Consider the following 288358-nt stretch of genomic DNA (forward strand, 5'->3'; position numbering starts at 1 on the left):
GCATTAGCAACGATACTCTTCCCGTTTTTGGGAGAAGAGACGTATCGCCTGATTTGAATGCAGTGAAGTACTCAATATGGTTCATCCTGGATGAGAAAATCTCCAAATTCCGATACAAAAGCTGGGTTTATATCTCAACCCCAATCTCCATTCTGGCTTCTAATTGAATAACGCACCTTCTTAATTTTATCTTGGGTAAAACAGGAAAGTTGGCAATGCGGCAAACTCATCTGAAGTGTACTATGAGAGTTGATTGAGGCTTTCTTGAAAGCTTGATTTCATTGTTCGCCACTGAGTTATTTTGCACCCATGCAGATTAGACGAGATGAAGCAAAAAGCAGTTTAAATAGGCTTCATATTTGAATACGAGATTGCCTTCCTCCTTGAAACTTTCGCTTTTGTTTCGATCAATAGTACTGTCGGCTCTCTGGATCGGGTTTATCATTTCTATCTGTCGCAAGCTTGAACTACAACTAACAAAGCAACATCTCGCATAACTTTTTTCTTTTTGAAGTAATTCTTAGCAGCCAATCCATTGTGAGGTTCTTACATCAAGGCACAACATTTTCATCTAACTTACTCCATAATATATATTTTGCTACTCATTTTGCATCAGAAGGATATTTGCATTATAGTTGATTGTTATATAGAAAATTTACAGATGTTGATCCTTATGATACATGGATCCATTTCAATTTTTACATTTTCTTTTTCTCATGTACATCAGCGGTCTTTCTGGGCCAGAATAGAATTTCGAAATTGAATCAATGAAACATAACAGTCAATAACATAAGCTTGATAACTAAGATATCAATCAATGAATGAGAATAAAAATAAAACCAAGAGTATTGGAAAATATAATACATTCAAATAATAAACAAGCAAAGAACTTACCATAGAAAATCGTGTTAAATGTTCATCTCCGCTGCACGTTTCATAAAAAATAAAAATAAAACTATTTGAAAGCACAAACTACCTGAAAAGGAATTAAATCTGAACAAAAATTAATTCATCCAACCAAAGATTGTTGTAATAGTTTCCACTTTAAAAAACAATAATTTATTTCAATAAGTAAATGTTCATCTTATTTTTCCGTTATAACTATATAAGTATATATCATTCTCTTCTTTTCAATTAAATCGAAATATTTGCTTTATGTATATAATTGCATCCAAAATATATATAGATCTTTCTCTTATAGTTTACCTTAATAATTCTGTTGTATTGTGATTCCGCATTTTCACTTAAGTCAATGGCTTAGTAACTAATATCCGCTTTTTTCATATTTCTTAATTTTTTTTTATTAATTTTCTTTCATATTGAGTCCTTCTAACATCTAAATATCATTCTTGATTCGTCACTTACTTAGTTTTATTTAATTTTGCTTATTTTTCTTCATTTTTTTTTGTTTTATTTTCATAAAAATGTAATCTTGTTTGTTTTTGTGTCATAGACAAATTTGAGTGTCCGTTTTCTTAGGGTTCCTCCTATTATTGATATTCCTTCATTTATTCGTGGTATGAAAAAAGCAATACTAATAAAACGCTTAAAAACATGTTTTCTTTATTCTTTACTACTAACAAAAATATAGTAAAATTGAAACTGATAAAAAATGAATTTTAAAAAAGTTACATTTAAAATTAAGGGACAGAAAAAAATACTTGTTCTTATATAACTAAGAAAAAATATATATAAAAAATGAAAATAAATTTTTCCCGTTGAAATTTTCCGTTTTCAAGTTTCCATAATATCTTTTTTTATTTACAGTAAAAAATCAGGAGAATTGGATTGTGTATAACGTCCTTATTTGATATTTATTATGATACTTTCTAGAAATTCCATACAAAGCCAATAAACATTTCTCTTCGACAACATCACATATTACAACGCATCATGTGTGGTTTTGTCAACTTTATTTCACGTCTCACGTCTGTTTGATTTGCGACAACAATTGTAATATTTGCAACAATTACTTCACACCATCTTGTGTAAGATTGATTTTGGCAATCCATTTATTTGTGTTTCATCTTTTTTTTCCACTTTCTTTGAAAGCTCGTTTAGGCACATATTAGATTTTCTTTTTGACTGATTTTCAGGAAAATGCAGTATTTGAGTTGTTGCTTTTCACAGGACAAGGAGAACTGATGAGCGAACCTCTTGTTGTGAAAAGCATGTCACTTTTAAATGCATACTCACTGCATTTTTAATTTATTTTTAGAAAATACTATGCTGCAGTGCGTATTGCTTAGGGGGAGATGGTAGTAATAGAAAATTGAGATTTTATCACTTGCCATCAGTTGTAGTATCTTCAGCCATTTCTTCAGAAGAAATAATAGCATTTGTCAATGTTCTCCACGTAATAGTTCCATCAGAAGATTGAAATCTTCGCCGTCCTTTGATTTTATCGTGAGAGTCTCTTTGCCGAGCTGAAAGGGAAAAGAAAAACAGTTTTAAATGGTTAAATTTTAAGTTATAGTGTGAGCATTTGGTATGCCATCAAATAGTATTGAAAAGTTAACATTTTATATCACCATAGGAAAACGAAAACTAGGGTGTTTGCGCAGCAACACATCGCCTACCTCCTCAGCAGGTCCAATTTTCTGGTGGACACACACACGAAAATCTCGAACTTCCCCATCGTCAGACCCAACAAATTGTTTCCGCTGCTTTAGCAACTTTACGCCAATTAACACTTACGTCTGCAGGTAAATATATGTGAGTCTAGACTATTATCTATATTAGACGGAAACTTCCTTTCACGACGCAAGGGAACGAGGTCCAAAAGTGATAACCGGTGACTTTAATGCGTGGGCTATCTTTGCTGCCCAGCAAAGAGACTAACGCAAGGGGGCTGCTGCTTATTAGAAGCATTCACTCAGTTAGATGTAGTTCTGGCCAACGAAGGCGATGTAACCACTTATCGGAAAAGGGGAACTGGTTCAATTGCAGGGATGACTTTTGTCAGCAAATTAGCGAGGACTTCACGTACAGTGACCACCAGGCAATCCACCTTTGAACTAAGGACGGAACTACAAGGCAGGAGATCCGCACCTCGGAAGCCGAAATCCAAAAGAACACCAGGATGAGCTGCAAAAGTGATGGATGAGCAAACATTCATAGAGGTGTGGCTAAACTTGCCTAACAAAGCAGACACCTCCACGGATAGAGCTCTCCATGTTACACCCAACGCATCTCTAAAGCATGTGACGCGTCGATGCCTAGGAGATGCTCATTCCCCACTAGAAGACCCAATTATTGGTAGAATAGTGAACTTGCCAGCCTTCGATCGATTTGCAACAGAGCCAGGCGAACGGCTCAGAGGGCAATTGGTAGCATCGATCAAGGGCAAAAGGAGCATGCCTATAAGAAAGCTTGCAAGAATCTCAAGCTCGCCATCTAGCGGAGCAGGAGGGAATGTTTTAAGGAGCTCTGTTTGGAAGCGGAAATAAATACGTGGGGTAGCGCCTATAAAATGGTGACAGGACGGTTCAGGGATCGATCATCTCCGCATATCACGTGCCCTATGCTCTTTTTGAAAATAATCCAGGCGTTATTTCCTCAGCAAGGGGAGGGGGGGGGGGGGAGGGGGTACTGACATCTCCCAGTTCCTTTTGAATGTGACGCCGATTCCACCAGTCACGAGCTGCTGGAGATCTGCAATCGAATAGGCGACAGCAAAGCCCCGGGTCTGGATGGCATATCGAATAAGGCCCTCAAACTTGCCGTCAAATGTAGACCGAATATGTTCGCGAAGCTGTTCAAAACGTGCATGTCCGAGGGTATCTTTCCTGCACCATGGAAGCGGCAGAAGCTGGTGCTGCTGCCTAAAGCTGGCAAATCTCCAGCGGAACCGTCCTCTTATAGATCCATGTATCTTCTAGACACTATGGGAAAAATATTGGAGCGGGTTATTTATAATAGATTACTCCCAGTCGTCGAGAGCCAAGGGGGCCTTTCAGATAGGCAGTATGGATTCCGTAAAGCCAGATCAACCATTGATGCTGGCTTGGCCGAAAATGCAATTCACGGCAGGGACTGCACCAGCAAATATTGAGTGGTGGTGACCCTGGATGTGAGAAATACATTCAATTCGGCCAATTGGAACCTTCAGGTCATCGCCGATCTTGCTCCCACCCAATTGCCTCATTTCGCGAAGCAATTGGCTGGGAGTTCGATCACCCAACGTTAAACCCGCCAGCAAGTGGTCTAATTTTGCCGACTCGCTTGCCGACAGGCGCCTGATCAACTCGCTCTTGAGCTGCGTGTATGATGTCGACTTCACTACATCGGACACCAGAAGAATCGACTCTTCATCCAGGCCGACCACCGCATAGTTGAAGCGGGTCGCGTCCGATATGATTCCGGACATTTGGAACTGCGCTGTCCTTGATAAGGTGAATAGCGTGTAGCCGCCTGATGTTTCTAGTGAACAGAACTAGTCCAGACTTTCTAGCGTTTACCGTGAGTCCATTATGGAGGCACCAACTGTAGATTGCATGAGGTGTTGCATTCAGGCGGTCATATACTGTGCCCGAAAAATTGCCGATAATTATTACGGCTAGATGGTCCGCAAATGCTTGTGCGAAGACCACTGTGTCCTTCAGGATTACAAGGTGTTCATAACTAGGAACCATAACAGAGGAGAGAGAACCCCTCCCTGTGAGCAACGCCTAAGACACCCTGCCTCAATAGACTTGTCCGATCAATATGCGAATCTTTCTCCATTTTAGCATGTGAAGTCTCCAACTGATTAATTAGCGGATCGATTCCATACTGTCTTGCCATGTTACAAATCGCACCGAATGAGGCATAATTGAAGGCATCGCCTTTTAGCAGAAAAGAAGTTAGACGGTCGGAAGCTTTTGCGTCTGTGTAGATGAGTCTCCTTGGTTTGGGAATAAATATTACCTTCACATCACGCCATCTGGTTGGAATATAAGCGTGTGCTAGGCAAGCGCGAAATATATTCCGAATGTGTAGACCCAGGACATCCATTCTCTCTATTACTAGAGCAGGAATAATGCCATCCGGACCCGCAGACTTGTATCTATGGAAAAAGTTAAATGCCCATTATTGAAGCTGCCATTCCGTTATGCGCAGCTATTGGTCAACACCCCTAGGGACCTTGAAGTCTGCACTCACACTTGGTGAGGACTGATGACAACCGCAAGTCGCTGCAATCATCATACCACCAGCCCCTAAAAAGTCTCAAACCTGGAGACCACTCGTTCAGATTGAACGTTGGGGGCAAGCCCAAGATGGTCTCCTTAGATAGGCTGAAGTCTTTCTTGCTGGGAGCAGAGGCTCAGTATCCCGTAGTGGTCCAATGTACCCGACATCCCGCCTAATGGTATATAAAAGATTCTTTTACATATGACAAGCTTTCCGTCAGTGGATGTGATGCTGAAGTACATCAGTACCAAAAACCTTATGTTTGATGCGTTTACATGGGAAGTGTTCCGTAGTTTCCAATTGTCCGTTACAGGATGGATATGCATCATCTTGCAAAATTTCAATTCTAAATCAGCCAGTGAGATGTGGCCAGTGAGAATGCTCACAAAACTTCTGCATATTTTTCTGCTTTTTGACAAAATAGTATGTTTGTGTTGTTCCGAGAGTAAAATTTCGGTGTGTCTAGTTAGTTAGCCTCTGTCACTAGTCTTTATGAGAAGCCTGTTCCCAATATTAGATAGCAGGATTTGCCAATGCTACTGACACTCTAATTGCTCCTCTTGAATAATCTTTTGTCAAGTAACACGAAATCCCATTTCCCTCTACGCCATGGTGACTAGCGTTGTTCCATCGTATTGAATATAGATATAGAGCTCAAACAAATTCTGCATTTCTGTACATTATTTTAGTTGATCAAGGGGCTGCATAAGGCGCTCAAGGTGGCTTGATTATCATTGCAGACTGTAATGTGCCTCTCCTTCAATCGCTTGTCAATCTCTCAGGTTGCTGCTTCGGGGATGGCATATGATTCAATCTCAGAGCTCGTGGGTATATTGTCCCAAAAGAGACGTTTATTACTTGCTTTCATTTGAAAACATATGCTGAGACCATCACCTTCATGCACCCCCATTCAATATGAAGGAAGAAAGGAGGGGAATAACAAAAGACAGCGTTATCCCCATCCTTTCTATCGATACTTATAATATGATAACTCTTGCTCAAAAATACACTTACCTGACACGTTTTCTGTAATTCAGGAATCCTCAATAATAATTCCCCAAATTTGGCCGGTGTTTCTGGATAATGGGCTAAAGTGTACGCTTGTAAAGCTTGTAATGCCTTCTCTTGGCTTTCACGAACTTTCACTGGGTCCCGTAATTCGGTGGTGTCTATAATACAGAATTGTAAAAAAAAAGATGTCATTCTTTGTCCTGAATACTATTTTAATGCGATGGTACACTCACCTGATTGTAATAGTACTATAACTTTCATGGCAACGTATTCATATTGATCAACTCGCAATCGTCGCAGATGGTCTGTCAGATTCAGCATTCTTTCAATGCACGCCTGAAAATAGATATGGAAATGGTTTATGCACTATTTGTGTGAATATAACTATCGGATAAAATTTTACAAATATTTTTTTGTAATTCCACAGAAAACCATTAAAAAATATTTATTTTATTTCCAAAAAAGGTATTGGAACATGTTGTTTCAGAGAAGTACTCCAATTTTGCTGGGAGGGATTAAAACCATCATTTGGAGAGAAAAATTTTTCATCTCGAGTGTTAGGGGGGGGGGGGGGGGGGGGGGGGGGGTTAAGGGTTAAAATCGATATAGTTTTCTACCGAAATATAGGCTAATTTTACCTGGCTTGCAAATTTCAATGACCACTTTCGCGCGTCCGCACCATACCACAGTAATGCAGAAATTTCTTCCTAAATTTGTAACAAATTTTAGTCGAACTGGTGCTAACACCATTCACAAGGCTCACCAGACGCTCGTTTCAGCACGCAAAAGCATCGTTGATTAAATCTCGAAAGTGGACACCCACCGGGCGTTTACTAACCGGAACAGCTTCCGACTTTGTGCAGGCAGGCGTCAGTGCACCCATTTATTTAGGGTCCCCCCATTATATAGGAAACGGCAGGGGGTGAACCTTTAGGTTGGGGTGGGTCACTGCCGGGCCACCGTGTCATCTGACCCTCCATGAAGAAGAAAGGAAGACGAGGGCCACTCGTCGCGTAGACCCCTGAATCAGCTCAAGGTTAATCCTTCCTTGTCCATCCCGAACGCGTTAGGTTTTTGTGATTTAGTCCCCTCGCTTATTAGGCCACTTGGCCGTTTAATTTCTTTGGGATTGAAATTTTCGGTGGTATCAATCCGCCTCGAGACATTACATCTCTATTAGAGTAGATTACCTTGGGCGGGTTTAGTTTTGTTGACTATTGACTACTGCCACGTGATAAAATCTCTGTATCCTGACAGGGAGATAATATTTGAGAACCAAGAACTCCGGCCCTCATCCTGAAGAACTGCTAGCATTCGGGTTAGCTCCAGCAGGTGCCGTCCAGTTCCATATATTATCTCCCGCAGTCGGTGTTCATGACTGGCAAAACTGTTAGAGTAGTTTGGTTGGTTGACGGCCTTGTTGGTACCGAGGTGATGCAACGCCTGCAACGCAAGAGCTGGCATGGGATCGCAAAACTTTCGATGATCTGGCGAGGAACGTTAACGATGAATTCTTCATCCACGAACAGCAGAACGAGTGGAAGGACCACTCATTGCAATTCTTAACCATATGACATCCGATGAAGTTCCGCTTCTTGTAAATGAAAGAGTTAGTCACCATAACATGTGGATAGGAACTGCTTTTCCAAACAGAAGTGGAATCATTTCGGTCGTCAATGCACTCAAACTGAGTATAGTTGCGTGGGGTTCCTCCCCTCGTAGAGTTATTTATCGCTGCACGTGCAGTCTCTGAAGATCTGCTACTTCCACGTGTATGATTTTTTCTACTTGTAGATCTTTCCCAAAGAGTGAAAAAAGGGGAGTTTAGATATTCGCTGCACCTTTCTGCTTTTCGTCGATTTCGAGAAAGCTTTCAATAGCGTCAATAAGGAATGTATCTTGCGGGCTAGATGCAGGAGGGGCATTCCGGAGAAACTAATAGTTATTATCAGAGCGACATATGATAGCGGAAAACATCACGTGCTGCATCGAGGTAAAATAACAGAGGAATTTGAGGTCGAAAGCGGAATCCACCAGAGTTACATCTTTTAAACGATATTATTTCTTCTTATTTTTGGTGACGTTCTTCATGCTGCCTTGCCTTAGAGGACATGAAGGAGTTCAATGGACCACGATATGTTTCCTCAAATACCTTGACTACGTTCATGACATCTGTTTGCTCTCTCACTGGATCATGGACCTTGGTCGAATGTCTCTGGATTTGGAAAGAGAGAGAAGTAGAATCGGACTGACGGTAAACACCAATAAGATCCAGGTTTTTAGTTTGATGGATCATCCCATTCTCTCCATCTGCATCGAATGCGTTGATCAGTTTGTATATCTAGGAAGCGACGCATTAACAGCGGTAGATCCGCTTTCGCTGGCTTATCCAATGGATCTGGAATGGATCTCAACACCAAGATCAAGTTCAAGGGGTTCTGTGCTTATGTTCGTCGTGTGTTGCTGCATGCGAGTAACACATGAAAGGTGATCCCCACTGTCACTCAAAAGCTTCAAGCTTTCGTGAACACTTGTCTATAACCCATCATAGGAGTATGCTGGCCTGATACTATTTCGAGCAAAGAACTTGGTTGGCGCACAGGCCAGTTACCCGTAGGCAATGTGATCAGAAGGCGGAAGTGGCAATATATAGATCATACTTTGAGGGGGGTGACAATTCTATTGCTACTGTGTAGATGAGGAGTGCGAACGTCTCCGCAAGCCCTGGGATGAGTTGAAGGGTATTTTAGCGGACCGTGTACGATGGCACGTCTGCGTGGTGGCCACACCAAATATTGCAAAGGACGGAGAACATTTTTTTTCCATTGCCCGAGATTCGCAGTTCAAAGGGCTGCATTTGATGCTACAACCGGGGAGCACTTTACACCCCAAAATATAATAGAACGTAAGGTGAAAGCAAAGGAGATATAAACCGAAGTCGAAAAGGTGATTGCAGCTTAGGCAGGAAGAAGTCAGCCGAAAGAATGAACGCGAGAGAAACACGAATATTAACATTAGCGCAGAATAAATTCTGATCCAGCCCCGCGAGATAATACCAAACGGAAATCCCGCGGGGAGAGTGGAAGTGGTTTTAGTGGGTAAGCGGCAGGAGCCTGCGGTAGCTTTTGAAGCTTTCCACCTTCCATCGGCAAAAAAGAAGATAGACATCTGTTTAATGTCTGAGCCATACCCAGACACTTGTCTGAAACAGAAACAGACAGCCTGAAGCAGACGTTTGGCTGAATCAGATATTTCTGTGTCTTATGTCTGACGCAGGCTCAGACATTTGATCTATTTGATCCGTAAGACAGACAGAGATATATGTCTGCTGTTGAAAAAGATTTTGTGTGAAACAGACATTTGTCTGTCGGATATGCGAAACATCAAATTGCCAATACGACCGAGTGGCAGCTGGTTTGCATGGATCCAGAGCCTAGTCATTCTTCATCTTCATGTATAGTGATCGTAAACCGGACCAAGGAACTTAGCTCGCCCTGATATAGCATATCAGGACAACGTGGAACAACTAAAAACACACCAACAACAACAACATATCTGAAAGATGCACAGACATTTGCCTGTTGTCTGAGGCAACCGCAGGCATTTTCTACGCCAAATATAAGTTAGTAATAGTGTTTTCAATATGTTTACCTGGTAAATACACCAGGCAATATTCTGTCGTGTCGTTCCCAGCGGGCGTTAACAAATCTGTCATCCCGTGTCGTTCCTAGTAGGCGTTAGCAAAACCATCGTGTCGCGTCGTGTCAATCCCAGTGGGCGTGACTTGGCAATCTGGGCTTAGGATCAGCATGTTATGGGTTGTGTGTAAACGATTATAATGCAAAATGATCTAGGCAAAATATGACCTTGTAAATTGGCAGATTTAGCAAGTGCAGGGGAATGACAGTTATTTGATATCCTCCTGAATTATTTAGCGCACAAATACAATCTCTACGCAACGAAAATTTATTAAAGTACTCATTTAAATCGAAAATTGAGCAGCTCAATACGAAGGTTCATTATAAAGTCCAAAGGCCCTTCCATCAATGCTGACTGGTTTTTTTATCCCCTCAGCACTAAGCCAAAAGTATCTTCCATGGCAATAACCATTGCATCGTATGGCCTTGTAAAATCATCTCAAAAAGTGCCAAAAGTTCACACCAATTAAAATATTTGCAACTGCAATAAAACCATTCAGGCAACCATTTCCCATATGGATTTCATTCAGCTCAAATTTCGAGCAGCAGAGCAGACTGACGGGCAAAAGTTCAATGAACGTACTCTCGAAATAAAACATCTGAAAACCAAAGAAAGGCGAAAAAGAACAAAAATAAAAATTATTCCATTCTTGGCTGACATTTATCTCCAAGTCAAAAAAAATGAATTCATTAAATCATTCATTAACTGCAGCATCAGCCCCGAAAGGTCGGATTACATACGAATTATGATAGCCAATTTAATGGTAATTATTTTTCTGAATTCGTACAATGCATTTTTCTCTGGAAAAAAAATATTTCCGTGTTTTTAATTATTAATCAGGAGATACTCTGTGGGACAGGGCGCTTAAAATAAAGTCAAAGGGGAAAGTTGAAAGCCATTCGGGGGATGATGGGATGATGAAATATTAAATTGGGATCATGGGGACTGTGAGGGGCTCATTTTTATGATCCCAATCAATTTTAACCCAACTGATGAATACTTAAATAGTATTTTGTTTAATTTTAAGGCGGAAGTAGGTACTTCGTTAAAATCAGATCGTTGACTTCAGTTACCTAACAGCAACAAGGCTGCATTGCGATGTGTGCAACGATTTCGTAATTGAATTTGCAGTCATGACCCAAGAAAATTGCACGAAGGAACTATAAAATTTTGGAGTCAAAAATGACGCAACTCTTGTCGCTGCCTTTACAATTCGAACAAAGACTTGGCTTTCCCATTATCATGTCAATTTAAAACTAAAAATTTACCTGTAAACCACTGGACTTGGCCTGAACGAGTGTTATAGACTTTCCATGCGATATTTTAATTTCGCCAGGTGTCGGCATCGATCGAAAACAACACGAAAACAATAACAATTCACACCACGAATTTATCAACAAGCAAATTTGATCATCAATCTGGGAAGAGAAATTTTAAGAAATTGGTCAAAAAAAGATATTTCGATTTATCTCAAATGATAAACTCACCGAAATGTTTTTGAATAATGGCAAACTCTTACACCATTTAACAATCTTGTAAAGTCGATGATCCGCCACATTGCACAGATTTGCTATTAAGTCTGGATTTGTATTCTCGCCATTGGCTGGCGTAATACCAGCGCTACCTAATAATGGATTCGCTGCTAATGATGCAGCCGCCGAAGCGGCTGTCGTCGTAGGTGTTGTGCTTCCCCCACATACAGGTGGATTGAATCGGATTTCTCCTTCGTTGTATTGCCATAGATGTTCGACATCCATGATTTCCTAAAAAGATAAAAGCAATTAGCACGTAATTAATCTTTCTTTGAATGGTTTTCAAGCCATGACTCAAGACGAGGTTCACTTGATCTGTGAAACTCCTCTGGCATTTTTGGAATTTCACCCAACCGACCGCTGCCAGTGGCCACATATTCAAAGGAGATAAGACATCAATTTCACTAAACCGCAATAAAACTTTAAATTTTAGAAATATCAAGCAAAAACCACCTTACCTGCAATAAATGTGGGACATTATTATTACGATAACTACTGGCCGCTGCATTAACACTACCGCATCCATTACTAAGTTCCGATTGCTCCGTCTTAACCATGTAACCATTCATCATAGTTCGGATGTTATTCTGACCGCAGTTGCTATTCTCCTGGCCACTGTTCATAATCGGACTCAACATTGAGTTGGGCAATGTGTACGAACATTGATATGTTGACCGGCCACCACGTGTACGATCTTCCCTAATTGCTTCCAATTTCATCCCTTTCTGCAGACACTTGTCAAATCGACAAGCTGGACATTTTTTTCGCGTTGATATTGTCACTGGACATGGGCCGCCCCTAACACAAACATAGTTCTTCCTATTTTGTACAGTCCGCTTGAAGAACCCTTTACAGGACTCACAAGAGAAGATACCATAATGGAATCCGGAGATTTTATCGCCGCAAATCGGACATGGACTATTGATTAATTGTTGCCTAGATATTCCAGGTGATGGAATGGCCTCGCTTTCAGGAGCAGGAAGGACTTCATCGGGTCGTCGAGGTGTTCCACCTGGAGTCGCTCCTGAATTGAGTGAATGTAAAGCAGGTTCTTGACCATCTACAATCGGTCGATATAATACGGAATGATGTAGAGATCCGTTGAAATTACCATAAATGTTGTGACGTCCTTGGATAGGTGAATGGGTGGGACTGAACTCCGAACTATATGAATAACAACTACTATGCGACGCATCGCTATTATTTCGACTCAACGAAGGTGTATAGGGTGCATGTCGGGACGTGAGTGGCGATTGGCTTGGAGAGCTATGCGTGTAAACGGAATGAATGGCGGAGTCAGGACTTGGATTCGCTGGTAGTAAATTCGATTTAGATCGGGCGAGAAGCGGTGAGTTCAGACCACTCGCAGTCGCATCCGAAAGTCCTGGCTCATATTTGAGACTGACACCGTCGGGCTGAAATTTCTTTGCCGCTGAACTAAAAGCTACCGGACCACCTGGGTCAACTGGCGTGTGTTCATAGTCGGCCTTCATAATACCACTCTGTCGGGAATCGTCTTTCGTTGTAGACATTTGTGAATCTTCAAAGTCCTTATCGTTACTAACCGAGTTCTCGGTGTCCATCATCCCATCTTCAGGTTCGGAAAGTTCTCCTTCCCAAGACATTGGTCTCGGACCACTTTTATTTGCACTACCCGCTCTCCGATTAACATTCGATGAATTTTCAATATTGGCCAATTCGGATTCCGATTCGTCAGAGTCTTCTACTTTTGGAACTTGTATCCTTATGCCTCCACTACTGCTACTGCTTCCAGTCGCTACAGGACTACTTCCATTCATATAACTATTACAATTCGGAGTTGTGGCTACTGGGGCAAGGATCACACCATTCTGATGATGATCGAGTTCATATGGTTCTCGTTTAACGTTTTCTTGATCACATTTGATATTTGTCACAGAAACATTTGCGTTACGATTTGAATTGGAAGTATTGGAGTTTACTACGCTCATTGTGCTGGATTGCGAAGTATGACTGGGGGAACGATTTCCCCCAGTGGTTGTATGCATGTTCACCATCTTGAATTTATGGAAATTGTTTCGCTGAACGATGAACTGTTTGTTGGTGGGAGGAATTATTCATTTCTGAAAAGCAAAAGAACAAAGAATTGGTTAAAGAAATTGTAGAATGAGTTCATGCAGTGAATGAAAGAATAATGAATGAAATAATGCCAATTATTCAACCCCTGTCAGGAGAATTTCTTCCATGAAAAAAAAAAAACAAGTGAGAAACCGTGAACTGGGCGCTTCCGGTATGAAAGGTTTTGTGAGCATTTTCTGCTCAAAATTTACTTAATTTGTTGAGCAAAATCCAAGTCGTATGGTCTCCCAGGTTTCACCAGTGTATTCCAAGCGGAAGTACTGGCGATATTGGAAGTCTGTGGATGGCTGGAGCGAGATTCGAGCCCCAAGTGCAGAGACCCGCTGAACCGGCTCAAGATCACCATCCTCTGGGTTCCCGGGCACAGGAACATAGAGGGGAATGAGCGGGCTGACGGATTGGCTAAGCGAGACTCTGCTCTTGGCAGCCCTTCGGTGAATACAGTCGATGTTTCACTGGCGGGTGTCAGAGACCAAGTCTACTCGCACTACCTAGCAGCCGCGGGCTTTAGATGGCGAAGGCTTACGAGTTGTATCAAGTAAGGAGAATTTGGCCCGCTTATAACATAATAGCCCCATCACTAGAGCTCCTGTGTCAGACGCGTGCAAATGCATTCAGGATTACGGCGGTCTGCACGGGCCACTGGCCCATAGGAGACCATGCCGCCACGCTCGGCATACCCTAAAATTCGCATTGCCGAAACTGCAGAGAAGGAAATGAAACCCTCTGCGATTGCCCAGCCCTAGCTAGAGTCAGACTATGGACACTGGGTAAACCATTCTTTGGGGACCTAAGAGAGATTTCTAGCTGCAGGGTGGGAGAGCTGCTTTCCTTTATGAATGCTGCGGACTGACTCTGAAGATCCGAGTCGGCTAGACTCTGCCTCCCTGCTCCCGTAACAGCCGTCACGGTTTTAGGAGTCTGTGGCATCAAAACGGCGCATCACAGCTCTAATTGGGCTCCTTGGAGCGGCCACTGATACCTAACTACCTACCTGAGCAAAATGGGTTTTTAGAATGATCTTCCAGGAGTTTACAATTAGCAATAATCCCAAGCATATGGGCCCTTAATTAATCAGAATATTTACTTTAATGTCACTGACACTCTACAATACCTTAAGGTACAGTAAGTATACATGAGAAACGTTAATTTGAATTATTATAACTTCATCAGCAATGGTGAGACTTGTACCAAACCTTCCAGTATTTTCCATATCCTCATTTGAATAAAGAAACAGAGCCTGCAACCATCAATATCAAGATACTTTGAATTTGGACACATAGTGGGTTCATGCGTCACATAATTCCAAGCTAACCTTGAATGTACGCTTTCTAAAAAGAATGCGGATGTTAACCACTGGCATGCCGCAAACGACCAATTTTTCTTAAGGTCCTGAATCTAATGAGAACATATCCTTGAGACAGATCCATTTCAAGCATTGAGGATATCTACTTGAATTATTTATGAGAAGGATATGGAAGTTTTCATAATCTGAGACCTACAGCGCGGCCTGGGTCAATCCAAAAAGGAAGCAATATGCCATGTGGTAATCAAAGAATCCAAAAATGCAGATAGTTTCCGGGAGTCTAGTTTGTATTCCTTCAAGCACGGCCCAATATGAATAGACGAAAGGCATATTGAACAAATAGCGGAAGTTTTTTTAACTTTTTTCCATTTGCTAAATATTGAGTAACAAATGTCTTTGATTCTAGGGTGAGTACCTACCATGTGGGCATAATCCGACAGTTCTTGCGTTGGACGCGGATGAATTTGGAGACCACAATCGGAACGCCAGCGCGACTAGCACAGCGGTGCTGGTTTATACTGACTGCAGGCTCAGTATTTTTAGAACTATCTTCTTCTTATCCTTTTCTAGTGACTTCAGAAGCACAACCCTAGCATAAAGCAGGGAAGTAGCCCTCGCGTAAGTAACATTGACACAACCAGGTGATTTCCGAGACCTGTGCCTCGCCATGGCCTCCTGGATTTCACATCACTGGAGAAGAGAGATTTTCTACCCCAGTTCAGCGCGATCGACAGGAGACATCGAAGACTCGCATTTCGGAAGCAGCTCATCTAGCAAGGCAAAAAAACCATCTACGACATGTCAGTATAGACTCTTCGTTCACCATAATGCCGGCAGAGTTGTGATTACTGATTGGGGTAATAGCAACATCTCTGAGTTTTGACCTTTTGGTTATACCAGGTATCTGCAAGTGAAAATAAGCTAACCAGCAAGCGGAAACGCTATAAAAATTCTGTGCGGAGTAAAATTTAAAGCCAAAGGGGAAAACTGGCCAACCTGCATCAGAGCAGATGCACCAGGGTCACTTCGCTCCCGCCATGCAGAAAAGAAACAGCACAAGATGCAGAGCAGCGATGGATGCCTGCAATAACTGAAAACGAATTTGATAATTTTTGTAGGATAATCGAGGCTAATGAAGTCTGCAAGTCAGATACCAGCAGAGTCCTTAAACTCGGTGCGAATACCAAACCTAACTCGTTTATCAGCTAGTTTTAAGGATGCATGGTGGAAGAAGCCCCCTGTGGAATGTAACTTTCAACAAACTTCTCCTTATCATAGAATATAGACACTGTCTATTGGAGCGTTAATTTGGATTTCACCAAGTCCATTCTACCATCGATCCACGTGGGAGACCCAACACGATAAATGACACCCTGGAGCAAATGTCATATCGCGATAACATTGGGCGTCAAAAAAGGCCTTCAATTCGATCAACTCGGGGGGATTAAGAACAAATTGGTAAGAAGGAATAGTCCTTACTATTCGATGTGGTTGATCGAGAGTTGACTCTCCGAAAAGGCACTTTGGTATGGTACGAATGGAAGACTTAAGAAGGGTATTGTCATAAGAGAAATTCCACATGGCTCGGTAGTGGATCATCTCTTGTGAAATTTGTTTAAAATGGGATTTTCATTAATTCCCTTTTGAAGGAGATTATTACAACGGATTTCGCGGATAATTTGGCTGTAGTTGGTTCAGCGAAGTAGCCTTAAGATATTGTGGTACACGGTAATGCGACTGCTGCACCATTATTAGGCTATAAATGACCAAATTCGTCCTAGTGAAACAGAATTGGAAGAGGTCCTGATCATCAACAGTAGGAGAAAGAAAGAAAGAAGACGGTTAGTATGTGGTGTCAGTAAAGTGAAGCAAGCCAGTAGAAAGTCTGAAAAAGGAACAAATATCGAGGAGTATTCTACGATTCTACGTAGATTAAGAGGGTGCAGTCGGGTAGGATAGTCCACACAAGGGAAGATCTTTTTAAAGAGGAGGGATCGGGTAAAATAACGTTGGAGTTTCTCTATAGAAAAACAGTTACAATTGCTGATTGGTGACAAGAAGACGGAGTAATATTTAAGAATGCTTTGTATGAGGGAGTTGAAAACTCTGAACGAAGGTTAGACCGAATCAAAGTCAGAATGGTAATGTTATATGAAGCCGATTTTCTGATACCCAAGCCGTGTTCTATCTATCGAAACAGAAAAACAGAGTGGGAGAGGGTTTGAGACAGTAGCACATCAAATGGCTTCTGCCAACGTTTAGTACCAATTTATCTGTTCTTTAGATTGATTGATTGAAGGAACACGAAGGAACAAATAAAAAATATGGATCCAGAATGGTACGTTATGAAATACCAGAGCAGGAGGAAATAGAACAGGATATTCAATAATCTAAGGAAACGTAGCAAGAATGAGTAGTAGTAGAGTAGAAATAGGACATAACAAGAGAAGAGATTAGTTAGAATGGCATAAAGGGAATCGAGGGCTTCGACGTAAATTAAAAGATTGAGGATGAAATCCCAGTTGATGATCGTCAGGGCTGAATTCAAAGCAGGCTTGCGTAAAACGTTGGAATTGATAACAGCGATTTCCGCAACGAACTCAAGAGCAGGATAATAGCAATCAAGAAGGGGTTAGGGGGCGTGGGGTAAAGTTGTTGGCGGGGACAATTTCAACAAAGCGGTTTAAGTGCAACATAGGTACTCATAAAGGTGCCTAAACGTTGAGCTACAAACAATGAAGGAAATAGAGGAGAAAAGAGGGAAAACTACGGTTAGGATATCCGATAGTTTGTCGAAGAATTCTTCGTACAGGTGAGAGGGGCTAAAGCAGGGGAAATATACACAGGAAATGACAAACGGACTTGCGTTGGAGGAAACACGCGCATGACAACACAGTTGTAAGGGGAAGAGTACGAAAAAAAAAATGAGTTCGGCATGGAAGGGAAAATGTACAGCAATTAGGACGCTTCTGTCTACTGCCATACTGAAAGCCGCTTAAGTTAAAAATTTCCTACGTCTAATTGGCCCTAGGGAAGTGCAATGGTTATAGAATACCCTCTAGCGAGGTCTGCACCAGAAACAACAAAGAAACTATCTGAGAAGGATACAAAATGTATAGGAGTGACAAGGGAAGCCTCACTGAAATAGTGGCAACAACGGTGGAAAGATTCCTAAAGGGGTTGCTGAACCTACAATTTGGTTCCCATTTTGAAAAGCGTATTCAGCAATTAATTTTTTGGGAAGCATGTTCGTCTTCTTTGACCTGAATGCGGTAGCCAGATCCAGAGCACAGTATGTTTTACTTTTCGCTGCTCTGAAGATTAACACTACCCTCAAAACCTTATTGGATATACGAGTAATTATCCATTGCTGAAGACAAAAGAAAAATAGCGTCGTGCACCTCATTATAGCGAGAGTTCGGATGGAACTTATCAAGTGAGAACGACTGCAGAACGGGAATCATGGCCGCTTAAGGAGCAGTCTTCTTCGCGATGTAATGATTCGTGAGGGAATGAGGAATATGGATAAACGACTTAGTGGAAAAATTCTCAGCGATCAAAGGTATCCCAGAATAAACATCTGTTGTTAAGGGGGAGGAAAGATATGTGATATTCCCTTTGTGATCTAATCTAAAGGACTTTGCTTGTGTCAAAGATATTTCCACGATTAGCCCCCACAGAAATACTGCTCATAATATTTACTGTTTGAAGTATCATGTTCCTCTACTTGCTCGTTCACTGATGATAGTTTACTTAAAGTAATAGATTTAATTGTTTGTTGTCCTTTTGTCATTTATCAATACCGGGTTCGGCCAGCAAGAACTAATTTTGCAAACACGCTACTTTGAGATTAGGTGGACCTTGATAAATAGGATAAATCTAACCCATATTTTATGATGTCGAATGAGCTCCAAGATTCGTTTACTTCAATCCATTTTTAGGCAAAGTCTGACTATTCAAATAACCAATAATATTCCACCATTCCCACGTGTCCTTATTTAGAAAGAGGAAAAAGTTGAAGGTTTTAATCTCTACCGAGGAAAGATATCACCAACTGGTGCCATTAAGCCTCATCTGTCAACGAAACTGAATGATCCTACTCCAACCAATATAAACCCGATGAAATATGTAGGCTTTAGGATGGGGAACCATATCAAACAATACCTGCGATTAAATTTGCTCAAGTTTCCGATAATTCAATGAAGATGGTCTCCCTTACCTATTGAGTCAATACTGGTTACTTACCGAGTTTACAGTGTCTTTTAGCATCTAAAACAAACGACAGTGGTCCGAAGTAAGGATAATATCATAACATAAGCATCAACGTTCAAGACCCTTACTTTTGTAAAAATGTGTAATGGGTCTTAAAATTGGGAGATTGTGATAAACCCGAGTCAATTATTGTCAACCACAAGGCCCCCCAATCTAGTGGCCGCTCATACTCGTACGTGTGTGTACCTACACCGAAGTTTTCGTCCCCATACGAAAGCTAGGCATTTAGCTAGTCAAAAGTAGGCCAGGTCCTTAGCATTCCAACACTGATGGCTGCATTCTGTTGTTGTTATCTTTCAGGACTTAACCGTTAATTAAGCGCAGCATATAGATTTTCTGGCTTTCCTTGGCATCTCATGGTCTACGACAAAGGTGATACGGAATTCTTACAGGAGTGAGTTCATGTCAAAAATCAGTTGTCGATGGACCCGAAAATAGAATACAATATTCTCAAAATCACTTTGAAGTCCTGTTGATGTTTCTTTTAAAACTTTATGCTGGAACGTCAACAACGCCTTGGATAGGACTGACTTTACCATGAAGATCTTTGCCTAACGAAAACGGACTGTGATTAGTTTCTGGAATGTGTGTACGTTACTCGATAACAGTAGCGAGGATCCTCAGAATGCTCGCTTTCCCGAATTCGACAGTGAATTTCAACACTGTAAGCTGGACATTCTGGTCCCACGCGGAGTAAAATTTTAGGACTCTGGAGAGTATTCCTCCTGATCTTTTAACTCTAGAAAGCCGGGTGATAGCAGCCACGAATCCGCGAATATACATTGCCTTCCTTGTCATTTTCCTAAAGTGTTCATACCTTTTTTAGCCTTTTCATTAAACTAAAGGCTCTTAATATTTTTCTTTTCTCTTTCACTCTAAAATAGGGTCATTCAGCCCCAACTGATTAGACACTTCTTCTTTCGTCTCTGGCTCAAGTACAAGGTTCCACCCTCTGTTTTGTCAATTTGATTGATTGATTGATTTGATCTATGATATTCCACCCCCAGCCTTTTTCAAACTTTCATTTTTGTGACGAATCGCACTGATATTTCATGTAATCCAGAGTTATTGAGGTAAACAGGTCGCGGAGGCTTACAACTGAGGTAAGTACGACGGTTTCCCCATTAAAATTCACTTGATTTCATTTGTTTTAGGTCACTTCCAGGAAATTAACCATTTTATAAGAAACTCAGTCGGGAAAATGCAAAATATTTTTCCGATATATCTTAGCACCAAGATATGATAGCTTCCTCAGTGAGTAGTCTGTAAGACTGCAAAGTTCCTTGATTTTCCTCACCTACCCCCTGAGCCGTTGTGGTAGCGTACAACTATTCAGAATAAAGCCCCCCTGGCTTGGAATGAATGCAACACGCACTTGTTTTTGCTTTTCCCCTAATTGTGGCCTGCGTATAGGTTATACCGACAAGCGACATCTTCTAGGTTGTCTTATATGGCCTACCACCAGTGTCTTATGTAATTCAAGTCGAAACTTATTCCAAGGTGTACTGGGACCAACTGTGTGAAGGTCAATCAGGTTATATGCGGCTCAATTTACGATTAATATGATAGCTAGGTGTATGGTGGTCTGTGCTTAAATGGAGGAGTATGCATAGAAGAATTCGAATCGGACTATTTTGGTAATATTCCAGAAGAATTCTCAGGGAGGAATTGTACGAAGTCGGTAAGTCTAAGTTCCTTTTTCCTCCTTTCCTTTTTCCTTTAGTGGTGCTCGTTTCAGCAGGAACCTTGGGTAGAATAGGAGAATCTTTCTTCAAGCTAGTGAAAATTAAAATGGGGACAAAACAACAAAGAGTCTGCGTAGATACCCTTAGTCCACAAAGGATTGCACATTAAGCTTACTGAAGACATTTCCACTGTCTTTCAAACAAAATTTGCTGTTGGAGTTTTGGCTGATTCTGATATTCTTGGAAGATCTCATAGGTTTGACCACCGACTAAGGTGGCTCATTACAGTATAAGAGCAAAAGGAGTTATGCTGTAAGAAGGGTTGTTCGTAAAAACGCTCCTCATTTTGAGTCCTAAATGTTGGTTTCAACAACTAGCTCCACTGCTGATTTATTTTATTGGAATTCGCATAGAATTTGAGCATCTACTGATGCAGGGTTTTGTGAAACTGCTGACAAATTCAATACCTAAGTTGACGTCGGATACCAGTCGACTCAGCTGTGAATGAGTACCTGAGTCAAATCAGGGTAATAATCTCGGGCGAGCGCAATGCTGACCACATTGCCTCCTAGTGTACCGTTACGGTCTTGAATGAAGTGCTCTAACACACTTCAAGGCCCTGATCCAATATGGATTGTTGCGCCAACGATTATATTAAGTTGACAGGTTTGAGATTAGGTAGGCTCGGAAAAGTTTTTTTGATTTTTCATAAACGAGCCACCGAAAAATTTATTTTGTACGCTTTTGATCTGACAAGATTCATGAGTTTACCTACACAAGGAGCCTACTTTTCTGCTGCAAAAAAGTACACAGGCTGATGTATCAGCCACTTCACCGATTGTTTTGATATTCAAACCCATGACGAATAAGGAAATTGAACCCCCAACTTCAGTGAATTGTTAATAAAATTTGCAATTACAAATCTTCCAACCGTAAGTGTCAAAAAAAAAGTTAGTAAAAATCACAAAGAAACAATTGGTCATGCAAGTAAAATTTGAATTTTTTTCATCGACATTGCTCTAAAATATCCAGATAAGCCGTGAATCATGAAGATGATATTTACAACTAGCATTTACTCATCCACCAGCAACCACAGCACCGCTACATTGAGTTATGCAATTGTATCTTTTTTACATAGAAAACAATCTTTTGCATCGATTCCCCCTGTCTGGTCTCTACCAAAGAAGTCTTGTCTTGAAATCGTGAAATCTCAAGATGAACATGGTTACTGATACCACCGTAGCCTAGAAAAAAACGTGACAACGGCAAGTGTTTCTTATTGAAATGTGAATTCACCAAAAAGAGCGGCAAATACCAAAAAAAGCAGTTAATAATGGCAAAAAATTCAAAATGTAAAGGTCAACCCGAAAAGTCAGTAATCTATAAAACATTTTCCAACTTCAAAAGAATCCATAAAAACCCGAAGAAGCAGTCAAGCAGCCTTCTGGGGTCGACAAATATGGTGGTCGTGAATTGCGGCTGTTGCACTACTCTAAAAGGTGAAGCCGAGATGAAGGGGCGAAAATTGGAAAAATGTTGTTGAATGTCATCAAAATGTTACCCGAAATAGAGTAAACTACATTTGATCCGTTGACTTTTAAGACGACAAGATTCGAATGGGAATCTCATAGATGAACAGGTGAAGGCCGCCCTCCGTTACAGTTTTGTGTTTATTGAATAAACATATGAACGGATCTGAATCATGGTTGTGACGAATGAGGCTTGCAGGTAGGCGGAAATGCTTGTTTGGTGAATTTATTGAGAGATAATGTAGATAAAGTCAGATTTATCATGAGTCTGAGAGCTAGAAACTGTGAAAACACGAAAATATCTGTTGATTGTTTGATTACCTTGAATATGAGAAGGTAAGCAGTGCAATGTACCTAAAATAGGTCAGTGATACAAGGACTTTATCAGCTCATTGAGAAAAAGGTCGAGAAATAGAATAGTTTTACAAAAACTAATAATAAACGACCCCAAGCCAGATGGTGGGCGGCTTCACTTTGAATGGCAGAAGTGCGTCGTACCTCTACAGAGAGTAGGTGAGGAAAGTGCAAGAACTTTGTGGGATTCCAAATTAGAGGAAGGCTATCATGGCTCCTGACAGTTAAGCTTCAAATACACTGCCTTATAACGAGATGGAGGGCACGTTTTCATCATGAGGCTGGGTCGTTGTTTCGTAAAAGACAGCACACAACGGGATGGCTCATCATTGTAAGGTTCAACACCTATGCGTAGGGATGACTAAAAACACTTACTTGATCGGAATTTATGCCGACCACTGTATTAGGTTCGTCTAAATAATGAACCTCTTTATTATCCACTCCTTATTCAAAATCACAATGCAAGGAGCAGGAACATCATGTCGACCTTGTTACATCAAAGGTCCGTCAGTCAGTTTGAGACCACAAACAATCATTGGCACATTCCCGCCGTAGTTAGGGTTCATATATGACTTGAGGTCATCGCTTGCTTTATCAGGATAAAGCCAGCGCACCGAATATGTTCGCTATCCCTAAGGATAGGGAATGCAGTTTACGGAATATTTCTACTTACTTTGAACGATCGATCTTCGAATCCTCTGAGTAGGGGGAAGTCAGACCAAGAGCGAATTAACGAGTGGAAAAGTTTTACTGAATACGGCCCTCGAAGCCTAGCGTAAGGTGTTGTGTTATATAATGGGCGATGATCAAATGAACAACCAGATTCGACTTTTGCTACCACGAGAGTGCTATACCTTACTATGGAAAATTTGCAACTAATGATAGACCTACACCTAACCTAAGTGCAACGTTCCGAAAGTATCTGTCGAAACGAGACACTACCAATTTATACAAATTGGTCGATGTCTTCAATGATATTCGAGGAAGGATGTCGCATTGAACTTTCTATAGCTTCCGATCAATGGATAAGGAGACACGACCAAGGGAGCATGGAAACCGTTACCGATAACAATAGAAACTCTTGTTTTGCCCAAAATCTGGAAATGCAGCTACCTCAACAATGTGAAGTTGTCAAGCTGAGCTTGTTCCGTGCCAATCTCCTCTCTGAAATGCTATATGAGAACACTGTTACTCGAAAGCTGCAAAACTTCGTCAACACTTGTCAACGCCATGTCATCAGGGTACTTTGGCCTGACACTTTGGTATGTCTGATCTTGTCGAAAGTTACAAAGCAACTAAGATCTCGCTTTTAGCGCGTATTAAAGAAAACATTTAAATAAGTCATAATCTTCCAGAAAACAAAAGCCTAAAAGCCTGGGGACTTTCCAAGAACTCGTTCGCTGGAAGTACAGTAATAAAACCCATTTTGATGTATACATATACATACAGTGTCTAGTGGCCGACGCTGAAGTACGTTAACAAAAGGAAGCTGCCGGTAAGGAGAACAACTCACGACAGGATAGGATTAATTTCGGTGAATAGAAAGGAGAAATTAAGTTCATGGGCTCTGATATCTGCTGGTTACCAGATCAGCCCAGACTGGTCCTTGAAAAAACGTAGTGTGTTTGGCAGCAGACCGGTCTCGCCGGAGCGTAACCGTAACGCGCAAGCGCTTGACAAAATGGCTTCATTTGCTTTGTAAGGTTTTCCTTTTCTGAAAAATGAAATTTGAGATGCGCACTTCCATCTTGAAGACATTTTAAAGAGTGAGCCTTCAACAAGGGATGCCTCAGCCCGGCTCTCGTAACAGTCAAGCACGTCCTGATCCACCAAATCTATTGCCCAGTATACTCAGTACAATGACAATGACTAAAGATCATAAGACCATCTAGAGCCAGTTAAAAACTAACACAAACTCCTGATTACTCGTAAGGTACCAGGCAGGCTTAAGTGCATCAGAAGACCGGACTCTAAAGTAACCTACACTGTCTTGCGCTTTTTCCTCACAAATTGAAGTTAACCCAGGCATCTACATTGAAAACTGTTTATACCAACCTTCGAGTGTCCTTTGATCCAGAACATTACACTTAACTCCCAAGAACAACGGAAAATTACGATCATGTTGCGATTGCTTAGATCTCAATGCAGTCACGATCCTTGACTGCTACAATGTACCAAGGTTACACGATTCTTCAGTGACACCCCGAAGGCTAATTTGTGTCGTGTAATCATCATGCCTTTTGGGCTTTACGAATTCAAGATGATCCCGTTTGTACTTCATAAGGCCGCCCAAACCTTCCAACTTAACTTATGAAGATTTGACTTTCAAATTTTTCGACGACTTCTTGATGTTTTCCACAACATTTGCAGAACATAACCAACACCTTAGTTTCAACGTTAACGCGATTTCGGGGTTTCGGCGTTCCTAAAGCCGACTACTTGGGACACTATGTCACTCTAGAAGCATTGTCGAATTGCGGCTATTTCTCGACATGAAAACTTTTTCAGAGCTCATTTGTCCATCGCACCAAGATTCAAGTACACACGGGAGTTAAAAAAAGAGGCAAACGGCTGGTTTGTCACCGGAAGCAATGAAGTCGTTCTAAGCTTCCAGACAGCAATTCACCAATGGAGTTCTGCATCCATTGGAAACTGCAGAACTCACGATCTACACTGATGCCTGGCACCACGACAAAGGAGTTGTCCTCGAATAGCTTAATGACGGAAACTTGGAAGCTCTGGGTTTTGTCTTTAAGAAATTCAGCGGCACTTAGAAAAGTAGTCAGCTTATGATAAGGAATCTAGAGCGCTCTCAATTACTACCTTAATTTGGTCGAATCAAGACGGATCACAAGTCGCTCGCTTTCGCTTTTCAAAATAAGACTGTTTTTCTAGTAGAAACGCATCCAGCCCAATGACGTGTTATTGTTAATCACTGTATTGGAATTCAAAATAGCTCAGGGCGTTGATATTTAACTGAAATGCCTCCTGAGAGAGAGCGAATGATTCTGATGTTCCATTCCAATGCAACGTCTTGACAGAAGTGTATCGTCATTACATTCCTGTATCCCTTCATAGGCTCATATTCGATATCATTAACAGTCCATTGCACGCTGGTGATATAGCTACCAGGGAGATGATCTCTACGAAATAGTGTAGTAAGGCATGGTCGAACACATCGCAGAATGGGCTGGGACTTGCCTGCATCGTCACAGCGGCGAGATTTCTCGGCACTTCAAATTTCCAATAGGAGAATTGTTTATATGGACCACTTCCTAAATTACACGGATACTCTACCTATCAAGAAAAAAAGCAAGAGGTCCCTCTTCTTCAGCCCCGATGAAAAATCATAGCGGTCACCACCCCTCCCCCCCTTAGGAAGTTATGGCCTCTCAAAGGTCCCCCTATCTAACATCGTTGAAGAATTGTAGCGATTGCTATCCCCTAAACGGAGTGGTTCTTGTACTGTGGAGATGTAGGAGGGGTGCACGGGCAAGGGGGGCACCCTCTGTAACTCCAATAAGCTTACTAACGAAACGAAAATAGTCACTTTTGCAGGCGGCATAACCTTGCTCCTTAGAGCATAACAGCTTTTTGGCGGGGGCAGAAAGACGCGACCTTTTTCTTACATCTATGCAACTTTTTTACAAGCACCTTCTTTCGGGGTTAGTAAACACAATTTAACCGTGGATGAGCGCCTCGATTTTTCAACGGGATTTGAGAAAGAGGATCTTTCCCTTCTCTCTTCATACCCTTTTTATTCCTGTGAGGTTGGGGTTCAAAATTAAACTCTACCGTTCTCACAACCCTACTTTGAATTGCTATGACTTTTTAAGAAGGGAGGGGATTACAAAGGGACCTTACTCTCTCTCTCACGCCATCCTATCCTCTTCAGGTAGTATGGTCGAAAATTCAAACTTTATGATGATATAAAAAAAACCCCCCTTTGAGGGGCCATAACTTTTTAATTGGAGGGAAAGGTGACCGCTACGAGTCTCCATCGATTTTAAAAAGGATCCCCTTCACTTTCTCCCTCCATTAGCTTTCCACTCCCTCAGGGAATGGTGTTAAAAATTAACTTTAACGCTAACTGGCGTGTGCATCAATGACGGCTAGATGGTTTTCTTGTGCATGTTTCCCAATCCTATGTAACGCATACAAGAAATAACACCATTAAAAAGGTGGGCGGAATTCTTCAGGCGTAGGTGATTGAAAAACGTCGAACATTTTCAACACTTTCCTTTCGCCATACAAATGCAAGTAATGCACCGGGAGACGAATCTCCCGTAAGTAGCCTTCTTTACCTTGCCACCACAGTCACTATCAAAATTGATCGTGGTTCACAGTTTAAAAGCATCATTTTCAAGTGTCTCGGCAAACTGATCGATTGTAAGAAGGATTTTCCGCTTGGGCCGCTCAGTCGCCGTTAATACCACTCACTTTCTCTCATGTGCTACGCGGTAGGTCAGAAAGCTTCCTATATTTCTCCTCGGATTATACCTTTGTACGCAGCGTGGTAGTTGATTGGTGCAAAGGTTTCGTTGTGGTTCTCCGCACCGGGCTGATTCCATTCAAGCTGTTGAAAAGCGAAGTTCCCACGTACTCGAGGAAGGGATCAGATCTGAGTCAACAAGAGACTCCTCTGAAGCGGCTCTGATAGCATATTTTCCGGGAAAATTCCTGGGAATTGCGTGTCCGGATAGCTGATTGGTTAGAGCACGAGCCTGTCATACGGAAGGTCGCGGTTCAAATCTTACTGGTAACACTGAGATTTGTATCGTGATTTGACGTCTGATTCCAGTCGACTCAGCTGTAAATGAGTGCCTGAGTCAAAATCAGGGTAATAATGTCGAGGGGGGGGCAATGCTGACCACATTGCCTCCTATAGGACTGCAGTAGTCCTGCAGTGTACCGTTACGGTCTTGAATGAAGTGTTTTAATGCACTTCAAGGCCCTGATCCAATTGGATCGTTGCGGCAGTTTCAGACACCTTCACGAAAGCATCCACATTTTCGTCAGGGTAGACAAAATTAAGCCGGCTTTGCAGCCTCCATATGCGGACCCTTATCACATTATCGTCCGTTCTATTTGACATTAACGAGGGAGAGGAATCTGTGAATTTGAGTCGTCTTTTTCCTGTATATCTAGAACTCTAACCACGGATTTTCAACTGACGCCCCCAACATTAACCCAAGAAAAATCACACACAACACTTTCAAATTGGAGATGCAATCAGAAGTCCCTCCGATCTTTTGGTCCAAATGGATAACAAGGTCATATTCACTCCTGCTACTTCTTAAAGGGGGATAGTGTGGTAACTTAACGACCATGCCATTCAAACTTACTTCCGATGTCTACGGTGCTCCTGCCAGAAAAGTTGCCCAAAATCTCCCTTGTTGTCTAGCCCTGCTATCGAGAACAAACCGAAGATACTTTGATTTTAATCGGGCGTTCTATCCAGCAAAGTTATATCGCGGATTGGATGCTAAGAGCTTCATCACAGGACATATCTGGTAACGTAATTTGTTTGGAAATAGTGAGAACTTTCTTAAATTTCTTTGAATGTCTTCTTGGTGATCTAGTTTCAAAAGGTGCCAATTGTTTTCGATTTTTTTCAAGATTTGCGAATAGCAGAATGGTCGGAAGGCTCCTGGACGGAATCTTCTAGCGAAACCTTGGAGCTGCTGGTTCAAACGCACTTTCCCTCCAGCGAGGAGGAAACAGTCCGTGCAATTCATCGGCTAAAAAATCATAAGTCGCCAGGAGCCGATGGAATTACAGCCGAATTGGTTAAATATGGAGGCGACCAGTTACACCAAGTGGTTCATCAACTTGTGCTCAAGGTATGGGACAGCGAATCAATGCCTGACGATTGGCAGCGAGGCATAATCTGTCTCATACATAAAAAGGGAGATATCACACAGTGCAGCAATTATAGAGGTATCACGTTGCTGAGTACCATCTATAAGATATTCTCCACTATCTTGCTAGGCCGGATAGCCCCATACGCCCAGAACATCATTGGCTCATACCAAAGAGGCTTCACTCCAGGCAAATCAGCAACAGATCAGATTTTCTCTCTGCGGCAGGCATGAAAGAATTCGGTATCCCGACGAAATTAATAAGACTGACTAGGCTGACCCTGACCAATGTGCGAGGCCAGATAAAAGCAGCAGGATCACTCTCAAGACCATTCGACATCAACAACGGTCTACGACAAGGGGATGCGCTATCATGCGTCCTCTTTAACCTGGCCCTCGAGAAAGTGATCCGTGATGCTGAGGTGAATGCAAGAGGAACGATCCTCTTCAAGTCCACCCAACTACTGGCCTATGCTGACGATATCGACATCATGGGAAGAACCACCCGAGATGTTCAAACTGCCTTCATCCAGATCGAGCAGGCGGCGCGAGATCTTGGGCTGCACATCAATGAAGGCAAGACAAAATACATGGTGGCAACGTCAACACCGAAGACGAATCAACCAACAACATCAAACCGCACTGGTCAAACACAAGCACGAACAAGAATAAGGATAGGGGAATACAACTTTGAGACCGTTGACAATTTCTCCTATCTAGGGTCGAAAATCACAACCGATAACAACTACGATGATGAAATCCGCGCACGGTTGTTGTCAGCCAACAGAGCCTACTTCAGCTTACAAAGACTGTTCCGCTCGAAACGTCTCACCATAGGGTCAAAGCTCTTACTGTACAAGACTATGATCTTGCCAGTCCTCATGTATTCCTCGGAAACTTGGGTTCTTAGCAAGAAAAATTGCGAACTCTTGGCCGCGTTCGAGAGAAGAATCCTCCGAAGAATTTTTGGCCCCCTACATGAGGATGGACGATTCCGTAGCCTACACAATGACGAAATCTATGAGCGATACCATGACCGTCCGGTTGTGGATAAAATCCGGCTCAATAGGTTACGGTGGGCGGGTCACTTAATCCGTATGGATGAAGACGATCCCACCCGGAAAGTCTATAAGGGCAATATCTATGGTAGGAAAAGAAGACAAGGCAGACCCTGCCTAAGATGGAGCGATGGCGTGGGCCAGGACGCCAGACAGCTTTTAGGGATATCGAATTGGTGGACCTCGGCGCAAAACCGGGATGTCTGGAGTTCCTTATTAAGGCAGGCCTAGACCGGATACTGGTTGTTGCGCCGTTGATGATGATGATGAGGAGGATTGTGTCAGAACCTTGTTTGGAGGGTTTGCGGTAACCCCAGCTGTGCGAGACTATCGAATCGGTAAGTACCGAGGATAGGATCGGCTGGACTATAAACAGCTTCTCCGCATACAAGTCTCCAGGCCCAGATGGCATAATGCCAGTCATGCTACAAAAGCAGCAGGAAAGCCGTGGCTTGTTGAACTGCATCTCTTTAGGATACGTACCGCAGTCCTGGAGGCGCGCACGAGTGGTTTTCATATCGAAAGCGGGCAGGCGCAGTCATGAGTCCGCGAAGGACTTTCGACCAACTAGCCTGACCTCTTTCGTGCTGAAGACCCTAGAACGCGTCCTGGACATTCACTTAAGGACAATTACGGAGAGATGTCCGGATAGCTGAGTGGTTAGAGCACAAGGCTGTCGTACGGAAGGTCGCGGTTCAAATCTCGCTGGTGGCAGAGGGATTTGTATCGTGATTTGACGTCGGATACCAGTCGACTCAGCTGTGAATGAGTACCTGAGTCAAATCAGGGTAATAATCTCGGGCGAGCGCAATGCTGACCACATTGTCTCCTACAGTCTACTGTAGTGTACCGTTACGGTCTTGAATGAAGTGCTCTAACACACTTCAAGGCCCTGATCCAATATGGATTGTTGTGCCAACGATTATTATTATTATTATGGAGAGAACGCCTTTCTCTAAGTCCCAGCATGCCTACCCCAAAGGAAAATCCACAGAAACCGCCCTCCACGAGGTAATTGGCACGGTTGAGCGGTCGCTGCAGTACAAGGAGTATACCCTTGCTGCCTTCTTGGATATAGAGGGAGCTTTTAACAACGTCAGTACCAACGCCATCAAGGAAGCCTTGACCGGTATTAGATTGGACGGGGATCTCACGCATTGTATTACATCCATGCTGAGTACCAGGATAATCCAGTCGGATCTGGGAGGCAACCACTTGACCAGACTGTGAACAAAGGCACGCCCTAGGGTGTCGCCTATGGTTAATAGTAATGGTGGTGGTGGTGGCGTATGCCGACGACTTAGTGATATTAGTATCAGGGATGTTTCCGTCCATTATGAGCGACATCATGGAAGGACCGTTGCGAAAGGTGTGCCTGTAGGTCGCAAGATGCGAACTCAGCGTAAACCCAACCAAAACGCAATTGATGCTATTCACCACCAAGACAAGGATACCTGAATTCCATCTACCACGGCTGAATGAACAAAGATTGGTTCTTTCCTCTAATGTAAAGTATCCGGGTGTAATCCTGGATCCTAAGCTAAATTGGAGGTTGAACATAGAACTGAGGGTTAAGAAGGGCTGTATAGCCTTCTATGCCTGTAAGAGAACCTTTGCAAAGAAATGGGATCTCCGGCCGAGGATGGTTCTCTGGATGTACACCGTTGTAGTGCATCCGATCATACGTACGGCTCTATTGTATGGTGGCAGGCTTTGAAGAAAAAATACAATAGAACGAAGCTTAATAGGATTAAAAGAACCGCGTGTGTGAGTGCTACTGGGGCTCTGCAGTCCTGCCCGGCAGATGTTCTCAATGTACTCCTGCATCTCCTCCCACTAGACCTCCACATCAAATATGTTGCAGCGTGCAGTGCCGTCAGACTACGTGAGTCCGGATGCTGGGCAGCGAAGTACTACAGCCACAGCAACATCCTAGATGAAATACCTCGGGAAATCTGGGCATACCCCACGGACTATGTCACACGCAAGCTGAACTTCACGAGAAACTTTGCTGTGGACCTTCCAACCAGGGCAAAGTGGAAGACCGGCGGCGTGTTGCAAGACTATGACACGGTATTCTTTACGGACGGATCAAAGATGGCCTATGGAGTCGGCGCGGGGGTTTTCTCGAATACACACGGTGTATCCAAGTCGTATAGTCTCCCAGGTTTCACCAGTGTATTCCAGGCGGAAGTACTGGCGATATTGGAAGTCTGCCGATGGCTGGAGCGTGATTCGAGCCCCAAGCGTGACATAGCCATTCTGACCGACAGCCAAGCGGTCATCAAGGCCTTGTACTCAGCGCAGAGACTCGCTTGACCGTCTGCGCCGCACGCTCAAAGTCACCCTCCTCTGGGTTCCCCGGCATAGGAACATAGAGGGGAATGAGCGGGCTGACGGATTGGCCAGGCAAGGCTCTGCTCTTGGCAGTCACTCGGCGAATACAGTCGGTGTTCCGCTGGCGGCTGTCGGGGGCCGAATCTACTCGCACTACCTAACAGCCGCGGGCCTGAGATGGCGAACGCTTACAAGCTGTGCCAAGTCAAGGAGAATTTGACCCGCTTATAACATAGCCCGATCACGAGAACTCCAGACGCGCGCAAATGCATTCAAGATGTCGGCGGTCTGCACGGGACACTGGCCCATAGGGGACCATGCCGCTAGGCTCGGCATACCCTACAACTCGCATTGCTGAAGCTGAGTGGAAGGAAGGGAAACCCTCATGTACTTTCTCTGCGATTACCCAGCTCTGGCTAGAGTCAGGCTGCGGACACTGGGTAAATCATTCTTTCACTGCCCACGGGGGACCAAACCGCCAGACTTGGCAGCATACCTAACAATTCGCATTACCGAATCTGTAGAGAAAAGGGGAAAATCCTCAGGCATTTCTTTTGCGATTGCCCAACTCTAGCTAGAGTACGGCTACGGACACTAGGTAACCAATTCTTTGGGGACCTCAGTGAGATTTCTAGCTGCAGGGTGGCTGGAGAGCTGCTTTCCTTCGTGAATGCTACGGGCTGGCTCTGAAGATCCGAGCCGGCTGGACTCTGCCTCCCTGCGCCCATAACAACAGTCACGGTCTTAGGAGTTTGTTGCATCAAAACGGCGCACCAAAGCGCTAATTGGGCTCCTCGGAGCGGCCACTGATACGTAGCTACCGACCTACCCAGAGTAGTTTGAATTAGCAGACCATAACATTTGTAATTGGATATTGACTTCGTACCAATTAGATTTTTGAAAATCACTTAGCCCTGCCATATCGTGCCATGACAGCAGCATAAAATCATATCGTTCCTAATAAAAAATTCTCTTTAAGTTTACAATGAAGAAATAAAGGATAATCACAAGGAAATTGTCGCTTAAGGATAATACGACAATCAGTTACTGCCCACTTTCTTAGTACTGCCTCGATTTCACCAATGAGAAAGCGACTTTGTAATTACCACTTCTTCCTCGTTGTAGCCCGTGTATATTTGCAGTCGCTTCATTTGAATTTCCTTACCCTAGAGTGTATCTTTTCAGCTACAAAACAATCTTTATTCAATAGATTATTTGTCTTTTAACAAAGAATCAAAGCGACCATTAATTTCTATTTTCTTTGACGTCAAAGCTACACAGAACTCTTCAGTATCTGCAAACTTAACAAAGAAATGAGAGAAAAGATAAACTGAATGGGAAAATCACTTCCATGAAAAAACCGCTGCAAGAGCTCCAGAAAAAAAGCCAAAAGTCCGTTAGCTCAGAATGAAAAGAATTCACGGAGGCATGGTTAAGCAGAACAAGTCTTTGTTGCCGTCGAGGTCGTTTCTTGTCCCCGGTGCCAATGTTCAATGATTCCCCATCAGAACTGGTTTCGATCTGAATCCGCAGTCGATCGTAACTCCACGAGAATACCGAGTCCCATTGGATCCAAAGAATATTTCGTACTGGAAATCCCAGCGAGTATCTAAAGTGCGGCCCTGGAGATAGTACGCAATCGAGCGAGTGCGATAGAATGAAAATACAAATTGCGTGCGGAGAACCTGCCCACCTTTGTGTGCCCATTTCCTTCTTTGTTGAGCGTGCGGCGAGTTTGAATCGTTTCGATTCAGAGAGAATATTTAAATTATTCAGATACGCGAGTGTGGGTATATTGCCACCGCGTCTAATTGGACTCGTCGTGCGTTCCCGCTCTCGCAACCCCATCCCACCACTTTCGGCTTGCACTGTAGAATATATATTTAGATTGGACGGTGAACATGTGTGCAGCATGCTAGCCACACATCCACAGCGTGGCGTGCAACTGAGACAGGCCTGAAGCAGTCCTAGCGAACAAACGGGAGAGGTAGCCATTTTGTCGGGTTCTAATACACCAAATCTGAAAAGGTCACGTGATCGCAATGAACGACCTTCAGATTATCGTTGGATTTGTATACAACGACCTTGCTGTGCGTCATCAACCGCAAAACGCACACATCTCCACCGTGCGGGCCACTTTCCGAATGTGTGTTGAAATTTAGTACGACGCTCGCTACATGCATGGAAAAAGTTGTGCGATAAGTTTATTGTCTTTTTGTAGGGAGACGCTGGCGAATAGGCGCACATAATGCGAGTGCAAGGCAGATAGCGGTCGCAAGGGGCGAAGGGGGAGGCTGGCACTGTCGAGTACACATTGTGCAGTGTTTTATCTGGCACTTGTATTTGCCGAGATATTTGATACGGGACGCGACCAACCGGGAGGCATGGGCACGCCGCACCTTCGGCCAGCACCCTGGCTGGAGAATTACTTGTGAAAGCCAGTGTAATGTCAACTGAACGAGGGGGACACATTTTTTGCAGTCATTAGGCTTTGGATTGAAGAAGGTAACGAGAATTTGTTTTCAGCGTGGAGCAGAGGAAGCGTTGGGGGTGAGGCGATAGACGGTGAAGGCCACAGGGGTAAATATTATGAGATTAGATTCGGAAAAATCTATGTAAGCACAGTTGAGATAGTTTTGCATTAGGAAAGTTGCTTCAACAATTTATGTTAATTAAGGACCTCAAGGATATAAATGGATAGTTAGTTAGTGGATTGTCTCAGACGATGTACCATTTTTTAGATACCGGAAAATATCTATGACGCAGTAGCCAATGTAGCTTATACTACTGAATCTATCTGTTGTCCCGGAGAACAGAGATCTAGAATGCTGCCCAAAAGATATAAATAAACTTTTTCATCGCCTAACTTACATCAATTTGAACGCCTTTCCATTTCTAAATGATCTAAACTTCCTTTGGAAGCACGACAGTGGTTGGTTATGCATATATGTATCTGATTATGGTAGTCATCTTGCGAACAGATACTTTTGTACAGAGTATATTGTAATGAACATGGATACCGGACTTAAGTCCGTGTCATTTAAGGATAAAGGATGTGGTTGCCCGACACGACAACCTTCTTAGTTAATGCCGAAGGTGAAGTCGAAGTGATCACTTAGTCACCTGCGTCCCAAATAAGAACCTACTGATGAAGAAGATTATGCTCTAGAATTCGAAATTTCAGAGATTAGACTTCATATACAAGTATGTCCTGAATTGTACTGCGTGCTCATCTCTTCTGCAGACTTAGTTCCCTCAACGATGATCCAACTGGCCGTGGTGGAACAGCTCATTAAGGATGATCCTCTAAGGAACCAGAGGAGAAACCTGAAGCTAAGCAGTAATCAAAACCCCAAGGCAAGGTTTGACTACCGTGCTGAGGACTGAATTGTCACAGGAGTTAAGCTGTGGGCGCGAATGGTGAACTCTGGCTACCAGGCAACCCTTTAGTCCAGCTAACTTTATTTCGGAAAAAAGGGGCTTGCTAAAGGTTGAATTTTCAACCAACCATTCTTGGGATGAAAACGGGGATATACCTTGTCTCTAAATCCGCTGAAAACTCCGGTCATCCTACCTTAAATAGTAATGATCTCTCAATGTGGGTTTTTGCTATGTTATCATGGTAAGGTTTGAATTGTAAACCCTACCTTGCGAGGTTGACAAGATAGGAAGGATATGCGGAAGCTTCCTAATCCCTGCAAAAAATTGCGACGGTCATTCCTCCCACCCCGTTATCTCATGCTTAGTTTTGAACCATATTTTTGCAAAAGATGAATGGAGAACCCGGAGTTCTTCCCTGAAAAGTTACGGTGCCTCACTTTGGGCCCATCACTTTTTCAGAAGGGATATCTGCCGAAATTTTAAACGGGGGGGGGGGGGGGGATGCCTTCCTCTCTCTTAAACGGGACAGGTGTGAAGATGATATGATAATATGATAAAACAACCTCACTTTGGGGAATTCTAACGTTTTAAGAAGGGTGACCGCCACGGGTTTTCATCGGCGTTTAAGAAGAGGGCCTTCCCCTCTCCTCCATAAATTCTCCACCAGAGGCTCCAAAAAGATCGACCTACTTAGTTTTCCCAGTAAAACAAAGACTAAAAATTAAAATTAACTTTCAATAGTAACAATCCAGTGCTGAGTTCATTGACTGAGAACTTTAGTCTAGATTTAGATTTTCCAATTGCTCAATTCGAGACCTATCCAACTGGGACTCAATCTTTAACGGACAAGCAGACCCCTTCCGTCTCTTGTTCCTGAGTTTTAGTCGGTACTACCTGCTGAGGCCAAAGTCAGCATTTGCATCCTCTTTCGGCAAACCCCCAGCGAGCAGACGACAACTTCCAGGTTGTACTAAGATTGAAGAGAAAGGAGCGGTCAGGGTATCTGCGGCTGAAGGGAAAACGAAGAAGCAGTAGTAATCTGACGATTTCACCTTGTCAACCCAAATGATAGCAGCTCGATCAGCAATGACCAGTTCTTCATTTCCAATCAAAGTTATCGACATCGATGGATGAGTCTTGTATGGTAATACCAAACGTCAGGTTATGATAGTAAGCTATGCGAACAAATTAGAAAGAAACGCCTCCTAGCAATAATGCCTACATCATCATAAGACATCAAACTTTACTGTTTCGTCGTTAAGTGAATACCACAATATGTTACGGCTTAACTTTGCCGACGAAAGTACGAACGACTGGCTCAGCCAATACTCGTGCTGCCCGACCAACCCCGAAGACGGCCTCTTAGCTCTCATCGTCCAACAAACGCTTTCTTTGACTTTCATATGAAGACCTCAATGGCGCTAAATTTCTGGAACGACCTGTTATCCAAAATAAACTCAAAACTACTACTTGGATGAAGTTAAGTAACAGAACAGGAGAGAGAGCCCATAGACCGGGAACTTTTCTTATTATCGGTGTTTCTGAATCGTTATTAGAAAGGTTCGGGAACGAGCTGCCGGTTCTACTTAGGGATCCGGACTATCACACTGCAAGCATCGGCTCTCTTCAGGACATTTTTATTTAAAGCGTAAATTTACAGCATTGTAAAGCGAGTACTGCATATAGGAACTTTGGGTTGTTAGTGCTGAACTTCCGATATACGCGCCTATTAAACGCCAACCAAAGTGGCAAGCCCGGCCCCTACGCGGTGGTTTCAAAACAGCTTATAGTTAATGGCCTATGTGATGGCGACATCACAACACATCAGATGCAAAAGAGAAGTCCAAATTGCTTTTCACCGAAGTCATGTGGAGTATCAAATTAAAGTGTCGATTAGTACTTTTCAACTCCCCCTCGGACACCACCTTGTCGTGGTGGGCGAGCTTGTGGTAGATTACTACTACACGAAGAGTGTCCAAAACACATGAAGATGGAAACGAAGGATTATATCTCTCCAAGTGGTAACAAGTCGCAGACTTCGAATCCACCGGCGACTCTGAGAAATCAGGTCGTGGCCGAGGCACGGATTTTAGAGGCATCACCTAATCCATGTTCCTCCACGGAAAAATTTGCGGAAGACAGGCTCTCCACTTCAGTGGAAAACGTACACCCGGTGTCTACGGGGCGGTCAGCCAAAAAGGATAGTAACGCAACTCCGCCGGCCGGTCTGTGGCACTGTTAGCTAACTCTTCTAAAATACGGGGGAGGAAGGCTCGACAGAAATAAACTTCAGCCGCAAAGGAGAAAGGACTACAGGCTTGCCTGTCAGAACCTTCTCCTCCGCCTGTACCAGGAAAAACGGAAGAGAGGGTAATGTGGACGCAACTGCTCTAAGGCCGGTATGTGAAAATAAATCCATGCAGCCCAGACTCCGTGAACTTGGGAGGGCTTCTAGCCTACGACAACACAAGGCACTGCGAAAGAATGCGAAGTTTCTTGGGAATGAGGACATGGACGTTGCTACACCATTAAGTGTGGCGATATCCAAAGAAATCGGACCCAAGAAAGCGGAACTTTCGGTGGAAGGTGAGGACAAGCTGGTAACCACGGTGAGATCCACACTAAACGCAGCAGACTTTTCAGTTAGCGGCGGTTTTTATATTAGACAGCACTTATGAGTACAAACATAAGGGTTACTCAAATCAACCTGCAGCATGCAAAAGCTTCGTCCTATCTACTGGCAGGAAAGCTGGCAAAGTTGCAAAACTTTCCTTATATATTTCTGATTGAAAAGCCATGGGTTCGCTTTAACAGAATCTGTGGTATTGGATCAGTCAAGTTGACTAGGATTTTCTTCGACTTACTTGTTGCGGTCGACTTACAATACCAGGGTAATGGTAAGAGGAGAAACGTTATAATTGCCTACTTACCCTATGATTGTGTGTACCTTCCGCCGACGCAAAAACTAAGGGATCTGGTAGTGAATACAGAATCAAGTGGCCTTGAACTTTTAATAGGTTGCGATGCAAACGTTCAGCATATTTGTTGGAGCAGTAGCAAATGCAATCCTAGAGGAGAGAAGCTGTTTAATTTTATCACTTCAGCTGGTCTGATGACCGCGAACTTAGGATGCGCCCTTACGTTCGTGGGGCCAAGAAGAAGTGAAGTAATTGACCTAACAATTGCACTTCAAAGTAGTTAGAGTTGATTAGAAACTGGCGAGTATTAGATGAAGTCTCACTCACAGATCACCGTTACTTAGAATTTAGTGTAACTATCACAGGCGAACAGTCTGTAATACAAAGAGGGAATCCTACGAAAACGGATTGGACGAAGTTCAATGAACTCCTTGGCGAAAAAGTTGAGCTCCCTAGGGGACTAAGGACTCCTTTGGCAGTAGAAGATCAATTGAAAACTCTGAATCGGACACTTTTAGAGTGCTTTGAAGAGGCTTGACCTATTTCCCGAGGCCAATGTTGCAAAACTTTTCCATGGTGGAACCGAGAACTGCAGAGACTCAGCAAATCAACCAGATGACTTCTAAATCGTGCTTGCCAAAGCAATAAAGATGAAGACTGGCTAAATTTCCAGAACTCACAGCGTGAATATAAGAGGCTCATAAAACGTTCGAAACGAGACTCTTTTAGGGCATTTTGTGAGGAACTGGAAGGTGAAAGGAAGACTTTCAGGTTGTGCAGAGTCCTTAAAAAGGATGAGTCGGCCGAGTTGGACTCTCTTAGAAAATTGGATGGCACTTTCACGAACGCCAAAGTTGAGTCTATACAGACTCTCTTGGAAGTAAACCACCCAGGAGAACAGGTCTCAGAAGTGGGAAGAAAAGAATTGGCGGTTTCTGCAAACCCTTCAACACGAAGGCGTCATTCACAGCTGAGTCGACTGGTATCCAGTCACAATAACAAATCTCACTGCCACCAGTGAGATTTGAACCGCGATCTTCCGCTACCACAGCCCATCGGTCTAACTACTTGAGCCATCCGAACACACTCACTACTCTGCGAACTGTAAAATCTGCCAATACACGTTCAAGCACAAAGCATTAGAAGAGTCATTGGGAGAACTGAATCTAGTTTTCGCAGTGCCTTACGATTCTCAGATCCCCATACATCTGTTTGGTAGACGATATGATGTTATCTTGAAATGAAGAGAAAAATGGGACGGTCAGGAGTCTACCTCTCGAATAAAAATGAGAAGTGAGCTTTTCCTTTGGGACAATACACAACAGTCTTTGAGGCTGAAGTGTATGTGATCCTAAGGGCGGCAACTTGGATGATTGACGAGCGTTTGAAGGACAGGCGCATCGCAATCTGTCGCGATAGTCAAGCTGCTTTCAGGCATGTAGAAACGGATTGAATTCTGTTTCAAGATTCAATACGGTGGATTGTGTAGAGGGACAAGTGAAGCCCATAGTGTTTTACGTAGGCAACTGTCGTGAGACTTAATCCTACGGTCCTCTTCAGACACGGATTGATTTTGTGACCACAATCAGAGCGCCGCTAAGACAAGCAACAACGGTACCAGTCTATACCAAGTGCATGGCTTAGCATTCATACTGGTGGATGCAAGAATTACCTAAATCTCTACCGAACTATGGAGTACGGCACCCGTGTTGATACGCAACACCACGTCGAGGCCCGAAGTCTCTTCTCGCTTGAGCATAACCACAGCCACCATGAAACTCCCACTAGGAGGGCCAACCGCAAATAACCGAGCTGTCCTCACATACAACAGGAGTTCACCCGAAGTATGTGAGTCCAGGGGCTTTCCCGGTTCATATGGCACCAGTATACCCCTGGTAAGGTTCGTGACCAATTTGCCACTTTAGATGAGTCCCCGTGCAGACTCGGGTCTGATCGCCCTAATTAGGCCTTTGGAGCATTCGCCTACTGCATCACGGCCGGTAAACCAAAGTGAGTACAGCGTCTCCCGGTGCCACACTATGGAGGTTCTCCTCGGCCACTTGGTTTTGGTTCAGCCGACAGGGTTGCCGCCCCGTCTTCCTCCCCGCCACCTCAGAGCACCCGTTCCATCCACAGAAAGATGCGTACACCGAGAGTTTGTGTCCACCACTTCGAAGACAATGTATTGGTGGTCGCTTAATGAGAAGTCTTCCAAAACTCGCCACCCGTCCACCAGCGACACCAGTGATTCCGACGCAAAGGTTACGTCTGGAATGCTTCGTTCGCAGTGCGGGCGCCGGAACGTTGCGGTGAATCCGGTGTTTAGAACTATCAGTTTTATTCTCGCAGCCATTTCCAGAATTCGTTCCTTATGGAGTCTGTGTGAGGCATTGCCGGCATTATGAAAAATATTTAGATGATCACAACTAATGTGAGAGAGACTTTCGAGAAAAGACTTGGTAAAACAATCTGAATTGGGAAAAACAAACGAGAAGGGCACTCCCTAGTGGAGCTTTGAAGTCTGATCCAGTTGTTCAGTGAAATCGGTATAAAACGGTACAATAAGTTCTGAAGAAGAGCGTATCATCCATTAAACGATCACCATAAATACGTTTTTTGATGATGTCCTCAAAGTTGACGCGAATAGTATTCGGCAACTGGGAAACGTAGCCAGCCGCTGGATAGCCTACGAAGTGGACAAAAAAGGTATGTAGAAACGGCAAACAATCTGCTTGAAGTACAGTTTCAACGCAGCACCTAATACGACAACTCTAGGCCGACAATTGTCACATTCAGCACGAGTGCCCTTCTTTAGAATCGAACGATCATCCCTATCTTCCACTCTCTGGAAAAGGGCTCGCATTTCCACGGCTTTACTCCGTTTGAGTGCATTGATGGTGGAAATGATTTCTCTTCTGCTCGGGGGAATAGTCCGTACCCGTATGTTACGGTGACTAGCAATTTCATCCACAAGAGGAATAACCGCACCGAATATGATATGGTTAAGAACCATGGTCAAGTGTTTTTTCACCTCTCCAGTGGCTCGTCGTGAAGTCGACCATTTACGTTGTTTACAGGACCATGGAAAGATTGGTGGTATCGGACTTCAAGCACTCCTCAATCTATTACTGAACGAAAAGTGGTAAATTTGATTGGTCGTAAGGTTTCGGTCAGATGAAATCCAATTGACCTTATGGCAATTTATGCTGGAACACTGTGTACAAGTGTGATACTCCTTAACCTGGATCCGAATGTTGCAATCAGAGACCATCTTCTAAGTCAAAAAAAACGTCCCTTGCAGTGGCCGTCAGAAACAACCCGACACCAACCTGTGTGCTACCACTGGGCTTTCCAGAGGACAAAAGCACATTGCTGCAAAAGCAAGGGGAGTAGGCCTAGGATGCCCAGCTTATAACGTTGAAATTCTGGTTGGAGTTGGAAAAAGTGAACATTGGAAAATTGGAAATTTTCAGGTTGGTAATAGAATCTAAAAAGAAAAATTATCCTAACATTGGCTACAATAGCCTTTTTAATTGCATTGTCTATCTACATATCTGGCCAGTTGGCCGCATCATTTTTCATTAGACTATCGGCCACTGAACAGTCAAAAAGAACATACCTTATGCATTTCATCCACGTTTCGACCCCCGGCCAAGCCGGACTATTCCTGCTTAACTGATAGGACGAACTCTATGTGGATGGCGGGCTTAAAGACGATGCGATAACTGAAGTGACTGAACCTGTCTCTTTCTGTTGCTCCATTGTGCTGTAGGCTTATCACTTGGATGACGTTAAGTGCGATAATAATAAAGCTGAGGCACATTTCCATCAAATCAAATAGTTAAAAAACAGCAATATAAAAACAACTGTGTGGATGTCTTATCCAGCACAAAGGGGTCAATAAGATACCTAAAAACGCAGGGATCAGAGAATTATGAACCAGCATTATCGATTGTTGTAAGACTTCAATTGTATTGAAACAGAGCGTCACATGCAATCAACGAAAGGTATTCGAAAACAAAACCGAAAAACTAGAGGGAAACCTATCCAAACCATGGAAGACTAGCCGGACGAAGCCAATAAGATGCAGAAAAGTCTCAACTGGAGGATACGGTCGCACAATCGGGATGCTTCCGACCAGAAGTTCCAGCAGAACCCAAAAGAAAGCGGAAAGTTTCACCTGCTGGCAAGGATATGGCGCTTTTTATTTCGGGATATGCATGAACTTATTTTATTGTCAGAAGAAAGATCATTTAGTTGGAGATATTATGGTAATTTACTGATAAGATCATGAAGAAATTAGTATTTGGCGAAAATGGAATTTTGGTTTCATCAAGGTGACCATGAAGTTGTTTTTATTTTCCCGTGGTAAAATATTTGCGAACAACAGTCTAGGGTTCTTATTTTAAGGAGTCCGGCGGCTATAACTATAAGCAGAGTTCTATGAGGTCTTTTAGCAAAAAAAAAGTGTCCTTTGTTACATATTGTTACAAGGCAAATTTGTCTTGTAGACGATCTTCTCCTTTTCTGTCAAATGTGCCATAAAAGATTCGTCGTATTTGTCTTGAAGTTTTATCCGGCGCGTAATGCCCTTCTGAGACAGTTGGGCAATACGGACTTTCGTGTGTTCGACACCTATTTCCCTCTTTTTTTCCTTTCCGGCAATCAAGTGCCTTTTCTTTTAACTGTTGGGCTGCTGGTTTACTGACGGTTAGTTTATCTCCTTTGCGGCCAAGTATGCATACACTTGGCTGCAGGTCACACATGTTTTCTTTTGCGATTTTCTCTTTCAGTTTCCTAGGATGCACTATAAAATTCATTTTTTAAATGTTTGTAATGAAACCATAGGGAATACTATTTCTGGCACCTAGATACTATGTGGACATGCGCTGCAAAAGATATATCGTCAATAATACATGCAAATGCCAAACATATACAACATCCTGGACCCCTTATACCTATAAAGCCTATGGCAGAATTTTGGTCTAGTGTTTAGATGACACGCGGTACTAAGCCAAAGACGCAACATCTTACACTGATGTGTAACTAGCGAACACAAGCCATGGTGGACAACTTTAATCGCATTGGGATAATTAGGAGGAACAAACAAAGAAAGGGCTTTTGGTGAATAAAAGCTAACTTCACTACCCATGAGAAAGTCAAAACTAGCGAAGAGGAACAGTCACGCAGAATCCCCTCTGACAATCAGGTGAGAGTTAACGCTCAAACCATCCACAACACAGCCCTCCGCAACACCTATAAGAGGGAAATGGATGCCGCAATAACCGCAGTCAACAGAGGTCCTGGAGATGAAGCATCAATAAATGATCTTCACAATCACCTGAAAAACTATATCATAAATACGGCCACAAACATAATTGGTCCCAGCCGCAAAAGGAGTCAGAACGGCTGGTTTGACGATGAATGTAAGCTAGCTACGGAACGGAAGAATGATGCATACCAAGTAATGCTGCATTCTCAAAAAACGCGGGCGCGCGCAGAGACTTATCACGAACTCCGGCGAGCGAAGAAGCGACTTCACAGACGGAAAAGAGAAGCCTAGGAGAACCAACAGGTTTGTGAAAAGTACAAGATGCAACCGTACCATGCGCCCAAGTTTTACTAACAAGTCAGCAGGATGAAGCCTTACACAACTCGATCTTCATTCTGCCGAGACAAAGAGGGAAATCTGATTGCTGACAGAATGGGTTGGGTACTTTGATGAACTACTGAACAACCAGAACATCGGCGAGTTATAGGTCCCGCCAGCTGAAGACGACGGACATATATTGCCACCGCCAAGTATAGAAGAAACAGTCCGTGCAGTTCATCGGTTTAAAAGTCGTTAAATATGAAGACGACCAATTACACCAAGTAGTTCATCAGGTTGTGCTCAAGGTGTGGGACAGCGAATCAATGCCTGACGACTGGTAAAGAGGCATTATCTGTCTCATACATAAAAAGGGAGATATCACGCAGTGCAGCAATTATAGAGGTATCACGTTGCTGAGTACCATCTATAAGATATTCTCCACTATCTTGCTAAGCCGGATAGCCCCATATGCGCAGAAAATCATTGGCCTATACCAAAGAGGCTTCACTCCAGGCAAATCAGCAACAGATCAGATTTTCTCTCTGCGGCAAGCGATGGAAAAACTGTTGGAATATGGACAACAGTTACACCATCTGTTCATCGACTTTAAAGCCGTCTATGATAGCATAGCCATGGTAAAACTGTACACGGCCATGAGAGAATTCGGTGTCCCGACGAAATTGATAAGACTGACTAGGCTGAACCTGAGCAATTTGGGAGACCAAATAAAAGCAGCAAGATCACTCTCAAGACCTTTCGACATCAACAACGGTCTACGACAAGGGGATGCCCTATCATACGTCCTCTTTAACCTGGCCCTTGAGAAAGTGATCCGTGATGCTGAGGTAACTGCAAGAGGTACGATCCTCTTCAAGTCCACCCAACTACTGGCCTATGCTGACGATATCGACATCATGGGAAGAACCACCCGAGACGTACAAACTGCCTTCATTCAGATCGAGCAGGCGGCGCGATATCTTGGGCTGCACATCAATGAAGGCAAGATAAAATATATGGTGGCAACATCAGCACCGAAGACGAACCAACCAACAACATCAAACCGCACTGATCGAACGGGAAGAATAAAGAGAGGAGGATATAACTTTGAGACCGTTGATAATTTCTCCTATTTAGGGTCGAAAATCAGAACCGATAACAGCTACGATAATGAAACCCGCGCACGGTTGTTGTCAGCCAACAGAGCCTATTCCAGCTTACAAAAACTGTTCCTCTCGAAACGTCCCACCATAGGGTCAAAGCTCTTACTATACAAGACAATGATCTTGCCAGTCCTTATATATTCCTCGGAGATTTGGGTTCTTGACAAAAGAAAATTTCGAATTCTTGGCCGCGTTTGAGTGAAGAATCCTCCGAAGAATTTTTGGCCCCCTACATGAAGATGGACGATTCCGTAGCCTACATAACGACGAAATCTATGAGCGATACCATGACCGTCTGGTTGTGGATAAAATCCGGCTCAATAGGTTACGGTGGGTGGGTCACTTAATCCATATGGATGAGGATGATCCAGCCCGGAAAGTCTATAAGGGAAATATCTATGGTAGAAAAAGAAGATGAGGCAGACCTTGCCTGAGATGGAACAATGGCGTAGGTCAGGATGCCAGACAGCTTTTAGGTATATTGGACCTTTATTAAGGCAAACCTAGACCGGATGCCGGTTGTTGCGCTGTTGTTGATGATGATTTTTGAAGAACGCAGACGGATCAGACCAGTACGCCTATCAAGGAAAAGTTGGTGTGGATCTATTGACGCGAATAGAGTATTGCTTCAGAGATAATAGACTGAAAGATGCTGAAGATAGCTGGAGATGTCGGTTGCAACAAGTTAAGGCTTGATCACGGCTGAATTATTGTGGGAAAGAAGAGTGAAGCTCGGTTTACCCTAGAGTTAAAAAACTTCTCAAAATTGAGTTTTGTGAACTGTGATTGCGAAGAAGAAGGAAGAATTTTTAAATGTACGATTCTTCGTGATTTTCAATTAAAATAATTCAAATGGGGTAAATATCTCAAATATTATTCTCAAAAATATTTACAGAATTGAATCCACTTGAATCCGCAAATGTTTCTCGTACAACAACTTCGAAACCAGATCCCATTCTCACAAGATGCAAGTCTATCCATTATCGCCTCATCTACTTCCATAGATGACTACACTCATAATGATAAACAGGTTTCCACAACGAATTCCTGCCGCTCTACACTCAATTCCAGCATCCTTATATGTGAATATATTTTCATGAACATGTTTAATTTCCCTTAATTTATTCTTATCTCGCAATGGCAGATATGTTCTACATTCAGTAAGAAACTATCTGAAAATTCCTCCTGTCCATAATCTCCTCCCATATTAAATTTTACGACATCAAAACTGCACACGGTCCCTGGAGTGCGCGAACAGTACATGTACGTTTTATGTGGCAATTTTTCTGATTAATAGCTTTTAACATGGAACATTCCATGATAGCAAATGGGTACCGGGTACCTGATGTGCCTACATACTGTCCTCTAAATAATTGCAAATTGCCGCTTCCACGGCCGGTCTAGAATGCGATCGGATACACCTGTAATAAACGCGGGGTCTTGAGATATTGCGTTCAACCGATCTTGCTAATATCTTAAATTAATCGCTAAGAACCTTGCTCGCAACTATGACAGGTTGCATGCCAGGAGCAACCATTCCAGAGACACTATGTAGGCACACCGACCGTATTTAGTGGAAATGACTACATTAAAATTCCACAAGGTTTAGCTAGATCACGGCAGATTTCGCTGGATATACACAGTTCGCTGTGCCAACATTTACAGATCACCTTTTGAAGGTGGTTCATTCGTCTATGCAGAAAGGGAACCTGTCCAGATGAAGTGAGCCGGTGGAACTGGTTACAGATTTTGTTGATTCATGAGTTTGAAAAACTAATAAAGATTAGCGCATTGGCTGACCATCAATTAGCTGCTGGTGGCTGGCAGCCTCTAATTGCCAGCAGTTGGTCATCGTTTAGAAATTTCCTGAACTCAAGGCGGAGACTGCCTCGTCCAAGACAGATCGACTTATCTTTCTTTGCCAAAAAGCATTTAGGAGTGTGCAGTGATTCAGATGAGTTAGGAATCCTGAAGAAGTGAATGGAGGAATGATTCAGAAGCTTAACTAGGCGTCATAATAGGATTTGAGCGGCTCGAGTTAGACTCAAGAGCCTCGACCTTCGTTCACCCAAAAATGACTCATCTTTTCTAGTTTCCATAACATCTCAATTACCATTCCAGGAGGGTTAACTGAGCACTAAAATATCTCGTTGCGATCCTTCACCGCAAGCAAAAATTACACGTACAGCTTACCGTTCGTCTGACATTAAACCTACGCGCAAAATTTTCGAAAAGATATTAAATGCGACACGATGACTCTGGGCAATAAATTCCTGGATATATCTGACAGATACGTATCTTTATAAATGCATTAAAGCCGTACACATAGATTTTGGAAAATAAATAGAAAAAAACTTGGCCCATACGATGACAGTGGCCGGGGCTATGAGAAATGGGTCACGTAAACGAAACATAAGCCCACACGCGCTTTTAGTCTAGAAGAAGAAATTATTTAAGAAATAAAATCGGAAGAGAAGAAGACGAGAAAGCGTGTCGCATATAGAAAATTCAAGCAATCATGCTAATAAAGATGTTTGGATATTTCACACCTTTTTGAATCGTGTAACGCATGCAGGAAATTCGTATTTTATCAGGGAATCAATTTGGACCAATGGAGAAATTTTATACATGGTGGGATCGCATAAAATCAGCAACTGTTTGACGGGGGTCTCTTTTGATTTTGATTTTCAGACCTAATGAGTTTCGTCGGTGATGCTGATCGTTGTTAGTCATTCATTTTATGGGACAGACGAATGTGATTTTGAGGAAAATATTGCCACTTTGCAGACGCTTGGGATAGAGATTAGTTGGTCGGAAAAAGCAAATAAGATTTGACTTTCTCTGATTTTACTGTGGGAGTGAGGAATGAGGGGCAGAGCTAGATTCAAAGTGGAAAAATCCCTGATACATTTTCGATGCACTTCGGCGTTAAGAACCTAGCAGTAGTCCCGAAGAGCAGAGGATTCGAGAAAATTTATTCCCTTGTCAGGTGTCTCATTCTGTTAAAGGCCTAAGAAGACCAGTCGTGTTCAGTGATTAGAACGGTGTCCTACATAAGACTCGAGACAAAAGCAACTAAAATTTCGATGTTCGTGCAGATCCCAGTAGTGTAATGCATGCGGAAGTTCAGTTCCAACTTTGGTCTCCCAAACACACCTTCTCCAACATTTCGACAGATGGACAAGACAGACACAGAGTAAAGGGATTTGAACAAGGTTTTGTTTTACACAAAACTATTAAAACAGACAATGAAGGAACAAGAAATGCCGATTCTAGGCGCGTCATCGGAGGGCGAGTTGATGCCATACAGCTAGAAGACAGAAGCGGCTGAGGGCAGCACAGTCGATGCCAGCCGTAGTACCGCTATATTGAAACCTATAGCAAGGATCAACACGAGTGCGGCGGGAGTCGAATTAATGATTTACAGCTCGGAAACCTCTGTTGTAGAACTGTTTGTAGCGAGTACCAACCGTAGTGCTTCTAACCCGGAACCATCAACGTCCGGGGTCCCTCCAAAAGCAAGGATTGACAAGAATGTCGATCACCGGAAATGAGGAAAGAAGCGGAGGTCCAATGGAGTCCTGCTAAAGAACCAGGACCAGAAGGCCATATATATTCTGAAGAAGATTTCGAATTAAATGGGGGACGGTACTTTCAACGAACGGGATGCCAAGGTCCTCGCTAAATAATAGCCTATTATCGATGAAACAGCAGAAGGCCACGACCAAAGCCTTCAACCAAAATGAAGTCGAACAACAACAAAAGCAGAGCAGAGTGTGCAAGAGCTCAAACGCCAAGCAGCTAGTGAAAATTTCCGCCGCAGGTACGGACCAATATTGAGCCCAAACTGTCAGAGGTGGTTATCGAGCATCTCCTGGACGCAAAGAAGAACAAGATGAATTTCTCCCCTGCTTTGATTCCTCCCAGATGGTACGTGGGTTCCATGTCATAGCATGTGACAAACAGGACCAATTCCTCTGGGCCTTTCTTGTTTCGTGCGTTGTTGGGATCGCATACAGCTTAGAGCCATCGAATGCGACGAGATCGCTAAGAGGCCGGTCTTTGGGATCTGGTTGCTAAGGATCCGCATGGATAAGGACAAGCGCGTCCAATCCTTGCGCCTTCAAAACCCATAAATTCCCATGCACGACTGGGTGTTTATCAAAAAAGAGGAACCTTAGGCGAGCAGTCAACTTTTCTGCCACGTATAACCGGAGTGTCAGGAGGGAAAATATAAAGTGCGATTCGAAATCAGGAACGTAAAGGTCAAAGTGTCCCACTCCATGAAACCCGATGACGACCTGCATCCAGTTGATGTCGCCACCGAACTATTGGAGAAAGTGAATATCAGCGATCCAGGGGGGCCAAACGGACCCTGAACTGCAAGCAAATCATACTGGGGGTAGAGCAGAGAAATCTGTAGCACTCGAAGTGCGATTTCGCAGTAATACAGAAGCCCTGGATCGAAGGAGACCGAATCATCAAAGGACTACAAAGCAAATATTGCAATTTATTCCACAGCATAAGAGACGCTGTTCGAGACAGATCTAGGGCATGTACCTTCGCCACGAAGAGCCTACATGCTTTTCTGTGTTCGGAACTAAGTTCCAGCGACCTAACCGTAAGCTCCACCAGAAGAACTACATAACATAACCTTTTTAAAAATGCGCGCCACTCAGTTAGTTGATGTCATAGCGGAGCGCTAGTGGTCTCGTTCAAGAGGGGATACTGTAAAGTTTTGTCCCGACACGGTTCAATCGCCATCATGCGTTGGAATAGTGAGGAGCGTGCTTTTGCCGTTGAGGTTTACTTTTCAAGCGGATGTTCGGTTATTCCAACACAGCGTGCATTTCGGAATCGCTTTAATTTAGCCCCGTTGGCTCCCGTCCTAGACAGCAAATCAATTGTTACATGGGTCACTACATTCAGACAAACTGCAAGTGCGACAAAAGGAAGAACTGGAGTCCCTCGGCCCGTTAGATCACCTGAGAACATTGAAGCAGTGAGAGCGTCAATGTTACGATCGCCACGGCGTTCTGCGCGCAAACACGCATCTGCCCTTGGACTATCCGATCGTTCTGTGAGAAGAATTCTTCGTGATGATTTTCATTTTCATCCCTATAAGATGGCGATAGTGCAGGAACTTTCAGAACGTGACTTCAATTCTCGGATGAACGCGTGTGAGCTTCTTCTTGATGTCGTTCCCGAGGGTGCTATTGTTTTTTTAGCGATGAAGGCCATTTTCATTTTTGTGGGTCGGTTAACAAACAAGACATGCGCTACTGGGCTGACACCAACCCTCGAGAATTGCATCAAAAGCCTTTGCATTCACCCAAAGTCACAGTGTGGTGTGCAATTTCCTCAGCTGGAATTATTGGTCCCTGGTTTTTTGATGAGGTTACAGTGACAGTGAATTCGGACCGGTATGTAAACATGCTACAGAATTTTTTTTCCCACGGCTAGAAGATTTGGATTTGGGAGACACTTGGTTCCAACAAGACGGTGCAACAGCACACACTTCAAGAGCATCGATGGCTGTTTTGAGGGAACACTTTCCAGAGCGCCTTATCTCAATTAGAGGCGATTTGGAATGGCCGGCACGCTCTCCCGATCTGTCCCCTTGTGATTTTTTTCTATGGGGTTTTTTTAAATCCCGTGTTTATGTGAACCGTCCAAGAACCCTACAAGATTTGAAGACCAACATCCAAGAAGAAATTGCCAACATAACATCTGCTATGCTAACAAGAGCATAATTCTAATTCTCTCTCTAATTCTAATTCTCTGCCTCGATCTGCCTCGCTTAATTCCAGTGTGTCCATAAAAGATGGTATCAACCCGATGACGTCCGCTAGCCTACTGAAAAATCCTCCATCCGAGGGACAAGTTCCCTACGCAACATCGGATGCGCTACGAAGTTCTGGCGTTTATCCCACAGCCGCTACATTAGCACCACCGCACGCTTCCTCCTGTGTATCATCGACGCCCGCCACCGCTGAACCGCAGGCTCTTCCGACCTCATGTCGTCCGAGCGGCCCCCAATTGAACGTCGCCTCGCCACCGAAACAGCTGTTCGTGTCAAGGCTAGCGTACTCCACTACGCCCGACGAAATTCTGGCCTATATCAGAAACAAAAGCAACTCAACTTTGTCACCTCTTTCCTGTGTGAAGCTGACGAAGGATGGCTCTCCTGACCGAGTGATAGCTTCCTTCAAAGTGACATATCCCCATGACTTCGATGCTATCGTCCAATCCTCCTTTTGGCCACAGGGGGTCTTCGTTAAGCCTTATCAGAGGTCTAAGATTCGTCAAAATTTCCGGCCCGCCCGCCTGCCTCGCCGAACTTGAATGATTCCAATAACTTTACGCTATTTTATCAAAATGTAAGGGGTCTAAGGACCAAGCTGTCGGATTTCAAACTGTCTGCCTTAGCATTCCAACATCATGTCATCTGCATTTCTGAAACCTGGCTGGATGACAGGATTTTAGATTCTGAGCTCCTCGAAGGTTACTCTGTCTTTCGTTGTGACAGAGACTGCGTTGCGCTTGGCAAGACAACTGGCGGAGGTGCCCTAATAGCTGTTAAATCCCCTCTCCGTGCCGAAATCATCTTTTCCTCCTCCTCCTCCTCCTACGATTCTGTTACCATACGTGTCCTTCCGCCAAACGTATGTCCCTTTATCATATCGTGTGTATATTTTCCCTGCCTAAGCCCGCCTTCTCTGTACGAGGATTTCTTCGACAGATTATCAGAGGCCCTAACCGTTTTGTTTCCCTCACTTCCTTTCATCCTCTGTGGTGACTTTAATCTTCCTATGCTCTCCTGGCCCGTTACACCTGGCCTTCCCTCCCTCCCTAATAACTCGACCCACCCTTCCCTTCCTCTATCCACTTTCATGTACACCTGTGGGGCCCTCCAATTTAACCTTTCTAGAAACCACTTAGATCGCACTCTTGACCTTGTCCTCTCTAACCTTCCTGTACGTTATCTTTCCCAATCCCTTCATGCTCCGTCTTACGTTGCCCCTGACGCCCATCATCCTGCTCTCGAGTTCGATGTTCAGATATCCCGACTCCACTCTGCGGTCGCTCGCAAGCCTACCAAGTTCAACTTTCGTAAGGCGAACTTCGAAGGTCTGAACTCAGCCCTGGCGTCAATCAACTGGGTCCCCTTGCTCTCTCCATTTACATGTGACCAGGCACTCAACACTTTCTATACCATTTTATCTGATCTTCTTCCTTGTTACGTTCCCTCCTCTCCTAAGTGCTTACGCTCTTACCCCGTCTGGTTCACCACTGAAATTCACAAAAAACTACGTCAAAAACATACTGCGAGAAAGAAGTTCCTGTCTTCTAGAAATGTTGCTGACTTAGTTTTTTTCAAATCCCTTCGTTCCTCGGTCAAATCTTTAATACGTAAGTCCAGACAGGAATATTTGTCCAGCGTGGAAGACTCACTAAAGCGCGGAAATCTGAAACCTTTCTGGTCCCACATTCGCAACTCTCGCTGCCCCGCCCAGTTATCCCCTCCGTCCATTAAATTCTCTGGCTTCGCAGCTAACTCCCCCCAACGATCTTGTGATTTACTCTGCCGCTACTTTTCGTCAGTCTATGTCCCTCCTCCTTCCTCCGAATCCCTCCCGATAGTAGATGCAGCCTGCCCCGCATCGCCTACCATTCCCCTTCTCACTCCTATCCTTATCGAATACCTCATTGGCGAACTTGATGCCAAGGTCGGACCTGGCTACGATGGTCTTCCAAACCTCTTTTTGATCAAAACTGGTAAGTCCATCTCCCTTCCCCTATCTCTTATTTTCAACAAAAGCCTTGAAGAGAATCATTTTCCCAGCTTGTGGAAAGAGGCTCTCATTATCCCCATTCACAAAAGTGGCGATCGTTCGCTTGCCGAGAATTACCGTCCCATTTCCCTCCTCTCCTCCTGTTCCAAAATCCTGGAAAGATATGTCAGCGACTGGTTGTCCGCCCACTTTGGCCAACACATAGTGAAAGAACAACACGGCTTCGTTAAACGTAGGTCCACTGCCTCCAACCTGCTCGACTTTACCAACTTTGTCGCCAAATGTCTAAATTCACGGCAAGAAGTGCATACCATTTACACTGACTTCGCGAAAGCCTTCGACACTGTAAATCACAAGATACTTCTATCCAAACTCTCGTCCCTAAATGTTCCCAAACCACTGGTTTTATGGCTTGCCTCTTACCTTTCCAACCGATCCTGCCGCGTCTCTTTTGACGGCTGTACTTCCCGCTCCTTCTCCCCCTCTTCTGGCGTCCCACAGGGGTCTATTCTCGGTCCTTTGCTATTTTTATTTTTTATTAACGACCTTCCTCCCCTCCTTACTTGTCCCTGTTTGCTCTATGCAGACGACCTTAAGCTGTTTTCCGCTATATCGTCGCCTATGGACTGTGTTTCCCTTCAGAATAACCTGGACACTCTGGTTCGTTGGTGCTCGACTAATGGTTTAGCGCTAAACGTCAGAAAGTGTCACTCTATGTGCTACTCCCTAAAATCCTCACCGACTTCTTTCTCCTACTCGCTTAACGGACATTCCTTATCCTGCTTAAATTCCACTCAAGACCTCGGAGTCACTTTCGACAATAAGCTGCGCTTTGATACCCATTGCCTCGATGTTATCAATCGAGCAGCAAAATTGTCAGGCTTCATTCTTCGCTCCTCCTCTGATTTTGACTCCATCCAACCCTCCTTAGCTCTCTTCAATTCCCTTGTGAGGAATACCCTCGAGTATTGTTCCGTGATCTGGTCGCCCACTCGTAACTGTGATTGTCTTGCCCTTGAAAATGTGCAACGTAAATTCACCCGTTCTCTCTTCTTTAAGAAAAGCTTCCCTCGTGTGGATTACCCCTCCCGCCTCCGCTTTCTAAACCTTCCCTTCCTACAACAGCGTAGATCCTATCTGGATCTATGCACATTCTTTAAACTTTCCTCGGGCCTGATGGACTGCTCCGCCGCTGACGAGATCACCTGCCGTCCTGCGTCTTATAACACACGTAACGCAGATATTTTCAACGTGCCCTTCGCGGAGCTCGAAGTCTATTTTCATTCCCCGATTCCCAGGCTTTGCCGAAATTATAATGCAAAACAGCTTGGTCCTTTTAACTTCCCTACTTTAAGTAGCTTTAAACGTAGGATAAGTTTTTTGCTTTCTCCTCCTCCTGAGGACAATAATTAATTGGAATTCTCTCTGTTTGTTGTCCGTTAATTAAATAAATAAATAAATAAATAAATAAATAAATAAATAAAAGAGTCATGACAAACGCCAGAAATCGGTTTACGCAATGTATGGAGAATGGGGGACGTCACCTAACAGATTTGATCTTCAAAACAATGTAAATAAAAACTTTAGACATGTACCTACATTATAAAGAATAAATAAATATTTTCCGATGCATACAATAGTTTTTATTGAGTTTTGAAAAAAGGAAGTTATGCTGCCGCACCCTGTATATGATGACTTTCACCATAGCAGCAAAGAAGGCCAACCTGTTGATAGTTAGAGTGATAGTATTGTCTTCCTTTGATTTTATGATTAACACAAATCTATCGGTGTGTAACAGGGGCAGTACAGTAAGCTTCCATTTTCCCAGCTCGGAGAACTGTGACGATTTGGAGGAAGTTCCTGATATCACCCTACTAACTAACAATAACACTTTTGGGGTGGAGAACTGGAGAGTTTCTGACCAGAGATCCTGGTAAATATGTTTTGTCTAGATTTTACTGAAGACATTTCCAACCCTTTCAGAGACCCCAGGAGAATCAAGTGGAGGAGATTCGGTCAACGAATTGGTAACTGGAGTCAAAGGTCCGAGCTCCGTGAAAAGTATTCGAAACTGTCCTCAAAGCGTCGAGCCCCCCTTAAACCAGTGAAAAGATATTGCCACCGTGGTGGAATGAAAATCTGTCAGCAATTGTTACAGGCTGCTGAAAATTTAGCAGCTTTTAGCAACTATTACTAGCAGAAGCCTGTTTCAGAATACTTTTTTATGTACTCGCTCCTTGTTCACTCATTCTAGACAACTGGTCCATTGCAGTTTCCGCAGTTTAGCAACCACAGATGCTGCTGGATCGTCATAAAGGTCACACAATTCATTGTTGCATCGAATTCGCCAGTCATTTCTGTCTTTCACCAAAAAAGGAGTTGTAAGCTGCTGCTAAATATAGCTCTCCAAGAGCCCAACCCTCCCGTCTACTAATATCGTTAATATGTGACGATAAGCCGCATACTGTGCGAAGTGACTCTACTCTTAACAAAATAAACAAGTTGGGAAACCGGAAGCTGGACGCTTTAGGTATGAAAGGGTTTTGTGTATTTCTTTTATAAAGGCATTTGAGTGTGCATTTGTCCCATTAGTATGTGGCAAGTGATATTGACATTCAAAATCTTGAATTCGCAAAGAAGTGACAACTTTGACCTATTATAACTTTGTTAGAAATAGTGCGATTTCGAACAAATTTAGGATCATGCTCTATATTATAGCCTACATTGCTGCAAAATTTCGTGATTCTGAGGTGAACTTAACGGGGGGTTTCCTGTCAATTACTAAAAATTATAGTAATGTACTATTATTAACTTTATTTGAACAGGTACCGATGTGGAGGGTATTTCGGAGCCTAGGCACCATATAGTGGCAGCCCCTTGATTTTTTTCAAATTTTTCGGTTGAGTAGTTTCTGAGATTGGGTTCGTTAAAAAAATGATCACTATCAATCCCTCGCACTCCCCACCTTTCAAACAAATGTCAAAACTAAGACCGATTACTCGGTTAGTACTTTAATTTGATAGCCCACATGATTATATTTGAAGAAAAAAAATGTACACCCCCTTTTGCACGTATGGGGACCCCGCCTTAAATTCAACGTAAAAGGATCTAACTCACTACATGCGTGAGCGTTCACAGTTCCCACCTTTGTACGAAATTTGGTGTCAATCGCTATAACTGTCTCCGAGAAAAATGCATGTGACGGACGGACAGTAAACCGATTTTAATAAAGTTTTGTATTTACGCAAAACCTTAAAAAGATCCTAAACTTCTGTCGACTATTAGCATTGGTCGGCTTATCTGGATCAAATTTTTCGAGACTAAATTTGGTCTGGTAGAAGTCATTCAGGCCGTTGTTTAGCCAGCCAAATCTTTGTTACCTGGAACAGCCTTGGATGATTTTAAATTAACTTGGATATCGAGGCCAACTTCAGCCAACGAGATGAGGTTACTGTTCCAGCGAAAAGGTTTCTTTTCGGAATTTATCGGCATTGTCAAAGAATCCATACTGGTCACCAATGTTTGCATTTCAGAAGTGGTCATGTCGTAACAAATCCTTCTCCATAACGGCGAGGCCTTGTTCAGCAACTTTGTTGGCTTGTATTAGATCCTGGCTTCAGGACCTCAAAAGAAGTGTAAAAAAATGGAGCCTCTGTCCACCCAAGGGGTGCTGATTTGCGAATTGATTTCATTATCTAGTTCCTTATCAGTTGGTGGCACCGATGCGAGAGCTACTCAAAGCGCTCATTTCTGGTCAGATCACTATCAATGATAACGATACTGACATCATCGGGGTTATTCATTAGGAGCTATTTTTTTTTGACGTTTTATGCGAATCAAAACCTTACTAATATTACAATGTCTGCCAATCTGTCTGGAACATCAAATTTGGTCGAAAATAGTTGCACTTATCGTCACGACATTCTGTCAGAGTCTTTGTTCGTACAAGCATTTTATAAGAAGCGAGTGGTAAAATTGTATGTGAGGTTTACGGAGGACTCTCTACATACAAACAAGAGCGGGGTGTAATATTTTTTTTCCCAGAATAAGACAAATCTGGGGAGATATACCTCACTATGCTAGAGAATGAGATAGTAGGCCAAGTCAGAGTGTATGGGCAAGGGGGAACTTGGTGTCTAGAATGAGAAATCCAAATAGCTTTAGCACCTTCAGTTTCAATTCAAACGCTTACCCTATTGACCGGGAAGGACATTTCACCCAGTTTATTCGTGCGACTAAAAGATGGACTCAAGTTTTAAAAAGCGTACGAGGATAGAAGAACTGGTATTGCTGCAGACACTCTATTAGAGGATGAGCTTTTGGCATTCCTGCAGGGGGCAGTACGATTGGCGCCAGCCTTAGCAACGCTGTACTGGACAAACAGCAGGGGCCTCCGAGGGCGAGATGGCAGACGGACTAGGGGTTTCCAACCTAGAAACCAGTCATCGAACTTGATGTAGTGAGTACCAGCCATAGTATGTTTGCAAGGAACGACGACTGACGAGAGTGCCAACTGCTGAAAGCCAACGAAGAAACGAAAGTCCACTGAAGTCCTGTTCAACGTCAGTATCAGAAGCCCATCCATAATCCAAACAAGATTGAAAAAATAAGGAGACCGGTACTGCCGAAGCGAACAGGACTTCGTGAAATATAACGCTATTTATTTATTTATTTAATGAAGACAATATACAGAAAACAAATTCCTTATTACATATTGTTCTCAGAGGGAGGAGCAAGTAAATGGCTTACCTTATGCTTAAAACTAGAGAAGGAGACATAGTCAAAGCACCCAAACTGCAGGGCGTTGTAGAATTGGTATAGCCTCGGGATCGGCGAATGAAAGGAAATCTCGAGCTCCGTGAAGGGTACTTCAAAAATTTAGTGTTCTGAGAGGCGGTACGGGAAGCAATATCCGAGTTGGTAGAACAGTCCATCAGACAATAGCAGAGTTTGAAAAGAGTACACATATCAAGGAAGATACGGCGATGCTGTATGGAGGGGAGATTGAGGGAGCGGAGTCGTGACGGATAGTCAACCCGTGAAAAGTTCTTTTTGTAAAAGAGGATCCGGATGAATTTGCGTTGTACAACTTCATAAGCGCGACAGTCACGAATGCAGAAGGGGGCTCCGATTGCATAGCAATATTCAAGGATGTTTCTGAAAAGAGAGTTGAAGAGCGTTAAGGAGGGCTGAATTGAGATAAAGTCGGAGGAGGAACTTCCGATACAACCAAATATTTTGGAAGCTCTATTGATGATGTCACCGAAGTGAGAATTGAAAAAAAGTTTGTCGTCGAATATTACACCTAGGTCTTGGAAGGAAGTCAGTAGTGAAAGGGGTTGTCCACTAAGAGAATAAGAAAAGGATGTTGGGGAGGGTTTAAACCAGTAGCACATTCAGTGGCACTTGCTGACATTCAGTGTTAGCTTCTTGATCGAACACCAACGAGCCAAATTATCAAGGTTGGACTACAAGAGAGCACAGTCCAACGGAGACGAAACAGGCAAATAATTTAAGGTCGTCTGCGTAAAGCAAACACGAGCAGTTGAGGATGGAGACGATGTCAGGGGCCAAGTATAGAGCCTTAAGGAACGCCAGAGGAAAGAGAGAAGGAACGAGATGAGCAACCATGAGAAGAAACTTTGCAGGAACGGGATGAAAGATAGGAGGAAAGCTTGTTGGTTGAGGGAACGAAGTTGAGTAACGAGAGGTTAGAGGGGAATATTATGGTCAACGGTATCAAAGGGAAATCAGAATAAATATTATGTACCTCTTGTCGTGAATTAAAGCATTTAGCAACGAAGTTGCCATGCCAACCAGTCGTTGACGTATCTTTCCAGGATTTTGAAGGAAGGCGAGATAAGAGAGATGGGGCGGTAGTTAATATTGATAAGGAATATAATAACAAACGCTTGGAAAACCAGTAACCGATATCCTTATGAAGCAGGAGAGCAAGGGCTTAGACGCCAAGCGATCTCTATAGACCGCAGAACGCCAACGGAGGTCTCGCTGCAAAGTCCTTCAACGATGTCATCAGGAGTTACAGTACTTACGGATGTCGCTGGCGGATGGTAAGTCAGTTGATGTTAACTCGTGCCGAAGGACGTAAAGCTCAAGTTTATTTCATACGACGGGATTCCCAGGAGATTTGTTTATTAGAGGTCTACGTCGATAAGCGCAAGCTCGTCTAATACCAAAACCCCGGACCTACTTGGAGGGGGTGGGGGAAGCGTTTAACTAGCTTTTCCCACCCTCTAAATGAGGAGGGGTTGGAAGTAGTTGAAAAGGCAAAGATCAAAGTGTTCCGATCTGCAAAACCGGTCGATGATATGGACCCAGTCGATGTCACCATGGAGGAAATGAAGATTGACGGGAAGAAGGTCGAATTATTAAAGGAAAAAGTATTGATCGAGACAGGTCAGGGGCATGTATCCTCATCACAAAGAACTTGGCCGCGTTTTTGTTCAAGAACTTGAGCTACAGGCACCTAATTCTGGCGACACTGGAGCAAGCGTGTATTTCTCGACGGCTTACTGGGTTCAAGACCGACCAGCTCCATCAGAAGAATTACAATATTTGACGCCTATCATTATATCGGGAATAGACAACCTGTTGGTAGGCTTGGGATAGTTCGGGAATCAATGAAAGTAGTGAGTCTTTCCTCAACTTATTAACACAAGCTTTTCGTTCTGCAACGAGGGCAATGCATCAGCCTCTAGGAGAAATGACTAGAGGAATTCCGCCAAGTTATGAATATCAAACTCTCCGCTGCTTCAAATGGTAACATCCGTGCGACAGGTGAACTTGAATCAAACGTCGGGGCCCTGGAGAAGGCATTCAAAATTTCCTCTAGAGGAAAGGGGCGCATAAACTTGTACTATTGGTGGTCTTCACGGAGAATTAGCCTATAGGGGATCATACTCGGCATATCCTACAATTAGCATGATCGAAGTTGCGGAGAAGAAGGAGACCTTCAGGCACTAGTTATACGATTGCCCAGCTTTAGTTAAGACCAAGTTGCAGACACTAGGAAAATAATCCTGTGGGGACCTTAAAGAGATCTAGGTGAGGTAGCCACTATCCTAATGACTATGGGCTAGCTCTGAAGTTTTCGGCTGCCTGGATCCTGCTCCATTGATAATTCTGTGAACTGCAACGAAGGCTGGCCTGGGATAATTTTAACGCTCTAACAGTGTGTTTAGGGTGTGGGGACATACCTCATTTTTTGTATGAAACGACATGCTTCCGCTCCGATTGCTATGTGCAGAGGCATACATTCGAATGCAATTTTTAGCCCTAGATTGTTGCTAGAGTATGCATCTAGCAGACCCCTAATTTCACGCTGAATAATTAACTGTGATCCAATTCCGAGTAAGTTATTAATACAAAAAGCATTTGATCCAAATCTGAATAAAAGCAGTTAGCAATTTGCCTGCTAAAAACACTTGAAAGCAGCCGATCAAGCACTTTTGCTAATCAGCTCTCCTTGAAACATTTCATTGCATTCAAGTTTCCACTGCAACAAAAAGTTCGTGGTTTGGTTCTGTTTACGACCATTACCTACAAGTTTTTCCGAAGACGTCTATTTTTTTCAAAATACAATAATTAAATATTTGTTTTAACTTGACGACGAGCAAAAAAGCCGCAACCGTTTAAAACTATTAAAACTACACGAAAAAAAGTGAAAATACAATGCAACATTGCAAAAACAGTCCAACCTCCACAAGGTAAGGCTTCAGTCCGGCTGGCTAGACGGCACAGTACGAGTACCATTCAGCCGGACAGCGTTCAGCATTGATCGCATGTAATCAAACGGCGAAATAACGTATGCAATTTATGGCAGACAACAAGAAAAACAGCTCCAAAGTCGATGACAGCAACGACTTTCAAAAAATTACATGCGAATTGTGTAAGATAACTTGTTGCATTTCGCACGATTACGCTACATGCATGCCGCACTGCTGCTGGCTTCTTGTTGTTGTCCGAGTCGTTTTCCACCTCGTCCCACCCCCGTCCTCCCCCGTTTCAATGGAGTTTGGCTTGCAACTGCACAGAGACCAGCGTGGATTTCGGAGTGATTGCGGCAAGTAGGCCTCCGCAAGCGGGCAAGAAGCGCCGAGCGCGAGTGAATGAGGTAAAACAGCTTTTCGGCTCGCTATTCGCTCAGTCAAGACAAGAAAGTTAACGTGGAGTAGTCAAGGTAACATTTTTTGAACTGTGTTAACCCAGTTAGAATGGCTAGCATGCTTTCAACGGCAGATTTGTGCAATATGTGAGGGTCTTTTTGTAGTTGTGAGTTTATGAAATGCAAGTTTTTGCAAACCGAGGAAACATGCTTTCATTTGTGAATGCAATTCTGGTTGAATTGATTAATCGGAAAGCGCGCTTTTACCGTCCTTAAAGGTTGACTAACCCAATCTGAAATAAAACGTGCTATTCAGATTGACGGTAATAGGGCCGAGTTGATAGACTCCGCTCTGCGTTTGATGCCTGGAAGCGCCATGGGTACTTGGGTTCATCTTGATGTTTGCTCCTGGCGCTGCAGACTCATTATTTGCACAGCGTTTTGCAGTGCTTTGGTACCCAATTATTGGGGACATCTCAGGAAGGCAATGAATTTAGGGAAATTATAGCAGCAACGACTCACCTATGACCAAGACTGCGAAGTGGCTCCTGAGCGATGTTAAAAGGTTGCAAAAAGGGAAGAGGTTCATCAAGAACAGCCAAGAGGTCATCATGAGGTTGATCAAAGTTAAAAGAATACGAGATAATGAAAAAATGGCCTCCTTCCTCGTTTCGAGCGTTCCAGTAAGGGAAGCGTTCTGTGAAGGGATTGAACAGATCACAGAAGCAACCAGGCTGTACAAGGCTGTAGCCAAAGACGGGGGAATATCCTGTCTGCTTGAAAAAGGAAGATGGGACATTTACCGAGAATGAGGAGGACAGGGTTCACCTGCTTCTCAGAACTCATTTCCCGGGGTCCTACCCCTCGGCGGCAGGCGACAACAGTCTGCCTGACACCCCAACAACGAATAAAGGAAGGAAGGAGAGCTGGAAACTAGCAAAAGAGGTATGCTCAGAAGTTAGGCTAAGATGGGCAGTGGGAACTTCTAAACCACTGAAATCTCCCGGAGTAGATAGCATTTTCCCAGCACTTATCCAGAGAGGCCTAGGAATTATCTTAGAGTCTCTTCTGAGGGTGGCAAGGAGGAGCATTGCACTGGGTTACATACCAAAGGCATGGAGACGGGCAAAAGTGGTCTCTATTCCGAAAGCGGGTAAAAAGGATCCTTTTCACCCTAAATCTTTCAGACCAATCTGCCTAACATCGTTCATACTCAGAACGGTAGAGAAGGTCATAGACAACTATATTAGAACTACTACTGAAGCGTAATCCCCTACATTACTGTCAACACGCTTACCGGACAGGACGGTCAACTGAAACTGCTCTGTATCAGCTGACAGAGGTACTACGGGATGCCATAGAAACAAAAGAAATTGCACTGTGCGCGTTTTTGGATATCGAAGGGGCATTCTACAACACATCGCACACAGAGAAACACGATGCCCTGAGCCGCCAAGGAGTGGGAAACACCCTGGCACTCTGGATGGGCAAAATGCTAGAAAGCAGACAAATAGAGGTACCGACAGGTACAAATTCTATTATCATGAACACCACTCAAGGCTGTCCACAGGGTGGAGTACTATCGCCGCTGATGTGGAGTATGGTAGTGGATGAACTCCTGGACGTGTTAACAAATACTGGAATACAAGTCCAGGGTTACGCGGACGACATTGTTTTAATCTGTAGGGGCAAATATGAAGATACCCTATGTGACAGAATCCAAACTGGATTAAGGGTTACTGGTGCCTGGTGCAGGAAGGTGGGACTGCGGATCAACCCAACCAAAACCACCATAGTCCCAATCACTAGGAGGCGTAAGCTGGATCTCCTGAGAGCCATAACATTACATGATATGGAGGTGAAACGAGAATCAGAGGTCAAATATTTGGGAATTACCCTAGACCAAAAATTACTCTGGAAGACACATGTCGGAAAGCCACGAGGGCTCTGATGACTTGCAGATCCATAGCAGGAAAAAATACGGTAGCAGCCCGAAGATACTACTTTGGATATATACTACAATAGTAAGGCCAATGATTACCTATGGAGCGGTAATCTGGGCAGAAAGAACCCAACTCAGCACACAAGCCAGGAAATTACATAAGCTCCAAAGGCTGGCTTGCGTGTATCAGTGGGGCAATGAGGACATGCCCAACGGCATCCCTGGAGGTCCTTCTGGGATTAACCCCTCTCCATCTGCACATACAGATGCAGGCAAGGAGATCAATATTCAGGATGGCCGGTAGTATGAGTGAGGCAGGGAGCTGCCTAAATCGAAGGAAGATTGATATTCTTTCTAGGCGGTATCCCGAATTACTGATACCAAGGGATAACATGACAATGAGGTTTCACTTCGATAAGAAGTTTGAAACACATTGGAGTAACAAGGCAAACTGGGAGAGCGTGGCTGCGACATACGGCATAAGGATCCCTCACAGCAGAGGGCGCGGTTGCCGGTGTCATTGGTCCAAGGAAAATGTACTTTGAGCCAATGGGCAGGTACACTAGCATATTCCAGGCAGAAATATACGCCATAGACAAATGTGCCTCCTTTAATCTGCAAAGGAACTATAGGGGGCAGAACATAGCTATTCTCACCGATGGCCAAGCAGCGATCAAGGCACTTAGGTTCAAGCAGGTGAACTCTAAACTGGTATGGGAATGCCTTGAGAGACTGAATACACTCGGCTCGTCCAACAAGGTCTGGATACTTTGGGTTCCAGGCCATGCTGGGTTGGAAGGCAACGAGGTAGCGGACGAACTAGCCAAGAAGAGAGCAGGGACGCCTTTACACGGGCCAGAACCCTTCTGTAGAATGTTCAGATCGGTATCACCTCTGCGCACTCCCGAGGCCAAAAACTCGCTGTGGTGAGAATTGCCGAGCAATCGCGCCGCAGGAAAGTTAGAATTGGTTGGGTAGTGTGTGGGTAGCCTCAACCAAATGTTACAGATGTTTCGATTATGGGAACACGTCTGCGACCTATTGGGGACCTGACAGAAAAGCAACATTCCGTAAATGCGATCAGTCAAGCCATAAAGCGAACAGCTGCAATTAAAAAGAAAGCTGCGTCCTGTGCAGGGACCGTGGCGCGTTTGATGAGAACTTTGCGCACATTGCGGGCTCGGGGCGGTGTCCAATCCACAGGCCAGAACTGCAAAAAGCTAGGAGGCGATCAGCATGATTCCCATCCTACAAATCAATATGCACCGGAGTCCAACTGTCAACGAGTTGCTAGCACAGTTTGCTGCGGAGACCAAAGCTGATTTAGTACTCATCAAAGAGCAGCATCGATACAAAGACCCGAGTTTCAAAGCACCTTGACATATGGGTTCGGCTCGGGGCCCTCTTAGGGTTCTTACCAAAGGCCGAGGGGACGGTTTTGTCTGGATTCGGTGCTCAGGGATAATGTTTTTCAGTGTCTATCTCACACCGAATGAGACGATGTCGGACTTTTGACGCAGGCTTGATGGATTGGGGGACGATATCTTAGGCACGAAGGGCGAATTCTGATCGGGCGTAACTTCAATCCCAGGAGACTTAAACGGGGTATGCCTTACTCAGACTCCAGAGAGAAAAGAATTCTCGAAATGTCGGCGAGGAACAGGACTGGGAGTTTTAAACACCGGATCCACCCCAACGTTCCGGCGCCCGGGCTGTGAGGGAAGCATTCCAGACGTAACCTTCGCGTCGGAGTCACTGGTGTCGCTGGTGGACGGGTGGCGAGTTCTGCAGGACTTTTCGGCAAGCGACCATTAATACATTGCCTTCGAGGTGGTGGACACAAACTCACGGTGTGCGCCACCCCGGCGCACGTTCTGTGCATGGAATGTTGCGAAAGTGAACACCGGAAGGTTTGTCGAAACTGTTGGAATAGGTGGGCTCGCGCTGGAGGGTACTCCGGGGAGTGGTGGCGCTACAGCTGACACTGTCGTAAATTCAATTATGAACCTGAGGTATACAAACTGGTATTTTAACATCGGCCAGACTTACTGCTCAACGGAAAAAAAAAAGAAAAGAAAGAGAGAAAAAAGAGAGTTCCGATCCTGCGACCCGTATCGCTCGGCGAGTCGATAACCGAGTCAAAACCAGCGGTAAAGTACCTCAGGCTGATTCTTGACTCAAAGATGAGCTTTTTTGGGTAGATCAAAGCAGCAGCGAACAAAGCTGCAGCTGGAGTTTCGGCGTTAAATATGCTAATGGAGAATATTGGGGGTCTACGTCTAGCAGGCGACGTCTCCTAATGAGTTCAACTCGTGTTCTGCTCTACGGCGCAGAGGCATGGGCTGACGCTCTTGGCAACGAGGTATATTGTGAGTGTCTCGCCCAAGTACAGAGATGGGAAGCTTTGTGGGTCGCGTCTGCGTACCGCACTGTCTCTGAACCGGCCGTGATGCTAAGGAGCGTCAACCGATATACAAGCGCAAGGGAGGTGGTTGCTCGGGAAGAACGGTAAGGCACCCTATACGAGTGGCAAATCTTTTGGCAAAATGAAACTAGAGGTAGATGAATTGCACGGTTCATCGGCAACTTAGGTGCCTGGCTGAATCGGAAGCATGATGAGACTGAAAATTTCCTTACACAGTTTTTAAGTGGGCATGGAGATTTTCAGTCTTACCTGTACAAGATTGGAAAGGTACGCTCTCCAGATTGTGTGTTTTGCAATAGAGTTGTGGGCGACGCTCATCATACTTTTTTTTCTTATGGAAGGTGGGATGGGATTCGGCCACACTTCTATCTAAACACAGGGTATCTCTCTTCAGACAACATTGTGGAGGAGATGCTGAGGAGTGTTGACAAGTGGATCCGTGTTGCCCATTATGTTCGGGTCCTTCTCGTTGCAAAGAAGATAGAACTCGACCGGTGGAGGAGCCGAAGGGCAGGGAACTGACAATTCCCTTCCTCCTCTCCGCTCCCGTTGGTGAAAGAAATTCCCTGATTTGAAGGCTTCGCAAAGCGGGAGAGTTTGGGGACTAGCGAAAAGTAATGTGACAAACGATCCCAGGCTAGCTCTCTGACGATGGGGAGGTGTTTAGTTGGTAATCCGACGACGTACTGTTGCGGGAAGGCAACACTTTGTGCGCAAATGCATTCACCTACTACAACCTACCCGAGCCGTCGACAGTTCTATGTTGACATCGATGGGGTGATGTGAGTCTAGCTCTGCCAAGTTGGTAGTTGTGACGTGTATCAGGAGCCAGTCCCTTCGGGACCCCGTCGGTGTTAGTAGACCGCGTTACGCCGAGCAAGTGCTGATTCTTTCGTGAATTCGGGAATCAACTAAGCGTAGTCAGGCCTCAAGGAACTGGGGTAGGGGCTGTGCCCCCAAGACTACACCCGTTTCTAATTATTGCGGCCCGCTCCCTTGCACACGATGCGCTGTTGAGTTTTCCATGGAGAATAAATCAAAACCAAGAACAAAAAAATCGACGGAATAGCAGGGAAGGAAGAAGAGCCGAGTACGTTTGGACGCAGCACAAAATGCGTCGTTCACCGCAGCGATCAGCTAAAGATACAGCGAGGGCTGACATACCCGATGTGGAACCGGGACGCCCAAATAAAGAGGAAGCCTTACCAAGTGGCGCGACTGACGGTGTGGGGAGGGCAGCTCCAATACCCTGTAATGCCGCTGTTCCGCAAAACAGCCCAATCAGAATTGCTAGTCCTGAGCAGGTGGATTTGGACACGAACCGAGTGGAAGTGCAGTCGACTGTCCTAGCAAGAACCGAAGAGGAAAGGCTCATCATGAAATGCGCGGCAGTGGTGAAGCATATGCGGTCGGCAACGTTCCCCCAGAAGAATATCAATAAAGGCGTATAAAAACGGGCTGACGGAACTGGGGGAACTATTGGATCGCACTCCCTTCTACAGACGAACGTGGAGATCAGCGGAAGACGATTGGAAATCAGAAACAGTCGCGCTCGCCGCTGCGAACACTACTTTCGCCAAACGAACTACAGACAGCCCACTTCAAAGTGAGCTGGGAAAAAGCGGAAAGAGGGCGATGTGCCTGAGGGCACATCATCAAAGTAATTTCTAGGGCCCAAAAAAAGAAGATGAAGAACAATTAACGGAAACAACTGTCTACGCCGCCAGGGACCCGGCTGTCCAAACACAAGAAGGCCGCCAACCAAAAGCCAGAAAAGATGAGAAAACGAAGAAAGACCAGACAGTTAACTCGACGGAAGGCAAGACATTTGCAGAAGTCCTTAGTGAACTCCGCTACAGGATGAAATCCGAAGACAACGGAGCAGAGGTGTCTTCCTACAATAGTTTGCTGAGACTCGATATGTCCGATATGGTCGGTTATGCAAACGACGTTGCGGCACTTGTTGCCGGGCGCACTGTTGAACAGGCGCAAAGCAGACTTGGCATATTGATGCGACGGGTAAGCGGATGGATGAGTGCTCATGATTTCAGCTTTATGCTGGAAAAACCCGAAGTAGTCACCCTGACCAGAAAGAGTATCCCGACCTTGCGTCCTATATCAATTAGTGAGTTGAATATAGATTACAGGTCAAAACCAGCGGTTAAATACCGTGGTTTAATGCTCGGCTCGAAGATGAGCTGCTGGAGTCTTGGCCTTGAGTCAGCCAATCGCGAATGTTGGGGGCTCTATATGCAAAGCTTAACGAGAGGTGATTGCCCGTGAAGAACGTTAACGCACCCTTATCGAGTGGCAACTCTCTTGGCAAAATGAGCCAAGGGGCAGATGAACTGCGCGGCTCATCGAAAATTTAGACCCGCGGCTGAACCGAACGCACGGTAAGATTGATCACTTCATTACCCAGATTCTAAGGGAGGTTTTCAGTCCTACCTGCACAGGATTGGGAAGGCGCGATCTCATGATTGTGTTTTCTGCAATGGAGTGGCGAATGGCATAATGTGTTAAACGGTTCCAAGCTAGTTTTCCGAAGACAGGAAGGTGTTTAGTTTGTAGTCCGACAGCGTACTGTTGCGAGAGTTCAGCATTCTGTGCGTAAACGCATTCACCTACCCCACTCCAAAAAAGAACAAATCCGAGTCCCAGAGATCAAGATTCTGGACTAACGGTATTCCTAGAACCAATTGAGACACTACCATCAAATAACATATGAGCGTTTTCAGTGCAAGGAAGAGATTTACCATTCTCTCTCGGAATTTTCTGCATGGATGCAAATGGAAGAGGCCGGACCGTTTACTTTTATGTAGGGCTCAGCCATGAGTCACTGAGGGAGTGTTTTAAGACACCACTTCGGAAGAGAATCCCTCGGTACAATCATTTCGAAATCAGGCATGACACCTGTATTAGGATAGACTGAGTTCTTCTGCATTAGAGCCTGAAGCCGTTGGTTCGATTTGTTGTCAAGACCCACGATTGGAGGGCATCACGTTGGGCGTCATTTCTAATGATCCCGGTTTGGAGATTGGAAGGTTAACGCTCAACGCTCGGCTATAACCCCATCAGATATCATTATGGCATGTCAAAACGATAGAGGAGGTTAATAACACAGAGAAGCTGGGTACGAACACGGGTAATCCCCGGAATATGTAATCACATAAGCCTGATCAGAATTTTCAAAGATTAAAGGGAGATGAAGAAACCTGACTCTCGAAATACAATAGAGTCGGGAAAAATAAAGATATTCAACTTAATATGAAACTTCATGTGTTTAGTCTTAAGTTAGATTTATTAGCCTTAGATTGACTGCACCAAATTTGGTTTGCAAAGTTACCTTATCTCTTTCCACCTAATCTTAATCGCATTCTAAAGATAAACATTGCAATATAAGCGAAAAGGCGCCTTGATTTTATCAAAAAATGCCAAGAAAACGCAACACCAACTGCCACATACATCCACCTAATATATGTATGTCGCATAACAGCCCGACGACGTATACCACCAGCTTCACTTTAGTATTCCTTCGAGATCATCTTACAATAGTCGGATAAAAATAGCCCCGAGAATTGCGTACTTGTGAAGGTTGTTTTGGCCATATAGGCGCTCCATTCAGCCCCCTAAGCCCGCACCCAATTCAACAGCACTCAAAGATGGATGTATTGCGAGGACTATAAGATATAAGATGCCGTGTCAGCAACTAGTTGGCCTCTCTGCAGTTTCGTGCGATGTTTACGTATCTTTGGTCAAGCAAGGAAAATTTTTGTTAAAGTGAAATGTGTTTATCAACAAAAATAACAATCACAAAAGGAACAAAACACGAAAATGCATACATCACTCGTCTTTCGGCAAAGCGTTTTGTATTTCATTCTCATATTTTGTTTTGCAATCTTTTGATTGATAAATTCACTTTACATCGGTTGGGCTACGATGGAGACTTACAAATTTGGACATGGACAATTTGGGGATAAAATAAACAAGACGCGGTCTAGATGGCTGCCGGATGGGAAGCCACCCAAAATTGCTGGCAACAAATCGACGTTTCAACCCGTTCGGCCAATTGTTCAGTGAATCACCCGAAACGCTAATTGTTCAAGGTTATCTGCATAATGGGGCACGTTCGATTGTGGGGTGGATTGGATTCAGTGCGACCAGTTTCATTCTGCTTTTTTGCTGGATGTTGTGGAATCCGGCAAATAGGCGAGAGTTGAATTCAATACTTGAATTGAACAAGGTCTAAATCTACTTTTGCGGGGTCTCGGCTGGGTATCCCGCAGCGTTGTGGATCCGAATCGGGGACAAGTGCGTTGTAGCATTTTGTTTTCAATATACCAAAATGATCATGTGGTCATCATTTGCCCATCCATTCCCGGATCTGATTTATTTTTGCGATATTCAGCCTTGAGTCTAAGCCAACTGGTTCGTAAAACGCGTATGGGAATTGGATTTTGTTGAGATAGCTTAAAGTTCATTTCCTGCAAGACCTTTTCTGAGCTGACCATATTCCATGCCTGATACGATTCAAATTCGACCGCTCAGCGTCAATTACCATATGCAGATGCCGCACTTCTGGTTAATCACGAAGATCATGACTCCCAACTACCGTTCGATCGGCCATGCCTCAAGCGTAGCTTGCCACATTAAAATCATCAATTTCGAAAGACAAAGACTTCAAATTCCATCATCCAAAAATAGAATTCAATAATTTACAAAAAAGCCGGAGAAATGCTCATAGCGGGTAACAATTACTCGCATACAAGGAAGACCATGGAAGCCACAGACCGCCTTATTCTTCCATTTGCTCCCCATCATGGTTACCTCCAAAAACGTGTACCCGTACTAACGTAAATTGGATAAGAAGACGCAATTTTTTTAGGGGCAAGGTCATTACAGAGACGATGTCAATAACCCTCCGTAACCTCATCATGATTTCTTCATAGAAGCTGCTCCTCGCCCGGTTTACTGCGGCAAATCCACTACTCGTTTCAGTTCAGTTCTTCATCTTCCTCGTCTTGCCGTTGTTGTGCTTCCACTTTTTTTTGTGTTTGATTACTCCTTCATTTCACCTTGGGTAGCTTCTTCATTTTACCTTGCTGCGCCTCACACTCGACTCGTCATTTCTCTAGATAAAAGAAAGAAATGTTTGCTCAGAAGCACCAGCAACAGTAACCTGGCATTAGATAGGGAGACGTCTGGGGAGGTGTAGCTAGAACCCGAGGAGACTGGAGGAAGGGCGATCAAGAAATAAAGGCGGAGGAGAACTGGTGTGGTGTGGTGAAGAGAGCTAGCCATCGGGTCTGATGATGGTGGTAATGGTGACGGTGAAGACCATGAGGAATCTAATGCCAGTTGTAATGATTATGAGGAGATAATTCGAAACAGAGCTAGAAGACCAGTTTGTGGATGTGTTGGAGATGTGATTAAAAGATATCGATGTCAACGATCGAAACAAGGTGAAAATTTGAAGAAAAAAAAAGTATTGTGGAAGTGGAAGACCAGATGGAGATGTCTGTTCTTTTCTTAGAACTATTTTAGATTTTAATATCTGACGTTAAGTGGTTGACTTTTGACTCTTTAGTCAAATTTCTTTAATGCAGTTTTGGACAAAAATGAACCTCATAAACAAGGACAATTCAATGTTATTTCAATCGTCAGAATGGATTACATTATTTGCCGATTAATAAGACAAAGTCCTGGACTGTATACCAGACATAGAGCGTTTAGGGAAAAAAGGCATTAAGTGTGCGCGTCAAGACAAAAGAATTAACATTGATAGGTTATTGTCTGACATTCAAGAGTCAGTAGTCAGGTTAGGGTTGCATAAGTTGGAAAGTCTTCACGTGTACCTCCTGTAGTAGCCACATGAAGCTTTTTTTTTGAAGGGCAAAGAGTGTGTTTAGTCGAACTGGGAATAGCTTTGGCTGACGAAGATCCACTTGGCTTATGGTTATATTTTGGGGATAATCTGATCTGGCAGATGAAGCACCTGTAGCAGCAGTGGGACAACTATGATCCTTGTACCTAATATTAATAGTATCCCCTTCCAAGATGGAATAGCATACGCAATGGATTCGATATCCAAGGGAGAAGCTTGATGACTAGCTAGCGTCGATTCTTTCCTGGGAAAATAAGGGGGTCAAGCATTCAATGGTTGGCCAAGCATTCAAGCAAGGAAAAAAAGATGTTAAAAGGAGAAGAAGTCATGTCAGGAGCATCATCGGAGGACGAAGTGCTAGCCTCCAATTGGGAGACAGTGGCCATTGATCCTTGTATAGCAAATACCAGTCGCAGGTTCACTGTGTGAAAACCAATGAAGGTAAAACGAAAGGCAGACTATCAATTCCCAGCCTAGAAACCACTCTTGTCAAAACGGGTATAACGACTACTTACCATTGTACATTCACCGAAATCAGCTACCTCGAGTGTTAGCCGGTGAAATCGCGGCATACTATATATTGTTAACTCTTTGTTCCTTACCCACGATCAGTTGTCTCAGTGTCTGTCTGCTCTCATACGAAGGGCTAAAGGCAATGACTGGTACCGGTGAGTTTTTGGGAATAGGTTTTCCCCCAATTTAAAATAAATTTTCTTATTTTTTTTTGGCTTTATTTATTTCTAAACCTTACACTTCTTCATTTCTCACGATCACCTCCGGTATCTGACTCCTCTGCGCTGACGGTCTACCCGAGAGTTTCTTATCATCTTGATATATCTCGCCTCGTTCCCCTGTCAGGCCGGAAGCTGTTTCCACGGCCGTTCAATGCGGTGGCAGAGGCGAATTCGCGGTGGCGTTCAGGTTCGCGCCATCGATGTGCCCCCACGTCACTCCGCCCCCAACTGAAACCACGCGGGTTCAGCGAAACAAATCGTCTGCGCGATCCCCCCCCCCCCGCGAATCTGACGCCTCGCGGGTATTTTTTCGAAGCGGTCGCTGTCGACGAACCTTTCAGCCTCGCCAAGGACACCCACTTGGGTCTGCCTCAGACGTCGAGCTTGAACCAGTACTCGCCTCGTCCCAGAACTCTAAAGTTGCCTACGAATGGTGGTTGCAACAGCCTCCGAGGAACGTCCACCCGAATGAGGAGTTGTGAACACGTCTCGAGGTTCCTGGGGGGTTCACTATCATTGTCACGTGTCGGGAAGGTGGACTCGGTCGCAGTTTCGAAACTGCGTCCCTGAGCAGACGTAGTATTCCAGAGTCGCTTAACTCTGCTCAGATGTCCAGTACAGGGTCGGCGAGATGGCGCAGATTCTCTCCGTACACCATCTCCGCGGGGTTGGCCGTGAACTTCGCTCATTGGGCTGTACGGAGGCCGAGAGGCAACGACCGCGACCACGACGGATCGCCGCGAGCCATTAAGGCGGCCTTCAGCGTCCGGTGCCAACGTCCCAGCATATAATTGAACTGTGGATGGTATGCAATAGTCCTACGCCATTTGAAGCCAAGGAGCTTTCCTAACTCCGCGAAAAGAAAAGATTCGAATTTCATTCCACTCTCGACAGAGGGTCTCGGCACATGATTGTGCCGTAATGCCAAACAGAGGCATTGCTTCAGGCCACCGGGTACACCTCTCGATGATTGTGAGGTAATACTTGAATCCCTGCGCGTCTTGCAAAAGGCCGATGATGTCGAGATGGATAGTGTGAAAGCGCTTGGTTGACCTAGGGAAAACACCAACTTACTTTCGAACGTGCTTGTTGACCTTGCACTTCTGGCACGCGATGCACTGTCTGGCCAAAGAGTTTACGTCCTTGTTCATGGGCGGGCAGAAGTATTTATCAGTGACTAACCGCTTCGTCGTCCTGATGCCTGGATGCGCAAGATCGTGAATCGATTGCTATATAATCGACTGAGGTGACTGTGACCTCCGGGATTCGAGACAAAGCGTCTGCGTCTTTCCAAACACGTGTTGGATATCTGAACTAAATTGTCTAAGCGCGAAAGTCAGGGGTACTTTTGAAAAACCTTGTTCTGCAAGTCCACCAGTAGCTCGTTGTGACACAGAAAGTCTGCGTCTACTATGGGGATGGTAATGTCCGCCAAAACGAAATGAAAACGTTCGGCGCAGTCCGAGATTCACGTCCACCTGCCTATAGCCATAGGTGCGGATGAGAAAAGAGTTCGCGGCCGCCAGTTGTAGATTTTGCGGAATTAGGGTGCTCGGACGGGGTCCAAGGAGAACCGACCTCGACCGTGATTGCGATTGAAATCTATCGGCAAGCGATGGAAAAATTGTTGGAATATGGCCATCAAATTCATAGACCAGTAGCTTACTCTACTCTATTCTACTACTCAGTAGCTTAGTACTGATGAAGGGGGTAAGTTGCTCTCGAAATATATATACACAGTAAAATAAAAATTGTAGTTTGGAGTAAGCTACTGGTCCATCAATTTTAGGTTTAACTATAAATAGAAAACAATATCTAACCTCCATCAGTTGCACCATCTCTTCATTGACTTTAAAGCCGCCTATGACAGCATAGCCAGGGTAAAACTGTACACGACCATGAGAGAATTCGGTATCCCGACGAAATTGATAAACCTGACTAGACTGACCCTGGCCAATGTGTGAGGCCAGATAAAAACAGCAGCATCACTCGCGAGACGATTTAACATCAACAACGATCTAAGACCCTATCATGCGTCCTCTTTAACTTGGCCCTGGAGAAAGTGATTCGCGATGCTGATGTAAATGCGAGAGACAACATCCTCTTTCAGTCCACAGAACTACTGGCCTACACTGACGATATGACATCATGAGAAGAACAACCTGAGATGTACAGTCTACCTCCATCTAGATCGAGCAGGATACTATCGGTGCGAGATCTTGGGCTGCACATTAATGAAGGTAAGATAAAGTACATGGTGGCAACGTCTGCACCAAAACCAAAACCGAAAGAACGAACAACATCGAATCGCACTGGTCAAACCAAAACAATGAAGATAGGAGACACCAACATTGAGACCGTTGAAAAGTTCTCCTATCTAGGGTCCAAAATCACAACCGATAAAAGCTATGACGATAAAATCCGCGCACGGTTGTTAGCTGCCAACGGAGCCTATTTCAGCTTACAAAAACTGTTTCGCTCGAAACGTCTTACCGTAGGGTCAAAGCTCTTACTGTACAAAACTTTGATCTTGCCAGTCCTTACGTATTCCTCGCAGACCTGGGTTCTTAGCAAAAAAATTGCGAACTCTTGGCCGCGTTCGAGAAAAGAATCATCTGAAGAATTTTTGGCCCTCTACATTAGGGTACACGATTCCGTAGTCTACATAACGACAAAATGTATGAGCGATACCACGACCGTCTAGTTGTGGATAAAATCCGGCTCAACAAGTTGCAGTGGGCGGGTCACTTATTCTGTATGGATGAGGATGATCCAGCCCGGAAAGTCTACAAGGGCAATATCTATGGTGGAAAAAGAAGACGAGAGACGAATTTGTAGACCTATACGCAAAACCGGGGTGTCTGCAATTCTTTATTAAGGCAAGCCTAGATTGGATACCGGTTGTTGCGCCGTTGATGACGATGATGAAGGCAGGATTAAAAAATAAACTCATAGAGAAGGCGGGTAAAAATCGGATACATTTTATAGGAAGCTCTGAAAAGTGATGCTCACTGTTGTAATTTCTATTTGTTGGAATTGATCGACTTCTAGAAGACTGCAAGATTTACTAAGTTGTTGTAAGCATCCGAGATGACGCGATATGCTCCACGTTTCAGCGTCGGAATGTATCGGCAAGAACTTGAGTGCAGGAATTGGTCGTGATTTGCGAGATGTACAAAACTCCGTGCATTATCGAGGCCCTCCGGGAGAATCCCATGAGAATGACGTCTCGGCCCCGCATTCATATTGCGCTTGGAGTCAGACCTAAGGTGATATTGTCAACTGTTCAACAAAACCAGAAAGCGTGAGCCACCGCGTCGATTTGTAGACTCCCCCCCGGGACCTGCCTACCAGCAAGTTTTCGGCACCTTGAGAAATCAGTTCTCCAACAACTCTACACACATCCCTTTCTGATGGAGACAGTCTCCCTGATGCAAGAGAAAGTGGAGCAAAAGATGATTAATTTGATTTTCAGGTGTTCAGGTTATTGCAGGCGGTATACTTCTACTGTACACATCCACAACCTAACTGCTTGGTATCCGTGAGAGCCACTTTTCCACCCTTGGTGGAATCCACAACGGTTGATGCAAATCATCGCTTGCTGGAATGCGGAGTTTACAGAATATGGTGATTCTTTGCCAATAGAATACTTGTTTTTCTAGGTGAACATTTTTTGCTCAGTGAACATTGCATAGAAATTATGAACTGAGGTGCCAACACCTCTAAACGCCTATTAGTCAAAAGACAGCCACTTCATACTGAAGGCATTACTAGCCCATAGGTAGCCTGAACTTGAAGGTTTTGAAGTCGCTACTGAGAGATTTCAGGGATCTACTCTGACAACGTGTGTGCGGGGATTTTACGAAATTTTATGAGGCTACTCAACAAGTCGTGGAACAAATATCCTTCTCACGAGATAGAACTTACGGAAGCACTGCAGCAAGGATAGCTCCCATCTAAGCAAACGACCATCTTCTACTTTTGAAGCATAACCTTATATGAGTTATGATGTTTGATCCAAAGACAGGAGACTTTAGAGATAGAATTGGCTGCTTATACGACGTCCTGTTTGGAGAGAGGGCTTTTCGGTGTTGTTTAAGAAAGCTCGAGAGATTTCTATGGAAGTAGCGATGAGGGTAGATCAATTGATGTCAACTAGGAGACACATAGCAATCGAGGCTGTTGGAGTTGCGCCGAGTTAAAGCATTGTTTTGAGGACTATCTGGGAAAGCTACGATGATTTGGTTAAGGATACGATGTATCAAATGTTGTTAAACTACAATCTGAAAAATGTATGAAACCGAATGACCATCTCTCCTAGTACGTGAGAATAATCTTACATAAAGATCATCCCATCAAATGGAGTTATCGCTAGGGTTTCCCCTGGGTTTTTTCGCAGCCGGTTTAGCGAAATCTACGGCTGATTTTTTGGGTTTTAAGGCCCATCTTGGTGCAGGTTTAGATAAGTCGGGCATAAGACGCGACGTACAAGGGATCCCGTTCTTCTTCTTTAATTGATTAGCATGGTGGCGAATAAAGCAGGCACTTCGAACCTGAATAGTTACGAGGTTCTCGTGGTGACATAATAACGTTCTGTCCTCAAGAGTAGCAGTGAATAGGTCACATAATGAGAAAGGCTTACAACTTTATGCCTGGAGAGGCGGTAAAATTCACTTTCCCAGTAGTATCGATCCGTGCCTCGCCCAAGAATTTCATGGCAGAGAACTTTTGAGCGAAAAAACCCGAAAGGCTAACACAAAAATATGAGAATTTCTGGAAATTTCTAGGGCCCAATTTGCTATTTATAGTTGGAAGTCTGAGTATGACTAATTATTCATTCCTTATTATTCAGATATTGATCGTTTTGATGAGGTAATTAACGCAATTTTCTCGTCTTCAAAATAAAAGGACTTCTGGTTACAATTAGTCTACATTCTAAAGTAGTAACGAAAGATACAGTGAACCAACTAAAAATTTACATCAGCGATAAATTCTCTTATCAAATAAGCGAAAAATCTATTTCTGCTCGAATAGCTCTTCTGAGAGAAATTAACCCCCTTATTTCTTTGCTAGTCTCCCCGGAATGAAGTCATCATGCCCGCTGAACACGGAAGTTGTGTGAAAATATTTAAAATTAGACTCTAGAAATATATGTCACTGGGCGCTACAACCAACGCACTATTGGGACTGTGTTAAGTCGTTGTTGTCAAGGAACTTTACGTAAACATATAGATGACCTTGGGAAGCAATCATTTTTTCTCGTTTCTGTACCAAATGGAGAATAAAAAAAAATATGGATTCAAATTCTAATTAGGCCTTTATTTAGATGCAAACCGAGCACTACAGGGTTTCATCATTCCACAATTATCATAAAACACCATACGAAGGGCAAAAGAGAGAATAAGCAAACAAAAATATTGAAGATAATAAAAAATTATGTAAAGAGCTTCCACTCAATGACAATTCAACTAAATGGTAGAACCATGATCAACTTCTTTGACAGCACACCTAGGAAAAGCATGGGAGCCGTAAAAACTTCCACGCCGTGTAGATTGTCGATCGGTGGCATTCTTAAATGTACTTAAGAAAGATCACGAAAAAACACTGTTTTCCATACGTAACATTGTAGAAAGAATGCCTACTACCTGGGTGTACCAGAATGCCACACATCAGCATACATATACCCGCTTTTATTGCCTTGATATAAAAATTCAAAACTCACTAATCTCGACAAACAAACAGGAAATTACCCAAGAAAATGTTCATTAGAGAAAACCAGATTACATTGTACAATGGGGGATTTACTCCTTTCACATGGTGCTATGGACCAGGTTCACGGCAGAATAGAATGGAGATTAGCGACACCAGCAATACCAGCATGAACCACAATGATTGTGTCAACAAAAGAATTTCAAGACCTCATTTAAGAGCGGCTCTAACCTCTTGAAAAATGTCCGTAAAATGTTTGCGATCATTTAGTCCACACCTACGACAGAATCATGAAACATGTCTACCTTCGACTATGTCTACATGGATCTTGGAATATGGTCACAAACTAATTTTGCACCAGTGGGAAAAAATGTTGTTCTTTGTTTAAAGAAATCAGCATGGAAATGGCTGTAGTAGTGCTGAAAATTAGCTACAGAAAGGTTTGATAATCATTAAGGGTTCCATGCACGATTGTTGAGGTCTCGATTGGTAGAAATCCAAATATTGTTCACACGATACTAACCTCAACTGAAAGCAATTAGAAATCGAGTCCTGAGCGCCAAGAATCCTCCATGAGACTGTAAAAAAAAACAAAACATAAATTAATTATTAAATCAAATAATTGCGGCTTTTTGTCAAAAAATTTGTTCCATCAAAAGATGCTTCAGGGGTGGACAATTTTAAAGGAGCGAATAGCTTCCAGCGAAATCCACTCTCTGCTATGCAAGTTATCACTCACAAACCCTAGTTTATCATCGATAGATGAAATTCTTTAAGGATTGACTGTAGATTCTAGAAATGAAGCATTATTACGGCCTCATAAGGGCATAAGGAGTTAAAAGGACCTGCCAATGTCAATACGGTAGAGAAGAGAGCCTACTTAAAGACAATTGACTCCAGACAGCTTTCCAAATAGCAACCCTCGCTAGAATACACTATTAGTGCTGTCATCTAATCATTACGCAGGACCTAGAACTTTGTAAGGAGTTTTACGTAACTCTTCCAAGTGCTAACACTATCTACAGCGGCTGACACATTCAGAGATTTGCCAGGAGATTTCAGCACTACCTACAGAGGAAAAGTATCCATTTCTTAGCGGAATTGCTACCCATCATTACAAAAATCTGAATCCAAAGAAGATAGTAGGAATATGCACGGAGGACCTCCTCCTAACACGGTATAAACCAAAGACTACCATCCTTAATTCCTTACATCAATACCACATGAATAATGCTACGCTATTTTAGCTATTAGGTAAAGTAAAGGTCCTTTGTTGTTACCATGTGCGTGACCAAACAAGTAGAGACGCCATTTATCTGTAAAACAACTTTCGGCCTAACGTTGCATCTTCAACTTCTATAGAATTAGAGAAAATGAGAAAGATTTAACTTGACCTTTCGTCTATAATCCTGCAAATTCACTACTTTGAGATCCTTTAAAAAATAGAGAAACTAGGATACTAGTTGGTTCCGAGGAAACGAACCGTAAGTCGAAAAGAACCTAAGTGATGGGGAGTGGGCAAGCGGACTCCCGGCCGTTATTATCTAAAACCCGTAGTGCCTCAGCAGTGGGGACTAGAACTACCTCAATGGACAAACTTGATCTGAAAAAAGATCGATTCTCCGCAAATCCCAACTTATACGGGCACAAGCCCTCGTGATCGAAAGCGCTACCCCTAGTAGGAAATGTGTAGCGGGAGGAGTTGAGGGAAAAAGTGAGACAGACAGACAACCCAAGTGACTTGTTTTTCTTTAACGTTTGTCTCCTAGACAAGTAGGGCCGGCTGGTCATGATCTGTTGCACCATTTTATTTTGTCAAAGGCCTGATCTGGATGTAGCCGTGAGGCCATCAAATCGCCATCCAGGATATCAAGAGCACCGTTGTGCCACCGGTCTTTTGGTCGTTTACCATCGACTTCGATGCTCAGTCCATTTTTGGCAAGTGAATTCTCGTTAGCGCGAATCACATGACCATACCATCGAAAACGCCTCTCGTAATTTTCCACCATCGGTGCAACCCCATACCGATCGCGGATATCCTTTGATGTGATTAAGGCGTGTTGCGCCACTACTCCAAAGCAACATCTTTGTCTTCATCACCGCAAGATGACTTTCATTGTCTTTTATACTCGGTCAACATTCGGAACCAAAGAAGGCGACATGACGGACGACATTGCGGTAAATCTTAGATTTAAGACGTTCGCTGATACGTCGATCAAAAGGAACGCCAGTTGTGGACCGCTAATGCGTGAACCAATTTCACAACGGAGTTCTCATTGGTTGATAGCACTGACCCGATATATTTAAATCGCACAGTTTTGGGCAGGTCACTGCCATTGATAGTGACGGTCGTCAAAAATTCAGTTTTAATCAGAATCAATTTGAGACCGCATTACATGAGGCGGTCATTCCCTTGTTGGATACAAGTGACGCCCGTTCAAAATACCAGAGAGGAAAAAGCGGGGAAGAGGCTGCGTGCACGGTTGAATAAATCATCAGGCCAGTGAACCTTGAAGAGAAAAAGGAGCAAAAAAACCCAAAAAAAAGTGGAGCAAGAGAGAAGGGTGGTTGAATCTGCCGGCGAGACTAAAGGAGTAGATGTCTCAAGAAGAAAGGTGGCTCCTCGAAAAACGAAAGATCAGAGGAAGATAAGACCGAAGGTTATCATTTCCAAACGAGGTGAAGGGTCGTAAGCTGACTTTCTCAGGAGAGTGAAGGTAGACCCCGAGCTCACCAATTGGGGGCCGCACCTGTTCGAGAAGCAACTTACTTCTTCTGTTAAGTGGACGGGCTACTCTTTTCTTGGGCGTGCGCGCAATACTTTCGAAAATCATGTATTTGGCTTTGACGGTTTCGATCGCAGGGCAGAGCCGATCTCATCAGTCAAATGTCACCTGTTGCCGCTTTTGGTCACGGTGCTCAGCAGGGTGGAGGCGCTGAAGCAGCGTCTGATGAGATCGCCTCTGCCCAGCGATGGAACCCGTCAAAGCCAAATACATAATTTTTAGGGGATAATGTTAGCCGAATTAGACGGTCCCGGAAAGGAAACCTTATGTCGGAGCATAACAAATCCAAAGATGTTACCGAGGTCAAATTTTTAAGCCAAATTGGAAAGCGGTTAGTACAGGGACCTAACATAAGGGCTAGTTGGCCGCAGATCATTATAGTCTGGAAGAATATAGATGAGATTACCCCGAAAGAAGAGGTTCGCGAAGCATTGGATAAGCAATTCGACCTTATCGGACTAGAATAGCTAGCGGTGAAAACGTTAAGGAAAGTTTAAGGTGGAATAAAAACCGAGATCTACAACCTACCAGTGGAGGCAACGCCCAAAGTGTTGGAAGCAGGAAAAGTAAGAATACACATATGCTGGCTTAGAAAACAGGTGACATTAAAGCTTGTTTTACTTCGGTCACATAGTTCAAAGGATAGGTCGAAGTAATGCAGAAGATGCGAAGTGGAAAGCCATATCGGCAAGGACTGTGGAGCCTTCCCAAATTTTTTACTGCGCAAAGAGAAGTAGGATGTGGACCAGCGGCACATTGCAGGTAGCAATAGATGCCCGGAATACAGGAGAGCTCTCAACGCAAATCGTAGATGAGGTTGATACAAGTGGACGTGTTCTGTTCGAAGCATTCGCAGAGCTAGACATGGTACTCGATACCTGAATATTTGAAATTCATACTCTTTCAGAAGAAGGGGCTTAGGATAGAGTTACTTGACAAGTTAACGAGAACTACACTCACAGGACCACAAGGCAATCTGTATGGAAATCAAGGCCGAATGGAGCTCGAAAAAGAGCTCTCGCAGAATCTCGGGTGGACGGTGAAAGCTTTTAGGAGAGACAAGTCTTCCGCGACATTTAGGTTCATCATATCCCTGGATGATAAAGCCAAAGAAAAAATCATGAAAAGCAATGATAGGGTGGCGGAAGCATGCAATGTTACTATGCCCATATCTCCAATAACTGAGGAGAAGCTGCGGGAAATATGTGGTAGTATCGGTCACAACATGGCCCCAGGGTTGGATGGCTTCCATAGCTTTGAAGCTGACAGTAAGGACTAGGGCCGATTTCTTCTCTTATACTTTCCAACTGAAAGCCGGCTGTCAAATATCTAGGCATGATGATTGTTGCTAAAGTGAACTTTAGGAAAGACCTAGAGTACGTATGTAAAACGGCTACTAGTGCCACCACTGCGACACTCGCAAAAATGTCACCAGTCTGAGCAGACTGCACCCACTTGGTGACGGACCGTGCTACTTGGGAAGCAACTTACTTCCTCTTTTGTAGTCCACGGACTTCTCTTTTTTGGGTTAAACACCCAAGTTTTCAAAAAAGAAGGAAAAAGTTGACTGACGGTTTCCTCCAGGACAGAGGCAACTCATCAGACGCTGCCTCACCTCTGCCCTGGGAGCAGCGTGCCTGAAAGTAACGACAGATGGTCATCGCTCCACTTAAATATAATCGCAAACACGTAATGGATACGAATTATATTCAAGTGAATCATGTTATACTCCAGCGGGAAGGGATGTTGGAAATATGGGGCAAATAAATCTACAAAGGCTTAGCACGAGAATGTGTCATGTGGTAGTAACAAACCGGAATAGGAAAACAAACTGATCCACTTGCCTTTTAAACATTTCAACTGGACTGAGTAAAAACTGTCAATCACTGGATTTAATTGTTTGCCCTTACTATACACACCTGCCCTTGGTTGTGAAATAAAGAAGATAATTTTACAAACTTAATCGTTTTCTCAAGAAACCTAGGGTCCACACAGCAAGGTTGCAACTTTCAACTCGGTACTTTGCGTCAGAAGAACCGGTTTAGAACGGAGGCATTTAAATCCAACACGGGCAATGAAGGTAATATCAAAATAAGACTGAATTTCTTGGAGTGAGGAAAATCTGAAATCAGGTAAAATTTTACTAGAAAACCAGCCCCGCCGAACAGCTTGACAGACAATTCTATAGACACACCTCGCGCTAGGTGATGTTAAAACAATGCTAATTTGGATAGCGAACGGGTGAGCCACTATCCTGGCTCGAGTCCTTCTCTCAAAAAAAGAAACGCGGGCGTTTACCGTAAAGCAAAGAAAAAACAATAATTTATTTCTAACAAGTCTTGAATGGAATCTACCAATCCTAAAAAAGGCGGCCGGAACAAGGATTGCGCGCGTGCTCTTCGACGCAGTACTTTGTGTGGTCCTGAATACGGTGACTCCAATGGCGTTTTTACCGTATCGACCCGTTTAAACACGTGGGTGCAGCTCTGCATATCTTTAAATATGAGGGGTTGTGTGGCGCGACGTATCTGGATGCAGGGACCGGTTTGATGGCCTGAGTAAGGCGTCACAAACTTTCTACGAACGATGGTGAATTGAGTGGAGCCGTAGTTTCCGTCGCCTTGGGAATGAAGCGACGGTAGAAGTTGAACATGCCGCGGAAACGCCGAAACTCGACAGCCTAGATCTTGTGGACCGGGGGAAACGGTGTAGCCGAGATATTCGACCTGGTTCATAGGGAGAGCGCATATGTCGGGGTTTAGGCGAAGTGGTCCATTGCACGCTGGAGAGACTGAGCTGCGTTTCTTTGACCCATTGAAGAGCGAGTAAATTCGAAGAGACTAAATGGGTCGTTATAGCCGTCTTCGGAATATCAATTTCGGCGATTGGGATCTGGTAGAATGCTTTACGCAGATCCACGACAAAGAAAACTTAGCCTCTCATCTCCTGAAGGAGGTCGTCGACGATTGGTACTGGGTATTGATCCAGGGCAATACAGGCGTTCAGGCGTCTGTAGTCCCCTGTAATTCGCCATGAACCCCCTGCTTTCAGGACGAGATGGAGAGACTGGTCTACTGGCTTGATGAGGGGCATACGATGCCCTGCTCCTGCAGAAGTCTAAATTGTTCCTTGGCTGCTTCTAGGCGGACGCTGTTAAGCCTGCGCGGTCGCTCAAAAACCAAAGGGCCCGTGGTGTGAATTTCATCCTGGACGGGAAAATCGTATAAAGAGATCATGGTGTTGTGCAGTGAGCAGATGTCGTTGAACTCATTCATCAGTGCCGAGTATCGGAGGCCTAATTTGCCAGGCGGTATGCCGGCCTTAGTCACGATGGAAACACTGTGAACGGTCGTCGTGGCTATTGAATTGTGCTTCGATGTGATGCCAGTTAGCGAGTTAACCAGCTTTTTTTCTTTGACGTCTATAAGCAGACCGTGATGCACTAGGAAATCTGCGCCAATAATGGCTGAATGGACATCTACGATGATCAATCGTCAGGAGTAGATTCGACGTAACCCCAGGTTGAGGGTCAGGTCAGATTGTGCGGACCGAAGGTGTGAATTGCTTAACTGTTTCCGATTGACCGAAGATTTCTAAATCGATGAGGAGGTTTGATGTGCGTTTCGCGGTCGAAAATGTGCAAGTGATTTTCCGCTGGAAGCGCGGTGCCAACTTCTGCCGACTGAGATAGAGGTGGTTTTCCTGATCGAAGTATGGGGAGGCGTAGGGTTTGTAGCACCTCTTTGCGTGAAGACTAAATTTGCGGTGATACCCACACCAATCCGGATTGGCGACTGGTGTGTTGGAACGGGTTCCTGTATGACTCAGCAGTTGCTTGCGCCGCGACGGTGGCCCGTGTGACGCATCCGGTTCAGACCCCACATTAATATAGTCTGAATTTAAACTGTGGTATTGTGTTCTGGATGGCTCAAGTGGTTAGAGCGCTGGGTTGTCGTAGCGGAAGGTCGCGGTTCAGGTTTCACTGGTGGCAGAGGGATCTGTTATTGTGACTGGATACCGGATACCAGTCGACTCAGCTGTGAATGAGTACCTGAGTCAAATTAGGGTAATAATAACGGGCGAGCGCAATGCTGACCACATTGCCTCCTACAGTGTACTGAAGTGTACCGTTACGGTCTTGAATGAAGTGCTTTAACACACTTCAAGGCTCTGATCCAATATGGATTGTTGTGCCAATGATTACTATTATTGTTGTTTCAATACGGAAAACGGGGGGAGGGGTTACTATTTAAATTCTTTAAGGATTGAAGGGGTCCTAACTCCGCATCCAATTGATGAGGAACGGGACCTAATGGAGAAAGTTCTCTTCCACTTTTTTGGTCCACGAAATCCTCTTTTTGGAATCAGTCTCAATTTTTCCGTAGGAGGGTTGTTGACAGTTTCGTCCAGAGAAGAAGCAGCTGGGAGTAACGATAGTGAAAAGTATTGGCAGGTCAGGCAATTGGATACGTTCAACTGGACCTGCAAAATTACTGTGTGAGGGCAAGTGTGGAATACTTCAAGGTGTTTAAAGCCGGCGTATCCTGAAACTAAACTTTTGATTTGGGCTTTCTCTTTATCCTTGTCATCTCAGGTAATTTAGCATGTGAAATTGAAGTATTATAAAGGCCACTCCTTAGTGTTACCAACTCAATAAGGGCCAGGTTTCTAATGTCTAACCTTCAAGACTGTCTAAAACAAACTCATGCACCCTTGTTCTATGTAGACTGAAAGTATGAATATTCAGAAGATTTCCTGCTGGGCATAATACCATTTATACGCACCTGACCCGTATGTGAAGGCATCGCGATCACGGCATGATCGTGTCTTGATTATTAAAATGATCGCAATTCCAACGTAAGGCAGGGCGCCCCGGTTGACCGAATGTGGTAGAACAACGAATGTACAAACAAGAGGCAATGCAATGTCACTTAAAACACATATTTATAGAATCATCAACGATACCGATATATTCTGCGCATTATCTAGAATTATTATATCATTTCGCGACAGGGGGTTTGGAAGATCATATCACAGGAAAGTACCTGTGCTGAGAATGATGCTAGACAGCTTGCTTAATAGGTATCCTGGTGCAGTCTTTGTACAATGCAACTATCACAAAACACACCTTTCCAACATAGTACACACATGGAGAAGCAATAGTATCACCACAGAAAAGATACTCCTTTAGTTTCACTGATCTCTATTTGTTTCCTTTCCCGTCAAAAAGTTCATGAAGGACATTTAGATTCAAATTACTCCGAGTTTGCATCTCCCTCTGGTATAGAGTGATCCGCGGACAGTACAATCACCCGTTATGCTCTCTTCTTGGATTCTATGCACGATCGCTACCTAGTCACATAAGGTGCCCCTCAGAAAATGCATACATTACAAGCTCTATAACCACTGCTAGCAACTTTCCAGGCAACTAGTTCTGCAGACTCTTATTCAAGCCTTCGCGACTGCGACGGTTAGACGATTGTGTCATAGCGTTCTACAAATAGTGCAAAAACCAGGCTTGCAACCGTAACGTAGTCAACTCGAGATCGCGAATTCTACCACTTTAGAGTGCTTGGAATCTTGGGGCCACGGGATCTTGATGCAAGCCAGCCGCGAGCGGTGTCCTTGCAATGGTCGAGGAACTGTCGCAGGTACTTTTTTAACACACTATGCCCCGGCAACATTTGCAAATCACAACACAATCAAAATTCAAATTAAATGAGATCACCTCGCGGTCATTTCTTTGCTCTGATACATACTTCTTTCGCGATCGCGACTCGATCAAAGACCAGCGACACTGCAATCTTGTCACCTTGGATTTTAAGCGATTGCAAAATAGCCAAGAACAGGTTGTAGCCGATATCGGAAACGATCATGGCAAGATCGCTGAGCTAGATCAGCACAAAATCATAGTGCATTGGGAAAGGTTCCCCGGAAACTAAGATCTATTGTCTATTTTGGTGATTACTTAAGCCACGGCGATCTTTCTTATCGGGGCCGGATGATCACGGTAATGTGTACACAAACTTAAGCTTTTTACAGAGAAAAGCAACGGTTCAATGGACAACACAGAAACGAACGGACCAGCCGCCTTGACCGAACGGGACGACCATTCAACCGACCAACAATCGCAAACTGAAGCGAAATAGCAATGGTCTTAAGAATAGAGCGGATCGAGCCAGCTCTACCGCCGAAGTAGGTTTGCTGCACCTTTACGACCATTCCATTCCATTTGGAATGGAAAAGAGCATGAAGTGTTGAAGAACAAGTATGCTATGTTGTGTTGTCTTATAGCTACACATACGGGAGCGTCTGTGAATCTAGAGAGGCCGACAACTTCGCTAAGAGCTAGCCACAGACGAAGGAGGAGAGAAGACAAAGTTTCGTAAGGTAACGCAAATGTGGGGTAACAAAAACAAAACCAAGAGAGATGGGACTTGGAGCTCAAGTACAAGAACCATAAAGACTCCAAGAAAAGATGCCATCGTTGCGATAACATGTAGTTAACAGCGAATACTAAGACGATCTTTAATGTAACACCGTCACTCTGCCATTCCTCAGCGCAATAGTCTTCAGAAGCTGAACAGCAAACCGATCTACAACAAAACCGTATCTTTAGTATGCGCGAGAGCTAACGTCTTCGGCCGAGCTGTCGTTCATAAGATCATCTCCACTCAGGCACTTCTCAGCCCAGCGATCTTCAGCAACCAAAGAAAACCATCTTCAGCCCACAATACCGTCACAGGCAACAACTCAAAGAATATCTTGAAGTTACAGCAACAACGACTACATAATACCATCGGTGTTGTCTTCGTCTCTTGGCCTCCTTCGTTAGCCGCTAGCATGTTATAGCAGTAAATGTTAGTAAGGGAAGCATTTGTCGGCAAAGTTGGATGCGCTAACCAGTTGATTAGGTTGTAGTTTGACATAATAGTTTGGATTGATGGGGGTTATCTGCATTTTGCAGTATTTCCGCGATTCGTTCGAGATGCAGCGACTGTTCGGGTGTCACCCCTTAAAATAGGAAACTGCTTGCCCTTTCAAGATAGATACTTTGCATGAGCCATACTTTGTTGCAAGCTGCCAACTTAATTAGACACACCTTTTCAATCGTACTTCACCCATTCATATAGCAAATTGATCGAGATAGGTCCCAAGAAAATTCCATGCCAAAATCAAACAAGTGATCGTGCCAAAGCCAATTACACCAGCAAACCCACCTAAGGCATTCCAATAAAACCAGTTTCTAATTACACTGCAATTGCATACCGAACAAAACAATTACCGCTCCGGCCTGAATGAACGATCCGGGCAATGAATGATCTCAGACCTGGCAAAACTATTCTTGACCCTACCCTATAATGTGCGAAATACCAGCGCTAAACAAAGAACAACACTTAGAACGGGGCATACAAGGGGGGCGACACGATCAATGCCTGCAATTCGCGAAAAGGTGCTAATGGAAAAATTTACAAGGCTGTTTACATATTCACACGCATTGATTCAATACAGAAATGATGTTTATTTTGGTGGGAAGGATGGATACTTTCGGAGTTTTTGCAGAAATTCATTGAGACAGGTGTGCGGATCAATTCATTTTCGAAAGAAGGTTTTATTGGGGGTAATGTCTCCGGGGGATGAATGAACTTTGGTGGAGTTTGATGGGGTCACCTTTTTCTAAATTATGTAGGGTCGAAATCTTGGCTCTCTACCAAGAGCCAACCTCTACCTGTTGAATCTTTGGTTCTTTCTTTATAAATCAGAGGGATGCAAGATATATAGGAAGCTTCATCAGGCTCCGATGCAACAACAGATGGAGCTAAGTTCGTACTTCAAAAAAAATTTTGTCTTGATAAAGCCACACTCACTTCGTCAATTGGCCGCATGGGCAGAGAGAGAAAAATCAAAGATATATTATCTACATATCGTTAGAGTTCCAAGCTGTCAGTACCATTATCAGAAAAAACAACGATTCTAGGTGGAGAAATTGATCGACACTTCCAATGCTCTGTCGATCAATGCAGGGACTCAGACTCACTTGATTTCGCTGATCCCAGTCCTGTGGCTATCCTTGTCTTTTCTTCAAAACCCAGAATTCTCTGGTTGAAACCAATGGTTTGTTTTCGACAACTACCAACTGCCTAACCTCTGCGACCCATGATACTCTGGATTGAATTCTTCCATATTTTTCTTATATTGCATGGTACTAGAACCCAGTCAGTAACGGAGGAGTGGAAAGGGCCTGCCCTTACTGTCAGAACTCCAGATGCAAGGCTTTAAAGTCTTACCATTGAATAGCTTTCACCAACACAACATCTTCAAGCAAATTTCAACCCTTAAGTTGTGCCAAGACTAAAGCAAAGGGATCCCCGAAACATCTGTGGTTAAGGACAAACCGAAGCGGCATGGGTCTTCTGACAACCAAAATTCGTCAACTTGCCCGGCAACGAAAAAGGCCTCACTTGGAGTGCAGCTCAGAAGAAATTTTTTTTACCTCTTAGCGGACGAGTAACTCAGACAGTACTGATCCACCGTCAACGATTAAAACTGAAGAACAAGAGATTAGTAAGCTGCCATCTGGCTTCCAGATGAGGGTGGTGAGATTTTGGAACAGCCTGGAGTCTAAAACAATGTTAATACAACTATTTACATACATTTGGGCAGTTGAATGGAGAGAGGAACTACTATCCGAAGAGTTTTACCTACTATCGGTGTTTTCGAAACTGATAATAGGAGGATGTGGGAATAAACGCGCTGCTAACTCTTCTAATGACTTAGGATTGTCGCATTATTAAAGTCGCCCCTCAAAATGAAAGAATCATTTGTCATTTGAGACATTTATACCTATACCTCATTCAATAACTATGGGTTGGGTACTTGAGGCTTAAATTTTCTGCATCCTGAATTACTGTAACTGAACAATTATGCAGGAGATCATTCTTGCATGGTGGTTTTGAAAAACTTCCGGGCTACCTCAAGAGACCACGACAAGTGATGGCGGGACCAAACCGATCAAACTAATCATAAGGAGTCAACAGGGACGAGAAGGGACTTTTATTGTGTTCCCTTATTTCTCGTAGGGCAAGGCCGAAGCTTTTAGTGGACCACTCGGGGGAAGTGTCCAATATACCAAAAGTAAAGCACCGGAATACTACCAGTCTATACTAGTATCACCTTCCATATCTATTAGAGAAGTCCTTTATTACGCGAAGAATTAGGCTACTGGAATATCTAGTAGGAATACAAAGGAAGGTTGGGGGTTGGGTAGGGCTCACAACCCTACACGGACAACCAAGGTTACGAAGCCACAGAAAGAGCCTTGGACAGGATGGACTTTACAACGAGAATGGAATAACAATTTGCGCATTTTTTCATGGAATGTGCGCTCCCTGTACAAAGTTGGAGCTGCCAAGCTAGCCGATACCCTGTCGCAATATGAGGCTGATGTAACAACGTTGCAGGAAATGTGTTGGACAGGGACTGCTCCTGCTACCACATCATATATTATAGCGGCCAAAAAATGAAACCTTCTGTTATCGGCTTTGAAAACATAAGCGAACGGCTATGCACTCTGCGCTTGCGAGGCAAATTTAGAAATATAAGCCTCATTAACGTTCACGCCCCTACAGAGCAGACTGCAGAGTCACAGAAGGATACCTTCTACGAGGCAGTTGAGCGGACCCTCGAAGCCTGCTCCAAGTATGATATCAAAATCATACTTGGAGATTTCAATAGTCAAGTAGGGACGGAGCCTGTATTCAGGTGATACGTCGGCTCTTACAGCTTACATAGGGATACCAATAATAACAGATTGCGGATTATTCAGTTAGCATTATCGCACCAAATGGTTGTTGGAAGTACCTGGTTTGCACGGAAAGCGGCCTACAAACATGCGTGGGACTCTCCAGACGGGACCACTTTTAACCAAATTGACCACGTGTTCATTGAATGCCTTGATGAATGTAAGAACACATAGGGGCCAATATATCGGATCACTATCTCGTTGGCATAATGCTCCGAGCTCGAATTACAACAACACCTACAATCCCCTCTTACAATCCGGTGAGAGTTAATTCTGAAGCCATTCACAACACGGCCCTCCATAACACCTATAAGGGGGAAATGTATGCCGCAATAACCGTAGTTAACAGATATCCTGGAGATGAGGCATCAACAAATGATCATCACAACCACCTGAAGAGCGTTTGTCATTGCCACATACATATTTGACCCCAATCGCAAAAACCTCGGAACGGCTAGTTCTACGATGAATGTAAGCCAGCACCGGAACGGAAGAATGCTGCATACCGGACAATGTTGAACTCTCAAAAAACGCGGGCACGCCGAGAGACCTATCACAAACTCTGTCGTATAGAGTAGTAACTTCGCAGACAGTATCAGAGCTCTGATATTTTGGTCGATATTCCGCCTCTCCTTAATGAGCTCACCAAACAACGCTGTTGCAGTTTGCTGCCTTCGTCTTTTAAAAACTCCCTTTTCGAGTCCCGCGATGTATCTCGACTGCCTAGGGGTAATGTTGCGTTCAGTGGTGACCTCCCAAGTATTGAGCTGTTGCAAAAGGATCAATTTCCATTCCACTAACATCTCTTGTAGCATTAGATGCCAAAGTAGCCAATTTTTCCACGACCCACTTGCCCACTCCCAAAAACCGCCGGTACTGGGTTTCCGAAGCCCTGCACAGTGCTCCATATTTGGTTTGATTTCTGGGTGTCCTTCCCATAGCCAATTTTTATCCACGGGTGGGTGTTTACTTCTCACTTACCCGGCCTGCGCATAAGAATGCCCATGCATGCACATTTCCTGATGCGTACATGTGCATCGAAGGGACGCGCCTTATGGCAGATTTGGCAACTCCACACAGGCCAGCTTCTAACCTAGATTTCCGATAAATTGCGTACTATATCTGCCTCTCGACTCATTTTCCAAAGAAAGTTGCTGATTCAGTGCATGTCACGTTCCTCACGAGTAACCCCTTGTCTCGAGACTTCTCACTTGTGCTTATGGATGGCTTTGTCTTCCTTAGCAACAGGACGTACTCTCACGGCTATCATTGCGATTGCGTTACACTCCTTGCTAGGAGAATCAACTCATACCTCTGGGCCATAGAGTAAATTGAGCTGCATCGCGCTCATGAAGAAAGCGTCTCCTACTATAGTTAAGTGTCCCAATATTTGCCACTATTCAACTTAAGGCCTTGTCTTCGATGTTTCAATTCATACAGAACATTTTTGGTTATTGTTGTTTGTGTCCTGTAACAAGCGCCGCAACATCAGCTGCGCAACCAATCAGGACGACTCCTCCCCCGCCGAAGCAGGCGCCTTCTGTCAATAGCTCTAATACAAGGCCCTAAAGTCTTATCATTGATTGACATTCATCTTTAGCTATAAAACTGCTTACGATCTGAGTGTAATTACGCGGTCTTTCTAGCGATTAATTATTTGAAATAATAAAACTTGTTTTTCCTATTCGCTAGTGTTGATTTTTATTTTGCAAATACCGATATTTCGGGAACCACATGTTTCCTCCATAACTGCTAACAAGTCCCCAAGACTAAAGGAAAGGGCTTCCCCAAAGAGGACAAATCGAAGCTGTGCAGGTCTTCTGACGATGCTAGCTCGTCCGGCAACGAAAAAGGCGTAGTCGGGAAAAGCCTCATTTTTAGTCAAACTTGAGAGAAAATTTTCTAGCTCTTAGCGAATGAGTAATTCAGAAAGTACTGATCCTTCGTGAACGATGTATAGGAAAGTATACGACTAATCCCGAAGAGTGAAAGATTAGCAAGCTGCCAGTCTCCAAGAAATATTTTTTCTGGCTTCCAGGTGAGCGTGGCAGGTGTTGAGGATCTAGAAGTGTTAATAAGAATATTTCCATGCTTTTGGATAGTTGGAGGGGTTGAGGAAAAGAACTGCTATTCAAAGAGAGGGGGTTTGTGAATAAACACGCTGCAAACCCTTCTACGGACCAAAGACAGTTGCATTATTATTAGCCGGTCCTCGGGATGAAACAATTAAAAATTATAAATCTCATTCAAGCACCACAGGTTACAGGTTGGGAAATTAGTGAATAGTAAGACTAATTCCCATTGTTGCATGACGGTTTAGAAAGATTTCTGGGCCACTTTAGTTAACGACCTACTTGTGTAATGTCGACACCAAAATGGTGAAACTAATCTTACAGAGTCGACAGGGACGACAAGGGGCCTTTATTGTGTTCCGCTTAGGGACGACAAGTGGGTTTTATTGTGTTTCACTTACTCCATGTGGATCTTAATGGATCACTCATGAGGGTCCTCCAATATCCCAAGAGAAAAGACAAAGGGGTAATCACATTCTGTACTAGTATTGTCTTCCATATCTGTTGGAAAAGTTCTAAAATTACCACGCGAGGATCGATGTTACTGAAATATCTGGTAAAAACAGTAGAATGTATGTTTGGGTTCCACATATGACCGCACTCTTACCTACTCCACTTTGAAATCTGGAGATCGATTGGACAATGTGTAAACTTGCATTGAGCACCCGAATTGTGATTCCTAGGAGACGCATCAGGAAGGGCTCTTGGAGAGGTCTTTTTATATCCAATAACTGGCACACAGCCTCAGAGCATACCATCCACTGGATAGTCATCTTTTTGGGGCCACACAGTGGGAAGAAATCGACTGAGGTTGCAATTAGTCAATTATGAAGGTCCTCCAATATTACTACCGGAACCAAACCTTTTGGAAAACGCAAAGACACGTATTGTCCGCTTGGACGTCAATCACAACCCCCACAATTCTAACCCTAATTTAGAGAACTTATGTTCAACATGGAAAAGTAACCCGGCAGCGCACACTCCGACGAGTTCAACCTAATATCCAGATCCTATGCAGAACATAACCTGAATTTACAATCGCTACCGCATAGGATAAACTCGCGGCTTTTTACATAGGATTCAGGATAAATATATTAGGATAGTTCTGCCCGGCAGATGCTAGCAATGAACTGCTGCATCTCCTCTCCCTAGACCTCAACATTAAATACGTTGTAGCGTGAAGTGCCGTTCGACTATGTGAGCCCGCATACTGGACAGCGAAGCACTACGGCTATAGTAACATCTACACGAATTACCTCGGGACATTTGGGCATTCCCCACGGACTATGCCAGACGCAAACTCAACTTCTCAAGAAACTTTACTTACAGGAGAGAGTGGAAGACCGGCGGCGTGTTGCCAGGCTATGACACAATATTCTACATCAAGGACTGAAAGATGGTCGGGGAAGTCGACGCTGGGATTTTCTCGAGTACACACAATGTATTCGAGTCGTATGATCTCCCAGGTTTCCAAACAGAAGTACCGGCGACACCGGAATCCTGCCGATGGCTGGGGCATGATCCTCAAGCATAACATAGTCATTCTGACCTGGGACAGTGCAGAAACGCGCTGAACAGTCTGGGTAGCACACTCGAGATCACCCTCCTGTGGGTTCCCGGTAATAGGAACATGGCCAGGCGGGACTCTGCTCTTGGCAATCCTTCGGCGGGGACAGTTGGTGTCCCGCTGGCGACTGTCAAGGGCGGAATCCACTCGCACTACTTATCAGCCGCCGACTTCAGATGGCGAAGGCTCGCCACCTATGCCAAGTCAAGGAGAATTTGGCCCGCTTATAACAAAACCCGAGAAGTTCATGTGCCAGACGCATGCAAATGCATACAAGATTACGACAGTCTGCATGGGGCTCGGCATACCGTACCATACCCGAAGCTGCGGAGAAGAGAGGGAAACCCGCAGGCACTTCCTTTGAGATTGCTCAGCGTCAGGCTGCGGGCACTAGGTAAACAATTCTTTGGGGACCTCAGAAAGATTTCTAGCTGCAGGGTGGCAGAGCTGCTTTCCTTCGTGAATGCTACGAGCTGGTTCGGAAGATCTGAGCTGGCTGGAGTCTGTCTCCTTGCTCTCACAACAGCAGTAACGATGTTAGGAGTTTGTGGCATCAAAACGGCGCCCCACAGCGCTAATTGGGCTCCTCGGAGCAGCCACCGATACCTACCTACTTATCCCTTTCACTGAAAGAAGATTTACCTGCACAGGCGTGCCAGGAATTGGCTGAAACAAGGTAAGCCCACCATTAGCCTGCACCTGGACTATTACCAGGTTAGGATTGTTTGAAATCATACAAAGTGTAACGTTGACATAATTCATAACCTAATGCATTATTCCATAATGAATCCAGTTTTTATAATTGACTTGTACCTTAGATAGACCGGGCCAAGACATGATGTAGGAAAGCGTTTCCTGATGGCACCACAATGAGGTACATTCTTGACCACTTGGTGTTTGAAGTTCTACAAGAAATGTTATCCCGGAGCTGCTCAGTGATTCTTTGCCGCCAAAAGAAGAGAAAAACACTCTCATAGAACGACTGTAAAAAGGAGGGTGAAACAACAAAGATATACCCCAAATATTCCCAGAAGACCGAGACAACTGATGAATAGATTCGATGTAAGCTCAGAAAGCTCTCAAAAGTGTAAGATCACCTGAACCGTAAGAGGAGAGGTTTTTGTGAAGAAACAAACTCTGTCGAAACAGTTTAGGATATGCTTTAACATATTCTAGTTGAAAAATATAACCACCAGTTGAGGAACTTATTCTTGCGGAATGTGAAGTATCTATATTGAAAATAATTAGGAAACCGAAGACCATATTTTAAGTACACTTACCAGCCAGCACTCAACAGCATATCTCTGGTCAATATCCGTACATAAGTCCACAAACCCAGTTGCTAATGCCAGGTTAGGAGAACATTTAACTCATTCCAGGAGTTAGAATTTGCTATCGGAGAATCCAGATAAAGCAAAAAAAACTTTTTGGCATGAATATTTTCGGAGAACCAGCAGTGGGAGTTGGAAAACCGGCTACCGACCGCTGATATACAGGAACCGCAGTGATAATAGTAAACTTTACTAGTGTTGCATCTTATTCTACAAAAGATAGTAATGGATTAGAGAGAGAGCTCCAAGATTGGGAAGCCACCGCTGATGACACTAAAGCTCTTCAACAGGAGAGATTCCGAGATTCGCCACTGGAGGCGGGGAGGAATATGAATATGTATGTAGATACTCCCTAGATCGATACTAAGTTTGGAATACAGTGCGAATGCAGAAAGGAGTAAACCGGAACAGAGTTTCTCCATCCATCAAAATATCTGGGCCTTGATAAGAGCCATCAAGTTTTTCTTTGCTAGGACACAAAGGGAGAGAAATGCCCAGCCTCAAATGGCGGTGTCAGGCGGGAAAGGTTGACGAGAAAGTGCGGAAACCAAGTGGAGACGATATCAACCAGCACGGCCTCAGTACCTGTGAAAGCGGAAGAACCCAACGCCCGGAAAATGGACAAAAAAAGAATGTTCGTCTCGATACCAGAACATTCGAAGCATCCACCTCAGCAAAAGATTCTTGTGTTAGCCTGATAAACTCACAGTATCGCAAAAGTCCGTCAATTTCAAGTCTGCTCCCCCATGTAGGATATACCTCCTGCCTTAAAGTTGATGAAGGTGTTTCCGGCTAAATCGCACAGGTAACTGAAATTGATTTTGCCATTCCACAGGCGACTATTGACATAACACCTGACGAGAGGGGAGTGAAAAGGTAATATTGTTCCTGGGCCGGAGTTTTCTAGGGGGTCGGGAATAGAAATTTCAGAGAAAAAGAGAGATAATAGAATCGCTGCATAATTTTCACCCTACACTCGTATAGTTTTTACCTCCCGGACTCTGTTTTCCAGTATAATTTTCAACCTGGGACATTTCTTCGACAGTGGCAATGAAGAAGATGACAATTCAAAGCACTTCAGAAGTAAATTAGGGTATTTAGGTGGTCCAATGAAGCCATGATGGGATAAGGTGGGATAGATGTTTCATCGTGCAACTGAGACGTGTGATGTTACGATTCCGGGACAACCAAATTACCGGTGGAACAAGGAGGCTTTGCCAAACGATAAGGGCGCAAGATTGGCCTTACCAAGATCTCCAAAATAAGGTTATGAAGGCCACACCCAGAAATAAACGAGGATGGTACAGAACGATGTGCCTTGTAGACTGACAGCTTACATTTCGGTCGATTTCTAATGGTTGGATAAGTACTTGCAAATGTCAAAAGTGGAGTATCCAATAAAAAGGTACTTTCGGAAGAGGACGACAAATTTCTAGAAGTTATTTAACCGACAAATGTGGAAAAAAAATCATGGTGATGCCCTAAAAAATAAATGATTCGCTGCATCTGCCTCCCAAAACCGTCTCTTTCGCTTTTTTTGGTCTAGTGAACGCGTCCTCTATTTTCTAAGGTTGTTGAGTTCTCTTATCATTTGCGAACATTTCGAGGCAGGTGTTACGCTCATTGCGAGAATACACTCCTCGCTTCCCATAAAGCATGTCTAAAAGGGATAAAGTTTTGTGGACTGCAAATCTCCAAATTTGACAACTCTCTTCCTGGGAAAATGTTAACCCCCCCCCCCCTCATGCGACTCTGGAAAATATCCGTCTCCCTCTGGGGGAACTATGCTTTTATATTCCTTGAAGCCTAGTAACAGTAGAACCAAACCCAGTTTTGGGCCGGTGATGATAGCTATCGCCAGGTGTGTTCGTTGGCCGGGGAGGCTTCAGCCAGGATTGCGAGATTCCGATTTAGGTTAAGGAGTATCAAAATGCCAACACAGGATTTCCGATAAAGAGAAGAATAAGACTTTTTATGAGCAACGTTCCTCAGTTGACAAAGGTTGGCTGTGACAACACCTTTATTGGGCATCGGATGCCAGGGGACGGGGGGTGAGAGTAGCTTGGTAACCAGGGCAAGATTGGTGGGAGGTATTAAAGTCGGTTTCGAAATGAACCATCATGATATCCACTTTCCCTCGCATACTCATAGGAGAACAGAGTACCGCTGCCGTTTCTGCCAGCCCGTCTTACCCAGTAGTGGGAGAGCTTTCCTCCTCCGCAAACAGCACATACTATCAACAATCCGCCCGCGAGCCCCTTTACCTCTAGCGAGCTGAGAGTTTCGTTGATCGCTCCGCGCGGGGGAGACTTGGAAGTTCTAGAGTTCCGTTACCGTAGGAAAGTACGAGAAGTGCAGAATAGTATTTGTCTTCGTCAAAGCCTTCAGCATCTTGACCCATCGATCACGTCCTCCAATTTCGAAATCCGAGCAGGGTTTTCCCATCGGTCTTCGTTTCCTTCGGTTCTCCTTTCGAATACTCTTTGAGGTAAACCATTGCAGCTCTGAAGTTTAATTATTTTGGGGACTCAAGGGTCGTCAAATATTTTATAGAAATCATGGTTGTATCTGATTCGCCATTGCTCATCTTCTTCTTCAGCTCTTATTCCTCAGGTCTTCCAACTTAAAATTTTCAAAGGAAGCTGGTTTTTACTCAGCGGGTTTTTGAGATTCTGCACCTGTAAACGCGCTTTATGTCATGTTGGCGTTTCCCCTCGATGTTATCTCAAGTCGAGGATCCTGGATGACCATCTTTCGGTGGTAAAAACTTAATCAGATTTGTTTAGTGGCTTAACATTCTAGGATTCAAAAACGTGATTCGTTTCCGCGGTCGTTTGCGTGGTATCAATCTTGTTCCAGGCTCTTCATCCTACCTTCTGTACATGATATTTGGGTTTTTGGTGGATGAGGGGTTGTAAGCTATCGCCTGTAGGACCAGATCAATTCCTTTAGACCCCCCTTGAAGAAGGGCTGGAATCATTTTTTTTCCGATATTACAGAAGGAAGGAAACAAGATAATGCAAAGGCAACGATTTCGCTGAATGCGAGAATTATAAGGGCATTTGCGTGCTTCCTGCTGTCGCTAAGTAGCAACAATCATCCTTAAATGGATCACAGAATACCTCGAAAGTTTGATCGAGAGAAAGCAGAATCATTTTGGAGTAGTTTGCAGAATTTAGATTTCGCACCACTTGCTCTTCATCAATTTCAAGAAAGCTTTTAAAAGCGTCAGCGAGGAGCATACCTTGATTGGTGTACGCAGAAATGCCACCGGAGTCTTGCTAGTCGCGCTAATGAGCAGAATATCGCGGTCGTTGAACAGCTTTTATATCTAGGAAGCGATGTTTCTGAAGATGGCCGCATAGAATTTTATGTCGGTCCACGAATTAACAGCGCTAAATCCGCTTTTGATGTTTTATCAAAAATCGGGAAATGCAGACATCTCAATATTGACAGGAAGTTGAGCCTGTACCACGTCAAATGTTCTCTTTGTGTAAGTATATGGGAACAGTACATAGAAACTGAACTTCACTATTCCTCGAAAGATGTAAGCTTTCATTACCTGATGTCTGCGTCGTGGCAACGTGGTATCTGTCCTAGGCCAATATCAGATGAAACAATTCATCGGCAAAAGTGGCAGTGGATCGTCCACACATTGAAAAAGAGTGACAACTTCATTGTGGATTACGCCATAGTGGGTTCCTTCACTTACGCGGAGTAGCCGGCCAGTGAGTTACTCTAAAACTACGCGGTGTAGAGCGGGGTAGGAGGAATGCAAACTTCTTGGAAAATCGTTGAGAGACTTGCGGGACATTGTCAAGACATGGTAACTGTGTTTCGTTATGATTCACACACTGGTTCAACCCAACTATTTTCGTTTGCAGTTCAGGCAGGATCTCCCCGGGATGAGGTCTGAAAAGAATCGAAACGATCAACTCGACCATCCTTGAGATAAACGCAGGAAGATAGAGGCAAATTTTTGTAAAGAAAGATACTGTCTCTACCTCTCGCATCACTAAATTGGAAAAAGTTGATCCTATTTGAATCGCTATCTGCACTCTTTCTTTTTCTTCGGTTTAATCTAAACCCAAACGTGATTGGAGGCCTTCTAGGTCTTGTGTCACCATTTAGCCAAATTTAGGTAGTACCCAGGCAAAGGAAACAAGAACATATCGAAATATAAAATGCTAACCACAATCCATTAATTTTATCTTCTCGGTGAAACCAATAAAATCTGACACTCGTCACCCTCATGGGTGACAATGTACCAAACCTACTGTGGTTGACCTCGTTTCCGAGCCATTCCCAAGTGACCTAATCAACGTAACCAATATCTGACCTTGATTGCACCAACGACATATGTTTATTGCTGACCAAACGATTGAGCAATCCACAACAAAGCCAATATTACTTCAGCACTCTCCACACGTAGCATCGAATATATTATAATATTGGCGCCTCTAACGACGTCGTCAATGAAATGCAAACTACTCAAGCCTATCTCATGACGCTCTGAACCTGACGCATTAATCCAGTACCAATCGCAACACCGCAAAACCCATTAATTTTACCAACCAATATGTCAAGATTAAGTTGCCCGAGTCATTGAGAGACCTAGACAGCATGCTGGCGATCCACTTGAATCACTCAAAAGTCATTTCCGGATACATTTATTGTTGTAATTGGGTTTCGTAACATGCAAGATCACAAGAGATCAGCTCTGATCAGTTTGTGGGATCTTGCAGCACATCGGCGCGTCGTGCACACCCTCTTGGAAGACAGTGATGCGATTTTCCTATTAATGCTAACTTCGGATACTATTCTCAGTATTAGCACTCAGACGAGTCAAGATCATCTTCTAGAAGTATTCATCCGAGGGAGCGAATCTTCAGCAATTGTCAACCTCCGCAGATAATAGAGGCGCCAAAATTTTGATACTGATCATCATCAGCGATAACCTCGAGGTGATGCATGCAGCCAACCCCCTCCGCGGAGTTAGCACAATGTATTCCACGAATTTCAACAATACCGGCTAGAATACCCCTGCGATCGGTAAATGCTACCAAGTGTCGCCATGGTGCCGCCGCCTGAAAATGCCCGTGTGTGCCGCGATCATCAAAACGCAGAACAGATGATTCATTTAGATTCAAAGCTGCCTGTCTGCTAAAGGCACCTTGAAGAATGTCGAATAAAAAATTAATATATCACTAAATTTTTGTTATTGTGAATAATTTGTATATTTAGTGACGGGTGATGATCGTGCCGAAGGGGGCTGATCATAGTGTGGATAGCTAGTCATTTCCTGGGTGACGAATTCAGCACCGGAGCAGAAATGGAGCTTTAGTTTGGCTGTTCAACTAGGAATGTTAATGCACCTCTTCCCCAAGTGATGAGGCGCAAATGTCCCGGGATGGATTTAGAATAAATGTGCTTGAAGGCGGAGATGACAGAGCGAACATAGTTGCAGCCATACGTGGTTTGTTTTTAGGGATCACCACTTCCGAATTCAGTTACCTCCCTGAAAAAACCACAAGAATCCCGAAATACTTGAGATTATAATGAATTCATCCCAAAACGGGTTTCTGCGACGAAACCTCCAATTCCTTCTAGGTCCCCCAATCCTACATTTCTCTCCATCGAGCCCCACACTGTACTGGTAATGAGCGTCAAACAATATTCTAAGCTTACATCATCGCAAGGTAACCTTGATACTATTTTTAAAATCTATTACTCTTCGACGAAACAAGTTCCCCATGCAAAAACTCTGGAATTCACAAATATCGAAAAATACCTTTGCGTTTATTTTTTCGGCCCCGCAATCTAGGTGAGCGTTACTTTGGGACACTTTTGGGTGATAACGTAGGCTCACAATCTGCAAAAAGTGTTAGGAGGAGCATTGCACACTGAGGCAAACTTTCGCAAAAAATAATATTGATAACATTATTTTGTCGAATGACTGATAACTGGGTTTTCACGAGCAATGCCTATGCTCAACAAGGGACCAAAAAAAAATAAAACTTTTCGTCAGAGTATCGCATAAATCAAAGTGCGCGATGTTGGCAGAAAAATACCGAGAAACTGACTTTTGTTGAAAGAAGTTTTCTGACTTTCTGGTTTCAATGAATTGAGATGACTATGGTGCGAATATTTAGGGTATCAAAAGGGGTTCAAAAATAAACAGCAGAAAATATGTTGGATTGGAGCCTTTGACACTTCCCTTTACTTCAAAGCTCTGCCATCAGGCACATCTCCAGAGAGCGAGGGATACATTTATATTTATGCTCATCCAAATCCGCAGCTCTTAATTTTGTACTGACCAAAATCGATTGGGAGGGACAACCAAAAAGGACGACTTCAGCATTGGAGGTTAAAAGCGGGCGCCGATTATTGGTATCCCTCAAACACAGTGCCCTGATATTGCGTCCAAACTTTCCAGAGAAAGAGATTATTAAAAAAAGTAGTCAGTCCCTCCTAAGGATGTCAACGACAGGGACCCAGAAAAGTGAGAAAGGACAACCGAGTTGGTAGACGGAAGTACTTAACCGAAACTAAGTAGAAAAGGTCAGAGGAGGCACTCGAGGAGCAAAACCTCATTTAGGGAAAATCCATTTTGAGATTTTTAATGTTGAAGGGAAAGAAAAGCAGAAAAAAAAGCCTCGGAGTCTTCAGTCTGGAATGAAAAACGTAGGTAGGTACGCATATAAGAGTCCGTTCCGTGGAGACCAATTAGTGTCTGTGTTTATTATGGCGGACCAATACTTGGCACCCGCTTCAACTGCGTTGAGCAATGAACGCGCACGCCGAACAGGCCTGCAACCAAGCCAAGGCGCCAACAACCGGACAAAGTGCACGGGCGATCAAGAGGCCGGTGAAATAGCGCAACTCTTCCCAGTTAAGCGGGACCCAGCAGACAAGAAGAAGAAAATATAAATATTAAGATGTCAAAAAAAAAACTACCAAAGAACTTGAAAGTGAAAAACTAAATAAATTTGCGATGTAAACCCCAAAGTGGAGGACAACATCAAGAAATCCGCATGGAACTGCAGTGTTTGCTGGTACTATCACAGGTTTGCAGATAGGGACCTTAAATATACCAGCCCAAGCAAGTTTCTCGAAACGCCAAAAAAACTAAGTTAGTTGGGGGGACGTCGCCACGTCTACCCGAAGCACAGAAACATTTATTATACGATCGCTTTAGCAGACAAAATGTTCTGGTGGACACAGGCGCAGAAGTCTCGATCCTCGCCGTTCCCAGACCCAGAAATTGTTCCTTCAACAGCAAAAATTAGTAACAGTAAACTCTACGTCCATTACAACTTACGGTTACAGGCAGGTAAACGTGAGTCTTGGTTTACGTATGACTTTTTCGTAGCATTTAACTTTAGCTGACAGCAGTGTCTCTATATTAGGCGAAGTGACACTATGGCCTTGTTGGTGTATATGCAGCATAGTTTCCTTATAGACTCCACAACCTGTCTTAGGTCTCCAGGGAAAATTTCAACCTGCGTAAACAACCACACTCTCTCCATCATTTTTAAACTAATAAACAACAGCTGGTAGAGGCTACACCTTTGACATTCCCTTAACCGGATGCCCCTCAAGCCGTGTTGGTCGATACCTCAGACATTGCAGTAGGCGCTACTTTTCACCGAAGCTGGCAGTCGTTGGGTTTCGTCCCAAAGCAGTTGAATCCCGCCCAACGAAATTGCAGCGCCTAAGATCGCACATTACTAACTGCGTATCTGAGCATCAGGTGCTTCGGTTTTTACTTTGAAGGCGGGCCGATCATCTTGTTCACGAACCATAAGCCTCTAACTTCCCTTTCCCCTAACGTCTCCTCACCAATTTCGGCACTAAACCTCCATCAGTCAGCTTACATCGGACATTCAGCATATACTCAGTAAAGACAACTTAGCCGCTGATGCTTTGTCCCGGAACATTCCAGCCGAAGCCGATTTTTCGGTAATCGCTGCGGCCCCCAAGGATGGCGCAGTTTTTCGGAGCTTACTTATCTTCCGCTTACTCTATCTGTTGCGAGATCTCTGAAAAAGGACCTAGGCCATATATTCCGACCGCTTTTCGTAACAATGTGTTTCGTTCAATGGCCGATCTTGCGCACCCTGACAATCGGACAGTGAACCTGCTAGCAGAGAGTGTGATTGTAAGATCACTAGGCATGCTAGGAAGGCTGTGGAAGTCCCTATTCGACAAAGCGCTTCCACAATATTAGTTCTGAAATTCGGATCCGCATTGGATATGTTTTTGCGGACATGTGCTTCTAATTGCTTTTGGAATGTTCAACTCCAGCTTTGGTATTTTTTTCGCACACCCCCATTCCGTGAATCCAACAAGAACATGTTAATATAATGGAAACCCGGAAGGGATTTTTGGTGAAGCTTAGACAAGAGAAGGGAGGAGACACGAGAACGAATTGAGTTTGATAGGTAGACCGTCACTGATTATTGAAGTCTACATGAAAGCCAGAATATTCATATCCCGAGTAAACGATGACATCGTCATCAAAGGAAGCAATCCCGATGCTGAGGATGTATCCTGGAGAGAGCCATACAGCTCGAGATCAAGTCATGACCTCGGAGAGGATATTGAGACGGAATCAGTTCCATATACGCAGGTTCGGAGGGGGTTGAACTTTGAATCCAAGGTAGTACAAATCACAGGGTTGGGGGTTATTGGGGCTCAAGCAAGTTCCAGCGACCTTATGTCCATTCTGCAATCAGTGGTGTCGTTCTGGACCAAGTCCTAGTTAGCCACGTTTAGGGCAGAGCTGAGTTTCAGTTCTAGTTTTTGCAAGATATGTTCAACTCTTCGACTACGATGAGTTCGAAATCAGAAAGGCAGAGAGATTGATGATGATGGTGCAGAGTAAACTGAAAGGTGACGCAAAACCTCGCCTGAGAGTGTACGGGGAGAACTACGAGAGAGCTTGGGATCTTTTGAACGCCAATCTCTGATCGAATAAAAAATTTTAACTCTCGTGGATCGTTCCCTAGTTATTTAGAAGGCCTCCAGCACAATTAGGAAAGTCCTACATACAATGAGATCAGTAGCTTAGAATCTATTGATGGAGGTTGGCTCATCATTAACTTTCCTGTTACCATAGACGATTTGAATCTGCTCCTGAATTAGTGGGATAGTGGATCTCTAAAAATACCAAAAGGGAATTTGCATTGGAAAATTACCCTAGTTGCAAAAGCAAGTGACGACAGAAAGAAGCAGTTGCCTTGTTTCATATGTAAGGACAATCATCACCATTAGATGCGCCACTACCGGTTGGGCATCCTTTATGCTTCCCACAAATAATGAAGAGAGTTGGGTTGCTTCCAGCTGAAACACATCAAATGTCAAATATATCACAGACAAAACCAAACAGTGCTGTATCCCGACAAGAATTATCGGGAAAAAGCTTCTGTGGAAGGAAACACATAACAGCACGTCGAAAATACGTCTGGTTTGGCTTACTTCAGTGCAGTTCTCCGAACAACCGTAATAAACGCTAGGATAAAGGATGAACAAGTTGTCACAGTTCGCTGTATGGTAGATCAGGGAATCCGTAGGCTCCACAGAAAAAAGCACAAATATGGAAATCTCGGTGAATGAAGTTTCTGCAGGTAAGGTCTCTTCAGTTGTCGGCCTCACCCATCAATTGGGGGCGGTGCAATCAAAACTGAGACGCTCGCCGTAAAACCTGTGACAAAGGACGGCTTTCTTGCTTGCCCCAAAAGGACTCCTTCCTGGTAACAGGTTAGACGATCTGACTGCGAATTACGTATCACACGCTCCAGTATTATTAGCGTCCAATATTTTGCCACAACTGCCCCAAGAAGGAATAGAAGTGAGGGAAGTGCTCCTTGCCCAAAACATCTGACTTGGATGGGTAGTATCTACGCCCCTAGAGGTATCTCCTATTGAGGCCACGGTCGCATATCTAACATCGGAAAAATTTGAACGAAAGTTAACAAACTTCCGAGCCATGCCAATTGGAAGGGAGACGAAAGGTGCGAGAAATTCTTCCTAGCCAAGCAATATTGGCAGAAGGATGGGCGCCATATCGTGCCCAGTACTTGGCAACCAAAAAAATGGAAAAGGGGAACTTTTTCCAGAGCGGTCAAACATTTTCGTGAAGGAAGGGAACATATTGGTGCACTACAAGGTCACATCTATTTTAAAAACCGCGCAGCCAATAATTGCTACTGAAATTTGACCGACTGAACAAACATTCCTAATGTGCCAAGACACTCGATTATTGCTGGTACTGAGGAGGCTGATAGACTGGCGCACCAAGGATTTGGATTCAGAATGGTAGGACCATAGCCAACATTTGACATGCGGTCATCCACTGTCAAGTCAGCTCTGAAGAATAAAATCACCAGGATTCACGTAACCTTTTTCTTCAGCCTTTGTCCCGTTCACAAGCGGGGTCGGCTCGTCGTGATCGGCTTCGCCATTTGGCTCTATCGAATGCCTGATCTGGGTGCAATCTCGAGGCTTTCAAATCCCCATCCAGCGTATCAAGCCACCGTTGCTTAGGTCTGCCTTTTGGTCGTTTACCATCGACTTCGATGTTCAGACCAATCTTTGCAAGTGAATTCTCGTTTGCACGAATTGCGTGACCATACCATCGAAGACGCCTCTCTCGCAACTTTTCCACGATCGGTGCAACCCCATAACGATCGCGGATATCCTCATTTCGGATGTGATCTAAACGTGTGACGCCACTAGTCCAACGTAGCATCTTCGTCTCCATTACCGCGAGACGCCGTTCATTGTCTTTTATGGTCGGCCAACACTCAGAACCATAGAGAGCGACTGGACGGACAACATTGCGGTAAATTTTAGATTTGAGACGTTCGTTGATACGTCGATCACAAAGGACACCAGTTGTGGAACGCCACTTCATCCAGGTTGCGTTAATGCGTGAAGCAATTTCATAACGCAGTTCTCCATTGGCTGATAGCGTTGACGCGAGGTATTTAAATCGCTCAGATCTGGGCAGATCACTGCCGCTGACAGTGATTGTGCCTGTTTCATGGGGATCGGTCGTCAAAAATTCAGTTTTGTTTAAATTCAATCTGAGACCGTGTTGCATGAGGCGATCATTCCATTTTTGAACAAGTTGCTCGAGATCATTTTTGCTATCAGATGCTAGGAAAACATCATCTGCATAAAGCAGTGTGTAGGGCGCTGGACGTTGGATATCCCGTGTGACGGTGTCCATAACAAGGACAAAGAGGAGTGGTGAGAGGGCACTTCCTTGATGAACTCCAACAGAGACACGAAGCGGTTTTGATACACCCGCCATACTTCGAACTTTACTTTTCGGATCGTGGTAGAGCAATTGAACCCAGCGCACGAGTTCTTCTGGCACGAAGTGTTGTCGTAAAGCATACCAGATGAGTTCGTGTGGTACACGGTCAAACGCTTTCTCTAGATCCAGAAAGGCAATGTAAAGAGGGCGATGCTTCTCACGGTGTTTCTCCATGAGTAACCGCGCAGCGTGTATTGCGTCAGTAGTTCCGCAGTTCTTGACAAATCCGGCTTGATTCACGGTTATTTCAACGTTTTCGCGAATACGGTTGTCAAGAATGCGTTCAAAAATCTTCATGGTATGGGAAAGTAACCGGATCGGACGGTAATTTGAACATTCTGCTGGACTACCTTTCTTTTTCCATATTGGAACAGTGGTACTTTCTTGCCAGTCAGATGGTGTTCTTCCTTCCTGAATAACCCGGTTAAAGAATTCACTAAGCCACAGTGTTGGGTCCCAGCTCTTTGCTTTCCAGAGCTCAGATGCGATGTCGTCAGGTCCTGTTGCTTTCCCCGATTTCATTTGTTTTATTGCCTCCTCGACTTCAGTTGCGCTGACTGGTGGAACTGCTCCAAATGTCGGCAATGATTGTGGAAGTGGAGGATGAGCAAATTCTTCAGTTGAAATCTGCTCGAAGTATTCTCGCCATCTATCCGTCGCGGCTCGACGATCAGTAAGCAAAGTACCGTTCTTGTCATTAACACAACAGAAGAAATTCTTGTTTAAGAGCCGAGGGCCCCTAGAGCGGCATTTTTATTGTCCCTTAAGAAGTGACACATGAAAAATCAGGTAGGGCTATTAACGAGACGCTGCTCTCTAAACTACCACATGAAAAAAAATGGACTGGTAGCATCGATTATATGTAACTAATGTGAGGAAGGAAACAAGACCGTCCTGCACATCATATAAGGCTTTCCGGCCTCCTCGGACCTTAATCAAAGATACCTTGGTAAGGTTTTCTAGTCTTCTTCAACGAAGAATTTGCGCACTCCCTACCTTTCGAAGATATGTTCAAATTCGCGGGAAGCCATTGAATAGGCGATTTTAGGGGACAGTACAATGGACCTAGCAAAAGCTTGAGTGCTTGAAGCTGTGGCTCATTCCATATGACTAAATTAACTAACTGCTTACATCTGGAAGTCCGATTCCCTATGGCCGTAAGAGCCCCAGTGAACGTATCTTCTGCACATGTCTCGTATATACTGGCATAATTCTTAAGAAAGGTGTGCACAAACAGTGCTAAACGGTATAAAGGAACAAAAAATGTAGGAACAAAGGGGAGATCATCAGGAAGTACGGCAGCGACCTCAAAAGTGCGGGTAGATTTGCGTGAGTACTCAGAACATGACAAAATACAAAAGCCTTAGGAGAGGCAAAAGCCCGGAAGCTAAAATGATATTAATTTCTGTTTCCCCGGTTGGGTAGCTGTGTCGGCGCATCAAGATCGGATTCGCCGCTTTTGCTGCGTTGAGAGGCTTCGAAACTACCATCTGGTGTATCAAGTCATCGCTATTTCTGTAAGCCTTTTGGTCATTCCCCATCGAATTGGATGGTTAGGTCAATCTTAACTAGTGAGTACTCGTCAGCGGAAATTATATGACCATATCAACCTCAAATGACATTAGTTGAAGTGGGAAAATAAAGATTAGACTCAAATTTAACTAAGATGTTCAGCGCGGAATTGTCGGAAGCTTTTCCTACCCTTAACAGTAATGTTAAACAAACTTGATTGCGTCGCGTGGTCGAAACACTATCTACCACTAAGTTTTGTCAACTACGAGAACAAAGCGAAATCTCACTATCAGAGAGATCACCAGGAGCCACCTGAATACAGCTTCATATTTGATGGAGACCAGAGGCGCCGCTTTGCTGAGGTTATATACCTCACTTCTACCCACTTCAAGTTCTTAAAGATTAGTTTGCAGCCGTAATGGAAAGCGGAAGTACTTTCCTTCAAAATGGCAATGACAGTGAATAGGTACTTTAACGATTTGTGAACTTGCCCTGATTTAGGCTTCCAGTTGTCTTTCTATTCTTCTATTATTATAGTTATTCCGCTGTAGAAAGGATTGTAATAGTGTTGGCCAATCTTTCCTTTCTTCGGTTTTCGGTCCTATTCACACCAATCGGCGGAAACAAATATTTTGAGAATTCGCTAATACTTTTTGTAGAACAATGAGTCCTGTGGTCATTTCGGTTCGTATGAAGTGAGCTACATAATAGATTCAGTTCAAATTCATGAAACTAAGGACGAAGTAAGACGACCACATTTGTTGCCCCTGAGTAAACTAGTTGATTTATTTTTCTATCTGAAATGCCATTTGCTTCCAGGAGAGAACGTCGCTCTTTGTTCGAAGTTGTATGTCAGAGAAGATTCTCCTCAGATGTTGGGAGAAGTAGAAGCTAGTGTCAATGCTGAGATTTAAAAGTGTGAGTTACTTAGTAGCTCGGCTGACTAAAATGCAATTTTTGAAATATTACAAATTAAGTTGGTCAATTGAAGCCTCATTAGGCGGCATTAACGGCAATGGCGAACCTAGATAACCCTAATATGCTTGCGACACGTATCTTAGGGATTAAAAGTTTAGGCACAACATTGACGGCAGATCCAAGAAGAATGTTATGTTACTATTAAAGAATATCCCTTCCAATATCGTCCTTAGCCTTTCGGCCAAATAGAGGGGTACTTCTAAAATCAAGCAGTGTTTGTCGCTGCTACATATGTTGAGGCCGCATAATATTGTTCAAGTAAATCAAGAAAACGTGGATGGACAACGTTATACGGAAACGGTGTGGTATAATATGCTTGACATGCATCAAAAGGATGATAAGGATGACGTCAACTAAAAGTGGCAAAAGGCACACCTCTAAATTACTTTCTTGTAGCTGTGGTGGTGTGCACCAAATTTCCCTTAACAGTGACAAAGGAGGGAAAATTATTGTATGATTTATGACCTTCCTTAAAAGAGATCTATTACAGTACTCTCCCAAAACTCCTACCATGCAAGGCAATGTGTAAAGGGCAATAATATGATTGGTTTCATATCCAGCAACCTGATCGATTATTCGTATACATCAAAGAGCTTCACGTTTGAAGTCAGATAAGGAAGAGAAGTAGTACCAGTAATAATAGATATTAGTAGTTCGGCGAATTCGAGAAAAGGTCGAAGTTAAAAATAAAAGGATACTTGCCATATGAATTAAGGTAGAAAGTTGTCGGTAGAGGAGGAGATCCTAGTCCTGAATGGCTGGTCTATGAAAAATTATGGGAGAAAAGTGTCGATGGAGATGATAGATAATTTACAAAAACCTAAGGGACCAATAAAACGTGCGTCAACACCGAAGGTAGACATAAATTTACCCAAGCACTAAACGAAGAAAAAGAAAAGCCGTATCACCGATGAAAATAGGGAAGGAGAGATTTGAAACTTCGTCACTATAAGAGAGGAGGAAAAATTTACAAGTGAGAAGTTTATTCAAGTGTCACAAAGTCCTATCCAGCGCATGATACTATTCATGAGAAATTGGGAAACCCGAAACAGGTTCTAGTGACAAAGATTTTGTGATATACAATTTCATTTGAAGTTGATATTATTTTTATGCGAAGTAGAAATAATATAGTTGAAGTTGCACCAAACTTTTCAGTAATGTTGTCGGAAACACCTATTTCTCGATCCATAAATCCCATTCTCAGAAAAGGACTTTTTCAGAGATTCTAAGACTATTATGGCGTCTGTTACGGATCCTTACTTTCCAAAATACCAAATGTAACTCTGCAGGCGTTATCAAATTTGGGAAACTAACCTCTCATTGCTACTACGTTACCTTGATCTTAGGGTCTTGGCCAAGGCCTTCGAACTACACCAATTACTGGTCTTCGAAGTGATAGTTTACCACAATAGAAGTATCATAGCATCTGATCAGTCAATATCAGAAGTATCTTTCGCGACAAATAGGACAGATTGTAAATCATGATAATATTCATTAGCAGACAATGTTGCAGGAGTATTTTTATATCATTATCATATATAGCTTGAACCTCGAGTACCTTTTCACTTTCGAGTGTACATACCCCCCTTAAAAATTAGTGTCAAACATACTCATAAGCACTCCAACTGAAAAACACACAAGCGTTCTTTGCAACAAATTGCAATAGATAACAATTTCAATGGGGCCAATAAAAAACACGACAATGATATTGGAAACCCGCTTTCTAGGTCATCGCAATCGATAACTTTGTTATCTTATTGATTACAAATTTAAAATTTTCAGATATTCAAGCAACTAAGTTTGAAGAGGTTTCAGTTAACGGAAAATTATATGATAGCAGGAAAAACATAACACAACTTAAATTAGGGCAGCTTTCATGGAATGTCCCCATTTTAGACAATTTCATATTGAACAGAATCAAGGGCGTCACCTACCAATTTAGTGACATCAACATCAACGTAATAATGGAGTACTGCTTTCATTGCATGATTCTTCTTGAGATGCTACCAAATTGGACAGCCACAGAAGCTTACTGAGAGATAAAACCTAGATCCCTAGATAGGATCCCTGGAGAGTGCTAATGTGAGAAACTTCTTTAGTCACAGTTGTATAACTAAAAATCAAATCACGCAACTTATATTTGTGTTGTAAATATATTATTTCCGCTTTGTTTTGAACAAATCTTTGGATGGCAATTTTGTTAGAGTTGTTTCTTATAAAATTTGTGGAAAATATTAGTAACAAATATTAAACCGCTAAAATACTAAACTACTCAAAAACCCTCGTCAATTTAAACGAGATAAAACTTTCTAACGAGAAATTTACCAAGTTGCAACGGAATACAATATTTTAAATTAAAGGAGAAAACGCGAGTGTTCACTGCCGCGGTTGGAAACAGAAGAGACCGACTTATTTCCATGCGGTCCTTACTGTCCCAACCAGCGGCATCTTTTTACCGCTGATTCTCCACTCCCCTGGTGCGTTCAGAAAACGCGTGAGTGGAGAGTTTCGGAGTTCAGCGCCATCTACCCGTCCGCATCCGCAACATCCGAAATAAATTTCGAATGCTGCAGATCCTGCCGCGCCACATCACTCCGCCCCCAGACGAAACCTAGGGGGTTTCGGCGACGGATCCCCGAACTTCGTTCGCCGTTAATCCACGAAGCGGACACGACGTTGCCTCGGGGCGCACACGGGTTTCAGCCTGGACAAAGAGACCGCCTTTTTGTGACCACCGATCTCGAGCTGGAAGAAATGTTCTCCCCGCTCGAGAACGCGGTACGGGCCCTCATATTGAGGCTGCAGCGGTTTCCGGACGGCATCCGTCCTGATCAGCACGTGCGTGCACGTGTCCAGTTCCTTGGGCGAACAAGCAGGTATGGACGAGTGTCGAGTGGGTGGTGGCGCTTTGATGCGTCGGAGATTGTCCCTCAGCAGACGCACCAACCCCGACTCCGTGAGACCCGATCTCTTGTCGAAGACCGGATCGCTTGGGAGTCTTGGGTTCTCCCCGTAAACCAGCTCCGCGGGGCTGGCAGCAAATTCCTCTCGGCGGGTTGTACGAAGGGCGAGTAGGACGAGAGGCAAGACTTGAGTCCAGGACGGGTCGTCGCGTGCCATAATGGCGGCTTTCAGCGTCCGGTGCCAACGTTCTAGCATCCCATTGGACTGCGGGTGGTATGCAGTAGTCCGCTGGCGTTTAAAACCCAGGAGTTTGCCTAACTCGGAGAAAAGGGTGGACTCAAATTGCATTCCCTGGTCAGTGATGATCACTGCAGGGACGCCAAAGCGAGGTATCCACTCTCGGCAGAGGGCTTCGGCACAAGATTGCGCCGTAATGTCCTTCAGAGGTATTGCCTCAGGCCACCGCGTGAACCTGTCGATGATTGTAAGGCAATACTTATAACCGTGCGAGTCTCGCAAAGGCCCTATTATGTCGAGGTGTATGGTGTGGAAACGCTTGGTAGTGCGGGGGAATGAGTCCACTTCTTTCCTTACATGCCTGGAGACTTTACACTTTTGGCATGCGATGCACTCTCTGGCCCAGGAACTGATATCCTTGTTCATGGAGGGCCAGAAGTATTTTCCGGTGACTAACCGGTTTGTTGTCCTGATGCCGGGGTGCGCCAAGTCGTGAACTGCGTGGAACACTTCCTTGCGAAATGTGGCCGGAATGTATGGCCGAGGTCCCTTTTCCGAGTCTTCGCAGCAGAGCGAGAGGTTTGAGCCGAAGATGGGCAACTCCCGAAATTTGTATTTGGGGTTGGACTTGAGGCTCTGAAGTGCTGCGTCATCCACTTGCGCCTTGGCAATAGCCGAGAAATCGAGTGAGGCGGGGATGTTAACTTCGGAGACACGAGACAAAGCGTCAGCAACAATGTTGTCCTTCCCGGACACGTGCTGGATGTCTGATGTGAACTGGCTTATGAAGCTCAGATGTCGAAGCTGACGAGGGGACGCTTTGTCGGGCTTCTGTTTCAAAGCGAACGTGAGAGGCTTATGGTCCGTGAACACTGTGAACGGCCTGCCTTCTAAGGAGAAACGGAAGTATTTGATGGACAGGTATGCGGCGAGCAGTTCGCGATCGTAGGTGCTGTAGTTCCGTTGAGCGGGATTCAACTGCTTCCAGAAGAAGCTCAACGGCTGCCAAACTTGGTCCACCTTTTGGTGAAGGGCAGCACCTACTGCGATGTCAGAGGCATCAACAAAAACGGCTAGGGGTGCATCTTGTAGAGGAAATGCCAAAAGTGTAGCGTCAGCCAGTTGCTGTCGGGATTTGTTGAACGCGCGGACAGCCTCTTCAGACCACACAATCTCTCGTGTGTCTTTTGTTTTGGGGCCAGACAAGTACGCGTTCAAAATGGACTGGTGATGGGCGGCCTTGGGCAGGAAACGACGGTAAAAGTTTAGCATGCCCAAGAACCTCCTCAACTCCCTCACTGTTTTTGGACGCGGGAAGCTTGTAATTGCTTGCACCTTGTCTGGGTCGGGCTGTATTCCTTCAGGGGAAATGGAGTGGCCGAGGAATCTCACCTGTTTTTGAAGGAATTTGCACTTCTCAACGTTTAAGACTAAACCGGCCTCAAGGAGACGTTGAAAAATGCACTCGAGATGGGCTAAGTGCTCAGACTCAGTAGAAGAAGCGACCAAAACATCATCCAAATAGATGAAACAGAAATCGAGGTTTCGCAGGACTGAGTGAATGATCGGCGACGGATCCCCGAACTTGTGGAAATAGTCGATGATGCTGGGGTACGGGAAGAACCGAAACCTCCGCACCCGTGTCGACGAGGTAGTTGCGCCTGCTGAGGGGGTCGAAAATAGTTAGGCGACGTGGCGCTGCGCTCTGGGTGGCCGTCGCCAAGACCCCCCGCGGACCTAGTTTTTTGCGGTAGGCGCGAATTTGCAAGGTAGCGTACATCTTGTCGCTTTATCTCCGAAGTTACGATGATACCAGCAAATACCTTGGTCCGCAGGCTGTCTTGACGACCTGCTACCCGAACGCCCTTTTCGTGTGGCAGACCGTGAGCGAGCTCGCGACCTGGCACTCGAACGCTGAGCGTCCAACGTCGCCCGCATCTCGGCCACGCTGGCAGTTAAGGCGCGATCTCGCGCCGTAAGTCGCTGACCTCATCCGACGGTGGTTGAACGGCCGCTATGGTTGGGCGAACGTACACCTCCTGTACCTGATCGGCTGTCGCTGCTAGTTCCTCCAAGGAACCGGAGACGCAGGCAAGGATCGCCTGGGTGCCCTCCGGGAGCCGACGCAGCCAGAGCGACTTGATCAGATCGTCGCCGATCTTGCTCCCACCCAATTGCCGCATTTCACGAAGCAATTGGCTGGGAGTTCGATCACCCAACGTTAAACCCGCCAGCAAGTGGTCTAATTTTGCCGATGGACTCTAAATTTCGAATGCTGCAGATCCTGCCGCGCCACACTTCCACGATGGCTCCGTCCTAAACTTTTAAACGATGGAATGGTCTAGAACAGAAAAGAAGTTATCGAGACAACCAAATTGCTCGGAGGAGGAGGATTGTGCTGAGATGGTTTTAAAATCTCAGCACAATCCTCATGCGAGTTGTCTGCGTTAAGTGATCTTCATAGAAGTCAATGTTGGCATCTCCCGAATTTGCGATTCGCATAGGATTGTCGCAATGCTTCTAGAGTTAATGTTGTCATATTCAAAAAAATTGCGATCCAATTTATCCTCTAGTTTACCCAGTGTTAACTGACCCTAAAATTTTGGCAACTGCAAAAACTTCTCAAAATATAAGACATCAAATGGGGGCTTAAATGCTGTCAAGCCCTTCCTAGCAGATAGTCATCCTACCTTCGTTTAAGCCCGTCTACAGGCGTAAGACCAAATGCTTATGCTTTCCGTCCTTGAAAACTGACGACATTCTTTCCGACTTATATTCTGCAGCCACAGGTGAAAATACTCGTAAAATTGACGGCAGCCCTCATGATGTACAAATGTTCGGCACACGCTTCTTGCCTCGGGTTTTACTTACAGAAGTTTCGCTTTGCTATTGGACGGGACCACGCTTGTTGGCGAGCTTAGAGAAATAAGTTGAGTAAACGATCGAAGGGTGCCAGCTTTTATATCGCCGTGAGGGTACCTACCAGGGATAGGAGCCGATTTCGGCCTAAACGTCATTGAAGCCTGCGCAAGGAATTATACCAGGCTTGATAACCGAGGCCTCCAAAGTACATTCTCTGCTTGATTGATTGACTCTACCAGCGTTTCCGTGTTTTCCCAACCATATAGATTTCCCGGAAGAAATAGGATTCGTTATATAGTCCTATCGAAGCTGCTAAATTAACCGATTAACCTCTTATTGAATTTCGTACTGGTCGCTCGAATACATCTGTTTAGTTTCCAATTTTACGGCTGTCAATTCTAGCCAGATCTAGAGCATTTGAAATGAAGCGTGCCAATTGACAATGTCAACATACCTCACTGGAGCATTTGGATGAGTTTAAAAATGCATTTCTAACGTCGCATTGAAGAGTGTGGAATTGAGTCTATATTTATATTTCAGAGCTCTGGTGTTGTAAGAGCTTAATCAAGCCGATCGATCAGCGTGATGCTTTTATGGATTGAATAGTGCTACCCCTCTATATGGTTTTGTATATCCGAGGATGGACAGATTTGTCAATAGTAGGGCCATTGAAGTAACAAGTTGAAGAACGTAATCTTTATTTACGTTATTAACGCGCCGATGGTTGCCTTCGGTTCACATGTTTGATATTTAGTGTTTTCACATACACTTTGGTTCATTGCTACATCCCGGACGTATTGGTCAAAGAGGTTCCTTTAAATTTTCCCAATCGCTTCCTTTAAGTGGCCTTGTAGCTTCTTTGCCCGGAAACATGCGGCTTACAAGGTAGCGATTCCGATGTTCCACCAATAGTTGGGTTGCCTACCGAGGAACAGTCGTGTTTTGGGCATAGTAGCATCGTATGCTTCCGTTACCCATTGTGTAATCTTAACTTTTTCTATGGCCGTATCATTCAGGGATATATCAAGTTCAAGCACTTCAGAGAGCGTGCCTCCCTCGAAAGCTTTTACCGCCTTACCCGAAAAAGCACCCGGCGCTCTGTGAGAACCCTTTTTGAAGCATGATTCAACCTCGATCTCAATGCAGATTGTATGGTGGTCAACTATAGACCCCAGGCCAATTCGAACAGACACGACCTCTCATATTCTTTGTCTGGCTGCCACATTCACTTTCGCTCAAATGAAGTATTAGCCCGGCTGCTCCTTTATTTTTTTGAAGGCTTGTTCTCCGCAAGCCCATAGCGCTGCTTGGCGCGTTTGATCCTTGGCCCAAATGCCACTACCGGGATTTTTATATAGTTCACTAATTATGGTGACATCGATATCTTTCTCGCGGGTGGTTTATGGGAGGAGATCCTGCGCCTGCTGCAGTGTTCGACAGTCCTGTAAAGGACGACCGTAGAAGTCCTTGGCAGGACTGTCGAAAGATTTGCAACCAGGTGGAAAGTGGTGGAAAAAACATTTCGTCACGTTTTTCAACCGCATCACATCCGTAGTAGTTCCTTCTCTTGTGAATGAATTGGCTGGTCATCATAACATGCGGATTTGGACTGTTCCTCCAAGCAGAAGGGAAATCATTTCAACTATCAATGCACTCAAACAGAGTAAGGCCGCTGGGCTTGACGGCCTCCTCGCAAACTTATTTATCACTGGACCTACAGTCACTGTAAATTTGCTACTTCCACTCCTTCGGAAATCCTGGGAATCCAAGACCTTTCTAGACAGTGGAGGAAAGGGATAATCGTTAAGAGGGGCAGTCGTTTTGAGTGTGACAATTGGAGGGCTATTTTGGGTCGCAAAAATAATAGCCAAAAAAGCCATCAAAGAACATCTCGAAAGCTTGATCAATTCAGAGCAGGCCGTTTTCCGCTCCGCACTCTCCTGCATTGATCACATCAATAACCTACAGATTATTTTGGAACATTGCGCGGAGTTTCGATCTTCAGTTCACCTGTTCCTCATCGATTTCGGTTAAACTTTTGACAGCGTGAACACGCTCTACACAAGGGGGCATTTCCAAGGAACTATTATCAAAGCGACATATGATGGAACAAAGTGCCACGTGCCGCATCGAGGTAAAATGTCAGAAGAGGATTACATCCAAAGCGGAGTCTGCTATGGTTGCATCTTGTGACTGATATTATTTCTTTTTGTTATCGGTGGCGTTGTTCATGCTGCCTTGTCCAGAGGACAAGGGGGGAGGGAGGGATGATGTCAACTATGACATCTTGCCTCAAGCATTTCGATGCTGCTGATGACGTCTGTTTGATCTCTTATCGAGTCATGAACCTTCACTAGATGGCTCTGGATTTGGACACAAAGCCAAGGTCATCGCACTCCTCCTATCTGCATTAATAGGCAGAGCGACAAAGGCGTCGATCAAGCTTTTGTCAATACCACTCTGCATCCTATCATCGGAGCATGCTGGCCTGACACTATCTCAATCGAAGAGCTTGGCCGGTGCACATGCTTGGCACTCGTACGCGAGTGATCGGAAACAGAAAGTGACTATGGATAGATCACAAATTAAGGAGGGGCGTCAATTCCTTTGCTGGGTACCCAATGCGGTGGAACCCACTCTCCTAAGGGGGCGGACTAGAGCAGTGGAATAGGAGTGCCGGTGTATCGGAAGAAGTGAAAGCGCATGGTTCACACGCTATGCCCCAACAATTATCACATTTGATGCCATGTCCATTACTAATACCACACAGATCTTCAGTCGAAAATTGCATGTCACCATCTACACGAGCCTATGGCTGTACTGTTTCCCCATGTCCTCCTGGAGATCAATGAGACGCGGCAGAGGAAGTATCTAGGTATGGAAATTGCAGAAAGAAGGAAAATTTAAACCATCCACATATCGCGTAACATATTCTAGGATTATCAGGAAGCCCGTAATGCAAATTGTGAGGTGACGCAAAACCCTTCTTTAATTTAAATAGGGAAGACCATAATTCGAGCCATCAGACCTCACATTCACGTGTCATTCGCGAGAATAATATCGCAATTTTGGGGGTAGCTTATGCGGGAAAAATCCAATAGATTGCATTCTGAGAATACAGCGGAAAAGGTTCCCAAGAGGTTAGAGAAAACGTTGAAGTCAGATTCACCACACATCTACGGTTGTAAAGAGCCTCCTAGTGCAACATACGTTGAATACAAGCAGGTACTGGTGTAAATAGGGAAGGCTATGGGAATAGTCCACAACAGACTGTCCAAGTGGCAGTATGGATTTCAGCGCACCCACCTTGCGACCGTTGCAATAAGGCATGGCTGTCGTTCTGGCAAGTGTTGACCCTGGAGGAGAAACAATAACTGAAAGATCCGAGGACCCTCTGTTCATGGATGAACCATGGAACTATAAAGTCCATTGTCACAACGCGAATAACATAAGATTCGGTATTCAGTCTTTTATTGTGAAATGTGATGCATAATGGAGTTCTCGTGGTTCAGGTCCCTAAAGAGGCCATAATTGTCAGCTTGACAGGTAACTTGGTTGAGGTCGCAAAAAAAAAGGAAAAATGAAAAAATGGGGTTGCAGCCCAAAGATACTACTTTGGATATATACTGGAATAGTAAGGCCAATGATTACCTATGGAGCGGTAATCTGGGCAGAAAGAACCGAACTTAGCCCACAAGCCAGTGAATTATATAAGCTCCAAACGCTGACTTGCGTGTGTATCAGTGGGGCAATGAGGACATGCCCAACGGCATCCCTGGAGGTCCTCCTGGGATTAACCCCTCTCCATCTGCACATACAGATGCAGGCAAGGAGGGCAATATTCAGGATGGCCGGGAGTATCAGTGAGGCGGGGAGCTGCCTAAATCGAAGGAAGATTGATATTCTTTCTAGGCGATATCCCGAATTACTGATACCAAGGCATAACATGACGACGAGGTTTCACTTCGATAAGAAGTTTGAAACACGTTGGAGTAACAAGGCAAACTGGGAGAGCGTGGCTGCGACATACGGCTTAAACCGGCAACTGATTCCTTGGTACACTGACGGATCCCTCATAGCAGAGGGAGGGAGGGGGTCATTGGTCCAAGGAAAATGTACTTTGAGCCAAAGGGCAGGTACACTAGCATATTCCAGGCGGAAATATACGCCATAGACAAATGTGCGTCCTTTAATCTGCAAGGGAACTACAGGGGGCAGAGCATAGCTATTCTCACCGATAGCCAAGCAGCGATCAAGGCACTTAGGTCCAACCAGATGAACTCTAAACTGGTGTGGGAATGACTTGAGAGACTAAGTACACTCGGCTCGTTCAAACAGGTCTGGATACTTTGGGTTGTAGGCCATGCTGAGTTGGAAGACAACGAGCCAGCGGACGAACTAGCCAAGAAGCGAGCAGGGACGCCTTCACACGGGCCAGAGCCCTTCGGTGGAAACGGAAACGGTTTCATGGCTATAACTCTAGGAAATGAAGAGGAACGGTTGAGGGAACTATACTGGGCGGACCTACCGGGAATGGAGCAGTCCAGGGGGCTTATTGGAGGATAGGAACCAATGCGCACAAAGGATTGCTTAAACCTCACCAAAAAGAACCTTCGAATCATAGTGGGAATTCTCACTGGTCATTGTCGGCTGAACTATCACCTAGGGAAGCTAGGGATATCTACGGAAGCTGCCTGCAGGTTTCGTAAGGAGTGTGACGAAACCTCTATATACGTCCTGGGACAGTGTCCGGCATTTGTGCAAAGTTGATCGAGGCTTCTGGGAGAACACTGATGCAAAGTTCGAAGATCTGGAAGTAGGGAACTTACTAAAGTCCCTGGCAGTTATAGGCCTGCTTGAGATACTATGATCAATAGGTACACTATAACCAGTAAAAGGGGCACAATAATTCTTTAAGGACGCGAACAGAATAATAATAATCTGTAAAAGTCAATAGAAAAAGGGCTTCCTTCCTCAACCACCATCAATAGATAAGAACATTACATCACATCCCACAAATCGATTCAGGATTGCATACCAAGTCAACAGTCCAACAGCAACGAATCCTTTCCTCAATCAAGACGACCTTCAAAATCCTCATCACAAGAATTTCGCAGTGCATGCACCGTGACCTTTCCCACATGCCGGTCGAGGCGCAATAGCGGAACTCCGAGCACTTTCACACTATCATGTGTTTCTGCTTCCTCCGAACAACAACTTGCCGGCATAGTCGACGTCTGCCTGAACAGACATTCACCCCTCTGTAATTTGAACTCTGCCTGTTAACCTTTCAATGCCGCCCACAAAGAAAATGGTTCCGTGTATTGTAACCCTTGCAAGGATCCTGCTTGTGTGTATGCGAACGCATGCAGCCATCACCAAGGAAGTCAAGCATCTCCCAATTGTTGTTCGCTCCTGTGTGCCGTATTGGATATTTCGAAGATGGTACCATGACGAGCAAAGCAAGAAGCAAAAAGGTGAAAAATGGATACTCAGCTCCATCACCACTGAAATGATGCTGCAAACTTGTCTTCTAACGGTACTTGGGATTTTCGACCGTATCACACTTCAATCCCATGGGAGCGGATGCACCGCACCAAAGCCATCTTGCAGGCACAGCCACCTCCGAACATTTCCTACATCCAATCCAAGCGAAATGTACACGGAACCAGAGTGCAGCAAACTGTGGAAGACTCCTCTCGGTGCATCGAAACTGCAACGTCTTGAATTTATCATTGCATCTTCCAACCGACCTCGGAGCGCATCAAAATGTAAGCAATTGGACCAAGACATATTTCAGAATGCACCGTTGCCAACTGACGATAAGACAAGCACAAGGAGATTAGTTAAAAGCCACACACGCTTGAAGGAGAGCTGGATCATCGAGAATATGCGGTTTGCAGACGTGGACCAGAAAATCTGAGCGGTCAGCAGACAGTCAGAGGAAATCTTCTTCATTGCAAGCTGCGGTTCCAGCTGGGATGATGCAATTCGAAAGCCAAGCGATATGGATGTGGTTAGAGCAATAGCAAGTTCTGGGATAGATTTTCTCTGAGTGATTTATTCGTTCATTAGGGACGCAAGGATATTTCTTGAGCTATTGAGTTCATATTGCGGGAAAAAAGATAGAAACTCAGAACTCGCAAAATGGGTGGTTGAGGAGAATGGAGAGACTCAAACCATATTCGATTCGAATGGTTCAAATATAGCCTTGTGCATGTATTTAGGCCCGAAACGTTCATGGTTAGGTATCCCAAGCGAATCAAAAGTCAGTAGAAGACGAAAACAATGAATTGTATCTCATCAAAAATAGATCGATTTTGCCATAAACGTCTGAAGGATTTCATACACAAGATGTCGTTTGTCGAATATTCCTTTTTTCCCCGGCACAACCCAAGCACCATAACTGGAATTCCATTGCCAAGCAGCACATGTCATAACAAAAATAAAGGATAAGAACGAAATTCCCTAAATTAAGTAAGCATTTCCCGGCCATTTTCCGCCATCAATCACAACCATCCGAAACTGTCTTCAACATCCTTTCCTACCTACCGTGCGGCCGGCAAAAATTCAAACGTCCTTAACATATCCTTCGAATGTCCTTGAGCCGACAATGTGTTGTCCCTGATCTCCGGCATGCCCCGGCTCTTCTGTCTCGAAAGGTTCGTTGAATTTCCCTGAAAGAGGCTTCTTTATGTGCGTGTCGAACATCTGGCCCGCTTGTCTCTTATTACATTTCAGGGATGGTTCCTTGTTATTCGGCGTCGCTTGTTGTTGCAAATATGAAGGACATGTCATGTTTTCAAGTGGTTAGCATGTTTCTCTGTTTTAAATGGACATTGTGCAATGTCTGGAGTGGTCAGTTTGAAGTAATTTAGATGGGAATGACGTGCTTGGATGCATGTTTGAGAGAAGAGTTTCGGAGCTGAAAAATGTGAGTTTCAGGAGTCTCGAATTTGTGAAGAAATTCCTTGTGTCCTTGAATTCTCTGTAAACACGTATTTTAATGTACAGTGTGCGTTTGAAAAGGATATCTATTAAGAAGAGATGTAAACACTATAAAAGCAAAAGTAACCAACAAAATAACAAAACTACGATGACACCAATTCCTCTTCCCCCAGTTTCACCAGCATCAAGAGAATGGATATCGTCTGTGTCACCAGCAGAACCTTTCCCATCCAAAACCAGATCTAGGGGTAAGAATCGCAGGAGAAGGTCCACTAGACCCACTAAGAAACCTGAGAAATACCTAGAAGAACAAGAAGCTATTCAAGCTCTTGAGCAGGACACAGTACGTGAGAGACCAACAGCACCAGTTTGGCCGGCGTCACAGCGGATGCCGTTCGTTTTAATTACGCGTTGGTCGGGCAGGTCGAGGAGGCAGTTGGACTTGTCTCTGACGTCCTCGAAGGCTGCTCTTATAGACAATCAAAAGAGCAGCTCGTAAAGTCAGTAAGTGAGACGGCTAAATTTAACCGGTAACGCTAGGTGACCGTGCGCCAAGCCAATCGCTGCGTGAAATGAAGCAGTTGGTTAATGACAAAGTAGGCACCGAGTTGCTACAGTCTTTGTGGCTGCAGAGGATGCCAGATAGCACACAGGCCATTCTGGCGTGTGCGGATTTGGGGATTCTAGATAAATTAGTCGTCATCGCGAACAAAATCGATGAGTTCCACATGCGATCTATGGTTGATGAGGTGTCCCACGACAACTTAGGTCAGGTGGCTCAACTGCAGCAGATCGTGGCAGCATTAACGGCCACTGGCTCTGAGTTGGCAGAGGCCGCCGGTACTTTGCGTCCGGGGAGTAGGACTAGATCAAGTTCTAGATCCGCCTCGTGAAACGGGTCGTCGGGACCTTCGGCAGAATCGCTGAAAAGACTACAAAGTGTATCAGCCCCTGCAATCTCTCACCAAATAAATTAGACTTGCCGGAAGTTCTGGTGACTGCTACCTAAAATGCTCCACGTCGCCTCACAGTCTATGACCCCTTGAACCAGCGCAATTACTCGGTCGATACAGGCGTTGAAGTGTCGCTTCTTCCTGTATCTGGGCATACAAATTTAATACCGCAATCATTGAAACTCGCGGCAGCCAATTCCCCGTCGATCTGCATGCATGGTTACAGGCAGACTTGAGTTTAAGACTTCGACAAGCGTTTTCTTGGCGCTTCATAATCGTGGACATCAGTATACCCATCTTAGGCGCGGATTTCCTGTGCCATTACGGTTTGCTAGTGGGTATACATAATAGATCCCTCAGTGACCCCACCATTTCCCTTAGATCTTCATGGAAAATCTCCTCCTGCTCACCCAGCACTCTTTCCTTTCGTTTTTAAAGAAGTTGTGACTCACGTATTCACGCACTTCTTCGAAAATACCGGAACATTACTACCGAGCGTAGTCTCTGAGCCCGTTATGCATGATGTTAGCACCACATCAACACTACTGGCTCCCCATTTTCTACTAAGGTGCGTCCATTTCCACCGTAGAAGCTCGCAGTTACGCGGAAAGAATTCGAAGAACTTTTTAAGTTGTTAGTATTCGCCACTTCACATGGTCCCTAAATCTAATGGCGAGACCTTGTGGCGATTACAAACCTTTAAATGCTCAGACGATTCCAAGTCGATGCATCTATCGCAAACTGTCGTATTTCCTCAACTTTGGACTTAGTCGAGGCATACGACCCTGAAGCTCCCGAAGACACTCCGAAAATGGCAATATGCACACCTTTCGGGTTCTTAGTGTTCACTAGGACTTTTAGACTGTGAAACGCGGCGCAACCATTTCAGAGATTCATCCAATCTGCGCTCCACTTCTGCTTCGTTTATTCAGATGATATTATGGTCGCGTTTTCCTCTGAGTTCGAGCATTTAGCGCGCCTCGAATGCATTTTTCGGCGTCTTCTTCAGACCGGTCCAGTACTTAATGTTGAGAAATGCAAATTCTTGTAATCGCAGATGAGATTCTTCGGCCACCTGATTACCTCTAAAGGCATCCAACCGGACCCAATGAAGGTGCAAGCGATTTCGAGCTTTTCGATTCCAAAAACTGTTAAGGATCAAAGAAGGTTCTTGGGTACGTTAAACTTCTATCGTCGCTTCTTGTCCAAGGCTGCACACCAACAATCGATCCTTAACGTTTGTTTGTCTAAGCTGAAAACCAAAGACTCCCGCCTGATTGTGTAGCTCCCAGAGGCTGTCCAGGCGTTTGAGACCATCAAACAACAGCTGGTAGATGCTATACTTCTGGCATTTCCTCAGCTGTATTCGTCGATGCCTCAGGCATTCCTGCAGGTGCTGCTCTTCACTAAAATAATAATAATAATAATAATAATCGTTGGCGCAACAATCCATGTTGGATCAGGGCCTTGAAGTATGTTAGAGCACTTCATTCAAGACCGTAACGGTACACTAGGAGGCAATGTGGTCAGCATTGCGCTCGCCCGAGATTATTACCCTGATTTGACTCAGGTACTCATTCACAGCTGAGTCCGACTGATGTCCGACGTCAAATCACGATACAAATTCCACTGCCACCAGTGAGATTTGAACCGCGACCTTCCGTACGACAGCCTTGCGCTCTAACCACTCAGCTATCCGGACACTCTTCACTAAAAAGTGAACCATATTTGGCAGTCTCAACTGTAAAATTTGACCACTTCGGTGTCGGTTAGAATGACTATGTTACGCTACGTACGGATCACGCCTCAGTCATCAAGGGACATCCAGTATCGCCAGCACTTTCGTTTGGAATACACTGACATTCCCTGGAAGACCGTGCGGTTCAGCTACTTTGCGCATATCTGAGAATATTCCGCTTTGGCTCCACAGACTATCTTTGATTCGTCGGGAAAGAATACTGTGTAGCTGGTAGGGAAATTTTTGTCCGGCGTAGTTCGTTGCGAATTCCCAGAGTTGCCCGCCCCGGAGGACTTTGCTGCCCTCCACCTCTCACGGAGTCTGATAGTTGAAAGATAGTAACATCGACTGAGGACATCCGCTGAACAGGGCTGCATATGCGGTCCTTTGGTTCATCCTAAGCTTGGTTCTATTGTGTTTCTTGCTGGGCGCCGCCACACAATAGAGCCAAAGGAATATCCTTGACCGGATACCCCATTTCCTCATGAATGTTTTCTTTCATGCGTACAAGGTTATCCGGGCAGCAGTACAATCGGTGCCAACCGTAGCACCGCTGTGCTGAAACCAACCACAGGGACCTCCCGAAGCGAGGTGGCAGACGGACTACTGGGTTACCGAATACCAGCCATAGTACTCATCAAAGGGTTCCAAAACAAATAATATGATTTATTTCACAGCACAGGAGGCACTGATCAGGATAGTCCTAAGGCATGAATCCTCACGAGGAAGAGTCTGTATGCTTTTCTGTGTCCGGACCTGAGTTCCAGCGACTCAGTCGTGGTCAAACTAGAACAGGCGGGCGCTGAGAACGTGTATATTTCCTCGATTGACATGGTTCACGATCTAAGAACTCCGCCAGAAGAACTGCAATACTTGAATACCACCCCAGCAGCAAAGATGGCCAACCTGTTGATAGGCTGTGACGTCAATGCAAAGCACCAGCAAATCCGCAAGGCTCAGTAAGATTCTGTCCAATGAACACAGGGAGTCAATCCTTTCTTAAAAAGTCGGAAGACTCCTGGACGGAATCTTCTGGTGAAACCTTGGCGCTGCTGATTTAGGCGCCCTTTCCCGCCAGCGAGAAGTACTGTCAGTCAGAGCCTTGCTTGTAGGGTATGCAGCCACCCCAGCCGTGCGAGACTATCAAATCGGTAATTACCGAGAATAAGATCGGCTGGACTATATACAGATATAAATCTTCGGGTCCATTATACTACAGAACCAGCAGGAAAGGGTTGTACCGTGGCTTGTCGAGATTTACCGAAGTTGCATCTCTTTGAGATACGTACCACAGTCTTAGAGACGCGCACGAGTGGTTTTCATACCAAAAGCGGGTAGCTGCGGTCATGATTCCGCGAAGGACTTTCGACCAATCAGCCTCACCTCTTTCTTGTTGAGGACCCTAGAGTTTGTCCTGGAAATCCACTTAAGGATGATTATGTACAAAATGCCTTTGTCTAACTCCCAGCCTGCGTACCTCAAAGGCAAATCCACAAAAACCGCTTGTCACGAGGCAATTGGAACGGTTGAGCGATCACTGCAGTACAAAGAGTACACTCTAGCTGTCTTCCTCAATATGGAGGGAGCAGTCAAGAACGCTAGCACCAACACCATCCAGTATGGATTGTACGAATAATATCCGTGCCAAAAACCAGGACAATTCCGTCGGATTTGGGAGGTAGCCACTTGACCAGAGCCTCAGAGTGGTGCCATCTCTTCTTGGTTAATAGTGATGGACGAAATTTTAAAGCTATTGGGCAGGAGCAGTGTCCAGATGGCTCAAGTTATTAGACCGCTGGGTTGCCGTAGCGGAAGGTCGTGGTTCAAAGCTTACTGATGGTAGAGGGATTTGCTATCGTGACTGGATGTCGGACACCAGTCCACTCAGCTGTGAATGAGTGCCTAAATCAAATCAGGGTAATAATCTGGAGCGAGCGCAATGCGTGTACTGCAGTGTGCCGTTATGGTCTTGAATGAAATGCTCTAATACACTTCAAGGCCCTGATCCAATTGGATTGTTGGACCAACGATTATTATTATTGGAAGGGGCGTTGGAAAAGGTGTGCCTGTGGGCCGCAAGATGCGGACTCGGCATAAATCCAACCAAAACGGAACTGACGCTATTCACTACCAAGCCAAAAATACCCGAATTCCACCTCCTGCAGCTGAACGAACAAGGATTGGTTCTTTCTGGTAAAGTATCTGGATGTAATTCCGAATCCGAAGCTAAATTGGAGATTGTACATAAAACTGTGGGTTAAGGAGACTTGTATAGCCTTCTATGCCTGCAAGAGAACCTTTGTAAAGATATTGGGTCTACCCCCGAGGATGGTTCTCTCGATATACACAGTTGTGGTGCATCCCATCCTAACGTATGGCTCTATTGTGTGTTGGCAAGCTTTAAAGAAAAAGTACAACAGAAAGAAGCTTAATCGGATTTAAAGAACCAGATGTGCAGTTGCTAACGGGGCTCTGTAATCCTCCCCGGCAGATGTTCTCAATGCACTCCTGCATCTCCTTCCTCTAGAGCTCCATACTAAATACGTTATAGCGTGCAGTGCCATTAGACTACGCGAGTCTGGATGCTGGACAACGAAGTCCCACGGTCATAGTAACAAATTACATCGGGAAAATTCGAGTATTCCCTTTGAACTACGTCACACATAAGCCGAACTTCATAGGAAACTTTGCTGTAGAGTTTCCAACCAGGCCAGAGTGGAAGATCGGCGGCGTGTTGCAAGGCTATGACTCAGCGTTCTTCACCGAGGAATTAAAGATGGTTTGTGGGCTTGGTGCGGGGTTTTTCTCCAATAAATACCTTGCATCCGAGTCGTACAGTCTCCCAGCTTTTACCAGTGTATTTCAAGCGGAAAAGTTGGTGATACTGGAAGCCTGTCGATGGCTGGGGCATGATCCGATCCTTAAGCGTAACAAAGGCATTCTGATTGACATCTCAACGGCTATTAAAACCTTACACTCTGCGGAGAATCATCCAGGTTAGTGGAGCAGTGTAGAAACGCGCTTAACAGTTTTGACGGCACGGTCGAGGCCACCCTTCTATGGGTTGCCGGTCATAGGAACATAGAGGGAAATGAGCCGTATTGGACAGATTAGGCTCTCATCTTGGCAGTTCTCTGGTGAATACAGTCCCCCGCTGGCGACTGTCAAGGCGTAGTCTACTCGCTCTATCCAGAAGCCACGGACTTCAGATGGCGAAGGTTCACCACATGTGCCAGCCCGATCGCGAGAGCCTCTCTGCCAGACGCGTGCAAATGCATACAAGATTATGGCGGTCTGCACAGGACACTAGCCCATAAGGAAATATGTCGCCAGGCTCGGCATACCCTACAATTCGCATTGTCGAAGATGCGGAGAAGAGAAAGAAACCATCAGGCACTTCCTTTGCGATTGCCCAGCTTTATCTAGAGTCAGGCTGCCGACATTAGGTGCACTATTCTTTGGAGATCTCAGAGAAATTTCTAGGCAGGGTGGGAGAGCTGCTTTCTTTTGTGAATGCTACCGGCTGCCTCCGAAGATCTGAGCCGACTGGAGTCTGCCTCCTTGCTCTCATAACAGCAATCATGGTTTTGGAAGTTTGAGGCATCAAAACGGCGCATCACAGCGCTAATTGCTGATACCTACCTACTATTTCGCTTGCTTTTCTCCTTATCAGCACTGGCAGACGCAAGAATGGGCCTTGATTTTTAGCATTTGCTACCATGGAGGTACTCTCACACGCACCCCTATCAAATTTGTAAAGCAGCTTTTGCGCCTGTTCGTTTCCTGCTCTCTCTTCTCTCTCCTACAGTCTTTTTTCGTATATTTTTTTTATTTTTATTAATTTGATTTTCAATGAGATTGTGTTCCAATATCATTGTCACAGTTAATGCTGTGCACGTGAAAAACTTGCTGCAATGGGACAGCACAAAGATGAACACAAGCGTCCATGACCGGGATTAGAGCTCAGGATAACAAGACCAAGAGGCTGAAGTTGAACTGACTCGATCATTGCGCCTGGATCGACTTTAATAACTTTTTGTGGCACAAAATCTCTTTTTTCATATCTCACTTGTCGCGCTAGTGGTACCAAACCTAAGAATCCTTTTTTAAAAAACAGAGCATGTAAGATTCAATGCAAACTTCATCGGGAAGGACCGGATTTGTTCAAGGACAAAGAAAACATAATGAAAAGGAGCATTAAGTAAACTTTTACCATCTCATTAAGAGATCAAAGCCAAATGTTGATTTTTTTTTTAAATCAACCCAGCACAAGCCTAGCAAGGCGTTAATTAATTAGAGTGGGAGGCCAGGGAACTTGGTCTCCACCCGCCAGGACGTTTGGTGAAGGTTGATTAACGATAAAAAGCTCGGCAAGCCCGATAAAAGTGAAAAATACTCACCTTGGCAATCTTCCGAAAAAACCTGGCAAACGCCTCAGTATCACAATAGTCCCAATAAAAAGTCAATTCCTAGAAACTGCAAAATCTTTTCCTGACCATATTCCCTGGTCGCCAACTACGACAAAGTCACCACCGCGCGGCACGGCTCCTTGCAGTCCCCACCAGTTCCCGGCGACCTGCTGTTGCCGTTGTAGGTCGTGGAACCGTGATGGCACCTAACACAATCAGCCCGAGTACGCGAGTCACCTTCTTCACGCCGCAAGACCGCGTAACAAAAACGCACAAAGTTTATTGACACTTGAACGCGGCTGGCCGACGATGTTGTGGCTGCTGGCAGCGAACAAACGAGCAGAAATCCACCGCGACACGACGGCCCGAAGACGTTGTGCACTGTCCACGGCGACGAGTGAGCAGCGAGCGCTAGAACGCCACGAAACCGTACACCGTCTCGAATCTTTCGAGCGCCGTCACTTGCACACCGCCGTCTCAGCCGGACCGGACCAGTCAGGCGGCGTACAGGTATTCCAGAGCGGCAAGGGGCGACCCCCGGTTAAACAAAAAACCGCGTTCTGCTATGCCAGTGCAGAGCGAAATGCCGCACACTTTCAAACCACTTCCCGCGCTCCGAACGCCGATGACACACAGGATCCCTTGCACAATTCATTCACCCTGAGCACGTCCCTGAACTACTCCGCTCACTACGCCAGCCCAACGCCGGCCCTGTCCACTCCGCCAACTACCGCTGTCACTCGACCTGTCAGACGATGCCTCTCCGTCTGTCCTTTTCTGGCGCACGTGGTCGTCAAGGTCGTTCTCGCTCGACACTGTAAATATTTTTGCAATCCGCGTCCGCCTCCGACCGCCGGCACAACTTTACACTCCCCTCCCGGCCGCGCCGCCCCCTCACTAACACTGTCTCCTCCGCCGCGTATACCGACACGCCGTAAGGTCGCGCCGCTGCAGCTGTGTGCAGCCACGACGTTCGACGACTCACCTCAGTCGCACGAACCGAGTCAAGCGAAGCAAAGAAGAAAACACAACTCGCCTCTGTCAACGCCGAGTGCGGCGCTCGATGCCCCCGAAACCTTGAAAATCCCAAATCCGTTGCAGGAAGCACTGCCTCCGCGCGCCCCCTCCCTGCACCCGACCGTGCGGGGGATGCTCCAGGAAGCGATCCTTGCACCTGGCACTGGGCCACCCGCGGCCACTTCCGCGACACAGAATCCTCTCGGTCCAGGCGTGCGGCCAGACACCGCTCACTTGCACTGTCAATTCACCAGCGACCACCAAAATAACGAGTTGACATCATTTCCGCGAGCGCCAGCCACACGCGCTTCCTCGTTTGTCGTTTGCTTCGCTTTCTCGAGCCAAGGAATCTCGAATTCGCGCAACTCTCGCCACCTCGCACGCGGACTGTGTGAAAACTGCGGCGTAGCAAGGCCAGCGACGGTTCTTCTGTGAATTCTGAGCGACCCCAATGACGACAAATCCGCTTGGGCAGTGGACTCGCGCGAAACTCGCCCTGTCGAGCCGTCAAAGTGGACAAGAGCGAAACTGGAAATGAGCGACGCAGGTCTCCCGTTGGACAGGTAGCAAGCCGATGACGGCAACAAGCAGACAGGTTGCGCGATGGGACGCGACGCGATGCGGTGTTGTGCGAGCGCTGTCAGATGTTGAGAGGGAAATTCGGGTGAGATGTGGTCATGACGAGAAGGGAAAAATTTGATTTGAATTGGGACTGAGGCGATTTTGAAGTGGGAAAAGCGGAAGTGACATTTTTCGTTTTTAACCGTGTTTCATGACATTCAGGTTCATTATAAGAAAAAACTCAGCCGATCAAGGACACTTCCTAAAAAAATTGAAAACATTCGGAAAATGTTTACTGAGGTAAAATAACTATTTTACACTGGTCAACATGAAAAAATGGACAGACACTCTGATGGGTGATCTTCACTAATTTTGGGTCGCTGAATTAGAATATGACCACCACGCTCCATTTTTCTGTCACACCCCTATTTTGGCCGAAATTGAGGTGAATTCGGTAAATTCATTCGGTAAATTTCATCTAATCTACTCATGTCTGAGTGAAGAATGCCAACTTAAACCTAAAATTACAGGAATGGATGGCTTCAGTAGAAAGGCAGCGTCTCAGCGGGTAGGCGAGGAAAGTGCAGGAATTTTGCAGTCTTGCAGATAAATTACTGAGGAAGCTATCACCATACCTGGCAGGTAGGGATAAAATGCAAATTCAAAAATGAGAAGAAGAAGAAAGTTGAGGTCCGGTACGGATAACGAGCGAAAGTCGTCTAACTTCTTGACTGAGTCGGGCTCCCGTAATGGACAGCACGGCGTCTAAACCGCTAGTCGTGGGGCGGTTCGACGTCTAGGCGCCACCACGACCAGGAGAATTACTCCGCCTCCTTCAGCTGTTTCCCCACAATCTGTGGCGACCAGTGCAAGAGGTTCGCGTAGGCAGCGGAAGAAGTGGACTGAAGAAATGAACATCTTCATCATGCGCTCCTACTACGAAATAACGGTGGGGCGGGAGTGTTTTCTTGACACCGTTAACGTCCACAAGGAAGGTTCGGTCGTTGAATCTCTGGACCACTCGGTGCGGTCCTGTATAAAGCTGCTCCAACGGTTTCTTAATAACATCGATCCATGTCCTTAAAAACGAACGGATGATGTGATGTGTGTCTAGCCGGGGGTACTGGCCGGATAGCGTTGAAGAGTCGGCAGTGTTCCAAGACGAAGTCGTGTGGAGTAGGCTCGGTGGAACTCTTTGGCAAAATGAACTCGTGCGGTATGCGCAGCGATGTGCTGAACGCCATGTTGGGCGGTGATGATGACAAGTCCTTCCAAAAGGTGGTACGGAGACCCAAAAGGACAGCCATGGGTGGTCGAAGCAAGGAAGTCTCTGGTGTACACTTCAGGGCAGCGTTAAGTGTTCTGTGCATCCGCTGGGCCATGCCGTTTTTCTGTGGATGATATGCCGTTGTGTGAACATGGTGTGCAACCACAAGGCGGTCGAGGTTAGACATCAGCTCCGCCTCGAATTGGCGGCCTTGATCCGCTACGATCTTTACTGGTGTGCTAAAGATGGAAATCCAGTGGTCGAAGAGAGCGCTGACGACCTTTACGTCTTGTACGGAAACCGCTTGAAGTCAGCGAATGTAGCGGTCGATGATTGTAAGACAGTTTTCGTAACCCTCACAAAGTGGCATCTTGACCACATCTAGGAGGGTGTGGTCAAAGGGCCAGACCGGAATTCGGAAATTGCCTAGCTCGGTGCCGTTGTGGCGATGAACCTTCGAGAGTTGACACGGAACGCATTATTTGATCCAGCCAAAAACCTCCTTACGGAGACTGGGCCAGAAGAATTTAACCGCTACCATCTTGGCTGTGGTGCGTCTGGATGGGAGAGCTGGTGTGCCGTATCGAAGGCTTGGCGACGAAGGGAAGGCGGTAGGTACGGCTTGATTTTCCCATTGAGCTTCGCATAATAGGCCTCTTGGCCGTCGAGATTGAGCCGGTGCAATTTGAGGCGAGGACTGGCGAGGAGGTGAGGAAGCTGAATCTCCTTGTCTTTACAGATATCTCTGTGGCCATATAGGCAGTCTCAACTCATGAGAGAACGTCGGCGACCATGTTGTCCGCACCTGGCGTGTATTGCAGGCTCGCGTCGAATTGGCTAATAAAGTTGCCTGCTCTGCCTGGGCGAAGCCTTGTCAGAGCGTTGCGCTGGTGCGACGGAGAGCGGTCGGTAATCGATCTGAATGACGAAATTTCACCCTTCGAAAATGCGCTGAACGTACTTGATAGCCGTGAAGACAGCCAAGAGCCCGCGATCGTACGTTGATTATCGCTACTCAGTGTCCGATAATTTCCTCGAAAAGAAGCCCAAGGGAACCCAGATGCCGTTAGGCCGCTGCTGATCGAGTACCGCACCGAGAGCTGTGTTCGAGGCATCGGTCCGAAGAGCCAGCAGTTGGAATGGCTCGAAGAAGGCTGTGGTTGCTGCAGTTGCTATGTTTGTTTTTCAGTGTTCGGTGTCCACCGTTTGGTTTCGCACCGTTTTAGAAGCTCAGAGAGAGGCGCCCGGCACTGGACGGTGTGTGCGATGCAACGCCAGTAATAATTGATTATACTGAGGAAGTGCCTAAGCTGCGATGTGTTGGTCGGTTTCGGAAACTCGATGATAGCACGCGCTTACGGTGGTGGTGGTCGGAAGCCTTTGCTATTGACAGAGAATTCTGTGAAGATGACCTCTGGGAGACCGACTTGGCACTTGCTTCAGTTAATCCGGAGCTTAGCTTGGTTTCGAAAAGCTAGCCTAAGTGACGTTCATGCTAGTCGTTAGCGTCGGAAAAGACTAAGATGCCATCCTGGTAGGTCTGAACGAAAGGGAGCTTTTTGAGGAGGTGATTCATGGTGCGCTGTATAGTCCGCGCGGCGTTCTTCAGACCCAGCGGAATGCCAAGAAATTCAAAAAGACCGAAGGGCGTAGTAACCGCGGTCTTGCAGATATCGTCCGGGGCCATCGGGATCTGATCGAATACCCTGAATCGAAAACCTTGAAAACTGAACCACTGACATCTTACGAATATGCCGGTGGTCACGTAGTAACAATTTCTGATGGATCGGCAAGTCAGCGTTCGAGCCAGCAGTGGCTTGATGAACTTAGTCGGCGATAGTGAACGGCCAGTGGAAGGACCGGCGTAGCTCGAGGATGACCTGCTGGGTGCAGACGGCCAAAATGAGTGTTACGTTAGCGGATTGCAATGTCAGGCTTTGCTTCTGAAGAGGTTTAGCTGAGTATCGCTTCTGGACAGAATAGAGGGCAGAGCCTGAATCGATTAAGAAACGTATTTTCCTGCTGCGGTCGGAGACATAGAGCCGTTTCTCGGATGTTTCGCCAGTGATTGTCGCAGCATGCATCGCCGACGACTCTAGTTTTCATGGTAACAGGGAGAGTTTTGCGCAGGAAAACTGCAGGGTTTCCTGCAGCGTATAGCCAGGGTGCTATGTTTGCTGTGGTACCAACAACACCCTGGCCCGGGGTCTGGTCCCGGAGTTGCCAAACGACCACGCTAATGAAGGAGCCCTCGTAACTCAGAGTGGCCCTGTGGTTGAGGTTGCGTGGTTGCAGGAGGAGGTCGCGGGTGAGCGTGATGAGCTAGGCCAGTGCATAACTCCTTGGCTACGCGGTCCCCCGTGAGCTGGACGACACTCGGCTTGATGGTGGGGTGGGGGCACATGAGCGTGATGTGTTCTTGGCACAGAAACCTGGGATGATCTGGTACATCTCATCGACAACATCTGCAAGTTCGTCTAGCGTTTGGTTCTTGATGAGGAGCAACTTTCTGCGAATTTGCTTAGGTGGGAGGTCCAGTCATTTGACCCTAATGATGTCATCAGCTATGCGCGTGTCTGTGAGGGAGCGCATATGGCGTAGTAGCTGCGAGGGGCGTCAGCCGTTGAGTTCGACGCCAGTGAGCAGCTTGTGTAGCTGAGGGTCCGGGGAATCTGTCATCTTGGAGATGATGGCGTCGAGTACGCTTCGGTCGGCGGCGGCGAGCGTATGACGACTGAAATTTCACCGGCGATAACCAAATCCAAGGCCGACAGGGTCAGGTTGTATCGCGAAGCATTGTTCGTGATCCAATAGAATTGAAACTCGATTTGCAGAAACCATAAGTCTAGGTGAGAGCACCAGAAGGGGGGCACCTTCATCATCATCATCATTAACGTCGCAACAACCGATAAGGTCCGCCAATTCGATATGCCTAAAAGCTGCCTGGTATCTTGGCCTACGACATCACTCCTTCTCAGTCAGGGCCTTTCTTTTTTTTTATATACATTGAAAGGTGGAAAATTTCAAAACCTACCGCTGGCTCCTGCCGTAAGGTTATGTGAGACTTTTACTCACTAAAACCACCTCTTTCTCCTTCGCTCACCACGCGGTTCCCTATTACGTCGCGGGGCAGAATCACGATCATGAACTGTGGCTCCTGTCGTTATTTGTAACGAAGCTCCTCCTCCTCAGCAGATTGTGGATCGCCCTCATTAATTTTTCCTCTGCCTTCCAAGATGTTTCAGAGGTTAGCATATGGTCCACGATATTCTCGGTTGTCAACCGTGCCCCGGCGTCAATTTACGCCTCCGCTCTGTGTGCGGCGAACCGCGGACACTTAAAAACAACATGCTCTACATTCTCCGGAATCATCACGCATGTCGGGTAATACGGGGAGTCGTCACGCCCGAAGTGATAAGAGTGTGCGCGGTACCCTTCGTGTCCGCTTAGGAATTGAGTAGGTGGCAACTAACCTCACCGTGCCTTCGTTTGGTGTGTCCAGCGTCCAGATTTTTCTTCTATTTGCTTCCAACTTCATAGACGGTGCCCAGAATGGAGCTGCATAAAGCAAAATAAAGCTGACAGCCCTTGAGATCAAAAGCCGACGGCTTTGCCTAGGACCTAAGTGGTGGTATTTGAAAATATTCTTGGCAACAATGTAGCCACTCCGGAAGCCTTGGTTGCTAAATTTTCAAGATGGGACTTGAATTTCAGTCGTTGGTCAACCATGACTCGACCTGATATAAAAAATGTGAGTACCTCGGCCTCATCAATATCTTGTGCTACGATAGTCACTCCGATATCGTCTGCGAAGACAATGATTGTCACTCATTTGGGTAGCTGCAACTTTAAAATTCCGTCATACATTATTATCCACAGGAGAGGACGGAGGACTGATCCTTGTGGAACCCCGCAGATTGTTGTATACGTCTTAGGTCCATCGTCTGAATCGTAACACAATATGCTCTCCTGGAGAAATTCCATGACTATATGCACCAGATATTTACGAATGCCCAATTTGGCTAAAACCGTAATTATTTTGCTTCATTTTGCCGTATCAAAGGCATTCTTCATGTCGAGAGTAACTACCGCGCAAGATTTAATGGCCTCCATTGCCTTTTCCGCAATTTCCTTCACCGTGCTGATGGCATTGACAGTAGATCTTTAGCCTTCCGTAATCCGAACTGCCTGCCTGAGAGAACACCCTCCTTTTCTGTGATTGGTACAAGCCTATTGAAGATGACTCGTTCGAAAAGTTTGCCGATGCCGTTTAGTAGGCAGGTCTATAAGACAATGGATCACCCAAAAGTTTGTTTGGCTTCGGGATTAGCACAAGCTTCTGTCTCCCCCACTCTTCCGGGAAAATCCCATCTATGAGACACGTCGTAAATGTTTCAGCGAACCACCTTGGAACTGTTTCGACGGCCACTATCAGTGCTTTATTCGGAATGCCGTCTAAACCTGGGGCTTTATTTTCGGCAATCTTCTTCACGGCTTCCAGGTCTTCGTCAGTGGTTACCTCGGGAATTTCACCGAGATCTATCTGGACAGTTAGAGATCGATTCACTTGAAACTTGTGGGAAAAAAGAGCTAATGATATCCCGGGATAGGGGATAGGGTTGGTTATCGGCGGTGAGCGCTTTCCCTTGATTGATGTCATAACGGCCTTGTGAGCACTTCCCCATGGGTCGAAGTCCGCTTGCTTGCATAACCTCTTGAATTGTTCAGTTTTACTTCTAGAGATAGCTGCTTGCAATTGTTTCCTCGCCTTCTTATATTGGTTGTACAACGCTTCAGATTCAGGCTGGTTTCTGCTACGTTGGCTGTGTTTTTGGCTTTAAGGCAAACTTTACGAAGTTCTTCGATTTCGGCATTCCACCAGAAGTTGGGCATTTATTTTTTTAGTACCGTACGGCGGGGCAGGCAGCAGCCACCCGACCCCGCAACATAATACCCTCTTTCAGTTGTTACCTAAGGTGAAGGCCTGATAAATTTAGCTCCTTAAACGAACCTTCTACGGACAAAAATATTTATTTATTTATGCAGCAATGATAACGAACTTCTGGAAAGACGTCACTACACCCACCGCGCCATCTTTATTCTCTACATAAACTTAGACGTAATTTCTGCAGTAGCGTACGTCAAATTTCCTCTCCCGGGGGCACAGATGCCGATTGTTTTGTATAATCAGCTGAGATTGCTTCCGTCGTGAGAGTGACGTTCGCCGACCTGTCACTGTCAATTTGTCGATATTTTGCGTGTCTTCTCTTTTGTTGTGCAAAATCTTGTCCGGTTTCCGCATTCGCGTGTTTCCCTTTTACCAAATAATTCGCCACAAAGCAAGACGAGTGCGGTCCGAAATACCACGCCGAAGGTCATCTAGAAATCGCCTGTGATCGCGGATTTAACTCGGAAGTGTAATGCCAAAAGTAAACAAAGTGTGTCAGTAAAAGAACCAAAAAAGTGGCGTAGTTAGGCTGGATTAAGTGCGACGATTTCTAGATTAAGCTTAATGTGTCGGAGTTGAGATAACCCATCGGAAACGCGCGAATATCCCAAGAAACTCTGCCGAAAATGGCTAACATGCGACCACCCAGCAAATCGACTTTGCTGAAAGTTGTGATTTTGGGCGACGGCGGTGTGGGGAAAAGTTGCTTAATGAACAGATTCGTCTCGAATAGGTTCGACGAGAACAGTTTCCACACAATAGGTGTGGAGTTCATGAATAAAGACATCGAGGTTGACGGCCAAAAGTACACACTGCAGGTGAGTGACTTCCGCTGATTGCATTGGGGTGGGAAGTGCTTTGTCCTTGCTGATTGCCCATCGTTCGGGCCTGGAGGCAAGTGGCGTAGTCCAAAGTTCAACTCTAAGTCGATTAAGTTCTATTGTTTCGAATCGGTGAACAATTGCCGCCAGCCTGTTGCCGGTGGCATGAGCGAGAAAGCTACGGAGCCACAACCGGAGCAGCTGCGGACACACCAAGAGCATTGGGGGCAATGAAAGTCAAGTGCGGAGGAAAGCAGCTGATCTACTTCGCACTCTCGTCGCTGATGGTGGAGCGAACATATTTTGCTCTAATTAACGTAACAAGCAACGGGGAACTATCGCCCGCAGCACCTACACTTTCCCACGACTCCCAAGGGAGCTCCAATTACTTAAACAACGGAAAGAAACTAGCATAAAACTGATTTTTGTTCCTCCTTTATCGCGACGCAATTAAAACTAGCAATAAATCCGTTTAAGGAGTTTTAAGTTGGAACTTCCTCTTGGAAGTTCTCCGTTTGCCTCCCGGCATGCGAATTTTGATGCCAAAGCGAAAAGATAGTGTTATCTTGCACGTAGTTTCCCTGCTATAAACCCCCACTATCCGCTCCCACTAATACCATGAGCCCCTTCCCGGAAGTCTCGAACTATGCGTCAACTGACAACGAAGGCATTCCTCGAGGAAATTAAAACATTTCCCGAAAATGAACTTTAACGGGAGCAAGTTGAAGAAAACTGACTCAGCCGAGATCCCAGACTAATCTATGACCCAGATAAGGTACCGCGAAATGGCACAAACTCCCCCAACTAGGCGGCAAATGGCTCAATTTAACGTGTCGACGCTGGAAGGTGCAGTCCCGAATCGGCGAGATAAGTTTCAATATCAGCAGAAATATGGCCCAAGGAACCCCCGGGGGATGCTCTGCACTTAAGTCAAACATTTCGAGAAGTTCAAACAGAAAGTTGAAAGTTGGGCCGGCCGAGCGGTGGAGCGATGCAGGGCGGTGTGAGCAATATCTTCCGTTTCTGGAAAAATATTTACTCGACACAGGCGAACGTAAAGCCAATTAAGTGATGTTAAAGGTTTGCTGGTGCTCGGGGTGGTGCTTAAATGATTCCCCAAACAAAGTAGATAACTCCGTATGAGCTTGTAAGTTTGCACTTTACGGGATTTCTCGCAATTGCCGAGCGTAGTTGTTGAGTTGTGCCGTGCGATTCGAGGAGCAAGCGGGGGGACCATTTCGAGTGTAATCCAATTTACAGTCGCTTTCAAACAAAGTTTATTACTTTCTGGGACTTTGATTCATATCAGGACTCTCTGCCGAATTTTGTTTGCTTTCGGTTCTATTGGTTCGGCCACAATGCAAGTTGCAAAAGGTTCAAGAATGTAATTGCTTCGAATTTGGGACTGGAAAACGATGTTGATGCATTTTATTGCTCCCGGGGATTTCCGTTCCGTTTTTTTTGAATGAGTGCACACCAGTATCGGATGGTTTGCCGGTTTTGATATGAAAGAGTTTGAAAGTTATGGATGCACTCTAGATTTTTCAATTTATCACAAGCTGTAAAATCCGCGGGGAGAGTCAATAAAGTTTGGAATTCCAAGAGCCATATAGAGGGCCTTGATAATGATCACGAAATAACGCTGGCAGGACTATAAAATGCGGATTAGTCTCTTGCTCAATGTAGCTTTCTTGTCAACCGAATGCATGGCTCTGGCTACATTTTTGATTTATCTGAAGTTTAAATTGATGTTAGTTTATAAGTTTGAGGCAATGACTTCAGAACATCCTGCTGGGAGTCCTGAGTCCGCACCCACTTCTTGACGGACCGGACCACTTGGGAAGCAACTTACTTCCTCTTTTGTAGTCCACGGACTCCTCTTTTTTGGGTTAAACACCTGCTCCTAGGGCAGAGGTGTGGCAGCACCTGATGAGTTGCCTCTGTCCTGGATGAAACCGTCAGCCAACTTTTTCGCTCTTTATTAGAATGCTGTTCTCTGACAAACTCCTCAAGTTTCTAGAGGTTACCATCGATTCAACAGAAACAACCTTCGGTGTCGTGTACGTCATTTCCGTCTATTGTCTCAACCAGCTCTTTGACCCAAGCCATCCGCTGTCGAGGAATACCTATTCAAGTGGCAAATCATTGCTTCTTATTTTAACGAGCGGTTAAAGCACTTGACGCCTACCCTGATTGGACAGGTGTATCAATTAAGGCCGCAAACTGCATTGCTGCCCTTGTCCGCAGACCGTAACCCTTTCGATTTCATAATTGCTTACCTTTACCTCTGGCTGGAAATCAGCAATATCAACGCGATGCCATCTGCAAATCCGACTTATGGGTGGAACCATTTGACTCCCGCCGTTAACAACACCGGATTTCAACTATCGGCGTATAAAACAATCGCTTCAATCCAGACTGCCACAGTTCCCAACTCTATAAAGCCAGGAAGTATGTTAGTCAATACCCAAAAGCATATGATGAATTCGTGCTCAGATTCCGTAAACTCTGCTCTCACTATCTCGCTCTTGAATAGCCAGACATATTCGGCCGCTCCAATACTCTCTCTTCTCAAAACGATTTACTGGTTCAATCCGGCCAATTAATTTTCTGTCCATAGTATTTTAGTGCTCAGAGGTGGCGGTGAGGAAGACGGAGCAAGCTTGTCGGCCAAACCAAAACCAAGCGGCCAAGGAGAACCTCCATTTAGGTGGCACCGGGAGACGTTGTACTCACTTTGGCTTGGGGGCCGTGATGCAGTAGGCGAATGCTCCAAAAGCCTAATCAGGGCGATCAGACCCGAGTCTGCACGGGGACTCATCTGAAGTGGCAAATTGGTCACGAAACCTCACCAGGGTACCAGGGGAACCGAGATAGCCTCTGGATTCTCATACTCCGGGTGAACTCCCGTTGGATGTGAGTACAGCTCGGTTGTTTGCGGTTGGCCCCCTAGTGGGAGCTTCATGGGAGTTGTGGTTATGCTCAAGCGAGGAGAGACCTTCGGGCCTCGGTGTGGTGTTGCGTTTCAACACGGGTGCCGTACTCCTTAGTTCGGTAGAGATTTAGGTAGGTCTTGCATCCACCAGTATGAATGCTAAGCCATGCACTTGGTATAGACTGGTACCGTTGTTGCTTGTCACAGCGGGTCTCTGATTGTGGTCCCAAAATCAATCCGTGTCCTAAGAAGATCGTGGGATTAAGTCGTCCAGACAGGTGGTCACGTTAAACCCTCAAGGACTTAACTGTCCATAGTATTTAATCATTTTTTGCGAAACTTCCATATTTTTACGAGCTGGAACATTGCTCAAATCACACCCATTCCAAAGAAAAATGGAAATCTTTTGTCGGATGATTACAGTTCAACCTGCTGCCTTAGTCCTGAAAAGTGAAGTCTCCCTCGGGGTTAATTGCAACCCATCTAAAATAGTCTGCCCCCTTAACATAAGGGAGGTACTCGGTATGGTAATGCGGACTCGTTTATAAGCTAAACTTCTCACTTTTTACTGTAAATATCCTGAAGCCTATCAAGAGCTTCCAATGGTCTCATCGTTAACACCACCAAAAAGAACGTAATGCGTGACATAATAGCGCGTCAAGCACACCCACACGCGCACCCGAAGTTCTTTATTAGATATTGTCTTGTGCACACATGAATTTGTGGCGGCACATCGGAGGCTCAAACCTAGACGCCAATATGAATTTGGGTCCACCGACGCAACAATTTCCGCAGCCACGCGGAAAACGGTCTAGTAGAGCCCGGAGGGAGTAAACGACCGTCCCTTCAGCACTTATGGCTATAGCCAGGTGGGCGTGGGTCTCGGAGTCATTTTAGCGGACATGAGCATCCTCATATTAGGCGCTATGGGCTGCTGGTTGACTTGCAGAACCTCGTAACAGACGCCAGGATAGATTTCTACCTGTCAAGATGACACTCTCTCGATAATTTTCGAGGACGTGCCGACCATCGCACTCGTGCACTTCTCCGAAAGTTTCGCAACATCACTATGGAAAGTAGTTTCTCCAAGCCGGTGAAGCACGATGTGCAACACTATATCAATACCCCCAGCTCTCCAATCTTCTCAAAGGTGCGTCCTCTTTTACCCAAGAAGTTTTCTGTTGCGAAGATCGAGTTTGGAAATTTGATGAAACAGGGTATCTGCAGACCATCAAACAGTTGTTGGTTCTCTCCGCTTCATATGGTTCCTAAGCCAAACGGCGAATGGTGCCCATGTGGAGACTATAAGCGTCTGAACGCTCAGACAGTTCCAGATCGATATCCCATACCACTCATGCATGATTTCGCGCACTCATTAACGAATTGCCGTGTTTTAACGACTTTGGATCTAGCCATGGTGTTCCATCAAATTCCTGTAGCTTTCAAAGGCATTCCGAAGACGGCTATTTGTACACCTTTCGGACTCTTCGAGTTCACTAAGATGACTTTCGGTTTGTGCAACGCTGCGCAGACTTTCATCCCCTTTGTTTTACGAAACTTAAACTTTTGTTTCGTATATATGAATGATGTTTTGGTCGCTTCCGCTTCCGAATCTGAGCACTTGAGCATCGCGAGTGCATTTTTCAACGGCCGGACTTGTCTTAAACGATGTCTACAGAAGCAGGTGAACTTTCTCGGCCACTTAGTCACCCCTGACGGTATCCAACCTGACGCAGGCAAGGTTGGAGCGATTAAGAGGTTTCCACTACCAACCACGGTGAAGCATCTACGAAGATTCTTAGGCATGTTAAATTTCTATCGTCGGTTCTTGCCCAGGGCCGCTCATGATTAAGCGATCTTGAACACCTAGTTGTCTGAGCCCAAAACTAAAAACTCCCGCGAGGTTGCGTGGTGTACTGAGGCCGTCCATGCATTTGAGACAGTTAAACAACAACTTGTTAAGGCGAAACTGCTGGCATTTCCTCAGCCAGCGCCTAGTTGTCTTCGCCAATACCTCAGATACTGCGGTAGGCGCCGTTCGGCACAAACCGGTGAATCAAATCTGGCAACCGTTGAACTTCTTTTCAACACAGCTCAACACAACTACAGCGCCTACGATCGTGAACTACTCGCCGCGTACTTCGCTATAAAATATTTCCGTTGAGGGTAGGCCGTTCACGGTGTTAGGCCTCAAGCCCCTTAAGTTCGCGCCTCCGATGTACCGCCACAAATTGCTGAGAGCTTTGAGTTTCCGAGTAATAGTGTTGGTAATTTTCCATGTACTCCTCTCATATAGCAGCACAAGGAGAACATTGACGCGGAACAGCCTCAACTTGATGTTGGTCTTGAGATAGTTGCATTTCTAAATTTTTGGCCAAGCCGTGAAAACGGATTCAGTGTTAATGCATAAAGCTCGGTGCCACTGCCTCATTGATTAACGCCTTCGATTTTCTGCCCATTAATGCAAATAGGAAGGGTATGATGACCAGTCAGACTGAGTGTCTTGGTTTGGGTGGTGTTTATCTTAAGTCGGACTCTACTCTCTTCCCTTTTCAAATGGAAAGCCATTTGACATTTGAACGGACAAATAGGTGTTATCATCGTGGTTAAGGTGTTTCAGGAAAGATTTCACGGTCCATTTTAGCGCTCCACGTCGTCTGTCCAAGGCAGCATGAAGAACGCCGCCAATCATAACAAGAAATAATTTCGATAACAAGATGCAACCCTGACGTTCTCTGTTTTTGATCTCAAATTTTTCTGAGTTTTTGTTTGTTCAATCTGATGGCTCATACGGTGTCAGCCGGTTGAAACCAACTGACCTTATGGCAGGATCTGTCCTCGAACAATGTGCCAGCAATGACGAGGTGGAGGAAGCTATGGAAATCCCTAAACCCATTATAGTTACGGTCGCCAAGATCATGCTTCCCCATCACATGTCCGAGCATCCATTCAGATCATTCATCACGATCACAATGTCACTTTTAGGAAGTCCCTTTTGAACTAAGTGTAAGCGCTCGAAGAAGGCATCCTTCTCCACAAGATTGGAGGTCTTTGTTAGGGCATAGCGGTGTACAACTGTGATGCTCTCTAACCTGGACTGGAATCTTACACTCGAGAAGTCTTTCAGAAACCGGCTCCCAGGTAAAGAGCGCATTTTGCGGTAGCCATAGAGCTGATGTCGCAGATGGAAATATGCTAACGAGAACATGGGAGTGGAACGATCTTAACACTGTGGCGGTTAGATTTTGGATAAAATAGGAAAGGTAAATTTAGCACCGCTAATGCGTCGAACGAAATCAAGTTCAGTGCCATCGTCGAATCGTGGGCCAGGCAGGTGATTTTGTCGGAATAAATTGATTTTTTTCGCAGTTACTTAATGGCAAGGAACCTATTGCTAATTGAAGAGATAGTGGTTCTCACCTTGATGTGAAAAGTGGAAAATCGAACGTTTATGTCTTCCGGGAAATTTGAGATATTAATTAGTCAAAGCCTATGAGTTGTCAGGGCCTAGATGGCGGGGACAATTAACTATTATTTGCCTTTCAATCAACATGACAAATTCATCATTTTAACATTGAAATTATAACTAACTTAGCGGCAATCCTAACTTACATTTTAAGTGAGAGAAGGGATAAGATTAAAGGCAGGGTGCAGGACAGGGTATTAAAAGGTATAGATTGGCGCTAAGGGTGGCTCAGTTTTGAACATTGGTACTGCAAGCAACTACTGATGTAGATGAGAATCGAAGAGATAATTTTGGAGTCGTAAGGATAAGAGGAGTTGAGGAAGCTTCCTTCAACGTTCACAATGTGTATGACCTGATTAGGAGGTTGGAGTGTACCTGACATTTGGTTAGGAAGTCAATGGTGTGACGGGGAAGGATATCGTTCCGCAGAGTTTGGAAGAAATCGTATCGAATTCGGTTCGAAATTTGTTTGGGATGGTCTTCATTCTTCTAGATATTAGAGCACTAGCGGAGAATCCTTCGTTCTCCCAGATGGTGTTTTTCTATTTGGGAGTAGGGACTATCAGAAGACTAGAAAATGAGCGGACCTAGCCGATGCCCTGTCCCAATATAAGATTGATGCAACAGCGTTACAAGAGATGCGCTTGACAGGGACGGGTTTCCTGGAGAGGAGCCACTACAGAGGAGACTGCAGGGTCGGAGAAGGATACCTTCTTTGAGGCAGTAGAACGAATCCTTGAAGCCTGTCCCAGGTATGGAATCAAAATCTTACTTAGAGATTTTAACAGCTAGGTAGGGTCGGAGCCCGTATTGAGGCGATGCATTGGCTCCCATAACCTACATAAGGATACAAATCATAACGGACTGCTGATTATTCTATTAGCAGTGTCGTACGAAATGGCAGTTGGAAGCACCTGGTTGGCGCGGAAAGCGGTCCACAAGCAAACGTGGACCAAATTGCCCACGTATTGGATTGAACGTCACTAACCCTTAGCCTTGGTGAATATCAGAACATATAGGGGGCCAATATAGACCCGGTTCATTTTCTCGTTGGCATGGTGCTTCGGGTTCGAATAAAACTATTGTCTAAAATCCCCCTTGACAATCAAGTAAGAATTAACGCTGAAGCCATCCACAACACAACCCTTTGTAGCACCTACCAGGGGGGAAATGGATACCACAATAATCGCAGTCATCAGAGGTCCTCGAGATGAAGCATCAACAAATGATTTTCACAATCATCTGAAAAACATTATCACACACATACTTGGGCCCAATCGAAAAAAAAAGTCTGAACGGCTGGTTCGACGATGAATGTAAGCTAGCAACTGAACGGAAGAATGCTGTATACCGAATAATGTTGTACTCTTGAAGAACGCGGGCACGCTCGAAAACTTATCACGAACTTCGTCGAGCGGAGAAGCGACTTCACAGACGAAAAAAAAGAAGCCCGAGAGAACCAGCTTGCCTGTGAACTCTCAAAAGTACAGAGAGTCACCGCACTAAGCGCGGAAGTTTTACCAACAAGTCAGCAGGATGAAGCCTTATACACCTCCACGCTCATACTGCCAAGACAAAGAGGGAAATTTGATTCTCACCAGAATGGAATGGAATGGATTTGGAACGATGGGTTGAGTACTTTGATGCACTGCTGAACAACTAGAATATCGGCGAGTTGGAGGACCCGCCAACTGAAGACGACGGACAAATACTGTCACCTCCAATCATTGTAGAAACAGTTCGTGCGATCGGCTTAAAATTCATAAGTCGCCAGGAGCGGTTGGAATTTCATCCGAATTGGTTAAATATGGAGGCGACCAGTTACACCAAGTAGTTCATCAACTTGTGCTGAAAGTGTGGGACGGCGAATCAATGCCTGACGATTGGCAAAGAGGCATTATCTGTCTCACACATAAAAGGGAGATATCACACGGCGCAGCAATTAGAGAGGCATCACGTTGCTGAGTACCATCTATAAAATACGGAGAACTCTATCTTGCTAGCCCGGATAGCCCCATACGCCCAGAACATTATTGGCCCATACCAAAGAGACTTCACTTCAGGCGAATCAGCAACAGATCAGATTTTATCTCTGCGGCAAGCGATGGAAAAACTGTTGGAATATGGACATCAGTTGCACCATTTTTTCATCGATTTTAAAGCCATCTATGATAGTATAGCCAGGGTAAAACTGTACACGGCCATGACAGAATTCGGTATCCCGACGAAATTAATAAGACTGACTAGGCTGACCCTGACCACTCCACAATGTGCGAGGCCAGATAAAAGCAGCAGGATCACTCTCAAGACCATTCGACATCAACAACGGTCTACGACAAGGGGATGCCCTAACATGCGTCCTTTTTAATCTGGCCCTGGAGAAATGATCCATGATGTTGAGGTAAATGCAAGGGGTACGATCCTCTTTAAGTCCACGCAACTACTGGCCTATGCTGACGATATCGACATCATTGGAGGAACAACCCGAGACGTACAAACTGTCTTCATCCAGATCGAGCAGGTGGCGATTGGCGCGAGATCTTGGGCTGCACATTAAGGAAGGCGAGACAAAGTGTATGGTGGCAACGTCAACACCAAAAACCAACCAACCAACAACATCAAACCGTACTGGCCAAACGGGAAGAATAAGGATAGGAGACTACAACTTTGAGACCGTTGATAATTTCTCTTATCTAGGGTCGAAAATCATAACCGATAATAGTTACAATGATGAAATCCGCGCACGGTTGTTGGCTGCCAACAGAGCCTATTTCAGCTTACAAAAACTGTTTCGCTCGAAAAATCTCACCATAGGGTCAAAGCTCTTACTGTACAAGACAATGATCTTGCCAGTTCCCATGTATTCCTCGGAGACTTGGGTTTTTAGCAAGAAAAATTGCGAACTCTTGGTACGTTCGAGAGATGAATCCTCCGAAGAATTTTTGGCCCACTACATGAGGATGGACGATTCCATAGCCTACATAGCGACGAAATCTATGAGGGATACCATGACCGTTAGGTTGTGGATAAAATCCGACTCAATAGGTTACGCAGACATTTTCAACGTACCTTTCGCAGAGCTGGAAGTCGACTTCCATTCTCTGATTCCTAGGTTTCGCCGAAATTACAACGCACAATAGCCTGGTCCTTTTAACTTCTCTTCTCTAAGTAGTTTTAAGCATAGGATAATATTATTGCTTTGTCCTCCTCCTTGAGGGCAATAAATAATTGGAGTTTACTCTGTTTGTTGTCTATGTCTAAACTAGACGTGCAGCAATGCTAGTGTCCTGATTCCCAAGAAAATTCACACTCTTCCGAAGTACGTTTCTCTCTCTCTTTCTGGAAGCCTATACAGGTATCCAGTATCGGGTCTGTATGGATCATTTTTGATATTAACTAGTCTCCACTCCATCAGCTTCCTTTTGTTCCGCTTTTCCTGGTACAACCGGAGGAGAAGGTTCTGACAGTTTGCAGCCCCCTCTAGTCAGTGGCTTAAGTCCCCGTTTGGCGTTTCTTTCTTTTCCATTTTCTGGAAAAGGTCTCCCCGACGGACAAGTGGTAGTCGGGTTTCCAGTTTCGTCTATAATGGATTGATTTGATTAGTTATAGTCGTGGGAAGATTCGAAGCCTATGGCTTTTTACTATTTGGAGAGTCAATTTCCGTGGCTTCCATATTTATGTTTTGGACGCTCTTTCTGGCGTTGGCCAGTACGTCCACTTTGTAGTCTTATTTATTGGCAATAGTGTATTCTGTTTGGTTATCTATTCCTGTAAATTATATAACATCTGAAAAGATCTCTAGCTCGTTTTTCACATTCCTGATTTTGGTAAACACAGAGGCGTGCACTCAGGTGCTGGCCGATCCTCAAGGTCAATTTCCTTATTTTCCGCAAGTTTTTGGGATAGCTCACTCCTTCTCGTGGTTGACCTTGTTTTGGCCTTCCGGCAGGTTCAAGTTGGGCTTTTTTTTTTGGGAGTAGGGTAGGTGAATGCGTTTACGCACAGAGTGTTGGACTCCCGCAACAGCACGTTGGCGGACTACCAACTAAACACCTCCCTGTCATCAGAGAACTAGCCTGGAACCGTTTGACACATTACTTCGGGCTAGCCCTGCCGCTCTCCCGGCTTTGGGAGCCTTCAAGTCAGGGAATTCCTTTCACCAACGGGAGGGGAGGGGAGGAAGGGAGTTGCTAGTTCAGGGAACCCCTTATCATCCGATCCCTCTGGCGATCGAGTTCAATCTTCTTCGTAGTAAGAAGAGCCCGAACATAATGCGCAATACGATTCCAGCTGCCAGCGCTCTTCAGTATCTCTCTGACAATGTTGTCTGGAGAGAGCTCCCCTGTGTTTGCATAAAGCTGCTGGCGGAGGCCGTCCCACCTCTCGCAAGAGAAAAAGGTGTGTTCAGCGTCATCCGCCACTCTATTGCAGAACACACAATCAGGAGATCGCGCCTTCCCAACCCTGTGCAGGTAAGACCGAAAACCTCCATGCCCACTTAGAAGTTGGGTAAGGAAGTAATCAATCTCACCGTGCTTTCTGTTCAACCACGGGTCTAATTTGTCGATGAGCCGCGCAGTCCACTTGCCCCTTGGCTCATTTTGCCAAGAAAGTTGCCACTCGTTAAGGGTGCGTTGACGTTCTTCACGGGCAACCACTTCTCTTAAGTTTTCACTCTTACGGCGATAGATAGCTTTCCGCTCCTTGGCAAGGAGGGCAACGGGGATCACTCCCGCAATCACCATCACAGCCGGTTCGGAGATGGTGCGATAAGCAGACGCCAGTCGCAAAGCTCCCCGCCTCTGCACTTGAGCGAGGCGTTTACGATGCACCTCTTTGTCAAGGGCATCAGCCCATACCTCCGCACCATAGAGAAGGACGGACTGCGTTGCTTCCATGAGGAGACGTCTCCTAGTTGATATAGGGCCGCCGACATTCGCCATTAGCCGACTCAAGGCCGCGACTCCTGCTGCAGCCCTGTCCGCGGCTGCTTTGATTTGCTCGAAGAAGCCCATCTACGAGTCGAGCATTAAACCAAGATATTTAATCGCTGGTTTTGACTCTATAGTCAACTCGTCAATCGATATGGGACGCAAGGTCGGGATTCTCCTTCTGGTCAGGATGACTACTTCGGTTTTTTCCAGCGCAAGGTTGAAACCGTGAGCAGTTATCCATCCGCTTACCCGTCGCATCAATATGCTTTGCGCCTGTTCAACAGAGCGTCCGGCAACAAGTGCCGCAACGTCGTCTGCATAACCGACCAGGCGCGACTCTTCAGGCATATCGAGTCTCAGCAGACTATCGTAGGAAGCGTTCCAGAGGTCCGGCCCTAGGATGGATCCCTGCGCTACTCCCGACGTGATTTCCATCCTCCTCTGGCCCTCTAGCGTCTCATAGAACAGGGAGCGGTCTTTCAGATAATCCCTCAATATCCGCAAGAGATAGCTTGGCACGTGAAAGGAGTTCTCTAGTGTGCCTAGCATATCTGTCCATCTTACGGAATTGAAGGCATTTCTGACATCAAGCGTTATGAGGAGCACTATCCGTCGAGATCGGCGGCTGCGTGCCCCGGCTCGATTAAACGCATCTACGACCTCCATAACAGCATCCACTGTAGATTTCCCTATTCTAAACCCGAACTGCCTTGCGGATAAGTCCCTGGCAGCACGGATCGCTTCAGCGAGTCTATCCCTGATGAGCTTCTCGAGCACTTTTCCGGCCGTTCAAGCATACACAGCGGTCGGTATGCAGACGGGAGCTCCGGGTCTCCTTTACCCTTACGGACCAACGCAAGTCTGGCCACTTTCCAGCGAGAAGGAAAAATGCCCTCCTTCAAGCACGCGTTGAACGCTTCGAGCAGCAATTTTGGCCGTTGGCGGAACACCAGTTTGTAAACTTCCGCCGGGATGCCATCAGGACCTGGCGCCTTCCTGTTTTTCATAGTGAGAAACGCTTCCTCGAGTTCTCCCATTGTGAAAAGGGGGCAATCCACGACGCTTTCCGCGCTGTTTACATCAACCCGTACAAGGGTGTCTGGGGAACAATGTCCGCACAATGTGGTCCATCTGGTCGGTGCTCAGTATGCAGAGCTTCCGCAGAGCCCCGATTTTCCGAGTGACAAGCTTATATCCAAGTCCCCACGGGTCATCATTCACCTCATTAACAAGATTTTGCCAGCCGCGAGCTTTGCTTTTATTTATAGCGCTGCGGAGTCTCCTTTTTGCTGATCTATATTGTGCCTTTATGGCACATGCCTCCTCGTTGGCGTACAAACGTGCCAAACGGCGGAGCTTATGACACTCCTTCCGTAGGTCGGCAATTTCCGCCGTCCACCAGTACATAGAAGGCTTGTCGCGCCTGGGGCCTCTCCGGGGCATGGAAGCCTCACACGCCGTCGTTATCAGATTCATCACTGAATTTACGACGGTGTCAGCTGCGACACCACTGTTCACTTTGCAGAAGGTTATCTGCGGTCCGTTTGACGCAAGCAGCATTCTCAGCGGGGAGTGCGACTGTTTCTGCTCTACAATCGTCTTCCGCTGCTCTCCACGTGCGTCTATAAAAGGAAATGCGATCCAGTAGTTCCTCCAGTTCCATCAGCCCGTTTTTGACGCCTTTGCTGACGTTTCTCTGCAGGAACGTTGCCGGCCGCATACGTTTCACCACTGCTGCGCACTTTCTGATGAGCCTTTCCTCTTCGGCTCTAGCGAGGACGGTCGAATGCAGTTCCACTCGATTTGTGTCCAAATCCATCTGCTCAGGACTACCATTTCTCACTGAGCTTACTTCCAAAACAGGGGCACTGCAAGGTAATGGAGTTGCCATCCCCGCACGGTCAGTCGCGCCACTTGATGAGGCTTCCTCTTTATTTGGGCGCCTCGGTGTCTCATCGGGTATATCAGCCCTCGTTGCCTCTTTCACTGATCGCTGCGGTGAACGACGCATTTTTGTGCTCCGCCCAAACGCACCCAGCTCTTCCTCCTTGTCTGTTGTTTCGTGGTTTTTTTTTATTATTTTCGGAATATTCTCCATGAAAAAGGTACCAGCGCATCGTGTGCAAGGGAGCGGGCCGCAATAGTCAAGAACGGGTATACCGTCGGGGACACAGCCCCTACCTCAGTTCCCTGAGGCCTGACCTACGCTTAGCTGATCTCGGAATTCACGGACGGATCAGCGCTCGCTCGGGGTCTATTAACACCGGTTCAATGCACACTTCCCGACCAGGGTCCCGAAGGGCTGGCTCCTGATACACGTCTCAACTACCACCTTGGCAGAGCTACGCTCACATCACCCCGTCGACGCCGACAGAGAGTTGTCGACGGCTCCGGAGACTCCCAGTGTGACCCGACGTGTATCGTTCATTCGCGGTTCGCTCTTCACCGAGAAGCTTTTTCGAGGCTACTACCTAGGACGCAGGTATGCTGCCAGCTAGGGGGCAGAACTACTTACTCGGGCACCTCGGGGACGTCACACCTCGTATCGTAAGCGACCCGTTTAAAAATCGCTAACGACCCCTGAGATAAGGTTCAAGTTGGGCTTGCCGTGAATAAGATTGCAAGATTTTTTGTATCAAGCAGGGTAAAAAATTGATTGATGTAGGTCAGGGTCTTTTTTTTTAGGAATTTTTTGAACTCTTTTCTTGCTTCCCCACCTTTCAGAGTGCTCAGGTAGCTTCTCTGGACTCTATTATTTGCTACTTTTAATATCGGTGGGAATTTCAAAATTCTGTTGAATGGGTTAAACTACCGTCCTGGAAGTATCTTGCTCCTCCTGCTTAGGTGCAATTGGTATTGTTCCGACTATACGCCAACCAGTTCGTCATTTGGTGCATTCTTGCGTTTTTCTTCCTTGTTTGACTGTTTCTTCTCCAAATCATTTTTATATTGTGTTAAATGTTGGGAAATATCAAAGGAGTTCGCCTACCTACCTAGCAGCTATTGTTATTATTGAATTCACTTTTTTGCAACCCTCTCCTCGCTACATGGCCTTCCTATTTTCAAATTTCTTTCCATAATCATTTTCCTAAAAGAACTCAAGTTATGCAAACACTTTCCCATGTATACCCTGTCATGAGTGTATGAGCCCCCCCTCCTCCACACCTACAATCAATCAACAAGTTTACCACTCTAACCGACATTTTTTGCGCGTCTGATTGGAAATCTGGTCACCCCTCCCAGATCTGTCTATCACATGCAATTTACTCGAAAATGATCGATCTGTCACGGAAATTGGTGGGGGAATTTGAATCTGCTGAAGTGCCGGAATTTTTTGTTGTGCTAAAAGGCGAGGGCTCTCCATTGATGCCGAAGGGGGGTGTCATTTTTAAAAAAGGAAAGATTCATTATGGAGAGTACATGATGAAAGCTGTTAATTAGTACTTTTCGAAATGACATAATAGAACAAAAGGACTAAAAATTGCCGCTCGGTCTGAATCGAATTCAGGACCTTTTACTGGAATAATTACTCCAATGTAAATGCAAGCGCTTCAGACGCTGGATATCTTTATGACAGCATCTGCCAGTAAATCTTGTATCCGCAGATAATTGTCTAACAATAAACGCAATCCAATAAAAACCTCTATCATAACAATATCCTTCAAGTCAAATCTGCTGAAACAACTCTTATATCAATCTTATCCAATTATGGCATACTTAGCGCTAAAACAAAGCTGTTCGAAGCCACCACCATTCCAATAAAGGTTTTTTTCTCGTAGAAGCAAGTATTCCGGGGGTAAAAAAATCTGTGAAACTGCAAAGCAAAAGACAATCACTGAAGGAAAGAAATCATCGTTGTCTCCGTGCTGAAACTGATTCGTCACCCTCAGATACAACTTATCACCTACTCGGATCATCATCAATTTCACTTCGATTTTCCCACCCCCGGAGCTGCTCTCGCCCTTCAATCATTCATTTATTTAGTCTTGTAGTCATTTTCTTATTTCCCTAATGGGTATCATCATCTGTTGCTTACAAATCAAGCCTCGAGGGGGTGAGGGAATCATTGTCGGGCAAAGGAAAAACAGGAACCTCTGTCCTTGCCGATTTCGTGGATATTTTGTTTCTTCTCTTCTCTGGCTTATAGCAGGGAGAATGGTCGCTTTTGTTTCATGTTCTTCCGCTTGCCGCGTCCAAGGCCAGCATATCGCATTGGATTTATAATGACTCATTAATTTCATTCAGGCGCTTCGGAAAAAAGGATAAGTCTGCACAGCGAACAAGGAGAGATGTGGATGAACACCTCGTTGAGCGTCTGGTTCGAGTAAATCGAGCGTGACCGATCCTCTAAAAATTATGATAGCCTCATTAGTGTTAATATGTGAGCTGTGGAATCCCTGAAATCTTGGTCGACCTCATTTCGTCCCTGTGCCTGCATTTTTCGTTGTGTTTCAACCCCGGCAGGATTGATGGCACTGGGAGTGGTGGTTGGCGGTGGTTGAGTAAATTTTTCATGTAATTATTGGAGTGATGAATGGTCTTTTTATTAATTGGCGGAAAATGGATTTAAAGAGTAAATTGCGTTAAAAGCTCGGTTAATAGTGATGACCGCAGCAAAGTTTATGCAAACGACCCCCGAATACAATTAGCGAACTGATAATGGCATCACCAATTAACACATGCAGATTGTTGTCGACGCCCGGTGACGGCAGCCATGGATATACAACAGAGTCCGGGGAGTGTGACTTATCATGTTCTTGAGCAAATATTTATCATTCGAAGATGACTCGCTCTCGGAAGTACTTTAAATATTTGCAGTATTCAGAAGGAAGCATCCTCGAGAAATCACTTTCATAGTATTTCGGGTCTCATTGAAATGAAGGGAAAAATTGTCTTCCTGTGGAGTATGCAAAGTAAACAGAATACTTTTAAAAGCATGGACTGAGGACTAAAATCAACATATGAAAGAAAACGAAGGAAAAATTCAGGAGCACCATTCCTCCCTCTCCATTTCTTGTCAATTGAGAGTAGAAACTAAATTCTGCAGCCTGGCACGTGAACGTGAACATGTTATTCTCTCGGGGGCAATTCACGCTACGCTGAACTGACAACAAAGAAATTCGAATTTTGTATATGTACCCTGGTCGGTACGTTCGATGGTTTTAAAAGGAGAGAAGGAAGGTTCACTCCTAGATAAAATTTTCCGGCTTGTTAGCATTGTTGGTGTCTGGTGTGGCGAGTATGAGGGCTGAGGTCCCTGCTTGGCCAATGTGGCCTCCACGTTTCTCAACTATTGCCTCAATTAAAGGATGTGTTCAGGCTATTTGCAACACTTGCTAATCGTGGTGTTCCCCCGGGGGTTGTCCCCTTTATCCTGATTCCAAGACAAACCAGTTTATACTGGGTACGAAGTTGAGAGCAGTGCATTGCTTCAAGCCGTCCGTAAGTTGCCGGTAAAACTGCAAATCATCGAGGGAACTATCATTATTTGATGACAAACATTTGAAGTTGTGAGTCAGCATATTCTTATGCATCAAATGTTCATGAATATCGATCAAACGATTCAGGAGAGATAGGAAACACACTATGTAGGAAGAGCGGAAACATATCAGCATATACGAATCTCATGGAAATTTCTGTGAATACATAACGAATGAAAATAAACGAAGTACCATACTATATGACAGCCTTTTTCCTTCCCTGTCTGCTATCTTTTTTAGCACCGTTTTTCGTTGGCCTGAGTAGAAGCCTAGTCATGACACGTTTGCAAACCTCGGTTGGCCTATGGGAGTGTTGAAAATTTTCCAGCATAGCATTGAGCTCGCAACGATATCCAGGCATCAGCGTTGACGGTCCTTGCCTATTGTATTTCAACTCTCAAGAAATTCATTTTTCGATTGTTCTGCGTCAGGTGGATAAGTAACTTTGGGTTGACCTACTTTTCCACTTTGCGAAGAAAGTATGTTATGCATCATAAGACAGTCGCGGGACTGTAGGGAGAACTTCCTGGTTCGGGGTGAAAATTATGCGCACCCCTCTGTTAGGTAGGGTATGTGCATAAGTTTTTTTGGATTTCCCAAATCGCCAAATAAGCTTGAGAGTGACGAGTTGTTAGTGGCACTAAAGCAGGAGGACAAATTAACTGTTCCTGAACTGCTGGAGACGTTCAATGTACATCGTACCAGCATAGAAAGAAGAATTCGATTCCTCGGATTATATTGTGATTGATTCCTGAGGTCATCACGATTTATCCCTTAGGAACAAAGAGGATCGCTTGAACAATTGTGTTTTATACCTTAATAGACAAAAGTCGGATTGTTTTCTTTGTCTTTGGTCTTTGGTTATTGAGATATGAGATAAGAAGTGGGTTCTTTATAAAAATGACTGTTGCCAGTATGAAATAGACCACGGAGGAAACTATGCACTAGATTCAAATATTGGGTTGGGGAAAAGGAAATGTCGTATTTGTGATCGAAATTTGCGCTTTATTTAACATACTAAGAATTTTCCGATTTAAGTCGAATATGTACCATTGAGAAGGCAACTTCATTATCCCCCCCTTATCAAACACCCCTCCTTATTTGCAAAAAACTCAGACAGCCAGTTTTTGCAGGCTTCTTTTGAGGCCAAATTAGTAGCACCAAGAGCGTTTTGCATGGACCGGAAGAGATGGTAATCACTTGGTGCCAGGTCCGGACTATATGGTGGGTGCGATAGGACATCCCATCCGAGCTCCCGTAGCTTCTGGCGGGTCACCAAAGATGTATGAGGCCGAGCGTTGTCCTTGTGGAACAAAACGCCATTCCTATTGATCAATTCTGGCCGCTTCTGGTCAATCCCCTGCTTCAAACGGTCGAGTTGCTCACAGTAAAGGACCAAATTGAGGGTCTAGCCATAGTTGAGCAGCTCATAGTGGATGATTCCCTTCCAATCCCACCAAACAAACAGTAAAACCTTCCTGGCCGTCAATCCGGGCTTGGCGATGATTTGGGCCGACTCACCGCGCTTCGACCAGGATCTTTTTCGCTTGAGGTTCTCGTACTTGATCTAATTTTCATAACCAGTCACCACCCGCTTCAAAAATGGGTCGAATTCGTTCCGTTTCAGCATTGCATCGCAGGCGTTGATTCGGTACAAGAGTTTTTTTGCGTCAAATCGTGTAGCACCCAAACATCCAGCTTTTTTTGGAATCCAATCTTCTGCAGATGGTTCCAAACGATTTTATGGTCTATACCCAGTTCCAACACTGTCAAAGAGACACTTGTATCTGTGCTACAAGAGTCTTCAAATCGCCGTATAGTATGACCCGATGCGATAAGTACAACACAAGATATGTTTAAGTGTCGCCATCTATTGAAAAAATACTACATTTCTTTTTCCCCAATCCAATATTTTTCAGATTTGACTGACAAAAACAAATCCGAAAAAATTGAAGCACACACGCTATATTTAAACCTGATGATAATTATCCCCTTCGCGCTCTGCTTCTTACAAATTGATCAACGCCTTAATTGCTCTTCCCATTACTGCAAATAGGAAAAGTGTGATGACCAGTCAGATGAGAACTTTATTTTTGTTGGTCTTTATCTTCAGTCTGCCTATGGCTGCAAGGTCCATGCCTCGGCGGGAGAAGAAGCACTCGATGTGTCTCAAGGAAGGATCTTGCGGTCCATTGAAGCCATCCACTCAAGGCAGCATGGAGAATGTCACCTATATCGAGGTGAAATAATATCGGCGACAGGGTACAACCCAGGTAGATTCTGCTTTGGACTTCTCTGAATTTTACCTCAATATGTCGATGTCGGTAGCCTTATTAAAATCGATGAGGAGCAGATGAAGCGGAGATCTAAACTCCACACGTTGCTCAACAATCATCCCAAGGGTGTTGATGTAATCAATCCAGGCGGATCTAGAAGAGAAATCAGTTGAATCGCCGTCGATCAAATGTTTTATGATATGTCCCGAGATTGCTTTATCTATTATCTTTGCGACAGCAGGAAGCGCGCAAATTCCTCACCAATCCCGGTAGTTAAGACGGGTAACTTTTTCAGAATCATAACGATTATTCCTTTCTGTCACCCTCTGGGAAAGATCTCGGATTCCGAGGATGAATAGTTAACGCAGTTCAGCGGCTTTAATCCGCTTGAGTCCCTTGATAGCCGACCGTCCCTGACCATCGAAAGATTTGCGATCATATGCTAGTTCTTTCGTGATGGGGTTGTGAAATCCTTGCTGCATGCGACACTTTCTGCTTCCCTATCCAACGCAATAATAAACTTTCTTTTATTACGGTGCCCACTATATTGAATTTCCCAAGTTTTCGTACAGTATCAAAGCTCGAGTGTGGAACGCTTGGCACCACTCGAAACGATTACTAGAACCTCCAATTTCTTACTTTAACCGAACATTGCCTGAGAAGGGAGCATTTTTAATGGCAGACCAATGTTCATCAATATTCTCAGGTGGATTATTCAAAGCAACAGGCGCCCGATCAGCAAGATAGCTCTGGCACTATCGGACGACAGCTGGATTATATAAGCAGTCAGTGTTGGGAGGTTGAAGCTCTCCAACCCTGTGTGCAATGACGGATGCAAGCAACAATTAGATGGTGATCCCTTTCGAGGTTGATATCAGCGCCTCCTTTCTTACGCTAATGCAGAATCATCACCATCAACGGCGCAACAACCGGTATCCGATCTAGGCCTGCCCTAATAAGGAACTCCAGACATCCCGCTTTTTCGTCGAGGTCCACCAATTCGATATCCATAAAAGCTGTCTCGCGTCCTGATCTACGCCATCGCTCCATCTCAGCCAGGGTCTGCCTCGTCTTCTTTTTCTACCATAGACCTTATACCTTATAGACTTTCCGGGCTGGATCATCCTCATCCATACGGATTAAGTGACCTGCCCACTGTAATCTATTGAGCCGGATTTTATCCATAACCTGACGGTCATTGTATCGCTCATAGATTTCGTCGTTATGTAGGCTACGGAATCGTCCATCCTCATGTAGGGGCCAAAAATTCTTCGGAGGATTCTTCTCTTGAACGCGGCCAAGAGTTCGCAATTCTTCTTGCGAAGAACCTAAGTTTCCGAGGAATACATGAGGACTGGCAAGATCATTGTCTTGTACAATAAGAGCTTTGACCCTATGATGAGACGTTTCGAGCGGATCTGAAATAGGCTCTGTTGGCTGACAACAACCATGCGTGGATTTCATCATCGTAGCTGTTATCGGTTGTGATTTTCGACCCTAGATAAGAGAAATTGTCAACGGTCTCAAAGTTGTATTCCTCTATCTTTATTCTTCCCGTTTGAACAGTGCGGTTTGATGCTGTTGATCGGTTGGCTTTCGGTGCTCACGTTGCCACCATATACTTTGTCTTCCCTTCATTGATGTGCAGCCCAAGACCTCGCGCCGCCTGCTCGATCTGGATGAAGACAGTTTGTACGTCTCGGGTGGTTCTTCCCATGATGTGGATATCGTCAGCATAGGTCAGTAGTTGGGTGGACTTAAAGAGGATCGTAACTTTTGCATTTACCTCAGCATCACGGATCACTTTCTCGAGGGTCAGGTTAAAGAGGACGCATGATAGGACATCCCTGTGTCGTAGACTGTTGTTGATGTCGAATGGTCTTGATAGTGATCCTGCTGCTTTTATCTGTTGCTGATATGCCTGGAGTGAAGCCTCTTTGGTATGGGTCAATGATGTTCTGGGCGTATGGAGCTATTCGTCCTAGCAAGATAGCGGAGAATATCTTATAGATGGTACTCAGCGACGTGACACCTCTATAATTGCTGCACTGTGTGATATCTCCCTTTTTATGTATGAGACAGATAATGCCTCGTTGCCAATCGTCAGCCATTGATTCACTGTCCCATACTTTGAGCATCAGTTGATAAACCGCTTGGTGTAATTGGTCGCCTCCATATTTAACCAATTCGGCTGTAATTCCATCGGCTCCTAGCGACTTATGGCTTTTAAGCCGATGAATTGCACGGACTGTTTCTTCTATACTTGGTGGTGGCAGCATTTGTCCGTCGTCTTCAGTTGGTGGGACCGCCAACTCGCCGGTATTTTGGTTGTTGAGCAGTTCATCAAAATACTCAACATATCGCTCCAATATGCCCATTCTGTCCGAAATCAGATTTCCCTTTTTGTCTCGGCAGGATGAGCATCAACGTGTATAAGCTTTCATCCAGCTCTATCTGCTAGCTGCTCAGCAGTATTCGGTCTGTACAGGGACGCGCGTTCCATGAGAAAATGCGCAAACCGTTAATCCGTTGTCGTTGCCGGGTTCGTTGTTTTGAAATCCATCCTGTCCGAGGCTCCTTCCGTGGCTTCGTAACATCGGTTTTTCGTGTAGGGTTGTCAGTCCTACCCAACCCCAAACCTGGCGGACCAGTTGGTACATTTTGTCCCGTTTTTAGGCGCTTGATACAGTAGGCGTTTCCTAGGTTTTATGTTCCATCGTGGGTCCCCGTTTCGCCCTGAGGCCTATACTACCCTTTGATCGCCAGTAGTCTTTCAATATTCGCAAAATGTAGTCTGGAAAGTGAAAACGATTTCCCAACCCTATCATATCTGTTCGCTACGCAAAATTGGTTCTTTACAAGAAAAACCATTCGGCTTGCTTGACCACTTGGACCACTTCCAGGATTGTATCGATTGTGGATCGCCCTACTCCAAATCTATCGCATTTCCCACACAACCAACCTTAGCTTGCTCAGCTTGAGTAGTTTTCCCGTGGGGTCCATCATGGTAAGAGGATCACGCGCTCGTAAATCAGGCCCGTCCTTGCTTTTGCTTATTAGTTTGAGCCTTGTCATCTTTAAGCGAGAACGATGCTATCAAGGGTGAATTGCTGCGTGGCGAGTCCGGTTTGTGTCTCAATCCAATCTTCAGGCTTTTGCTGGGGATATAGTGAAGAGTGGGTAGCCTTCAGTTACGCCCTCGTCAATAACGTCGGTTCGTCGGGTAATTGATGAGCTCCCCCCTTATGTTTACATTATTTCCTACCAACACGCTCTTGTCCATTGATTATACGGAGAAGTTTCTTCTTCGCGATTTTGTACTCTGCAGATCTAAGTATTACATCCACTTGGTCTCCCATGCGCTGTGAAATTGCCGAAGTTAAATTTGCTTCTTTCAGGAACTGATCATTTTACATCACAAGCTGATGTTATAGGGCTAATCGTTAGGTCCACTAGTGAATAATTGTGGACGTCAATTTTTTCGGTGTTCCACCTGGTATATACTGGATGTCAGGATATTTGTGTGTGTGTGTGTATAGTGGGGGGGAAGCTACAGCTTCTGAGCACTCAGGCCGTCTTGGCCCATTGTACTCGCCGCCCCCGTCTAACGGAATATTCCGGATTCGTTAACGTATCGTAGGATTTCCGTTAGTGGATGTGATGCTATCCGTCGCAATTGGAGAACATCGGCACCAAAGATCTGATGCCTAATGCGTCCATAGGCGGGGCATTCACATAGGAAATGCTCCGTAGATTACGCTTCCTCATTACAGGAGGGACACGTATCATCTTCGATAATTCCTATTCTGAACATATGCCCAGCTAGTGAATTATGGCCTGTCAGAATGCCCACAATACACCTGCAAGTCCTCCTGCTTTTCGACAGGATAAACTTTGCGGTACGTATGTTCGTTGTCAGGATATTCAGAGGAACTGTTTGTTATTTTGAAGGAATTGTCATGGAATCCTCTGGTGCTCTGTACTTTTACATTTTTTGGCATTGAGGACTTCGTTAGAAAAATCACGTCCGAGATAGTGTTTTTGTAACGAATACCCTGAAAGGTCGGAATATTTTCTACATTTAAGACCTATTCTTCAGTCATCTCTAAAAAAACTCGCCTATTACACAAGATTTTGGTTGAGCCACGCTCCACTGCCGGATCGTGCGTTTGAAATCTGCTCCCACAAGGGCTTTTTCTTCCGAATTTTGAGGTCTCGTTCTCCATCGCGTTGAGCTTATGCCACAAAGCAGGTGTTAACCCGTTCGTTGTTGTTGTTCTCTGACAATGGACCTAGGCGAATCCAACTTCCCATCCATGGCCCCGTACGTATTACACGACGGTAACATATTTTGAACCAAGATGGCAGCTCAATGTCTCAGGACATTACGATGGTGAGCTTCTATAATATATTGATACTATTTGCTGAAGAGCAAAAAGTCAGCTCTTCTTTCCCGCTTTACTTTTCACTTCACGCAGTCTCGAAGTTACACGCCCCGGTCCTTGCAGAGAACACAGCACATTCTTCTTGGTCTTATGTTTTGCGCCCTTGTATGCCTCTGCCTAATGTAGCTATATGCCCATGCCCCCCTATATTATTTTCACACACAGTCCCATGCTTCGATTTCGTTACCGTCATGCTGCTATGCAATTGATAAACTTGTACAAGCGAAGCAAACACAAGCATTCATGACGCAACTGAGATTTGAACCCGGGGTACGAGGTGATGCTTAACCGGCTCGTTCATCGCATCGTCATCTCTCTAGAAGTTGGAATGCAATATGTAACAATGACGAAAAGGGGATCTACATATTCTGACTAACTTCATGTTCACGTTTTATAAATCAGAACAAAGTAAATTTAAACTAAAAGTTTCTTTCCTGACGCTGCTAAATTCTCAAACATTTCCTATCGCGAAGGCGTTAATACCAACAAATCAGTAGGTGCAGCTATCCAAATCGTTCTGCGCAATTCATTATTCAATAACAACAAATATTTGAATGCCCGGGTCTTATCGCTCTCACCTTATCAAAGTCAATCCAGAAGCAATTAGCGTAGGCTTATCATTTTCGTCATTTCCTTGTAAGCAAATATTCTACATGTTTTTTCTGTGGTTTCTTTCAGATATGGGACACAGCTGGTCAGGAGAGATTCCGTGCTTTACGGACACCCTTCTATCGAGGGTCGGATATATGCTTATTAACGTATGCGATAAACGATCGGGACAGCTTCAAGAGTCTGATACAATGGCACGAGGAGTTTTTAAAATATGCCGACGTTAAATCAGATCAATTTCCGTTTATTGTAGTTGGTAGCAAGGTAAGTGAATGTTTTAATCCAAATGGCATTGAATTAATTGAGAACTCAAGGTTAAGGGCTGGTATTTGTTTTGATGAAGTGAGATCGTAGAACTCTTTACTGGCAACGTTTCGTCGAGATTTAAAGAAAAGTAGATAAAGATTGATTTGAAGTTCATAAGCTGTTTTACTATGACTAGCAAGGCGTTGATGTTCCCAGAACAGAAAACAGAAGACTCCAGAACTGAAAATAATAACCTCCTTTGGATAAGCTGTCGAAGAGATCCACGAAGCGCTCGTGGATGATTCTAGAGAGCGCAATAATATTACTCTTTCTAAAAGTGAGGCGATGACGGCTTTACGGTTTCTTACCAGGGCAGCGGCAAATCGTCAGACGCTGCCTCATCTCTGCCTCTCTAAAACTCGGGGTCTGGACGAAAGTACCTCCTTCCCCTCAAGTCTTCCTCTCAAAGAGCATGGCTTGTAGTATAATGATGGGACGAGTTCTTCCGCTGAGTGTTAATAAATATTTCGCGTTAACCTTGGATAATAGCTGGATCTATGGGTATGTGTTTCATTTGGAGCCGATGTCAAGGTCAATTTTTTCGCAATACCGCAATTCGTAGATATTCAAACGAACAACCCAAGTTGACTATTGTCAACTGAGAAGACACAGCTATATCTCGCCAAAAAAATGGTAACTAAACACAGCTTAGATCTGCTCGCTCCTAAATGAAGCATCATTGAAATGCCTGTAAACGCACTTACATCCACTATACTAGTCTGCTGGGAAAATTGGTTAGTATCCTTTTTGTTTCGATCCCTTTTTCCTCATTTTACCAAACTCATATGTCGTGAGATCTTGGGCGGGCTTTACAACCTAACATATATCTAACAAAAATTGAGGTAAAACCAGTTAGTCCATAACACGAAGAAAGGCAAAAATAACCGGCGCAGCTACGCACATTGAACAGAATGCTTGATAGAATGACGGAAAATTGAAGGGATTGCATTTTCGTTTGATACTCCCTGTTAACTTCTGTTGACAATGAGACATAGGCCTAATCTGGATGGAGTCAAATCTATTCCAAATCGAAATGTTCAGATCAGTCCTAGTAAGTGGATTCTCATCAGCGCGAATTACATGCCCATGCCTTCGAAGACAGCTCTTTCGCTATTTTTCCACGATCGGGACAGCCCCATATTAACCTACACTATTCCGACGCAATATCTTTGCCTCTGTTACCGCGAGGCGCCATTCATTGCCTTTTATAGTCAGCCAGTACTCAGAACCATAGACGGCAATAGGGGCTAGCGAAAAAGGGGAAACATTAAAAAAGACCGAAAAAAGAAAACTTCTCTTGTTTCCATCACGCGTTTCGATGTTTGGTAAATATGAAAAATCGTCTTAAAACGTCGCCTTCTGTTTCACTTTTCATTTAGCGAGATTGAATCTTTGGTCCAACTTGGAAAGGACACTGGAAAGTTACCTGGGTTTGCCGACCAACATACTTTTTTCTGTATGGACGAAGATTATACATGAGTTTTCGATGAAATTTTAATCTTTCGGCCGTTTTCCATCGATTTGGATGCCTAATTCGGTCTTGGCTTATAAAATTTTCTCCAGTGCGGATGACATGATTATACCATCAAAGGCTCTTCCCTCGCAAGTTCTCCACTTCAGACATCATCATAGAAATTATGCCGCTGTTCGAGTGATATACTTTTGTTTCCATGACCATGAAGCGGCCTTCATTATCTTTAGTGGCTGCCCAGCACTCGGATTCATTGAGATCAACAGGATGAACGATGCCTCTGTAGATTCTATATTTAAAGCGTTGGTTAATGAGTCGATCAAAACTTGTGATTCGCGGCTTTATCGAATGTTAGTGATTTTGTGGTATGGCTCATTATTGGTTCGAGAGTTCCTATCCAAGGTACTTAAATCGCCCAGATCTGAACAGCTCATTCTCAGTGACATTCATTCATTGTGGTCGTTTGTCAACTGTGTCTTCAGATTTAACTTCGCTTTCTTCAGGTTTAGTCGGAAACCGTGTTGTATGAGGCGATCATTCTGCGTTTGGGCGAGTTGCTCGTGATCTCCTTTATTGGGAGGCATTGGGGGAACATACATGTATTTAGTTATAGTATCGATGGCAAAATAGAAGAGGAGTGTGGAAAGGGCACACCTTGATGAACACCGATAGCGATCCAGAACGGTATTGCACACACAGTTGCAGTTTAACCTAGCGGACAAGTTTTTCTGGCACTACCACAGACTAGATTCTCCATGAGCTTGGTCTCTTCGTGGTCCTGGACCTAGTCTCCTACCTCAGTGCTGGAAGTTTCATCTTCGCTTATTTATAAGCTGTTAATCCCCTTCTCTCTCTGATTTCAGCAGTTTTCTTTTATTGACGATAGCGCCAGATATATTGAATCCTCCTCTTTTATCATGCGTTTAGTGTGTCTGATACGCCATAATCTAATCAAGAGCTGAAGGCACGCCTGACATGTGATAATTCATGTTTCCGCTTGAGCCAGGAACTAGAAAAAAATCTTATAGGGCCAGGATAGGACTATAGGCAGACCAAGAAACCACAGAAACCTGTGTGCTGACTAGAGAATCGTTGACGGAAAAGGTTTTCTTATGCAGACACGGAGATGTAAAAATCGTTACGTCCAATTGAGTTCATCCGCGCGAGCGTCTGAGATAAGGCGGTTGCGTGCAGAATTCGCATCCTCTAAGAACTACCCTCGGCCTGTTCCGTCCCAGCCCTGGGGGACCATCATTTAGGTATTACCTCGCGGGGTGGGTTTGCCTTTAGGCACTCGTGCTTCTTTTTTAAGCTTTCCTTCTACATACTTCCTACATCAGCTCATTCGGTATTTTAACAATTGTGAAAGAAACCATAAGCCAGATCTCACTCGACTTCAGCATCTTGCAACTATTCTCTCCGGGCTCACTTTCCAGCGCTTGATTCAGGTTTCCTCTCTTGTTCGCGTAACTTCGGCAGTGAAACATTGCAAGATCTGCATCCTCTGGTGTGCCACTGCATACAGAACAATTCGGTGAATCATCCATACAATTCTGACTTTCCCAAATTCCTGCATTCTGTACGCCTTCTCATAGATCTTGCATACCATACACTTATTTATTTCGCCAGAATGTCGACTGGGATCATTCTCGCCAGCACCAATGCTGCCTCATCTGATGTAGTTCTAAAAGTCAAAGCACTCCATTATGCATGATATTCCATAGCAAGGAACCCTGTACCGAGCCCTGTACCCTCACCCGTCTTGTACCAGAGATTTCTATCCGAGAAGTAATTCCAGACCAAACTACATAGTGGCATCTATTGGGTGATCTGGGTGACTTTTTCTATAGCCGTTTCATTTAAGGGTATATCAGGTTTGAGCGCCGCACAGAACTTGTCCCCCTTGAAGGCGGGGACGTCCTCCCTCTTGGGTTCAGGCTTTATGTGGACTAATGTCCGCTGTTCATTGTTTTCTGGGCGATAAAAATGGCTTAGGTCCATCCTGAGCCTTTTTAAGGGATTCTTCTGGTTTCAGGCTTTCCTTCAGATAATGCAAGTACCATTTAGCACCTAAGCCAATGATGTCTATGTCCTTCCTGACGTCTGACATAATGATCTCAGGCGTGCTTTTGCTTGGGCTTTGTTGGTTGTAGTCCTCGCAGTATGCCAACGTTGGCCTTGGCTCCACTGCTTGACTCCCCAACTTCTCTCTTTTTTGGGTGATCTCGTAGAGCTTAGTGGTTCGGAGATATGCCGCCGCCTATTTGGCCAGCTTGTGTTCGGTACGGGGTTGCGCTTGTTTGTTGTTATTTGTCTTCTTTGTATTCTTGATTTTAGTACTTATTTGATTCCCACGGGTATGAGGATTAGAAAGTGCGCCGTGCTATAGTTCCCATCAGGTATCAGTGAGACTCCATTCGGACACAATCAGTTACCCACCATTGCAAACCATCTAATGGGCACGGTTTGTATTACACATTGGATTGGAGGTGTTTTTCGACCCTCCAGTCTAGATTCTTAGCATTTTGTTAATAGTAGGTTCGCTTCGTACAGGGTGTGGCTATCACTACACACTAACGGTCCTGGTAGATGAAAGGTTTGACTCCTGGAGAGAAACATACCAATCTCGAAGAGAGGCAGGTTGGCCAGTGACGATGAATCCATTCTAGAAAAAATTTGGTATTGGTACTGTCCACTGGCCTTTGAATCTTATGAACTTTCCGAGTTCCGAGAAGAGAGCAGATTCGAACTGCATTCCCTGGTCTGTAACTACTATAGCTGGTATTCTAGCGGCGGGGATTCCACGCTCGAACGGAGTATGTCAACATCTGACTAAACTCTAATGTCGTTCAGGGGAATTACCTCAAGCCACTACGAAAACCGATCCATGATCGAGACGCAATAGTTGTAACCATTCGAATCATAGGTGTACGGTGTGGAAGCGCTTTGTTGACTTAGGGAATACACGTACTCTCTTCCTAGCGCGCCTCGTGACTTCACACCTTTTTTATGCGATGCACTCTCTAGCCCGAGAGTTCACATCCTTGCTCATGGAAGACCGGAACTATTTGCTAGAGGCTTGTCGTTTCGTCGTCCGTGCCTGGGTACGCAAGATCGTGTACAAGGCGAAATGCTGTAATAGGTCCCTTTTCGGCAGATAGAGGAAAATGAGCCGAAGATGGGCAACTCCTCAGATTTACATTTCGAGTCCGATTGCATGCTCTGAAGAAGCGTGTTATCCTTCTGGGCGGCAGCGATTATCGACAAATCGTCTGCGGCTGAATTGAAGGTACTATACAAAGCGTCATAAATTGTGTTTGCGGGCACATGTTGAATGTAAACGGGCTGCTGTAGTCTAAGTGACGAAATTGGCGAAAGCCCGCATTGTCGGCTTCTACCTTAAGGAAAAAGGAAGGAAAGAAAAGTTTATGGTCCGTGACCACGATGAACGACCTACTTTCAAGGGAAAAATGGAAGTATTTCATACTCAGATACGTCGCTAGTAACTCACAATCATAGGCGCAGTAATTCCGTAGAGCGAGATTCAATTGCTTTGAGAACAAACCCAAGCGTTGGTTCACTATCTGGTGGAGAGCACCTACTGAGATGTGTGAGGCATCGTCGGACATGGCTAATAGTGGATTTTATTGAGGAATTGCCAAAAGTGTAGTGTCTATCAGCAGCTGTTTGGTGGTTTCAAATGCTAAGACAGCTTCTGGAAACCACACAACTTCCCGCGATTCCTTGCTCTTAAGAAAAAAAAGGAATGCGTTAAGTGAGACTTAGTGGTAAGCGGCTTTAGGCGGGAAACGGCGGTAGAGGTTTATCATGCCCAAGAATCTTCTTCTAAGGTCTCCAATCGTATTGGTCGTGTGCCGTCAGTGGCGATGGAATGGCCTTGGTATTCCGCCTCCTGCTGGGAAAATCTAAATTTTTCCACTTGAGAACTAGGCCATTGCCAAGGAGGCGTTGAAAAATGCATTCAAGATGGGTCAAATGCTCGGACGCGCTGGATGACACAGCTTGCACATCATTCAGGTAGACAAAAGAGAAGTCCAAGTTTCCTAGTATAGAGTGGATGAATCTCTGGAAGGTTTTCGCCGTATGGCACAGGCGAAAACTTAGCCAGGCAGAAAACACAAAACTTTGTTAAGTAATTCGCAAGAATTTAGATGGGTGAAGCGGGGTTCAAGTTCGGAATCATCTGAACATTCAGACGTCTATAATCTTCGCACGGCAACCATTCGCCATTGGGCTTAGGCACCAGATGGAGTGGAGATGACCAATTGCTATTCGAATGTCTGTATATGTCCTGCTTAATAGAGTCATTCAATTCTTTTCGCGTAACAGTGAGCCTCTGGAGTGGTAAAGGACGCACTTTCAAGAAGACTGGGGAGCTAGAAATGCTGATCTATTGCTGAATACCATGCTTAACTGACTGAGAGATACTCCATTCAGTAGTAATGTTGCGGTATTTTTGGTGGAGTGCGCTAATACGTAGATCTGCAATGTCCTCAAAAATAATGGGGAGAGGGTTGTTATTGGCAATTTTCCTTAACGATTAAAAGGAGGTTGTGGAAGCTATGCTGAAGCCCATAGTGATACAAGTCTGTCCACACCATGAAAAATTTCTTCGCGAGCCAAGGCTCGCATCCACTTGTCCGTTGCAATGGGCGTAAAGTTTGCAGCAGTTAATTTTGACTGCATCAGAAACAATATGTCGGGTCGGGTCGCTGGGGAATATTGAGGCATCACTTTGCTTGTTTTATGTTTTTAAAAGAACCGCTCGGTGGAATTCTTGGAAATGCCTTAGCGAAAAATGGAACTATGTAGCAGGAGGAAATGCTTCTTTGAAGTTTATCAAAGCACAAACTATTATATAATTTTAGCTAGTAAACTGCATTTCATAACTATATCAATTCTATCATTTTTTCACAGAACGACATCGAACCCCAGTATCGACAAGTGAGTGCAGAAGAAGTCTCATCGTGGGCCCAAGAATATCATATTTCTAGTTTTATCGAAACCTCAGCGAAAACATCATTAAACGTAAACGAAGCCTTCGTGTTGGCCGTTCGACAATGGCAAAAGCTGGAAAAGGCGACCGAAAGGGAAATGCGAGCCCACGGAGATACGATAGACTTGACCCGAGGTGTACGCTTACCCAATCAGAGCAGATCATGCTGCAGCAGCGGTGGTAGTGGGGTGAATAGTCGAACCAATTCTCCAGCCCATTATGGACACTCAAACGATATGATGTAGGTAGAAAATAAAAAGGAAAGAAACGTATTATTTATAGCAGCTGTTCTTCTTAGTTGTAAACTTCCCAGTTACTATTTTTGAACTATCAAAAATATTGCAATCACGTAGCGTCACTTCATAACTCCAAAAGGTACGACGCAGAAAAAATTCAATGAATATGAATATTCTCAAAGTCTTCAGCCCATACTGTACGATTCTAGTTTTCGTAACCACATTCCCAGACACAATAGAAGTCTGCCAAGCTTTTCATATCTTAATCTCAGCCATGAATAAAGAAATATTTTCAGAATTTCTTTACAAGAAAATTGGAGAAAAGATCCTTCCAACTCCGCAGTTTTGTTTTCTAAAGAACTCTGATAAATTTGGAATCTTTTAAATTCCTCGAAACACCTCGAACAGATTTTTCCTTTGCGGATTCTCACATTACATCCAGGGGAGTAGCTTCACAGGAAAATATATGATTCTCTCATATATCTTCTGTGATTCAGAGCATGCACAGCAGAGTCGATGTCCATCGAATTACTTCCAGTCGATTTCTGCGGTAAATAATCGGATGACTTTCTTACTCGATTCAGTGACCGAGCATATTGGGCTATTATGTTATCCTAAAATGCCAAAAAATTCGGTTCAGAAAAGGGTCGAAAAAAATTCAAATATTCCAGAATGTTGCTACTTTCTCACTGGGGAGGATTAAGTCCTGTGTCAAACCAGGTCGACTACATCCCTTATTAGCATTTTAAATTATGACAATCCCGACCGTGAACAGTTTCATGGCTCTACCCGAAAACTTTAACAATTAGTCAACTTTTTAGGCACGAACTCCCCCTTAATCCTCTGATTTAAGGACTGTTTTACATTTTTTTATAGTCGTCGTTGAAACACGAAACGTCTGGTGTTTGTGAAGGGGCTCAAAATGATTAAAGTTCTAAATCAAAACGGAGCTGGGGAAAAATCTACAAAGAAAACAATCCAAGTGCAATAGGGCTGAAACTTGACGTTCACTGAATCGCATGAGTTGCATTTTGGTAGCATCCTTTGTAGTGTACGCGAAATCTCTGAGGGATTAGACCCAAGCGAAGGATTTCGCTTTACCATACGTTCTTTGCTAGCAGTAGCATATTTATATCGGGTTTTAAATAGTGCATTGAAAAGGAGCCTTCACAATTGCAAAGTCAAATATGAACACGATTTGGGTGAGCGACACAACCGATCTGGGGATGAAAATGAGAGCTTATCTTTGGGACGAAAAAATGAAAGTTTTTTTTGTTTTCTTTCTATCTTTGTATCTTTTTATCTGTATAGTATATTGTACATTTTCCACAGTTTCTGTGTATAATGCATTTTTTTGCTAAAGCTTACAAATAATCAATTACGTCGCTCTTGAAGCGCAGAACACGAAGAAACGAGAGCATGAAATATACTGTGATTTTGAAACAATGAAAAAGTTTTAGGAACAAACAAAAATTCCTGGAAATATGAAAGATCATGAGGTCGACTCGTAGTTTTGCATTTTATTATGAAACAACAATGAAATTATTTGATGTATGTATTTAACGAAGATATAACTGAAAATCTACAAAGAAAATCAAAGAATTTCAAGACATAGATAGGTTTAAAATATTGCATAGAGTCTAAGGCTAGTATTCACTTTTGTAGGTCTACTTGTTTAGCTAATGTATTTATTCTCCTTTGACGAAATGCAATGTTGAAAGTACTTGCTGAGAGCTGAATAATTTATATTTAAATAGCAAATATATATAGACACACAGAGACTCTTTTCGGTAACACAAACACGCAGCTTGTAAATTTTATTCTAATTAAAAGTGAATGAAACGATGCAAATATGTAACAAAGAACTTTATAATTCTAACGATTTGACAAAGTTATATTCGCTGCTATTATATGTTAAGCTTATTAATTTTAATTAGTTCATTTGCGTTTGTTCGTTCTATTTATGTAGAAAGTACTGTCTAGCGATTAATTAACAACGTTAAGTTTTGCCTACTCTTCTTTACCGTTTACTATCGAAAATTCTACCTAATTGTGATTAATAAGCAAAAGTTGTAAAAAATGCGTATTATTGTACAAACATTTGTTAAGAAAATTTTATTATTGATGCAAACACTTTTTAAAAATATTTTTAAGGATATGTAATGTACCATTTTGAATTAATATAATTTCTCGTTACTGAGAACGAAAAGAAATGACTGTTTTACCATTCATTAGGGATCAAACGAGTCCTAATTGCTAGGACTAAGACTACTGCTCCCCTTTCTCACACTCTTTCTTGAATTTCCCGAATCTGGGCCGCATCCCCTTTCGATCAAGGTGTCTCCCACAGGATTCCGACGATTTTGCATTCTTGGCCATTTTGTCGACCCGGGGGTCGTGGAAAATTTAAATTTTCTAGGATTTCAGCGAGCCCCTCTGGCGCCCGATTTTCCGCAATATATCTCGCCTTTCCGCCGTCGTAGCGTCAAAATGTTTGCATATCCAGAATCTGGGCTGCGTCCCCTTTTGAACAAGGTATCATCATCAACGGCGCAACAACCGGTATCCGGTCTGGACCTGCCTTAATAAGGAACTCCACACATCCCGGTTTTGCGCCGAGGTCCTCCAATTCGATATCCCCAAAAGCTCTCTGGAGTCCTGACCTACGTCATCGCTCCATCTCAGGCAGGGTCTGCCTCGTCTTCTTTTTCTACCATAGATATTGCCCTTATAGACTTACCGGGTGGGATCATCCTCCTCCTCCATACGGATTAACCCGACCCGCCCACCACAACCTGTTGAGCCGGATTTTATCCACGACCAGACGGTCGTTGTATCACTCATAGATTTCGTTGTTATGTATGCTACGAAATCGTCATTCCTCATGTAAATTCTTCTCTCGAAAGCGGCCAAGAGTTCGCAATTCTTTTTGCTAAAAACGCAAGCCTCTGAGGAATACATGAGGACTGGCAAGATCATAGTCTTGCACAGTAAGAGCTTTGACCCTATGGTGAGACGTTTCGAGCGGAGCAGTTTTTGTAAGCTGAAATAGGCTCCGCTGGCTGACAACAACGGTGCGCGGATTTCATCATCGTAGCTTTTATCGGTTGTGATTTTCGATCAACCGACTCAAAGTTGTATTCTCCTATCCTTATTCCTCCCGTTTGACCAGTGCGGTTTGATGTTGTTGTTTGGTTCGCCTTCGGTGCTGACGTAGACCGTCGTTAATATCGAATGGTCCCTAGAGTGATCCTGCTGCTTTTATCTGGCCTCGCACATTGATCAGGGCCAGCCTACTCAGTCTTATCGATTTCGTTGGGATACCGAATTCTCTCATGGCTGTGCACAGTTTTACCCTGGCTATGCTGTCATAGGCGGCTTTAAAGTCGATTAAAAGATAGTGCAACCGATGTCCATATCCCAACAGTTTTTCCATCGCCTGGAATTGCCTGGAGTGAAGCCTCTTTGGTATGGGCCAATGATGTTCTGAGCGTGTGGGGCTATCCGGCCTAGCAGGATAGCGGAGAATATCTTATAGATAGTACTCTGCAACGTGATACCTCTATAATTGCTGCATTGTGTGATATTTCCCTTTTGTCTTTTTTTTTTCTTTTTCTTTGCCAGTCATCAGGCATTGATTCGCTGCCCTATACCTTAAGCACAAGTTGATGAACCACTTGGTGTAACTGGTCGCCTCCATATTTAACTAATTCGGCTGTAATTCCATCGGCTCCTGGCGACTTATGATTTTTTAGCCGATGAATTGCACGGACTGTTCATTCTATAATTGATAGTGGCAGTATTTGTCCGTCGTCTTCAGTTGGCGAGACCTCCAACTCGCCGATGTTCTGGTTGTTCAGGAGCTCATCAAAGTACTCAACCCATCGCTCTAATATGCCCATTCTGTCGGTAATCAGGTTTCCCTCTTTGTCTCGACAGGATGAGCATCGAGGTGTATAAGGCTTCATCCTGCTGACTTGTTGGTAAAACTTCCGCGCCTGGTGCGGTTGCTCCCTGTACTTTTCTAGTTCACAGACTTGTTGGTTCTCCCAGGCTTCTTTTTCCATCTGTGAACTCGCTTCTCCGCTCGCCGGAGTTCGTGATAAGTCTCTGCGTGTGCCCGCGTTCTTTGAGAATGCAACATTACTCGGTATGCAGCATTATTCCATTCCGTTGCTAGCTTACATTCACCATCAAACCAGGCCATTCCGACACTTTTTCTTGCGGCTGGAGATAAGTATGTTTGTGGTCCGTATTTCTGATAACGTTCTTGAGGTGATTGTGAAGATCATTTGTTAATGCTTCATCTCCAGGATCTCAGTTGACTGCGGTTATTGCGGCATCGATTTCCCTCTTATAGGTGTTGCGGAGGGCTGTGTTGTGGATGGCTTCAGTGTTAACTCCCCCCCTGATTGTCAGAGGGGATTCTGGGTGGTGTTGTTATTGGAGCTCGGAGCACCATGCCAACAAGATAAGGATCCGAGTCTATATTGCCCCCCCCCCCCCCCCCCCCTATATATTCTGACATTCAGAAGTGGCGGCGTTCGATCAACACGTGGTCAATTTGGTTGAAAGTGGACCCGTCTGGAGAGGCCCACGTATGTTTGTGGACCGCTTTCCGCGCAACCCAGTTACTTGCGACATTTCGTGTGACACTGCTAATTGAATAATCCCCAGTCCGTCATCATCTGTATTTTGATGTAAGCTATGGGAGCCAACGTATCCCCTGAATACGGGCTCCGTTCCTATTTGTCTGTTAAAATTCCAAGTATGATTTTGATATCATATTTGGGATAGGCTTGAAGGGTTCATTCTACTGCCTCATAGAAGGTATCCTTCTCCGACTCTGCAGTCTCTTCTGTAGGGGCGTGAACCTTAATGAGACTCATATTTTTAAATTTGCCTCGGAAACGCAGCCGTTCGCTTATGTTTTCAATACCGATAACAGCAGGTTCCATTTTTTGGCTGACTAATAAACCTTCTCCGAGCACATGGTTTACTGGATGACCACTATAATATATGGTGTAGCGACTCTTCTCCAGGAAACCGGTCCCTGTCCAACGCATCTCCTGTAACGCTGTTACATTAGCCTTTGGAGCAGGGTATCGGCTAGCTGCTAGGGAGCTCAATCTCTGTACAGGGAGGACTCACTCCACGAGAAAATGTGCAAATCGTTATTCCTTTGTCGTTGCCAAGTTCATCATTGTGTTATCCATCCAACCCGAGGCTAGGTTCGTAACTTCGGTTTTCCGTGTAGGGTTGTCAGCCCTACCCAACCCCCAACCTGGAGAACCAATTGGTACAATTTGTCCCGTTTTTAGGCGCTGGAGACTCGCCTTCATCCTTCTCCGTCTGCAGCTTTTCGTTAAGAAAGAGCTCCCAGCGATCACCACGTGGAGGTGGAGATAGGGTTTGGTAGTAGAGCTGTTGGTGTTGGTTTACCAGGCGCTTCTTAGGTTTTATGAGAAAAATGGAGAGCCAGTAGTGTCTCAAAAAGACTATACTCGGTAGTGATGCTGCGGTATTTTTGAAGAATTATGCGAATACGTGCATCGGAACGTCTCCAAAAACGATGGAAAGAGTGCTGGGTGGGCAGGATGAGATTTTTTTGATGACCTAAAGGAAGTTGTGAACTCAATGAGGAACCTGTTATGTGTATCCACAAGTAATTCATAGTGACACAGGAAATCCGCACCTGGGTATGCTAGTGTCCGCGATAGTGAAGTGCCAAGAAAACGCTCGTCGAAATCCTAAACTATGGCGATCGGCGAAGAATTGGTTCCCGCAAGTTTCAATGATTGTGGTTGTGAGGATACGGGAGGAACCGAAACTTCAGCGCCCGTATCGACTAAATAATTGCGCCGGCTTAAGGGGTCGTAGCTTGTGAGGCAACCCGGTGCTTCAGTTCGGCTAGCAGTCGATAGAACTAGCAGTCGATAGAAGTCTGATTTGCTTGATGAGAAATTGCAGGGGCTGGTGGATTTCTTAGTTTTTTTCAGCAAACCTAAGATGGTAACAGCATGCCCCGGTATTTGCTGCCGACGACCTACTATCCGATCGCCGATTTCGGGAGGCGGATCTAGACATAGATCTAGTCCTACTCCCCGAACGCAAAGCATCGACGGCCTCTCCCAACTCAGAGACAGTGGTTTTAATGTTGCCATCATCTGTTGAAGTTGAGTCAACTGGTCGGGTTGTCGCGAGGCACCTCACCAACCGTGGGTCGAACGTGGACCTCAAGAATTTCGTAAGCGGTGACGGCTAACATATCCAGAGCATTTCACACAGCAGTTGGCTTGACGCACGGTCACCCAGAGCTAGCTATGTCAGTAAGCGGTTAAATTTAGCCGTCTCACTTACTGATAGGCGTTTTACGAGCTGCTCCTATAAGAGCAGTCCTCAAGGTGGTCGGAGATAAACCCAACTGCCTCATTGTCCAGCCCGACCAACGCATAATTAAAACAAACGGCATCAGCTGTGACGCGGCCAAAGTAAATTGGGCCTCGAGTTAGAGAAATCAATGCCGGACCGGACCAAATGGGGAGCCCCGTGGACCAAAAAAAGAGGGAGTAAGTTGCTTTTCATTTGGTCCGTTCCGGCATTAAGTTGATGCGGACTAAGGACCCCAAAATTCTCAAAAAAAAAATATTTTCAGCTCTGGCCAAGCTCTGGTCAATAAGGCGGATTTACGTTCAATATAATTCGTAGTCATGTTGTGTTCTGCGCTACTCTCAGGGCAGAGGTGAGGCAGTGCCTGACGATTTGCCTCTGCCCTGGTAAGACACCGTAAAGCCGTCATCGCCTGACATTTTTTTCAAGAGCAGTTATTATGGGTGAAGTTAAATTATTCTGCCACTGGAAAGGAGACATCGTTCTGAAATTCTAGCTGTGAATTTTGATAGGTAGTTCCGCTGGTTGGATTTCGTGGGGCGCCGGCTCTCCAAGTGCGGCTGGTCGGTAGTTTCGCTGGGGCGAGGCAGAACTGGAGCAACGGTGGCGAAGTCTTAAACCACTTATTTATTGTTATTTAAGTTGAATTATTTTTTTAATTTAAGTTACTAAAATTTATTGGTGAGGAGCCTTTCTCCTCCTCGTGCTCATCTCTAACTGCGACTGATATGGAAAAACAACTTTCGCTGTGAAAAATTGCTTTTCGATATCGTGACCAACTCAATCCACACTTCCGCGTACGACAAGCAAACTTTCGCTCCGCCACAAATTTTTGGATTTCCCGAATCTGTGCCGTATCCCCTTTCGATCAAGGTATCTCCCAGAGGATTCCGACGATTTTGCATTTTCAGCCATTTTGTCGACCCGGGGGTTGTGGAAAATTTCAATTTTCTAGAGAAGAGGCTCGCATTTCCGATTTTCCGCCATATCTCGCCTTCCCGCCATCGTTTCGGTGAAAATTCTTGCATATCCGGGATCTGGGCTGCGTCGCTTTTCGGACAAGGTATCGCCCGCGGAAATCCAACGATTTTGCGTTTTTGGCCATTTTGTCGACCCGGGGGTCGTGGAAAATTTCAATTTTCTAGGATTTCGGCCAGCCCCTCCGGCACCCGATTTTCTGCCATATCTCGCCTTCCCGCCATCGTAGCGTGAAAATTCTTGCATATCCGTGATTTGGGCTGCGTCCTCTTTCGAACAAGGTATCGCCCACGGAAATCCAAAGATTTTGCATTTTCGGCCATTTTGTCGACCCGGGGGTTATTGAAAATTTCGAGTTTCTAGGATTTCGGCACGTCCCTCCGACACAAAAAAGGAACTTGCCGAAATCCCGACAAAAATGTCGGTCGCCGGAAACCGACTAAGACGCGAAGGTCGACGGGAGTCCTGCTCAAGAGCCAGTACCAGAAGGCCATGCATATTCTCGGCAAGATTGCTAAGAATAAGGAGGCCGGTACTGTCGACGAGCGGGATGAAAAAGACCTCGCTAAATACCAGGCGATTGTTAATGAATACAATAGCAAACGCCTGGCTGATGAGCAGAAGGCGAAGCCCATCGGTCTAAAACGCAATCGATCTCAAGACGAGGTCGAACAAGATAAGAAGCGGAGCAGAGTGGGCAAGAGCGCAGACGCTAAGCAACATTCAAAGGAAATTGTACAGCAATCGTCAGCCTGCGGGCCACGTACTGCGAAGCCCTTCAGCGACGTGGCCAGAAGTCACTTACGTGTGGCGCTGGCGGATTGCAATTCTGCTAGCGGCAAACTAACGCTGGAGGTGTGGACCAGTGTTGAGGCTAGGCTGTCGGGCATGGTCTATGAGCATCTCCTGGACACCGGAGGCAAACACCCGGGACTCACCCCCCCCCCCCGCTTTGATTCATCTCAGGTGGTCCGTGGGTTCCACGTAATAGCTTGCATGGACCAGTTCTCTAAGGACTTTCTCGGTTCGTGTGTCGCTAAGATTAGCGACGCCTGGGAGGGCGTTAAGCTCAAGATCATCCCTTACGACGAGATTCTCAGGAGACCGGTCGCTCGCATCTGGTTGCCGAAGATCCGCATGGAGAAGGACAAGCTCGTCCATTTCCTGCGCCTTCACAACTCCAGGATTCCCATGGACGACTGGGTTGTTATCAAGGAGGAGGAACCTCAGATAAACAGTCAGCCTGTACTACTCCGCATAAACGAGGAGTGCCTGGAGGCACTGAAAAAGGCCGATTATAAAGTGTGGTTCGGAGTCAGGAACACCAAAGTAAAAGTGTTCCGCTCTGCAAAACCGGACGACGACCTAGACCAAATCGACGCCGCCAACGAGCTGTTGGAGGAGATGACGATCGATGGTCCGACGGGGGCTGACAAACCCCCCACGCAAGCAGATCATGCTGAGGGTAACGCAGATAAATTTGCAGCACTCGAAGTGCGCCTCGGCTAACCTGCTCGTCTTCCTCTTAGAGGAAGACATCGACATCGCATTAATACAGGAGCCCTGGGTCGAAAGCGACCGAACCATCAAAGGACTCCAAAGCAAATATTTTAATTTATTCCACAGCACAGGAGACGCTGATCAGGATAGACCAAGAGCATGTATTCTTGCGAGGAAGAGTCTGCACGCCTTCCTGTGCCCGGGCCTAAGTTCTAGTGACCTAGTTGTGGTCAAGCTGGAGCAGGCGGGGGCAGAGAATGTGTATATTTCCTTGGCTTACATGGCTCATGACCGATCAGCTCCGCTAGAAGAACTACAACATCTGACGAACACCATAACAACAAAGAAAGCCAACCTGCTGATAGGCTGCGACGCGAATGCAAGGCATACGCTTTGGGGCAGCTCCGAAATCAACGAAAGAGGTGAGTCATTCTTTGATTTTATTATTACTTCAAATCTATCGGTGTGTAACAGGGGCAGTACACCAACTTTCCATTTCCTCTGCTCGGAGAACTGTGACGGTTGGGAGGAGGTCCTTGATATCTCCCTAATAACCGACAATGGGATTCTTAGGGTGGAGGACTGGAGAATGTCTGACCAGAGATCCTTCTCTGACCACAGTTGGATACTCTTCAGTCTAGATCTCGCCGCAGAGGTCTCCAAGCCCTTTAGAAACCCCAGAAGGATGGACTGGAGAAAGTTTGGTCAGATAATTAATTAATTGTCCGGGAAACATAACAGCCCATCCTTCCTTAAAAAGTCGGAAGGCTCCTGGACGGAATCTTCTAGTGAAACCTTGGAGCTGCTGGTTCAAACGCACTTTCCCTCCAGCGAGGAGGACTGTGAGTCAGAACCTTGCTTGGAGGGTTTGCGGCAACCCCAGCTGTGCGAGACTATCAAATTGGTAATTACCGAGGATAGGATCGGCTGGGCTATAAATAGCTTCTCCGTATACAAATCTCCAGGCCCAGATGGCATAATGCCAGTCATGCTACAGAAGCAGCACGAAAGGGTTGTGCCGTGGCTTGTTGAGATTTACCGGAGTTGCATCACTCTAGGATACGCACCGCAGTCCTGGAGGCGCGCACGAGTGGTTTTCATACCGAAAGCGGGCAGGCGCGGTAATGAGTCCGCGAAGGACTTTCGACCAATCAGCCTGACCTCTTTCGTGCTGAAGACCCCAGAACGCGTCCTGGACATTCACTTAAGGTCGATTATGGAGAGAACGCCTTTCTCTAAGTCCCAGCATGCCTACCTCAAAGGAAAATCCACATAAACTGCCCTCCACGAGGTAATTGGCACGGTTGAGCGGTCGCTGCAGTACAAGCAGTATACCCTTGCTGCCTTCTTGGATGTAGAGGGAGCTTTCAACAACGTCAGTAGCAACACCATCAAGGAAGCCTTGACCGGTATTGGATTGGAGGGGTATCTCACGCATTGGATTATATCCATGCTGAGTACCAGGATAACCCAGTCCGATCTGGGGGGCAACCACTTGACCAGAGCTGTGAACAGAGGCACTCCCCAGAGTGGCGCCATCTCACCGGTGCTCTGGTTAATAGTAATGGACAAAATTTTACGTACATTGGACAGCAGCGGGGTGAATGTGGTGGCGTATGCCGACGACTTCGTGATATTAGTATCAGGGATGTTTCTGTCCATTATGAGCGACATCATGGAAGGAGCGTTGTGAAAGGTGTGCCTGTGGGCCGCAAGATGCGGACTCAGCATAAACCCAACCAAAACGCAACTGATGTTATTCACCACCAAGACAAGGATACCTGAATTCCAACTATCACGGTTGAATGAACAAAGGTTGGTTCTTTCCTCTAATGTAAAGTATCTGGGTGTAATCCTGGATCCTAAGCTAAATTGGAGGTTGAACATAGAACTGAGGGTTAAAAAAGAATGTATAGCCTTCTATGCCTGTAAGAGAGCCTTTGCAAGGAAATGGGGTCTCTGGCCGAGGATGGTTCTCTGAATGTACACCGTTGTAGTGCGTCCGATCCTGACGTACGGCTCTATTGTATGGTGGCAGGCTTTGAAGAAGAAATACAATAGAACGAAGCTTAATAGGATTCAAAGAACCGCGTGTGCAGGTGCTACTGCAGTCCTGCCCGGCAGATACTCTCAATGTACTCCTGCATTTCCTTCCCCTAGACCTCCACATTAAATACGTTACAGCATGCAGTACCGTCAGACTACGTGAGTCCGGATGCTGGACAGCGAAGTCCTACGGCGACAGCAACATCCTAGATGAAATACCTCGAGAAATCTGGGCATCCCCCACCGACTATGTCACACGCAAGCTGAACTTCACTTTGCTGTGGACCTTCCACGGTGTATCCAAGTCGTATGGTCTCCTAGGTTTCGCCAGTGTGTTCCAGGCGGAAGTACTGGCAATATTGGAAGTCTGTCGATGGCTGGAGCGTGATTCGAGCCCCAAGCGTAACATAGCCATTCTGACCGACAGCCAAGCGGCCATCAAGGCCTTGTACTCAACGACGACATCTTCCCGGCTGGTGGGGCAGTGCAGAGGCGCGCTCAACCATCTGGGCGGCACGCTCAAGGTCTCTCTCCTCTGAGTTCCCGGGCATAGGAACATAGAGGGGAATGAGCGGGCTGTCGAATTGGCCAGGCAAGGCTCTGCTCTTGGCAGTCGCTCGACGAATACAGTCGGTGTTCCGCTGGCGGCTGTCGGGGGCCGAGTCTACTCGCACTACCTAGCAGCCGCGGGCCTGAGATGGCGAAGGCTTACAAGCTGTGCCAAGTCAAGGAAAATTTGGCCCGCTTATAACATAGCCCGATCACAAGAGCTCCTGTGCCAGACGTGTGTAAATGCATTCAAGATTACGGCGGTCTGCACGGGGCACTGGCCCATAGGGGACTATGCCACTAGGCTCGGCATACCCTACAACTCGCATTGCCGAAGCTGCGGAGAAGGAAGGGAAACCCTCATGCACTTTCTCTGCGATTGCTCAGCTCTGGCTAGAGTCAGGTTACGGACACTGGGCAAACCATTCTTTGGGGACCTCAGAGAGATTTCTAGCTGCAAGGTCGGAGAGCTGCTTTCCTTCGTGAATGCTACGGGCTGGCTCTGAAAATCCGAGCCGGCTGGACTCTGCTTCCCTGCTCGCATAACAACAGTCACGGTCTTAGGAGTTTGTGGCATCAAAACGGCGCACCAAAGCGCTAAATGGGCTGCTCGAAGCGGCTACTGATACCTACCTACCTACTCTACCTTCCGGCACCCGATTTTTCGCCATATCTCGCCTTCCCGCCATCGTTTCGGTGAAAGTTCTTGCATATCCGTGATCTGGGCTGCGTGCCCTTTCGAACAAGGTATCGCCCACGGAAATCCAACGATTTAGCACTTTTGGCCATTTTGTCGACCCGGGGGTTGTGGAAAATTCCAATTTTCTAGGATTTCGGCAAGCCCCTCCGGCACCCGATTTTCCGCCATATCTCGCCTTCCCACCATCGTAGCGTGAAAATTCTTACATATCCGTGATCTGGGATGCGTCCCCTTTTTAACAAGGTATCGCCCACGGAAATCCGGCGCTTTTGCATTTTTGGCCTATTTGTCGACCCGGGGGTGGGGAAAATTTTCAATTTTCTTGGATTTCAGGCAACCCCTCGGATGATGGATTTTCTGCGATATCTCACGTTTCCGAATTCGTAGAGTGAAAATTCTTGCATTTCTCGAATCTGGGCCGCATCCCCTTTCGATCAAGGTATCTCCGACAGAATTCCGACGATTTTGGATTTTCGGCCATTTTGTCGTTCATTTTCTTCATCGATAAGGTCATCCATGCCCCTGATACAGGATCGGGTTGGCACTGACACCCAAAGGTCGTCGTTGGGGGCCAATTTTTAGTCCTTGTTACTGCTCAGCCTCTGACGGTAGTCATTCCTTGGTTTGCGGTCTGATTACTGCCAAACTTCGGGTATCTCTGTTAGTTGTGCAGCGAATTTTCCTTACTGAAGATGTTTTCAACTTATAGTTTCAACTAGACCAACTTAACTGTGCTTTTAGGAGAAATATTCCCTGTCGATCTGGAACTTTAACCGAAGATATCATATTTTTTCAGTTTAACATGCTTCCAAGTTGCTACCTCCTTCGTGGAGGATACTTTCTTCTTTCATTTCCCTTAACTGTAATGAAAGGTACTGGTAGATTGTAACGTTGCTTATATCAAAAGATATTTCGTACATTGAGTCCTACTAATGAGATGATTCTTTATGTTATTACAACCTCCATAATTCCAGAAACAAGTCCACTCCCCTCTTCTATTCGTCAGACATCCTTACCATTAAAATTCTTTAAATACACAAACATTTGCTTTCGAATTTTCTGCAGGACGAGAAGGGATATATTTGCCTGGGCTAGTCCCGGTGAGCTGCAGATATCCATACTTTTGAATAACAGATGCACACACACAAACGACCGGTCTCCTGCGAAACATCGTGCCGAATAAATTAGGGAGGCTTAATTAAATCAGGACATAGGTTGACACACTAATGATACCTCCATTCAGATATACATTTTTCATGAACCAGACACCATCAGGCTCAAGGATTTTCCAACGAGAAAAAAACCCCTGCAGAGGACTCATTCCTTATTTATTCATTCATTGGTTCCTGATGTTTTTCTTGCCTCATTTTCTCTGCCTTTATTTGTTTTTACAGAGCATTTGGCAATAAGTGAAACATTTTGCAAAAAGAGAAATTATCTCGTGATGTTTACTGAGAAAATAGAGGGATAGGAAAGGATTCGTCTAATGTTTATATTCAATTCGGGGTTGGCGTCAATTTTCTCTTGACAAAAGGAAATTGTCGAAGGAGATATTAGGCAAAGGTTTAACTAAATGAAGAATTGGAGATTATGTTCCAAGGAAATTGGGGAGAATTTAGCTTAGTAATGAATGAATTTCGACGGAATTTGGTCAGGGTCGGATTTTGTTCAAGTTAATGAGAATTGACGCTTTTTCTTAGAAATTTTCTAGATTAGAGGTACAAAAGTCGTCGAGTTTTAGAATTTAATTGAAGTTAATTGGATGGCAAGGTTAAGGTCCACGTCTAAAACTGGGAAGATTTATTTGAATTATACGAGTATGGAGATACCAGTTTCGTAAATGGTTTGATTCAGTAAAATGGTTTGACGGACCATGTACCACCGGGTATTGGGGTCTGAATCGGTAAAATTAGGAGAGGGACATACATGTTCGGTAAAGATTGAATTTTCAACCGGATCCTAGAATGGGGCGGAAGGTTTATGGAGGGGGAAATATGAAGTCCTCTCCTCTTCGAACCCGATGAAAGCTCTTGACTTGTTGTCGCCCGGTCCTACCGGACCCCGTGCGGATACTACAGCTAGAGGGGCAAAGGATACGCCCCCCCTGTAACCCCCTTGCACACGCGATGATGATTATCCCATCAATAAATATATATTTTAATTTTCTTGCTTATACATTCCCCCTGTATCCCCTTTTTCTCCGGGGGTGTCGTTGGCAAATTCAATTTTCATGATAATATTAAAATACCCTTAATTAATACCCTAATACCGATTTTTAGCGGGGATTGAGAGAGGGGACTACCCGCTTCTCCATCCTTGTTTTCCCTGGATGAATGGGATTCGAAGTTACCCTGTACCGTTATGACATGAAAATAGCCCGGTTTCGGGGTGCCACCACTTTTTAAAACCATGATGATATCAAAAAAGCCCCGGTTTGAGGAGCTATACTTTTTTAAGGGGGAGGATGACCGCCCCGAGTTTTCATCTGAGCTGAAGAGCCTAGATCTTCCAGTCCTTTCCTTTGATAAAATCTTCTCTCCTCCCGGAGATGGGGTTGAAAATTCAACCTTTACCCAAACTTCAACTGCTGGAAGTCTACGGGTGCTAAAAATGGCGGGGAGGAAGACGGGGCAACAAACCTGTTGGCTAAGTCAAAACCAAAATGGTGAAATGACACCGGAAAACGCTATATCAAAACGGTTTGCGAATGTCCTGAGGCCTGGCACGTCGGCTAACAGCAGCTTGGCACGGGACTGTTGGTAAAGTCGTCAAGTGCTAGATTAATGTACTATTACATGGTGGTCAAGGGGTAGTATAGGTCCCAGGGCGAAACGTGGATTGATACCCACGATGGAGCATAAAACCTGGGAAACGTCTGCTGAACCAACACTAACAGCGATACTACCAAACCCTATCTCCACCTCCACGTGGTGACCGCTGGAAGCTCCTTCTTAACGGAAAGCTGCAGACGGAGAAGGACGGAGGGCTGACAACCCTACACGGAAGATCGAAGTTACGAAGCCACAACAGGAGCCTTGAACTGGACGAACCCGGCAACGACAACGGATTAATGATTTGCGCATTTTCTCATAGAACGTGCGCTCCCTGTACAGAGATGGAGCTGCCAAGTAGCTAGCCGATACCCTGTCACAATATAGGGCTGATGTAATAGCGTTACACGAGATGCGTTGGACAGGGACCGGTTTCCTTGAGAAGAGTCGCTACACCATATATTATAGTGGCCATCCAGTAAACCATGTGCTTGGAGTAGGTTCCTTAATCAACCAAAAAATGACACCTGCTGTCATCAGCTTTGAAAAGATAAGCGAACGACTATTCACTCTGCGCTTGCGAGGCAAATTTAGAAATAAAAGCCTCATTAATGCTCACGTCCCTACAGAGGAGACCGCAGAGTCGGAGAAGGATACCTTCTACGAAGATGCCGCAATAACCGCAGTCAACAGAGATCCTGTAGATGAAGCATCAACAAATGATCTTCAAAACCACCTGAAGAACGCTATCATGAATACGGCTACAAAAATACTTGGCCCCAGCCGTAAAGCCGTAAAACGAGTCGGAACGGCTGGTTTGACGATGAATGTAAGCTAGCAACGGAACGGAAGAATGCTGCATACCGAGTAATGTTGTATTCTCAAAGAACGCGGGCACGCGCCCAGACTTATCACGAACTTCGGTGAGCGGAGAAGCGACTTCACAAACGGAAAAAGGAAGCCTGGGAGAACCAACAGGTCTGTGAACTCAAAAAATACAGGGAGCAACTGCACCAGGCTCGGAAGTTTTACAAACAAGTGAACAGGATGAAACTTTACACACCTCGATGTTCATCCTGTCGAGACAAAGAGGGAAATCTGATTTCCGACAGAATGGGCATGTTAGAGCGATGGGTTGAGTACTTTGATGAACTTCTGAACAACCAAAACATCGGCAAGTTGGAGATCTCGCCAACTGAAGACAACGAACAAATACTGCCACCACCAAGTATAGAAGAAACAATCGGTGCAATTCACCAGCTTTAAAATCATAAATCGCCAGGAGCCGATGGAATTACAGCCGAATTGGTTAAATCTGGAGGCGGCTTATTACACCAAGGGGTTCATCAACTTGTGCTCAAACTATGGGAAATCGAATCAATGCCTGACGATTGGCAAAGAGGCATTATCTGTCTCATACATAAAAAAGGAGATATCACACAGTGCAGCAATTATAGAGGTATCACGTTGATGAGTACATCTATAAGATATTCTCCGCTATCTTTCTAGGCCGGATAGCCCCATACGCCCGCAACATCATTGGCCCATTCCAAAGAGACTTCACTCCAGGCAAATCAGTAACAGATCAGATTTTCTCTGTGCGGCAAGCGATGGAAAAACTGTTGGAATATGGACATCAGTTGCACCATCTTTTAATCGACTTTAAAGCCGCCTGTGACAGCAGAGCCAGGGTAAAACTGTGCACGGCCATGAGAGAATTCGGTATCCCGACGAAGTTGATAAGACTGACTAGGCTGACCCTGAACAATGTGCGAGGCCAGATATGAGCAGGAGGATCGTCTCAAGACCATTCGACATCAACAACGGTCTACGACAAGGGGATGCCCTATTATGTGTCCTCTTTAACCTGGCCCTTGAGAAAGTGATCCGTGATGCTGAGGTAAATGCAAGAGATACGATCCTCTTTAAGTTCACCCAACTACTGGCCTATGCTGGCGATGTCCGCATCATGGGAAGAACGTTCCGATATGTACAAACTGCCTCCATCCAGATTGAACAGGCGGCGATTGGCGCGAGATCTTGGGCTGCACATCAATAAAGGCAAGACAAAATATATGGTGGCAACGTCAGCACCGAAAACCAACCAACCAACAACATCAAACCGCACTGGTCAAACGGGAAGACTAAAAATAGGAGAATACAACTTTGAGACCGTTGACAATTTCTCTTATCTAGGGTCGAAATTCACAACCGATAACAGCTACGATGATGAAACCCGAGGAAGGTTGTTGGCAGCCAACAGAGCCTATTTTAACTTACAAAAACTGTTCCGCTCGAAACGTCTCACCATAGGGTCAAAGCTCTTGCTGTACAAGACAATGATCTTGCCAGTCCTCATGTTTCCCTAGGAAACTTGGGTTCTTAGCAAGAAAAATTGCGAACTCTTGGCCGCGTTCGAGAAAAGAATCCTCCGAAAAATTGTTGGCCCCCTACATGAGGATGGACGATTCAGTAGCTTACATAACGACGAAATCTATGAGCGATATCATGACCGTCCGGTTGTGGATAAAATCTGGCTCAATAAGTTACGGTGGGCGGTCACTTAATCCGTATGGATGAGGATGATCGAGCCCGGAAAGTCTATAAGGGCAATATCTATGGTGGGAAAAGAAGACGACGCAGACCCTGCCTGAGATGGAACGATGGCATAGGTCAGGACGCTAGACAGTTTTTAGGGATATCGAATTGGTGGACCTCGGCGCAAAACCGGGATGTATGGAGTTCCATATAAAGGCAGGCCTAGACCGGATATCGGTTGTTGCGCCGTTGATGATGATGATGATTTTTCGAGCAAATCAGAGAGGTTCGGCCTTAAGGCGGATAATGACATATATTGGTACATCTAACAGGCGAGGTCTCCTCAATGCAATCTGTCCTGCTCTACGCGCTGAGTTTAGTGCTGTCACTCTTGGCAAGGCGGTACAGCGTAAACGTCTCGCGCAAGTACAGAGACGGGGGCTTTGTGGGTGGCGTCTATGAACCGGCCGTGATGGTGATCGGGGAAACGATCTTATTAAGGAATCTAAAGCCATGTGTCCGAAAAGCTCAGTGGTTAGAGCACTGGGTTGTCATACGGAAGGCCGCGGTTCAAATCTCGCTGGTGGCAGTGGGATTTGTATCGTGACTTGACGTCGGATACCAGTCGACTCAGCTGTGAATGAGTACCTGAGTCAAATCAGGGTAATAATCTCGGGCGAGCGCAATGCTGACCACGTTGCCTCCTACAGTTCACTGTAGTGTTTCGTTACGGTCTTGAATGAAGTGATCTAACACACTTCAAGGCCCTGATCCAATATGGATTGTTGCGCCAACGATTATTATTTATATAAAGCCATATACAAGCGTAAACAAGATGAACCAAAGGAGGTGGTTGCTCGCCAAGAAGGGCAATGTACACTAGATGAGTGGCAACTCCCTTGGTAAAATGAATCTAGAGGCAGTTGAATTGGGTGGCTCATAAGCAACTTAGGTGCATGGCTGAATCGGAAGCATTGTGAGACTGACTATTTCCTTACCTAGCTCCTAAGTGGGCATAGAAGTTTTCAGTGTTACCTACGCAAGATTGGAAAGGTACGATCTCCTGATAGTGTGTTTTGCAATGGAGTTGTGGATGACGCTCATCACACCTTTTTTCTTGTGGAAGGTGGGATGGGATTCTTCAGCAACTCTATTTAAACACAGGGTATCTCACTTCAGACAATACTGTTGAGGAGATGCAACGGAGCGCTGACAGATGTAGCCATGTTGTACATTACGTTCGGGTTCTTGTCGTTGCAAAAAGATAGAATTCGACCGATGGCAGGACCGGATGGCAGGGGGTTCTTGAACTAACAGGTTCTCTCCTCTCCCGTTGGCCAAAGTAATTCCTTGATTTGAATGTTCGTTTCCTGGCCAGCTCTCTGATGATATACGTTGTGCATAAAGGCATTCACCTACCGCACGCCAAAAAACAGCGACGGGACCACCCAAAAAAGAGTCGTTAGACGTACAGGTTGATCCCTTCCATCGAGGAATGACTGGAGAGAAAGCATGGGAAGATTAATTATAATTTCAACTAGTTTTTCACGGGCTTTAAAGGATGTCGTCAATACCTGTACAGGTTTGAGTTAGACACTTCATCTGATTATCCAATCTGTATTCGGTATTCTTTTAACGTTTAAGGATCGTGGAAGAAAGGGCAAACCTAGAGGAAATTTTATGTGTATTGCTATCACCGAAAAATTTTGTGTCGGGAACATGCCAGGAGGTTTAGGATGCTACTTTTTTTGCATAACGCCCTTCAACGCAATGTGGTGATATTTCTGAATCGATGGTAAATGGAAAAATTTTTCTCCAGAGGGAATCCATGGCCCGAGGATGAAGAGATAAATATATGAGTCCTAGCTGTTGAGGTTCTATTCGTATTGTGGTTTGTGGTTGACTCGAAATGTGCACTGTTTCCAAAAGGATGCCGTGTACCATATCGTGGTCTGAGGTTCAGATCATCATCATCAACGGCGTAATAACCGGTATCCGGTCTAGGCTTGCTTTAATAAGGAACTCCAGACATCCCGTCGTCTTCAGTTGGCGGGATCACCAACTCACCGATGTTCTGGTTGTTCAGTAGTTCACCAAAGTACTCAAAGTACTGCCCATTCTGTCGGAAATCAGATTTCCCTCTTTGTCTTGGCAAGCTGAACATCGAGGTGTGTAAAACTTCCTCCTGCTAACTTGTTGGTAAAACTTGCGCGCCTGGTGCGGTTGCTCCCTCAACTTTTCGAGTTCACAGACTTGTTGGTTCTCCCAGGTTGCCATTTGCCATCTGTGAAGTCGCTTCTCCACTCACCGGAGTTCGTGATAAGTTTCCGCGGGTGCCCGCGTCCTTTGACAATGCAACATCACTTGGTATGCAGCATTCTTCCGTTCCGTTGCTAGCTTACATTCATCGTCAAACCAGCCGCTCCGACTCTTTTTGCGGCTAGGGCCAAGAATGTTTGCGGTCGTATCAATCATAACGTTCTTCAAGTGATTGTAAAGATCATTTGTTGATTCTTCATCTCCACGTCCTCTGTTGACTGCGATTATTGCGGCATCCATTTCTCTCTTATGGGTGTTGCGGATGGCTGTGTTGTGGATGGATTCGGTGTTAACTCTCACCTGATTGTCAGAGGGGATCGTAGGTGGTGTTGTTATTCGAGCTCGGAGCACCATGTCAACGAGATAGTAATCGGAGTCTATATTGGCCCCCTTGTATGTTCGGACATTCATCAAGGCTAATAGGTGGCGGCGTTCAATCAACACGTGGTCAATTTGGTTGAAAGTGGTCCCGTCTGGAGAGGCCCATGTATGTTTGTGGACCGCTATCCGCACAAACCAGGTACTTCCAAGAACCATTTCGTGTGACACTGCTAATTGAATAATCCACAGTCCGTTATCATTTGTATTTTGATGTAAGCTATTAGAGCCAACGGATCGCTTGAATATGGGCTCCGTCCCTACTTGGCTGTTAAAGTCCCCAAGTATGATTTTGATATCATATCTGGGGCAGGCTTCGAGGGTTCGTTCTACTGCCTCGTAGAAGGTATCCTTCTCCGACTTTGCAGTCTCCTCTGTGGGGGCGTGAACATTAATGAGGCTTATGTTTCTAAATTTTCCTCGCAAGCGCAGAGTGCATAGCCGTTCGCTTATGAATCGTTCATCCTCATGTAGCAGGCCAAAAATTTTTCGGAATATTTTTCTCTCGAACGCGGCCAAGAGTTCGCAATTTTTCTTGCTAAGAACCCAAGTCTCCGAGGAATACATGAGGACTGGTAAGATCATTGTCTTGTACAGTAAGAGCTTTCACTCTATGGTGTTCGCTGGCCGTTCGCTTATGTTTTCAAAGCCGATAACAGCAGGTTTCATTTTTTGGCTGACTAAGAAACCTACTCTGAGCACATGGTTTACTGGATGGCCACTATAATATATGGTGTAACGACTCTTCCCCAGGAAACCGATCCCTGTCTAACGCATCTGCTGTAACGATGTTACATCAGCCCTATATTGGGACAGGGTATCCGCTAGCAGCTTGGCTTCTTCACCTCTGTACAGGGAGCGCACGTTCCATGAGAAAATGCGCAAATCGTTATTCCTTTGTCGTTGCCGGGTTCATCGTCGTGTAATCCGTCCAGTTCGAGGCTCTTGTTGTGGCTTCGTAACAAGTTGTTTTCCGTGTAGGGATGTCAGCCCTACCCAGCCCCCAACCTGGAGCACCAGTTGGTGCAATTTTTCCTGTTTCATCCTTCTCCGTCTGCAGCTTTTGGTTAAGAAAGAGCTCCCAGTCACCACGTGGAAGTGGAGATAGGGTCTTTTAGTAGAGCTGTTGGTGTTGGTTCAGCAGGCGTTTCCCAGGTTTTATGCTCCATCGTGAGTACCAATCCACGTTTCGCCCTGGGACCTATACTACCCCTTGACCACCCTGAGGTTTAGATAGGCTTCAATACTAATGGTAATAACAGACTATTATTTGGACGGGGAGGTTCTTTGTCTTATAACTGATGGCGATCAGTGGACTTTTCTTCTTAGAGATCCGGCTTTAATGCACCTTTTTCCGGTGCATTAAGTATAGTATCTGTAAACGCTAGAAGCCAACTTCCAAGCCAGGAGCATTCATAACTATAGTCCCCGTCACCTATGTTACTACCACTTTTTGCACATAACCTTGACCCATGCAACCTCATTTAAACTTTTCCATCAATGAAATATCCATCGACCGCATCCACATTCCTATAAAAGATAAATTCCCTGGGAAAGATATACTTTCGATTCGAGCCCATCCTCTATGCATTCTACCCCTCAACCACTTCATTGCAGGAAATTGTAATTTCCGATATGCCGAATGCAGTGGTCACCATCAGAACGTCCCACAGAGTAACTCAGTTTGTGTCACGTTGAAACTTTAATTCCATCACCAGGACATATACTCTGAAATAGCTGCGGACAGATAACAATTCCCAGAACATCCCCCCTCCCCCCTCTATTCTACTCAAATTCAGACATCCGAAACGACAGAAACATCAACATCTGCAGATAAGAGGCATCGACATGCCATCAGATAACGTAACAACTTCTGTTCAACCTCCGGCAGAATGACCACATGGACTTCCATTTGATTGAAGTTTTCAAAAATTTCAAGATCACTGAACCGTCATCCCCTAGCCTAATTGATTAATGCAAATCAGGCTCAAGAGTGTTATCTTCATCTTCACCAATATCAAGTACAGCCTAAAATGGAATCACTTGGCGACAAGCGTTTCGGGAAAATCCGATGAAAATATCTTTATCTGTTCAAGCAAATCCTTCGAGTGTCCTTCATTAGTATTCAGATATAAAGTGAATTTCCAATGAATTTTCGCGATATTTGAATATATCAAAATTATGGGAAATCCGCCTTTAAGTGACCTCGTTGCCGCAAGAATCGCTACTTATTCTATTGCGTTTCAATTATTTCAAGAGGTCGCCATGTCATCCATTATTTAGGTATTTACTGATTATCTACTTTGTGTCTTTGCCTGAAAAACAGAATTTCGCTGTGTCGCGAGTGCCTTGAAACGCAATGAGGTTTGAATGAGGACTCCTACGCGTGTTAGGATTTCGAAAAAAATAAAACATTCACCAGAGGAGATCGAAAAAATCACAAAAAATAACACCCACACAAATGCGTACAATACGGGCAGAGTGAGGAAGGAATCCACGCGCTGTCAGAGAAAAAGGACACTCTTAATTCTAATGATATGCCCAGGGCGACTGGATTGCCTATCATTGACTGAACGAGTGTCGGGTGTACTATTTCAACGAGTGAACTATTTTGATTTTCAAATCAGAAAAAGGTTCCACAGAATTCGTTGGGTTCCTACAATCCTTCACAGGACCATTGAAGCGGCATTGTTCTCTTCGCACCCCCCAAGCGGCCCATGGACGAGCTATTGTTATGGGCGTGCCTCCGCCACTTTCATTCCTATCTGTCTCCTGCTGGTTTCGTATAATAGACTTCGACAAAGAATGACATTAAATACCAATTTGAATAGGTCTTCGAAAGCACGAGGTAGTACTTCTTCTGCTGCCAAGGGTTATTTGGTGACTCCCTCCAGTTTTCTTCGCACCCCGGGTCGGTTGTTCCTGTTGTGTGCCTATGCGAACGCTGAACGCTTTTCCCTCGGCTCATTCTCTCGTAGATCCTCTATTGTCGTCGGGGGGATGAAATCCTATCACAGTAACAAAATCCACAGGAGTGTATTGGAAGCTTCATGCTGTTGATTTAACAGTGAACCACACGAATATAAAACTTTTACTTAAGGACACTTTTATTGTTGTTCCGGATAACTAAGGGTTGGAGCGAGAGTTTTATAACTAAACGTTTACTTCCTTCCTTTCTTCCTTTTGCCAAGAGTTATTGTTATAGTTTGGGGTGAGTTGATTCTGTTTTGTTTCTTGCACAGAGCAAGGCCAGGGCGAGGATTTTCTAGAGTATCTAGTCGTAAGGGTAGTTAGAGATGGGACGATTTATGGGTGGATAATTTCATGTAATATTTCATTGTAATTTGTGGTGTTTCCGTAAAATAATGAGTAAACAAATGTGGATGTATTTTTGCATGCAGGAAAATGGAGTTGTGACCAAGAAATATATGAAGAGATTAAGTACGATAAATAGGAAGATTTAAAGAAGAAAAGAACATGCGGAATAGACACAAGTTCTGCGGGCAATTTAAGTTAATAACATTGCAGGATGGTGTCGTGAGGGTAGGGTGTGCCCTCGCCTTATAATAACGTAATTTATCTATAAGAGGCAACGGTGAATGCATAATATGGTGCGGGAATTGTATTTTATTTGTCTCTATAAATAACTGCGGCAAAAATCCCGGGAAAGAATAAATCTGAAGCGTTTACTCACTAACGAGATACAAATGATGCATTTGTTGTTTTTAACCCTCTGTCGTTTCTGAGATAAATGGCCAACTGATGGGAAACTAACCGCATTACAGAGGAGTAAAGGAAAAATAATCGGGAAGTGCATGCTTAGCGCTTTTGTGGTTTTCCTCTCTAAGGATAGCTCACACTGTATATGGATTTAGTATGCCAGACCATTAATTTCTTTATTAAGGTAATAATGATATTATATGTCAAGGTACGGTAAAAAGAAGAAGAGAAACTACCGCTACCGCTAATTCTCGGAAATGCTCCCACGCGTGCCAACGAGCCAGAGCTCAACATTCAACTGCTGCGAGTAAATGGCGCTAGGAGGTCAAGCAGTGCGCTGCAGGATAGACTGACGCGGAATATAACTCCCTAAGGCCAACCCATCTCTCCTCTCTCCTTCAGGATGAGCTGTCTCTCCTCTAGGGCGATGTATAGCTTTTCAGGGGCCAGGCCTCTCGTCTACCAAGACCGTTAGTGAGTGGTGATAGCCACACCCTGTACGAGGTGACCCTACTATTAACAAAACGCAACGGATCTAGACTGGGGAGTCGAAAAAAACCTCCCCCAATCCAAGGTGTCATGCGAACCATGCCCATTGGATAGTTTGCAGTCGGGAGTAACTTATTGTATTCGAACGGGGCCTCACTGATACCTGGTCGCCTTAGTGAGTAAGTTAGACCTTACCGTGCTACGGGGGGCTATGGCACGGAGAACCTCCTAACCCCCATACGTGTGGGAATCAAATAAATGCCCGTAATAAAATAAGAAAACTACAGCCAATAAAGCGGGACCCCGTACCGCACATAAACTGATTAATCAGGCGAAGGCACATCTCCGAAATACTGAGAGCCAGATGCTTATACCCAAAAAGGGAGAAGTTGGGACAGCAAGCAGTGGATCCAAGGTCAACATTGGTATACTGCGAGGACAACAGCCAACAAACACCACTGCTCAAAACGCAGGGACTAGCAAAAGCACGTCTGACCTAAATACAATATATCAGACGTCAGGAAGGAGACAGGTGGCAGTGGTGTAGGTGCTAAATGGTACCTGCACTACCTGAAGGAAGCCCTGAAACCAGAAGAGGCCTTTAAGAAGGCTCAGGATAGACTTAAGTCATCTTTATAGGAGCCAAGAAAGCGGGGAGTGTTGGTCAAAGGGTAGTATAGATCCCAGGGCGAAACGTGGATTGGTACCCACGATGCAACATAAAACCTGGGAAATGCCTGCTAAGCCAACACCAATAGCTCTATTACCAAACCCTATCTCCACCTCCACGTGGTGACCGCTGGGAGCTCTTTCTTAATGAAAAGCTGCAGCCAGAGAAAGATGAAGGTGAGTCTCCCGCGCCTAACAACGGGGCAAATTGTATCAACTGGTCTTCCAGGTTGGGGGTTGGATACGGCTGACAACCCTACATGGAAAAGAACTTATTACGAAGTCACAACAGGAACCTCGGACTGAACGGATTACACAACGACGAACCCAGCAACGACAAAGGAATAACGATTCGCGCATTTTCTCATGTAACATGCGCTCCCTGTACAGACCGAATGCTGCTGAGCAGCTAGATGATACCGTATCCCAATATAGCGCTGATGTAACAGCGTTACAGGAGATGTGTTGGACAGGGACCGGTTTCCTGGAGAAGAGTCACTACACCATATATTATAGTGACCATCCAGTAAACCATGTGCTCGGAGTAGGTTTCTTAGACAGCCAAAAAATTAAGCCTGCTGTTATCGGCTATGAAAACATAAGCGAACGGCTATGCGCTTGCGAGGCAAATTTAGAAATATAAGCCTCATAAACGTTCACGCCCCTACAGAGGAGACTGCAGAGTCGGAGAAGGATGCCTTCTACGAGGCAGTAGAACGAACCCTCGAAGCCTGTCCCAGATATGATATCAAAATCATACTTGGAATTTTAAAAGCCAACTAGGGAAGGAGCCCGTATTCAGGCAATACGCTGGCTCCCATAGCTTACACCAAAATACAAATGATAACGGACTGCGGATCATTCAATTAGCAGTGTCACACGAAATGTTGTTGGAAGTACCTGGTTTGCGCCGAAAGCGGTCCACAAACATATGTGGGCCTCTCCAGACGGGACCACTTTCAACCAAATTGGCCACGTGTTGATCGAACGCCGCCACCTCTCAGCCTTGATGAATGTCAGAACATATAGGGGGGCCAATATAGACTCGGATCACTATCTCGTTGGCATGGTGCTCCGAGCTCGAATATCAATACCACCTATAATCCCCTCTGACAATCAGGTGAGAGTGAACACTGAAGCCATCCACAACACAGTTCTCCGCGACACCTATAAGAGGGAAATGGATGCCGCAATAACCGCAGTTAACAGAGGTCCTGGAGATGAAGCATCAACAAATGATCTTGACAACCACCTAAAGAACGTTATCATTGGTACGGCCACAAAGATACTTGGCCCTAGCCGCAAAAAGAGTCGGAACGGCTGGTTTAACGTAGAATGTAAGCTAGCAACGGAAAGGAGGAATGCTGCATACCAAGTAATGCTGCATTCTCAAAGAACGCGGGCACGGGCGGAGACTTATCACAAACTCCGGCGAGCGAAGGAGCGACTTCACAGACGGAAAAAGGAAGCCTGGGAGAACCAACAAGTCTGTGAACTCGAAACGTACAGCAAGCTTGGAAGTTTTACAAACAAGTCAGCAGGATGAAGCCTTATACACCTCGATGTTCATCCTGCCGAGACAACGAGGGAAATCTGATTTCCAACAGAATGGACATATTGGAGCGATGGGTTGAGTACTTTGATGAACTACTGAACAACCAGAACATCGACGAGATGGAGGTTCCGCCAATTGAAAACGACGGACAAATACTGCCATCACCAAGTAAAGAAGAAATAGTCCGTGCAATTCATCGGCTTAAAAATCATAAGTCGCCAGGAGCCGATGGAATTACAGCCGAATTAGTTAAATATGGAGGCGACCAGTTACATCAAGTGGTTCATCAACTTACGCTCAAGGTGTGCCGCAGCGAATCAATGCCTGGCGATTGGCAACGAGACATTATCTGCCTCATACATAAAAAGGGAGATATCACACAGTGCAGAAATTATAGAGGTATCACGTTGCTGAGTACCATCTATAAGATATTCTCCCCTATCTTGCTAGGCCGGATAGCCCCATACGCCCAGAACATCATTGGCCCATACCAAAGAGACTTCACTCCAGGCAAATCAACAAGGAAAAACTGTTGGAATATGGACATCAGTTGCACTATCTTTTCATCGACTTTAAAGTCGCCTATGATAGCATAGCCATGGTAAAACTGTGCATGGCCATGAGGAAATTCGGTATCCCGACGAAATTGATAAGATTGACTAGGCTGACCCTGCCCAATGTGCGAGGCCAGATAAAAGCAGCAGGATCACTCTCAAGACCATTCGACATCAACAACAATCTATGAGAAGGGGATGCCCTATCATGTGTCCTCTTTAACCTGGCCCTCGAGAAAGTGATCCGTGATGCTGAGGTAAATGCAAGAGGTACGATCCTCTTTAAGTGCACCCAACTACTGGGCTATGCTGACGATACCGATATCATGGGAAGAACCACCCGAGACTGCCTTCATCCAGATCGACCAGGCGGCAATTGGTGCGAGATCTTGGGCTGCAGATCAATGATAGCAAAACAAAGTATATGGTGGCAACGTGAGCACCGAAAACGAACCAACCAACAACATCAAACCGCACTAGTCAAATGGGAAGAATAAAGATAGGAGAATACAACTTTGAGACCGTTGATAATTTCTCCTATCTAGGGTCGAAAATCGCAACCGATAACAGCTAGGACGATGAAATCCGCGCACGGTTGTTGTTAGCCAACAGAGCCTACTTCAGCTTACAAAAACTGTTCCCCTCGAAATGTCTCACCATAGGAACAAAGCTTTTACTTATGTTGCCAGTCCTCATGTATTCGTCGGAAACTTGGGTTCTTAGCAAGAAGAATTGCGAACTCTTGGCCGCGTTCGAGAGAAGAATCCTCCGAAGAATTTTTGGCTCCCTACATGAGGATGGACGATTCAGTAGCTTACATAACGACGAAATCTATGAGCGATTTCACGACCGTCAGGTTGTGAATAAAATCCGGCTCAATAGGTTACGGTGGGTACGTATGGATGAGGATGATCCAGCCTGGAAAGTCTATAAGGGCAATATCTATGGTAGAAAAAGAAGACGAGGCAGATCCTGCCTGAGATGGAGCGATGAGGTAGGTTAGGACGCCAGACGCCAGCCGCTATTGATATCGAATTGGTGGACCTCGGCGCAAAACCGGGATGTCTGGAGTTCTTTACTAAGGCAGGCCTAGACCGGATGCTAGTTGTTGCGCCGTTGTTGACGATGATACTCGTGGGAATCAAATGGATACCCGTAAAAAATAAGAAAAACTACAGCCAATAAAGCGGGACCCAGGTGATTACACCCAAGAAGGGAGAAGCTGGGACATCAGGCAATGGATCCAGTGGTGTACTGCGAGGACAAAAACCGATAAACATCACTGGTCAAAAAGCAGGGACTAGCAAAAGCACGCCTGAGCTAAATAGATCAGGCGTCAGGAAGGAAGGAAGGTCTCAGTGGCGCAGGTGCTAAATAGCACTTGCGGTACCTGAAGGAAGGCCTGAAACCAGAAGAGGCTCTAAAGAACGTTCAGGATAGACCTAAGCCATCTTTATCGGAGCCAAGAAAGCGGGGAGATTAGCCCGCTTGAAGGGAATGCTCCCAAAAAATCCAAACCTGAACCCAAGCAGGGAGAAAACCCGGGCAGGTCAGGGGTGAAGGCAGGAATCAGGAAGCTCGTCATTAGCGATGCTAGTGCGGCCAAGGGCATTCGACTGGTCATATTGTCAAAAATGTTTCCCGAGCAAATGCTTACTCGTAAGAAGCAGGAAACCATCGAAGACCTTGTCGTTAGCAAGATGTGGAATGCGCGACGGAAGACACTGTAGAGTAACTTAAGACCATAGTTCTTAAATTGCCAGCAGAACTTCCTTAAACTGGGAAGGAGCAGAACTGTCAACATGTGCAAGGGATGATATACACAGTCTTTTTCCCAAAAGCCGCGACATAGAATAAGGATCCCCTTACGCGATTATGGAGAGTCTTTAGAAGCAAGGTGGAGGGAAGCGGTAAACTCTTCATGATCGGGGTAGATGACCAATCCCCGGAGGCAATCAAATGTCGGAGTTGCCATATGAACTATCGATTTGGCAACATACCTGCGCATGTGACCAGGGAAAAGCCGAAGAAAGACACCTCGGAGGAGACATCATCATCATCATCAACGGCGCAACAACCGGTATCCGGTCTAGGCCTGCCTTAATAAGGAACTCCAGACATCTCTGTTTTGCGCCGAGGTCCACCAATCCGATATCCCTAAAAGCTGTCTGGCGTCCTGACCTACGCGATCGCTCCATCTTAAACAGGGTCTGCCTCGTCTTCTTTTTCTACCATAGATATTGCCCTTATAGACTTTCCGGGCTGGATCATCCTCATCCATACGGATTAAGTGACCGCCCACCGTAACTTATTGAGCCAGATTTTATCCACAACCGGACGGTCATGATATCGCTCATAGATTTCATCGTTATGTAAGCTACTGAATCGTCCATCCTCATGTAGGGGGCCAACAATTTTTCGGAGGATTCTTTTCTCGAACGCGGCCAAGAGTTCGCAATTTTTCTTGCTAAGAACCCAAGTTTCCTAGGGAAACATGAGGACTGGCAAGATCATTGTCTTGTACAGTAAGAGCTTTGGCCCTATGGTGAGACGTTTCGAGCGGAACAGTTTTTGTAAGTTAAAATAGGTTCTGTTGGCTGACAACAACCGTGCGCGGATTTCATCATCGTAACTCTTTTCGGTTGTGATTTTCGACCCTAGATAGGAGAAATTATCAACGGTCTCAAAGTTGTAGTCTCCTAAATTTATTCTTCCCGTTTGGCCAGTGTGGTTTGATGTTGTTGGTTGGTTGGTTTTTGGTTCTGACGTTGCCACTGTCGTTGCCGTTGTCTTGCCTTCATTGATGTGCAGCCCAAGATCTCGATGATATCGATATCGTCAGCATAGGCCAGTAGTTGGGTGGACTTAAAGAGGATCGTACCTCTCGCATTTACCTCAGCATCACGGATCACTTTCTCGAGGGCCAGGTTAAAGAGGACGCATGATAGGGCATCCCCTTGTCGTAGATCGTTGTTGATGTCGAATGGTCTTGAGAGTGATCCTGCTGTTTTTGTCTGGTCTCGCACATTGGTCAGGGTCAGGCTAGTCAGTCAGTCTTATCAATTTCGTCGGGATACCGAATTCCCTCATGGCCGTGTACAGTTTTACCCTGGCTATGCTATCATATCATCATTTAAAATTGATGAACAGATGGTGCAATTGTTGTACATATTCCAACAGTTTTTCCATCGCTTGCCGCTGAGAGAAAATCTGATCTGTTGCTGATTTACCTGGAATGAAGCCTCTTTGGTATGGGCCAAAGATGTTCTGGGCGTATGGGGCTATCCGGCTTAGCAAGATAGGGGAGAATATCTTATAGACGGTACTCAACAGCGTGATACCTCTATAATTGCTGCACTGTGTGATATCTCCCTTTTTATGTATGAGACAGATAATGCCTCGTTGCCAATCGTCAGGCATTGATTCGCTGTCCCATACCTTGAGCACAAGTTGATGAACCACTTGGGGTAACTGGTCGCCTCCAAGTTTAACTAATTCGGCTTAATTCCAGCGGCTCCTGGCGACTTATGATTTTAAAGCCGAAGAATTGAACGGACTGTTTCTCGTGAAAATTCTGTTTCATTTTCCATAGTGGAACTGTAGTACTTTCTTGCCAGCCAGATGGTGTTCTTCCTTCCTGAATAACCCGCTTAAAGAATTCACTGAGCCTCAGTGTTGGGCCCCAGCTCTTCGCTTTCCAGAGCTCAAATGCGATGTCGTCAAGTTCTATGGCTTTCCCCGATTTCATTCGTTCTATTACCTCCTCGACTTCAGTTGTGCTAACAGTCAGTCCTAGGGGGTTTACGTGAGCACCTGTCTTGCGACTTAATCCCACGGTCTTCTTAAGACACGGATTGATTTTGTGATCACAATCAGAGCTCCGCTGAGACAAGCAACAACGGTACCAGTCTATACCAAGTGCATGGCTTAGCATTCATACTGGTGGATGCAAGACATACCTAAATCTCTACCGAACTAAGGAATACGGCACCCGTGTTGAAACGCAACACAACGCCAACCCCACGAAATTCTCACTAGGAGGTCTACCGCATATAACTGAGCTGTACTCACATACAACAGGAGTTCACCCGAAGTATGAGAGTCCAGGAGCTATCCCGGTTCCCATGGTACCAGTATACCCCTGGTAAGGTTTCGTGACCAATTTGCCAGTTCAGATGAGTCCCCGTGCAGACTCGGGTCTGATCGCCCTAATTAGGCCTTTGGAGCATTCGTCTACTGCCTCACGGCCGGCAAACCAAAGTGAGTACAGCGTCTCCCGGTGCCACCAGTATGGAGGTTCTCCTCGGCCACTTGGTTTTGGTTTGGCCGACAAGGTTGCCGCCCCGTCTTCCTCACCACCACCTCTGAGCACCACTTGTGGTGACAGGTGGAACGGCTAAAAATGTCGGCAATGATTGTGGAAGTGGAGGATGAGCAAATTCTTCAGTTGAAATCTGTTCGAAGTATTCTCGCCATCTATCCGTTGCGGCTCGACGGTTGGTAAGCAAAGTACCGTTCTTGTCATTAACGCAACAGAAGTGTTCGATGTCCTGTGTCCGTTCGTTACCGATTTTGGCAAGTCGATACAGATCTCCTTCGCCATCTCGAATGTCCTGCCCTTTCGATCTACACAGTGTAAAATATTGCGGTCTGCATTGCAGCCTCTATGAGAGCTTTCTTCAGTGTGGTATAAAAATATCTCAGCGTGCAACCTCCTTGTACGATCCCATCGGATGGTTATTTCTTGTGAATAGCTTTGGCAAAAAGGGCACAACTGGAATGAAAAGATCCCCAAGAGCAGTTCACGAAAGTTTTCGGATCTTCTCAACCAGGTTTTTCTTGCTCCGGAAAGAGGCAAAGAGGAAATTATTGAAACTGGGCTGATGGCTTTGAATATAACCCAAGCTTATCAGAAAACGGATAGCAGTTACAATGTGGATGCGGTCTGCAAATATCCTCCAGAGAAACGTCAGAAAAAGTGTGAAAAACTAGCTGATAGAGCTGGATCGCATTTCCTTTTGCTGGCCGACATGTAGAACAACAGAAAAGAGATACAGAAGCAGTGTCGCTCCCATTGCGAGCACTGCTAACGCCAAAAGGATCGCTGAAAAGCAAAAAAAAAAATGAAAAGAGAAAGGCGCACCTGATGTAGACTTCGCCAAGGTAGTATCCAGGGCTCAACTGTAGAATTTGAAGAGGAACAAAAGGAAACAACACCCCGTGTCTTTAGAAAATCTTCTGCCTAAAGCCAAGTCGAACACAAATAGTGGAGTACCAAGAGAAAAAATGGAGAGATGAATGGGGGTAGACTCTCTCTAGCTCTGCTTATCAAACCGACGGAAGGCAAGAATTTTGCGGAAGTCTTTAGCGGGATCTGCCATAAGATCGAGTTGAAGGTGGTGGAGTCCTTGTCGTGGTCGAATTATGCCCGAAGACTTCAAACAAAGATACGTTTTGTGAGGCAGTCAAGGGGCTACTGGGGAAGAAGGTTCTACTCTCGCGTCTAAAATCTATGTGCTCTCTGGAAATCTGAGTCGCTGACTGTCTCCTCGAGCAAACCGAAGTGGGAGAGGCCATCAAGAGTGAATGTTCAGAGGTAACCAATGTCCGCAAGGAAAATTCTTAACAGCGGAAATATAAGAATTGGGGGTGTAGTATGTAGGATATGAATTTGAGCAGTACCCAGCAAGTGTTCGAGATGTTTAGCGCACACTGCTGCAACCCTCGGTGATCTGGCCGGTGGACAGCATGCCGCAGATATGGCCAGGTAAGTTATAAAGCAACCTTGTTACTGCTGATACTGTCGTACATTCAGTCATAAACTGAATAACAGCGGCTTGACGGGCTTGCATGGTCGGGAGGCCACCCAGACGTGGCAAACCTTCCATGTATTGATTGACGGTGAAAATTGCCGAGCTCCAAAAAGAGTGTCTTAGGCTCCGTTGTTTGACACAGCATTGATACGACCGGGAGGCATGAACACAATGACTGGTTACAGTTCAGCCAATTTTCTCCATAAAAGAGTTGGAAGAGGCAGTACCCTTTATGAAAAACAAGAAAGCGGGGGACAGAGGTATACAAACTGGTGTTCCACCATCAGCTAGACCTACCGGTCGGCGCATTCAACCCTTGCTTAAAGGAGGGCAGTTTTCCTTCCCGTTGCAAGGTGCGAAGCAGGAACTGATTAGCAAAATGAAAAGAGATCATCAGTTGCCGTCTGAATGTCGACTGCTCTGGATGCTTAAAACGGGTAGTAAAGTGGTTGGAAAAATCATCGCTGCCGGGGACTACGAGGCAGTTCGATTTTAAAGTAGCAGGATACACAGTGAAGGCTGAGGTACACGCTTCTTACGATAGTCTGTTAAAACTCGACTTGCCGGAAGAGTTGCCCCTGGTCAGTTATGCGTATGGTGCTTGCAGCAAATGTTGTTCAGCGCACTATTGAATAGGCGCAAAGTAGACTTGGCGTATTGATACGTCGAATACTTCTACTTACTCGAAGTATCGATCCTGACTAAAAAGAGAATTCCGACCTTTCGTTTCATATCGATTGGCGAATCGATAATCGAATCAAAACCAATGGCTTAGTGAAAGTGATGATATTAAATCTCCATCCGAAAAGGGCCAGAACGGACCAAATGGCTATTGAGGCTAATAGATGGTGTAACCGTATCCAACAAAGTGTACAACAGGAAGTTCTCGGCGACTCACAGCGAACTATTGGAGCACAGAGGGGCACGGATACAGCAATCAAGAATCATGAACCGGGCACCAGAGAATGTTTACTTAAAGCTGAATTTGACTTATAACAGGAGTCAGAAGCCAGGTGGAGAGAGTCTGTAACGATAGAAACCATCTCTTCACCCATCCTGAAAATCACCTTGATGCCATGAAAGGCCGTATAAAGTTCAGCCGCCAAAACCGAACTCAAGGAAAAGCGTGAGACCTGGGTCCCGCTCGGACCAACCACCGCCCAGGCCGAACCATCCCACACACAAGGCAGCATCCGACGCCAAGTCCAGAAAATCTCCAGATTTAAGGCCATCCGCCCACCGACTACAAGCAGCCGCCATAGGTTCCTCCCAAATCATAGGAGAAAATGACCTGATCAGTATTTGAAATTACAAGAATTTCATTGGGAACTACAATGTCAGACAGGCTCCGAAACGACCTACAGATAAAGGACAGACCATTGTCAGCATTCGGGTTTCGTACCACCAAATTATAGGTTTTAGGATCCCTTTCCTTTAATTAAGAAGTTCCTTTTCCGACAAAGGGGCCTTCTGAAACAGAGGGGCGGCTCCATTGCTAAAGCAAAAATCTGGTGCAAGGACGTGGTTCTGGTCATCCCTAGGCATCTTCTCAGAATACGAGTAGGTACGGAGTTAAGCTTGTTTTCAAAGTATTTGGGCGGATTCGTAGTAGTCTTACCACCGATCTGTAGAGATTGATGGCCTTCTGGAGTGTGAGGCCCCAAGAAAAACCAGTTGCAAAATAAAACAGCCTGCCGGCTTTTATGGTTTTAGGGATAATAGAGTTAAAATGATTTCTGAAGTCCTCGTTATCTCCCTGCCTAAAGAGGTGATGGACATGAAATGAGAAAGAGTGAATTTATTAACTTTAATGAGCAGAGGTGTAATCTTACTTCTCTTAAAGGATATAGATTTGGATTTAGTGGTGTTAATTGGTAGGCCCAATCTACGGGATTCATTAACAAAGACATTAACCTGTCCTTGCAGACATTTGGAGGTCGAATTCCAATTGTCTTTGGTTGTCAAAATAAGGAAATCGTCCTCATATTAGCAGCTTTCAATATAGCCGACCCCGCTTTTGAACGGGACAAAGGCTGAAGAAAAAGGGGTTTGGACCATTTCAATACTATCAGAGCATTTATTGGATGCTGTATAAGTTAAACACCATTGGATTTAAAACTCATCCATGGAGATGCCATTGCCAACTTGAACGCTGTCCAGACCTAGTTGAAGGGGTGGACTAGACATTATCCTTGACGATTACGTCATATAGAGTCGTAAGGACCACCTTCTCGTAGGCATTCTTCACATCACAGCCAAAACCGCCTACATAAGTAATGTGACAAACGGTTCCAGACTAGTTCTCTGACGAGGCGAAGGTGTTTAGTTGACAGTACGGTGGCGTACCATTTCGAGAGTCCAATACTCTGTGTATAATCCTCCCAAAATGGGATGCGTCACCTTTTGAAGGCCAGGGCAAGCCAACAATCCGGCGTCCGCGCTATTCCCCAATCGAAACTGTTTCCGTTGACGAAATTATATTGTGATAAGAAAAGAGGCTTGGAGACCTCTTCTTCTGAATTAAATGCTTCCATTGATTCCGAAGAATGACTTACGTAGATCCAGAGTCGAAGAAACTTCAGGAAAAGGTGGTGATGCGTTGGGTCCCGAAATCCGCAAAATCCTCACCGCCTCCGAAATTCACCAGGCGAGGGCAAAGTTGATCCCGCAGACTACGCTTCCAGAAGCATTTAACAGCAGATGTTTGCGATTCATCAGTTATGACCCACTGGTCCCCGGTTTTTAAGGAGAGAACTTGGACCGACTCCTTTTACAACAGCCTAAACTTCACTCATTCTGGCGTATGGTCTGAGGTAAATTAAAACAAGTGGAGCCTCTACCATTGCCAGATATCTAAGGTGGAAACGAAGGACTCTGAAAAATCCTAGGATTTTAACAACAGCTCGAGCATACCCTACTCGTCAGAGAGCACGGGTTGAGAGCCAGATAAGGATAATTCAAAAGGGACTTCCAGTGAACAAGTTGCATTGGTTGGTTGGCTCTCAATCCTCTTACCGAGGACCTCGCTTCACACCATACTTTGGTGGTACCTTTTCCCTGCCTGATGCGATAAAGCAAACTTAAATGTAAGTTACAAGTTCGTCGTCTTCTTTGATTCATTACGCGCCATTAATCCCACTCTAAGTCGATTTTCTATCCGGATTATCCATAAATAAAATAGATGTTTAACAGCTCGAACAAATTTGAAGAAATTGAAGGTGAAGTGGTTTCAGCTCAGACTGCTTCCATATGCGAATCAATAATTCCATTCACTGGAGCTTCCCGACTATGTAGTTCTGCAAACAACTTCGTGTCTGTGGGTCCCTTAACTCATCTCCTATTCACATACTTTCCAGAAAGATAGAAGGATCGAATAAAATATTGTTGTTGTCGTCGTCATCGTTATCGTTCATTGTTCAGATAGAGAGAGTGTCTTAAACGTTTCCAGCATACAAATTAAAAGAATTCCACTTCTGCCCTGCTGGAGTTGAATTGAACCCTCGATGGCAGTGTGAATTACGAGTACAAAGACGACAACGACGAGGACAACTTCAATGTTCAGGATGATGACGACGTCGTCGATGAAGGATCTAAGTGAATGCAAATTCAAACATTTTCTTGGTCGTGATGGTGTTTACCGATGTATTAACAATTTACCGATCAATCAATTACTTGCTATGCGTGGCTGGGCTCGTATGCAGAGAGAACACCGTTACGGGGGTGGTTTTTCTGGGTTTCCGAGTATCGTGGGGGGACAGGAGTTGGGGTTTTGTTTTGTTGTGGCTGAGAGACATGAACAGATAAAAGGGGAGCAGATGTACAGTGGGATAATTCTGAGGAGTTTGCGGTAGTTGGGCTGATGATATCGTTAGAGAAAAAGTTATGGCAATAGATTAGGTGAAAGCCAAAAGGAAACCAACCCATGATTTATTGGATTGTATGGCTATAAACTATAGCTGAGCAGGGAAAGGAATGCTTGATTTGTGCTTAAAATTCAACCGCTCCTCGAATACTTCCAGAGTACAGCCACCCAAATTGCATTCATCAGACTGTCCAGCATCTATGCCAAGTGATTACTTTGTTGCATATGACAAATCGTCTAAACTGCTATATTTCCCGGATCCTTCACGAATCCTCGGCATATCCATAAACGTCTGGATAGCATCCTGTCCTCGCCCAGTTAAAAAAGTAAACGCACTCAAAGCCCAATTAACGTCGCAGTATGTTTCTTGGGCAGTAGATCCTGACTCCGAATAAACGGCATCCAATTTCCCACGTGGTGCGAGTCCTTACAATTGTTCATCATGAGGGACGACAATGAGAAGCGTGGTGGGAATGAGGAATCCCGAGCTGTCTAGTACAGTAGGTGGCAGCCGGTGCTATGATTGCTGTAGTGGCGCGATTTTAATGAAGATGAGTGGCTACTTCACAGCTCCGAGCAGCATGATATGGTTTTCTCCTGTGTTATTCAAGCAATTTTGTCAGAAAGGATTCAAAATTGGAGGAACGGCTTAGAGTGCTCGATGTGCGGTAGACGGAACTACGGCAAACAAGTGAGTCAAGACAGAGGAAACTATTGCCGTTCGTCACTACAGTGTGTATGCCGATGAGTTAAAGTTGAGAGCGCACTTACATGTCCTTGCAACGATAAAACCATTCGGATTATTGTGGCACAGCATCGGCACAAGTACCATCAGCTTGATATGTTATGTGATTACTTGTGATATGAACAGGACGTGCTGGGATACTGTATGTGCAGAACAGGCCAGATAGGATGGGACAGGATTGGGATAGGCAAGCCGTCCGTGTGCAGGATAAGAGGTCTGTTTGAAGAGTGAACCAGGGACATGCGCTATGCCATCAATGAATTGAATTCACTCGTTTGCTCGCTATCCTTCGCTATCCTGATGATACCTTCACCATTCGCATTCGTCCTTCCGTTGATGAGTGTGGTGGGCTTGTGGGCGCGGGCTTTCGTAAGAGCAGTCCTTATTCAGGCCTGAATAGTCTGAATAGCCTTCATTCGTTTGTTCGTCGATAGTAAGCTCGCATCGCTGTGTCGTAATAGCGGACTTCCGGATCCCCCATAATACCGTGCTGTGCAAGTTGAAAGGCAACTCGACTTCCGAACTCTAGCCTGAGCTGGTGAATAGACGCTGTAGTTCTCGTCCTGCTGCAATGATCGTTTGTGCATGTTTTTCGCGATTTGTTCAGTGAACGATGCGAATAGGTGAGCGGATTTAGCTGTTTTCGCATGAATGGGTGGCCTCTTTAAGCGATTCGTTTTATCCAGAATGGTGGGAGTTTGTGCTATCGTTTGAGCGGTATTTAATTGGCAGTTTGTTTGCCTAACCATTAGCAGAGTGCTCGGATGCGGAATAATTGAGTAAGCAACGTGTAACCAGTTTGTATCAGTGGAGTTCCTTGCGGCAACGTGGATCAATTGAACGCTGTGAAAGTGCGAGCGGGCGGTCGTGAACGATGAATAACTCGATGGTGGATTAACTTTTTGACGATGGCCAAACAACTTTGACCCGGATAAATATTGAAGCAAACCGAGCATCAGCCGCTGTTCCGGTACAGGTAGGTGAAGTTTCCGAAGTGTTTTGCCTCGAGTTAGTTTCCGTTGCTCAGTTATGATACGCAGCATGCAGGGAAGTTACAACCCTTAATTACTCCGTTTGAGTGGATGCAGTGTACTGCAAGGGGACGGTACCAGGTGGTACATGTGTACAGTGGCCTTTATAAGTGCAGCCACTGTGTACACATCGAATGTGGGTGTCAAGTGCAAAAGGGCGACTTAATATCTACCTGCCTCAGTAGCCATCTACTACCAATAGCGAGTACTTCACTCGAGTGGAAAGCCACTTGTGCTGAGTGGAGTAGGTTGCCCGCCCTTGCGAAAATGTGTGTGGAAAGCGGATTATGATGCGGTTCTGATGCTGTGCAAATGTGGGTACTTTTCGTCGAATTCAAAGTTTAGTAGACTTGACATTTCCAATACGCGACCTATGGGACCGAGAACGAGGTGCTCGACGAAAACCCAGGTCTGCAGCACTTGAACATTTCGAGGGTAGGTTTTCAAGTGCTCCACACAGTTCGACCTTCTTCTGCAGGGTGGCATTAGAGTGAGTCACTCCAATTGATTTCCTTATATAAGCGTTTGATGTGTGGAAATAAAGTAATGTTTGCTTGTTCCTTCATTATTTGAGTTATTTTCCTTTTTCACTGGATGTTTTGCAAAATGTTTTCAGTGAAAGAAGCTTCTTCGTGTCCTCTGAAAAGGTTACTTTATTTCAATGCGAAACATTGTATCAAACTGTACGGTTTATTGAGCGATTATTGAGGGAGAAATGTAAGAGAAGGTTTACTTGGGAAAAGCAAATACCTGGAGGATTTTTTTTTCTAGAATTTTCCTGGATGCGGATACGTGGGGAGGAACCGAGGAACGTTTTTAATGAAAATTAAGGTTGATTTCGGAAATTTGTGTTCAGACTTTAAAATAAAAGTCGATGAGGGTTTCCGAGGGTCGTACTAGTGTATAAGCGATATTGGCTTCATATACCATAAGGCACTTGTGAAGCTGTTCAATTTCCACTTGAATGCATACAGCTTATTGGAGGATCCACGCAATATTTTATTCAAATATTGAGGATCTTTCGATTAAATGGAAACAGAGTTTATGGCTTCGTACGATATCAATATCATTATCGTCATTCGATTCTACCCATGAGCGGTCCAAGATTTTTAATTAGATTTTCTCAGTAATTCATTATATAAAATGGTTTGCAGGCAAGGTCCAAGTATCTTCTTTACCAGAAGATTATACCCTGAATTGCTGTTCGGATGGTTGGCATTTGCAATTAGAGAGATTAATTTTGTAGATTTGTCCTTGAACAGTGCAAGCCAGAATATTAATTAACGACCGAGTCGCTGCCCCTTGAGGAGAATTCGGATTTGGAAAAAAAAGAGGAAACCTTAAAAAGGACTTGAAAAAAAAGTTTGATGTAATGTTATTATAGCGTAGTTGAGTGGCTAAGGCAGCTCTCTTAGTAGGCGGAGGGACGAAGACTGACAAAAGTTTACAGAGAAAACTTGAATAAATTAACGTAAAAAAATCAGTATGATGTCTTCAATCTTCATACGGGCAGATCTATTATTTTTTGGAGAAGTTAAGTTGGTCCCATCCCATTCCCCATTCATTACTGATAGACTTCACTAGTTGCGATGCAGCTCACATTTTAGTGCGCGGACCACTCCTTTATAGACGTCCTTCTTCCTTCCCACGGCACCCCTACAAAGCGTTACTTCGAGGAAGGAACTGGCCTTTAAGCGACCAAGCTGTTCGCTCTTCGCGCCCTCCTTACGAGCTGCGCTTTTTCAAGTTCCAACTCCTTTTCCTTTTCATTCTACTTTAGCATTTCTTCAACCATGGTCTGAGAGCTTATGCTGATTTTCAAGATGTCTTCCAGGCTCCTCCTCTCTGAGCAAAATCGTGCACAGTAGAGCATGACATGCCCCGGGTCCTCAGGTGAAAAACCACATTCAGGGCAAAAGGGAAAATGATTAAACCTGAATCGGAACAGATAATTCTTGTAACCAGCGTGCCTGGTAGGAATTACAGTGAAAGCCATAACATTACATGATATGGAGGTGAAACGAGAAACAGAGGTCAAATATTTGGGAATCACGCTAGACCAAAAATTACTCTGGAAGACACATGTCGGAAACACTTGTCGGAAAGCCACGAGGGCTCTAATGACTTGCAGATCCATAGCAGGAAAAAAATGGGGTTGCAGCCCGAAGATATGATACTACTTTGGATATATACTGCAGTAGTAAGGCCAATGATTACTTATGGAGCGGTAATCTGGACAGAAAGAACCCAACTCAGCACACAAGCCAGGGAATTACATAAGCTCCAAAGGCTGTCTTGCGTGTGTATCAGTGGGGCAATGAGGACATGCCCAACGGCATCCCTGGAGGTCCTTCTGCGATTAACCCCTCTATATCTGCACATACAGATGCAGGCAAGGAGATCAATATTCAGGATGGCCGGTAGTATGAGTGAGGCGGGGAGCTGCCTAAATCGAAGGAAGATTGATATCCTTTCTAGGCGCTATCCCGAATTACTGATACCGAGGGACAACATGACAACGAGGTTTCACTTCGATAAGAAGTTTGAAACACGTTGGAGTAACAAGGCAAACTGGGAGAGCGTGGCTGCGACATACAGCTTAAACCAGCAACTGATTACTTGATACACTGACGGATCCCTCATAGCAGAGGGAGCGGGTGCCGGTGTCATTGGTCCAAGGAAAATGTATTTTGAGCCAATGGCCAGGTACACTAGCATATTCCAGGCGGAAATTCACGCCATAGACAAATGTGCCTCCTTTAATCTGCAAAGGAACTACAGGGGGTAGAACATAGCTATTCTCACCGATAGCCAAGCAGCGATCAAGGCACTTAGGTCCAACCAGGTGAACTCTAAACTGGTATGGGAATGCCTTTAGAGACTGAATACACTCGGCCGTATACCAGCTCCGCGAGACTCACAGCAAATTCTTCGTGATAGACTGTCCGAAGGCCAAGTAGAACGAGTGGCAGTGCCTGCCACCAACAAGGGTCGTCTTGGGCCATTATAACGTCCTGTACCACTTGTTGAATATTCAATTGGACTGCGGTGGTACGTGGTTGTCGTTTAAAGCTGGGGAGTCTGCCCAACTCTAAGAAAGTAGAGGACTCAAGCTGCATTCCTTGGGCGGTGATTATCATTGCCGGCACACCCAAGCGTGCAAACCGTTCTCGACAAAGAGCATCTACACAAGATTGTGCAGTAATGTCTTTCAGAGGTATCGCCTCAGACCACCGTGTGGACCTATCGATAATTGTGAGACAATACCTAAAACTATGCGAGCCTCGCAAAGGGCCAATGTTGTCGACATAGATTGTGTGGGAACGCTTGGTGGACCGAGGAATACCAAGGATTAATGTTCGTGTTCAGGCCAGAAATACTTTGCGGTGACTAACCGACTCATTATCCGAATGCCTGGGTGCGCCATATCCTGAACGGCGTGAAATACTTCCTTTCGTAAATCGGGCGAAATGTATGGCCTTGGTTCCTTGTCTGAGGTCTCACAGTATATACGGGATGTTGAGCCGAAGATAGAAAACTCTCTGAATGTGTATTTGGAGTTGTCGGAAAATCGACGGTGGCGGGGATGTTAACCTCGGCAACACATGACAAAGCGATAGCAACCACATTATCTTTTCCAGACGCGTGTTGAATGTCGGAAGTGATCTGCCTGATAAAACTCAAGTGTTGGAGGTGGCGAGGGAACGCTTTGTCGGACTGCGAGGTGGGCGACAAGTAACTCACGATCGCAGTTCCATTGGGCGGGGTTTAGCTGTTTGGAGAAGAAGTTCAACGGCTGCCAGATTTGACTCACTTTTTGATGAAGAGCAGCAGCTACGGTAATGGCTGAGGCATCGACGAATACGGCTAAGTGTGCATCTTGTTGAAGGAATGTCTGAAGTGTAGCATACAGCAGCTGTTGCTTGGCGGTCTCAAGTTCGTGGACATTCTGTGGGAATCACAAAAACCAGACCGACCTCAAAGAGACGTTGAAGGTGCACTCGAGGTGCTCGAAATACTGGCACAGGACACGACCAGAACATCATATCAATATAAGAAACAGAAGTTGAGGTTTCGCAGCATAGAGTGGATGAGTTTCTGAAAGCTTTGTGCCGCATTGCACAATCCAAAAGCCATCCTAGTGAACTCGAAGAGTCCAAAAAGGGAGCTACAGGGATGGTATGCCTTGACTAAGCCCAAGTTCGAAAAAACACGGCAGTCACCGAGCTTGTGCGCAAAGTCGTGGATGAGTGGGATGGGGTAACGGTTTGGAATCCTCTGAACATTTAGATGTCTGTAGTCGCCCCAAGGTCTCCATTCGCCATTGGATTTAGGAACCATATGAAGTGGTGAAGACTCTTCGAACTCTTTCCGCGCAACTGCGAGCTTCTGTGGTGGTGGAGAAAAATTGGAAGCCACTAGTATTGATGTGATGCTAACCATCATGCTTAACCGGCTCAGAGTGGCAACGCTCCGTAGTGATTCTACGCTATTTTTGAAGAATTGCGCGAATACGTGTGTCGGCAATGCTTTCGAAAACGGTGGAAAGAATGCTGGGTGAACAAGATGAGATTTTTACTGATGACGTAAGAGAAATTGAGGTGTTATTGAGGGACGTAGTATGTATATCCACTAGCAATCCATAGTGGCACAGGAATTTGCGCCAAAGATGGGAATGCTGATGTCCGAGGAAACGCTCGTTGAGGTCCTAAACTCAAACCTACCTGCCTGTAGCCATACGGGCAGATCGACGAAGAATTTGCTGCCGTGAGTTTTAATGATTGTGGTATTAAATTATTATGCCGGAATACGGGAAAAACCAAGACTTCAGCGTCTGTATCGAACAGGTAGTTGCGCCGGCTCAAGGGGTCGTAGATTGGGAGGCGACACGGTGCTGTATTTCCGGTAGCAGCCGCTTGAACTCCCTTGATTTGTTTGGTGAGAAATTGCAGAGGCTGGTACATTTTTTAGTTTTTTCAGCGAGACACCTCACCAATCGTGGGTCGCACTTGGACTTCATGAATTTTGTCCATGATGATGGCTAACGTATCCAGAGACCCCAAATCACCACATGCTAGGATGGCTTCCTCTTCTTCTTGTAGCTTTTGCGGAAGTGAAACAGAAGACAAAGATTGATTGGGAGCTGAAGTTGGTTGGAGATTTTCTAGAAGTATGACTATTGGACTCTTGCCTATCCTCAAGTTCTTTGTATTCCTCGGACAATTTTGGAAATTGACGAAGAGAAACCGTGTGATAACCTTGCAATACGCCGCCGGTCTTCTCGTGAAATTCAGCTTGTGGGTGGCATAGTGCGTGGGGAATGCCCAAATTTCCCGAGGTACTTCGTGGGTTCGGTTTATGCCGAGTCCGCATCTTGCGGCCTACAGGCACACCTTTAACAACGCTCGTTCCATGATCCCGCTCATAATGAACGGAAACATCCTTGCCACTAATATCACCATATCGTGGGCATACGCCACTGCTTTCACCTCGCTGCTGTCGAATATTCGCAAAATTTCATCCATCACTAGTAACCAGAGCACCAGAGAGTTGGCACCACCCTGGGGCGTGCCTCTGTTCACAGTTCTGGTCAAGTAAGTGCCTCCCAGATCGGACTGGATTATCCTGGTCTCAACATAAATATAATCCAATGCGTAAGATACCCTTCCAATCCAATACTGGTCAACGCTTCCTTGATAGCGTTGGTACTAACATTGTTGAATCCTCCCTCTATATTCAAGAACGCAGCTAGGGTATACTGCTTGTACTGCATTGATCGCTCAACCGTGCTAATTACCTTTTGCGGAGCCGTTTCTGTGGATTTACCTTTGAGATAGGCATGCTGGGATTTAGAGAAACGCGTTCTCGCCATAATCGCTCTAAATTGGATGTCCAGGACGCTCTCTAGGTTCTTCTGCCCGCTTTCGGTATGAAAACCGCTCGCGCGCGTCCCTAAGACTGTGGTGCGTATCCTAAAGAGATACAGCTCCGATAAATCTCAACAAGCCACGGCACAACCCTGTCCTGCTGCTTTTGTAACTTGACTGGCACTATGTCATCTGGACCCGCAGATTTATATGCGAAGAAGCTGTTTATAGCCCAGCCGATCATATCCTCGGTAATTACCGATTTGATAGTCTTGCATGGCTGGGGTGGCCGAAAATCCTCAAAGCAAGGCTCTGACTCAGTCTTCCTCGCTAGCTGGAATGTGCGCCTAAACCAGCAGCTCCAAGGTATTACCAGAAGATTCCGTCCAGCAGCCTTCCGACTTTTTAAGAAAAGATGGGCTCCTATGTTCCTTGGATAGAATCTTACTGAGCCTCGCGGATTCGTTCGCGCTTTCGATGTTCTGGCAATAGTCCAACCAAGACCGCCTTTTTGCATTGTTGATGACTGCCTTGTACATTCTACTACGATGACAGTGTATTTTTGCTATATTTAGCAGAGTACGAAATTTTAAAGGCGGTGTCGAATGCCTTTTCCAGAGATTCGACCTTTGACTCCAATTCGTCTGTCATGCCAATCTTTGCAAATTGCGCATCGGAGAGGTTGTTCTTGATAACTTGACCAAACTTTCTCCAATCGATCCACCTGGAGACCCTGAAGGGTTTGGAGACCTCTGTAGCGAGATCTAGACTGACAAGTGTCCAACTGTGATCTGAGAAGGATCTCTAGTCAAAGACTCCCCAGTTCTCTGCACTAAAAAACACATTGTCGGTTAGTAGGGGGATATCAAAAACCTCCTCCCAATCGTCACAGTTCTCTGAGCTGGGGAAATGGAAGGTTGGTGTACTGCCCCTGTTACATACCGATAGGTTTGTAGTCATAATAAAATCAAAGAAAGACTCACCTCTCTCGTTGATTTCCGAGCTGCCGTCGCCGCCTGTCAACAAATTGGGCTTCTTTGCTGCTATGATGCTCGTCAAATCTTGTAGTTCTTCTGGCGAAGCTGAGCCGAGGTGCACTTCAAGTACTGCAGATTTATCTATGCGATCATGCCGATGGTTGCCTGGGAGTTCGGCAGTTTCCATTAATATGTCGATCCTTATCTCCACCAACAGCGCGTTGGCGGCGTCGACTGGATCGAGGTCGTCGTCCAATTTTGCAGAGCAGAACATTTGCACATTTGCGTTTCTGACTTCCAACCCCACATTATAGTCTATCTTTTCCAGTGCCTCAAGGCACTCTTCGCTTCGTCATTTTACTTTATCAAAGGCCTGAATCTCGATGGATCTGTTGCGCCATTTTACTTTATCAAAGGCCTAATCTGGATGTAGTCGTCAGGCTTTCAAATCTGCCTTTATATTCTTCAACAATCTCCTGTTATTTAACGAGATTCTTTACATCCCACTCGTCGACACTGGCTTTCCTATTTTTCGCAATCTTGCTTAGATTATGCGTAGCCTTCTGATACTGGGTCATGAGTACGACTCCAGTGAACCTTCGCTTCTTAGTTGGTTTTCGGTGACCGACATTCTCATCAGTCTTTGCTTTAAGGGGGCCCCGATATCGATGGTTTTGGATTAAGAGTACTATCGTTGGTACCCGCTACACCCAGCTTGATGGCAGTGTATTCCAACCTGGAAACCACTATTCAGTTCGCCGCCTCGTTCCGGGAGGTTCCTATGCTTAGTTTCAGTACAGCGATATTACGGCTGGCACAGATTGTACTGCTCTCGATGGCTACTGTCTCCTGGCTAGATGCCAGCAGCTCGTGATATCACTAGCTCTTCTTTTATCGCCGGTTTTTTGTTTTTATTGAGTCCACGTCTGGATCCCACGAGTAGTAGGGGAAGAATATCCACCCTGGCTAGCCCGGTCACCAGGGTTAGGGCCTTATTTGAAACTAAAAGTTTCCAAGGTATTCACATTTCGCATACTAAAAACCAAGCTCCCGGGCTATGTTGTTTCACCTTGACTTTGAGTCCTCTTAGCACCTTCTCCAGTGCAGAGACGGCACTCCCTGGACTGTTGCCTTGGTTCATCCCCCCGTTAGATACACTTGACCCTAACAGATGACTAGCAGGCAAACATATCCTCGTCAGTTGGATGAGCCTACTCCCAGCTCGGCCCTACACACTCTCGGCCCGTCCGAGGATGGTTTCCAGCAGCCACCATGAGGGGATCATGGGAGGACATAACCAGATCATGCCGCCCCAAAAAGACTGTTCAACTGCCTGTAAGCGGAATGAGATCGTTAGTTGCTCGTATTGTCGAGCTTCCTTTCTGTATAGATAGTGATAGCTGCATCGATAGGGTAGCGAAAGAGTTCACCTTCGACGCGCCCACCAGCAATTTGGCAACGTGGGTGAGGTCGTCGATTTGGAGCCCCTTCGGTGAGAACATGTTGGAAATACTCTGCCAGCTCCCCAATGAAAAGTGTCTTGAGGGTGGTTGTGTCACATTCAAGCCGGCCTTAATCCGCCAATTTTGAAGGATATAAGATAATGCCGTTGATACTGAAATGGAGAACCAATATCGGATGTCCTTTTTGTAGAGTGTTGGAAAGTTTGTGACCTGGAAGACTTGTCTCTGTTGCCAGGTGCCCATTCAGTGAAGGCGAGGTCTTGAACATTTGATGATAAAGCACTCTGCATTTCCCTTGCTTTGGCCAACTCCCGTTCAAAGATATAGATATATTTCTTCTTTTCACGAAACAGAAGAGGGCATGTTTGCGCTTGATGTCCAGGGCTGTGGTCGGCCAGCTTCGAGGAACTGATGACTTTTAGACTAGTTCATGGTGTGTCCTGGTAACAAACCATTTTTTAAAACACACCTAAATCGATACATTATATTCCCATAAATGAGAAATTTACTGGGAAACCCACGAGTATCTAAAATTCATACCAGGAATCAGGACTCGCCCTCACGTACCGAAGAAACTTCCACAACTTGATTCTACCTTTTTATCAAACATTTGATTAGTGCATACAATTAAATGGAATTCAATAAGGAAATTGAAGTATTTCCCAAATAATTTCTAGGAATTTTGATGTTACTAGCACTTAAGTAGAAAATTGCGCCACTTACCTCCCGTTTAAATCTCAATCTATCCTGGGCTTCCATGGAAACTGCCTCTACGGAAGCTGACTGAATGATGCTTGTTAACTAATCTTTGTTAACGATTCGGCTCCTTGTCTGCTATCTCCATTATCCTAAATTAAATTTGCATTGAAATGAATGCGGCCAGAAAATTACCCGGGAAATTCATTGATAATTAAATTGAATTTTCCAAAGATAATCACTGAATTTTGAACTTAATTTCGTTTAAAACTGAAAGACGAGAATGATGATATTCGCTACAAATTATCTTTCTGCGCTGAAGCTTATTTTTGTTCGGATGAATACATTAATGAGCGAAATTGGATGATATTTGAAAATTATTCAAGAGCTGCCCGCCCGCGTAGCTGGTGGATACGTAGTTTAGTTCAAAGGCATAATTGGAGCTAGGTACCACGAAAATGAGACTAGGGACGGTACCATTCAAGCACGTCGATGTGAAGTGAGTTACTGCGATGTTAGGATAGTCGGAATACTTCCCATTTTGCCAACCTGCCAATTTATCTGAGCTATCCGGCCGGCATCTTTGCTGGCTTCCATTGAATTACTCCGAGAACTGAAAGGATGTGTCGCCAGCATTCAGGATTCAGGAGCATGGCAAAGATCCAAGTGAGTGTACCGGATTAGGGAAATATATAATCTTGAATGGAAATTTCCTCGGAACGTGGGAGGCTGTGTACCAGACCTGAACTGCGAAATAACTTCCCGCCAGCTTTGCGGAACAATAATATTTATTAATGGAGGCCAACATTTCCACTCAGCCACTTCACCGGCAGAAAACTAAGTGACCCGTGCTCCTTTCACCGGTGGTTAATGCGCACGAACAAGTAATTTCCAAACTGTACTTTCTCCGAAGTATTTCGAATTGAAAGCAGTTCTGAGTTTAGTAAAATATTCCTGACAAAAAGTCCACATAAATCCATCACCGGCTCAAACATTATAATTTATTCAATGCCATCCTCCCTTTGTGAGCTTTGAGAATTTACAGGAATACGTTTGTAGACATAGGACTTGAGTACGCTATACAGGACGAGTTTACAACCAGCTGCTGCCGTTGTTGTGTATAAAAACTTTGTCCATGCATTGAATAAGAGTTTTTGAAATCATTGACTTAAATGGATTTTGCTCATCCCACCCCACACCACTCCCTGTCCGCAGGCACTCAGCTACCCCCATGTCTGCATTGTATGGAATTCCACCCCGGGCCGGATCTATCCCTCAGGGACTACGGACTTCTCTATTTCGTAAGAGTACATACCATTATTCTGTCCTACTGGGCACTTTTCCCAATCCCCAAACTACACAGTCCAGGACTCGAGTTGAATGGAGCGCAATAGAAAGCATTGGAGCAAGGATTCCAAGTGAACATTACAAAATGCAATTATACGCACACTTCAACTACTCCGAAAAGCATTTATATAGATTTCCATTTGCTGCCGCGGAGCATGTTGTACCAATAACTCTGACCAGTTTCGAAAAAGTTAGTGGGGGGCTTGATAAAGTTGGAGATGGAATTGGAAGGAATCGATATTTATGGTTGTGGGAAGTGAATTAAGATGTAAAATGTGAGACGATTATGTACAACATTCTTTACTTAGGAATCAATGGCGATGGAGGTGAGCTAGCATGGCCCAGTTGGATGTTGGAACAACCCAAGTAGTTTCGATTTCAGTAGTTTATCCTTGGATAATCATTCTTGTTCTGAAGAAATGTACTTCAAGGATTCTTCTTTAGAAAGGTGACCAATTCTGATTCTGGAGACTTTTGCTAACTGCTCGTGCATAGTATTATAATGTGAGCAAGATTTCTTCTTCTCTGGCGCTGGAATCTGATGCCGGTCTCTGGCCTCCAAAATCCTCGGTCAGTCCATTGAGGGACTGTATTCTTCGATTTCGAAAACTAAGAAGTGCAATTTCCATTGTCAGTCGGATCGTCCCATCTTCCTTACTTTTACCTTACTGCCAGGTAGGTATCTAGGATTCCAACTATCTTCCATCCTTTCTACATGGCCGGTTGGTGGAAGATTCCAAATTTTAAAGTGGGTATTGCCTTGCGGTTCGTCGTATAAAAGACGCAATTGCCTGCACTGGGTCTCTCCAGGCTCGACAACCATACATAGGATTGGCTGAGTCAATACTTGCTCGCACTTTTCATTTTTGCTGCACGCAATAGTGCCTACAAGCAAATATGTCCAGTATTTGGGCCTCGCCCATTTCATTATGGTTACTATTTCTCGCATATTACTATATAAATCTGCCCACTTGCCCATACATTATACAGCAATGTTCTGTTTAAGTTTCATAACGAACGATGGCGGTGGCTGAAGCGACCATTTGAATTGATTACAATCAATCACAAGGGCAAAGTGTAATAATGACCCATGCGGCTTGATTAGAATGCTTGAGACATAGCAAGAGGTTTGGCTTGGAAAATTGCAAATACTTAAGCGGTTTTTCTGCACCTTAGTTTTGTGCGTAAATATTTCCGGCATTATAAGATTTCTTTTCATGAAATTTGCTTCCAATATTCAATTTTCAGAATTTTATAACGCTCATCTGATAAAGGAGATCTGGCAGCGACAATCTCTCTCCCGTCTGCGGCTTGGGAAATTGCGCCCAAGATGTGAGAGCGACCACGGATCACATTGTTGTTCGCTTTGAATTTGACTGTGATTGTGAGCTGCTCGTATGTGATCATAGTGAAGGCAACGAACACTCGGGAGATTCGAAGGGGTGTAGCCACCAGATCCCAACATTATCCTGGGCCGGTGATGACGCGGATTACATTGAAAGCATCTGGTAACAGTTTTCTTCTTAGAAGTGAAAGTGTTCGGTTTTAAGTTTCATTATTCGTTTTTTGCAAAGTTCTCTTTAAGTTCAAGCAAAGCAGATTAATTATTTATGTTATTCGTCTTTTTGTCGAGCCGTGACTAAGTATTTCTTTTTTTGGGAATAGGGTAGGTGAATGCGTTTACACACAGAGTGTTGGACTCCCGCAACAGCACGCTGTCGGACTACCAACTAAACACCTCCCTGTCATCAGAAAACTAGCCTGGAACCGTCTTACACTTCGGGCCAGCCTTCCCACTCTCCCGGCTTTAGGTGCCTTCAAGTCAGGGAATTCCTTTCACCAACAGAAGGAAGGGAGTTGTCAGTTCAGGAAACCCCGTACCGTCCGAACCCTCGGCCGGTCGAGTTCAATCTTCTTCAAATAAGAAGGGACCGAACATAATGCGCAATACCAGCTGCCCGCGCTCTTCAGCATCTCTCTGACAATGTTATCTGGAGAGAGCTCCCCTGTGTCTGCATAAAGCAGCTGACGAAAGCCGTCCCACCTCTCGCAATAGAAAGAGGTGGGTTTAGCGTCGTCCGCCACTCCATTCCAGAACACAAAATCAGGAGATCGCGTCTTCCTAATCCTCCGCAGGTAGGATTGAAAACCGCCATGCTCGGTTAGAAGTTAGGTAAGGAAGTAATCAATCTCACCGTGCGTTCGCTTCACCATGAGTTTAATTTGTCTGTAAGCCGCGCAACCCATCTGCCCTTTGGCTCATTTTGCCAAGAATATATCATAGAGCAGGGCGCGGTCTTTCAGATAATCCCTCAATATCCGCAAGAGATAGCTTGGCACGTAAACTGGGCTTTCTAGTGTCCCTAGCATATCTGTCCATCTTACGGAATTGAAGGTATTTCTGATATGTTCCGGGTCTCCTTTACCCTTACTAATCAACGCGAGCCTGGCCACTTTCCAGCGACAAGGAAAAATGCCCTCTTTCACGCCCTCTGCTTCCGCAGAGCCCCGATTTTCCGGGTGACAAGCTTATAGCCAAGTCCCCACGGGTCCTCATTCTCCTCGTTAACAAGATTCTGCCAGCCGCGAGCTTTACCTTTATTTATAGCGCGGCGGAGTCTCCTTTTTACCGATCTATACTGTGCTTTTATGGCACATGCCTCCTCGTTGGCCTGTAACGTGGTGCCAAACGGCGGATCTTATGACACTCCCTCCGTAGGTCGGCAATTTCTGCCGTCCACCAGTACATAGAAGACTTATCGCGACGGCGATAACGCGAATTACATTGAAAGCATCTGATAACAGTTTTCTTCTTAGAAATTATTCTATCCATGAAAGTGTTCGGCTTCAAGTTTCATTATTCGTTTTTCTGCAAAGTTTTCTTCAAGTTCAAGCAAAGCAAATTAATTGTTTATAGTATTCATCTTTTCGTTGAGCCTTGACTAAGGATAGTACAACTGAAGAGACCAAAAGCAGAGATTACCTCGGATCTGAAATACCAAGGCAGGCTGAGGACTCAAAGAAGGTCCGTCCCTCAATGTCAAGAGATATTATTGATTGGTGTTGTGGATCTGTACTCCTTGTTCGCGGCTAATTCCAGTCATGTCCAATTCGAACTTCCATGGACGACACCTCTGTTAGGCACAAATTTCTTTTGCATCTGTTGACAAACCACGTGATTTTTTTGGTAGTCGCGTAAGAAGTGTTGAAATATCCGACGGACCTCCTCATATTCCCGAGTCTAACTAACATGAAGGTACGGTCTCGGAGAATTTCCGTACGGAGTAACAACTGCTATTCGGCCTACCTTAGCAAGGAACTCCAGACATCCCGGTTTTGTGCTGAGATCCACCGATTCGATATCCCGTCCACCGCAACAACCTATCGAGTCGGATTTTACCCACAACCAGATGGTCGTGGATTTGCTCACAAATTTCATCGTTATAGAGGCTACGGAATCATCCATCCTCATGCAGGAGGACGATCTGTTGCTGATTTGCTGGAGTGAAGCCTCTATAGTATGGGCCGATGATGTTTTGAACGTATGGGGATGTCCAAACTAACAAGATAGCGGAGAATATGTTACAGATGGTACTCAGCAATATGATACCCCCATGATTGATACACTCCTTATTATCCCCTTTTCTAAATTGTACTTAATGTTTCTTCCATGCAGCATTCGTCTGTCATCTTCAGTTGGTACCAATATTTTGGTTGTTGAGCAGTTCATCAGAGCACTCAACCCATTGCTCCAATATGTCGATTCTATCGAAAGTCAAATTTCCGTCTTTGTCTTGGCAGAATGAGCATTGAGGTGTATAAGGCTTCATCCTGCTGACTTGTCGGTAAAACGCCAGGTGCGGTAGCTTACTGTAATCCTCGAGTTTGCAGACTTGTTAGTTCTCCCAGGCTTCCTTTTCCTATCTGTGAAGTCGCTTCTCCGTTCGGCGGAGTTCATTATAGGGCTCTGCGCATGCCTGCGTTCTTTGACAGTACAGCATTGCCCGGTATGTTGCATTCTTCCGTTCCTTTGCTATATAAGCTAGCAAAGGATCATCCAACCAGCCTTTCTGTCTTTCTTTGCGGCTGGGGCCAAGTATGTTTATTTGTTGTTGTTATAGGTGTTAGAGATGACTATGTTATGAATGGTTTCAGTGTTAGCTCTCACCTGATTGTCAGAGAGGATTCCAGGCGATGTTGTTATTGTATATTGGTCCCCTTATATGTTCTAACATTCATCAAGGTTGAAGTGAAACACATGGTATACTGAATGAGCGCTATAATATATGGTGTAGTGGCTTTTCTGCAGGAAACCGGTCACTGTCCAAAGCGTCTCTTACAACGCAGTTACTTCAGCCTTATATTGGGACAGGGTATCAGCTAACTGCTGAGTAGTGTTCGGCTTGTACGAGGAGCGCACGTTCCGTAAGAAAATGCCGAAATTGTTATTCCATTTTCGTTGCCTGATTCCTCGTTGTAAAATCAATCCAATCCGAGGCTCCTTTCGTGGCTTCGTAACGTCGGTTATCCATGTAGCGTTGTCAACCCTATCCAATCCCCAACGTGGACGACCAGTTTCGTTAAAATTGTAATGTTTCTAGAGGCGGAAGTCTCGCCTTCATCTGCAGTTTTCCATTAAGAAAGTACTTCCTGCGATCACTACACGTTCTTGTTGACTCGTGCTTGCATAGCCCTGTGCTAGCCAGATTCATGGAGGACACAACCGTCACCTCACGTCATGTACAAAACACATATTTGAAATCATTGTACAATGGAATTACGTCTGGGTGGATCTGAAATCCACGAAAGATTTGAGAAATCCGTGAAGAGTTATAAGAAGTTAAAGGAAAAATAAACAAAAGAAAAATAATAATTCCGGCTCGACAGTGCGCGTAGGGCCAAGCAACCCGAGATTCCGATACTACGACCGAGGAGAGTAGATCGACGATAAATCGCATCCTATTTCCAATCTTAAGGTGTCAATACGGCACTGCCAACTGAATTTTTAACCGAGCTCTTCATTTAGAAGCCATAAAATACGAAAAACCTTAAACCGTAATCTCGTCTGATGTGGAGACACCTACCCTCCTTACTTCCTCCTCGTAGGACTTATTTTCATAAGTAACATCTCCATATTCTGGGTCCGGGAGAAGTCAAGGCAGGATGGCTGGTGAGAATGTGATCTTCCCTCTTTCTTTTTTCAGCCTTTGGTGGGTGCAGAAGCGGGGTTCGATCGTCTGCATTGACTAGTTCCTTTTTAAGGTTTTGTGTAAACACAAAACCTTATTAAAATCGGTTTACCGTCTGTCTGTCTGTCTGTCTGTCTGTCCGTCTATCTGTCTGTCTGTCTGTCTGTCTGTCTGTCTGTCCGTCACACGCATTTTTCTCGGAAACGGTTATAGCGATTGACACCAAATTTGGTGGAAAGGTGGGAACTGTAAACGCTCACGCATATATTGAGTTACATCCTTTTACGTCGAATTTAGGGGGGGTCCCCATACATGCAAAAGGGGGGTGTAAATTTTTTTTTCATCAAATATACTCATGTGGGGTATCAAATTAAAGGTCTCGGTTAGTACTTTTTGAAGCCGGTCTTAGTTTTGACATTTGTTGGAAAGGTGGGGAGTGCGGGGGGTTTAAAGTGACCATTCCTTTAAGGAGGCCATTCTCAGAAACTACTCAACTGAAAAATTTGAAAAAAATCAGGAGGCTGCCACTATATGGTGCCTGGGCTCCGAAATACCTTCCGTACTGATATCTGTACAAATAAAATTAATAATAGTATATTACTATAATTTTTAGTTATTGGCTGCAAAACCCCCCTTAAGTTCATGTTGGCACCATGAAATTTCGCAATAACATAGGGTATAACATTGAGCATGATTTCACCAAGTTTGGTCGAAATAGCACTATTACTAACAAAGTTATAATACGTCAAAGTTGTTGCTTCCTTGCAAATTCAAGACTATGAATGTCAATATCATCCGAAAGTGGATATTCTCACATAATATATGCATATATTACGTGCTACGTACTAAGAAATACACAAAACCTTTCGTACCTGAAGCGTCCAGCTTCCGGTTTCCCGACTTGTTAATTTATATTTGATGTTGGTTAAATAGTTTTCATTCGCTAATAATATTAAACTGAGAGCGTGAAGCGTATGAGGTTGACCATTATCAACATAGGGCTTTCCATCAAATGATTTATTTAAATCGCTTTCTAGAAAATAGAGGGCAATGGAATTTTTAGCTACATATATTACACGGAGCTGTCGTGCACTCGTCGCTTCTCACACCTTTTTCTTTTTCTTCAGCGTTCAGTTCACAAGCGGGGTCGACTCGTGATGATCGGTTTGGTCATTTTATTTTATCAAATGCCTGATCAGGATGTAATCGCGAGACCTTTAAATCCCCATCCAGCGTATCAAGACACCATTGTTTTGGCCGGATTTTTGGTTGCTTACCATTGCTTTCGATGTTTTGATCAATACTGGTTGTTGAATTCTCGTTAGCGTGAATTACGTGACCACACCATCGAAAACGCCTCTCTTGCAGTTTTTCCACGATCGATGCAAACCCATATCGATCGTGGATATTCTCATTTCAGATGTAATCAAAACGTGTCACGCCACCAGTGCAATGCCACATCTTCGTCCCCATTACCGCAAGGCGCCGTTCATTACGCTTTATAGTCGGCCAACACTCAGAACTATAGAGAGTGGCAGACGGACGACATTGCAGTAAATTTTAGATTTGGGACGTGCGCTGATACGTCGATCACAAAGAACAACAGTTGGGGAATGCCACTTCATCCAGGTTGCATTAATGCGTGAAACAATTTCATTACGCAGTTCTCCATTGGCTGATAGCGTTGACTCGAGATTTTTAAATCGCTGAGTTCTGGCAATGGCAGTAACCTGCCCTTCAAGTTACTTAAATCGCTCAGTTCTGGCAATGGCAGTAACCTGCCCAGAACTGAACGATTTCAATATCTCGGATCAATGCTATAAGCCAATGGAGAACTACGTTATGCTCCTCACATAGGGAAACACAAAACCTTTTACACCTGAAGCGTCAAGCTTCCGGTTTCCCGACTTGTTTGGTCATAGCCTTGATATTGACGGATCCGAGGGTATCCCAAATGAACATCTAGCCAATCGAGCCATCGTTGTTTCAGTTCGCCTTTTGGTCGTTTTCAATCGACTTTGATATTCAGACCAATTTTAGCATGTGAATTCTCGTTAGCGCGGATTGAATGTCCAGAACACCAAACTCGTCTCTTTTACAATTTCTCCACAAGCGGTGCAATACCATGTCCATCGCGAATATCCTCAGACGTAATTCAATCCCTTACCGCGCGACGTCGTTCATTGCCTTTGACAATCGATCAGTACTCAGAAAAATTGAGGAGGACATGGTAGAGGACATTGCGGATTTTCAATCTAAGACTTTCGTTGAAGCATCGATCACAAAGAACGTTAGTTGTTGAAAACTATTCCATCCAAATTCGGTAGATGGCTGAAACAATTTAATAGCGCGGTTCACCATTGACAGTAATAGTGCATATTTTATTGAGGTCGGTTGTCAAAAGTTATGTTTTATTCAGATTCAATTTCAAACCATGTTGCATAAGGCGGTCATTCCACTTTTGAACAAGTTTCTCGAGATCAGCTTTATTATGGGACACTAGGAAAACATTGTCTGCATAAAACAGTGTGTAGTCAATTGGACGTTGAATCTTTTATGTGGCAGTACCAATCAAAGGAGGTAAGAGAAGTTGTGATAAAAGCTTTTTGGATGAACACCGCCGATACAGATATCTTTCGCCATACCGAGTGTCCAGTTTATTGTAAAGATCTTTGTATTGTGTCGCTCGAGTAACAACGATCACTTTTTTTACTTCCAGATTGGCACTCTTGTAAATTTGCCAATTGACCATCGGTTTATCGACAAGAAACTTATGATAAAAACGTTTTTTCTCACAGACCTTTATTTACAGTGGAATCCACTAGCTCAAGATAGCCGTCGAGTCTCTCCAGGGGCACTTGGCGCAAGACAGTGGAGGATGAGTGCGAGCGTCTCGGGAAGTCGTGGGGGTGCTGAGGCGCATTTCAAGTAAACTCGAGCAATGGCGCGTAGGTATTGTTGACGCGCTATACCCCACCGAGAGATGAAGGACAACCATATATACTTTGGTAGAGGAGTTTATAGTCAGCGTAAATGCGGCAATCACATTCTATGTACAGCTCTTCGCACCATACCACCGAATTTCGCGGAGCGCAAATATCAATGCGTCTCCCCAGAACAGCTCTTGCTAGTTCCTTCATCTTTCCAGTGAGCGTGTCAATGTTAAATTGCAGACACGGATTTATGTGGACATATTACTTAGGTCTTGACACTGTCCATGCATCAAGAACCTTTGCTTATATCTCAACAGAATTAGGGCCCGTCCTATCACGTCGACTAAAATGATCTTGCAGTATTATCCAGTATTGCGCACGATTGGAGCCACTGTTTATTTGGAAGGCCATTGGTGCAGCTAGTTCAACAGTTGCTAAACTAACTTGTTGAGTACGAACGAGGTAATACATGGTCAAACAAGAGGCTCACTTCGTGAATTCTTCCGGACATAAACGTCAGAGTTCTCGGTCCCAATCACGGCCACAGTCCTAGCCCGAAAGTCTTCGTCCCCAAATATATGTTGATATCACTGAAAAATTATTTGTTAGCCATCATAAGTACGAAACCTGTAACTGGACATCAGAAGGAACTAACGGGAGAGACAAACTCATCAGACTACAAAAACATTTTAATCCAAAAGCCCGATATGGCCATGCATTATATCAACAGAAAGCCGTCAGTTTGAAAACTTAACTTGTCTGAGCCTGGACAGAACTTCAACTGTTTCAGGATATCCCTCATTCCACCAATTGGGCACCAATTGCTGCATACGGGATTGCCAGCTTGACGTTACATCTCGGCCTTCGATGGGATTTCGCTTGGAGATTTATTCGACATTCCTGAATTTACCATCGACTTCGATGTTCAGACCAATATTGGCGATTGAAGTCCCGTCAGCGAACGTCCGCTGCTACGTCGATCACAAAGAACGCCAGTTGTGGACCGCCACTAAATTCAGGTTGCGCTAATGGATGAAGCAATTTCATAATGCAGTTTTCCATTGGCTGATAGCATTGACCCGAGATATTTGTGGGAAATCACTCAGTGATTGTGCCTGTTTCATAAGTATCGTTCGTCAAAAATCCATTTTTATTTAAATTCATTCTGAAACCGTGTTGGATGGGGCGATCATTCTATTTTTGGACCAGTTGCTCGGCATCATTTTTGCTATAATAGGCTAGGAAAACATCACCTCACATGCCTCAATCTACACACCAATTCAACTAAACGCGTCCTGAGCTCGATCTCAGATGCGGTTGCAAGCATATGGGTTCCACGGTTGTCACTCCCTAATATGTCAGTGTCATTCGGTGTTTGAGATTCGCTCTGTTTAACTTGACCAGTAGCAAACGTAAGTTGATTTTCAACAACATCATGACCGTTTTTTCCGCTGGAACCAAGACACCGTCTTTAAAAGACACTTATTACTGATCCACATGTGTGTGTGCATGAGGTTGCAGAAAGGTAATGCCTCAACACTCAGACCCTAGTGATCCATTGTACTGGATTCAAAGGAATATCTCGGATTCGTTTATGGATCGCAGGATTTCCGTGGATATGATGCTAGCCGCTACAGTTGGAGCACAACTGCACCAAAAATCTGATGCGTCCATAGGCGGACACTCACATAGGAAACTCCTCCGTACATCCCGCTTCCTCATTATAGGATGAACATGTATCTCCTAGAAGAATTCCTATTCTGAACACATATCTAGCTAGTGAATTATACCCAGCCAGAATGCCCACAATATTCCTGCTAGTTTTTCTGTTTTTCAATAGGATAAACTTTGCAGTAAGTTTGTTTGGTCCTGACAAGAAAAGTCTGGTGTGTTTAGCAGCATTAAGGCTCTACCACCTGCCGTTATGAGAAGCAAGAGGAAGAGATCAAAGCACTGCTCAACCCCCTCAATGAAGCTTCACTATCACTACAGATCGCGAAGCGCCTGCCCTTGAACTGCTTCATCATCCAGGTTACCGCCGTTTCGATTGCAGTATGTTCAGCCGGAGAGCTAGTTGTATATTGTCCCAGGGGAACGTGCGGAAGCAATAGATCTCCTCCACATTAACCCACACATGCTCACTGGCATCTTGAACGAATCTTTTCCTACCATGGAAGTAGCTCTTCCACATAGCTACCTAGCTAGTAGCTCCTGGCAACCCCATTCACGAAGTTTCGACAAAACAGGTGACCAATTTAAGACATGGGCCTTCGAAATCTACAAAGATTCCAAGCACGTATTTGTTAACACAACGGACAACAAAGTTGTTGACACGCATTAAAGCGTTGTACCTGGCAGCTCGGAAGTCATACAGCTGGAATATTTTGACCCCCAGTCACTGGACCATAATCCACTCCAGGACCATGGCATGGATCCCTCTGTTCTGGGCTAGAATCCAAATTTTAAAAAAATAGATGACCTGCGGTTTCGTCCGGTGATCAGCCTTGGCCGGCATAGGCCTAAACTTATTAGGAGCTTTTAGCATGAATACCCATGACGTGCTACGAATAAGGGGGTAGCGACACTCAGTAACCACTTCGATTACACTGCTCCCAGAGCAGAGACAGTGTCCGATAAGTGGCCTGAATCGTCGAAATCGCAAGTCGTCTATTGTTCATCTTGTAGAGGATTTGTTCTTCTTATTAATTCTTCTTTGGAACTCCTTGTATGCTACCGCATTTAGGATGATAAGTGGTAAAACTATTAACTAAAATAGCCGCAAAGTACTGCAAGGAATTGTATAAGGTGGGAATGTCTCCTCAATATAAGGATTATGACTGCGTAAATCAGTGAAGATTCGTCCTAACTTCAGTGTCGCTGACTCACGTTTCTTCTGATACTATGATCTCTCTCTGATACTATGATCCAAATCCATAATTACAGCTCTGTCTAATCGCGGTATCAACAATGAAAGTAAAGTGAGAAAAAAATCGATGAAAGCATTACCTTTCCCTACGTCTACTCCCTTTTCGCTACAATTTTCCGTTGCTTACTTCAACTCAAAATAAAGTCCTATAAAAGATGATCCATGTTATTTAATTTTGAAGTTCTTCGAAAAGTAGACCCCATAAATCATGGAGAGATTTGAGATAAAGATTATCTTTTGATTTCAAAGGAGCCTAGGAAACACTTGCCCAGAAGGGCTGCAAATAAGTTGCAAGCTTTTTTTAATTTCTATTCTTCTCAGCCTTTGACCTTTTCCTTAAAATGTCTCTTATTTTCACAGACATAATTTTTGATTATTTTTTCCGCCTCTCCTTTTATCCCTACCAAAGACAAGGATCGAAAAGCACTGAATCTCAAGACGATCTCCTTATTTTTTTAAGAATTACACTTCGAACATTTTGCTTCCTTAAAGCTCCCAGACAAGAGTAATTCCCCAGTCCCTTCTACAACATTTTTATTGGAAGTTTTAATGGCTCGTTTCCGAGGAATTAACTTCCGCCTTAATTATACTTTCACCAATCCTGATAAGGAATTTACACCTGGAGATGGCGTCGTAACAACACTTGATTATGCACCTTGGCTAGGTGTACACAAAGTAACCTTTAAAATGTCATTAGTAAGGATTAGATGCTTTTATCCAAACCATTATGTGGCTGGCATCTAAGTGAATGGAGTCAGGTCTGGCTCGTTACAAAGTGTGCATTCAAGTGCAATTTATTGGAAATTTGCTTCCTAATCGATTTGAGTACGATAACAATGAATTAGTTGAAATAATTCAAGGGGATGTGAAGTACTTAAGTTGCTCTGTAAGGTCTTTAGATTACTCGAAAGTTAAGCTTTAATTTGTAACATGACCATAATTGCTGGATTCCTTGACTGATGAACTGGTACTTTCTGCTTGCGGAGAGAATGAGATTATTGGCATTACTGGAAATACTATTAGCACTTGAAACTATCAACAAGATTGTATAGCATTCTAAAGCGAATTCTTGAAAACAATTGAGAAGGAGAGAGGAAGATACCATTAAACCAATAACTTCATCAAATATCCATAGAAAGTAAATGAACAAAAACAGGCTGCATCTGCCCTGATAACAGACCCCAGTTCCTACTTCCTAGATTAAAACCATTCTTCAGTGCCTCGTTGGTGACAGGGGCTGTAATGACTATTATACATTTGTAATGGTCAAACGGCCATACTTAATGGCCGGAGACGAAAAAGAAGAGAGAGCTAACCCATAAACCTGAAAAGTTGACGTAATTGAGCGTGAAAGTCCGCCCGCAAATATTGAAGCTCCATCGAAGTGCTCCGTCGACCCGTGCTTGCACATCTCTGTGTTAGTCAGGCTCGGGAAGAGGGGGAGGAAAGGTCCTTCGAACACTTCGATACCTCACGTGTTATTTCACAAAATCCACGTGTCTTTTCCGGTGCGTGGTTCCGCAACGGATTCTGAAAAATACACAAACATGAAGATTCGCGAGCACCTATCGAAATGAACAACACGCGAGTTAAACCTGGGAATGAAATAAAATAAAAACGTCTCTCCGACCAATGTCAAAACTAAGATAGGTTTCAGAAAGTACTAACCAAGACCTTTCATTTGATACCCCACATGACTATATTTGGTAAAAAAAAAATTTACCCCTCCTCCTTTTGCATGTATGGGGAAATTCAACGTAGAATTATGAAGTTCACTATATTCTTGACCGTTCGCAGTTCTCACCAAATTTGATGTCAATCGTTATAACCGTTTTCGAGAAAAATGCATGTGGCAGACAGAGGGATGGACAGACAGTAAATCGGCTGGACCGAGCGCGTGACGCCATAATAAGGAAGATTCACGGCGAATCACATCCTCGACCAATGTTTCCCCTGCTTCAGATGGATTGTGAAGCGCGGTATCTGAGATTTCCACCCTGCCTTGGCATTCTCGGGACATTACATTGGAAGATGTCCCTTAATAAGAAGAGTTCTCCAAGGTTAAGAAGGAGGAGGGAAGGAGGGAGTCTTCAAATTAAACAGAACACAACAGAACAGAACTCATGAAAAAGAAAAGAAAAATAATAGAACAGAATAAAAGGATAAATAGAACTCCGCCGTAGCCGGTCACAAGCCCGGTTATAAAAGAAGGAGGGATGGACAGCTTCAGTCTGAATGGCTGTACGCCACCGCGGCGTGTCAGGGGATAGGTAAGGAAAGTGCAGTCACTTTGAAGTCTTGCAGATTACTCACTGAGGAAGCTATCACCACACCTGGCAGCTAGGGATAAAATTTGAGAAATTTGAGGTCCGGTACGGATAACAAGCGGGAGTAGTCTAACTTAGTGATTGGGTCGGGCTCCCGTAATGGATAGCACGGCGCCGAAACCGCTAGTCGTGAGGCGGTTCGATGTCTAGGCGCCACGATGACCAGGAGCATTGCTCCGCCTGCTGCAGCTGTTTCGCTACAATCTGTGGTAACCACTTCAACAGGTTCGCGTAGACAACGGATAAAGTGGACTGAGGAAATGAACCTTTTTATCATTCGCTCTTACTACAAAATAACGACGGGAGCGGGTACAACATCTTACCCCGCCAGCTTCCCCCTTGTTGTACCAAAGATTCCTCGAACGTTTCCCGCAATACACGCACGCGACTGTACAGCGAGTCTCAGATCAGTACCGGTTTATAACTCGCAGCGACACAACCCCGGCCATCATTAGGGCGCGTGTTCGTGGTCATCGTGGAGACTGGTCACCGAGAGTTGATAGGGGCAGAGGCGGTGGCATCAACAACACCACCACATTGCAGACAACAGTTACAGTACTCGCCCAAGGACTCTTCTCCCCCGTCCAGCGGAGGTTTCCCCTGTGTTTCGGGACGAATTCCAAAGAGTGTGTATAGAATTTTCGGAAATGGATCTTTTGCATAAACCAGGTATTCCCTGACTCTATGTATCTTCGGCAACTCCGAGAATTCAATCTCAAATCAAAGATGAGATTGCATCTCGACTGTGTGCTGATATGTGGCTGCTGCAACTACAATCACTTGTGTATTGGGATGCAATTACGGCTGTCAGATTGCACAGTCAGAAGAATCGCTTTCGCGTTATTGGTTTGAGTAGTCAAAAAGATCCAGCATGGGGAATTCGTCTGGAACGTCGAGGGGACTTACTAAGGCAGGACATTGCTAGGCTAATTCAAATCAGCACTGGAAATGCCAGCAGACGGGTGAAATATAAAGAGGGTTTACAGGAACTATGCCATCCCCAGTGAGACACCCGTAGTTGAAATTGTGGTCACACTAAAGCAGAAAATTTCTGTAATATTCAGTCGGTTACGACAGTATGACAAAAGTCACTCTAGACGTGTTCAGAATACAACAAACGCGAGAAACCAGTGGAACTTTTTCAGATCACTCAATGAATCCCAAGAGAGCGTCCAGACAGTGCAGTTTTCGGTCACGGAAGCGAAAGAGTATTGGGGTGGACTTTGGGGGTTACCCGTCCAGCATGCAGAGTGAATCACCTCCGGAGGCACCCTCCATGCCAATACGCCTGGAATAAATTTTGCGGATGTTACCCAGGAAGAAGATCGACGAGCCATAAACAGCTCGAAGAACTGGAGGGGCCCGGGTCTGGATCGAGTGCAGAATTTCTGGTATAAGAAATTTACTAACGTACACAGTTGGTTGGCACACAGCATAAGCCAGGTCATGAGTCGGCCGGAAGAATTTCCACTATTGCTCACTGCCCGGATTACCTACCTTATCCCTAAGAAGGACAGAGTGGAAGACCCCGCAAACACAGGACCAATTACGTGCTTACCAACCCTCTACAAATTCGTAATTCGGTTATTAGTGGAAGGGTCAATGCGCACTTCGAGACCAACAACATTCTGTCCGAGGAGCGGAAGGGCTGCTGAGTCGGATCAAGGGGTTGCAAAGAGCAACTCATTATCGACTCGGAAGATGTAGGACAAGCAACTAGAGGCCAAAGAAACCTCTTCCGTATACGGAGGGGCATCTTCCAGGCGGATTATTTGAGTCCCTTTTGGTTTTGCATGGCACTAAACCCCCTTTCAAGGCTACTGAATGATGCTATAGGGCATGGTTTTGCAATAAAGCATGACCTACGTGCTAAGTGCGAACAGACACACTTCACGTACTTAGATGACATCAAGTTGTGCGCTGGTACTGATGACCATCTTAGAAGCCTGTTGACATGTTCAGCCGTGATATTCGAATGAAGTTTGGATTAGACAAGTCTCGAATCCAAGCCGTCCGCAAAGGTCATTACGAGCCGCATGCCGGACATAGCATTGGTGACCTCCAAGCTATGACCGAGACAGACTTCTACAAATACCTAGACATTCTGCAAGGAACCCATGCTCGAGCTGGTGATCTGAAGGATGCTCTGCTGTCCGAATTCCTGCGACGTAAACGTCGGTGCTGCTGTTGAAATCGGATTTCTCGGAGAAGAATAAAATAAGCGCATTGAATATACTCGCTATCCTTTCACTGGCTTATGCTTTCGAAAAATTGCCGTGGACGAAAACCGATCTGGAAAACGTCCAACGGCGGATACGGACTACTATGTCCAAATTCCAAATGCATCATCCAAATTCTACCGTGGAGCGGATGGGGGGGGGGGGCGTGGTTGACGTGGCGGCATAACATCATCGCCAATTCGACTCGCTGCACGCTTATTTTTACAGCAAAGAACAGGCGAGTCCCTTGGCACACTATGGACTGACTCCACTCAACTTGAAGAATCGATCCTTCAATCCTCTAATTGGGATGAAGTCAAACCAAGAGCGGATTGATGAATGGAAATCGAAGGCAATGCACGGTAAACACGTGAATTGTCTGTGACAGCCTATATAACAGGCCCTTCTCGTTCATCGTTGCCTACCGGGGTGGCAGTGTGGGTTTTGACAAGCCTATTCTATGATGGATGTGATAGTAATACTCCTGAAAAGGACTCGAGAAGCGATGGCTGTTGGTAAGTGCTGCCTAGTCGTGACGTTTAATCTCTAGAATGCCTTTAATTTGCAACGATGGTTGGATTAAGGCCCCTTTGACTAAACTGGGTGTTCCTGGCTATTTTAGTAGATTAGTCGAAATTTACCTTTTGAGGAGGCTTGTCTGATGAGGAGAAATGACGAGCCGAAGGAATACATTGTGACATCAGCTGTTCTTGTAAGTAAGTAACCTTTACTTACTTGAAACCTTGCTGTGGAGCATTATATATGGTGATAGAGGAGGCACCGTTTGTTTGTTTTGCAGATCACCTAGCGAAAACCTTAGTTCCGAAGCAACGAGAAAACGTAAAGCTACATGCCATGAAATCATAGCTACGAATGGTCAAACTGGACGTAGCGGACGAAACAATGGAGACAGAAACACAATTTTGTAAATATTAGGTTTATTCGTCATGAGATCGTTTCCAAATCATCTCAATCGATACCTGGCAGTCATGATCAATGCCAAGCTGAGCTTTAAGAGACACCATGTCAAACACTGGAAAGCTAAAGCAGTATTCTAAGCTAATTATCGCGAAGGTTGTGCATGCTCCTCTCCGCCATTCCCATTTGGCGGAAGCAGAGAATGGTCCCTATCTTCTCGTGAAAGGAGCGCACTATTTCCTCCTTCACTGCCAGCTTCAAAGCTCTCTTAGGTCCCACTCAAACCTGCCTTATTGTCAAAGATCCTACCACACCTATTTTCGCAGCTCCTCGTCGGTTACTGGAGGTACACAACACTCGTTGATCCAGACCATCGTCGCTTTCCGCTGTTTTGGTGGTGAGGAAATAGGGTGGCAAACTTTCAGAAAACAGGAATTAGCCAGTTGGGGTGATCTTCGCAGCTTTTTCATCACCACCCTGTAGACCTCACTCCAAGGGTTTATATCGCCATCTTCGCACAACTGTTTGAAGCAGTTCCTTCGCTTTTGCTTCTTTTAAACGGCTCGGCAGTTGTCTGTGTTCCTCTTGTTAACCGTCGTTACCAGGTTTTTCCCTAAACTTTTCATATAGCCTCCTTGCGCGGAAATATACGACTCGTAAACTCGCAATTTCGTTATTTCACCAACAGTTGAGTTGCCTACTGTCAAGCAATTGTCTTCCGGGTATAATAGCATCACAAGCTTCCGTCACCATTGAGTGACCTGATGAATTTTTCTGTTACCAAACCGTCCGCAGAGATCTTTTCCCCCATGAAAGCAGGTAACCCACCACTTACATACTCTGCGAAAGATTTTTTTTGTAGCTCGTTTCACCCTTGATGTACATGCAGATTGTCAGGTGATCGTTGAGAGGGTAGTCCTCACTAACTTGCCAAGCAACTTCTTCGGAGCAGCGCTCACGTATTGGTTCCTGTAAAGCTTATTCCCCATAAGCCCGCAACACTGCGTTGCCCGTTTGATTCTTGACCCGAATGTCACCGCCGTAATATTAAAATGGTTCACTAATAATTGCCACGTCGATCTCGGTTCTTGCGAATGGTTTGCGAGAATAAGTCCTGCGCCACCCGCTGATTTGCATCAACTTCATCTACAATTTTCGTTGAGGATCCTGCTGTACTCTAGACACTTGCTGCTGCATGCAATATTCCGGTGGTGTAAACCCCGGCTTTTTTTTCAATGAAGTGCAATTTCGGTCAGCTCTGCAGTCGTTGCTGGTGAGGCCTCCCTCAGCATCTCTTGTATTTCTTCGACCTGTCATTCGCCCTGGTATATATTTTTGCAATGTGATCGAAATCAGTGCATCTAAAGCCCCATTTCAGTGTCATCTGCTCTTTAAACCAACACACAAATCAACCTATTTTAGCAGCGTTTGAATCGCTGATTCCTGAAGTCCGACATGGTTGAACTGCTTTTCGAACGCCTGGCGAACCCCTTCATTCGTGCTGACCTAATCTCATCAGAGCATAGAGAGCTGTGACCTTCTGGCTTACTACCCTAGAAACTTCCCAATTTGGCTCAACTGTTTGTCCACGGTTGCATCCTTCCACTTCTTGAGCCTCAACATAAGGTCACCTTTCTGGGACCGTCTTATACGGCTAACATTATCTCTCAAATTGGTGAGTTCTGGGTTTGCCTTCATTCTCCTGAGAATATATTAACCTTTCCCTCGTTTAAAGATGATGACAACTTTTAGTCCTATCCCCCATCGATCTCTCATTTTCCATGGTTGCTTCTTTCTCCAGATATCCACATCTTTCTTGTGGGGATCATCTCCCTTCCTCCGAACTTGCGGCTACAAGAAGATTCAGACGTCCTCCTCGCCTGCTCCACTTTTTTTGGAGTTGAGCCATTTTTTCTCTTGGTGGTTTGCTACTCTATTGATAAGTTTAACCGTTTACACAGCATCTTCCCCGGTTTTTCCTCCCCCGTGTTTTCAATGGGCATTACTTGCTTTGCTTACTTACTTACGACGCCTTTATTCCTCTTTTTTCTCATTATGGCCCATATATTTTGATCGATATTCCTCAAGGAAAGGTAGATCCTCCGCCATTATAACGGCATATTTAAAAATTATGTCATTGGGACCGGCGAGAATCCGCTGGAACCGACTCCTACAACTCCTCATTTCATACAACCCCCATGCACAGTACGTCTTTTTCCCTAAATAAAACAACCAACGTTCCTAACCCACCTCTCCCACTACCAATCCTTAACTCCATAGGTGCACTAAGGCTGCAAAGGTTTCTGTCAGGTTAAGGATTTTTAAATTGTAAAGTTTATGAATAAAAAATGTTATTTTGAAAAATTGACATCAATCGAGAATGTTGACTGTAAAAGTAAAGTTCATTCCGCATCGCAAACTTTAGTATCCCCAACTCTTCCCACACGACTTCATAAAAGGAAACAGGCGTATTTCAAAAAGGACATTATCCGCTAGTGACAACCAAAAATCATTCCTTGGCAGCTTTCCATTTGCCGGCATGTTTGTTATTTTCCTCTAACTAGGCATAATCACAGCCTTCTATTCGTTTGCCTGTGAAAATCCACCGCCTCTAATCCCACTTTGCCAAAAAAAAATCATCTTGTGGGCGAATCCTTAGCACACAAAAGGAAAAACTTTTCAAAAATAATGAAAGCCACAAGGAAAACTCCCAAAAACCACAATCTCCAATTCGACGAAAATTCCTCATGTCAAACGTTGAAAATAGAGCCGGGCGAACTTTGCACTTTTCACTGACAACATACTCTCCACAAGTTCAAATCCTGCCAAAGTCAAAACCATTGAAATTTCCACGAAGTGCTTCCTGGCAGTTGCCCCGAAGTTTTCAGTCCGCCACTGATACACGCTTTTCCGCCTAATGTATGTATTCCTCTCGGAACAATTTCAGGTTCCACTTTAAACTTTCAATTCCCTGAAAATCCCCCGAAATTATCCGAAAGAATTAGCACAGTTACTGACCCTGCATGGAGTGGATTAGGGCAAGTGAGCGGCCGACACTGCAGCAGTGGTGGACACACCCTCTTGGATTTATTATCCGGAAAACGTATTAAAACATAAAAGTCAACATTTGTTCGGTGTTATGCAGGGATGTGTGCGGAGATTCCATGAAACTGTTAATTACTGAGTAAGCACAGCCCTCGCCCGGATCCTGGGGCCCTGCTTTGTCTTTGTGCGATTCGTCCGAGTTTCTGTGGAGTTGGGTTTCCACAGCTTCACCTGCCACTGAGGAATGACGGGAGCGTGTATGTCTTTTCTGAATTAATATTCACCTTTGCAGAACGTTAATCAAAAAACCTCAACTGAGGTTGTCCTCCCTGCTCCGAGTTGCACACCTTTTCGCCCCATTGCCGCCCCCTTTTCACGCTCAGTGCCTTTGCTCTGCAGCCATGAACAGCAGCTTCCCGGACGTGTCCCCGGCGTACACTCCCTGCTCCGCATATATTTACATACATACATAAAACGCAAACAAATTTCTAAACTTGAGCCGAACTGAACCCAGAAGTGTTCGAAAAAGCTGAACAAACTTGCAAAGCGAACACTGCTCTTTTCTCCCCGGCACTTTCTCAATATTTCGCCACCCCTTTCCAGGATAATTTCCACATATAAATTCCGAAAACGCCCGGAGTGAGGAAATTGAAGACTAGACTAGACTGCGAGACATTAAAACAGGATAATTACAGAAGTTTGCGCGCTGCTACCTTCTGTGTTACTACTTTTATGGGAGCCGTGATGTGTGGTGATTAAGGACAGGCTTAAGTGAAGCAGGGGATCCTCCGGGCAGCTGGATGGCAGGACGCAAGGAGCTCAGCGCCGATGAAGTGGAGCCGTGTAAACGTGGAGTGGCGGCAAAGAATAAAATAAAACACGGAATTGAGCGCAAGGAAATAAAAAATGAAGAATGTGCAGAAACGAAATAACCACCAAGTTTTTAATCAACTTTGTCGGTGTTTTTCCTTTCATTTTTTCCCAGCCAACGATTTCATTAAGCCCCACGCGAAAGGACGATGACTGACTTGGATATTCGCTGGAATAGTGAAGTGGAAAGTATAGTTGGGTCGTTGGTTGTCGTTGTCGTCATCATTGCCGGGTTTTTGCCGGAGTCCTTGTTTTTGTTGTTTATGCTCCTGCTTTTATCATTGTTATTTTCGTCGTTGCCGTAATTCCATCCGAGGGCACAATAAAAGCCGTAGTAAAGGAGCGAATCGAACGGGGCGCACCGGAGCAGGCGAGCCAATACGTGGATGTAGGTCAGCCTCGGCAAGGAGTGGATCGAGCACAAAAACAGGATTACAGACGATGCAATAATACTTTATGGAAATATCGATTCTGTTGGACGTTGAATGTGTACAGCAGTTATTTGACTTTTAGTTATGATGACATGATCCTACTTAGCCAATGCATATTAATGTCTAGTGAGTGTCCTGATGTTGCGGATGAGAGCACTTGACTTCAGAGATATCGATGCTTAGCGGAATGCAGGGAACGAGCTCGGGTTTTTCTAAATAGTTCCATTTGAATACGAAGAGAGCCGTGGACGTTATGTATTCCAATCATGTTATTACCTATCCTGCCTTCCTCCCTTTTTTAGGTGGAATATGAACGTTCTCCGGAAATATGATGGGGGAACTGATATAAGTTCTGTTATTACATTTTCCTTGGCCAGACGGTACAATCTCGGTCATAGTGCTTATGTCAGGTCAAGGGATTTATTTTCCTTTGAACTTATAACAAGCATTGAACTCCTTTTGTGGCAGGATTTCAGTCGTTTCCACAAGTAAAATATTGAATGGTATGACATCAGGATGAAAGGCGATTGATTTTTGATTTGAAATGTGCTGAAATTAGAGGGAGAAATTAGTGGCTGGTCCTATCGCCCACCCAAGGATTACTTGCCTAGAAGTCGCTTGAAAGGATAATTGTTCTAGAATACAAATTTAAGTTTCAACACTCACGCGTGGTAATTTAACCTGCAGTGACCTACGAACATTCCTACTGGTGTTGGCTAGATGTAAGCAATCTTGAGTGCGCTTGGGTTTACTCCATAAACCCACACCGATCACTGATATCCTCATTTCGGACGTGATCACTACGTGTTATGCCACTGTAACGTAATATCTTCGTCTCCATCACCGCAAGGCACCTTTCATTGCCTTTTATAGTCGACCAACGCACAGAACCATAGAAGGTGGCAGGGTGGATGACACTGCGGTACACTTTGGATTAAAGTGTTCGTTGATATGTCGATCACAAAGAACACAAGTTGAGGAATGCCACTCCATCCAGGTTACGCTAATGCGTGAAGCAAATTTCATAACAAACGAATCGCTTTCTGATTCCACAAAGGGTTCTGGTCCATGAAGTAACGTTTCTGCTCCTTTCTTGTCCAATACATCCGCACCCTCATTGCCTTCTATCTTTTCTATGACTAAGGATATTCAAAACAACATGCGTGAAAATTATATCCAAGTGAAAATCGCCTTTATATTAGTACAGGTCCCAGGGCGAAACGTAAATTGGCACCCACGTTGGAGCATAAAACCTGGGAAACGTCTGTTAAGCCAATACCTCTACTACCAAACCCTATCTCTACCTCTACGTGGTGGCCGCTGGGACTTCTTTCTTAACGAAAAGCTGCATATAGAGAAGGAAAATGGCGAGTCTCCCGCACCTAAAAACGGAATAAATTATGCCAACTGATCCTCCAGCCTAGAGGTTGTGTAGGGCTGACAACCCTACTAGGAAAACAACTTTTTACGAAGTCACAAACAGGAGTTTCGGATTGGAGACAACTGTCCTCCTGTCCTAATTCGACAATGAATGTAAGCTAGCAACGGAACGGAAGAATGTTGCATACCGAGTAATGTTGAATTATTAAAGCCCGCAAACGTGCGCGGAGACTTACCTCAAATCCTGTCGAGTGGAGAAGCGACTTCACACACGGAAAAAAAGGAGACTGGGAGAACTAATAAGTCTGTGAACTCAAAAAGTACAGGAAGCAACCGCATCAGGCCTGGAAGTTTTATCAACAAATCTTATACACCTCGATGATCATCCTGCTGAGACAAAGCGGGAAATTTGATTTCCGACAGAATGGGTACATTGGAGCGATAGGTTCCGTATTTTGATGAACCGCCGCCAACTGAAGACGACGGACAAATATTGCTACCAGCAAGTATAGAAGAAACAGTCCGTGCAATTCATCGGATTAAAAATCATAAGTTGTCAGGAATCGATGGAATTACAGCCGAATTGGTTAAATATGGAGGCGACCAATTACACCAAACGGTTTATCAACGTATACTGAAGGTGTGGGACAGTGAATCAATACTTGACGACTGGCAACTGGGCATTATCTGTCCAATACATAAAAAGGGGATAATCACGCACTGCAGCAATTACAAAGGCATCTCGTTGTTGAGTACCATCTATAAGATACCATATTCTCCGCTATCTTGCTTGGTCGGATAGCCCGATACGCCCAGAACATCATTGGCCCATACCAAAGAGACTTCACTCCAGGCAAATCAGCAGCAGATCTCATTTTTTTTCTGTACGGCAAGCGATGGAAAAACTGTTGGAATATGGCCTTCAGTTGCACCATCTTTCCATACACCTTAAGGCCACCTATGATAGCTTTTTTTTTTGGGAGTAGGGTAGGTGAATGCGTTTACGCAGCCGCCCGCTCTCCCGGCTTTGGGAGCCTTCAAGTCAGGGAATTCCTTTCACCAACGGGAGGGGAGGGGAGGAAGGGAGTTGTTAGTTCAGGGAACCCCTTACCGTCCCATCCCTCTGCCGGTCGAGTTCAATCTTCTTCGTAGTAAGAAGAGCCCGAACATAATGCGCAATACGATTCCAGCTGCCAGCGCTCTTCAGCATCTCTCTGACAATGTTGTCTGGAGAGAGCTCCCCTGTGTCTGCATAAAGCTGCTGGCGGAGGCCGTCCCACCTCTCGCAAGAGAAAAAGGTGTGTTCAGCGTCATCCGCCACTCTATTGCAGAACACACAATCAGGAGATCGCGCCTTCCCAACCCTGTGCAGGTAAGACTGAAAACCTCCATGCCCACTTAGAAGTTGGGTAAGGAAGTAATCAATCTCACCGTGCTTTCTGTTCAACCATAATAATGATGATACCGCCTAGAGCGCTGGGCTATGAATCAAACCTATGATAGCTAACCTGGATAAAAGTGTACACGGCCATGAGAGATTTCGGCATTGATAAGACCCTGACCAGTGTGCGAGGCCAGATAAAAGCAGCAAGATCACTATCGAGTCTATTGACTATTTTAATGACGTTCAACACGCATTCATAACAGTTCCATCCAATCTGCTGCCTCAAGGAGCCTCTCTTACTACACTGTGCGCTGCTGCTTCATCGAGCGCCGGCATAACTTCGGCTTCCAAAACTGCCCCATCTGGCTCTGCAGATAGCTTACCGGCTAATAATACTGACGCCATATCTAAGTCGTCCAGGCCGATAAATCCGCCCACCAGCTATAAAAGATCGCAGCCAAATGGTACCTCTAGGCCAAACTATGCCTAACAACCGTCTTCCAACGGTGAGACACGGTCCCTACTAGGCATCTGCTGCGCTACAGAGGCGCATGTCACGCCAGCAGCACCCTACTGAACATTCCCCCACCATCGAAACAGCTATCCATACTGAGACTACCTTGCTCTACCACTTTCGACGATTTTCTGGTCTACATCAGAAGCAAGATCTACTCAACTCTGTCACCTTCCTCGTGTGTGAAGCGGACGAAGGTAGCCGAGAGACCGAAGGGTCTTAATCAAGCCTTATCAAAGGACCAAACTTCGAAATAATTTCCAACTTCGTCGGCTGCTTTGCTTAATTTTAATGATTTTCCCAATATAAGACTTTCCTGGGAAAATGTAAGAAGTCTAAGAACCAAGCTGGTGAGGGTTACCTTTAGCATTCCATGGTGATAAGATGATAGGACTTGATCCATGCTTTCATGCTCGTCAAAGGTTCCGTTGTAACAGAGGCTGCGATGAACTTAGCAAGTTAAGCGACGGAGCTGCCCTGAAAGTCGTTAATTCCTATTTTCGCGCCAAAAGAACCTTTTCCTCTTCCTTCCCACCTACGAGTCAGTTGCCGTACGAGTCATTCCGCCAAACGCATGTCCCCTTATCATATCCTGTTTATATTTTCCTTGCTTCAAACGTACGTAGATTTCTTTGGTAGGTTGTCAGAATTTCTTAATATATTACTCTCCACTCTTCCTTTCGTCCTTCTTTTCCGCCCGAATACCTCCTTCAGTCTTCCTTTATCCTCTTTCATGAACACCTGTGCCACCTTCCAATCCAACTTTTCTATCACTTAAATCGCACTTTTTATATTGTCCGACTAGGTTAAACATACAGAGTTGTCGGTATGCAGATGGCAGCTCAGCGTCCCCTTTCCCATCAGCGCAAGCCTCGCCATCTTCCAACGACAGGAAAAAATTCCTTCTTTCAGGCAAACGTTGAATGCAGTAAGACTGGCCAATTCTGGAACACCAATTTATATATTTCTGTCGGGATACCATTGTGATCTTACGCTATTTTATTTTTCATAGATAGAACTACCTCTTCAAGCTTTTCCATGGTAAAAATATTGTGTATGTCAACTTTATAATCAAATCTTCATGGATCATCAACTAGGTCCTGTAGTAGCGAGCTTTACTTTTGTATATTGCGCTGCGCAGTCTCCAGCTGATCTGTACTCTGTCATTTTGGGGATGCCACCTCCTGGGCGTTTAAAGGTTTAGTCAAAGGGCAATGTTTATGAGACTCCTTTCGCAGGATAGCAATTTTCGCCTTTCACTAATACATAGCACGCTTGTCGCGGCTAAGTGCACTCGGGAAATGGAAACTTCAGACACTGTCGTTATCATCTTCACCTCTGAGTATACGACGGTGTTAAATAACGTCAACCAATTGGAATACGTTGCGTTGGCGCTCACAGACCGAGAAGCCAGAGATTCTGGCACAAGGGTTATGTTGGGGATGCGTCCTTCGAAGCCTGAGCACTAGAATTTTATCGTGGAACCGATGTTCAAAACCACGATCCCAGTTTTCACCTTCGATACTTTCGAAGATCCTCCGCAGTTATTCTACAGTAACTTCAAGCATCGAGAAGACATCCCCCGCTGAGTGACGTCCACCCTCCTCCGCCTTTTACGGTAAAAGGGTTGTAATTATTTGCAACAAGAGCCACTAAGCCGTCACTTGGATTGATTTTTGCCGGTGTATCTTGTTCATTCTAACCCTGTAGGCAACGCCTCACAGCTTTGTATTATTATAGCATCGAAGCGCAGCTACTTATAACTAGCATCCTTGTTTACTTTTCACCGCCATTCGCTGTCACATATGACCGCCTCTCGGCTATGCCTTCCTTCTAAAATTGCATGCAATGCCTCTTCCGCGAACGTTCGGTGGACCAGCCCACCCCGGCTTTGTAACCTCCAGTGAGTCTCCGGATATCACTATTGTGTCCAATGTCAAAAAGGATGTCTTCTGAAGGTGTAGACAAACGCCACACAGTTCTTTTCTTTTGGTGTTCCTCCACTTGATCTACAAGTAGTCCGGCGTACCAGGGCCTACAGTACTAGAAGGGACGTATCTGTGCTGCAAACAAATTTAATTACTAGTTACCAGGTGGATGGGTTAGGACCTTTTGAGATAAGAAGGTTTTTAGATGAGAATGTTACATTTAAGTGGCAGATTAAATGGAATGAATGTGGTAAAGGTCGGGTCACATACGGGTACGTGAAATACGTGTCTGGAGGACGAAGTTCTATCGTGGACTTCGAGCTTGAGATAGGCTTCTTTCTGAAGGGGCACGGTAGCTTGAACGAGTTTCTCTTCTCGCGAACCCTGTTGTGTCCTGTGTGGGAAAATTCAGAGGACTGTTTTCATGGTTCCTATGTGAGTCCAGCGTACTATACATACGCAATCTGGACGACATGGGCGCTTATTTAGTGAATGATATCTTTGATTTGCTTACAGTGATACGCTTCGATGCGCTAATGCATATGTACGTACTACCTTCCGGCGACGGAGGAAGCTCCTCGATGCTACTTCATCTACAGTATAATGGGCGAATAGTGGCCCTAATGGACAACCACCAATTTCGTGTGTTTTGTGTGAGTGTTGTCCAGTGATGTTTTATGTGTTGTATGTTACGCAGAGCGGTAGTTAGCTGGTGGAAAGATTTCGTTGCAGTTCTCGACCCCGGGCTCATTTCAGGCAAGCCGTTAAGTAGTGCCGTTTTCACGTACTCGAGGAGGGCGACCAGATCCGAGTCTGCAAGGGGCCCATGCCATGAAGCCTCACCGAAAGTTATCTGGTATCGAGGGAACCAGGATGGCCTTCTAAAAGCATATGTTCCAGAAGAATCCCTAGAGGATCAACTCTTGGCCCAGTTTTTTGCAATTGGCCCCCTTGTGGGAGTTTCATGGTGACTGACCTCCTTGTGAGCTCGAGCATGAAGATTTACCCCTTCATTGCGACGGAAGTATTTAATAGGCCATGCATTCACTGGTATGAAAGTTGAGCCTACACACAATATAAACCAGACCCACTGTACCCCCACGGTACTCACACACAGGCATCGCCTAGGTCGTTGCATTCGAATTGTTATCCCCTGCTTTCTGGCTCTAATCTTAGTTTGCTTCCTCAATACCTTCTCCAGTTTCTCGAGAAAATCGGCGTAAGACATATCTTCTTTCGTGGTAGGCATAGGACATATTTTCTTTCATCTCTTTTTTTTCGTGCCGACCCGTATCTATTATTTGGGCTACTGAGTAATAGTTTCTCTCCTATTGCAGATGTTGCGGTCGCTGTCGAGAAACAGCCTAGTTTCCTCATCATCAACTGCCCAACAGCCGGTATCCGGTCTAGGCCTGCCTTAATAAGGAACTCCAGATATCCCGGTTTTCCGCCGGGGTCCACCAATTCGATATCCCTAAAAGCTGTCTAGCGTCCTGACCTACGCCGTCGCTCCTTCTCAGGCAGGGTCTGCCTCGACTTCTTTTTCTACCATATATATTGCCCTTATAGACTTTCCGGGCTGGATCATCCTCATCCACACGGATTAAGTGACCCGCCCAATGTAATCTATTGAGCCAGATTTTATACACAACTTGGCGGTCATGAAATCGCTCATAGATTTCGTCGTTATTTAGGCTACGGAGGATTTTCGGAGGATTCTTCTCTCTAACACGGCCAACAGTTCGCAATTCTTCTTGCTAAGAATGAGTTCTCTCCAAGGAATACATGAGGTGTATAACGCTTCATCCTGCTGACTTGTTGGTAAAACTTCCGCGTCCGGTGCGGTTGCTCCGTGCACTTTTCTAGTTTACAGACTTATTGGTTCTCCCAGGCTGCCTTTTTCATCTGTGAAGTCGCTCCTCCGCTCGATGAAGGTCGTGATAAGTTTCTGCGCGTGCCTGCGTTCCTTGAGAATGCAAAATTACTCGGTATGCAGCATTCTTCCGTTCCGTAGCTAGCTTACATTCATCGTCAAACCAGCCGTTCCGACTCCTTTTGCGGCTGGGGCCAAGTATCTTTGTGGCCGTATCAATGATAACGTTCTTCAGATGGTTGTGAAAATCATTTGTTGATGCTTCATCTCCAGGACCTCTGTTGACTGTGGTTATTGCGGCATCCATTTCCCTCTTATAGGTGTCGCGGAGGGTTGTGTTGTGGATGGCTTTAGTATTCACTCTCACCTGATTGTCAGAGGAGATTGTAGCTGGTGTCGTAATTCAAGCTCGGAGCACCATGCCAACGAGATAGTGGTCCGAGTCTATATTGGCCCCCTATATATTCTGACATTCATCAAGGCTGAGAGGTGGCGGCGTTCAATCAGCACGTGGTCAATTTGGTTGAAAGTTGTCCCATCTGGAGAGACCCACGTATGTTTGTGGACCGCTTTCCGCGCAAACCAGGTACTTCCAACAACCATTTCGGGTGACCCTGCTAATTGAATAGTCTGCAGTCCGTTTTCATTTGTTTTTTCGTGTAAGCTATGGGAGCCAACGTATCGCCGGAATACGGGCTCCTTCCCTACTTGGCTGTTAAAATCCCCAAGTATGATTTTGATATCATATCTGGGATAGGCTTCGAGGGTTCGTTCTACTGCCTCGTAGAAGGTATCCTTCTCCGACTCTGCAGTCTCCTCTGTAGGGGCGTGAAGATTAATGTGGCCTATATCTATCTAAATTTGCCTCGCCTTTCGCTTAAATTTTCAAAGCCGATAACATTAGGTTTCATTTTTGGCTGACTAAGAAACCTACTCCGAGCACATGGTTTGCTGGATGGCCGCTATAATATATGGTGTAGCGGCTCTTCTCCAGGAAACCGGTCCCTGTCCATCGCATCTCTTGCAACGCTGTTACATTAGCCACTCACTTGCTGGCAGGTTTAACGTTGGGCGATCGAACTCCCAGCCAATTGCTTCGCGAAATGAAGCAATTGGGTGGGAGCAAGATCGACGATGACTTGTTGAAATCGCTCTGGCTGCGACGACTCCCGGACCGCACCCAGGCGGTCCTCCCTTGCCTCTCCGGTCCTTTGGATGCGCTGGTAGTTGCGGCCGATAAGGTGCACGAATATTGGGAGAGGGTGTCGGCTTGCTGCTCAGCAGCATTCGGTCTGTACAGGGAGCGCATGTTCCATGAGAAAAGCCGCAAATCGTTAATCCGTTGTCGTTGTCGGGTTCGTCATTGTAAAATCCATCCTGTCCGAGGCTCCTTTCGTAGCTTCTTGACATCGGTTTTCCGTGTAAGGTTGTCAGCCCTACCCAATCCTCAAAATGGAGGACCAGTTGGTACAATTTGTCCCACTTTTAGGCGCGGGAGACTCGCCTCCATCTTTCTTCGTCTGCAGTTTTTCATAAAGAAAGAACTCCCAGCGATCATCACGTGGAGGTGGAGATAGGATAGGTGGAGATGGTTGGTGTTGGTTCAGTAGGCGTTTCCCAGGTTTAATGCTCCATCGTGGGTACGAATCCACGTTTCGCCCTGGAACCTATACTACCCTTTGGCCGCCCTATTTTCATGCTTTTTGATTATCAGAAAATTTACTATGTTCACTTAGAGTCACAGGGGATCTATTCCGTTGTTTTGTATACAAAACTAGACTGTCGACAATATCTTTGTACTACGTCAACGTGAAGCCACAGCACTCCTCCGGTTCGTAAATGACCTCCGGAGGTAATCGTGGCAAAGTAGCCTTAGCCAGTTCTTGAGTGATTGAGGATCATTTGAATTAACTTTATTTCCTCACCAGGTTTAATGCCTTTTCATCATTCAACATGAGTGGGTCCTTGTCGTAACTTCGAAGTGATGAATCTCTCTACCCACACCTTCTGCATCGTTCAATACCTATTTATGCAATCCTTTCCGAGAAGCCTTTCAATAAAATCTGTTACTTCAAACTATTGATCAAAAACTTTAAATGCAGTGAGGGATACCCAACTCCAATTAAATTTTCATAGAAGTTTGTGGTCTATCTTTCACCGGATAACTATGAAACTTGAAAATTTCGACTTCGCAGATGTCCTTGAGGCAGACTAACATTTCACCCACTTTTCGAGATTCATGTCAGCAAATATCGTGAATGTCCATCTTCCCTCCTTAATGGTGACTGAAAGATTCCCCAACTATTTCCATCAAAAATGCTCATGCTATATATAACTTTGCGTGAACAATTTTCCATTTCGTTTTCACTTCAATTAAGGAAGATTGTTATCCGTTGTATGCAAACTTGCGAAAAATTAAGTGGAAAAGTCAAATAAATTCAAGAAAATAAAATTTGTTTGAATGAAAACTGGAGTCCATTTTTATGAGTGAGATTCGAGTCTCCTGCATTATAGATATTTGTTTTTTTTCCCACCAAATTGATGTTGGTATTATGACGTTTGTTGCTGTTTTTCTCTTCATTTGGATTCACTACCCTTTTCCATTGCAAAAACAGAAAGTTGTTAACTCAATGAATTTTCCATTTTCCAGAATTCATGATTCAATTTGTGAACTGCAAATAAAGGAATGTTTTCCCTTTGAAAACATCGACTAATTGCTGGCATAGCAGATGAATTTCCGGAATACCTTGTTTCCCCATACATATTTCATGTTTGAAATGGAATCGAATTGGCTGCTATTTACAGAAAGTAGCTTCACTCAATTCCAGAATACAAAACCACGAAATATAGCAAATATCGCAAATATACAAATATAGCAGCGGCAAATACTATCTGAATGACAATTTCATTAATGCACAGATGCGGTTATAATATGGTATTCCCGCTTGCTGTTTCCAGGCGTTCCACTACCTTTTAAACACTAATGAAATCACAACCCCTTTGACATAAACCACCATCCATTTGTATACCGCAGCCACGCAACGACAGCATCGGTTTGGTTGGCTCTTTCTCTTCCATCTTCTGCTGACGATAGTCCAAAATCCTGGCGTAGCTATGGCAAGCAATATTATGTAAACCTTTTGGGGATGACAATCAAAACTTCCCTCAGTTCATCCAACAAGCCAGCGAGTATGTATGCTATCCAACCAACCTGTAGAAGTCATTTAAACGTGTGGGATTACAAACGTTTTCACGAAGAGTTAATTGCATATAACAAGCAGTCAGGTCGTGGCAATGTTAATCGTCCTGAGCCCGAGGGACGGGGCTGAGAAATCCGAGAGCGGGAACCAGAAGATGGATCGCTGCAAAAGGTTTACGTAATTAAACTTGGGCTTGCATAACTTCGTTTACTTGATTTTCACAGGATTCTATCTCCATATCGGAATGGATTTCCGTTGCGGTTCGACCAGTCCCCTCAAAGTCTCCTGATATGATATCTGCAGTGTCCACAGCACATGGACACGGACTCGACTACGACTCCGCTCCTTGATGGATGCTTTTTCCAGACCATTTCATTACGCTACCTATTAAAAGAACATTTACTTATCGTGTTCGTTTATGGTTGCACGGTATAAGTGTGGGGCTTGACTTTGATTAGATCGTCTTTATGTTCTGATGAAGATGTGAAATCAATACGTCAATCAGTCGGAAATTGATAGATATAGATTCTCTGTTAATCAAGATTCTAATTAAAAGTTTGCCACCCCGGCATGGGGGGCAGGGCAGCTCTTTTGGGTTAGACTGATTTCATTGTCGCTTGATAGGTTTCAGGGTAGGTTTTCATTAGTAAATTGCTTGGGAACCAATACATTTGCTATTTATATCGCACTCAATCATTCCAGTAAAATAAATGGAAACTATCTGGCAATCACAGAAGTTGATGGGATTCGGCTTTCACTCCTGAGTAATCCTTCAATAAAACAGTAGGAGTGTGTTATGGTTACATTAGTAGTCTTAACCATTCAAGTCAGTTTACCACTGTTTATTCATTCTGTAGACGAAGTCGTCCCAGTTTAATTTTCAACTGCTTTCAGCTAATGAATCCCCTGCAGCTTTCAGGCAAGTACTCGAATAATAGATGGTAAGACGTACGCCGCATTTATATTGGGAACGAACTCGCACGACTAAAACCAATTAACAGGTCCTGATGAGAGTGAGACTAAATTAAAATGAAATTGAATAGAGTGAAGGAAGCTAAGAACACATAAATATCAGGACCTACTTAGGCTTCAATTCTTATCAGGTCTTTTCACAAAAATTTTAACTAATCTGGGTCAGATATCTTTCAGGGAATCAATCCTCTCTCCAAAATCCAACTGCATAACATGACCTTACTTCATTTGTGACCTATCCACTGGTATTTATGACTTCCAATCATAATTTGTAACGAAACCGGTCAAGATGGCACCGTAGACCTTGAACAAAGCTCGAAGTTTTCAATGGTAGGGCTTTACATTTGTTAGCACTTACAAGACTAAACCTATGGAAAATAAGGTACCACGACTCTCAGCATTGTTTTTGATTTGCCGGATAGAAATGGTGTCAGTCTCCCAACTTTGTGCCCGGCTACGCTCCAAGTACACCTGACTTTACCTTCTAAAATATTGGGGATCTTCAAACACAAATTTTCATCTTTAGTTTTGCCTCCTTGAAGCTAGTGCTCCTTTGCCTTCATGTGCTTTTTCGGGACCTTGATATCCTCGATTGCCTTCCTAAAATCTTCCTTGCCAGTTATACACTGTTAGGTATTCTCGTATGAACTTCCTTAAGGTGTCTTTTCTTGCCACTTTATGGATGTCAATTCTGTCATTGCAAATTTCGTTAGTTCTCGCAGTATCACGAATCACGACTTTTGCGGCTGAAGTAACCGTATTCAACGCTACGGATTCTTGGAGAAGATCATCATCATCATCATCAACGGCGCAACAACCGGTATCCGGTCTAGGCCTGCCTTAATAAGGAACTCCAGACATCCCCGATTTGCGCCGTGGTCCACCAATTCGATATCCCTAAAAGCTCTCTGGCGTGCTGGCCTACGCCATCGCTCCATCTCAGGCAGAGTCTGCCTGGTCTTCTTTTTCTACCATAGATATTGCCCTTATAGACTTTCCCGGCTGGATCATCCTCATCCATACGGATTAAGTGACCCGCCCACCGTAACCTATTGAGTCGGATTTTATCCACAACCGGACGGTCATGGTATCGCTCATAGATTTCCTCGTTATGTAGGCTACGAAATTGTTCATCCTCATGTAGGGGGCCAAAAATTCTTCGAAGGATTCTTCTCTCGAACGCGGCCAAGAGTTCGCAATTTTTCTTGTTAAGTATCCAAGTTTCCGAGGAATACATTAGGACTGGCAAGATCATTGTCTTGTACAGTAAGAGCTTTGACCCTATGGTGAGACGTTTGGAGCGGAACAGTTTTTGTAAGCTGAAATAGGCTCTGTTGGCAATTCAACCATGGCCATGTTCGCTGCATTCAGGGTTTCACTTTTAATCGCCAATTACCATCCGCTTCAGAAATGTGTCGCATGATAGGGCATCCCCTTGTCGTAGACCGTTGCTGATGTCGAATGGTCTTGAGAGTGATCCTGCTGCTTTTATCTGGTATCGCACGTTGGTCAGGGTCAGCCTAGTCAGTCTTATCAGTTTCGTCGGGATACCGAATTCTCCCAGGGCCGTGTACAGTTTTACCCTGGCTATGCTACCATAGGCGGCTTTAAAGTCGATGAATAGAAGAAGTTTTGCCATAGGAAAGAAGCTTATAGTAGATAATTCCCCGCATCCTGGAAAACTTTCCTGACCTAACTTAGACTCTGTTTTTATCGGCAGACCGTAATTCAACCATGGCCATTGTTAGTTGCATTCAGGGCTTCACTTTTAATCGCCAATTGCCATCCGCTTCAGAAATGGGACGATTTTCTTGCGATTCGCAAATGGAACCCATTAAGGATTTTTAACGTGCATCGGCCATGAACTCTCCGCGTATGCCGATGAACACTAGTTAAACGATCCATCCCATGAAGCCCCTTCCAGGAAAATTCCTGGAGGATCTGCTCTCTCCACAGTTTTTTTGCGGTTGGACCTCTTGCAGGAGTTTCATGGTAGTTGTGGTTGTAGAGCTCCTTAGGCTTCAATTCTTATCAGGTCTTTTCACAAAAATTAAACTTAACTTGAACTATTCTGGACCACGGAGCTTTCAGGGAATCCAATCTCCAAACTTGCGAAGTCCAACCGCTTTTTTCATTTGTGACCTATCCGGTGAACAAAGCGTAAAGCTTTCAACTGAAATTAGCGGGACCCTGCATTCTTTGGGGTTCACAAGAATGAACCCGCGGAAAATAGCCTCTTTTGACTCCTAACTTTGTTTTCGATTCTTTGATCTCTCAACTTGCATCCCCTTGAAGCAAGTATTCTTCTGCTTCATTTTCATCCCACCATGTAAAGTAGAGTTCCCTGCCCTATGCAGTACATAGTGTGTATACCACAGAAATCTTGGCATTATTGGTTTTTCCTGGAGCTTGGGCCCCATTTAACTGTGTAAATCGGAAGTTAAAAATCCGATCAAAGTATTCCGTGCTTGTTATAAAAACCGAAAAAAAGGATGAAAATTGGTGGTCTGGAATAGGTAGGTAGGTATCAGTGGTCGCTCCCAATTAGCGCTTTGGTGCGCCATTTTGATGCCAAAAACTTCTAAGACCGTGACTGTTGTTATGGAAACAGGGAGGCAGAATCCAGCTGGCTCGGATCTTCAGAGCCAGCCCGTAGCATTTACGGAAGAAAGCAGCTCTCCCACCCTGCAGCTAGAAATCTCTCTGAGGTCCCCAAAGACTGGTTTACCCAGTGTCCGCAGCCTGACTCTAGCTAGAGCTGGGTACTCGCAGAGAAAGTGCATGAGGCTTTCCCTTCCTTCTCCGCAGCTTCGGCAATTTATCGGCTACTGCTGAAACATAATCTCACTTAGAACTGACTTTTGGCTATGGAAAACATGATTGGTTTCTGGAATGCGCACACGCTCCTCAACAATAATATCAAAGGCCCCACAAGTGGTCACTTTCTACAACTTGGATGAGATTTACGCCCATCTAGGCTAGATATTCTAGGAGTACCCCTCTCCCTATCGTGGCGCTCTCCTTTTGTACTCTGAAAAGCCTATTGGTAGCACACGCGTCCAAAATGGACGTCGCAAGATCCAGCTGAGGGCGGAAAGGTTATGGAAAAAGATAAAAAACCGAAAACTTTGGTGAGTCCAGGATTGAGTGCGACTCGCTTTACTTCAATTTTAAAGCCAACGCACATATGGCTTGACAAAAAGAATTCCACTATTGCGTTCATGCAAAGACGGAAAGCTAGTAAGGTAAGCCTTTCAATAGTCCTGTAAGGGAGTTTGACAGCACATTTCTCACCAACCATGATGATGCAGAGGTGGAAGACGCACTTCATAGCCATTTTGATTAGTATAACATCCGATGAAGTTCCAACGATGGCCGATATTGGAAGCGCCCATAACATGAAAAGAAGCGTGGTCTTGACGGTGTCTCCATGCAGATTTACTACTTCCACTCATTAGTAAATGTTGAGAATCTGTGCTCTTTCGCAAAAAGTCGAATAAGGGGATGATCTCAAGATTCTAAAAAAGGGCACCCGTCTTGAATATAGCATCTCGAGGGTTATTTATTCTGCTTCTGCTGTCGCTGCTTCCGTATCGAATTCATCCTCGAATTATTGTGGAGCAGTGGATGAACTTTAGATCACCGCCCCATCTGCTCTTAATCGTCCTTACCTTCCCATAGTGAACCTTCTTGTTGCTGATGCAGACAATCCTTTGCGGGGCGCTCAGAAGAAGAGCCTTGATGTCAAAGGACTCCAAGACTGCGTCTTTCTCGAGTCCCCCATTCAACTGAAGAGCCATAGCGAACTCTCTAAAATGTTTGACCGCTTTAGTCTCTTGGAAATCCTTCACTAAACATTTGTCTGGCAAATATCCTTCCCTGCTTTATAAATCTTTGGGGACACTTTGACCCTAGGAAATACTGGGGTTGAAGCTTTCAGTCTGTTGGTTTCCAAAATTGGTAAGCATCAGTTAATAAGTCCATTCACCTGCTTTATGAGTTGTAGTAGAGGATCTTTTATAAGGTTCATTTACGACCGTATCTTTCATCTGGTCCTCGTAGTCCTCTTTCCTCAATATAACTCATGCATTCTCATTGTCTGCCTTAATGTACGTAGTTATCGATTTGATAAACATAAGGTGCTATCTTGTGTCCCTCCCTTCCCTACTGCAAAATTTCATAATTCAAGTGTAACAAAGCTGGTGAGGAACTTGGGAAAGGTTGCCTAACTTTGCCAAAGGAGATGATCGCAGAGACATCCCCAACTATGCTGCTCCACCGAAGGGATCTGGTAAATACCCGCGTTCGGAAGAGCCAAGACCAGAAACATAAAAGCGTGTTAGAGAACCAGTTGACGATTGAGCCTTACACCAACAGACACCAAAAAAGGGAAGAATCTCCCACTAAAGCATTGCCCAATTTTGGGATAAATGGAGCTGACAAAGAAAGGGATGCGATTCCTTTTTGGACTCTGATTAAATCACGAAAGAAGTGAGAACAAGCAGAAAGAATAATTGGCAAACGAAACCGTCTAGAAGCGCTAGAAATAATAACAAAAAAAGGTAAGGTAGGGCTATGCTGCACACTATCCAGGGCTAAGGCAGATCCTACGTTGAAGGACTTTAGCGGCAATGTTTCGCGAAATAGGCAAACCCGAAAAGAGAACTGCTGTTGGAACTATTGAAGAAAAAAGGATCACGACTATCTACAAAAAACATTGAGGCTTCACTCGGCGAGCAAGCGACCGTCCGCGTAAGACGACCTATGGTTACGCTACAAGGCAAAGATCTTGACGAGGTCACCACCAAAGAGAAAATTTTCACAGCACTGAAAAATCAATTGAATCTTCAGGATGTGCAGAAAACGGATATCAGAAGCCTGAAGGGCGCGTACGAGGGAAGGCAGACAGTGACCCTAACTGTGTATGTGGCATCAGCTACGAAAGCATTGTCTGTGTATAAAGTCCGCATTGAATGACTCCTGTGAAGACTACGTGAGGAAATTCCACTAAAAGGTCTTTTAAATGCCTTAGGTTCGGACCTATTGCAAAAATTTGCACTAGCACCACCGATAGATCTAAACTGCATCGAAAATGTGGAAGTATGAATCATTTGGCGAAAGCTTACACTAAGAACCCTTACTATCTTCTACGTAAAGTGATCAAATATTGCAATTGCAACTATATAATGGGCAGTACCAGGTGTCCAGCCTACAGGCACACTTTGAGAGTCATCCAACTAAGTTTAACCACTGCCAAGCCGGTTAGAACATGCTATCACAGAAAGTGTATGAAAAGGAAATCGATGTTGCTATCATCTGTGAACAACACAAGAGTCTCTGTAACACTAGCGGGAGACGCTAAAGAGTGTGGCGCGGCAGGATTCGCAGCATTCGAATGTCGCGAATACCAGCGGACAGATGACGTCACCAGATCACTTAATGAGGATGCATTTATAGGGGTATTGCGGTGGACTACCAAGTTTACAGGAATGGCTGTATTAAGGCGTCGAAGTTGGGCATGTAATGCTTCCATGCCCGCACACTCTGAGAAAGGCGACCCCAATTGCTGGAATGCCTGACAGCCAGAAAACGAAGTCAACCCCAAAGAACAACACGCACACGCCTTTAGCTTCGCTGGGTAGATGCGCCCCATGCCAGGTACTTTGAATGATAGTAAAGAGGCGAGAGTTTCTATACTATAATTTCATTGGTAACAACCGCTCTCGCAGTGTCCCAACTCCCCTTGCAACACCTTCGTGTTGAAGGATTTGCAGAAACCGCAAATTCACTTCTTCCCACTACTAAAACCTGTTCTCCCGGATGATGTACTTGCAACAGAGCCTGTATAGACTCAACTCTGGAGTTCTCGCAAGTACCATCAGGTTTTCCAAGACAGCCCAGCTTGGCCGACTCATCCTTATTAAGGACTCTGCACAGCCTGGAAGTCTTCCTTTCACCTTCCAGTTCCTGACAATATGCTCTAAAATAATCTCGCTTCGAACGTTTTACGACCCTCTTATATTCACGCTGTGACTTCCGGAAGTTTAGCCAGTCTTCATCTTTACTGCTTCTGCAAGCAAGATTTAGAAGTCGTCTGGTTGATTTTCTGTGTAGTTCTCGGTTCCACCATGGAACCGTTTCACCACGTTGGCCTCGGGAAATAGGACAACCCCCTTCAAATCATTCTAAAAGTGTGCGATGCAGAGTTTTCAATTGATATTCTATTGCCAAAGGGGTCCTTAGCCGCCTAGGGAGCTCAACTTTGTCGTCAAGAAGTTCACTGAACTTCCGTTTTCTTAGGGTTCGGTCTTTATATTACAGGCTGTTCGCCTACAATTGTTAGATTAAATTCTAAGTAACGGTAATCTGAGAGTGAGACTTCATCATGCACTCGCCAGTTTCTAATCAACTCTAATAACTTTGAAGTGCAGATGGTTAGGTCAATTACTTCACTTCTTTTTAGCCTCACGAACGTAGGGACGCACCCTACGTTCGCGGTCATCAGATCAGCTGAAGTGATAAAATCAAACAGCTTCTCTCCTTTAGGATTGCATTTGCTACTGCCCCAACAAATATGCTAAGCGTTCGCATCACAACCTAATAAAAGTTCAAGGCCACTTGATTCTGCATATACTACCAGATCACTTAATTCTTGCATCGGCGGAGGGCACAAAAAATCATAGGGTAAGTAAGCTGAGGCAACTATGACGTTTCCCCTCTTACCATTAACCTGGTATTATAAGTTTACCGCAACAAGATCCTGGGAACAGAATTGTCCCATGGTTGCCTCTAACAACTTTGGCATTAGAACGCAGGCCGTCGGTGTCAAGGGTTTTTCATCGAATATGCTCTAGCCCCCTTGACTGATCCAATACCACAGATTCTGTTAAAATGAGCCCATGGCTCTTGAACCAGAAATTTATATATTTTTGGTTCAACTGTAGGACAGCCCTGCAACTTTGCCAGCTTTGCCCCTGGTAGATTTGAAGAAGCTTTAGCGTGCTGCAGGTTGATTTGACTAACTAATATGAAAACCGCCACTAACTGAAAAGTTTGCTGCGTTTAATGTGGATCTTAATGGGGTTGCGAGCTTGTCCTCACCTTCCACCGAAAGTTTCGCTTTCTTGCATCCGATTTCTCTGGATATCGGCACACTTGGTGGTGATGCAACGTCCATGTCTTCATTCCCCCAGAAACTTTGTCTTCTTTCACAGTGCCTTCTCTTGTCGTCCGCTAGAAGCCGCCCCAGGTTCACGGAGTCCGGGCTGCATGGATCTGTTTTCACATACCGCCGTTAGAGCAATTGCGTCCACATGAGCAGCTTCCCTTTCTTCCGTTTTTCCGGGTACAGATAGCGGAGAAGTTTCTGACAGGCAAGCCGGTAGTCCCTTCTCCTTTGCAGCTAAATTTTCCTTCTGCCGAGCCTTCCTCCCCCGTATTTTTGAAAAGTTAGGCAACAGTGTCACCGGATTTCCAGTTCCTCTTATTATCCTATCCTGTACCTTTTTGGCTGACCGCGCCGTAGACGCCGGGTCTTGGGTTGGGGGAACATGAATTAGGTGAGGCCTCCAAAATCCGTGCCTCGACCGCGACCTGATTTCTCAAGGTCGCGGATGGATTCAAAGTCTGTGACTTCTTACCACTTGGAGAGTTACAATCCGTTGTTTCCATCTTAATGTGTTTTTGGACACCCTTAGTGTAGTAGGAAATTGCTACAAGCTCCCCTACCACGGCAAGGTGGGGTCCGAGGAGGAGAGCGGGACACTGACTTCCCGGGTTGATAGTAAATAGTATGAGTCCAATGAAATTTAACCCTCCCCCGTAATCCCTGAAACGACTAGATGGCACGCGGTCATTCAGGCTATAGTGACCCCTCCCTTCAGACAGAGCTGGGACTGTCTATGGCGGTGTTACGCAATCTATGTCTCTTTGCTAATTGAGAATTATTCAGAGCTATTTTCATCAGAACATTTTGACACCCACAGAAGTGCAAGCAATCAAATGCTAACAACCGGCAGCTATTGCTATTTTCAGCGGTGTCTTGTTCAATGGCAGGTTGGGTAAGTATTTGAAGACTTGACCTTATACTCTCTTGTACTAAAAGTTGCAATGGGAACCTAACAAAGTATCCTCTAGAAACTTTGTTTCCGATGAAAAGTTTGTACTTCCACGACAAATTAAACAACAGAAAAGTGTGTGGCAAAGAATACAAGTCGAAGAATTTCCTCCAACTTGCAACTTGTTCATGTAAAAAATGAACATTGAATTCGCTCTTGGACAAACTACAACGCAAACTTCTCATCGAAAATTGTTATCTAACTGGAAAATTACGAAGTTGCTCAGTTGAAAATAGATCTGAATGTTTGTCCTGTTGAGAATCCAATTAGTTCCTCGTTAACGGCCAACAACGTGTGCCAGCTATACATTTGAATTGACCCCCCATCAAAAGAAGAAAACCTGTCCCTATTCCCATTGTACTCCCACGAAACGAACTCTTCAAACTATTCTATATTTATCCATCTGATATTTTCTCTTTTCAGAACTTTCCCAACTATCTAATATGAGTTTGCCTCGTTATCAGCACGAGCAACAGCAAGGACATCATCGTTAGCGCCTCCCTCTCTGCTTTCAGCTCTAGAAAACGAATACTAAGATGTATCTAAGCGCTGTACTTGTTATCCTGGTCGGTAGGTAGATTATACAGTACTTGCAGTACTCGTATCTGATATCTAGATTTAAACTTTAATATTTCATCGTATGCTTGCCGTGAAAACATTTATAGGCTATCGATTAGTTAGGGGAAGTACTATAAATAATGAAGACTATGATTATCCGAACCCTTCGTTTCGTGACATTACAGCTAAATCAGCAGCAGCATATTTCGATCAGAACTTTACACGCAACGTTACAACTGTCGTGGGACAGTCGGCATTTTTAAATTGTAAAGTCTTACATTTAGATAATAAGACGGTAAGTACCTCTTGTGCTTTCTCCAGATGCTTTAGTCAGTCCGAAAAGTGTCCAGTCATCTAATTCTATCCTTGGAAATCCCTGAAAAGGTATCGTGGGTACGACATAAAGATATAAATTTACTGACCGTCGGAAAATACACATACTCAGCCGATGAACGTTTCGTCCCCCTCAATGATGAGAAAACCGGTGAGTGGACACTACAGGTGAGTACTTTCCAGTACAAGTTCGAAAATATTATAGAATAGATACGGTATGTTAGCTATTTCAGGGATAATGTTGGGTCGTGACAGGGGTGACCTCGTTGCTGAAGCTCTTGCACATTAACTTTTTTCTTAATGCTGATCCGATTATTCTGGTCTCCTCTAATTTTAGATAAAATACGCTCAGAAGAAGGACACGGGCGCCTACGAATGCCAGTTATCGACAACTCCCCCGAAAGGTGTTGTGGTCTATCTAATGGTCGTCGGTAAGAGCAGTCGTAATTCAGCACGATAAGAAATTCATTGGCTAGACTGAGAAAGTTCTTGGCAGTATCTTTATTTGTTGCTTTTATTGGGGGAGCTACGTTCCCTAGAGTCCTCCTGGGAGCGACTGATAGACATGTTCGACTCCCCACCGAAATATGAATACATGCAAAACAGACATTATAAAGTCAAAGTTTTTAAACACGTCAGTTTACATAATGCAATTTAGTCCTGGCTGATACGTCAGGATAACATATGCATACGTTTTTTCTCGCGGAAGGATATGTGGGAGAATGTACCACAGACGAACCACACACGGCGAACTGAGTGGGAATAAATAGAAAAGTATATATGGAGCCGGAATAAGAATCCTTTCAAAAAAAAATTGCCAACGTGTGAGGGAAATTTGAATAAAAGCAAATTCAAATATTGCCTAGAAAAAATAACTGTCAGGATACCTGTTCTGAATCGTTTCAAATACATTACGAGATGAATTTCTTTAGACATTTATATGCCACCCACCGCATAGATACATACTTGTGGGCATATATAATTTTTTTCTCATCGGGCTCCTTTCCTCTAATCCCTGTAGAACCCAACACTACCATCCTCGGTGGGCCTGACCTATTTATCAATATTGGCTCAACAATTAATCTGACATGTGTCCTGCTGCAATCTCCAGTTCCGCCGGAATCAATACAGTGGACACACAATAATCAGGAAATCAATTATGATTCGCCACGCGGTGGAGTTTCAGTTATAACCGAGAAGGGGGAGACTACGACATCATATCTCCTGATACAACGTGCGACACCAACTGATTCCGGAAAGTATAGCTGTATCCCGTCGAATGCAAACACTGTAACAGTTAACGTGCATATTTTAAAGGGTGAGTATTGGAGTTCCTTTTCCTGTTTGCTTAATTTTGGAGTTATATCACGTATAGCAGTAAATTTGTTTGCTGAGATACCTTCTTGTAGATGGTTGTGTGCTCTCGAGTCCTTGGCAGAGCATACGCCAAGGATTAAAAAACTCAGCACTTGAAAAAGTAAGAACGACGGTTTTATTTAAGCGAAAAGGAATCTAACAAGTTTAAAGAATTGTAGGTTATGTGTTAACCAGATGCCTGCTTCAGTTCCACAGGTCGATACAAGTGAAGTTGCCAAACATCTCGCGCCCCTGGTGGTAAGCGCGGCAAAGCTCGGTCGGCACAGTACTCCCTCCCGAGTGACATTCCAATATTGGGTGTCACGATGAACGGTTACTACTGTTGTTGTGCTTCCTGCTTGACGGATACTCCTTGTGCCGATGAGGGCTATACTTCCTAGCCGTCGTTGTTGAAGCGCCCGTGCTTGCATAGGTAATATGCTGCGTCGTTGGTCTCACGCGACTCGTTGACGTAGTTTGAGTAGATCATCCTGAGGTAGAGTAAGGTGGCACCCAGACCCCCCAACCTATATACCATTTTGAAGCTCAGACCCTCCCCCGATAACAGTGATTACGAACTAACCTTCTTTTCGCGAAATTTTCAATATTAACGAAAATATAAACATTTAAAGTTTTTCCCAAGATTCCTCCAAATTTCAGCAATTATCCTGGCACCCAGACCACCAACCTATATATCATTTTGAAGCTCAGACCCTCCACCGATAGCAGTTATCGCGAATTTACCTCCTTTTCGCGACATTCTCAGTATTAACGGAGATATAAGCGTTTAAAGCTTTTCCCAAGTTTCCTCATAATTTCAGCAATTTTCCTTGCACCCGGCCCCGAGGAATGCTTGGGAAACATTGTCCGATGACAGTTGTAAGTCGGCTTTTGCTTGATTCATTGCTGGAAAAGAGGAATTCTCCGGGTAGCGACAGGGTAATTCCGCGCACGAAGCCGCCAAACCTTCCTTGCAGCTAGTACTAAGTCCCAATAAGGCAGTGGGCAGTATGTCCAATCTCCCTGCCAGCTAGTGTCTGGCTAGGCAGGGTTTTGCCCGTAGCACACAACTGCGGCCTTAAATGTGCGATGGAAACTTTCGACAATACCATTTGACGCGTGGTAATAGGGCGACGTCCTGGTCCTAGAGCATCCGATGAAGACGGTTAACGACCTGAACAAGCCAGACTCGAATTGAGTACCCTGGTTCGTTGTAATCATACGAAGCGTTCCACAGGGCGCAACCCAGTTGCTGTAGAAGGCCTTTGTCATGGAGTCTACAGTCTGGTCAGCCATTGGAATTGCTTCAGGTCACCTGGAGAACTGGGCGATTACAGTCTCCTGAAACCTTGTGAGACAGTCAAAAGACCTACGATGTCTAGATGGACTTGTTGAAATCGCTCATCGGCTACCGGAAACGTCTGAAGCGGGTTCGTTTGGTGGTGAGAGATCGTCTAGCGCTGGCATAGTATACAACCGCGAGCCCTACGCCAGTAGATGGAAGACGTCGAATATTTTTCTGCGTAATGATGTACGGACGAAGGGGCGCAAAAATCCAAGGGGCACATCGCAGACGATCGCCTTGTTTGAACCGCACCGTTTGGGTATCAGCTACAGTTGATGTGGTGTTGTCACGAAGCAGGTTCCGTAGCTCCCTATCCAGGGATTGCTCATGGGACACCTATCTTTCCTGATGAAGGCAGGCATTTCGATGCTTTCAATACAGGAGAGTGCATCTGCTATTTCGTTGCTTGAGCCAAGAAGTAAACGAAAGTCCGTTCTAAATTGAGATATTTAGCTGAGGTGTCGCTGTTGTCACGATGAAGGTTTGTCAACTGACTGAACAAACGCGTACCTCAGCGGCTTAAGGTCTCACACAAAGAACTCGAAACCCTCTAGAAAGTAACGGAAGTGACGAACGCTGATGTACATTACCAACAGCTCATGGTCGAAGACACTGTATTCCGCTTCTGAGGCGGAGAGTTTCTTTTGATAAAAAGCTAACGGGAGCCACTCTTTATTTTGTTGTTGCTCCAGGACTGCACCGACTATGTCATAGACGTCGGTAGTCAGGCGTTGGCCTGAAAATGCATGAGTAGTACGGCGTCGGCTAGGCTGTTTCTGCATCCTTCTGGCGTCCACGGAATGACGGTCTTGCCTCCCTTCTTGGTCCTTGCGCAGTGTTTGTTGTGCGGGGCTTGCAGCATAGCGGCGTTGCGGACGAAACGTCCGATAAAGTTAATAGTCCCGGGAAATCGTCGGAGGTCCCTGGTGGTGGCCAGTTTCTTGAATTTTCGAATTGCGTCTACCCGAGACGTAGGTGATGAGGAACCTTTTTCGCTTATAACATGCCTGAGATACTACAGCTTGTTCACATCGAAAAAGCATTTGGAAACGTTGATGACGATGCCAAACTTCGTGAGACGTTGGCAAATCAGACGCAAGTGCTCCATGTGCTCTTGTTTCAACTCTGATGCGACCAATATGTTGTACATATAGCAAAAGCAGCAGTCCAGTCCTTGCAAGGCCTCGTCCATAAAACGGTGAAAGGTTTACGTGGCGTTACGGAGACCGAAGGTCATCGCCGTAAACTCAAACAGACCAAACGATGTAGTGACCTTTGCTTATCATGAACTGGAACTCCTCTTTCGCAACTTTTAACTTTTCAAGGTTAAGCCTGCGAAGGCGATCTGATACCGCTGGATCAACGGTCATGATGCAGTGTCATGTGCCGTGAGTGGAGACAGCTGTGCTTAACACAGGGTTCATAAGCCCTGCGAAATTATTTAATAATGCCGAGTACGGGGAGTTTCTGCTGACAGTCGATACAGTCTAGTGGAGATTTCGACTGACCTTACCAAATGCGGGGGTGTGTGACAGGGTTCAGGGTTTTTTATGTCGACGAGTAGTTCAAAATGATTGAGAAAATCGGCGCCTATGACAGGGTGCCACACCTTGGCGATACTAAGCTGCCTCTGGAACGGACGCGTGAGATCTAGCGAAAGGGTAAGGATTTTAGTCTCATTCGTGCTGACGGAAGTTCCGTTGATTGCAAACAACTTCTACGAGGACACCATCTGGAAATTACGTGCGAATGAGACTGGAACGGCGAAACATCTATCTCCGTATCCACGAAGAACTTCAACTGGGACGTTGGGTCAAAGACCTCCAGGCTATTCCTCAAAAAACCACTATTGGTCGCCTGCTCGGCTAATGGTTCGATGTGCTTTCCGACTGCCATTTCAGGAACGAAGAGAGACTCTGGCGACGCGATTTGCGGCGATAGCTAACCTCTCCAGGTCATCTTGGTTGTTAGCGGGAGGCACTGTAACCACAGGGATTTCACTGGAAACTCTGGACAAATCTTTCGGCGGTGCTCGTTGTGGTCGTCCAGCTCCAGATCGAAAAAGAGTTGGCGCGTTCTCTCGTGTTCGCTGACACCTTTGCTTAAGCGCCAATAGCTATCAGTATCGGGTGGCGTCTCAAAAATTTCCGCCACATGGGCCAGAATTGTCATATCTAACTCGGCTACAACTCTGTCGAATCATGCTACGTCCCTCGTAATACAGTTGTTTCGGAATTGGGCCTCGACGTGTGTTAACGATAGATCTGGTTTGCCTTGCAAAAGGAGGTAGTTTGAGTGTAATTGCATTTACCTCAGCAAGAGCGGCTATGGCGCTTGAGGCAGTGGAGGCCTGGTCATCGTAGAAATTGGTATTCAGCATTCTAAAATGCAAATCGTTACCTTAGAGGGCACCAATGTGTAACTTGGTTTCATAAATCCCTGAATGGTTCGCTCTTTAGTGCAATTTTATTCATAATTAATTCAATTTTAATTAGGTACTCTCTTCAGTGCAAAGACTTGATTTTAAAAATTCAAAAAGTAAAGAGAGCCTGACATCTGGAACTTACTATGTCAAGTGCGTATCTAAAAAGTGTGATTTTTTTAAATAAGGAACCCGTTCAAAGTGAATGACTCCTTTTGGAAAATTCGCTGTTTGAAGTTATAACTTTTCACCATCTTTCGTATACGGGATGGTCATCATGCCTACAAAGAGATTATCCTTTTATAGCAAAGCATCTTCCCGTATTTCGAAACTTAAGAAGTGTTATTTGATCATTCTGTCGTCCATCGGTCGGAAGAAGTAAAAATCTGAAGAATGTTAGAGCGGTGGATGTCAAAGGGATGGAATGCAATGTTCAAATGTAAAGCCTTTAGCCTCCCAAGGAGATTATTCATAGGAGTTCAATTAGTAGGATATAGCATTAATTACTGATAGGAATCAAAATATTCAGATTACAATGGTTTCAACCTAATATGTATTTTCAAATTAGCAAACAAGATAAATTCCAAAAATAGAGAGAGGGTAAATACGTGAGTCGAATGGTAAAACAATGGAAACAAAGATGGAAGGAAATTTCCGCGCGTGTAAATTCAAATCACCTACGTTTATACTTATGGAATCACTTTTCATGCCTTTTACCGCCTTTAGAGGATTTATGAATCAAATTAGTTACAGAAGTGCTGTCGGTTGCATTAACTGGTCTAAATACTACGTGACTCCAACACAGTTTGGACATCCGAGTGAAGTCTCCAATGAAAACCTGTAGAGTTAGTGTCCACATCCTTCCTTTCCCGTGAGAAGCGAACATGTTTGGTGGTGAGCTTAAGCCCCTATTCGGTATGCTCCAATCCAATCCTTATACGCAAGAGAGTAGGTTGCACGATTTGTGGAGATGAATAACCTTTGAGGCTCGCTGGGTGCATCGGCAACGGCTACCCGAAACGCAGTACCACGCCAAGCAGACGTTGCTTCCTGGTCGACACGGGCGCTGAGGTGTCGATTCTCTCCCTGTACCCCGTCCGAACATCCTAATTCCGCAAAACCTACGGCTGGTGGCCGCGAACTATTCTCTCCCATTCGCGCCTATGGTTATAGGTAGGTGGACGTGAGTGGTGGACTTGCAGAACAGGGCTTTGATAGACCCCGCAACCTCATTTGGCTACCTGCCAAAATAACACTCTTTCGATAATTTTCGAGGATGTTCCCGACCACCGAATTCGCGCACTCCTTAACATTACTACGAGAAGTAATTTTTCCCAGTCCAGCACGATGTGCAAAACCACATAACACTACCGACCCTCCAATCTTCTCAAAAGTGCGTCCACTTTCACCCCAGAAGCTTGCTGTTGCGAAGAAAGAGTTTGAAGACTTGATGAAATGGGGTACTGCACACCATCCAATAGCTGTTGGTTCTGTCCACTGCATTTGGAGCCTAAGCCATACAGGGAATGGCGGCCATGTAACAATTATAAGCGGCTGAATGCTCAGACAGTTCCAGACCGATATCCCATTCCACTCATCCATAATTTTGCGCAATCGCTTCGTTTCTACAGGGCGTGCCACCAAATCCCCTGTCGCTCCCGAAGACATTGCGAAAACGGCTATCTATACACTTTTTGGACTCTTTCAGTACACTAGGATGACTTTCGGCTTATGCAACGCTACACAGACTTTCCAGAAGTTCATCAACTCTCTCTTATGAAACTTGAACTTTTGTTTCTTCTTCATGGATGAGGTTTTGGTCGCTTGCTCTTCACAATCGGTCACTCTGAGCACTTGGAACATCTCGAGTGAATTTTTTAACGTCTTCTTGAAGCCGGACTTGTCCTATACGTTGAGAAATGCAGATTCCTCCAGAGGCAGGCAAAATTTCTCGGTCATTTGATAACTCGTGACGGTATTCAACCTGACCCAGACAAGGCTGAGGCGATAAAAAGCTTTCCCCTACCAACCACGGTAAAGAATTTGCGAACGTTCTTGGGCACGTTAAACTTCTATCGTCGTTGCTTGCTGAAGGTCGCTCATCACCAAGCGATCCTGAAAGCTTACCTGTCTGGGCTTAAAACTAAAGACTCCCGCGAGGTTGTGACCGTCCATGCGTTTGTGTCAGTCAAACAACAGCCTGTTGAGGCAACACTGCTAGCATTTCCTAAGCCAAATGCCCCCTAGCTGTATTCGTCGATGCCTCAGATAGATCGGTAGGCGCCGCTCTTCACCAACGGGTGAATCACATCTGGTAACCTTTGAGCTTCTTTTGAAAACGGCTCAACCCAGCGCAATGCAACTACAGCACCTACAATCGTGAGCTACTCGCCATAAAATATTTCCGTTTTTCCCAGACCGTTCACCATGTTCACGGACCACTTACTTTCGCGCCTAGACAAAAGCCTTACAAAGCGTTCCCTCGCCAACTTCGGCACTTGAGTTATATCAGCCAGTCTTCTTCTGATATCCAACATGTGTCTGGAAAAGGCAGTGATGTTTTAGACGCTTTGTCTTGAAGCTCTGAGGTCCCCGCCGCAGCCGATTATACGGCAATTACCGAGGCATAAAAAGGCGACGCAAAGCTTCAGAGCCCGAAGGCAAACTCCAGATACAAGTTCAAGAAGTTTCTTATTTCCGCCTCAAGCTCTTATTTACTCTACAAGACCTCAGATAAAAGGCCCAGGCGATTCATTCCGGCCGATTTTCACAAGAAAGTATTTAAAGTAATAAAAAGTCAGGACGACGAACCGGTTAGTCACTGATAAATACTTCTGGTCGCCTATGAACAAGGACGTAAACTCTTAAGCTAGACAGCAGATCGCGTGCCAGGAGGTCAACAAGTACGTTCGAAAGGAAATAGGTGGACTCCCTAGGTCAACCAAACGCTTCCACACCATCCATCTCGACATCTTCGGACCTTTGTGAGACTGGCATGGATTCAAGTATTGAATCAACACAGTTATCGACAGGCTTACGCGGTGGCCTGAAACAACACCTCTGCCTGAAATTACGGCACAAGCATGTACCGAGGTCCTCTATCGAGAGTGGAGTCCGCACTTTAGTTTGCCAGCCGTTATCATCACGGACCAGGGAATGCAATTCGAATCTACTCTTTTCGCGGAGTTACGAAAGCTCCTGGCTTCTAACGGCATAGAACTACTGCATACAATCCACAGTCCTATGGTATGCTGAAACGTTGGCACCGGACGCTGAAGGCCGCATGGGCTTGCGACGATCCGTTGTGGTCGCGGACCTTGCCTTTCGTCTTCCTCGGCTTCCGTACAGCCCAACGAGAGAAATTCAAGGATAGCCCCGCGCAGATAGTGTACGGAGAGAATCTACGCCTCCCCGCCGATCCTGTGATGGGCATCAGAGCAGGGTTAGACGAATCTAGAATGCTGCGTCTGCTTAGGGACACAGTTTCGAAGCTGCGGGCGACTCCACCTTCCCGACAACAGAGGTCAACATTCCCAGGGACCCCGAGACGTACTCATAGGTCCACATTCTGGTGGACGCTCCGCGGAGGCCGCTGCAAACACCATACAAAGGCCCCTTTAGAGTTCTGGAACGAGGCGAGCACTCATTCAAACTCGACATCCGAGACGGGCCCAAGTGTCGAGGCTGAAAACTTTCGACGAGCCAGCAGCCGCTTTGAAATAACGATCGCGAACCGTCAGATTCACCCGGTTAACCACATTGGTGGGATCGCGCAAACGGTTTGCTTCGCTGAAACCGCGTGATTTCAGCTGGGCACCTCACGTCAGAGTCGCGAACCTGAACGCCACCGCGAATTCGCCTCTGTCGCCGCATTGAAGAACCGTGGAGACAGCTGACGGCCTGACAGCAGACCGAGGCGAGAGATGTTAACATGACAAGAAACTCTCGGGTAGACCGTCGGCGCGGCAGTAGTCAGATACGCAGGAGTGTAACGTTTAAAAGTAAATAAAGTCAAAAAAAATAAAAACTGATTTTTATTTTTCATGGGGGAGAAACCTATCCCCAAACCTGGCTAAAAATTTAATAATAATTGTTGGCTTTACGGACACTTGTAATTCTTTTTTCTTGTTCATGGTTTGTTTTAATACTTAGGAATTTAAGAGAATCACGGTCAGTCCCCCCCGTTAATTAAAGGTACCGGCTACCTGGACATCAATCCTTTCCAGGTATAGAGCCCCTTCGGAATCTTAAAGAAAATTAATCCCGTTTATATTTGATACACCTCCGCATATTAAGCATTCCCGCAGTGTCTCTTCTTTCTTAAGAGATTAGATTTTTGTCTGCTATTTGTAGTCTAGCCTAAAATTGATAGACACTATGTAACTTCCTCCAAACTACAATTTTTAGTTTTCTATGTAAATATAAATTTCGGGAGCAACTTACCCCCTTCATCAGTACAAAGCTAGAAAGGGAAATCATTATTAATATGAACACGTACTTCGGAAAGTTTAATTCAATTCGATTCTTAATGTATTTCTGTACTTTAAACTTGCAAATGATGCATGTACTTACGGATTAACGGGCTTGCACTTGAGTGCTAGTCAACTTACTACCGATAGTTCTTGGCCTTATTGAGGAAAGCCCACCAGTCCAATTGGGAGCCTCCCAGAATAATTTGGCGAGTATATCTGATAAAACTTTTGTTGAATCAAAGTATCTGAATTATAGATGGCCGAGGAAATGCCTTCCTGACAACCAGTGTAGGTAAATCAGGTAGTCTACTCAGCCTCAACTACATTTTTATCCGCATTGCCACCAGTAACTTACATGCAACCCTCAGTTGTATTAATTTGAGGTAACTCCCTCCAAACCAACTATCCTGGAATTTTACAACTTTAAAAATATGCACTGATGAAAGTTTTCATACTTATAGCTTTCTTTAAAAACAAGTTACTGTCTTAAATCTTTTGTTTTTGCTGCTTGCATTTTTCCATAGTTTTTTCTCTTCTTCTCAATTCACAGGTGAACATCCAGCTGCAATGCATCATAGTGGTGAAAACAAACAAAACAATGTATATTGTATATGTGATTCTTTGATTTTATTATCTATCATTCTATCTATTTTTATATGTAAATTTTACAGAAAATAAAACAAATCAAACTTGTCTTTAATTGCAATGTAAAAATGTTGAAAGATAACTTGTCGTTTCATTTCAAGTCTCAAAACTTTTCAATGTCTTTCGTAGGAATTCATTCCAAGGTTTGCAAGGGAATGGAGCCTTTTTCCTTCGTAATTCCAATTATCCTGGTAGGTTTTCAAGGGGAAATCAAAGCCACCCTGCTTCTCGTATTACTTATTTAAGCACCGATGTCAAATGTATATTATGAGATACTCATGTTGATTTAAAGAAACACTGCATGTATTTTTCCAGTATTTTCCTTGAAATCACAAAATATTTTCATTTATTCCTCGAAAAGCTGAAGATAAATGTCAAGCTCATTTCTTTCCACGAAAATAACAAATTTACAAAGGACTTTCCATGTTACTTGCATCACGGTCACGACCTCGTTTTAAAAATCTCAGACCACCGAATGTATCTGAAACATTTTTCATTAAATTCGGCGAAGAACTTCGCGAATCAGATCCATCACGCGATTTGGAAGTCGATTTATGATTCAAATCTGACTTGGATGATTTTTCAGTCTTTGATGACTTTTCTGATTTTGAAGATTTTGATGATTTAGATGATTTTGAGGACTTTGTTGACTTCGAGTCGCTCCCGCTGCCACTACCACTACTTCCATGCACCGGTTTGCTCGTTATCCAGAATTTTGCAGCAAATGTGATTTCCATGAGAAAGGCATCTTTTAGGGAGATCTACAAAAAAAGAAAAGGATTCGTTGTTAATTCAATAAAAGTTGGAATGAGTTTGGAATATGACAAAAAAAATCCTGAAAGTCCTGAAAGTCTCTCAATAATTTTTATCTCATATCCATTGCTCGTGTTAGGCTGCATTGCTATTTTCCATGATGTCCTCAGAATAAACTCAAAATTCTCTTTGATCTATCAGCTTATAGGTTAGATACCATTGGTCGAGAAGAATAAATGGTCAAATGGATAACAGATAGGTAGCACATTAAGAAGGGCCACTACAGTACTTCATTGATCGCCATGGTACAACATGGAAGCCACTTCCACGGAGAATTAATCACTCTAGAGCTACATTTTGCAAAGTTGGAGAGAGGTGCAAACTTTCTAGTAATTCGTAGACAAAATTGAACCATATTATAACAGGCTCACGGCAATGGTAAGTACACACTACGCTGTTATCCTAACTCTAGTTTTATATGTAACAAGCATACCTACGTGACTAAAAAAAAAACATGGACGATGGACATATATATAACACTTCTAAAAAGAAAGATAACGTTAAGAGCAATTTCGTCATAAGGTTGACACCGGCGCATCTCTATTTCGGAAGCCTTGTGAAGTCAAGCGTACACGTTCCTCGCTGCGCTTGAATGCAACTCTGCATGTAATCCACAGCTGGTGCCTCTGCAATGGACTCACGGTGAACGCTAGGAAGACTGGACTAGTTATGTTCACTAGGAACGTCAGGTGGGGCAGCTATACGCTACCACCTTAGCAGGGGCGGAAATCCAGTTGGCACAAACAGTCAAGTATTTAGGAGTACATTTCGACTCCAAGTTAATGTGGAAGCATCATATCCAGGAACAATATCAGAAATCCTGCAGATTGCTTTGGTGCTCTAGGAATGCGATAGGTAAGACCTGGGGGCTTTCACCCAAACGGATATACTGGATGTATACATCCATAATAAAACCCATTTTTATGTATGCATGCATCGTCTAGTGGCCAAGACTGAACTTTGCTAACAGCAGGAAGCTGTGAACGCAGATTCAGAGACTGGGTTGCCTAAGTATTACTGGAGCAATGAATACTACGCCCACTGCGGCACTTGAAGCTATCCTAAATTTACCCCCCATTCACTTGGAGGTGAAACGGAAAGCGGTCCATGACGCATATAGGCTCGATACCATTGGGGTGTGGAAAGGCGGCCAATCAAACGGTCATGCGTCTATCTAGAAACTCCTTGAAAAACATCCGGTAGCCCTGATGCCGACCGATCATATGGTTTCCAGATTCGTCTTTGAAAAGAGATACACTGTCGTAATCACCGAAAGAGAAGAATGGTCGACAAGTGGCCATGAATCTTTTCAGATTACAGACCTAATAATCTTCACCGACGGGTCAGTCATGGAGGATGGATCGAGCGCAGGAGTGTTCTCGGAGGATCCGATTATAGAACTGGCCCGACCCCCCTCGGAAAAATGACGGCCATATTCCAGACGGAGATATATGCCGTTTCATTGGCAGCAGAAGAAGGTCTGCGACAAAATGGAGGGGTCGCACCATTCGAATCTGTTCCGACAGTCGGGCGGCATTATCAGCACTAAATGGCAACGACATATCAAGCCAGTTGGTGTGGAGTTGTCATCAGGTGCTGCTGAAACTTAGCCGAATGAACGAAGCATTCCTCATGTGGGTGCCGGGGCACTCATACATCGCTGGTAATAAGGGGCTGACAGACTGGGTCGCCGAGGGTCTGGATCCACAATGGTGGGGCCAGAACCAACTCTTGGAATCCGACCATCTACTGTCAAGTCTACTCTAAAGGGTGAAATTGCAAGGATTCACGCAACCGAGTGGAGAAATTTAGACTCTTGCCGGCAAGCGAAAATCCTTGTGAAAGAGCCTAGGGCCAATAGAGCGGCATTTTTGTTGTTCCTTAAGAAGTGGGTCATGAAAACCCTAGTAGGGCTTTTGACGGGACACTGCCCCTTAAACTACCATATGGAAAAGATTGAGGTAGTGGTTTCGGCTATGTGCAGCCAATATGAGGAGGAGGAGGAGACGGCACTGCACTTTTTATGCAGCTGCCCGGCATCCTCACATCTCAGATGAAGACACCTTGGCAAGGTTTTCTTCAATGAAAAATCTGCACACTCTCTGCTTCTGGAGAATGTTCTCAGATTCGCTAAAGCCTGCGAACACCGTAGGCGGGAAGCCATTGAAAAGGCAACTTACGGGGATAGTATAATGGGTCTAACAATGGCCTGAGTGCTTGGAGCTGCGGCTCCTCCCAGTTAACTAAACTAACTAACTAAAACATTCCTCTGCTATTCTGCGCTAAGTGTCAAACTTGACCCCCATCCGATGAAATGCAGAACGCGGCGCGGGATTTAGTTTCGGAATTTCTAAAAGTTCCGATTTAGGAATACAGCCAAAGTATTCCCCGCTTTTCATAAAAGGAGACAAAAGCTTTCGAATTCTGCTGTCTATCTTGCGTCCAAAACATCAGCAATGCCTCATGGTTACCACCTTTAGATCGATTTCCGGAGTGTGCGTACATGCTTAAAAGTGATACTAAACCCCCTGTCTCCCCTTAGAAGGACCGCTTTCTTGAACTTGAGCAAAAATTCTGGAGATATTGGCCAAATATTCAGGGCCTAAGCAAAATGATGGCGGTATTCTGGAGACTGTTCCTCTTCCTCTAGCAACGCTTACAGCTTTTATACTCTGGAAGGTTTAGTAGTACACATAAACCCTGTGCAGGACTACCGCTCGTGACTACCCCAAGGCGCGTTTTCGTAACCTTGCCGCCAGTTTCTGACGGGATGTTGTGTGCAGTGTTCCGATCCAGACTAACGAACATCACAATTGTGCAGTTCTAGACACCAATAGACATTTCCGATATATGAGGTGGAGAAGAAAGCTTTCTTAAGGCAATATTTTAATCGCGGTGGATAATCTGAATACTAAGGTAGACAACACCTTGCTCGGGCATGTGATGGAGAGGCACGATCTTGGTGATTGCCATCACCATGAAAGATTTTACGATTTATACAACTCTTACCACCCAGTCATCATGGCACACTCTTCAAGCATAGAGTCTGCCATAAAATATCTTAACAGATCGACCATATCGCAATCAACAATAGATAGAGAAATGATTCTTTGGATTCCCGTACAAGAAGTTGTGCTGACATCGACCTTGAAAGGGACCTTCATTTGATAGCCACTTACCTTTATTAAGGTATCGCTACGCAGAAGAACAGAGCGACGGTCCCCGTGACGGAGGAAAATTTAATTTTGTGCTGGTAAAGGAAATAACAAAAATTTGAGGAAGAATTTGCGGATGGTCGCAAATCCTTCAATGGTCTGATCAAGGACACTAATAGTTGGCTACTCTTTCAAGATGATGAACAGCGGAAGGGATGGAAAAAGATCCTTACAAAGATTTTCAATCAGTTGCCACCGCTTCCTAAAAATATAAATTGTGCTGGATCAGCCCCGAAAAATTTTTCAAGGTGGTAAACCCTGCATTTTGCATACAGCATCAAAAGTTTTGTTGTTTCCGTCAACTACAGAAAGTAACTTTTTACCGACAATAGATCAACTAACCATTGACATGCTCCTTCCTCATTTTCCTCATTAAGATGGAAAAAATATACATACATAGTGAGGTCACAGTGAGTCTAAATTTCCCGCCAGATAAGAACCATTTCGATAAAGAAATTCTTCGAAAATTTTAGAACTGAATGCAATGGTACATGGAATGACTACTAAAGCTCACTCGCGTAAGCATCAGAAATAGAGCTAGTGCATGAGTGCATGTGGAACGCACATCCACTAAAAATAGTCCTCTATTTCTCGAGCCAAGATGTCCTGTGACCACCATTTAGACGCCACCTTATGAGGTGAGTTTGCCTTCACACTTCATGCCTGTATTTTTTTGAGTTTCCTTCCTCTTTGCCTTCTTCAGCAGCTCGTCCTGTATTGGGCAACCTTTTACCTGTACATCTCCACAACTATACTCTCCGAACTCACTTCCATATTCAGCGTCTGGTTCAGTTTCCTTGTCGCGATGCGAATCTTGGACGGTGAAACATAACAGGCTCAGGATATTCTCGTATGTTTCCACATAGTGTATCGCGAGAAACGGATATACGGGGACCAGTATATTCTCTGTTTGGAATGAGCTTACGCGCGAGCTCTTTCAGGACTTGCGCCATTGCAACTGCGTTCCTGCGATCTGCGAAACCATCTATACGTTTTAAGTAGCACAACAGCTCATTTCTTACGCGGGAATGTTGATATCAATTTCGCCTTTACCGGCACCTCCTCATCCGATTTGGTTCAAAAAGCACTACTTACCCTCAGAAGCTACCAGGAAGTAAACAATACAACATCCACTTTCTTCTCTGAGAGCTCGTAAGTGCCTCCTACAACATACATAGCGCGCGCAGTAGAGTAGATTGCATCGTTCCAACTACGACCACTCCTTGACAGTGTTTCGGCTCGCCAACATTCGACAACATTGTAGCAAGTGTAACGTGATAGCACGGATGCTCTAAGTGCTGCCTAAAACTTATTTTAGCGTCAGTTATCACCCTCATATATTTGATAGCCTGCTTAAAGACGACCGTTTGTCAGTCTTCCTCCTCCTAAGATTCATTATTATGAGCGCTTCCTTCTTTCATCCACCAGAGTCAACATGACCCTTTTCAATCAGAACTTCGCGCTCTCACTGCAGAGTCATGTAGACCTCTACATCCTCTGTGTGTTTTGCGCCAACCACAGAGCCGACAACCGCAGCCTCTTTCTGCATCCCATACAACCAATCCATTACACCCGTTGCGATACTGCCTCTGCGACAATATTCTCTATGGGACTCCCAGTACAAAATCTCATCCATCCGCAGCAGAGACTCAGTACTCGCTAAGTATCTCAGAACACCTATTTCAGCCACTGCGCCAATTCGGTTTGCGTGGGCGGAGTTCAACGCGTTTTTGGCCCCCAATGATAACACTGTACCAAATACAATGCGTACCCACCGTATCGACGGTGTAGTGGGGAGCTGAAATCCAGAATTGGGAGCAGTGTCCTTTAGTTAACTTTCCCTATCATCTTCCCAATTGTGTCAGTCAGTCAACAGTCAGATCGGTTGATACGTTGTTCAGTTTCCAGTTGGCTTATCGGGCTTGAAAAACAACACCTCTTCCAATTACCATCACTTTCTCTCAGAAAGCGCGGGCAAGTTACTTGTGGCGGTCTTTAACCTCACATCCTGTCTATTACTACCCTGTGAGTTCCTTCCCAAGAGTTTACGTCGTTGTCCTCACACAGCTGTTTGAAACAGTTTCTTCTGGTTCATCGAATGGCATCTTTTAGGGGACCCCGCAATTACATGTACACCTCCTCTTGATTGTCGCTACCGATGAACCTCTGGTAAAGTCTCCCTGTCCGAAAAAATGTAGCTCACAGTAATTAAGTTACCTACTACGAGCAGTCCCCTTTTTGTATAGTAGCATCGCATAATTCCGTAACCCATTAAATGACCTGATTGATTTTTTTCATAGCCATACCATTCAAGGATATACCTATACCTGTCGCTGTGAATATATATGGTTCCCATCCACCTGCTTGTGGCGCATAGTACGTCAATCACATCTACATGGCACCGCCTCATCCTACTTGGTTCTAAAAGCGATACTTACCCTCAGAGCTACCAGGCAGTAAACAATTCCACATCCTCTTTCTTCTCTGAGAGCTCGTGAGCACCTTCTATCACAATCACACCTAGAACTACGCTAATGCCATCTATTTGCTCTTTCACAGGGTCATCAACCTTGGCCAAATGACTCAGGATTTGGTAAGACGCACGTAGAGTTAGACTGAAGATAATAATAATAAAATTCGTCGGCGCAACAATCCAATGGATCGGGGCCTCCAAGTGTATTCGAGCCTTTCATTCAAGACTGTAACGGTACACTACAGGTTGACAGTACCCTGTAGGAGGCAATGTGGTCAGCATTGCGCTCGCCCGAGATTATTACCCTGATTCGACTCAGGTACTCATTCACAGTTGAGTCGACTGGAATCCGACGTCAAATCACGATACAATCCCACTGCCACCAGTGAGATTTGAACCGCGACTTTACGTACGACATGCAATTATAGAGGTATCACGTTGCTGAGTACCATCTATAAGGTATTCTCCGCTATCTTGCTGAGCCGGATACTCCCATACGCCCAAAACATCATTGGCCCATACCAAAGAGGCTTCACTCCAGGCAAATCAGCAACAGATCAGGTTTTCTCTCTGCGGCAAGTGACGGAAAAACTGTTGGAATATGGACATCAGTTGCACCATCTGTTCATCGACTGTAAAGCCGCCTATGATAACATAGCCAGGGTAAAACTGTACACGGCCATGAGAGAATTCGGTATCCCGACGAAATTGATAAAACTGACTAGGCTGACACTGACCAATGTGCGAAGCCAGATAAAAGCAGCAGCATCACTCTCAAGACAATTCGACATCAACAACGGTTTACGACAAGGAGATGCCCTATCATGCGTCCTCTTTAACCTGGCCTTCGAGAAAGTAATCCGTGATGCTGACGTAATTGCAAGAGGTACGATCCTCTTTAAGTCCACCCAACTACTGGCCTATGCTGACGATATCGACATCATAGGAAGAACGACTCGAGACGTAAAAACTTCCTTCATCTAGATCGAGAAGGCAGCCATCAGCGCGAGATTTTGGGCTGCACATCAATGAAGGCAAGACAAAATATATGGTGGCAATGTGAGCACCAAAAACCAAGCAACCAACAACATAAAACCGGACTGGTTAAATGGGAAGAATAAAAATGGAAGACTACAACTTTGAGACCGTTTACAATTCCTCCTGTCTAGGGTCAAATCCACAATTGATAACAGCTATGACGATGAAATCCGCGAACAATTGTTGGCAGCCTATTTCAGCTTACAAAAACTGTTTCGCTCGAAACGCCTCTCCATAGGGTCAAAGCTCTTACTGTACAAGACTATGATCTTGCCAGTCCTCATGTATTACTTGGAGACTTGGGTCCTTAGCAAGCAAAATTGCGAACTCTTGACCACGTTCGAGAGAAAAATCGTCCGAAAAAGTTTTGGCCCCCTACATGAGGGTGGACGATTCTGTAGCCTACATAGCGACGAAATCTATGAGCTTTACCATGACCGTCAGGTTGAGGATAAAATCCGGCTCAATAGGTTAAGGTGGGCGGGTCACTTTATCCGTATGGATGAGTATGATCCCATCCGGAAAGTCTATAAGGGCAATATCTATGATAGAACAAGAAGACGAGGCAGTCCTAGTCTAAGATGGAGCAACGGCGTAGGTCAGGATGCCATACAGCTTTTAGGGATATCGAATTGGTGGACCTAGGCGCAAAACCGAGATGTCTGGAGTTCCTTATTAAGGCAGGCCGGATATCGCTTGTTGCGCCGTTGATGATGATTGTAGAGTCGCATGTTATCCCAGTTATCCGTTGATATAAGTGACTCACTTTTTCATGCGCCGTTCCTTTCGGGTCGTAACCTCCTTCTAAAGCCGACAGGAATGTCTCTTCCTCGAAAGCTCCAGTGGACCAACCAGCTATCCTGGTTTTTCCTCTTTTGTTGCTCACTCGACTGTTGCCTCCCCCGTTCCTGATGTCGGAAAAGATGGCCTGATGGTCACAGTGCGTTTAGTGTTCACTCACCCGCCCGACCGTCACTCTCGCCAACGAGGCACTGAGGTAAGTCAGATCAACGATTGAACCTAGCCTTCTGCCTCGGATGGTGGGCACACATCCAGTATTTACCCTTACAATTCAGCTCCCTCCTATAAGCCAGGCATCTGCAACGTGCCGGTCGTCTACTTCCGTTTTCCCTTTGCACAACAAGCATCGTGGATCTCTAGTGCAGTCTTTCATAAGGTATCCCTCTTCTTCGCTCTTCCTGCACCTTCTCACTAGTACATGCTGCTGCAAAGTGACCGAAATAAAGGCATCTGAAGCATCTCTTGAGAGATACTTCCTCCATAAGTAAGCACCGTGGTGGCTACGATGATGAAATCCGCGCACAGTTGTTGGCAGCCAACAGAGCCTATTTCAGCTTACAAAAACTGTTCTGCTCGAAACACAAGACTATGATCTTGCCAGTCCTCATGTATTCTTCGGAGACTTGGGTTCTTAGCAAGAAAAATTGCGAACTCTTGGCCGCATTCGAGAGAAAAATTCTCCTAAGAATTTTTGGCCCCCTACATGAGGATGGACGATTCCGTAGCCTACATAACGACGAAATCTATGAGCGATACCATGACCGTCAGGTTGTGGATAAAGTCCGACTAAATAGGTTACAATGGGCGCGTTACTTTATCCGTATGGATGAGGATGATCCAGCTCGGAAAGTCTATAAGGACAATATCTATGGTAGAAAAAGAAGGCCAGGCAGACTCTGCCTGAGATGCACCGATGGCGTAGGGGAGGATGCCAGACAGCTTTTCGGGATATCAAATTGGTGGCTTTTGGCGCAAAACCAGGATATCTGGAGTTTCTTATTAAGGCAAGCCTAGACCGGATACCGGTTGTTGCGCCGTTGATGATAATCATTTTTATTTTACTGAGGCTAGTACAAATTACGTTGCCTCAACCCTCCTTCTTTACCTGGAGTTGGGACCAGCATGCTATACAAATAAGATGGCGGTGTTGGGAGCCTGAAAATATGTATCATCTCAGGCGAAATTCCGCTTTTTATTGCCGCTGAACTCGACGGTCGCCGCACAGGATAATTTATTTTTACACCTGCAGCTTCTGCAGATTTGAACTTTCACCTGGAAATTGACCATCACTGGTACTTGAAGTGTCCAAGCCATCATCAACACCTGTCTGCAATCGAATCATCGGAGTACGCCACCAGATACAATTCAAAAGGGAGAAATTGGTGGACGCGCAGACCTGCCACCCGTACGCGATTTGGTCGGAAGGCCAAAGTGGTAGAGAATTGGTCACAGACCATAGGCAGCGATAATTGCATTGCCGGTTACGGCATGGAGTAGGATCCACTCTCCCTAGATGGCTGACCAGTGGGTTGCCCCAAGGAGACTTAGCACAGTACAGTAAAGGAGAAGTGCAGAGATCTCACGATGTCCTGGGAGAGCTAAAGCACATTTCGGGTAACCAAGAACTATGGCGAGTAAGTATAGTTGACGCGGTATACCCCAACGAGATGTAAAGTGCAACCACATATACAACTACATATATCCTCCAAACACGGGATACATAGTAGATGGGTTGCAATTGCGATCTGGTGCTCCCGAATTTCAGGCCGAGGTATCGTGCATAAGCGGTTCTTCAACCTAAATAGTCTAGCCAAGTGGTTCAATATCAAACTGGATCAGAAGTTTGTTATAGGAAAAGTTATAAGAAAAGCCGAAACAGTTCAATACGAACTAGAGGACACGGGCGATCTGGACATTGCCCACGCGAGAAACTTCAAAATCTAAATTCATATTTTGGGCGCTAGCTGGCTTTCCTCGAAGGGGTCCAGGAATCCCAACTGTCCTGTAGCATTCGCGGCTTGGTGTCACTCCAAACATCTTGTTTGTAGAAAAATACTTGGATTGCATGCCACATTTCGCTCTCTCCTACCACATAGCATGATGAAACCTTATACCTTACCCTCGCCAATGTGAAATAGCAATTGCAGCTTTATTAAAATCGGTTTATTGTATGTCTGTCCGTCTGTCCGTTTGTCTTTTTTTTAGGAGGTGGAAATCTTCAAAAGACACTGGTCTGGACACACCAGAGTGTGGGATTTTTACCCACTTAAACCATTGACCTCCCCATCCTTTCTCTCCAGCGACTCCCCGATGGAAGGGATCAACCTGTAAGTTGACCCTTTTCTGACTGATCCCATCGCTGTTGTCATCTGCTTATGGATCTCTCTCTTTCGGCTTTTTTCACCTGAGATAATGGAGAAATGGACCTGGTGTTATAAATGTTCATCATTTCGGTTGCCAAGAGGTCAATCGACATCATTCCCAAGATGACGAACGCTGCATCGTCTGAGATGTCCTGAAGACAGAACAAACCCTTAAGGATGTTCTTCTGTAAACCGTACTCAGTTTATGTGTATTGCCTGAAACCTGCAGTGCCCCTCCCCAAACTGGGACTGCATACAGCATGATAGAGCTCACCACCCTGGCTATGAGCAGCCTGCAATTATGCCGCGGGCCTCCTACGTGTGGCATCATCCTTCATCATCATCAACGGCGCAACAACCGGTATCCGGTCTAGGCCTGCCTTAATAAGGAACTCCAGACATCCCGGTTTTGCGCCGAGGTCCACCAATTCGATATCCCTAAAAGCTGTCTGGCGTCCTGGCCCACGCCATCGCTCCATCTTAGGCAGGGTCTGCCTCGTCTTCTTTTCCTACCATAGATATTGCCCTTATAGACTTTCCGGGTGGGATCATCTTCATCCATACGGATTAAGTGACCCGCCCACCGTAACCTATTGAGCCGGATTTTATCCACAACCGGACGGTCATGGTATCGCTCATAGATTTCGTCATTGTGTAGGCTACGGAATCGTCCATCCTCATGTAGGGGGCCAAAAATTCTTCGGAGGATTCTTCTCTCAAACGCGGCCAAGAGTTCGCAATTTTTCTTGCTAAGAACCCAAGTTTCCGAGGAATACATGAGGACTGGCAAGATCATAGTCTTGTACAGTAAGAGCTTTGACCCTATGGTGAGACGTTTCGAGCGGAACAGTCTTTGTAAGCTGAAGTAGGCTCTGTTGGCTGACAACAACCGTGCGCGGATTTCATCATCGTAGTTGTTATCGGTTGTGATTTTCGACCCTAGATAGGAGAAATTGTCAACGGTATCAAAGTTGTATTCCCCTATCCTTATTCTTGTTCGTGCTTGTGTTTGACCAGTGCGGTTTGATGTTGTTGGTTGATTCGTCTTCGGTGCTGACGTTGCCACCATGTATTTTGTCTTGCCTTCATTGATGTGCAGCCCAAGATCTCGCGCCGCCTGCTCGATCTGGATGAAGGCAGTTTGAACGTCTCGGGTGGTTCTTCCCATGATGTCGATATCGTCAGCATAGGCCAGTAGTTGGGTGGACTTGAAGAGGATCGTACCTCTTGCATTCACCTCAGCATCACGGATCACCTTCTCGAGGGCCAGGTTAAAGAGAACGCATGATAGCGCATCCCCTTGTCGTAGACCGTTGTTGATGTCGAATGGTCTTGAGAGTGATCCTGCTGCTTTTATCTGGCCTCGCACATTGGTCAGGGTCAGCCTAGTCAGTCTTATTAATTTCGTCGGGATACCGAATTCTCTCATGGCCGTGTACAGTTTTACCCTGGCTATGCTATCATAGGCGGCTTTAAAGTCGATGAACAGATGGTGCAACTGTTGTCCATATTCCAACAGTTTTTCCATCGTCTGCCGCAGAGAGAAAATCTGATCTGTTGCTGATTTGCCTGGAGTGAAGCCTCTTTGGTATGGGCCAATGATGTTCTGGGCGTATGGGGCTATCCGGCCTAGCAAGATAGTGGAGAATATCTTATAGATGGTACTCAGCAACGTGATACCTCTATAATTGCTGCACTGTGTGATATCTCCCTTTTTATGTATGAGACAGATTATGCCTCGCTGCCAATCGTCAGGCATTGATTCGCTGTCCCATACCTTGAGCACAAGTTGATGAACCACTTGGTGTAACTGGTCGCCTCCATATTTAACCAATTCGGCTGTAATTCCATCGGCTCCTGGCGACTTATGATTTTTTAGCCGATGAATTGCACGGACTGTTTCTCCTAAACTTGGTGGTGGCAGTATTTGTCCGTCGTCTTCAGTTGGCGGGACCTCCAACTCGCCGATGTTCTGGTTGTTCAGTAGCTCATCAAAGTACTCAACCCATCGCTCTAATATGCCCATTCTGTCGGAAATCAGATTTCCCTCTTTGTCTCGGCAGGATGAGCATCGAGGTGTATAAGGCTTCATCCTGCTGACTTGTTGGTAAAACTTGCGCGCCTGGTGCGGTTGCTCCCTGTACTTTTCTAGTTCACAGACTTGTTGGTTCTCCCAGGCTTCCTTTTTCCGTCTGTGAAGTCGCTTCTCCGCTCGACGGAGTTCGTGATAAGTCTCTGCGCGTGCCCGCGTTCTTTGAGAATGCAACATTACTCGGTATGCGGCATTCTTCCGTTCCGTTGCTAGCTTACATTCATCGTCAAACCAGCCGTTCCGACTCCTTTTGCGGCTGGGGCCAAGTATATTTGTGGCCGTATCCATGATAACGTTCTTCAGGTGGTTGTGAAGATCATTAGTTGATGCTTCATCTCCAGGTCCTCTATTGACTGCGGTTATTGCGGCATCCATTTCCCTCTTATAGGTGTCGCGGAGGGTTGTGTTGTGGATGACTTCAGTGTTCACTCTCACCTGATTGTCAGAGGGGATTCTAGGTGGTATTGTTATTCGAGCTCGAAACACCATGCCAACGAGATAGTGATCCAAGTCTATATTGGCCCCCCTATATGTTCTGACATTCATCAAGGCTGAGAGGTGGCGGCGTTCGATCAACACGTGGTCAATTTGGTTGAAAGTGGTCCCGTCTGGAGAGGCCCACGTATGTTTGTGGACCGCTTTCCGCGCAAACCAGGTACTTCCAACAACCATTTCGTGTGACCCTGCTAATTGAATAGTCCGCAGTCCGTTATCATTTGTTTTTTCGTGTAAGCGTCATCCTTGCCAGAGCCATACTCGTGGTGGATGCTCTTTGCTGCTCAAAATTAAGTCCGTCTATCATCACCACCAAGAATTTGATGGTTGGCTTAGAAGTGATGATACGATTTCCGATTCTAATGCAGGCGTTATTTCTTTTGCGGCGCTTAGTGATGAGGATCGCTTCCACCTTTTCCTCCGCGAGTGCCAGTCCAGCACTCTCCAAGCAATCCTTAACAACACTGATTGCTTCGGTTGGGTACAACTCAGCATCCTCGAGATGCTTTTCGACCACAACCAGTGCTATATCATCGGCGTAACCCACCACCGTGACCTCCTCCGGAGCCGGAAGGTTAAGTATATCATTATATATGATGCTCCACAGTAAAGGGCCCAGTACAGAGCCCTGTGGGACACCCGCGGAGACAACGTACGCTTTGGGTCCATCGTCGGTATTATACCAGAGTGTCCGCTCTTTCAAGAAACTATCGATAAGAGCGGCGAGGTAGGTGGGAACACCAATCGTCGCCAGAGACTTTCGTATAAGGTTCCAATTGGCCTAGTTAAATGCATTTCTCACATTCAGGGTCACCACCATGCAATATTTACTGGTACAACCTCTTCTGTGATTTGCATTTTCGGCCAAGCCAGTAACCATTTTGATGGCATCAATGTTGTTAATGCCATCAATCTCTCTCTGTCTGTCTGTCCGTCACACGCATTTTTCTCGGAGATGGTCATAGCGATTGACACCACATTTGGTAGAAAGGTGAGGACTGTGAACGCTCACACATACAGTGAGTTACATTCTTTTACGTTGAATTTAAGAGGGGGTCCCCATACATGCAAGAAGAGGGTGTAAAATTGTTTTTATCAAATATAGTGATGTGGGGTATCAAATTAAAGGCCTCGGTTAGTACTTTTCGAAACCGGTCTCAGTTTTGACATTTGTTGGGAAGGTGGGGAGTGCGGGGGGTTGAAATTGATCATTTCTTTAAGGTCATTCTCAGAAACTACCAAACTACCAAATTTGGTGGAAATCGCAATATTACTAACAAAGTTACAATACGTCCAAGTTGTTGCTTCTTTGAAAATTGGAGACTATGAATGTCAATATCGCCCGAGAGTGGATATTCTCACATAATATATGGATATATTACGTGCTACGTCCTAAGAAATACACAAAACCTTTCGTACCTGAAGCGTCCAGCTTCCGGTTTCCCGACTTGTTTAAGAGATTCAAGAAGGGTAACCCAAATTTAATTTTAGACTAAGAAGAACACTAGAAATAAAAGTCGGTGTTGCATTGGGTGCTTTATGTCTCTAGAAAAGACTTTTCTACTTCTGACCGGTATGGAGCGATTCGTTGCCGGCTAGTTTGGACCCGTCGCAAAGTTAGACCTAAATATAGAGCAAAGTTTAGTATTCCTCGGTTCTGATAAATCTATGTGGATTTGTTTGTAGCGTAAACACAATAAACCACTGGTCCTCGAACACTATATGTCTTTGTACAATAAACATGTCCCTTTGAGTCAAAGAACGAGTGTTAATTGAAGCAACATTTTCAAATCAGAGATGCACTCGTTTTCATTTGCTCTTACAAATCCAACTTACTTTGAACTGTTAGATCTACATTTCGATTCTCCATAATTGCCAGGATCCGTTCACCAATCGCACTTAACACACTTCCCTCAATCCAATCAGTGCCAACTGGCTTAGTCCAAATCAGCTTTTATCATCTTAATTAAAATACACTTTATAACTAAGGCTCATTCGCTTACCTTCTCCTCCAGCGCCACGTCCTTAACGTTCCAAACAAACTCAAGCAATCCAATCAGCACTGCTACGAACAATCCTGCACCCAAAACTAGGAACACGCCACCGACATTGTCCACACCCAGTTCGGCCGAGTCGACTTCTTGAGTTGGCATCGATGAGCACTTTCCGCCGCCGTACTTCTCGTTCCACCATTTTCTCTTCAATTCATTCAATTTTCCCGATTCTCCCAGCTTCAGGATTGCAGCATTAACGGCTTTCCTATATGGTGAATCTATGACCGTATGCCGGGAAATTGAAAGAAAATAAGGATTCCAGGGATAGGAGGCCGGCATGGACAGGAGCAGGGTTGAGGAATAACAGGAAAGACAAGCAAAAACATTGGTATTTTAGTTCGATAACAACCTACCCAATAAGAAAAGCAAAGACTCAATATTCCTCTTAAAATTGACTTGCAATCACGTTACTGATGTAGATGTAATAGCTATTATGGCGCAGGATGTGCTGCTAGATGTGTTCTATATTTCCAGTTAAGGGACTTTCCTCTTCCCAGGCAACGTAATTCTGTTTTGATTTCTGTCGAGTTTGGCAAAGTTTTCTCGTTTCCGTTTAACATGAAAATAAAACGGGAACTTTTTAAATCGATCTTAAGTACGTGTCCTGATTGAATGTCCTCGAGGCACTCTGCATGTTTCCCGAGCCAAGTTAAATACCGACTTATCGCGGGACGGGAACTCTTCAACTTTTCCCTGCGCTTTAAGAAGTCACAGGCGCAAAACAAACTCGGTCAATCCGGGGAGAGAAAAGCCACCCTTAACATCAATATCCTCGTTTGTGTATCCTTACTAAATGGCAATGCAATTCCGTAGGACTTATAGTCCAATAGTCCCCCAACTTTCACTAGATCGCAATTCCTATCTGTGATATATTCGATGATTGTCGATTCCATTAGGAAGGCATACAGTCGTTTTCCCTTAAGAATTCGGTCCACAGCCTCATCATTATTTTTCGTGAAAACGGACGGCCGAGCTGATTCCATGGCGGCCCACATTCGCTGGTATAGGGAGAAGTTCGATTCCTGCAAAAACCATTAACAAAACAAGCAAAAGAATATCATGAGGACGCAAGCAACAGACACATGGTCACACATATACACCCGCAAATACATGCATGCTAGCGAACCCGGTGGGGACGGGTAATTTGAAAAAGGAGTTGAAGGGCTTAAAAGCTAGCCGAGTGAAATCGAATCGAAGTTAAATAATAATTTCTGGAGTAATAAAAGACAAATATTGGATGTGGAGAGGAAATCCCTTTCTGAAATCGTTTCATTTTCCAGTCGTCGCCGACATCAGTTCCTCGCTTGCCCGGATTTAGATGAGATTTCCGTTTTTCTAAACGGAAGGAATTCCTGCTGGCTGGCCCGGCTTACGGGGACCCACTCCCGCCCTTCGAGTCTTTAAATTGGGACGGACACATTTCGAAATTAATGTAAAATTTATAGGGTTGTTCGGGAGTTAGATTTCATGTTAAATCTTCAAACATATCATGTTTAAAAGTGAATGGGATTTCGATTGAAGGACACTGGCTTGGGCTGGGCGAGTTTATTTGGTTTTATGTGCTCGGTAAGAATACGGTTCAAAGGCTATTTCATAGGAAATTTCACAGCAATCCTATTTGATATCATCCTGATGAATTTTCAATGGGAACTGACTGCCTTTGTCAATCAATACCCTTGAAAATTCAGTATGGGATATGGAGCACTTTGACCCTCCTGTATGGAGATGGATTAAATATCTGAAAAATGGAAAGCCATAGCATTAAATGATTGGAAAAGTCGTTAAAGTGTTCTCATTTTTATTTAAATCCCCACGAGTGATTAGACTACACGATGAGCACATTAGCTGGAATCATTGAAGTTCTCATGTCCTGTACCTGGCGTGCAGCTTTTTCAAAGATCCTGAAAATGTGATTTAATCGATCGATTTCAAAGGATTGCAGCACCTCAGCAAAAGTCACTAGCTGCCAGTATTATGCCGACAGCTTCCAAGAACAGCTGCCACTAACTCCTTCTCGGCTAAAATTTTGTTGAAGGATTTGAGGAAGTCCTGAGTCCACCATCCACTTGATGGCGGACCGGACCAATTATCATAGAAAGAAAATTTCTTCCTCAGTTTCTGTTGCATTTGCATTTGAGTTCTAGCCCAGAACAGAATGGTTCGTGGTCCAGCAACCGAGGGAGTAAATTTCTTTACAATTGGTCCAGTCCGCCATGAACTGAAAGGTGAACGCAGCATTCCCTCAAGTCCTTAAACAAAATTTAGATCAACCTCAGCCGGTTTGGGCCTGAATTTACTAAGTGGTTTCTCACTCGACGATTACCTACATTATCGCAAGGAAGATCTTCCGGGAAACCTGAAGCTAAGTGGTAATCAATACTTCAAACCAAAACGTGACCACCATGCCGAGGGCTGAATAGTCACAGAGATTAAGATGTGGCCGTGAACGATTAACTCTGAGTACCAGACGACCCCCAGTTTCAACTAGCCTTGCCTAGGCAAAAGGGACTCTGCCGAGATCGACTTATTTTACCCGGTAAAACAAAGGCCATGGCAGTCAATTATGAAGAAACTAAAAACTTAAAAAACTAAAACAGAAGAATTCAACATCATGGCAATCCAACCCTGAGCAAAGGGGCAACCCTGAGCTCTTCAATGCAAAACCTGAGCCTAGGCACAAATTCGCCCCTTATTGAAATGAGAACCCACCCTATTGTGACCCAGTCCTTAATGGACGAGCCGAAGCAGTTCCTCTCTCTCAGAATTCCTGACCACGGACTCTAATTGCAGAGGCTAAAGTCTTACCTATAAGTAAGTATCTGTATTCGGACAGCAAACAGCCCTCTGGCAAAACAATACCTCCGTGCAAAAAGCGTCCGAGCAAACCACCTTCGGGCAAACCACCTTCCGGCAGACCACCTCCGGGCAAACCGTCTCTGGACAGACCGCCTTTGGACAAAATACAACCCCCGGGTTGTGCCAATGTTGAAGGAAAGGATCATCTGGAGGATCTACGGCTAAGGGCAGACCAAAGCGGCAGTGATCTTCTCACGATCCTAACTCTTCGGGTCAAACGGCTGCAAAGAAGGCTCGACCGATAACAGCTAAGTCTTCATTTGCAGCCAAGGCTATCGAAATCGATGGATTGGTCTTATATGACGATACCAATGCCGCCGATTACGATGCACAGCAGTGTCAGCAGCTTAGGAGGAAACTCGTCTTAACTGTATGGACTGCATCCTTGCAAAGGATTACACTACACTTTGAGTCGGTAGGTGTATACCGTAAAATGTTACGGATAAACTTTGCCGACGAAAGCACGAACGAGTGGCTTAGACAGTACTGCTCCTCGTTCAACAATGTTGGGAAGGGTGCGCGACTGACCCGGGAGAGATTTCCTAGCTACCATCCTTTAGAAAGTGCTTTCTCTGGCTTCCAGAAGAGAAGCGTAATGGTGCTGAGGTCCTGGAAAAACTTGGAGTCCAGAATAATCTCAACACCTCCACCTGAATGCTACTAAGTTGCAAAGCAGGAGGAAGAGCCGAAAGGCCGGGAACTTTCCTCACTATCGGCGTCCCTATATCGCATATAAGAAGGCTCGGGAACAAACGGGCTACCGGCTCGACTACAGGCTTCAGACCGTCACATTACAAGTGTCGGCTCCTAATAGCATCGAGGGGAAGGTGCAGCTCACGGCATCTTGGTCTGAACCGTAGATGAGGTCCCACATGTCTCAGATAAATTTGCAGCATTATAAAGCGGCGACTGCACTTATCAATCGGCAGATCAATCACTGCAAGTGACAAGACATGGTGACTTGCTGTATGCCAATGGAAGTGATAGACCCCGCTCCTGCATGTTCGTTTCAAAAGACCTCCAAGCTAT

General features: G+C 44.9%; 4 protein-coding genes across 9 annotated transcripts in view; 2 read left to right on the forward strand and 2 right to left on the reverse strand.

Annotated features, from left to right (window-relative positions):
• Positions 1 to 1435: 1435 nt before the first annotated feature.
• On the reverse strand, positions 1436 to 130611 carry LOC119650714 (nuclear hormone receptor FTZ-F1 beta). 2 transcript variants are annotated; one of them, XM_038053724.1, is made up of 8 exons: positions 129018 to 130611; positions 78125 to 78179; positions 11873 to 13516; positions 11370 to 11645; positions 11151 to 11300; positions 6417 to 6519; positions 6187 to 6341; positions 1436 to 2426 (listed from the first exon to the last, which is right to left on the reverse strand). In XM_038053724.1, exons 3-8 carry the CDS (start codon positions 13448 to 13450, stop codon positions 2343 to 2345), a joined length of 2346 nt encoding a protein of 781 aa, XP_037909652.1. In that variant the 5' UTR covers positions 13451 to 13516; positions 78125 to 78179; positions 129018 to 130611; the 3' UTR covers positions 1436 to 2342. The 2 variants fall into 2 exon arrangements, with proteins under 2 accessions (XP_037909652.1, XP_037909653.1); XM_038053725.1 differs by lacking the exon at positions 129018 to 130611 and adding an exon at positions 85172 to 86520.
• Positions 130612 to 137091: 6480 nt separating this feature from the next.
• LOC119651164 (ras-related protein Rab-9B) lies at positions 137092 to 171022 on the forward strand. The gene is made up of 3 exons (XM_038054582.1): positions 137092 to 137637; positions 161855 to 162049; positions 168501 to 171022. Exons 1-3 carry the CDS (start codon positions 137446 to 137448, stop codon positions 168822 to 168824), a joined length of 711 nt encoding a protein of 236 aa, XP_037910510.1. The 5' UTR covers positions 137092 to 137445; the 3' UTR covers positions 168825 to 171022.
• Positions 171023 to 206718: 35696 nt separating this feature from the next.
• LOC119652675 (SPEG neighbor protein-like) lies at positions 206719 to 269186 on the forward strand. 4 transcript variants are annotated; one of them, XM_038056942.1, is made up of 8 exons: positions 206719 to 207081; positions 207144 to 207367; positions 258422 to 258568; positions 258664 to 258851; positions 258941 to 259057; positions 259227 to 259320; positions 259911 to 260207; positions 269035 to 269186. In XM_038056942.1, exons 3-8 carry the CDS (start codon positions 258535 to 258537, stop codon positions 269160 to 269162), a joined length of 858 nt encoding a protein of 285 aa, XP_037912870.1. In that variant the 5' UTR covers positions 206719 to 207081; positions 207144 to 207367; positions 258422 to 258534; the 3' UTR covers positions 269163 to 269186. The 4 variants fall into 4 exon arrangements, with proteins under 4 accessions (XP_037912870.1, XP_037912869.1, XP_037912871.1 ...); XM_038056941.1 differs by having other exon boundaries at positions 206719 to 207014; positions 207078 to 207367; XM_038056943.1 differs by having other exon boundaries at positions 206719 to 207014.
• A 327-nt stretch (positions 269187 to 269513) lies between these two features.
• Positions 269514 to 288358, reverse strand: part of LOC119652674 (glutamate receptor ionotropic, kainate 2) — a 51090-nt gene continuing 32245 nt past the window's right edge. Inside the window, exons 13-15 of one of the 2 annotated variants that reach the window (XM_038056939.1) lie at positions 285264 to 285495; positions 284423 to 284691; positions 269514 to 269890 (exon numbers count right to left, since the gene is read on the reverse strand). In XM_038056939.1, coding sequence (XP_037912867.1) covers positions 269537 to 269890; positions 284423 to 284691; positions 285264 to 285495 — 855 coding nt within the window. In that variant the 3' untranslated portion in view covers positions 269514 to 269536. The remainder of the gene's footprint in view (positions 269891 to 284422; positions 284692 to 285263; positions 285496 to 288358) is intronic. The other variant, XM_038056940.1, reaches the window with a different exon arrangement.

The sequence above is a fragment of the Hermetia illucens genome, chromosome 3 (genome assembly GCF_905115235.1).
Source record: "Hermetia illucens chromosome 3, iHerIll2.2.curated.20191125, whole genome shotgun sequence".
In the NCBI taxonomy this organism is placed as follows: Eukaryota; Metazoa; Arthropoda; class Insecta; order Diptera; family Stratiomyidae; genus Hermetia; species Hermetia illucens.

What these genes read in the sequence shown, in the direction of transcription:
- LOC119650714 (XM_038053724.1), bottom strand. Translation starts at nt 13,450, where the DNA reads ATGGTGAACATGCATACAACCACTGGGGGAAATCGTTCCCCCAGTCAT. An exon ending in CATTATTCAAAAACATTTCG is followed by an intron (nt 11,301 to 11,369) that starts GTGAGTTTATCA and finishes TTCTCTTCCCAG; the next exon opens with ATTGATGATCAAATTTGCTT. An exon ending in CCAAGTCCAGTGGTTTACAG is followed by an intron (nt 6,520 to 11,150) that starts GTAAATTTTTAG and finishes ATCTATTTTCAG; the next exon opens with GCGTGCATTGAAAGAATGCT.
- LOC119652675 (XM_038056942.1), top strand. Translation starts at nt 258,535, where the DNA reads ATGTATCTAAGCGCTGTACTTGTTATCCTGGTCG. An exon ending in CCGGTGAGTGGACACTACAG is followed by an intron (nt 259,058 to 259,226) that starts GTGAGTACTTTC and finishes CTCTAATTTTAG; the next exon opens with ATAAAATACGCTCAGAAGAA. An exon ending in GGTCTATCTAATGGTCGTCG is followed by an intron (nt 259,321 to 259,910) that starts GTAAGAGCAGTC and finishes TAATCCCTGTAG; the next exon opens with AACCCAACACTACCATCCTC.
- LOC119651164 (XM_038054582.1), top strand. Translation starts at nt 137,446, where the DNA reads ATGGCTAACATGCGACCACCCAGCAAATCGACTTTGCTGAAAGTTGTG. An exon ending in GCCAAAAGTACACACTGCAG is followed by an intron (nt 137,638 to 161,854) that starts GTGAGTGACTTC and finishes GGTTTCTTTCAG; the next exon opens with ATATGGGACACAGCTGGTCA. An exon ending in TTATTGTAGTTGGTAGCAAG is followed by an intron (nt 162,050 to 168,500) that starts GTAAGTGAATGT and finishes ATTTTTTCACAG; the next exon opens with AACGACATCGAACCCCAGTA.